The sequence below is a fragment of the Oncorhynchus nerka genome, linkage group LG7 (genome assembly GCF_034236695.1).
Source record: "Oncorhynchus nerka isolate Pitt River linkage group LG7, Oner_Uvic_2.0, whole genome shotgun sequence".
Lineage (NCBI taxonomy): Eukaryota > Metazoa > Chordata > Actinopteri > Salmoniformes > Salmonidae > Oncorhynchus > Oncorhynchus nerka.
The window spans coordinates 49,901,252-50,189,609 of record NC_088402.1 but is presented as its reverse complement, the minus strand read 5'-3'; the positions used below and the strand labels follow the sequence as shown (position 1 = coordinate 50,189,609).

General features: G+C 42.8%; 1 protein-coding gene across 1 annotated transcript; it reads left to right on the top strand.

The window, feature by feature from the left end:
* The first annotated feature begins 89,255 nt into the window (after positions 1–89,255).
* On the top strand, positions 89,256–222,766 carry LOC115131823 (metabotropic glutamate receptor 7-like). Its single transcript, XM_029663834.2, has 10 exons — positions 89,256–90,753; positions 175,175–175,391; positions 180,726–180,861; positions 182,775–182,929; positions 184,303–184,440; positions 186,342–186,542; positions 202,883–203,022; positions 208,319–209,254; positions 218,466–218,718; positions 221,619–222,766. The coding sequence occupies exons 1-10, from the start codon at positions 90,244–90,246 to the stop codon at positions 221,666–221,668; spliced, it is 2,736 nt and encodes a 911-aa protein (XP_029519694.1). The 5' UTR covers positions 89,256–90,243; the 3' UTR covers positions 221,669–222,766.
* The last annotated feature ends 65,592 nt before the right edge of the window (positions 222,767–288,358 follow it).

The following is a 288,358-nucleotide window of genomic DNA, read 5'->3' as shown; positions in this document are numbered from 1 at the left end:
AGCTTGAAAGGGCTGGTAACTGTGACAGCATGGAATTCAAAGGAGGCGATAGACAGATGGGTAAGGGGAGAAAGAGAGAATGACCACTTGGGAGAGATGAGGATCCCGGTGCCACCACCCCGCTGACCAGAAGCTCTCGGGGTGTGCGAGAACACGTGGGCGGACGAAGAGAGAGCAGTAGGAGTAGCAGTGTTATCTGTGGTGATCCATGTTTCCGTCAGTGCCAAGAAGTCGAGGGACTGGAGGGAGGCATAGGCTGAGATGAACTCTGCCTTGTTGGCCGCAGATCGGCAGTTCCAGAGGCTACCGGAGACCTGGAACTCCACGTGGGTCGTGCGCGCTGGGACCACCAGATTAGGTGGCCGCGGCCACGCGGTGTGGAGCGTTTGTATGGTCTGTGCAGAGAGGAGAGAACAGGGATAGACAGACACATAGTTGACAGGCTACAGAAGAGGCTACGCTAATGCAAAGGAGATTGGAATGACAAGTGGACTACACGTCTCGAATGTTCAGAAAGTTAAGCTTACGTAGCAAGAATCTTATTGACTAAAATGATTAAAATGATACAGTACTGCTGAAGTAGGCTAGCTGGCAGTGGCTGCGTTGTTGACTTTGTAGGCTAGCTGGCAGTGGCTGCGTTGTTGACACTACAATAATCAAGTCGTTCCGTTGAGTGTAATAGTTTCTACAGTGCTGCTATTCGGGGGCTAGCTGGCTAGCAGTGTTGATTACGTTACGTTGCGTTAAAAGAACGACAATAGCTGGCTAGCTAACCTAGAAAATCGCTCTAGACTACACAATTATCTTTGATACAAAGACGGCTATGTAGCTAGCTATGTAGCTAGCTACGATCAAACAAATCAAACCGTTGTACTGTAATGAAATGAAATGAAAATGTGATACTACCTGTGGAGCGAAGCGGAATGCGACCGGGTTGTTGAGTGCGGAAGTTCTATTCGGTAGACGTTGGCTAGCTGTTGGCTAGCTAGCAGTGTCTCCTACGTTAAGGACGACAAATAGCTGGCTAGCTAACCTCGGTAAATTAAGATAATCACTCTAAAACTACACACTCTAAACTACACAATTATCTTGGATACGAAGACAGCAAAGACAACTATGTAGCTAGCTAACACTACACTAATCAAGTCGTTCAGTTGAGTGTAATAGTTTCTACAGTGCTGCTATTCGGTAGACGGTGGACGTTTGCTAGCTGGCTAGCTGCTGGGCAGATAGCAGTGTAGACTACGTTAGGACGACGAAATACGATAATTACGCAATTATCTTTGATACAATGACGGCTATGTAGCTAGCTAAGAAGAAATTGCTAAGATTAGACAAATCAAACCGTTGTACTATAATGAAATGTAATGAAATGTAATGAAAAGTTATACTACCTGCGGACCGAAGTGCGGATGCGACCGCTCGCTCCAACCCGGAAGTGAGACACCTTCCCTTCTCTCACTTCCTTGGCTGCTCTTTCAAGTACCTCAAGGGGGATAGACCCCAGGTTGTTTTACGTGTGTATACACGGGCATGATGATATCTGCTTTCTACCACATATGTAACACATTTCACATTTCATTTCATTTTACATTGCGCCAGGGTTCCGTTATCTTCTCAGTTTCGCCGCCCTTAACATACAGCTACTAGTCATTCAATGGAATGCAGGCTGTAGGTTCTATCACCAATCCCAAGAGGCCCAACTCAGTGTCGCAGACACAGATGAGAGAGTACTCATCAAACCTTATGTGATGCATAAACAGTATGAAAACATAATCTTGTAATTTGTCTACCATAACCTGAAAAGTGGTCTCCTGATGTGGATTAAGCATGTTGTGGATTTTGAGAGTGAAGCCCTGGAAAAAATTTGGGAAATACGAAACCTGAAAAAACAAAACTGAGAAAACGTTGTTTTATTGTGAGTTTTGGTGTTATTATGGCTAATAAATGTGTTGCTGGTAGAAATTCTCAGTTACCTGCCACAGTGGCTTGTAAACCAAAATGTTAAATGTTGTGCCCTGTTCATAAATCATGTTCTGAAAGAGCTGCAAAACCTGGACCCATACAAATCAGCTAGGCTTGACAATCTGGACCCTCTATTTCTGAAACTATCCGCAGCCATTGTTCGCAACCCCTATTACCAGCCTGTTCAACCTCTCTTTCGTATCGTCTGAGATCCCTAAGGATTGGAAAGCTGCCACGGTCATCCCCCTCTTCAAAGGGGGAGACACCCTGGACCCAAACTGTTACAGACCTATATCCATCCTGCCCTGCCTATCTAAGGTCTTTGAAAGCCAAGTCAACAAACAGATCACTGACCATCTCGAATCCCACCGTACCTTCTCCGCTGTGCAATCTGGTTTCCGAGCCGGTCACGGGTGCACCTCAGCCACGCTCAAGGTTCTAAACGATATCATAACCGCCATCGATAAAAGACAGTACTGTGCAGCCGTCTTCATCGACCTGGCCAAAGCTTTCGACTCTGTCAATCATCATATTCTTATCGGCAAAGTCAGTAGCCTCGGTTTTTCTAATGACTGCCTTGCCTGGTTCACCAACTACTTTGCAGACAGAATTCAGTGTGTTAATCGGGGGGCATGTTGTCCGGTCCTCTGGCAGTCTCTATGGGGGTGCCACAGGGTTCAATTCTCGGGCAGACTCTTTTCTCTGTATATATCAATGATGTTGCTCTTGCTGCGGGCGATTCCCTGATCCACCTCTACGCAGACGACACCATTCTGTATACTTCTGGCCCTTCCTTGGACACTGTGCTATCTAACCTCCAAACGAGCTTCAATGCCATACAACACTCCTTTCGTGGCCTCCAACTGTCCTTAAACGCTAGTAAAACGAAAATGCATGTACCTAGGTGTCTGTCTAGACTGTAAACTCTCCTTCCAGACTCATATCAAACATCTCCAATCTAAAATCAAATCTAGAGTCGGCTTTCTATTTCGCAACAAAGCCTCCACTCACGCCTACTGATCCTTGACTTCGGCGATGTCATCTACAAAATAGCTTCCAATACTCTACTCAGCAAACTGGATGCAGTTTATCACAGTGCCATCCGTTTAGTTACTAAAGCACCTCATACCACCCACCACTGCGACCTGTCTGCTTACGTCGGCTGGCCCTAGCTACATATTCGTCGTCAGACCCACTGGCTCCAGGTCATCCACAAGTCCATGCTAGGTAAAGCTCCGCCTTATCTCAGTTCACTGGTCACGATGGCAACACCCACCCGTAGCACCCGCTCCAGCAGGTGTATCTCACTGATCATCCCTAAAGCAACACCTAATTTGGCCGCCTTTCCTTCCAGTTCTCTGCTGCCTGTGACTTGAACGAATTGCAAAAATCGTTGAAGTTGGAGACTTTTATCTCCCTCACCAACTTTAACCTCTTGCTCCTACCTGACACGCAGGCGTCCCATCTAGACATCTGGAAATGCAAATGCGCTACGCTAAATGCTAATAGTACTAGTTAAAACTCAAACGTTCATTAAAATACACACGCAGGGTAGTGAATTAAAGCTACACTCGTTGTAAATCCAGGCAACAAGTCATATTTTTAAAATGCTTTTCGGCGAAAGCATGAGAAGCTATTATCTGATAGCATGTAACACCCCAAAAGACCCGCAGGGGACGTAAACAAAATAATTAGCATAGTCGGCGCTACACAAAACACACAAATAAAATATAAAACATTCATTACCTTTGACCATCTTCTTTGTTGGCACTCCTAGATGTCCCATAAACATCACTATTGGGTCTTTTTTTCGATTAAATCGGTCCATATATAGCCTAGATATCGATCTATGAAGACTGTGTGATCAAGGAAAAAAATAGCGTTTTATAACGTAACGTCATTTTTTTTAAATTAAAAAAGTCGACGATAAACTTTCACAAAACACTTCGAAATACTTTTGTAATGCAACTTTAGGTATTAGTAAACGTTAATAAGCGATCAAATTGATCACGAGGCGATGTATATTCTATAGCTGTACGTCTGGAAATAATGTCCGGGTAAATCTCAACCAAAATATCCGGTCGGAGACCGGAAGAAAGGCTCTGCCTTGTCAGTTTGACCAAGAAAAAAATACTAGGCAAATGACAAGACTGTTGACATCGTGTGGAAGCTGTAGGTAATTGCAACCTCGGCCCCATTAAATGTGGTCACCTTTATCAATGGGTTGAAGTGGCGCATGGATATATTTTTCCATTTTCAGTGATCAGATTTTCCTGCACTTTTCGATGAAACGCACGTTCTGTTATAGTCACAGCCGTGATTTAACCAGTTTTAGAAACGTCTGACTGTTTTCTATCCACACATACTAATCATATGCATATACTATATTCCTGGCATGAGTATCAGGGCGCTGAAATGTTGCGTGATTTTTAACAGAATGTTTGAAAAAGTAGGGGGTAGGAGTAACAGGTTAAAAATCTGCTATCTGAGCAGCTAACCGATCGCTGCAGCTGTACATAGTCCATCGGTAAATAGCCCACCCAATTTACCTACCTCATTCCCATACTGTTTTATTTATTTACTTTTCTGCTCTTTTGCACACCAGTATCTCTACCTGCACATGACCATCTGATCATTTATCACTCCAGTGTTAATCTGCTAAATTGTAATTATTCGCCTACCTCCTCATGCCTTTTGCACACAATGTATATAGACTCTTTCTTTTTTTCTACTGTGTTATTGACTTGTTTAATGTTTACTCCATGTGTAACTCTGTGTTGTTATCTGTTCACACTGCTATGCTTTATCTTGGCCAGGTCGCAGTTGTAAATGAGAACTTGTTCTCGACTAGTCTACCTGGTTAAATAAAGGTGAAATATATATTTTTTAAATTAAATGACACACATGGATCTCATAGAGGATCACCCCTACTCGGGACCTATCCTTAGCTTCATTGGGATAGGGGGCAGTATTTTCACGTCCGGATGAAAAGTGTGCCCAAAGTAAACTGTCTGTTTCTCAGGCCCAGAAGCTAGGATATGCATATAATAGACACCACTCTAAAGTTTCTAAAACTGTTAAAACTATATCTGTGAGTATAACATAACTTATTTGGTGTGCAAAACCCCGAGGACAACCACCACTGAGGTCACTGTGTCGTGGAAATTTCCTCTATTTACCAAATCATGGGAGCAAACCACACACACAAGTCAGAGTTAGTTATCAAAGTCCATCTTTAATTATATAAGCTCTATAGCATTTTCCTGTGATTCTCAGGTAATTCAGTGTCTCTCAGTGAATTCTCTGAGAGCCCCCTTACAATGCAACTGAGATCCTTTAATAGCAAAGAACACACATAGTCAGACAGCATAGACATAATAAATCGTTCAGCTTTGTCTCCTTACTCAAACCCCAGAACCATAAACCAATCCTCCATATCAACAGGCATATATCAAATTGTCATTTAGATACAACCAATTCTAAATACAACCAATCCTGGACAAGCTCACGGAGAGGATAGAATGATTCCAGACACTGCCACCCTCCTTTCCCCACTAGAGAAAGGTAGGGAGTAAAATATATGTTTACACGTGATGACACTTTGACCTCACCCCTCTCTGCGGCCCATGCAACTTAGTTTTGACATAGAACAGATAACTGCAACCTCGCCACAGTATTATACAAAAATACCATTCTGATGAGAAGTAACTTATACACATTTGATGAATATAAAACATCTTACATATGTTACCAACAAATTCTGAATCTTCCACGACAACTGTGTTTTCAATTGTGTTTCTATGGGAAACTATATTTATGAGGAACCTGGTTGCAGTTCCTATGGCTTTCACTAGATGTCAACAGTCTCACTCTTTGTGAGTGTTAAGCTAAGTGGACTCTTCTGTGTGGCGCACATGGATTGGAGCTCGCTCCACGTTGTTTTTATCCTCTATTGAACACAGTATATTCCGTCTTAAATTTGATTGATTATTTACATTTTAGGATATCAAGGTTGGATTAGGAAAGTTCTTTGAAATATTTGGACCAAGTTTACAGGTAAATTATTAGATACTTTTGTCAGGTTCTTGTGGAGAGAACCAAGGCGCAGCGGAGAATGAGTTCCACATATTTATTTATAAAGTGAAACTTAGCAAAACCAAAACAATAAACAATAAACTAACAACGAAACGTGACTACGTGGTGCACATGCACAAACACAAAATAATATCCCACAAACACAGGTGGGAAAAATAACTACTTAAATATGATCCCCAATTAGAGACAACGATTACCAGCTGCCTCTAATTGGGAATCATACAAAACACCAACATAGAAAAGGAAACTAGAACACAACATAGACATAGACATACTAGATCACCCCCTATTCACACCCTGACCTACTACACAGAAACAATGGTTCTCTATGGTCAGGGCGTGACAACTTTGTGGTCATGTTGGGCGAGTTGGAACCGGTGTATTTCGGAATGAAACGCGCCAAAGAAATTGACATTTTGGGGATATAAAGAAGGAATTTATCATACAAAAGGACCATTTGTGATGTTTCTGTGACATTTTTGGAGTGGCAACAGAAGAAGATCTTCAGAGGTAAGGCATGAATTATATCGTTATTTCTGACTTTTGTCTCGCACCTGCCTGGTTGAAATATGTTTTTCATGTGTTGGTATGCGGGGCGCTGTCCTCAGATAATCGCATGGTTTGCTTTTGTCGTAAATCCTTTTTGAAATCTGACACGGCGGCTGGATTTACAACAAGTGAAGTTTTATTTTGATGTATTGCACTTGTGATTTTATGAAAGTGAAATATTTATAGTAATTTACTTTGAATTTGGCGCCCTGCAATTTCACCGGATGCTGTCGAGGTGGGACACCATGGTCCCACTGATCCAAAATAAGTTAACCTCTCTGGTCAAAAGCCAGGGAAAATGCAGAGCGCCAAATTCAAATTAATTTAAATTACTATAAAAATCTAACTCTAAGCTACACTTGTTGTGAATCCAGCCAACATGTCAGATTTAAAAAAAGCTTTTCGGCGAAAGCAAACGATGCTATTATCTGAGGATAGCACCCTAGTAAACAAAGTGAGAAAGCATATTTCAACCCTGCAGGCGCTACACAAAACGCAGAAATAAAAATATAATTCATGCCTTACATTTGACGAGCTTCTTTTGTAGGCACGCCAATATGTCCCATAAACATCACAAATGGTCCTTTTGTTCGATTAATTCGTTGATATATATCCAAAATGTCAATTTATTTGGCGCGTTTGATCCAGAAAAAACACTGGTTCCAACTTGCTCAACGTGACTACAAAATATCTAAAAAGTTACCTGTAAACTTTGCAAAAACATTTCAAACTACTTTTGTAATACATCTTTAGATATTTTTTAACATAAATTATCGATAAAATTGAAGACGGGATGATCTGTGTTCAATACAAGAAGAAAACAAACTGAAGCATGGTTTCTGGTCACGCACCTCTATCTAACAGTACACTTCAAGTGACCCACGTTCAAGATGGCCATACTTCTTCATTACACAAAGGAAAAACCTCAACCAATTTCTAAAGACTGTTGACATCCAGTAGAAGCAATAGGAACTGCAAGAAGGTCCCTTAAATATCTGGATTCCCAATGAAACCCCATTGAAAAGAGAGTGACCTAAAACAAAAAATCAGAATGGTTTGTCCTCAGGGTTTTGCCTGCTAAATAAGTTCTGTTATACTCACAGACATGATTCAAACAGTTTTAGAAACTTCAGAGTGTTTTCTATCCAAATCTATGCATATCTTATATTCTGGGGATGAGTAGCAGGCAGTTGAATTTGGGCATGCATTTCATCCGGACGTGAAAATACTGCCCCCTGCCACCAAGAAGTTAATGGAACCTACCCTACACCATATATTTACGACCGGTCGTTACACAATGGGCCTATTGAAAACCTTTCTATGTCCGTATCCTATAATTGTTCAGCCTACGATTTTCATCTCCCCAAGATGTCAAAATGAGTGGAAATAGGTATAGGAACTGTGCCTACCTTGTCTGTTGCCAGCTCCTGCTCTACTGATCTGGACTCTCTGGTTTCACTTTAAATCGTGGTGAACACTGCTCGCAGCGCCAACTGTTAGATTCTAAATCAACCTTATACATTTTCACAGACGATTAGTTAAATTAAGCTTAAATCAAGTTTATTCATCCACTGGGATGTATCATATATATATGTATATATATCTATATATATATATGTATATAGCTGAATCAGACAAAATACATATTCACACAAGCACTGATATTTGAACCCTTTCTCCTATACTGAATCTCCTCCTACACATTTGAACAGCCAATGCATCTCTGTTGCTAGACAGAACCTTAGTGATATCTGTTCTTCCACACTTCATTTGACCTGACTTCGGCCCCCAATTGCTCACTCCTCCGCAACTCATGGCTGTCATGTTCACTTGTACCAGACTGTGTCTCTTGTCCTCCCATGGGATCGCTGATGGCTAACAACAACATATCCTGACATAATGTAAACGTTATACATTACCCTCTCTCCCTCAGTGACCTGAATAAGTATGTTTAATATTTTCAGTACCCAACAGTGCACACACATTATTTCTTGAGGCAAGTCGAAGTTCATTAGCCTACGTCTACACCCCTTCATCGGTGATTGGTCAACAGTACTACTCCTAGTAGGAGTGGGAATGGGAACAAGTGATAACTAGTTTTCATGCACATTTTGTAACTTGCGAAATATTACACCAAACATCTTAGCAAGATATAAAGTTACGTGACTAAGACCTCCGCAAAAAAATCTACATTTGTAACAGATTTCTTGATTTATCTGACTACTTTGAGGAAGTGTTTCTGGCTATGTTGTTGCAACGGTGGCTCAAGAAGGACAAACCACAGTAATATTGGAGTATGGAGTATGCAAGAACAGGAGTATGCAAGAACAGACAGTCGCTTCTGCTAGCAGTTATGCTAGGAGCGAAAGCGAACTTATGTATGAGGACTCCTTAAGACAAAAGTTTATGTATAATTGGCATATTCTTAAATTAACTGCTGTCCCCATGAAGTGCCTTCAGAAAGTATTCACCCACCTTCCCTTTTTCCACATTTTGCTGTGTTAGAGCCTCAATTTAAAATAGATTAAATTGAGATTTTCTGTCACTGATTGTCCTAATGTCAAAGTTGAATTATGTTTTTATACATTTTTAAAAAGAAAAAGAAATGTATTGAGTCAAGAAATAATAAACCCCTTTGTTATGGCAAGCCTTAATAATACGTTGGGATGGCAGGTAGCCTAGTTGTTAGAGTGTTGGGACACTAACCAAAAGGTTGCTAGATCATGTCCCTGAGCTGTAAAAATCTGTCATTCTGCCCCTGAACAAGGCAGTTTTATCCCACTGTTCCTAGGCTGTCATTGTAAATAGGATTTTTTTCTTAACTGACTTGCCTAGTTAAAGTGTAAAAGTGTGTTTAACAAGTTACATGGACTTACTCGGTAAACAATAATAGAGTTTAACATGAGTTTTGAACGACTACATCTTTGTATCCCACACAAACAATTATCTATAAGGTCCTTCAATTGAGCAGTGAATTTCAAACACGAAGATCAGGGAGGTTTACCAATGCCTTACAAAGAACGGCACCTATTGGTAGGTGGGTAAAAAAAAAGCAGGTTTGAATATCCCTTTGAGCATTGTGAAGTTATTAATTACACTTTGGATGGTATATCAATATACATAGTCACTACAAAGATACATGCGTCCTTCCTAACTCAGTTGCCAGACAGGGAGGTATGCGCTCAGGGATTTCACCATGCAAATGGTGACATTAAAACAGTTTGAGTTTAATGGCTGTTATAGGAGAAAACTGAGGATGGATCAAGAACATTGTATTTACTCCAAAATACTAACTTGTACAGAATAAAAGTATTTCAAAACGTACATTCTGTTCGCAATTTAGCACTAAAGAAAAACTGCTAGACATTTAGCAAAGAAATGAACGTGTCTTGAGTACAAAGCGTAATGATTAGGGCAAATCGAACACAACACATCATTGAGTACTACAGTACTTTGATAAAAAATAAAAGGAATAGCGCTAAGCACAAGCAAAATTCTACAGGAAAACATGTTTCAGTCTGCTTTCCAACAGACACTGGGAGACAAATTCACCTTTCAGCATGACAATAACCTTAAACACAAGGCCAAATATACACTTAAATCAGCTTGAAAATCTTTGTCAAGACTTGAAAATGTCTTGCTACTAACCAACTTGACAGAGCTTGACAGAACTTGAAGAGTTTTAAAAGAAAAATGTGCAGATATTAAAGCCTAACCCATAAAGCCTAACCCATAAAGACTCATAGCTGCAATTGCTGCCAAAGGTGATTCTAACATTGTATTGACTCAGGGGTACTGATGTGAATGAGATATTTCTGTATTTAATTTTCAATACATTTGCAAACATTTCTAAAAACATTTAGTTTGTTATTACTTTGTTATTATGGGGTATTGTGTGTAGATGGGTGAGAAAAAATGCATGTAATACATTTTTAATTCAGGCTGTAACACAACTAAATGTGGAATCGATCAAGGGGTACGAATACTTTCTGAAGGCAGTGCATACTGTATGTGGGCCTTAATCACATAAATGGGTGAGTCATAGTCCTCTGTTTGAGAGCTACTTCTTTCAAGTGATGTCTGTTGTGTGTAAGACATGCTTCACAGTCAGGTCAAATTAATCTCTTCAGTATTTAACAGTTGAGTTTGATTGTATTTGAACTGTAACTGAAGTGTCATGATAATGCTTCTTGTGTCATGACTCATGCCATGTTGGGTGTAATGTTATTTTAGGCTGTAGTCTATCCCTCCATTCTTTAAAGATTTCTGTTTCTTATGACTTACTGCATATTGCATTATATAAAACATTTAGCTGGCATAAAAGGGAAAATCGGTCCTGATGTAGAAAATATTAGGTAATAGGTGTCCCAATACAGATCCAGTGACCTATGAACTTTTGAGAAAGTTATTGGATTTTTGCAAACCAAGTCCTGTCTATCTGACTGCTTTGCAAATCCTGCATACATTTGATTATCCTGAGTTTACATGCAAACTAGTGCTGTCAAATCAGTCAGGTTCAGAGTGAACCTCAAAGCTTAAACCCTGACCCGATGCTTCCAGCTCCCAGCAGTAAGGGATTTTCTCCATGCCATCTGCTGCCTGCACAGGGAAAGCCACAGCGCACTACACAGGGAATTGTGTGCTCTTATCATGCCCTTCACATCCACTGTAAGCTACTATCTCTGTGGATGCACAGATGTAAAACATTCCGGGAAAGCAGACTAAATAACAGAGAGGTTAACGAAGGCAACACAGTCATATAAGTATTTTTTTTATTTCAGGGGGTAGATCAGCTTTAATATTGCAGATAGATTGTGGCTTCCATCAATGTAACTGTCTAAACTCTGCATCATTTCCAATCCCCCATTTATATTTTTTGTAAACACACTGTGATAACGTGCGTCTAGGTGAGAGGTGTAGGAGGTGTAGGAGTCAGGCGCAGGAGAGCAGGGATATCAGCAGGGAGAAGCGTGTTTTAATCAGACAGTCCACCAACACAAAAATGGCACAGTCGAAAATACAAACTAAGCTCTTGATACTGAGAACTCGTGCAAACGCATGGAGGAACAAACACAGGACACAGTTCCGACACTCAACAAAATGTAAATACAATCGAGCACAATACACAAAAGTCTAATCCAGCACACACTAAGGCAGGCAATAGGTTACCCTTATACACACAGAAATGAACACAAATGAAACCAGGTGTGAAAAAGAATCACAGACAAAACAAACAGAAAAGGAAAAAGGGATCGGTGGTGGCTAGTAAACCAGCGACGCCGACCACCGAGCGCTGCCTGAACAGGGAGAGGAGTTACCTTCGGTAGAAGTTGTGACTGTGACCTCCACCCCTGACGCGCGGCTCGCGCTGAACTCCGACGCCGGCCTCGAAGACGTCCCGGACGAGACGCAGGGTGATCCGGATGGATGCGATGAAACTCCCTTAGCATAGGTGGATCCAGTACGTCCTCCACCGGCACCCAGCATCTCTCCTCCGGACCGTACCCCTCACAATCCACGAGGAACTGAAGGCCCCCCACCCGACGCCTCATCTTGAAGCAGACCGGCCACCACCGGCCTGAGGAGAGACACATGAAACGAGGGGTTAATACGGTAACAAGGGGGGAGCTGTAACCTACACACCTCGTTTATTCTCCTCAGGACTTTAAACGGCCCCACAAACCGCGGACCCAGTTTCCGGCAGGGCAGGCGGAGGGGCACGTTTCGGGTTGAGAGCCAGACCCGGTCCCCCAGTGCGAACACCGGGGCCTCGCTGCGGTGGCGGTCAGCACTTGTCTTCTGCCGCCCTTCGGCCCATTTAAGGTACCCGTGGGCGGCCTCCCAGGTCTCCATTGAGCGTCTCACCCAATCGTCCACCACAGGAGCCTCGGACTGGCTCTGATGCCATGGTACCAGAACAGGCTGATAGCCCAACACACATTAGAAGGGCGACAGGTTCGTAGAGGAATGGCGGAGTGAGTTCTGGGCCATCTCTGCCCAGGGGATATACTTCGCCCACTCCCTTGGCCGGTCCTGGCAATATGACTTCAGAAACCGACCCACAACCGGGTTCACTCTCTCCACCTTCCCATTACTCTCGGGGTGAAAACCCGAGGTAAGGCTGACCGAGACCCCCAAATGTTCCATGAACGCCTTCCACACCCTGGACGTGAACCGGGGACCCCGATCCGAAACAATGTCCTCAGGCACCCCGTAGTGCCGGAAGACGTGAGTAAACAGGGCCTCCGCAGTCTGTAGGGCCGCAGGGAGACCGGGAAAAGGGAGGAGACGACAGGACTTAGAAAACCGATCCACAACGACCAGGATCGTGGTGTTGCCCTGTGACGGTGGCAGATTGTTCAGGAAGTCAACCGACAGGTGTGACCAAGGCCGCTGTGGAACGGGAAGAGGTTGTAACTTCCCTCTGGACAGGTGCCTAGGAGCCTTGCACTGAGGGCACACCGAGCAGGAGGCCACATAAACCCTCACGTCCTTGGCTAAAGTGGGCCACCAGTACTTCCCACTAAGACATCGCACCATCCTACCGATCCCCAGGTGACCAGAGGAGGGGGACGTGTGAGGCCACCAAATCAGCCTGTCTCTAACCTCCAGCGGAACTTACACCCGTCCAGCTGGACACTGCGGTAGAGTAGGCTCAACACGCAATGCTCGCTAGATGTCTGCGTCCACCTCCCACCTCACCGGTGCCACCAGACAAGAAGCCGGGAGGATGGGCGCAGTCAGTCCAGATGAAAAAAGGGTGTTGAGCCCCCTCAAGCCAATGTTTCCACACCTTCAGGGCCCTGACAACAGCCAGCAGCTCCCGATCCCCCATGTCATAGTTTTGGTGGCGTACCCGAGCCCTGTGAGAGCACGGATCCAATCCCAGCCTCAGACGTGTCCACCTCCACTATGAATGCCAAAGAGGGGTTTGGATGCGCCAGCACGGGAGCCGAGGTGAAAAGAGCCTTCAGGTGACCAAAAGCCCTGTCCGCCTCAGCCGACCACCCCAGACGCACCGCCCTCCCCCCCCCCTTCAGCAGTGACGTAATGGGAGCAGCCACCTGCCCAAAACCCCAGATAATAGTAATTGGCAAAAACCCTAAGAACTGCTGCACCTCCTTTACCGTGGTTGGAGTCGGCCAATTACGCACGGATGCAATATGGTCACACTCCATCACCAACCCCGATGTGGAAATGCGATACCCAAGGAAGGAGACGGCCTGTTGGAAGAACAAGCATTTATCAGCCTTGAAGTACAGGTCATGTTCCAACAGTCGCCCAAGTACCTTGTGCATCAGAGACACTTGCGCGGAATAGACCAGAATATCATCGATATAAACCACCACATCCTGCCCGTGCAGGGCCCTGAGAATCTCGTCTACAAAAGATTGGAAGACTGCTGGAGCATTCTTCAACCCCTACGGCATGACGAGGTACTCATAATGGCCGGATGTGGTACTAAACGCTGTCTTCCATTCATCTCCCTTCCGGATACGCACCAAGTTATATGCACTCCTGAGATCCAGTTTTGTGAAAAAGCTTGCTCTGTGAAATGACTCAATCGCCGTGGCAATGAGAGGTAGCGGGTAACTATACCCCATCGTGATGGAATTTAGACCTCTATTGTCAATGCACGGATGCAGGCATCCCTCCTTTTTCTTCACAAAAAAGAAACTCGTGGAGGCAGGTGAGATAGAGATCTGAATGTACACCTGCCCCAGAGATTCGGATATGTATGTCTCCATAGCCACCGTCTCCTCCTGTGACAGGGGATACACATGACTCCTGGAAAGTGCAGCACCTACCAGGAGATTTATCGCACAATCCCCTCTTCGATGAGGTGGTAATTGGGTCGCCCTCTTTTTACAGAAGGCGATAGCCAAATCGGCATATTCTGATTGAATACGCACGGTGGAGACTTGGTCTGGACTTTCCACCATAGTAGCACCGATGGAAACTCCTTCACACCTGCCTGAGCACACCTCTGACCACCCCTTTAGAGCCCTCTGTTGCCATGAAATCCTAGAGTTGTGATGGGCCAACCAGGGGATCCCCAGCACCACCGGAAATTCAGGAGAATCAATGAGGAAGAGACTAATTCTCTCCTCATGACCCTCCTGCGTAACCATGCCCAGGGGAGCCGTGGCCTCCCTGACTAGCCCTGACCCTAATGGTCGGCTATCTAAGGCGTGCACTGGGAAGGGTTTGTCAAGCTGAACAAGGGGATCCCTAACCTATGCGCTAAACGCAGTCAATAAAATTCCCCACCTCGCCTGAATCTACTAGCGCCTTATGCCGGAAAAGAGGGGCAAATTCAGGAAAAACAATCAAAATACATGTGCGTAACTGTGAAAACAACAAACTGTAAATACAATCGATGTAACGGCTGTTGTCGGGAGAAGAAGGAGTAGACCAAAGGGCGGCGTGGTACATGTTCATATTGCCTTTAATAAACTAAACACTAAATACAAAAGAACAAGAGAATAAATGAAAACTGAAATAGTTCTGTATGGTGAAATACAAATGCAGAAAACAACTACCCACAACCCATAGTGGGAAAACAGGCTGCCTAAGTATGGTTCTCAATCAGAGACAACGACAGACAGCTGTCCCTGATTGAGAACCATACCCGGCCAAAAACAAAGAATTACAAAAACATAGAAAAAATAACATAGAACGCCCACCCTAGTCATACCCTGGCCTAACCAAAATAGAGAATAAAAAGCCTCTCTATGGCCAGGGTGTGACAATCGAGCACAATACACAATAAACAAACAGAAAAGTCAAAAGGGATCGGTGGTGGTTAGTAAACCCGAACAGGGAGAGGAGTTACCTTCGGTAGAAGTCATGACACATGCAGTGCCTTAGGAAACTATGCAGATCCCTTAATTTTTTCCACATTTTGTTACAATACAGCCTTATTCTAAAATTGATTAAATAAATAAAAATCCTAGGTGTAATGAGGAATTAGCCAGCTAGTTAGCGGTGGTGCGCGCTAAATAGCGTTTCAATCGGTGACATCACTTGCTCTGAGACCTTGAAGTAGTGGTTCCCCTTGCTCTCCAAGGGCCGCGGCTTTTGTGGAGCGATGGGTAACGATGCTTTGTGGGTGACTGTTGTTGATGTGTGCAGAGGGTCCCTGGTTCACGCCCGGGTATGGGCGAGGGGACGGTCTAAAGTTAAACTGTTACATAGGCAAAGAAAGAGAGAATTAGAGAGAGCATACTTAAATTCACACAGGACACCTGATAAGACACGTGAAATACTCCAGGTAACAGACTGACCCTAGCCCCCTGACACATAAACTACTGCCACATAAATACTGGAGCCTGAGACAGGAGAGGTCAGGAGACACTGTGGCCCCATCCGATGATACCCCCGGACAGGGCCAAACAGGCAGAATAAAACCCCACCCACTTTGCCAAAGCACAGCCCCCACATCACTAGAGGTATATCTTCAACCACCAACTTAACATCCTGAGACAAGGCTGAGTATAGCCCACAAAGATCTCCACCATGGCACCACCCAAGGGGAGGGGGGGTGAGCGCCATCCCAGACAGGAAGACCACGTCAGCGACTCAACCCACTCAAGTGACGCACCCCTCCTAGGGATGGCATGGAAAAGCAGCCATGCCATGACATCATTTTCTGGAATTTTCCAAGCTGTTTAAAGGTAGTCAACTTCATGTATGTACATGCTTTGTAAGTAGGAAAACCTACAAAATCGGCAGTGTATCAAATACTTGTTCTCCCACAAAAGTATTTATGTTTATCTCAATACTTTGTTATATACCCTTTGTTGGCAATGACAGAGGTCAAACATTTTCTGTCTTCACAAGGTTCACAAAGTCTTCACAAGGTTTTCACACACTGTTGCTGGTATTTTGGCCCATTCCTCCATGCAGATCTCCTCTAGAGCAGTGATGTTTTGGGGCTGTTGCTGGGCAACACGGACTTTCAACTCCCTCCAAAGATTTTCTATGGGGTTGAGATCTGGAGACTGGCTAGGCCACTCCAGGACCTTGAAATGCTTCTTCCGAAGCCACTCCTTCGTTACCCGGGTGGTGTGTTTGGGATCATTGTCATGCTGAAAGACCCAGCCACGTTTCATCTTCAATGCCCTTGCTGATGGAAGGAGGTTTTCACTCAAAATCTCACGATACATGGCCCCATTCATTCTTTCCTTTACACGGATCAGTCGTCCTGGTCCCTTTGCAGAAAAACAGCCCCAAAGCATGATGTTTCCACCCCCATGCTTCACAGTAGGTATGGTGTTCTTTGGATGCAACTCAGCATTATTTGTCCTCCAAACACAACGAGTTGAGTTTTTACCAAAAAGTTATATTTTGGTTTCATCTGACCATAGGACATTCTCCCAATCTTCTTCTGGATCATCCAAATGCTCTCTAGCAAACTTCAGACGGGCCTGGACATGTACTGGCTTAAGCAGGGGGACACGTCTGGCACTGCAGGATTTGAGTCTCTGGCGGCGTAGTGTGTTACTGATGGTAGGCTTTGTTACTTTGGTCGCAGCTCTCTGCAGGTCATTCACTAGGTCCCCCCATGTGGTTCTGGGATTTTTGCTCACCGTTCTTGTGATCATTTTGACCCCACGGGGTGAGATCTTGTGTGGAGCCCCAGATCGAGGGAGATTATCAGTGGTCTTGTATGTCTTCCATTTCCCAATAATTGCTCCCACAGTTGATTTCTTCAAACCAAGCTGCTTACCTATTGCAGATTCAGTCTTCCCAGCCTGGTGCAGGTCTACGATTTTGTTTCTGGTGTCCTTTGACAGCTCTTTGGTCTTGGCCATAGTGGAGTTTGGAGTGTGACTGTTTGAGGTTGTGGACAGGTGTCTTTTATACTGATACCAAGTTCAAACAGGTGCCATTAATACAGGTAACGATTAATACAGGACAGAGGAGCCTCTTAAAGAAGAAGTTACAGGTCTGTGAGAGCCAGAAATCTTGCTTGTTTATAGGTGAACAAATACTTATTTTCCACCATAATTTGCAAATAAATTCATAAAAAATCCTACAATGTGATTTTCTGATTTTTTCCCCCTAATTTTGTCTGTCATAGTTGAAGTGTACCTATGATGAAAATTACAGGCCTCTCATCTTTTTAAGTGGGAGAACTTGCACAATTGGTGGCTGACTAAATACTTTTTTGCCCCACTGTAGCTGATTTGGCTGACTTGCTTAAACAAATGTTGTTTCTGCTGACAATTGAGATGTTCAAACTATGGCATAAGGGGACAACAAGTGTATAGGAGGCAATCTGTAATTTCGATTAAGACATTAATAAGCGAGCTAGAACGGACGTAGTCACCATAGCTATTTGTTCAGCACTTTTGAAATGTACAACAACAGAATTCAGAACAAGGGCCGTTCTTACAGTATTCTTCCTATTCACCAAGTCAGACATATAAAGGGGGCATATGAGCAGACAATGAATGCTCTTAAAATATTCAATGATTACATTTCTTAATAAAAACAGGTTATAGGCTACACGTGCATCACCAAGTCAGACAGTAAGCGAAATGAAGAGGTGAAAATAGACCAAATTATTAGGCTGAGGCACATGGGCTACTAACAGCTTACTACACAACATACACATAGTATTACTTTCTTAGCTACAGTATACATATCTCCCTGGCATATTAAATCATTTATGCAGCACCATACAATACATTTTTGGACTCACCTTGTTGTGCTGTGCTCATTTAAACAGGAATGTGGCGCGACAGTTCATCGTGGGCATCAAAGTCTGGCATTCTCTGGATTTATAGTGCTTTCAACAGGGAATTCAAAAAATAAAGTTGAATCATGATGACATCAGTGATCTTCAGGTCGTAGCTCTAGAAAGAGGCTTGAGTTCCGAATGTACAATTCCGAGTATTTTTCCAGTCGTAGCTCGTTTTTCCCAAGTTCCCAGTTGTCGTGAACTCAGATTTTGCAGTTCTGAATGAACAGATGTTTTGAGCGTGGCACAAATCATGCTTCATTGACAGCATGGCCAATGTTGAATGTTTATCATTTTAAACTAGGAAAAGAGACCCTTAAACTTGGGACCACACAGCCACTCCCCTGGGACCACTACTACAGGCTACTGATTGCTTTGCAATGCTTGCAGTTAGCCACTGATTCCTTCCAAACCACTCATTGATGAATTTGTGATTTCCAACTTGTTGTGTAATGTTTATGTCCATTGGCCGATGAGCATCGATATGTTTTATCTATAATTTCTCTTCATATGACAAGGATTAAAAATAATTTGCCAGTAGATTGTTGACTTGATTCATGATGATGATTGCTAGCTAAGATTTTGAAAGTATGATGTTGACCGTCCAATCAAAGCTACTGTAGATATGTGGTTTGACGTCATTTTATCTATGGCCAATGACCTTGAGCCTTCTTGGATGGGCAATTCTAATGTAACTCTATGGCAGCACCCAAGGGGCTTGCATTTTCTAGATCTACCCTTAGACTTGGTAGTGTACCCACCACCACCGAAAGCACTGAGGCAGGCTGAAACACATGCATTTTGGAGCTGCCTTACTCAAGAAAACAAAAAAAGACGATGTTGGTATGCGGCTTTATTAACTCAATTATATATATATATATATTTTTTTTTTACATTGTTTGCAAACTGATATGTGACACATTAATTTCCAAATAACATGCAAAACATGTTTTTGCTAAAAATGTGGGGCTCAAAACAGGTGGGGCTCTGCCTCGTTTCTCTTTGCTTATTTGAGCTGTGTTATACAAATCAAAATATATTTTATATTTGAGATTCTTCAAATAGCCATCCTTTGCCTTGATGACAGCTTTGCACACATCACTGAAAATGTCAGTGATATGAGACTTTTACCTCAAGTTACCCCACCTGGTGGTCAGAGTAAAGGGGAATGCGTGGATGAAAATGTTCAAGCCTGCCATCTTGTGGTTAGTAAATAACACACCAAAACGTCTAGTCGAATAAATTACATTTTCTCTCAAACAAATATAGTAGATACATTGCTGTAGTAAGTGAATGAAATGTTTGAGAATCCAGAGTACAATCTTACACAAAATAATGCACATATGTTTCCTTTTGAAATATCTCTTTGGGATCATATACCAGTCAGCACACACTCCCTGTCCAACATGTACATGTTCTCTATTCTACATGTCTTATTTAATGTAGGTCTGGGTCTGTGATTGCATGTCAGTAAACAACTATTTGTGTGTAGAACAAAAGGCTATACGGGCATCTAAAAGGACCCATGAACATCAACATGTGAAGTTAGGAGCATGTCAAATAAAAGCTAAGGACTGGACCAAGGTAAGCGTACATTTTCTCTTTATTAAAAATTTACGCCGGCAAAACAAAGAACAAAACCAAACCGTGAAGCTTTGTGCTATGTGCCCTGAACAAAGTCAAAGTTACCTCCCACAAAACAGATGGGGGAAAAGGGTGCCTAAGTATGGTTCTCAATCAGAGACAACGATAGACAGCTGCCTCTGATTGAGAACCACACCCAGCCAAACACATAGAAATAGAAAATCATAGAACATAGAACATAGACTGCCCACCCAAATCACACTCTGACCAAACCACAATAGAAACATAAAACGCTCTCTACGGTCAGGGTGTGACACAGGGACCCATGATGTAATTCTGTTACCGGATGTAAATCCAGTTCACCTACTGTAGTTCAATAAACCAAATACATGTTTTCAAACTGAAGGTGTCATGTCATAGCTGACACCCCATTCTTTCTACAGACATCTTTAAATGTTCATTCGGAGCACATATTTAACAATTTTTGGAAAACTGAGGGATATTTTAATGTAATTCTGTTACTAAACTTTGCAGCTGCACAGTTCTTCCAGTGTTTTTGTGCAATTGTCAGTGTAAATTGTTCAAAGTAGTCCTTGTGCATAGAGTTGTATGGTTTACTAAAATGTGAAATCAAAGGTTTTTGTTTGGCATACATTTTAAATAAAAAAATATGAGTCAAAGCATAATTCTGTTACCGCATGGAATTACCCATAGGCTACCTGTTGTTTTTAATGCTTCCCATGTAACATAGACCCTCGCTGTTCATAACTGATTTGTAACAGATTTCAATTAGAACTCACAGGGGTTAATACAACAGCTTGCTGCTTCCACTTCTTATCAGGGTGAGTCATTATACACCATGGCTGTAGGGACTGGACTTTGGTAAAGGCTGCACTCATCTCTGTGTTCACATTACTGAGGGATATGAGTTGTGAAATGAGATCACTGACTACTCTGCTATCAGTGATTGTGCTATAAAACATTATGGTCCAGAACAGAGTAAATTACAAGATGTGACGGTGGGGGTCTGGTCACTCATCTCCTACTGCTCTTCTATCTCCTCTCCTTTCCCTTTCTCACATTCCATTCCATCCTCTCCTCTCTTCCATCTCATCCTCTTCTCTCTCCCTTATCTCCCCTCCCATCCTCTCATCCTCTTCTTCTATCTCCCATCCTCTCCTATCAAATCATCTCATCACATCTCCTTTTCTCTCTCTCCTTTCTTCCTTCTCATCCTCCTCTTTCATCTCCTGTCCAGTAGTTATCAAGAAAGAAATGCAGGGATTGAGCGGACTATACACAGTACTTCATCTTTATCATTATGGGAGATTGATGTATCAGAGAAAAGGCATAACATCTTGATCGATTGGGGGCAACCGTGATATATAATCGAGGTCATGAAATTAATAATTATTGTATATATATATCTATATGCTGTTTTTTAAATGTTTTTTTAGTTTATCTTTATTTAACTAGGCAAGTCAGTTAAGAACAAATTCTTATTTTCAATGACGGCATAGGAAAAGTGGGTTAACTGCCTGTTCAGGGGCAGGAATAGATATAGTGATTGGGAGGGAGAGAGAGGATTATAGGGTGTGTGTTTATACCAAAGTATAACAGAGAATGAGAGAGGTAGAGGAAGTGTTCCCACAACTGTGTGGGTTTGCAGCAGAGTATTAGAGAGACAGAGAAAGAGTTTATGTTGAGTAGTTCCATTAAAGCAGTCTGCCACAGAACTGGGCCGGCAGACCCCCCTAAGCCATCTCTGCCACCTGTGCTGTGCAGTGAGCCTCTATGTCTCTGTGCAGAGACAGACACTGGGGGATATCAGTGGTGATGAATGGTTAGCAGTTCCCTCAAGGATCTCCGGGGCCATCCTCAGAAAATGAAACCTTCGCTGAACAGGTAACTCAATTTAACTCCTGGCCACCTCTGCTAAGCTACAAGTACAAATACTTTCCCAGCTGATTGGAAGGGTGGGACAGAGTATAGCCAGAGCAGCCAGAGCTAGAGAGGGCAACAGGAGAAGCCCATGCCATCTAATTTGCCTGGACATTGTCAGGGGTCGGCTTTTCTCCACTATAAATGGAGGAGTGGAAACTGAGGTGCAGAAAGGTTTTTTCTTTCCTTTTCAATCAATGAAATGGACTGGCTGAAATCAGGGTGGTATCGAGCGCTGAAGATCGCAGAATGGAAGGTTGGTCGCCTGGAACCACTCCCAACTTTACCCACTGTTTCAAAGGAAACTTACTATAACTGTACTGGAGAGGATACATTGCGTCCTTGCCTTCGCTGAAGGATTCTGAATGAAAGCACAGGAAAGTGAAAAGTAAAATACTAGCCTACACTGCAGAAATGCCACTTTAAACTTGTAAAAAAAACTTTACCGTTATACTAGCCTACATGATAACTACTTGGTTTTGACAAAACTGAAAATGAGTCAGTTCCCTTGCATGGGAGCCCTATATCACGGAGGGTTATGAAATAATTTCAGGATAGTGACAATTAGATAGATTAGCTTCAATGAGAAGAGAGGCATCATTAACAGTGACTCAGTCCCTGGCTCTTAGGTCTATTCCATAATTGTTCTCAGGCTAAATTATATAACGATAACGTCGACCTTTCCACAGTCCTGCTTAGTAGTCAGTGTTGGTGCATCTGTGGAGCTCAATAATGCAATCTCCTATCCATTATTAATTACAATAAAACTGAGCTCAGAGAATTACAAATTACAAAGTTGGTGCACAACAATTGAGAGAAATACACTTTTTGTGCATATGGAAAGTTTTATTTCAGCTCATGAAAAATGGGACCAACACTTTACAAGTTGTGTTTTTATTTTTGTTCAGCATACACTGACAAAGAAACAGGTATCCAAAAAGTCAATGACAAAACAGAGAAATTATGTGACATTGCATGTATGAAGAACCCACCTGGCTCTTTCAGTAAAGGGCAATCAATTCTAACTCCCTTCCTGTTGCCTAAGTGCATCTTCCAAGATATACCACTTTCTCTGAATAAAATAACAAACCTCCCCTTTTAAAAAGCTTTGAAAGAGCTATGCCTCTACATTTCTTCTTCCACGTTTAGAGGGCATATTTACTTCCCAAATCTAAACAGTGCGTCTCCAATTGATCAACCCGGGCTCAGACCTTAAGTCTAATTAAAAAATAAAAGCAGTGGAAACAAAAGTGATGTTGAGCCCCAGGTTCCAAAACAGAGACGGGCAGTAGTAGTTCACACTTTATTTTCTGTGTAACATTGAGAAAGGGAGAAAGAAGAAAAATAAAGGAGGCAGAGAGAATGACCGAGCAAGCAAAATAAAGCAGTGCATGAGACTGATTGTAGCCTGCAGAGGACAGCTATTACGCTCACCAAATTGCAATATCAGATTTTCAATAAGATTGCAGCCATCAATTTATAAATATGGACAAAGCCCTCCCTCCCATCCGTGTACCAGGTGTAACATGTTTCTGCAATCCAATCTGACTACAAGGCCACGAGGAGTTTCTCCTTATTGCTCAGATCCCAGAACAAATCATAAAGCCCAGCAAATTTCAGGGGCCGGTCGGCTTGGGGAGTGGCCCCCGGCTTCCAGGCTTAGATTTGCTTAGTGATTACACATTGATTACCAGCCGCCATGCCACACACTGTTGTGAGTGTGTTTGTGTGTGTGTGTGTTGCCGCAGAACAAGTGCACTTGGGGGATTTACGCTGTACTTCATTATCAAAATTGAAATTAGCGTGCTGATAAAGTCTTTCCAAAATGAAACCCCCCTTTTAAATAGATTTGTTTCCCCCTGCAAGGCCTAACCCTAGTCACAGGACCAGGCTAATGAGAGATAAGAAAATGGAGACAAGACATAGGGGATGGAGGGAAGATGGAAGTAGTGAAAGAGGGAAGTGGGAAGTGTCTTCTCCTTCTTCACTGCAGATTATGGGGAAAATAACAAATGCCACCATGCTAGAACTTGCCCAAATAATGTATTACTAAACACTTTTAAGAAAGCCAATTATCAACAGTGAGAGGTGTGGGAGTATGGAGTGAAATAAGAGAGAAGTGGAGGAGGGCTGCAGAAAAGGAGTGGGAGCTCATCTGTCAGTGTTAGCCCTCACCCCTCTGTTTTGATTATTTCTTTATCTCTCTCCGGCTGACTGGCAGTTAGTAACAGAGATTTGCCGAATTGGTTCCTGGACCATAGTTTTTGGGATGACTCCTGGGTTACCGTTCGCTCCTGGGGTCACTGGATATGCTGGGCTTTACAAATCACTGAAACACAAAGAGAGCCACTATTTGATGAAATAAAGTGTGAAATAAGCACAGCTAAGAAATCCTATCCTGTGACATGGACAGGCTGCAGAATAGTGAGCAAGTGAGAGTCAGGTACAATCTTGGTGCAGACAATAACATGTGTGACAGTCTCTGTGAAGTCAGGGAAAGGTGAGGACATTTGACTGTGAAATTAAACTGCTGTGTGTGTGTGTGTGTGTGTGTGTGTGTGTGTGTCCACATTGAAAAATACTATATTATAAACTGGGTGGGTCAAGCCCTGAATGCTGGTTGGCTGACAGCCGTGGTATATCAGACCGTATACTACAGGTATGACAAAACATTTATTTTTACTGCTCTAATTACATTGGTAACCAGTTTATAATAGCAATATGGCACCTCATGGGTTTGTGATATACTGTCAATAGACTACGGATAAGGGCTGTGTCCAGGCACTCCACATTGCGTTGCGCTTAATGACAGCCCTTAGCCATGTTATATTGGTCATATACCACACCTCCTCAGGCCTTATTGCTTAAGTATACAACTATGGTATAAAGACTATAGTATTCACTGTGTATTTTTGCTTACTTTACTGTAGTATTTACTGTAGTATACTGTAGTGTTTACAATTAACTATAGCATAAATACTGTAGTAAAAGAGAACAGTATATACGATAGTAATGTAGTGTTTTTGCGGACTGTACTATACTGTAGTATTTACTGTAATGCTTTTGCAGATATTACTCTAGTGTTTACTGTAGTGTTTTATTATCTTTCACATAGAAGGGAAGGCTTTCTCCTTCACGAAACCTACTGGAGAAATACTAAAATAGCACATTTTCCATAACCTGTACACTAGGACTGGGGTCTGAATGGTTAGTTCAGAGCTTCTGCTCTTTTCTATTACCTGTAGGGAACACAACATATGGTCTATACTTGGCATGTAGGTTTCTCACTTATGGTTGGCACAAATTGCGATATGAGGTAGGGGAATGGGCAGGGTATATGCTAATTAAATACATTTACATTTACATTTAAGTCATTTAGCAGACGCTCTTATCCAGAGCGACTTACAAATTGGTGCTTTCACCTTATGACATCCAGTGGAACAGCCACTTTACAATAGTGCATCTAGGTCTTTTAAGGGGGGAGGGGGAGAAGGATTACTTTATCCTATCCTAGGTATTCCTTAAAGAGGTGGGGTTTCAGGTGTCTCGGAAGGTGGTGATTGACTCCGCTGTCCTGGCGTCGTGAGGGAGTTTGTTCCACCATTGGGGGGCCAGAGCAGCGAACAGTTTTGACTGGGCTGCGCGGGAACTGTACTTCCTCAGTGGTAGGGAGGCGAGCAGGCCAGAGGTGGATGAACGCAGTGCCCTTGTTTGGGTGTAGGGCCTGATCAGAGCCTGGAGGTAGTGAGGTGCCGTTCCCCTCACAGCTCCGTAGGCAAGCACCATGGTCTTGTAGCGGATGCGAGCTTCAACTGGAAGCCAGTGGAGAGAGCGGAGGAGCGGGGTGACGTGAGAGAACTTGGGAAGGTTGAACACCAGACGGGCTGCGGCGTTCTGGATGAGTTGTAGGGGTTTAATGGCACAGGCAGGGAGCCCAGCCAACAGCGAGTTGCAGTAATCCAGACGGGAGATGACAAGTGCCTGGATTAGGACCTGCGCCGCTTCCTGTGTGAGGCAGGGTCGTACTCTGCGGATGTTGTAGAGCATGAACCTACAGGAACGGGCCACCGCCTAAATACTGTAGTATTTACTATAGCTGTCACGCCCTGGCCATAGAGAGGCTTTTATTCTCTATTTTGGTTAGGCCAGAGTGTGACTAGGGTGGATATTCTATGTTGTTTTTCCCATGTTTTTGTATTTCTTTGTTTTTGGCCCGGTATGGTTCTCAATCAGGGACAGCTGTCTATCGTTGTCTCTGATTGGGAACCACACTTAGGTAGCTCTTGCCCACATGGGTTTTGTGGGTAGTTGTTTTCTGTATTGCTAGTTTCCTTACAAAACTGTTTGTTTTCCTCTATAATTTTTTGTTCTAGTGTTCTGAGTTTAATAAAATATCATGAACACATCTCACGCTGCGCTTTGGTCCAGTCATTCACAGGAAGAGGATCGTCACAATAGCTAAAAAATGTATTTGTTTTGCGGAATGTAGTTTTTTGCGAACATTACGGTAATATTTATTACAGTTCTTTTTGAGGATACTACTCTAGTAATTATTATAGGATTCTGCAGTATACTACAGCATTCTAAAGTAAGTACTACACTTGATCGAGGCATATTACAGTGAGCATTATAGTATTCTACAGTATACAAAAGTTTACTATAGAATTCTATAGTAAGTACAGTATGTTTGAGTGTGTGTTGAAGGGGGACATGTCTTTGATCATATGGAATCACTGACATGTATATTACTCTCTTTCACACACACACACACACACACACACACACACACACACACACACACACACACACACACACACACACACACACACACACACACACACACACCATTGCCCTTTACCTCACCATCCCTATTTACCTTGTTGCATCTATTTGAGTGGCATTTTTCTCTGCCTTAATTATGTGGCTGAGCCTGTCACATGTAAACAGCAGCTTTGAACTATTCCCTGTGTTAATGTTCCTGGTACCATTAATGATGGAGGAAACAGACAAGGCCGGGGAAAAATATTAGCCTTGTCAGGCCTGATTTGTCTCCACGTGTTCTCCTCTCTTCGATCCCAGAGCCACCATTACCCAAGCCATCGCCCCAGCCCATCAGCTACCAAGTCCCACCAGCCCCCGGGGCAGGGACAATGAATCATCAATCTGATTTACACCGCTTCTGACCAATGTAGTTATATCTCAGCCCAATAAATCAAGTTTCTCTCCCTTTAACTATTGGTTGTGGTGTGATCATATTAAGTATCTGCTGTTTTCCTGCCTGTATCCCAGACCTTCACATGACTTAACAACACATTCCATCACAACACTCTTCAGTGTCATGTTTTAAAAGAATACACAGGGAGGATTGATGTACTGCAACAGTTGTGCTGCCGCTGCTGAGCTCTGTATACTGGGCTGAAGGTAAGTTTAGATAAGTAAGCAATAATGGCGTATTTGTGTTATATAAGATTAGTGCACTTGTCACAGTGCACTAGCAGCATATCTCTAAGTATAATTCTCTGTGACGGTCACGAAGAAGAAGTCTGTCAGTAAACTCACCCGACCATTCACTTCTCCCACTTAGGAAATCAGATACCATTTAAAAGTGAATCTGCCATGCTTTGACAACAGCCTCCACTCCACATCTCTCTCACATCTCTCTTCTTTCGCCCATCCTTCTCTCTTTGCACTCGTTTTCATGGTGTTAGGGGACACGGTGTTCTTTAGTGGAACTGACACAGGAGAATGTAGCATGAATGTTGGTTCTCCCTGCCCATAGAGCAGGTCTGATAATAGCTCTAGATACCCCATAAACAGAGTAAGCTTCTTCTAAGCTTGAACCAAGGGAGATAGCCAGGCAAACATCACCTATGACTTACTGTTCAGTAGGAAGAAGTTAGAAATGTAGCCTCCTAAGTTTTGTATGGGTTACTGCTGTTCAAATGTACCAGCACCGGTGGTGATGTTGGTGTAACTGCATAAACATTTCATGGAAAATCCTGCCCTCTCTCTGATTTATGCCGTTTACCTTTTCATGCCCCCCCTCCCTACAGTCCTGGCAGTCATCTTATCAGCAGTGCCCACCTAGGAAGCCTCCCCTCAAGCAGCTCTCGAAACCAGCAAATGTCACATTTGTCTGCCAATGTAAATTCCCCATCTTCCAGAGAGAGGAGCCACAGAGAGGGCATTACGGGATCTTTGGAAAGCAGCTTCGCTTCCTCTCCCCTGACTTCTAATATGACACAAATCCCTCTGACACAGGAATGTTTTCCTCATAATCTGATGAAGTGAAATACCAGGGGAACCCTGGCATGCATAGCCTCAATACCTGGCTTAGTGTTTGAAGACTCTGGGCCCTGCTCAAGGCAAAGGTGGGTGGCCAAGCCTACTGTACTCCAGTCCTGTAGGGGTTTTGAACATGATCCCTTAAACAGCCTTGATTGTTATTCACCTGGAACTGGCTGTCGACTGAGCCCACTGACTCCCATGCAGCCCAAAATGCCACTATAGTCAGTCGTTCTTTTTTTCTTTGTGTTCTTTTGTTTTTGCTGTTGATTTTTAACCTTATTGGATTTTAATCCCCACACATACAATCCCACTGAAGTCCCTCACCACCATAAACAAACAGACAGACCAGGAAGGAAAAAATGCTAGATTCAGGTACAGAATCAGTCTGTCTGTTCTCTCCCCATTATAGCAGACTACTTTCTCTTTCCAAATACCTGGGTGGAACGACAGAACACGACAGCCCTGTTCTTTGTGGCAAGATGAACATAGAGGAATTACACATCAGTTAAATAGAGCATGGTTAAGACAGGACTGCATCTCCTCTCCACAGCCTGATCCCCGAGGTAGGGAATCACCTTGTGTGTGTTGGAGCAGGAGGATTAGTCTGCTTACCCTGCCTGCGTATGGAAATGATGTTGATCAAGTTGTATACACAGCTACCTACCCGGTTCCAGTGTAGCTATATTTCTCTTGAGGGAGACATAAGGACAACGGTGAACCACACCCTTGGGAGACACCGCTAATAGCCAGTGATCAACCACCATCATCAGGATCATAATTTCTGGCTTTAATAGAAAGGGGAGAAGGGCTATAGTGCAGATATCCCATTGGACAACTGTTGTTTGTGTTCGGCGATTTACTCCCTGATTAGCATAATAAGGAACATGCATGTCTTCAGCTATGACACACTGCCTGTTTCTTTCAACCAACGAGTACTGTCTAATCATGTTCTCATGCTGTGATTTTGTATGTCTCAATCCCTTAGCATATTGCAGGAGATTATCTTTCTAAAATTAACTAGCCCCTTGAGACTGCAGAGATAGCAGCTGATTTTCCACTTGGCGAGTTTTCAACAAACCAAGTGGCTTAATGCAAATGGGAAGCGTTCACACATTAGCTGTTTCTAAGGGCTGCGTGAGATTATAGGAGAGTATCATGCTGTTCATGCTGCCGCTTGATGGCATTCATGTAAAGCGAACATATTTTTTTATTGTATTTTTGTACTTATTTTTTATTTCATCTTTATTTAACCAGGTAGGCTAGTTGATAACAAGTTCTCATTTACAACTGTGACCTGGCCAAGATAAAGCAAAGTGACATAAACATCAACACAGAGTTACACATGGAATAAACAAACATAGTCAATAATACAATAGAAAAAAAGTCTATATACAGTGTGTGCAAATGAGGTAGGATAAGGGAGGTAAGGCAATAAATAGGCCATAGTGGCGAAATAATTACAATATAGCAATTAAACACTCGAGTGATAGATGTGCAGAAGATGAGTGTGCAAGTAGAGATACTAGGGTACAAAGGCGCAAAATAAATAACAGTATGGGGCTGAGGTAGTTGCATGGGCTATTTACAGATGGGTTATGTACAGGTGCAGCGATCTGTGAGCTGCTCTGACAGCTGATGCTTAAAGCTAGTGAGGGAGATATGAGTCTCCAGCTTCAGTGACTTTTGCAGTTTGTTCCAGTCATTGGCAGCAGAGAACTGTAAGGAAAGGTGGCCGAATTGGCTTTGGGGGTGACCAGGGGATGACCAGTGAAATATACCTGCTGGAGCGTGTGCTAAGGGTGGGTGCTGCTATGGTGACCAGTGAGCTGAGATAAGGCGGAGCTTTACCTAGCAAACTTATAGATGACCTGGAGCCAGTGGGTTTGGCGATGAACATGAAGCGAAAGCCAGCCAACGAGAGCATACAGGTTGCAGTGGTGGTAGTATATGGGGATTTGCTGACAAAACGGATGGCACTGTGATAGACTGCATCCAATTTGCTGAGTAGAGTGTTGGAGGATATTTTGTAAATGACATCGCCAAAGTCAATGATCGATAGGATAGTCAGTTTTACGAGGGTATCTTTGGCTGCATGAGTGAAGGATGCTTTGTTGCAAAACAGGAAGCCAATTCTGGATTTAATTTTGGATTGGAGATGCTAATGTGAGTCTGGAAGGAGAGTTTACAGTCTAACAAGACACCCAGGTATTTGTAGTTGTCCACATATTCTAAGTCAGAAACGTCCAGAGTAGTGATGCTGGACGGGCGGGCAGGTGTGGGCAGCGATCGGTTGAAGAGCATGCATTTAGTTTTACTTGCATTTAAGAGTAGTTGGAGGATACGGAAGGAGAGTTGTATGGCATTGAAGCTCGTCTGGGCGTTGGTTAACACAGTGTCCAAAGAAGGGCCAGAAGTATACAGAATGGTGTCGTCTGCGTAGAGGTGTATCAGAGAATCACCAGCAGCAGGAGCAACATCATTGATGTATACAGAGAAAAGAGTTGGCCCGAGGATTGAACCCTGTGGCACCCCATAGACACTGCAAGAGGTCTGGACAACAGGCCCTCCGATTTGACACACTGAACTCTGTCTGAGAAGTAGTTGGTGAACCAGCAGTCACTTGAGAAACCAAGGCTGTTGAGTCTGCCGATAAGAATGTGGTGATTGACAGAGTCGAAAGTCTTAGCCAGGTGGATGAATACAGTTGCACGGTATTGTCTCTTATCGATGGCGGTTATGATATCGTTTAGGACCTTGAGTGTGGCTGAGGTGCACCCATGGCCAGCTTGGAAACCAGATTGCATAGTGAAGGTTCGGTGGGATTCGAAATGGTCGGTGATCTGTTTGTTAACTTCGAAGACCTTAGAAAGGCAGGGTAGGATAGATATCGGTCTGTAGAAGTTTGGGTCTAGAGTGTCTCCCCCTTTAAAGAGGGGGATGAACGTGGCAGATTTCCAATAAATGTGAGAGCCGGGGAAATCTTGAGGAGAAAATCCTGTTTTTGTAGATGCTCTTTGGTAGTATATGTGCTGGTTCACTCCAACTGTTCTAAACTCCAAATGCGTCTGCCATTTAGTAGGGTTAGTCAAACCTGCTCTGGGGTTCTTGTCAAAATCAAAATGAATGCTACTTTCTTTAAAGGCAGGTAGCCTAGTGGTTAGAGCGTTGGACAAGTAACCGAAAAGGTTGCAAGATCAAATCCCCGAGCTGACAAGGTACAAATCTGTCGTACTGCCCCTGATCAAGGCAGTTAACCCACTGTTCCTAGGCCATCACTGAAAATAAGAATTTGTTCTTAACTGACTTGCTTAGTTAAATAAGGGTAAAATAAATATAACAAAAGAGGCATAATCAATTGCACCACTGACATTTTTTTGGGGGGTGGGCAATAACAATACTTTTCTGAAACACGGGTTTGATTGAATACCAGCTGAATTCCTTGCATGTTACAGACAAAGACAATATGGGATATATTGTTTGAAATGGTAGAAAATGACCTATAACTGGTCTCACTGCAGGTATTCCCTCTCTGACCTGCACTGTGCTACTATCATCCATACTAAACGATGTCCTGCAGTAGGCTAGACACAGTCCCCTATGATTCCGGTGATGATAATGTGGAGTGGTCATTTATAAGAGAAGGGCAAAGGTACGAATGGAAGGAGACTGGTAAAACAGGCCCATACACTGAAGAGAGTACTTGGAGAGTTTTACAGAGATTTTGCAGATTTGTGTTGTTGCACAATTCTAGTAAAAGGTCTTATAAAACAGGCTTTGTTTTACACATCAATGTACTCCACTTTCCCAACACTAGTACATTATTCAGTATTATTGTGTAGGGGGTCATCTTTATTTGCAGTAAATCTATTACCTGCAATCAGATCATGATTTAACAGCACTGTATACCAGCATAGAGTATCAGGATACTTTATAATAAGTGTATAATATATACACTTCAATGGACTGCAACTATTATCTGTAATCTGATAATAATCAGTGTGCTGTATAGCTAACCCCCTTTGTCTTCTCTGTAATGCAGAGACTCAGATAAGTGATTCATGTTGGAACTGACAGCAGATATTTCACTGCCCGCCTGTTTGTGCCTCAGCTTTTTTCTGTCAATCTAGCAGCCTATAAAGCACTGGAGAGTTAGCACTAATAAGACAGCTTTCACTGTTCATCTCACACTCTCCCCGCCCCTCCTCTGTCGGATAGGGAATAGATCTTAACAGGTCCTGGAGAAAACCGGGATCACCAGCTGAAAATAACACTGCTTGCGTAAATAAACAAAAACCAATGGAATGGATTGCCACTGTGGATGCCGGTACTGCGTATGCATAATTGGCTCCGGGCTCCAATGTTTTCATCTGTGAAATTCAAATAGTCACGACTTCCTACAAGTTTTTGCATCATGTATAGAGGAGAAATACAGTATACGTTGGCTAGCATGGCCTTCCCTCTTAGCAGCTATCACACTTTCACTATGAATATGGGATTTATGTCACGTGCTGTAAAATCACAGGTTTTGTAAAGGGAATATGGTATTTCTATTGAAAATATTCTAACTGTTATAGGAATACAAAACCTGCAGTGGGTCTTGATGTGCAAAGAGGATAAATTATGAAATAACATTACACATTGCACATGCCGAGAGATGGAATTGCTGCTGACTTCATGTTACCTGAGCTATATAAAATGCTTTGAAAAATAGTTGCAAAACATTCTACATCAACAAAATGAATGGTGAAAAATCTGTGACCCTGAACGAAGCTTTACTATTTGCCTTTTGTCTCAAAACAGTGTGTAATTATGGAAACATATCCCTGCAGTAATGTCATGATTGCTGTCTTAATGGGCCAATATTTCCTTTTAGTGCTCTTTTAAATTACTTTTATCACCTTCTGAACTTCAGCTGCAATAGAAAACACAACACATACTTCTAAAAGCATTCCGAAAACGACTTGGTTAGATTGGCCTGATCTCTCTGTTGTTTGTGTCCTGCTATATTTTAAAGTATCTATCAATCATGTCTACAGGGCTGTCTGCCAGCTATTTCCACCCTGAGTGGAATAGTGTCTAATGTAGCCATTCATACTGCTCCTCCCCTCTGATGGAGGTCTGCAGTCTGAGGATGGCCTCTATGTTTAATCCTTTCCTGGACTTTAGTCTTCAGCGTGAATGTAAACGGGCTCAACTGGCCACACTATTCATTTTATTGTTTCTTCTCATTTCCTGCTTGTTGCATTAGTTTGTCCTCTGAGATTTATTTTGGCACATTTGAAGAGGTTTGGGTTAATAATTGATGGTGCGATTTATGGACTGTAGTGCCTGAGGTTCATCGGCTAAAAAGGAAAGCATTATTTTCACCCACTGTGTTTTTCCATATAGAGACACTGCCTTGATTTATAGCTTCACTTTGATGGCCTTCAAACTATCATTAAAGATTCTTCAAGAGGAAAGTGAAGAACAGAAATGTAATACTCTCAATACCATTTCTGAAACAATTCCCATCTTTAAAGATATTATCTATGCTGAATGTATTAAAAATGGAAAGTGATGCAAGATATTGATCAATAGGCCATTATATGGGCAGTACGCCTACACTGTGTGTAAGGACCAATGAGCACCAAGTCCATAATAGCATATTCAAATTGGGTGTCGATTTAAAGCTAAGAGTTTATATTTTGGGGAAATTAAGGCATAGATTTGAAAAATAATTGCTGCCTAAAAAATGACACATAGGAAAGGATAATCAAGGATGATATTTCTTTATCACCTTTATGTCTCCTAGACAAACTGAGAAAAAGTGAGGCAGAGTATTTTCTCAAATATCTAAAATGTTGCTCCTGAGAAATAACCATGTATTGCTCTCACATTGATCAATGTATGAGTTCTCTAAATTATCCTAAATGTGTCTCATTTCAACTACCTTCATTCATTCATAAAAGAAAATAATAACAAGAGCTCAGTGAAATTTATATCTGATTCAAAATAATTAGAATCCATCTCAAACGTGCTTCACTTGTCACAGACAAGTATCACCATACATAATCTAGGATCTATCTCAGTATGATCGAAATATGAGCTCTCTAAATTGCCTTAGAGCAAGTAGCCTGGTGAGTAGGAGCATTGGGCCAGTATCTGAAAGGTTGCTAGATCAAATCCAGAATGTTGTTCTCTCCCCGAGCAAGGCAGTTAACCCCCAACAACGACTGCTCCCTGGGCGCAGATTATGTCCATTAATGAAGCCACCAGCCACCACCACCAGTGAAACCCAAACAAAAGAGCGAGGAGTTCCTAGAAAAAATAATACTAGCACACAATGATTATCACTCGAGACGAGATCCGCAATCATCTGCGCAATCCACAAGGGCACGAAAGCCCAAAACACACAGCACAGGTACTCACACGCATCAACGGACATAGTAACAATAATCGACAGCACCATGGTGAACAAAAGGCACATATATACACATGCAATTGTGTGAATAGGGGCCAGGTGTGCGCAATGAAAGTTCCAGAGGGATCCGTGACAGTACCCCTCCTCTGACACACTGTATAAGCAGCGCAACGACACCAGCCTCGAGGACGAAAACAGGAAGGCAGTGCGGGTCGATCAAGACCCGAAGCTGCCAAAGTTGTGTCGTCGTCGGACGGAGCCAGTTGCCGCTGCCAAAGTTGCGGCGGCGTCAGACGGACCAATGGCGTCGGACGGACTGGTTGTGGCAGCGTCGGACGGGCCAGTTGCAGGTGCCGAAGTTGCGGCGGTGCCGGACGCACCAGTCTCAGCGTCGTCGGACTGGCCATTCCTGCTGTCTCCCTTAATGGTTGATTATGTTGGCATGAAGGATTGGGAGACAGGCCCAAGAATGCGTAATATATATTTTTTATTATACTCCAACTTACGGCGTGATGTGTAAGGGCACGGGGACGAAGACCAAACAAATATCTAACAAAAACACAGGGTTGAAACCCTAACAAAAGAGCGAGGAGTACCTCGAATAAATTACACTAGCTCACAATGATTATCCCACGGGACGAGACCCGTAATCATCATCTGCACAATCCACAAGGGCACGAAGGCCCAAAACACACATCACAGGTATTCGCACGCACAAACGGACATTGTAACAATAATCGACAGCACCGTAGTAAACAAAGGGCACATACAGTGGGGAGAAAAATGACAGACCTCTACATGCTTTGTAAGTAGGGAAACCTGCAAAATCGGCAGTATATCAAACACTTGTTCTCCCCACTGTATATACAAATGCAGTCAGTGGGAATAGGGGCCAGGTGTGAGCAAGGAAAGTTCCAGAGGGATCCGTGACGCAATTCGTCCCAGGAGGTCAGAAAAATACCTATGTAGGCATAAGTAATGGCTTTGATTTCTGGTCAAACAAATGGAAAAGAGATCTTAGAAAACATATACCAGAAAAAGTCTTAAAATGGTATTAGAAGTATATCAAAACACAATAATGTTGAAGTAAAGACCCCTGACAAGTAATATCAACACTTCTATTTAGTTTTGGAGAAATTATTTGCCTTCGGTAAGTTTAAGAAACATTGCCTTGATCCTTAATAATAAGGATAATTCCACTACCAAAAGCCAATATATTTTAAAGATATTTTCAAATGTCTCTACCTCATCAGAAGGGAGGGTAATGAAAGTTCACAGAAGTAACAAGGTAGACCTACCAATTAGTTAGTGTTTTTCCTGATATCAATTTTTGTTTATTACTAATCAAGTGACTAAAACCCCTTAATGATCTTACCAGACATCAGTAACGGAATTACTGCAATTGAATTGGCTCCATTGGGAAATCATAGTCTTCACAAACCACAGTTGTGTTACCTGCTACTGCCCTCTGTTCCACTGGCATACTGTTGTTTTCTTTCTCTTTCTGTCGTCTGGTGGTCAAAGCGAGAGTATGAAAAGAATCTGGACAACCTCTCATTCTCTCTCCAATGAATTGTAATTCTCCTGGCTCTGACATCTACCGATGAGCCTCCTCTCTTTCAATTTACTGCAACCAGCATTCACACTCACTGAGCACTGTCCGACACTGAACGTCCACAGATGTCGTTTTTCGGGCCGGTCCGGACTGGCCTTGATTTGTCCCAAACATAGATTTCCATGATTGGTGACGGGACATTCATATCCAAAATTATACATTTCTGTGTAGAACAGATCAGGGACCCATGATCTATTTCCGTTACTGTAATTATGTTACCACGTGTAAATCCTCTTCACTTACTGTTGTTCAATAACCAAAAGAGATTATTTCAAACTCAAGATGTCCTGTCATAGCTGATACCCCATTCTTTCTGCAGACATCTTTGAATCTTGACACAGAGCATATATTTAACAGGTTTTTGGAAAACGTGGTCACATAAAAAACTGTGGAGGGTTGTTTTTTTTTTACCCAACTTTGCATCCGAACAGTTATTCCAGTAAATGAGTTTTGATATTTTCTGTGTAAATTGTTCAAGGTAGTCCTTGTTCTTAGAGCTGTATGGTTTATTAAACTTTGAAATGTTTTTTGTTGTTTGGCATACATTTAAAGTGAAAACACTGAGTCTCATCGTAATCCCGTTACAGTGGAATTCCCCCTCCCCTACCATTAGCATCTTGAAGAGAGAGAAGGTCTGTGGTTTGTCTAACATTTTGAACATCTGAACATTTTTCATTTATGGTTTTATGTTCATAGAATCACTCATTGTCTGTTTGATCAAGACTCCTTGAATCAACCCCTTGATTTGATTATCTTAGATGCAAGCGGCAGGGTTCTTATTATAATCAAGTGCACTTAAGATTGTCTCGTTGATTAAGGGCTCTACTCAATCTGTAAAGCTGAAGCATTACACGATAGAAATGTAAAGGTAATTTCTGAATATATAGCCATTTCTTTAATACGGCTTCCAGCTGAGCCTTTTGGTGCCTACTTTTGTAAATACTACTTGAACGTTTTTGTAGCTTAAAATCCTGTATTGTTCATTGGTTTTCTTGACTTTTGGTATTCCTCAACATCTGTCAAAAATAAACTCAAGCCTCTAAATATTCTCTCGGTCTCAAGGAATTATAACTGAATGAAAGCCATTCTAAGCACTTGGCATTTCTGCCATTTCTAAAACATTTTTTTTTCTGCCACTTCCCAGTGAAACTAATACGAGATAATAGAATCCATTCCAAATAGAATATAAAGAGGGAATCAGCAGTAAGAAAGGCACTTGCCTGCAATCTTCTGAAAGGAACCTGCATGTCTCCTTGGTTATACATTTTATTTTAATTTCCTGTTTATTTCACCCTCTGAAGCTATGGAAACTGGGAGCGGATTTAAATTTCCTTCAGTCCTCGTCTCTTTCTCCCATTGCCTTTGATTCATAGATTTTATTTTCAGCTTGAAAGCAAAAAAAAGGGTGAGATTCTAAAATGAGAAAAAACTGCCATAAGACACGGAGGAGCTTAAAGCGAGGTGAAAGGTGGAGAAGATAGGCAGGATATGAAACTCCCATTCGGGTCCACTGATAAAATATGAAGGATTGTCTGAAAGCATGTAACAAAATGTGATATTTAGCTAATGAACTGGGCTTTATTCAAACCCAGAGCAACCCTACAAGTCCCTGTCTGTACTGTGCCCTGTGTATAGAAAGCAGTTTAATTCTCTTACACACAGTCAGACAGGCATAAAATTCTACAGTCTACAATCATTTGCCTTGCTCAGATTTCTCTGGCAACTTTGTAAACAAAAATGACTGCATTTTCCAGCGTGTCCCTGCATCTCTATGCATCTTTCTGTGTTTCCTTGCCTGTGTTGTGGTATGAGTCAATGAGACATGATAATATAAGGCTGTGTGAGTATTCATGAGAAATCACCAGGGAATCACAAACCCTGACCTTACCATGACCTCTCTCATCTCTCTGATATCACCTCTAAAGGGAAATGTGCATATTTTAATCCGCAGGGAGTTGGATAATGAACACTCCGCCTCATATTTCTCTCATGAGGGACGATCATCTGGAATGGCTCAGATACCCATTGTGTGTGCAGGGAGTGGAACTGGAATGTTGCTGGGGAATATTATGCCTGTGCACTCATGGGACATACTGAGCAAAGGGAGGGGGGAGACAAGGGGATAAGGGGAGATGGGGAACACTGAAGCGTTGCGCTTATTGAACAGACAGACCCTCGGAATAACTCAGCCTCAGACCAGACCTGTCCCCTGCTGGCCTGAACAGCTCCGCTCTGTTGAAGCGTGAAACAACTTGGGTCTCTGTAATGGTGTGATGCATCAATGCAGATTCTTATTGGTCACTCACAGGGGTGCATGTTTTTGTTCTCGCTCGAACACACCCAATTCATTATAAATAACCAATCCTCAACCCCTTGATTATTTCCAACCTTGATTAGTTACATCAGGTGGGATGGAAGAAAAACGTGAAACCTTGTGGATCTACCTGCCAGGTGTAGGAGCAGAAAATCCTGCACTAAGGTATCAGCTGTGATGTATAGTATATACAGTTGAAGTCGGAAATGTACATACACTTAGGTTGGAATCATTAAAACTAGTTTTTCAACCACTCCACAAATATCTTGTTAACAAACTATAGTTTTGGCAAGTTGGTTAGGACATCTGCTTTGTGCATGGCATGACACAAGTAACATTTCCAACAATTGTTTACAGACAGATTAATTCACTTATAACTCACTGTACCACAATTACAGTGGGTCAGAAGTTTACATACACTAAGTTGACTATGCCTTTAAACAGCTTGGAAAATTCCAGAAAATTATGTCATAGCTTTAGAAGCTTCTGATGGGCTAATTGACATAATTTGAGTCAATTGGAGGTGTACTTGTGGATGTATTTCAAGGCCTACCTTCAAACTCAGTGCCTCTTTGTGTTTTGTCCAAATAAATCACCCCTGCCAGTGGTCCCAGTTGAGCATTATTTATTATCTGTTGTTAAATAGGAAACAGCACATTAGTTGTGCAGGGCTTAATGATGTTGATGACTGTCAATGGTAAAATCTGTAGCATGAAAACAACTGTGTTAGCAGTGAGCTTATTACATCGGTGCTTGCTAGCTAACACACTTATATACAGCAATCATGTACCAAAGCACATCCCAGAAAGCCCCTCAATCCCTAACAGGTACCATATACCCACACATGTATAAATCAGCAATGTACAGCAAAGTTGTACACTGTAAAATAGAAAAATAGAAAATAGTATTCAGAACGTGACCTACCCTTTGCATCACATTTTCATACGGAGACCTGATGTTCGCAATCTCCCCCTTTCTGCAAGCTGGGCCAATAACAACACACCTTATTGTCATCAGAATTGAACCAACCAATAAGAATGCTAGAACATTAAATACACCTTTCTTTAGAGGCAAGTGGAAACATAACCAACCCGGTTACATTTGCTTGACATCATGGGAAAATTGTAGACCTTGTAGACCTTCACAAGTCTGGCTCATGCTTGGGAGCAATTTCCAAATGCCTGAAGGTACCACGTTCATCTGTACAAACAATAGTACGCAAGTATAAACACCATGGGACCACGCAGCCATCATACCGCTCAGGAAGGAGACGCGTTCTGTCTCCTAGAGATAAACGTACTTTGGTGCGAAAAGTGCAAATCAATCCCAGAACAACAGCAAAGGACCTTGTGAAAATGCTGGAGGAAACAGGTACAAAAGTATCTATATCCACAGTAAAATGAGTCCTGTGTCGACATAACCTGAAAGGCCACTCAGCAAGGAAGAAGCCACTGCTCCAAAACTGCCATAAAAAAGCCTACAGTTTGCAACTGCACATGGGGACAAAGATCGTAGTCAGGAAGTTAAAGCTTGGTGGCAAATGGGTCTTCCAAATGGACAATGATGCCAATCATACTTCCAAAGTTGTGGAAAAATGGCTTAAGGACAACAAAGTCAAGGTATTGGAGTGGCCATCACAAATCCCAGACCTCATTCCTATAGAAATGTTGTGGGCAGAACTGAAAAATCTTGTGCGAGCAATGAGGCCTGCAAACCTGACTCAGTTACACCAGCTCTGTCAGGTGGAATGGGCCACAATTCCTCCAACTTATTGTGGGAAGCTTGTGGAAGGCTACCCGAAACGTTTGACCCAAGTTAAACAATTTAAAGGCAATGCTACCAAATACTAATTGAGTGTATGTAAACTTATGACCCACTGGGAATGTGATGAAAAAAATAAAAGCTGAAATAAATCATTCTCTCTACTGTTATTCTGACATTTCATATTTTTTAAATAAAGTGGTGACCCTAACTGACCTAAAACAGGGAATTTTTTCTTGGATTAAATGTCAGGAATTGTGGAAAAACTGGTTTTTAATGTATTTGGCTAAGGTGTATGTAAACTTACGACCTCAACTGTAAGGCAGTTGCCATAATTGCAGATTTTAATGGACGGTACTCATCCATACATTATTCCTATATATTTTTTGTAGTTTAATATTTATTTTACTAGGCAAGCCACTTAAGAACATATTCTTGTTTACAATGACAGCCTATGCACATTTTCCTTTAGATGTGGGACTTCCAATCATGGCCAGATGTGATGCAGCCTGGATTTGAACCGGGGATTGTAGTGTCACCTCTTGCGCTAAAATGCAGTGCCTTAGATTGCTGCGCCACTCGGGAGCACAAATATGGTGATTTATTGTCCAACCTTATGCAATATCTCAGTGAGATAATTTGTAGCAGAGTTCATTTCCTTCTAATGAGTATGACCGATTAGTTCATGTGCATGATTAATGGTTCATCAGCAGGATGCCAACCCAAGCAAAGTGATGCCTGTGGGGGTCTGTGGGGAAAGACTACACCAGAGGCTCTTAGCTGGAATAAGTAGGTCTGCCCTCAACCATGGTCTTTACTTCCACCCTCTGTATGTTAATGAGCTGTTTGAGAAAGATATGCTATTTAACACACACAAAACTACCTACATTTAAAAAAACAATACTGCCTGGTTTAGAAATTATTAACAGCCAATTTGACAGAGGTTGAATTATTTTTAAAGAATAGTGGGTAAATGTTGCACAATCCAGGTGTGGAAAGCACTTAGACATAGCCAGAAAGACTCAAAGCTGTAATCACTGTCAAAGGTGTTTCTACAAAGTATTGATTCAGGGGTGTGAAAACTTATGTAAATGAGGTATTTCTGTATTTCAATTTCAATTCATTTGAATTCAGGCTGTAACACAACAACATGTGAAATAAGTCAAGGGGTATTAATCATTTCTGAAGGCACTGTATCTTTGGATTCAGTGATTTTCAAGGCGGTAACATCAATTACATAAAACGTAGGCACACATTATACTAAAAATTGATATTTTAATAGCGTTATTTTTGTTTTTATTGATCAATACAATATATTAAATAATTTTGTTCACTGTCTAGCATTCAAAATAATAGATAGATCTCTACATCCCCCCAACCTCAACACATTACCAGTGGGACAAACCCATTTGCCAACACCCAGTAGTTTCTACAACACTTACAAATATATATATTTTGCAGTATAAAGGACTTACATATGTTTTCTTATGAAATAACATTTACGGAAAATGTAAAATGTATTATTTGTCATCTTTTTGTAATTTAAAAATGTTTTACATGGTGCCAAAATCATGGGACAGCATTTGCCACCGCAATTCAATAATTAATCATTGCATTAGAATAATTTATATGTATATGATGTTGAATGCAGATATATTCACAGGCTGAAAATGTGACTATTCTGCACACTCACTCTTTCTCATACAAATGTGTGTTAAGCAATGTAAAATGTTGAGTAATGCAGATTCACAAGTCAATGTGAAAATGTGCATATTCTGCACAGTCATTTATACTCCCAGACACATTCTAGCTTGTAGCAAAACATGAGTTGTGTAAGAGAGGATTTCACATAAAAATAAGAGGATATAGAACAGACAATTTTATTGGAAACCTGCCTTTGTTAAATGCATAGAGCTGCTTCAAACCTATCCATTGTGGAATGACAATAAAAATGATCTCAGAGAAGAAAAGACAAGGAAAATATTTTCAATTGCAGACACTAAAGTGAATGATGAATGTCCTTGTCTGTACCGTTTTTATTATCTTTAGATACATAGCTCACTCTCACTAATACACTAATAATACTTATGCTTATACTTATTCAAAACAACATTACAATAGCACCATTAGAGTTAAGGCGTCCACATACAGACTGTAGGTTTTATTTTCTCCTAGCAGAACTCGGCTAAGCGAAGGGAGCATCTGTGCTGGTATACTCTCTAAAGACCTTTGTTTGAAAAATGAGAAAATAGTACCATTTTTTTTGTTTGACCTTCTTGAGCCACTTTAGCATCAACATAGACTACTTAATTGCGTCCCCCGACACGCAGGCGTCCCATCTAGACATCTGGAAATGCAAATGCGCTACGCTAAATGCTAATAGCACTCGTTAAAACTCAAACGTTCATTAAAACACACATGCAGGGTACTGAATTAAAGCTACACTCGTTGTGAATCCAGCCAACAAGTCAGATTTTTAAAATGCTTTTCGGCGAAAGCATGAGAAGCTATTATCTGATAGCATGCAACACCCCAAAAGATCCGCAGGGGACGTAAACAAAATAATTAGCATAGTCGGCGCTACACAAAACGCACAAATAAAATATAAAACATTCATTACCTTTGACAATCTTCTTTGTTGGCACTCCTAGATGTCCCATAAACATCACTATTGGGTCTTTTTTTCGATTAAATCGGTCCATATATAGCCTAGATATCGATCTATGAAGACTGTGTGATCAAGGAAAAAAACAGCGTTTTATAACGCAACGTCATTTTTTTAATTTAAAAAAGTTGACGAGAAACTTTCACAAAACACTTCGAAATACTTTTGTAATGCAACTTTAGGTATTAGTAAATGTTAATAATCGATCAAATTGATCACGAGGCGATGTATATTCTATAGCTGTACGTCTGTACGACTCATTGCGAGCTCACAGAACAGGGCTCCGGGCAGCCGAGCGGAAATGGAGGAAAACTCGCCTCCCTGCGGACCTGGCATCCTTTCACTCCCTCCTCTCTACATTTTCCTCTTCTGTCTCTGCTGCTAAAGCCACTTTCTACCACTCTAAAGTCCAAGCATCTGCCTCTAACCCTAGGAAGCTCTTTGCCACCTTCTCCTCCCTCCTGAATCCTCCTCCCCCTCCCCCCCCCTCCTCCCTCTCTGCAGATGACTTCGTCAACCATTTTGAAAAGAAGGTCGACGACATCCGATCCTCGTTTGCTAAGTCAAACGACACCGCTGGTTCTGCTCACACTGCCCTACCCTGTGCTCTGACCTCTTTCTCCCCTCTCTCTCCAGATGAAATCTCGCGTCTTGTGACGGCCGGCCGCCCAACAACCTGCCCGCTTGACCCTATTCCCTCCTCTCTTCTCCAGACCATTTCCGGAGACCTTCTCCCTTACCTCACCTCGCTCATCAACTCATCCCTGACCGCTGGCTACGTCCCTTCTGTCTTCAAGAGAGCGAGAGTTGCACCCTTCTGAAAAAACCTACACTCGATCCCTCCGATGTCAACAACTACAGACCAGTATCCCTTCTTTCTTTTCTCTCCAAAACTCTTGAACGTGCCGTCCTTGGCCAGCTCTCCCGCTATCTCTCTCAGAATGACCTTCTTGATCCAAATCAGTCAGGTTTCAAGACTAGTCATTCAACTGAGACTGCTCTTCTCTGTATCACGGAGGCCCTCCGCACTGCTAAAGCTAACTCTCTCTCCTCTGCTCTCATCCTTCTAGACCTATCGGCTGCCTTCGATACTGTGAACCATCAGATCCTCCTCTCCACCCTCTCCGAGTTGGGCATCTCCGGCGCGGCCCACGCTTGGATTGCGTCCTACCTGACAGGTCGCTCTTACCAGGTGGCGTGGCGAGAATCTGTCTCCTCACCACGCGCTCTCACCACTGGCGTCCCCAGGGCTCTGTTCTAGGCCCTCTCCTATTCTCGCTATACACCAAGTCACTTGGCTCTGTCATAACCTCACATGGTCTCTCCTATCATTGCTATGCAGACGACACACAATTAATTTCTCCTTTCCCCCTTCTGATGACCAGGTGGCGAATCGCATCTCTGCATGTCTGGCAGACATATCAGTGTGGATGACGGATCACCACCTCAAGCTGAACTCGGCAAGACGGAGCTGCTCTTCCTCCCGGGGAAGGACTGCCCGTTCCATGATCTCGCCATCACGGTTGACAACTCCATTGTGTCCTCCTCCCAGAGCGCTAAGAACCTTGGCGTGATCCTGGACAACACCCTGTCGTTCTCAACTAACATCAAGGCGGAGGCCCGTTCTTGTAGGTTCATGCTCTACAACATCCGCAGAGTACGACCCTGCCTCACACAGGAAGCGGCGCAGGTCCTAATCCAGGCACTTGTCATCTCCCGTCTGGATTACTGCAACTCGCTGTTGGCTGGGCTCCCTGCCTGTGCCATTAAACCCCTACAACTCATCCAGAACGCCGCAGCCCGTCTGGTGTTCAACCTTCCCAAGTTCTCTCACGTCACCCCGCTCCTCCGCTCTCTCCATTGGCTTCCAGTTGAAGCTCGCATCCGCTACAAGACCATGGTGCTTGCCTACGGAGCTGTGAGGGGAACGGCACCTCAGTACCTCCAGGCTCTGATCAGGCCCTACACCCAAACAAGGGCACTGCGTTCATCCACCTCTGGCCTGCTCGCCTCCCTACCACTGAGGAAGTACAGTTCCCGCGCAGCCCAGTCAAAACTGTTCGCTGCTCTGGCCCCCAATGGTGGAACAAACTCCCTCACGACGCCAGGACAGCGGAGTCAATCACCACCTTCCGGAGACACCTGAAACCCCACCTCTTTCAGGAATACCTAGGATAGGATAAAGTAATCCTTCTCACCCCCCTTAAAAGATTTAGATGCACTATTGTAAAGTGGCTGTTCCACTGATGTCTTAAGGTGAACGCACCAATTTGTAAGTCGCTCTGGATAAGAGCGTCTGCTAAATGACTTAAATGTAAATGTAATGTAAATGTCTTGAAATAATGTCCGGGTAAATCTCAACCAAAATATCCAGTCGGAGACCGGAAGAAATGGGCTGTCTCTTGTCCGTTTGACCAAGAAACAAATCCTAGGCAAATGACAAGACTGTTGACATCATGTGGAAGCTGTAGTTATTGCAACCTCGGCCCCATGTAATGTGGTTTCTATTCAACAAAACATTCAAGTGGCGCATTGATATATTTTCCCATTTTCAGTGATCAGATTTTCTTGCGCTTTTCAGCCGTGATTTAACCAGTTTTAGAAACGTCTGAGTGTTTTCTATCCACACATACTAATCATAAGCATATACTATATTCCTGGCATGAGTAGCAGGGCGCTGAAATGTTGCGCGATTTTTAACAGAATGTTCGAAAAAGTAGGGGGTAGGATCAACAGGTTAAGGAAGATTTTTGGCTATTTCTAAACATTTCTACATTAATGTGGATGCTATCATGATTACGGATAATCCTGAATGAATTGTGAATCATGATGAGTGAGAAATTTACAGACCCAACTCAATATAAGGAAAGTGTTCCCAATGTTTGGTATACTCAGTGTATAAGTCAATTTATCCCAATACTTTTGGTCCCTAAAATGGTGGTACTATCTACAAAAAGTGCTGTAATTCCTAAATGGTTCTCTCAATATAGATAAAAATACCCTCAAATTAAAGCTGACAGTCTGCACTTACACATCACAGTCAATGTATCATTTCATATCCAAAGTGCTGGAGTACAGAGTCAAAACAACGACAAGAAATGTCCCAATAGTTGGGGCTCACTGTATATGCGCAAACTCTTTAGACTGTGAAGCATGCGTCAGTCTTAACACTGTCATATTATTAGACAGAATAACTGAATAAGTGGAGCTTAAAATATGTTCTCCTTTATATAGGTGACAACAGTTGTGCCACAACCTCTACTAACCCACATAAACACAAACACACAAACACACACACACACACACACACACACACACACACACACACACACACACACACACACACACACACACTTGTCATTATACGAAATAAAGGGATTATTATGAATTATTCAATATTATCCTCAATTATAATATTCTATAAACACGTCCTTATAAAATAACTCACTCAGGACCACAGCTACTTAGAAGGTCAAGTAATTAACCAGGGGCGTTCGCTATCGCAATAAAATGTGTGGCTACGTCCCTCTCACTAAAAAACATGGCAGACACAGCTTACCATTGAGCCCGCTGTGCTGGGTCACGTAGGTTAGTCATAGTAACAAAGGCCCAGTCACTCACTAATAGAACCCCCGGAAGATTACAGAATTGAATCGGCTAAAAGGTCAGAACCTCCAGGTTGTTCTACTGTCAATCATTATACGTTGCCGTTTGTTAACACAACAATACACTCTCCCTTTCCCTATTCAGGACAGACTGGAAATGCCATGGCAATAATGAAAGGAAACAGCTGAGATTTTGTTTCTAGGTATTTTCACTGGCATGCTGTACTGTGCATATAATGTACCAATCACCAGCCATTTTTACATTGGTTTCTATAGCTTCATACACCTCAGTCCATCTAAACACATAGGCTATTAGCTATACAATTAGCTGCTACACAACTCAGCACCGGATTAAAATCTATAATTTAATACTTACTGTGGGATCTGTAGGCAGAAAACGTATTTCATTAACAAATGGTAAACATTTAAGTTTGCTTACAGAACCATCGTTTTTTTTTTGCAGTTTTACAGCATATTTTGTGCAGTACTACAGATTTTGCCATAGGGTGGGGAGAGATTTTTGCCGTTTCAAAGCTACAGTAATTTCCTGCGATTCTATACATTTTTGCCATGACTTATGCCAGGTTATTATGATCTCTGAGTGAGAGGGACTAACAAAATCAATGAGGCCCCCTGTATGTCAGGTGCACTTTTCCTGCGTGTCCGGTCGGTAATTTGCCATGATTACAACATGTTTAGTTTTGAACCAAATCTTGTGGGGAATTAATTTATTGTAGCCAGTACATGGAGAGTGATATAGCTTAAAGTCATTTCCTAACTAAGCAAACCAATTTGAAGAAGACAATGCTCTTATAATTGGCTGATCGCTTCCAACCCATAGGAATCCCCACCTAGTTGACTTCTTTAAAATGGTGGAAGCCCTCAATGACAATGTCCATGAAAAAAACAGGTTATTCCCAAGTAATGATCTCTATACATTTCTATCGTTGAATCCAACATTTCAATGTCACGTTGTGAGGCTATAGCTGGGCACACACCAGCAGGCTACAGAGACATCATTGGAGAGGAGCAGGTATGACAGATGGATTACTAGGATCATTGAGAGTGTAGAACATCTCGATTATCATTCCTGCGGAGCATCTGCTATGCTCCAGGTATAAACAATGTGAAAATCTAGGAGTCTGGTCTTCACAGCCAAACCTTACTCTGACAGAAATGCAATAGCTAAAAAATAGGTTTCAAACACAGTTGTGAGGATAATGATTTTCATTTTTATAGCACTTTCCTCAAACTCAAAGTTATTTACATTGTGTGGGGGTGACTCATAGCCTGGAAGCAGATCTGTCATAACTACTGTCATACAGGAGGGGCGGCAGGGTAGCCTAGTGGTTAGAGCGTTGGACTTATAACCAAAAGGTTGCAAGATTGAATCCCTGATCTGAGAAGGTACAAATCTGTCGTTCTGCCCCTGAACAAGGCAGTTAACCCACTGTTCCTAGGCAGTCATTGAAAATAAGAATTTGTTCTTAACTGACTTGCTTAGTTAAATAAGGGTAAAATAATTATAACAAATGAGGCATAATCAATTGCACCACTGACATTTTTTTGGGGGGTGGGCAATAACAATACTTTTCTGAAACACGGGTTTGATTGAATACCAGCTGAATTCCTTGCATGTTACAGGCAAAGACAATATGGGATATATTGTTTGAAATGGTAGAACATGACCTATAACTGGTATTCCAGTATTCCCTCTCGGACCTGCACTGTGCTACTATCATCCATACTAAACGATGTCCTGCAGTAGGCTAGACACAGTCCCCTATGGTTCCTGTGATGATAATGTGGAGTGGTCATTTATAAAACTGCCACTGCCTGGGTGGGGGCACCCCACCGGTTAGGTACAAGGTCGTCAAGATTCTCATTAGCAGCTTTAAGAATTTCCTCCCTTTAGGGGATTTGTATTTGCAGGACCAACCCTGTCAAGCAGGCTCAGAATCTTGAGGGGGCAGTGCTGCTCTAGGTCTCTGACCACATTTTCACTGCATACAGACTGCTTACAGCAGGCCAATAAAAGAGTTAGGGACTTCTTCTTAGTATCTGGGTCATTCAGGTGGGTGTCTAAGGTATAGGGTTATGGACCATTCCATCAATATAGGATCATAAATAAATACATTAGATATATAATTTATTTTAAAACACTGTTCCACCATGATAGGACAATAAATAAATAAAATAAAGACGTATAATTCATTATAAAAAGTATATCCATCATCTGAACAATAATGAAAGCTCTGTCACACCCCCGCTCACAGCAATACATTGGTTCTGGGATTTGCAACCATTTCCTTTCTCACTCAACGCCACACTTTCCCAAGCATAAAAAACCCACACACACCACACCATCCACACATACTGTGCCTTCTGTTGATTGAGTTTTTATCTTCACCATGTTGAATTAGTGCTTTTGTGTTCCAATTAGTTATATTTGAAGATATATAGAAAATCTATATTTTTTATTGTATTATTACAATCCATAACCAGGCTACAATTGTGTTTCATTATTTTCCTCGTCTATAAGAACTTTAACATTTTTAAAATAGCCATGGAGTAGTCTTTGTGTCTCTGAACAACTGGTTATCAATATATAGTTTATCGACAACAAGAGCTACTCATTTCCCTTTGAATCTATTTTCCTTAAATTGGATACAGAACTTTACGACGTTCTGCAATTTCCTTTGGGAACTGGTCATTCATGACAATTTTGGTCTTTTAATCATTATTTTATCTTTAGATGAAAATTTGGCAACGATTGGGCGTTCATACCTCTGCCCTCTCTGTCCGAAGAGGTGTACATGTTCGAGTTGGATTTTGTTGATAGCTTCGCGTGGAATCTGAAGTTCTGTAAGGAGGAACTCTTTTACCACGGATTCAGGAACTTCTCCTTCTTTCTATTGGATACCTGTAAGTACCTGTAAGTATCAGATTCTCTCTCATGGATCTAGTCTGTATGTCAAGTAAGGCTTCTCTCAGAACGATGTTCTCCTTTTTAAGTTCATTCACTTCGGTTTCAGTTTTATTGACTGCCACTTTTAGCTTGTTTGTTTCCTTTCCCAACGTCGCAGCTTTTTCCATCACACATCAAGGCTTGCCGTCAACTCTTTTATATTCTTACTTAGTTCGTCATTTATTGATTTTCACAGATCGGTTTCGACCTTTACCATTCCCGGTGGTGAAAATATTAAATCATCTGTGTCTGTAGAAGAGTCATGTTTTCGTTTTAAAATCGGTTCTCCTGTCTTACTCTTGTCATGTTTGGGTGTTGCTTGTTTTCGTAATATTTGTCGCTAAATTTCTCTAGTCTTAAGATTTGTTTTGTATTATTATCCAGATTGAATGTTATCACCCATGAAATTGTGTAGTGCTAATATTTAGTCTAAATTGCCGATATTGAATATTACGTTTTTATCATGAGGTGCTCTACATAACTACGTTCAGTCCGCCATTACCTATCTCAGTCCCGCCCCTACCTGTCTCAGTCCCGCCCCTACCGGTCTCAGTCCCGCCCCTACCGGTCTCAGTCCCGCCCCTACCGGTCTCAGTCCCGCACCTGCCGGTCTCAGTCCCGCCCTCCTCCTGAAGGTCTACCTTCAAACTCAGTGCCGGCTTGACATTATGGGAAAATCAAAAGAAATCAGCCAAGACCTCAGAAAAAAATTGTAGGACTCCACAAGCCTGGCTCATCCTTGGTAGTAATTTCCAAACACCTGAAGATACCACGTTCATCTTAACAAACAGTATAAACACCATGGGGCCATGCAGCCATCAACCCCTCAGGAAGGAGACGTGTTCTGTCTCCTAGAGATGAAAGTACTTTGGTGCGAAAAGTGCAACTCAATCCCAGAAAAACAGCAAAGGACCTGTGAAGATGCTGGAGGAAACAGGTACAAACGTATCTACATCCACAGTAAAGCGAGTCCTATATCGACATAACCTGAAAGGCCGCTCAGCACGGAAGAAGACACTGCTCAAAAACAACCATAAAAAAGCCAGACTACGGTTTGCAACTGCAAAACATTGTACTTTTTGGAGACATGTCCTCTGGTCTGATGAAACAAAAATAGAACTGTTTGGCCACCCCCGTGCAGCATCATGTTGTGGGGGTGCTTTGCTGCAGGAGGGACTGGTGCACTTCACAAAATAGATGACATCATGAGGTAGGAAAATTATATGGATATATTGAAGCAACATCTCAAGACATCAGTCAGGAAGTTAAAACTTGGTCGCAAATAGGTCTTCCAAATGGACAATAACCCCAAGCATACTAATAACCCCAAGCATACTTCCAAAGTTGTGTCAAAAAGGCTTAAGGACAACAAAGTCAAGATATTGGAGTGGCCATCACAAAGGCCTGACCTCAATCCTATTTAAAATTTGTGGCTAGAACTGAAAAAGCGTGTGCGAGCAAGGAGGCCTACAAACCTAACTCAGTTACACCATCTCTGTTAGGAGGAATGGGCCAAAATGCACCCAACTTATTGTGGGAAGCTTGTGGAAGGCTAAATGAAACGTTTGACCCAAGTTAAACAATTTAAAGGCAATGCTACCAAATACTAATTGAGTGAATGTAAACTTCTGACCCACTGGGAATGTGATGAAAGAAATAAAAGCTGAAAGAAATTATTTTTTTTATTTTTATTTCACCTTTATTTAACCAGGTAGGCTAGTTGAGAACAAGTTCTCATTTGCAACTGCGACCTGCGATTCTCTCTACTATTATTCTGACATTTCACATTCTTAAAATAAAGTGGTGATCCTAACTGATGTAAGACAAGGAATTTTTAATAGGATTAAACGTCAGGAATTGTGAAAACTGAGTTTAAATGTATTTGGGTAATGTGTATGTAAACTTTCGACTACAACTGTACATCTCTATCTGTATTTCAATTTAAAGCTCTTTAATAATAATTCCTGTTGACCTGACCAAGTGACCTCTCACCTATGATCATGCTGTGCCCTCTGTGTCAGCCAGTTAAGATGCGCGAGGGGTCCACCAACACAGCTGATATAAGCTCGAGGATATAGGGAGAAGGGGGAGAGGGATGAAGTGAAGGAGAGAGACTGTTATTGTGTGTTTGTGTGGTCTCACCTGGTGTCCACACTAAGTGACGGCAGAGTACTTTGTGCTGAAAAACAGACACACAAGGACAAACAATAGAAGATAATTTCATTATTAGACATAAATACCACTTTAAGCTTGATGACATGATCATTTAAATCAGCTGTGTAGTGCTAAGGCAAGAACAAAAATGTGCACAGGTGTTTGGAGCATTCCGATATATCACAGCTGATGAGGTTTCAGGTTTTCCTCTGTACTTAAAGTGTGATTATTCCAACCCTCTGTGAAATGCTTCAGGTCTGCCGCAGACGAGGTAGGAACACATACCCCACACAGAAGAGGTGGATATCCTTCTTCCTCCAAACTGTGCATGGGAGACAGGTTCCATGTACAACAAGACAGGCAGCGAGGAAGAGAGAAAAACAACACAGAACAGTTTAATTACCTCTGGTTATGGACACTTACTCAGGAATAAAGCGTCCACGGCTTGTTTCTCGGACAGTGAATATCTGGCAATATCTACATTGTTGACCCCTTGATCAGCTCGCACTCTGAAAGTAAAGAAAATAGCTTATTTTTTGTAGATATGAAAACAATAACTGAGATTTGACCGTTCAATCTAAAGCAGCAGATGCCATTTTCAGAATACGTCATTACAGCACAGAAGGCTTAAAACCAGACGGGTATTGTGGTTGCTCATTAGGAATTGGGAAATATGCAATACATATACAAAATAATATACTTACCTTCCTTGAAAATCCATCTATACCGTCAAAGATGATAATGTTGTATCTTGAAAAAAAGCATTGGAATTAAAAGTGAAATGTTTAACCTATTAAGCTGCTTCATTATTTATGTATTACCAGTTGATGAAGAACAACTTCAAATGTATACGTCATTGAAAATTTGTCCACAAATAAGTAAGAATTAAAAAGTTTCAATATCTTCTTAGATTTGATGGAGACATTATACATCTTAGTACCTTATCAATTTATGATTTGTGTCAATGTGGACGAGAGAAGGGTGCAGGAACAGAGTATTTTTGCCCAGCAAAGCAATGAGGCTGGATCATTCTGGCAATGATACCTGCACCATCTATACGCTGCAAAGACTCCCTAACTCGTCGCCATTGTACACAATGGCCCATTGCTAGGAGACTTCCTTTGATCATTCTAAAGCCCGCATGGGGCATCCTTGCATTAATGGCGCTGACTTTCTGGTCTAACTCTTCATCTGACATATCAGAATAACATTCCCTGACAGACATATTGTGTTCTTTCATCCTGCTGTAAAAAAGCTAACCGTTACACTGTCATGAAATAAACTGAGCAAAAAAAGAAACGTCCTCTCACAGCCAACTGCGTTTATTTTCAGCAAACTTATGTGTAAATAATTATATGAACATAACAAGATTCAACAAATTAAACAAACTGAACAAGTTCCACAGACATGTGACTAACAGAAATGGAATAATGTGTACCTGAACAAAGGGGGGTTCAAAATCTAAAGTAACAGTCAGTGTCTAGTGTGGCCACCAGCTGCATTAAGCCCTGCAGTGGAACTTCTCCTCATGGACTGCACCAGATTTGCCAGTTCTTGCTCTGGGATGTTACCCCACTCTTCCACCAATGCACCTGCAAGTTCCAGGACATTTCTGGGGGGAATGACCCTAGCCCTCACCCTCCGATCCAACAGGTCCCAGAAGTGCTCAATGGGATTGAGATCCGGGCTCTTTGCTGGCCATGGCAGAACACTGACATTCCTGTCTTGCAGGAAATCACACACACAGAACAAGCAGTATGGCTGGTGGCATTGTCATGCTGGAGGGTGATGTCAGGATGAGCCTGCAGGAAAGGTACCACATGAGGGAGGAGGATGTCTTCCCTGTAACGCACAGCGTTGAGATTGCCTGCAATGACAACAAGCTCAGTCCGATGATGCTGTGACACACTGTCCCAAACCATGACCGATCTTCCACCTCCAAATCGATCCTGCTCCAGATTACAGATTAACGCTCATTCCTTTGACGATAAACGTGAATCCGACCATTACCCCTGGTGAGACAAAACTGCGACTCGTCAGGGAAGATCACTTTTTGCCAGACCTATCTGGTCCAGCGACGGTGGGTTTGTGCCAATAGGCGACATTGTTGCCGGTGATGTCTTGTGAGGACCTGCCTTACAACAGGCCTACAAGCCCTCAGTCCAGCCTCTCTCAGCCTATTGCGGACAGTCTGAGCACTGATGGATGGATTATGCGTTCCTGGTGTAACTCGGGCAGTTGTTGTTGCCATCCTGTACTTGTCCCGCAGGTGTGATGTTCAGATGTACCGATCATGTGCAGGTGTTGTTACAAGTGGTCTGCCACTGCGAGGATGATCAGCTGTCCTTCCTGTCTCCCTGTAGCGCGGTCTTAGGCGTTTCACAGTACGAACATTGCAATGTATTGCCCTGGCCACATCTGCGGTCCTCATGCATCCTTGCAATACGTCTAAGGCACGTTCACGCAGATGAGCAGGAACCCTGGGCATATTTATTTTGGTGTTTTTCAGAGTCAGTAGAAAGGCCTCTTTCGTGTCCTAAGTTTTCATAACTGACCTTAATTGCCTACCGTCTGTAAGCTGTTAGTGTCTTAATGGCCGTTCCACAGGTGCATGTTCATGAATGTTTATGGTTCTTGGGAAACAGTGTTTAAACTCTTTGCAATGAAGATCTGTGAAGTTATGTTTTATTTTTAATTTTTAAAAAGGAACATTTCTTTTTTGCTGAGTTAATGATTATACTGTATATCAACTCTGAAACAAATAGGACATGCCTGCTTGTGAGTTTCCATGAAAGAAAATGTGATTATTTCAGCTGAAAATGGTGGGAAAAGGTGTTCGTAGCTAAATGCTTTTGTTTATCTTGAGAATAATAATTTATCATTCTACGGCATGTATGTATGTATGTATGTACATTTTACATTTACATTTAAGTCATTTAGCAGACGCTCTTATCCAGAGCGACTTACAAATTGGTGCGTTCACCTTAAGACATCCAGTGGAACAGCCACTTTACAATAGTGCATCTAAATCTTTTAGGGGGTGGGGGTGAGAAGGATTACTTTATCCTATCCTAGGTATTCCTGAAAGAGGTGGGGTTTCAGGTGTCTCCGGAAGGTGGTGATTGACTCCGCTGTCCTGGCGTCGTGAGGGAGTTTGTTCCACCATTGGGGGGCCAGAGCAGCGAACAGTTTTGACTGGGCTGCGCGGGAACTGTACTTCCTCAGTGGTAGGGAGGCGAGCAGGCCAGAGGTGGATGAACGCAGTGCCCTTGTTTGGGTGTAGGGCCTGATCAGAGCCTGGAGGTACTGAGGTGCCGTTCCCCTCACAGCTCCGTAGGCAAGCACCATGGTCTTGTAGCGGATGCGAGCTTCAACTGGAAGCCAGTGGAGAGAGCGGAGGAGCGGGGTGACGTGAGAGAACTTGGGAAGGTTGAACACCAGACGGGCTGCGGCGTTCTGGATGAGTTGTAGGGGTTTAATGGCACAGGCAGGGAGCCCAGCCAACAGCGAGTTGCAGTAATCCAGACGGGAGATGACAAGTGCCTGGATTAGGACCTGCGCTGCTTCCTGTGTGAGGCAGGGTCGTACTCTGCGGATGTTGTAGAGCATGAACCTACAAGAACGGGCCACCGCCTTGATGTTAGTTGAGAACAACAGGGTGTTGTCCAGGATCACGCCAAGGTTCTTAGCGCTCTGGGAGGAGGACACAATGGAGTTGTCAACCGTGATGGCGAGATCATGGAATGGGCAGTCCTTCCCCGGGAGGAAGAGCAGCTCCGTCTTGCCGAGGTTCAGCTTGAGGTGGTGATCCGTCATCCACACTGATATGTCTGCCAGACATGCAGAGATGCGATTCGCCACCTGGTCATCAGAAGGGGGAAAGGAGAAGATTAATTGTGTGTCGTCTGCATAGCAATGATAGGAGAGACCATGTGAGGTTATGACAGAGCCAAGTGACTTGGTGTATAGCGAGAATAGGAGAGGGCCTAGAACAGAGCCCTGGGGGACGCCAGTGGTGAGAGCGCGTGGTGAGGAGACAGATTCTCGCTATTCAGATTCAGATATGTATGTATGTATGTATGAGATGGAGATGAAAAGGTCTTGTTTAGGTGTTGCTGTGCATTTTGTTGCCAACCTTACTTTGCTACCTGACAACTTTACGGTTTTTACTTTTTAAACTTTTTAATTACAGTTTATATTTTTGTTTTTTCCCTCACTCAACATTTTTTCATTCAACTTTTTCACTCCGCTTTATCTGGACATGGTTCGTCAGGACCTCCAACAGCCAAAGCTAAGTAATAACATTAACATGATGCCTTCTAATTGCAGTCGCTGTACTTATAATATACAGGAGAACGATCCCAGCTTCAGATGCAATCGTTAGGCAAGGGTGAAGGAAAGGATGAAACAGCGTCTGTGCCACCAGTAAGTACAGATAGTAACGTTAGTATAAATTCACTCGCACGGTCTCCGCAGCAGGACAACTTTCTCATGGTTTCTGGAGGGAAAGGCTGTAGGAATGCTCAACCGGTGTCGCTCATTCAGCCAACAGAAACTTTCAACCGGTTTTCCCCATTAAGCAGCTAGTCGGAGTCTGAGGCCGAGCCTTCTCTTGTCTCTACTCCTCCCGTTACGGGGTCTTAGACGCCGAAGCTTCCCACCATTAGCTCTGACAAATTGAAAACCCTGGTCATTGGCGACTCCATTACCGCAGTATTAGACTTAAAACGAATCATCCAGTGATCATACACTGTTTACCAGGGGACAGGGCTACCAACGTTAAGGCTAATCTGAAGATGGTGCTGGCTAAAGCTAAAACTGGAGAGTGTAGAGAGTATAGAGATATTGTTATCCACGTCGGCACCAACAATGTTAGGAGGAAATAGTCCGAGGTCACCAAGCGCAACATTGCTTCAGCGTGTAAATCAGCTAGAAAGATGTGTCGGCATTGAGTAATTGTCTCTGGCCCCCTCCCAGTTAGGGGAGTGATGAGCTCTACAGCAGAGTCTCACAACTCAATCGCTGGTTGAAAACTGTTTTCGGCCCCTCCCAAAAGATAGAATTTGTAGATAATTGGCCCTCTTTCTGGGACTCACCCACAAACAGGACCAAGACTGGCCTGCTGAGGAGTGACGGACTCCATCCTAGCTGGAGGGGTGCTCTCATCTTATCTACCAACATGGACAGGGCTCTAACTCCTCTAGCTCCACAATGAAATAGGGTGCAGGCCAGGCAGCAGGCTGTTAGCCAGCCTGCCAGCTTAGTGGAGTCTGCCACTAGCACAGCCAGTGTAGTCAGCTCTGCTATCCCCATTGAGACCGTGTCTGTGCCTCGACCTGGGTTGGGCAAAACTAAACATGGCAGTGTTCGCCTTAGCAATCTCACTAGGAGAAAGACCTCCTCCATTCCTGTCATTATTGAAAGAGATCATGATACCTCACATCTCAAAATAGGGCTACTTAATGTTAGATCCCTTACTTCAAAGGCAATTATAGTCAATGAACTAATCACTGATCATAATCTTGATGTGATTGGCCTGACTGAAACATGGATTAAGCCTGATGAATTTACTGTGTTAAATGAGGCCTCACCTCCTGGCTACACTAGTGACCATATCCCCCATGCATCCCGCAAAGGCGGAGGTGTTGCTAACATTTCAGATAGCAAATTTCAATTTACAAAAAAAAAACGTTTTCGTCTTTTGAGCTTCTAGTCATGAAATCTATGCAGCCTACTCAATCACTTTTTATAGGTACTGTTTACAGGCCTCCTGGGCCACATACAGCGTTCCTCATTGAGTTCCCTGAATTCCTATCGGACCTTGTAGTCACAGTCATACTCTGGACCTAGTTTTGCCCCATGGAATAGATTTTGTGGATCTTAATGTTTTTCCTCATAATCCTGGACTATCGGACCACCATTTTTTTTACGTTTGCAATTGCAACAAATAATCTGCTCAGACCCCAACCAAGGAAAATCAAAAGTCGTGCTATAAATTCACAGACAACACAAAGATTCCTTGATGTCCTTCCAGACTCCCTCTGTCTACCCAAGGACGCCAAAGGACAAAAATCAGTTAACCACCTAACTGAGGAACTAGATGCAGTTGCACCCCTAAAAACTAAAAACGTTTCTCATAAGAAACTAGCTCCCTGGTATACAGAAAATCCCGAGCTCTGAAGCAAGCTTCCAGAAAATTGGAACGGAAATGGCGCCACACCAAACTGTAAGTCTTCCGACTAGCTTGGCAAGACAGTACCGTGCAGTATCGAAGAGCCCTTACTGCTGCTCGATCATCCTATTTTTCCAACTTAATTTCGGAAAATAAGAACAATCCGAAATTCCTTTTTGATACTGTCGCAAAGCTAACTAAAAAGCAACATTTCCCAAGAGAGGATGGCTTTCACTTCAGCAGTAATAAATCCATGAACTTCTTTGAGGAAAAGATCATGATTATTAGAAAGCAAATTACGGACTCCTCTTTAAATCTGCGTATTCCTTCAAAGCTCAGTTGTCCCGAGTCTGCACCACTCTGCCAGGACCTAGGATCAAGAGAGACACTCAAGTGTTTTAGTACTATATATCTTGACACAATGATGAAAATAATCATGGCCTCTAAACCTTCAAGCTGCATACTGGACCCTATTCCAACTAAACTACTGAAAGAGCTGCTTCCTGTGCTTGGCCCTCGTATGTTGAACATAATAAACGGCTCTCTATCCACCGGATGTGTACCAAACTCACTAAAAGTGGCAGTAATAAAGCCTCTCTTGAAAAAGCCAAACCTTGACCCAGAAAATATAAAAAACTTTCGGCCTATATCGAATCTTCCATTCCTCTCAATTTTTTGCCTTCCTGAAGACAAACAATTTATACGAAATGCTTCAGTTTGGTTTTAGACCCCATCAAAGCACTGAGACTGCACTTGTGAAGGTGGTAAACGACCTTTTAACCTCTTCAACCTATGGGGGCGCTATGTCATTATTGGATAAAAAAACGTGCCCGTTTTAAGCGCAATATTTTGTCACGAAAAGATGCTCGACTATGCATATAATTGCCAGCTTTGGAAAGAAAACACTCTGACATTTTCAAAACTGCAAAGATATTATCTGTGAGTTCCCCAGAACTGATTTTACAGGCGAAACCAAGATAAAACTTCAAACAGGAAATGAGCAGGATTTTTGATGCTCTGTTTTACTCTGGTCTCCTTATATGGCTGTGAATATGCTGTGAACAAGCTTATGCGCTCTGCCGTTCGTCCAAGATGTCTGTAGCATTGTGACGTATTTGTAGGCATATCATTGGAAGATTGGCCATAAGAGACTACATTTGCCAGGGGGCCGTCCGGTGTCCTTTGTCTAATTTGGTGCGTAATTCCTAGTGGCAATTATTTTACCATGCGATACAGAAGGAGACTCATACTTCCATGAACGATACATCATTGAAGAGATATGTGAAAAACACCTTGAGAATTGGTTCTAAACAACGTTTGCCATGTTTCAGTCGATATTATGGAGTTAATTTGGAAAAAAGTTTGGCATTTGGATAACTGAATTTTCGTTTTTTTTTTGGTAGCTAAACGTGAAGCACCAAACGGACCGATTTCTCCTGCACAAATCATCTTTCAGGAAAAACTGAAAATGTGCTATCTAACTGAGTCTCCTCAGTCAAAACTGTTCGCTGCTCTGGCCCCCCAATGGTGGAACAAACTCCCTCACGACGCCAGGACAGCGGAGTCAATCACCACCTTCCGGAGACACCTGAAACCCCACCTCTTTAAGGAATACCTAGGATAGGATAAAGTAATCCTTCTCACCCCCCCCCCCCCCCCCTTAAAAGACCTAGATGCACTATTGTAAAGTGGCTGTTCCACTGGATGTCATAAGGTGAAAGCACCAATTTGTAAGTCGCTCTGGATAAGAGCGTCTGCTAAATGACTTAAATGTAAATGTAAATGTTATTGAATGTTTTTGCTGGTTTTTGTGAAAATGTTGTCTGCTAATGCTAACGCTAAATGCTAAATGCTAGTTTGCTATGGTAGAGAAGCATATTTTTGAAAATCTGAGATGACAGTGTTGTTAACAAAAGGCTAAGCATGAGAGCTAGCATATTGATTTAATTTCATTTTCAATTTTCATGAATAGTTAACGTTGCGTTATGGTAATGGGCTTGAGGCTGTAGTCATGATACCGGATCTGGGTTGGCTCGACGCAAGAAGTTAATGGCATCAGACCGAGGCTCTGCATCTGTCCTTGTACTCCTAGACCTTAGTGCTGCTTTTGATACCATCGATCACCACATTCTTTTGGAGAGATTGGAAATGCCAAATTGGTCTACACGGACAAGTTCTGGCCTGGTTTAGATCTTATCTGTCGGAAAGATATCAGTTTGTCTCTGTGTCCTTTGACAAATCAACTGTAAATTTCGGTGTTCCTCAAGGTTCCGTTTTAGGACCACTATTGTTTTCACTATATATTTTACCTCTTGGGGATGTCGTTCGAAAACATAATGTTAACTTTCACTGCTATGCGGATGACACACAGCTGTACATTTCAATGAAACATGGTGAAGCCCCAAAATTGCCCTCGCTAGATGCATGTGTTTCAGACATAAGGAAGTGGATGGCTGCAAACATTGTACTTTTAAACTCAGACAAAAGAGCAACGCTTGTTCTAGGTTAGACTACTACAATGCTCTACTTTCCGGCTACCCGGATAAAGCACTAAATAAACCTCAGTTACTGCTAAATACGGCTGCTAGAATCCTGACTAGAACCAAAAAAATATCAAATTACTCCAGTGCTAGCCTACCTACACTGGCATCCTGTCAAGGCAAGGGCTGATATCAAGGTTTTACTGCTAACCTACAAAGCATTACATGGGCTTGCTCCTACCTATCTCTCTGATTTGGTCATGCCGTACATACCTACACGTACGCTATGGTCAGAAGACGCAGGCCTCCTAATTGTCCCTAGAATTTCTAAGCAAACAGCTGGAGGCAGGGCTTTCTCCTATAGAGCTAAATTTTTATGGAATTGTCTGCCTACCCATGTGAGAGACACAAACTCGGTCTCAACCTTTAAGTCTTTACTGAAGACTCATCTCTTCAGTGGGTCATATGATTGAGTGTAGTCTGGCCCAGGAGTGTGAAGGTGAACGGAAAGACTCTGGAGCAACGAACCACCCTTGCTGTCTCTGCCTGGCCGGTTCCCCTCTTTCCTCTGGGATTCTCTGCCTCTAACCCTATTACAGGGGCTGAGTCACTGGCTTACTAGGGCTCTTTCATACCATCCCTAGGAGGGGTGCGTCACTTGAGTGGGTTGAGTCACTGATGTGATCTTCCTGTCTGGGTTGGCGCCCCCCCTTGGCTTGTGCCGTGGCGGAGATCTTTGTGGGCTATACTCAGCCTTGTCTCAGGATGGTAAGTTGGTGGTTGAAGATATCCCTCTAGTGGTGTGGGGGCTGTGCTTTGGCAAATTGGGTTGGGTCATATCCTTCCTGTTTGGCCCTGTCTGGGGATGTCATCGGATGGGGCCACAGTGTCTCCTGACCCCTCCTGTCTCAGCCTCCAGTATTTATGCTGCAGTAGTTTATGTGTCGGGGGCTAGGGTCAGTTTGTTATATCTGGAGTACTTCTCCTGTCCTATCTGGTGTCCTGTGTGAATTTAAGTATGCTCTCTCTAATTGTCTCTTTCTCTCTTTCTTTCTTTCTTTCTTTCTTTCTTTCTTTCTTTCTTTCTTTCTTTCTTTCTTTCTTTCTTTCTTTCTTTCTCTCTCTCGGAGGACCTGAGCCCTAGGACTATGCCACAGGACTAGTCACCTGACATGATGACTCCTTGCTCTCCCCAGTCCACCTGGCCGTGCTGCTGCTCCAGTTTCGACTGTTCTGCCTGTGATTATTATTATTTGACCATACTGGTCATTTATGAACATTTGAACATCTTGACCATGTTCTGTTATAATCTCCACCCGGCACAGCCCTAAGAGGACTGGCCACCCCACATAGCCTGGTTCCTCTCTAGGTTTCTTCCTAGGTTTTGGCCTTTCTATGGAGTTTTTCCTAGCCACTGTGCTTCTACACCTGCATTGCTTGCTGTTTGGGGTTTTAGGCTAGGTTTCTGTACAGCACTTTGAGATATCAGCTATATAAATAATAAATACATTTGATTTGATTTGATGTATGTAATATAGTAGAATGTTATGAACAGACACTGAATCGTAGGAGCTAATTACTAGCTATGTAAAAGTTGGACGGAAGAACGCTCAGTGCTGCTTACCTATGACGCCATCATCACACAGTCCTTCTTCATAGGTGTCCACTATGAATTCCGTTGTGTCGGAAAGAAATGTTTAACAGTATTGGTTGTAGTCAAACTGACACTCAAAATGGCCAAAATGGAGGGTGGTTGATAGCATAAGCCCTTCAAAATATTTTGGGGAATAAATAAAAGGTTTTGTGCTACAAAATACTAACTACAAAATATTTCATTGCAAAACATTTTTTTATTACTTTGAAGCCTCCTTTTTGCTTTCAGAACAATTATTTTTCTTGAAAATAAGAAAATGTTTTGCTCTCGAAACAAAAGACAACCATTTGTTCCATGTTGGGGAGGGGGGCTAATAACTGAACAATAGACTATTCAACCTTTACTGAAGAATAGTATATTAGCCGAGGTAGGTGTGAAAACCCCCGTCCTATCACAGACCAGATTTTCCTCAACGACCAAAAAGTAGTTAGAGCACAGATTATGCTTTTGGGTCCCAATGCACTAGTGTGTCTCTGACAATTAATGGGCAATATAAACCAAATGATAAATGGATATTTGTGCACGACTTCAAATGAATCAAGCAGGGAGAAGGTTTCGAACCCTCAACCTTCTTTCCCTAAGTCCAGCGCGCTATCGACTGTGTACCAAAAGCATGCTCAAACCATAGAGTCGATAGAGCGAGTTTTCGTGGTAGCTTGCAACTCAACGTAATAAAGTAATTGCTTTTCAAATAAGTTACCTTACACGTTATCTTGGCTGACATTTGTTAACTACACTGTCCTTACGAACCACATAGCATATCATTACAGCAGTATGTACCAGTATGTTAGCTATCTACCTAACGTTAGTAGTTATACGTCAAACTTGACAGTATATTAACTATAGGATATCTAACTACCCAGCGTTTATTGATTTGATTATTCCCGTCATTCTTAGCTTAGCTAAATGGTATTGTTGTTGAGCGTTCTCAATGGACATTCGGGTGCTTTCGCTCTGGCTATCTACTCCGATTTCAGAGCACTCTCATCTCAGTGTACCAGAGCACAGAATAATGAATTTACGAGCGCTCAACACCCGTTGAATATGGCCGGTGTCAGTAAATGTCGGCAAAAAAATGTAATTAAATTGTTTCCAGCAGCACAGTTACAGTCACCAACACTCTGGTTAACACAAAAACTGCCTAAACCGCTCTGCTAGGGCGAGTAAATGGTCAGAGTGGTCTCATTTGTGCCTGGAAGTAGCTAGCAAGCTATCCAACATTAGCTTGGGTCCTAGACTGACGTTGTAAGGCCAGATCGCTCAAATCAACCCTAATCCTTGGCCCGAACGTCTACTGTGCGCCCCGAGAGCGAAACGGTCTGAATTTAGCCAGAGGGTTTTCGGTTTTCATGGAACAGAAACACCATAATATTAATCAAATTAATTAAGCAAGTACCAGTCAAAAGTTTTGACACAGCTACTCATTCCAGGATTTTTCTAGATTTTACATTGTAGAATAACAGTGAAGACATCGCAATTATGAAATAAGAATTCATTCTTAACTTCTTTGGGATAGGGGGCGGTATTTTGACATCCGGTTGAAAAGTGTGCCCAAACTAACCTGCCTGCTACTCAGGCCCAGAAGTTTGGATATGCATATAATTGGTAGATTTGGATAGGAAACACTCTAAAGATTCTAAACCTGTTAATTCTTGCGGCGAGCCATCCCGGATCCGGGATCGTGAATACAGCCTCAAGCTCATTACCATAACACAACGTTAACTATTCATGAAAATCGCAAATGAAATTAAATCAATATGCTAACTCTCAAGCTTAGCCTTATGTTAACAACACTGTCATCTCAGATTTAAAAAAATATGCTTCTCAACCATAGCAAAACTAGCATTTAGCATTTAGCGTTAGCATTTAGCGTTAGCATCAGCAGGCAACATTTTCACAAAAACCAGAAAAACATTCAAATAAATAATTTACCTTTGAAGAACTTCGGATGTTTTCAATGAGGAGACTCTCAGTTAGATAGCAAATGTTCAGTTTTTCCTGAAAGATGATTTGTGCAGGAGAAATCGGTCCATTTTCTGCGTCATGTTTGGCTACCAAAAAAACCCGAAAATTCAGTTATAAAAACGCTGAACTTTTTCCAAAATAACTCCATAATATCGACTGAAACATGGCAAACGTTGTTTAGAATCAATCCTCAAGGTGTTTTTCTACATATCTCTTCAAAGATATATAGTTCGTGGAAGTGTGCTTTCACCTCTGTATCCCATGTGAAAATGCATGCAGCTGAGAATTACGCACCAATTTAGACAAAGGACACCAGGCGGGACCCCTGGCAAATGTAGTCCCTTATGGCCAATCCTCCAATGATATTCCTACAAATACGTCACAATGCTGCAGACATCTTGGACGAACGGCAGAGAGCATAAGCTCGTTCATGGCACATTCACAGCCATATAAGGAGACGATAGAAAAACAGAGCCTCAAACATTCTGCTCATTTCCTGTTTGAGGTTTCATCTTGGTTTCGCCTCTAGCATGAGTTCTGTGGCACTCACAGATAATATCTTTGCAGTTTTGAAAACGTCAGTGTTTTCTTTCCAAAGCTGCCAATTATATGCATAGTCGAGCATCTTTTTGTGACAAAATATTGCGCTTAAAACGGGAACGTTTTTTATCCAATAATGAAATAGCGCCCCCTAGGCTTCAACTGGTTAAAATTGTGTCTGTGAGTATAACAGAACTGAAATGGCAGGCGAAACCCCAAGGACAAACCATCCCAAAAAATTGTGTTTTTCATCCTACCACTGATTTCAATAGCAGCACTTTAACAATAGGGCGAAATTGTGCCCGATTGCAGTTCCTAGGGATTCCACTAGATATCAGTCTTTAGAAAGTGTTTCAGGCTGGTTTTTGGAAAAATTAGGAAGAAGAAGAAGTAGTTTTTCTAAGGGCTCCCATTTAGTGTTTCCATGTGCATGGCCGAGGTAGCGCGTTATTTTTGTTTATCTCCGGTAAAGACAATAACAATTCTCCGTCTTAAATTGCATTGCTTATTTGTTTATTAGGGCACCTAAGGTTTGATTATAAACGTTGATTGACTTGTTTGGATAAGTTTATTGGTACTGCTTGGGAATAATTTTGTATGCATTTTGACCGATGGAAACCGAGTGGATTATTGACTGAAGCACACCAGCTAAACTGAGTTTTTATGGATATAAAGAAATTTAGCGAACAAAATGACCATTTGTAATGTAACTGAGACCTTCTGGAGTGTCAATGTAGCCAATGTGAAATGGCTAGCTAGTTAGCGGTCGCGCGCGCTAGTGGCGTTTCAATCGGTGACTTCACTTGCTCTGAGACCTTGAAGTAGTGGTTCCCCTTGCTCTGCTTGGCTTTTGTGGAGCGATTGGTAACGATGCTTCGAGGGTGACTGTTGACTTGTGCAGAGCGTCCCTTTGTTCGCGCCCAGGTCGGGGCGAGGGGACGGACGTAAAGTCTATACTGTTACATTGATGCTGTTGACCCGGATCACTGGTTGCTGCGGAAAGAGGAGGAGTTCAAAAGGGGGGTGAGTGTAGCCGATGTGAAATGGCTAGCTCGTTAGCGGTGGTGCGCGCTATTGGTGTTTCAATTGGTGACGTCACTTGCTCTGAGACCTTGAAGTAGTGGTTCCCCTTGCTCTGCAAGGGCCGCGGCTTTTGTGGAGCGATGGGTAACGATGCTTCGAGGGTGAGATCTTCAAAAGGTTAGGCATATATTACATGGCTATTTCTGACTTTCGTGTCTCAACTCCCTGGTTGAAAATGATTTGTTATGCATTTGTGTGCTGGACGCTGTCCTCAGATAATCGCATGGTTTGCTTTTGCCGTAAAGCCTTTTTGAAATCTGACACCTTGGCTGGATTAACAACAAGTTAAGCTTTATTTTGATGTATTGCACTTGTGATTTCATGTATTGCACTTCGTGATTTAATATTTATATTAATATTTATAGTAATTTAATTTGAATTTGGCGCTCTGCCATTTCACCGGATGTTGGCCAGGTAGGATGCGGTCCCACCTATCCCAAAGAAGTTTTAACTGATTACAAATGTGTTATTTACAAGGACAGCCTATTCCTTCCTCCCAGTCGGGGAATTGGACCCCGGTCTCCCAAGTGCCTGCAATATGGAAGACTATCAAATGCTTCTCAGGAGAGACCTGAAAATAGTTGTGCACCGACACTCCCCATCCAACCTGACAGACCTTGAGATGCTCTGCAGAGAAAAAAAGGGATAACTCCACCAAATACCGGTGTGCCAAGCTTGTGGCGTCATACCCAAGAAGATGCAAGGTTGTAATCGCTACCACAGGTGCTTCAAAGTACTAAGTAAAGGGTCTGAATACTTATGCCAATGTCATTACAAATTTATACAAATAAAAAACTTTCAACATCTCTAAAAACCTGTTTTTGCTTTGTCAGTATGGGGTATTGTGTATAGACTGTCAAACAGTCAAATCAATTTTAGAATGAAGCTGTAACATAACAATATGTGGAAAATGTCAAGGGCCTGAATACTTTCCAAGTGCAATGCATATTAAAAATTGTTATATCACACTTTCTGTACATTGTTCATGAAGAATAAGCATCTATCTTAAATAATACCATAGATTCAGTTTGACAGCAACAAAATGAGGGATTGACAGCAAAGGGAAGCATGATAGAAGGTGCAAACCTGTAACTGATAGTAGGCTACCAAGACCCACGATTAACCACTGCACCATGGAGATTTAATGATTGATGTTCAGTCTTTCCACAATAAAAGCTGCTTTTCATTCCTTACCAGCAGATGTCCCTAATGTGCATTGTGTTAAAAGTAATTAACAATTTTTCAGCACAATTTGGTGAAAGCCGCAAATGCTTCAGAAAGCCTCAGTGTCCATCACTAGCAAAACCTGGGATCCACCACGCCTCCGGACTGCATTCACTTCCTGTGGGCGGACACCTAGAAAACAAATTGTTTTAAATACACAGAATCCAAATCACATGACTCAATTATCTGGCTTGCATGCAACTAGGTCACACCTGTGACACTCACCCACTTAAGGAGTACATCCTCATACTTGATAGTGCATAAACACACACCATAATAGATTTCACAGTTAGAAAAAGTAAATGTGTCACAACCAGCATATACTCAAATATACAAACAGGTGCCCTTGCAAATACAGTGCTCCAATACCTTTTTATAGCGCTCCCACATGGTGTCCTGGAGTGGCCAGGGCCATTTTGGCTTTTGCCATCCCCTGCCTCTTCACCTGGTTCAGGTTTGTGGTAGCCCCAGACTGCCACTGCCCGGTATACTGACTGTCAGGTAAAGATGGGTGTGACATCCAGCACCTGCCCATCCAGGTCACCTCAGCCCCTTCGCTCACCCACTTTGAGTGGACTACTCTGTCCAGGTGTTGGCAGCCCCCACATCAGTGTTGACCTGTCCACCTGGCTGACGCATCGCTCAACCTCACCAGGCTATACCTTCAGCCACGTCCTTAGAGCTGCTCAGCCTTCACCCATAGGGCACCTTAACACACCCCAGGCCAGTTAGGTCAGTCTCATGACTGCAGGGGATGGCTTCCTCTTCTGCCCCGGCTACCACCAGAACCACCCACAGGAGACACTGCAGAACAAAGAAACAAGACAGTCAAAGGAAAACTGGTCCCTGCTCCACAACTGCCCACTCAATGGCCCAGATCTTGGCTGAGAGGGGCTGTACTAAACACCGTTCAGTGTTTAGTAGTGCCAACTACACAACCCTAGGTTTAGAGGGAGCTCTGAATAACACTATCATTGCATACACATTTTCTTCCAGTTGGAGGTTGAGTGGAAGAACATGAATTGAGGATTAGAGGCATGTCACAATTCACAGTTTTGTAAGTTCAGTTTCTATACCCACTTTAGCACAAATACAAACAACAGGTTTCAGTGCAGGGACATTATCTTTAACTTAAACATTTTTAATCAAGGCAGTACATCACTCCTTCTCACTTGCACCTTCCAGTGGGCAGCCACAATTCAAACAAGACTTATAAACAGAGCCAATCACATTGCTCCACGAATCAATGAATTAGGAACACTCAGTTAGGGCTAAAGCATACACAATAGTTAAAGGCATTTGTCACACCTGTTACAAGTGTGTGTGTGTGCTTTTCTGTCGGTGCTTGTCTGTCTATGTGGTTGTGTGATCAAATATACATTATACATACCCTCTTCCCCTGGCAGATACATTACCTCATCACTTGGCACCTTGTACTTCACCCCCTTGTTCCTGGTGAAATTGAAATGAATCATGAGTGTATGTGGGTCTGTGTGTGTCGGTGAGAGAGAGAGAGAGAGAGAGAGAGGGAAGGAGAGAGGATCCAAACTGAAGTGTAATCCCAGTCTAAATCACAGCGCGTCCCCATGGGAAAGGGCTCCTCTTCCTGGGGTTAGTCAGTGAATTAAATCACAGTGTGGGACCCATTTTTCAAAAGTAACCTTTCCGTTGACAGTGTAAGTGTGAGTCAGGCTCCTTCCACATGGTCTGAGCAGTGGAATTAGTGTTGTGCGTAGATGGCAGGCTCCCAGGGTGTCATTTGTACAGGCTGTTGCTGCTTTTCTCACAGTCCTGCCTGTCGCAGTGTGTTCACAGTGGAAGAGACCATCTGCCTTTCTTCTCTCTTCCCTCTAGCCTCCTCCCTCTATTCCTTCCTCTCCTCTCCCCAGCAATGTGTCCTTAGCAGCTCTTACACTCTGGTCTCTGGGATAAATGGTGATTTTTCATGTCAAAATTAGACATTCATTCATGTTTCTCAAATGTCATTTCGAAGTTGTTGCAAACTTTACATTTTGAAGTGTTTAAGGTGAAGTTTAGGTATTAACTCCGAAATCTTAAGGTTAAGCATGAAGTCTGAATGGTTAAGTTTTGGGATAGGCTTGACACAAAAATATAAAAAACAACTTTCTAACGCTGGATTCAAACTTGCAACCCCTTGGAATCAGAGGCAGATGCTTACACCCATTTGGCATCCCTTGCCCTCAGAATCAGAGGCAGATGTTTACGTCCAGCTGCCATCCCAGTCCACAACGCCCTAGCAAGGCTTTACACCCTCTGCTATAATGTGGATAAAGAGTTACTTGTCTAACAGAACACAGAGTGTTCTTTAATGGAAGCCTCTCAAAGATAATCCAGGTAGAATCAGGAATTCCAAAGGGTAGCTATTTAGGCCCCTTGCTTTTTTCAATCTTTACTAATGACATGCCACTGACTTTGAGTAAAGCCAGAGTGCCTATGTATGCGGATGACTCAACACTATACACATCAGCTACTACTGCGACTGAATTGACTGCAACACTTAACAAAGAGCTGCAGTTAGTTTCAGAGTGGGTGGCAAGGAATAAGTTAGCGCTAAATATTACCAAAACTAAAGCATTGTATATGGGACAGATCATTCACTAAACCCTGAATCTAAACATAATATTGTAATAAATCATGTGGAAATTGAGCAAGTTGAGTTGACTAAACTGCTTGGAGTACCCCTGGATTGTAGACTGTCATAGTCAAAACATATTGATACAACAGTAACTAAGATGGGGAAAAGTACGTCCATAATAAAGTGCTGCTTTGCCTTCTTAACACTATCAATAAGGCAGGTCCTTACAGGCCCTAGTTTTGTCACACCTTGACGGCTGTTCAGTCATGTGGTCAGGTGCCACAAAGAAGGACATAGGAAAATTGCAATTGGCTCAGAACATGGCAGCACAGCTGGCCCTTGGATGTACACAGAGCTAATATGAATAATATGCATGTCAATCTCAACTGGCTCAAAGTGGAGGAAAGATTGACTTCTTGTATATATGAGAGGTATTGACATTTTGAATGGATATTGATGGATATTGTCACGGCTGTCAAAGGAAGTAGACCAAAGCGTAGCGTGGTGAACGTACATTTTCCTCTTTATTTTGGAATGATGCCAACAAAACAAGAAACAAAATGAACAACCATGAAGCTTACAGGGCTTTAATGCCACATTAAAAGTGAACTACCCTCAAAGACAGGTGGGAAAGGGCTGCTTAAGTACATAGAATGCTCACCCCACATCACACCCTGACCTAACCAAATAGAGAAATAAAACGGCTCTCTAAGGTCAGGGCGTGACAGTACCGCCCTCCTCCCCCCAAAGGTGCGGACTCCGGCCGCAAAACCTGAACCTATAGGGGAGGGCCCGGGTGGGCATCTATCCGCGGTGGCATCTCTGGTGCGGGGACCCTCATTGTGGGCCCCGGACTGGGGACCCTTGCTGCGGGCCCCAGACTGGGCATCGTCCCTGGAGGCTCCGGAGAGGGCACCCTCGTCGCTGGAGGCTCCGGACAGGGCACCCTCGTCGCTGGAGGCTCCGGACAGGGCACCCTCGTCGCTGGAGGCTCCGGACTGGAGGACGTCACTGGAGTCTTCGTGCCATGGATCATCATTGGAGGCTTCATGCCATGGATCATCGCTGGAGGCTTCGTGCCATGGATCATCACTGGAGGCTTCGTGCCATGGATCCTCACTGGAGGCTTCGTGCCATGGATCATCACTGGAGGCCTCGTGCCATGGATCATCACTGGAGGCTTCTTGCCATGGATCATCACTGGAGGCTTCTTGCCATGGATCATCACTGGAGGCTTCGTGCCATCATCACTGGAGTGGAGAGACACACAGGAGGCCTGGCTCTGGGAGCAGGCACAGGACTCACCAGGCTGGGGAGACATACAGGAGGCTTTATCCTTGGCAGAGGCACCGGAAACACTGGGCCGTGGAGGCGCACTGGAGGTCTCGAGCTTAGGGCCTGCACAACCCGTCCTGGCTGGGTGCTTATCTTCGCCCTGCAAATGCGGGGCGCTGGCACAGGACGCACTGGGCTGTGCAGACGTACCGGAGACACAGTGCACCGAGCCGGCGCAGGATATCCTGCGTCGAAGAGACGCACTGGAGACCAAGTGCGCTGAGCCGGCACCATCCGTCCTGGCTGGATGCTCACCCCAGCCAGGCAGATGCAGGGAGCTGGGTTGTGAACGTGCACTGGAGACATCGTGCGCTCCACCGCATAACACGGTGCCTGACCAGTAAGACGCTCGCCACGGTAAGCACGGGGAGTTGGCTCAGTTCTCCAACCTGACTCAGCTAAACAATGTTTTGGGGAGGGGCTGCCTCTCTGGCTTCCTTGCTAGCCATGTTCCCTCATAACGCTGGGCCCCTTTACCAGCTGCCTTCGTCTTCCTCTCTGCCTCTACCAGGCGGGCGATCCTTTCCGGCCAGGATCTCCCACGTCCAGGATCCCTTGCTGTCCAGGATGTCATCCCATGTACAGTCCTCCTTCTTAACATGCTGCTTAGTCCTTTGGTGGTGGGTAGTTCTGTCACGGCCGTCGAAGGAAGTAGACCAAAGGGCAGTGTGGTGAGCGTACATTTTCCCCTTCATTTTGGAATGACGCCAACAAAACAAGAAACAAAATGAACAATCGTTTAGCTTTAGGGCTTTAGTGCCATAAACAAAGTCAACTACCCACAAAAACAGGTAGGAAAAAGGGCTGCCTAAGTATGGTTCCCAATCAGAGATAACGATAGACAGCTGTCCCTGATTGAGAACCATACCCGGCCAAAACAAAGAAATACAAAACATAGAAAATAGAACATAGAATGCCCACCCCACATCACACCCTTACCTAACCAAATAGAGAAATAAAACGTCTCTCTAAGGTCAGGGTGTGACAGTTATACATTTTAAAATAAATTATACATCTATTTTATTTATTTGTTGTCCTATCATGATGAAATGCTCCCCAACCCTATACCCTAGACACCCACCTGAGCGACCCATACACTAAAGAGAAGTCCTTATCTGTTTTATGGGCCTGCTGTAATATGCTTGGATCATCATTATTTGGTCCGTAAAGGTTAATGAGCCATATCTGTTTATTGTTCAATAACATATTTAAAATCATCCATTTAACTTGCAGATCTGTTTGGACAATTTGCACATTCGGATCAAAATTACTGTTAATTAATATACACACCCCTTTTGAGTTTCTTTGTTTCTTTGGAGGGTCCCCCACTCCTTTTTCCACACAACTTCATCTGAAACTGTTGAATGAGTTTCCTGAAAACAATAGATATTATATTCCTTCTCTTTGAGCCAGGAAAAATATTGATATTCTTTTCTTATTATCAGCTAAGCCATTACAATTATAGCTGGCTTTTACTTATTTCATAATTTACTATAATGAGATACAAGTTTCAAATCTATGTTTGGAATGTACCATTAAAAAGTACCATAGTGATTGAGTGTCAGTATAGCTGTTCCATGATATTTTCATTGCTACTAAGTAACCCTCCAATTGTTCTCCATTATTCCATCTGCTAAAGCCCCTCCCCATCCCTAGTTGGGTTGTCATCCCAGTAACCAGCAGACCACCCCCATCCCCCCAGATCCCTAGGCCCCCGAAAGGCCAGGACTCATCCTCCGAAAAGAGCACACAGTGCCATACTCGGAACAGAAGTAGATCCATCGCTAAAAGTATTTCCAATGTTCTCAACCCATATTGCTTTATATATAGCTATTAAAAATATATATACAGGACCAGTCAAAAGTTTGGAAACACCTACTCATTCAAGGGTTTTTCTTTATTTTTGTTGTATATTAGAATATTAGTGAATACATCACAACTATGAAATAACACATATGGAATCATGTGGTAACAAAAAAAGTGTTCAATCAAAATATATATTTTATATTTGAGATTGTTCAAAGTAGCCACCCTTTTCCTTGATGACAGCTTTGTACACTTTTGGCATTCTTTCAACCTGTCACAACCTGATCTGTTTCACCTGTCTTTGTGCTTGTCTCCAACCACCTCCAGGTGTTGCCCATCTTCCCCATTATCCCCTGTGTATTTATACCCGTGTTCTCTGTTTATCTGCCAGTTCATTTTGTTCATAGAACCTACCAGCGTTTTTGTTTCCTTACTCCTGTTTTCTAGTTTCCCGGTTCTGACCGTTCTGCCTTCCTGTCGTCCTGTACCTTTGCCCCAATACTCTGGATTACCGACCTCTACCTGACCCTGAGCCCGCCTGCTGTTCTGGTGCCTTACACCCTCTCTGGATTATTGACCCCTGACCCTGAGCCCACCTGCTGTTCTGGTGCCTTACACCCTCTCTGGATTATTGACCCCTGACCCTGAGCCCGCCTGCTGTTCTTGTGCCTTACACCCTCTCTGGATTATTGACCCCTGACCCTGAGCCCGCCTGCTGTTCTGGTGCCTTACACCCTCTCTGGATTATTGACCCCTGACCCTGAGCCCGCCTGCTGTTCTGGTGCCTTACACCCTCTCTGGATTATTGACACCTGACCCTGAGCCCGCCTGCTGTTCTGGTGCCTTACACCCTCTCTGGATTATTGACACCTGACCCTGAGCCCGCCTGCTGTTCTGGTGCCTTACACCCTCTCTGGATTATTGACCCCTGCCTGCCTTGACTTGTCGTTTGCCTGCCCGTTTAATTAAAGAATACACTTGAGTATTTTCTACACTGTCTGCACCTGGGTCATACCTTAAAACGTGATACAACCAGCTTCATGAGGTAGTCACCTGGAATGCATGTCAATTAACGGGTGTGCCTTGTTAAAAGTTCATTTGTGAAATTTCTTTCCATCTTAATGCATTTAAGCTAATCAGATGTGTTGTGACAAGGTAGGGGTGGTATACAGAAGATAACCATATTTGGTAAAAGACCAAGTACATATTATGGTAAGAACAGCTCAAAAAAGCAAAAAGAAATGACAGTTCATCATTACTTGAAGGTCAGCCAATCCAGAAAATTTCAAGAACTTTGAATGTTTATTCAAGTGCAGGCGCAAAAACCATCAAGCGCAATGATGAAGCTAGATCTTAAATCAAATAAAATTTTATTTGTCACATACACATGGTTAGCAGATGTTAATGCGAGTGTAGCGAAATGCTTGTGTTTCTAGTTCCGACAATGCAGTAATAACCAGCAAGTAATCTAACTAACAATTCCAAAACTACTGTCTTATACACACAAGTGTAAGGGGATAAAGAATATGTACATAAAGATATATGAATGAGTGATGGTACAGAGCGGCATAGGCAAGATACAGTAGATGGTATCGAGTACAGTATATACATATGAGATGAGTATGTAAACAAAGTGGCATAGTTAAAGTGGCTAGTGATACATGTATTACATAAAGATGCAGTAGATGATATAGAGTACAGTATATACGTATACATATGCGATGAATAATGTAGGGTATGTAAACATTATATTACATAGCATTGTTTAAAGTGGCTAGTGATATATTGTACATAATTTCCCATCAATTCCCATTATTAAAGTGGCTGAAGTTGAGTCAGTGTGTTGGCAGCAGCCACTCAATGTTAGTGGTGGCTGTTTAACAGTCTGATGGCCTTGAGATAGAAGCTGTTTTTCAGTCTCTCGGCCCCAGCTTTGATGCACCTGTACTGACCTCGCCTTCTGGATGATAGCGGGGTGAACAGGCAGTGGCTCGGGTGGTTGTTGTCCTTGATGATCTTTATGGCCTTCCTGTAACATTGGGTGGTGTAGGTGTCCTGGAGGGCAGGTAGTTTGCCCCCGGTGATGTGTTGTGCAGACCTCACTACCCTCTGGAGAGCCTTACGGTTGTGGGTGGAGCAGTTGCCGTACCAGGCGGTGATACAGCCCGCCAGGATGCTCTCGATTGTGCATCTGTAGAAGTTTGTGAGTGCTTTTGGTGACAAGCCGAATTTCTTCAGCCTCCTGAGGTTGAAGAGGCGCTGCTGCGCCTTCTTCACGATGCTGTCTGTGTGGGTGGACCAATTCAGTTTGTCTGTGATGTGTATGCCGAGGAACTTAAAACTTGCTACCCTCTCCACTACTGTTCCATCGATGTGGATATGGAGGTGTTCCCTCTGCTGTTTCCTGAAGTCCACAATCATCTCCTTAGTTTTGTTGACGTTGAGTGTGAGGTTATTTTCCTGACACCACACTCCGAGGGCCCTCACCTCCTCCCTGTAGGCCGTCTCGTCGTTGTTGGTAATCATGCCTACCACTGTTGTGTCGTCCGCAAACTTGATGATTGAGTTGGAGGCGTGCGTGGCCACGCAGTTGTGGGTGAACAGGGAGTACAGGAGAGGGCTCAGAACGCACCCTTGTGGGGCCCCAGTGTTGAGGATCAGCGGGGTGGAGATGTTATTGCCTACCCTCACCACCTGGGGGTGGCCCGTCAGGAAGTCCAGTACCCAGTTGCACAGGGCGGGGTCGAGACCCAGGGTCTCGAGCTTGATGACGAGCTTGGAGGGTACTATGGTGTTAAATGCCGAGCTGTAGTCGATGAACAGCATTCTCACATAGATATTCCTCTTGTCCAGATGGGTTAGGGCAGTGTGCAGTGTGGTTGAGATTGCATCGTCTGTGGACCTATTTGGGTGGTAAGCAAATTGGAGTGGGTCTAGGGTGTCAGGTAGGGTGGAGGTGATATGGTCCTTGACTAGTCTCTCAAAGCACTTCATGATGACGGAAGTGAGTTCTACGGGGCGGTAGTCGTTTAGCTCAGTTACCTTAGCTTTCTTGGGAACAGGAACAATGGTGGCCCTCTTGAAGCATGTGGGAACAGCAGACTGGGATAGGTGATTGATTGAATATGTCCGGAAACACACCAGCCAGCTGGTCTGCGCATGCTCTGAGGGCGCGGCTGGGGATGCCGTCTGGGCCTGCAGCCTTGCGAGGGTTAACACCTTTAAATGTTTTACTCACCACGGCTGCAGTGAAGGAGAGGCCACCACAGGAAAGGAAGACCCAGAGTTACCTCTGCTGCAGAGGACAAGTTCAGAGTTAACTGCACCTCAGATTGCAGCCCAAATAAATTCTTCATAGAGTTCAGGTACAACAGAGATCTCAACAATAACTGTTCAGAGGAGACTGCATGAATCAGGCCTTCATGGTCAAATTTCTGCAAAGAAACCACTACTAAAGGTAACCAATAATAAGAAAAGACTTGCTTGGGCCAAGAAACATGAGCAATGGACATTAGACTGGTGTAGATCAGTCCTTTGGAGTCCAAATGTGAGATTTTTGGTTCCAACACTTGTCTCTTTGTGAGACGCAGAGTAGGTAAATGGATAATCTGTTATTTAAATAAAAACAATCTCTATTTCAAGATAATTCATTAGAAATGTGTCCGTTCATGCCTGTAATGTCAATAGGCCATGTTTCAATTACAGCGACATTAAGCCATCTAACCTCTTAATTGACCAGAATTGATTTGTGGTCAACATGGACACACAATGTTACTCTGAATCTAACCATTACATTCAACAACCCTGAGAACTGTAATGCATTCATAGCTGAAAGGTTAAATGATTTTCAGTAGGTACAGTTGAGGTCGGAAGTTTACATACACCTTACCCAAATACAATTGAACTCAGTTTTCACAATTCCTGACATTTCATCAGGCTTCTTCCTTGCTGAGCGGCCTTTCAGGTTATGACAATATAGGACTCATTTTACTGTGAATATAGATACTTTTGTACCTGTTTCCTCCAGCATCATCACAGGGTCCTTTGATGTTGTTCTGAGATTGATTTGCACTTTTCGCACCAAATTACATTCATCTCTAAGAGACAGAATGCGTTTCCTTCCTGACCGGTATGATGGCTCCGTGGTCCCATGGTGTTTATATTTACGTACTATTGTTTGTACAAATGAACGTGGTACAAGGATGAAGGATGAACAAGACTTGTGGAGGTCTACAATTATTTTTCTGAGGTCTTGGCTGATTTCTTTTGATTTTCCCATGATGTCAAGCAAAGAGGCACTGAGTTTGAAGGTAGGCCTTGAAATACATCCACAGGTACACCTCCAATTGACTCAAATTATGTCAATTAGTCTATCAGAAGCTTCTAAAGCTATTGACATCATTTTCTGGAATTTTCCAAGCTGTTTAAAGGTACAGTAAAGTTAGTGTATGTAAACTTCTGACCAACTGGAATTGTGATACAGTGAATTATAAGTGAAACAATCTGTCTGTAAACAATTGTTGGAAAAATTAATTCTGTCATGCTCAAAGTAGATATCCTAACCGACTTGCCAAAACTATAGATTGTTAATAAGAAATTTGTGGAGTGGTTGAAAAACGAGTTTTAATGACTCCAACCTAAGTGTATGTAAACTTCCGAATAAGCTGTAGGTGTTCCTTTTGTCCAGGTGGGAAAAGCAGTGTAGAGTGCAATAGAGATTGCATCATCTGTGGATCTTTTGGGCCGATATACAATTTGGAGTGGGTCTAGGGTTTCTGGGATAATGGTGTTGATGTGAGCCATGACCAGTCCTTAAAAGCACTTCATGGCTACAGACGTGAGTGCTACGAGTTGGTTTTCATTTAGAAAGGTTCCCTTAATGTTCTTGGGCACAGAATAAATGTGGTCTGCTTGAAACATTTTGGTATTACAGCCTCATACAGGGATTGGTTGAAAATGTCAGTGAAGACACTTGCCAGTTGGTCAGCGCATGCTCGGAATCCTGGTAATCAATCTGGCCCTGCGGCCTTGTGACTGTTGACCTGTTTAAAGGTCTTACTCACATCAGCTGTGGAGAGCGTGATCACACAGTCTCCAGATTAGCTGATGCTCTCATGGATGTTTCAGTGATACTTGCCTCGAAGCGAGCATAGAAGTAATTTAGCTCATCTGGTAAGCTTGTGTCACTGGGCAGGTCTCGGCTGTAGTCTGTAATAGTTTGCAAGCCCTGCCAAATCCGACGCGTGTCAGAGCCAGTGTAGTACGATTCAATCTTAGTCCTGTATTGATGCTTTGCCGGATTTCTTATAAGCTTCCGGGTTAGAGTCCCGCCCTTTGAAAGCGGCAGCTCTACCCTTTAGCTCAGTTTGCATGTTGCCTGTAATCCATAGCTTCTGGTTGGGGTATGTACGTACAGTCACTGTGGGGATGACGTGATCGATGCACTTATTGATGAAGCCAGTGACAGATGTGGTTTACTCCTCAATGCCATGGGAGGAATCCCGGAACATGTTCCAGTCTGTTCTAGCAAAACAGTCCTGTAGCTTAGCATTTGCTTCATCTGACCACTTTTTTATTCAACAAGTCACTGGTGCTTCCTGCTTTAATTTTTGCTTGTAGGCAGGAGTCAGGGGGATAAATTATGGTCAGATTTGCAAAATGGAGGGCGAGGGAAATCTTTGTACGAGTCTATGTTTGTGAAGTTAAGGTGGTCTAGAGTTATTTTCCCCCCGCAGGTTGTACATTTAAAACCTCTTAGGGATCCCTTAATGCTCAAATCCCGTTACCGGGATAGATTTGACAGCATCCAGCAAATTGCAGAGCGCAAAATTCAAAAACACTAACTTCATAATATTAAACATTCATGACGATACAAGTGTCTTACATCATTGAAAAGATAAACTTCTTGTTAATCCAGCCGCTTTATCAGATTTCAAAAAGGCTTTACGGCGAAAGCATACAATACGATTATCTGAGGACAGCGCCCCGCATACAAAAGCATGAAAACCATTTTCCAACCAAACATATGCATAACGAAAGTCAGAAATAGCAATAAAATAAATGGCTTACCTTTGATGTCTCAGTGACAAATTAAATGGTTGTTTTGTTTGATAAGTTCCTTCTTTATATCCCCAAAATGTCAATTTATTTGGCGCCTTTGATTCAGAAATACACTGGTTCCAACTCGCCCAACATGACTACAAAGTATCTAATAAGTTACCTGTAAACTTGGTCCAAACATTTCAAATAATATTTCTAATCCAACCTCAGGTACACTAAAATGTTCACGCTGTACAACAATCACGCCCTGGTCTTAGTATTCTGTGTTTTCTTTATTATTTTGGTTAGTTCAGGGTGTGACATGGGGATTTATGTGGTTTGTTTTGTCTGGGGTTGTTTGTAGTTATGGGATTGTGGTTAGAGTAATACTCTAGGTAAGTCTATGGTTGCCTAGAGTGGTTCTCAATCAGAGGCAGGTGTTTATCGTTGTCTCTGATTGGGAACCATATTTAGGCAGCCATATTCTTTAGGTCTCTTGTGGGTGATTGTTCCTGTCTTTGTGTTTGTGGCACCAGATAGGACTGTTTCGGTTTTTTCACGTTTCTTGTTTTGTAGATTGTTGTATTTTCATCTTTATTAAAGATGTACAAAAATAACCACGCTGCATTTTGGTCCGCCTCTCTTTCACCAGAAGAAAACCGTTACAGCACCAAAAGACTAGAGTCCACCTGAGTGACACTTACAAAGAATACGATTACTTATTCATATAAAAAAAACATCAAACAACTTCTAAAAACTGTTGACCTCTAGTGGAAGCCATAGGAACTGCATAAATAAATCAGGTTTCCCATAGAAAAGCATTGGAAAATACAATGACCTCAAAAAAACATTTCGCTGGATGATTTGTCCTCGGGGTTTCGCCTGCCAAATCAGTTCTGTTTTACTCACAGACATTAATTTAACAGTTTTAGAAACGATTGAGTGTTTTCTATCCAAATCTACCAATTATATGCATATCCTAGCTTCTGGGCCTGAGTAACAGGTAGTTTATTTTGGGCAAGCTTTTCATCCGGATGTCAAAATACTGCCCCCTAGCCTTTTAACCTGCTTCATTATGTATGTGTTACCAGTTGATGAGAAACAACGCGAATTTCATAAATCACTGAAAATCTATCCACGAATAAGTAAGAATAGAAAAGTTGAAATAATTTTGTAGATTTGATGGAGACATTATATATCTTAGTACCTTATTAATTTATGATTTGTATCATTGTGGATGGGAGACGGAGCAGGAACAGAATATTTTTGCCGAGCAAAGCAACGAAGCTGGGTCATTCTGGCAACGATACCTGCCCCATCTACACGTTGCAATGACTCCCTTAAACTCTTTGCTGCAAAGACACCCTAACTCTTCGTACACTATGGCCCATTGTTAGGAGACTTCCTTTGACCATTCTAAAGACTGCATGGGGCATCCTTGCCTTAACGCACTCTGAAAGTAAAGAAAATAGCTTATATATATTTTTATATTAAGACAATAACTGAGATATGACCGTTCAATCTAAAGCAGCAGATGTCATTTTCAGGATACGTCAATACAGCACATAAAGCATAACACCAGACTGGTATTGTAGTTGTTCATTAGGTGATGGGAAATATGTAATATGTATACAAAATAATATACTTACCTGTAGTATCTTGAAAAAAGCATTGGAATTAAAAGTGAAATGTTTAGCCTATTAATCTGCTTCATTATTTATGCATTACCAGGTGATGAAGAACAACTCCGATTTCATATGTCATTGAACATTTGTCTTGGAATAAGTAAGAATAAAAAAGTTAAAATAACTACTTAGATTTGATGGAGACATGATACATCTTAGTACCTTATCAATTTATGATTTTTATCAATGTGGACGAGAGACAGGGGTGCAGGAACGTTTTTGCAGAGCAATGCAACGAAGCTGGATCATTCTAGCAATGATAATTGCACCATCTACACGCTGCAAAGACTCTTCGCCATTGTACTTGATGGCCCATTGCTCTGAGACTTCCTTTGACCATTCTCAAGCCGGCATGATGGCATCCTCGCCTTAATGGCCCTGACTTTCTGGTCAAACTCTTCATCTGACATATCAGAATAGCATTCCCTGACAGACATATTGTGTTCTTTCATTCTTCTGTAAAGAAAGCTAACCGTTACACTGTCACGATTATATATCGATTATGAAACAAATAGGACATGGCCTGCTTATGAGTTGCCATGACAGAAAGTTAGATTCATTCAACTGAAAATGGTGAGCACAGGCGTTCGTAGCTAAATGCTTTTGGTTAGCTTGAGAATAATAATTGCATGATTTATCATTCTATACTATGTATGTATGTATGTATGTATGTATGTAATATAGTACAATGTTATGAACCGACACTGAATCGTAGGCGCTAACTACTAGCTATGTAAAAGTTGGACGAAAGAATGCCCAGTGCTGCTTACCTGAGATATCATCATCACAGTCCTTCTTCATAGATGTCCGCTATGACTTCCTTTGTGTCGGAAAGAAAGGCTGAACTGTATTGGTTGTAGCCAAACTGACACAAAGAATAGCCAAAATGGAGGGTGGTTTATAGCTAAATTAAATTGGAGATTTGATTTCAAATACATGTTTATTCTCTAAATATTTTAGTGGAATAAAATGCATAAAGTTTTGCGCTCTATTAAAAAGTATTTGATTGCAAAATTTGTTTTAACTTTGAAGCCTCGTTTTTGCTTTCAGAACAATTATTTTTGATTAAAAACCTAAAAGTTTGCTCTCGACAAAAATACATCCATTTGTTGCAAGTTGGGGAGGGGGGCTAATAACTGAACAATAGACTATTCAACCTTTACTGAAAAATAGTCTAATAGCTGAGCTCGTTGTGAAAAAAACCCTGTCTTATCACAGACCAGATTTCCCCTAACTACAAATGGGGAGTTAGAGCACTGATTATGCTTTTGGGTCACAATACGCTAGTGTGTCTCTAACTGACAATGAATGGGCAATATAAACCAAATAATAAACGGATAACGTGCATGACTTCAAATGAAACAAGCAGGCAGCAGGTTTCGAACCCTCAACCTTCTTCCCTGAAGTCCTGCGTGCTATCGACTGTGTACCAAAAGCATGCGCAAGCCGCAGAGTTGATAGAGCGCGTTCTCGCGGTAGCTTGCTACTCATTGGAATAAAGTAATGACTTTTCAAATAAGTTACCTTACACATTATGTTGGCTGACAATTTGTTAGCTACGCTGTCCTTACGAATCACATAGCGTATCATTAAAGCAGTATGTACCAGTATGTTAGCCGTCTCCCTAACGTTAGTAGTTATACATCAAACTTGACAGTATATTAACTATAGGCTAACTACCCAACATTTATTGACTTGATTATTTCCGTCATTCTTAGCTTAGCTAAATGGTATAGTCGTTGATCGTTCTCAAATTGACATTTTGGTGCTTTCGTAAATTCACTCTGGCTATCTACTCCGATTTCAGAGTACTCTAGTCTGAGTACAAGAGCAAAGAATAATGAATTTACGAGCGCTCAACACCCATTTAATACGGCCGGTGTCAGTAAATGTTGGCAAAAAAGCGGAATTAAATTGTTTCCAGCAGCACAGTTACAGTCACCAACACTCTGGTTAACACAAAAACAGCATAACCAGCTCTGCTAGGGCGAGTAAAAGGGTCAGAGTGGTCTCATTTGTGTCTGGAAGTAGCTAGCAAACTAGCTAATGTTTGCTTGGATGTTTGACTGCCGTTGTAAGGCCAGACGCTCAAATCAACCCAACAACGTGAGAGCGAAACGGTCTGAATTTACAAACTGACAATCTGACAACACTCTGAATTTATGAGGGTCACCTTGTACAGTACTATATTTTCCATTCCATCCTAACAGAAACCCAGAGGGTTTTTCGTTTTTCATGGAATAGAAACACCATAATATTAATCAAATTAATTAATCAAGTACCAGTCAAACGTTTGGACACACCTACTCGTTCCAGGATTTTTCTTTATTTTTACTATTTTCTACAATGTAGAATAATAGTGAATATATCACAAATATGAAATAACACATTTGGAATCAGTTAAGAACAAATTATTATTTACAAGGACAGCCTACTCATTCCTCTTCGTTGGGGACTTGAACCCTGGTCTCCCGTGTGCCCTCCCTGTCTGGTAATGCCAATATGGAAGACTATCAAATGCTTCTCAAAGCTGCCCTCTGGTGGTTAAACTAGCAATAACTTGCAGTAACAGAAAAAATGGCTGACAATTAAATGACGTGTGCCAGCTCCACGCACTAGGCCCCTAGTGCGCCTTCCCAGTCCGGTACGTCCTGTGTCTCCTCCTCGCACTTGCCCTGAAGTGTGTGTCACTTGTCCTGTACCACCTGTGCCGGCTCCAAGCACTAGGCCTCCAAGTGCGCCTCCCCAGTCCGGGACGTCCTGTGCCTGCTCCTCGCACTCGCCCTGAACTGCGTGTCACCAATCCGGTGCCACCTGTGCCGGCTCCACACACTAGGCTTCCAGTGCGCCTTCCCAGTCCGGAGCGTCCTGTGTCTGCTCCTTGCGCTCGCCCTGAGGTGTGTGTCACCAGTCCGGTGCCACCTGTGCCGGCTCCACGCAACAGGCTTCCGGCGACTGTCCCAGTCCAGAGCTTCTGGCGACAGTCCCCAGTACAGAGCTTCCGGCGACGGTCCCCAGTCCAGAGCTTCTGGCGAAGGTCCCCAGTCCAGAGCTTCCGGAGACAGTTCACAGTCCAGAGCTTCCGGAGACAGTTCACAGTCCGGAAACTCCTGCGACGGTCCACAGTCCGGAACCTCCTGCGACGGTCCACAGTCCGGAACCTCCTATGACAGTCCACAGTCCGGAACCTCCTACGACAGTCCACAGTCCGGAACCTCCTGTGATGTTCCACTGTCCGGAACTTCCTTCGACGGTCCACAGTCAGGAACCTCCTGCCACGGTCCACAGTCTGGAACCTCCTGCCACGGTCAACGGTCCGGAACCTCATGCGAGGGTCAACGGTCCGGAACCTCCTGCGACAGTCCACAGTCAGGAACCTCCTGCGACAGTCCACAATCCAGAACCTCCTATGACAGTCCACAGTCCGGAACATCTTACGACAGTCCACAGTCCGGAACCGCCTGCGATGTTCCACTGTCCGGAACTTCCTTCGATGGTCCACAGTCCGAAACCTCCTGCGAGGGTCCACGGTCCGGAACCTCCCGCGTCGGGCAACGTTCCAGAACCTCCAGTGAGGGTCAACGGTCAGGAGCTTCCAGGCAGGCGTCCAGTCCAGCTCTAGGGCAGGAGCCTTCCTCTGCGACGGTGCCCATTCCAAGCACGGCGTCCAGTCCTGCTCCATGGCCAGAGCCTTCCTCTGCGCCGGTGCCCAGTCCAGGCAAGATGTCCAGTCCCTCTAAATGGCAGGAGCCTTCCTCTGCGCCGATGTCCAGTCCAGGCATGGCGTTCAGTCCTGCTCCATGGCCGGAGCCTTCTTCTGCGCCGGGGCCCAGTCCAGGCACGGTGTCCAGTCCAGCTCCTAGGCCGGAGCCTTCTTCTGCGCCGAAGACCAGGTCAGGTCAGGTCCACCGATGCTGGCGGATCTGCGAGCGGAGTGGGTACTTCGCCTCGCACTGGAGCCGCCACCAATGCTAGATGCCCACCCAGACCCTCCCCTATAGAGTCATGTTTTGCGGCCAGAGTCCGCACCTTTGGGAGGGGGGGGGGGGGGGGGGGACTGTCACGCCCTGACTATAGAGAGTCTTTTTATTCTCTATTTTGGTTAGGTCGGGGTGTGACTAGGTTGTTTTATTTCTATGTTGGCCTGGTATGGTTCCCAATCAGAGGCAGCTGTTTGTCGTTGTCTCTGATTGGGGATCATATTTAAGAAGCCATTTCCCCACTGTGAGTTGTGGGATCTTGTTTATGTGTAGTTGCCTCTGAGCACTCCATAGCTTCACATATCATTTGCCTTTTATTGCTTTGTGCTTTTCACGTCAATAAATATGTGAAACCCATATCACGCTGCGCTTTGGTCCGAATGTTCTTACGGCGATCGTAACAGGTATGCAGATGCTATTATTACTATCTGACAGATAACTAGATGCTAGAGCTGACCTGGCTGTGGTAGCTATTCACTAGCGTAGTTTATTCATTCACCTCAGTCTAGAGGGGATGAAACATTAGCTAATGTTACATGTCATTTACGTTACTAGCTCAGCACTGCAAATTAACACTAGTTTAGTTTTTTCTTTGAAATTCAACAGCAATTACCTTGCCAGCTACACCAGTCAACTGAAGACTGTCCCGTTTCTGTTCCTTTTATGACTTGATGAAAGACGTCTACACTGAACTATGCTCAACTATCCCTTGCTGGTCTAGCCAGCCTTCCAGAAGCTTTGATTTCACACAGCCTGTCAGCCCGTTCAGTGGTGTCCACATGGTCTTAACTCCAGTCACTCCAAACAGCCTACCCGACCCCTCGGAGACACCCCTGGTAGAATGTGTGTACAGTACCAGTCAAACGTTTGGACACACCTACTCATTCGAGAGTTTTCTTTATTTTTACTATTTACTACATTGTAGAATAATAGTGAAGAATCAAAACTATTAAATAACACATTTGGAATAATTTAGTCATCTAAATAGTGTTAAACAAATCAAAATATATTTTATTTTTGAGATTCTTCAAAGTAGTCACACTTTACCTTGATGACAGCTTTGCACACTCCTGATTTTTTTTCACCTTTATTTAACTAGACAAGACAGTTAAGAAAAATTCTTATTGTACCCCAGCCAAACCCTAACCCAGACAATGCTGGGCCAATTGTGCGCCGCCCTATGGGACTCCCAATCATGGCCAGTTGTGATACAGCCTGGAATTGAACCAGGGTCGGTAGTGACGGCCCTAGCACTGAGATCCAGTTCCTTAGTCCACTGCGCCACTCAGGAGCCCAAACACTTGGCAATCTCTCAACCATCACGAGGAAGTCTGGAATGCATTTCAATAAACAGATGTGTCTTGTTAAAAGTTCATTTGTGGAATTTCTTCCCTTAATGCATTTCAGCCAATCAGTTGTGTTGTGACAAGGCTAGGGGTGGTAAACAGAAGATGGCCCTATTTGGTAAATGACCAAGTCCATATTATGGCAATAACAGCTCAAATAAGCAAAGAGAAACGACAGTCCATCATTACTTTTAGACATGATGGTCAGTCAATCCGGAAAATGTCAAGAATTTGAAAGTTTCTTCAAGTGCATTCGCAAAAACCATCCAGCGCTATGATGAAACTGGCTCTCATGAGGATCGCTACGGGAGAGGAAGACCCAAAGTTACCTCTGCTGCAGAGGATAGGTTCATTAGAGATAACTGCACCTCAGATTGCAGCCAAATAAATGCATTCTGCAGCAATTCGCCATCCCATCTTGTTTGTGCTTAGTGGAATTATAATTAATTTTTCAACAGGAAAATGAACCAAAACACACCTGCAGGCTGCATAAGGGTTATTTGACCAAGAATCCCGGAGTCGCCTCTTCACTGTTGACTTTGAGACTTGTGTTTTGTGGGTGCTATTTAATGGAGCTGCCAGTTGAAGACTTGTGAGGCATCTGTTACTCAAACTAGACACTCTAATGTACTTGTCCTCTTGCTCAGTTGTGCACCGGGGCTTCCCACTCCTTTTTCTATTCTTGTTAGAGCCAGTTTGTGCTGTTCTGTGAAGGGAGTAGTACACAGGGTTGTTTGAGATCTTCAGTTTCTGGGAAATTTCTTACAAGGTAAACTTGGATTAGCTAACACAACGTGCCATTGGAACACAGGAGTGATGGTTGCTGATAATTGGCCTCTGTATGCCTATGTAGGTATTCCATTTTTAAAAATCAGCCATTTCCACCTACAATAGTCATTTCCAACATTAACAATGTCTACAATGTACTTCCTGATCAATTTGATGTTATTTTAATGGCCAAAAAATGTGATTGTGAATGTGATTGTGAATATGATTGTGAATGTGAAACAAGGACATTTCTAAGTGACCCCAAACTTTTTAACGGTAAGTGTACATGTAGGTAGAGTTATTAAAGTGACTATTCAGTCTGGGTTGCCATTTGATGAGATGTTCAGAAGTCTTATGGGGTAGTGATACGTGATTGTATACAAATGTAAGCAAGGTTTGAAATGATATGTTTGTGGATTCTTGCGGCCAAATTGCAGTCTACAAATAATTTGTAATTACACTGAACAGAAATATAAATGCAACATGCAACAATTAAAATGTAATTGTGTTCATTGTCCGTAGCTTATGCCTGCCCATACCACAACCCCATCGACACTATGGGGCACTCTGTTCACAACGTCGACATCAGCAAACTGTTCACCCACACAACGCTGTACATGCTGTCTGCCATCTGCCTAGTACAGATGAAATCGGGATTCATCCGTGAAGAACACAATTCTCCAGCGTGCCAGTGGCCATTGAAGGTGAGCATTTGCCCACTGAAGTCTGTTACGACACCGAACTGCAGTCAGGTCAAGACCTTGGTGAGAACGACAAGCTAGCAGATTCTCTTACCTGAGACAGTTTGTGACAGTTGCTGCAGAAATTCTTGGGTTGTGCAAAAACCATAGTTTCATCAGCTGTCCGGATGGCTGGTCTCAGAAGATTCTGCAGGTGAAAAAGGCGGATGTGGAGGTCCTGGGCTGGTGTGGTTACAAGTGACATGCTGTTCTGAGGCCGGTTGGACGTATTTCCAAAATCTCTAAAACAACGTTGGATGCGACTTATGGTAGAGAAATAACCTTAAATTCTCTGGCAAAAGCTGTGGTGGACATTCCCGCAGTCAGCATACAAATTGCACGCTCCCTCCAAACTTGAGAAATATCTTGCATTGTGTTGTGTGACACATTTTTGTGTGACCTTTTATTGTCCCCAGCACAAAGTGCACCTGTGTAGTGATCATGCTGTTTAATCACCTTCTTGATATGCCACACCTGTCAGGTGGATGGATTGTCTTGGCAAAGGAGAAATGCTCACTAACAGGGATGTAAACAAATTTGTGCAAAAACTTGAGAGAAATAAGCTTTTTGTGTGTATAGAACATTTCTGGGATTTTTTATTTTAGCTCATAAAACATGGGACCAACACTTTACATGTTGTGTTTTATATTTTTGTTCAGTGTATGTTACAGCCCGCCGACCATCTGCTCAAGAAAGAATCGGCCCGTGGCTGAATCAAGTTGATTATAACTGGAGTATGGGGTCGTGTGCGCGAGCAGTTTGCTGATGTCAACATTGTGAGCAGATTTCCCCATGGTGGCGGTGGAGTTATGCTATGAGCAGGCACAAGCTACCGACAACAAATATACCGTGACGAGATCTTGAGGCCCATTGTCATGCCATTCATCCGCCATCACCCCATGTTTCAGCATGATAGTGCACACCCATGTCGCAATTACTGGAAGCTAAAAATGTCCCAGTTCTCCCATGGCCAGCATACTCACCAGACATGTCACCCATTGAGCATGTTTGGGATACTCTGGATCGACGCGTATACAGCATGTTCCAGTTCCCACCACTATCCAGCAACTTCGCACAGCCATTGAAGAGGAGTAGGACAATATTCCACAGGCCACAATCAACAGCCTGATTAACTCTATGTGAAGGAGATGTGTTGCACCAGATACTGACTGGTTTTCTGGTTGACACCCCTACCTTTTTTTAAGGTATCTGTGTCCAACAGAATTCCCAGTAATCCATAGATTAGGGCCTAAGTGTCACGCCCTGATCTTAGTTATCTATGTTTTCTGCATTATTTTGGTCAGGTCAGTTTGTGACAAGGGTGGGTATGTGTGTTTCTCTTGTCTAGGGTTTTTTCTATATCTATGGGGTTTTTGTATGTCTAGCTGTTTGTAGGTCTATGGTGGCTTGAATTGGTTCCCAATCAGAGACAGCTGTTTATCGTTGTCTCTGATTGGGGATCCTATTTAGGTTGCCATTTTGGTTTTGTGGGTTATTGTCTGTGTAGTTGCCTGTCAGCACTCGTGTTATATAGCGTCACGCTCGTTTTGTTAGTCTGTTTAGCGGTTTTCCTTCATTATTTAAAGAATGTATGCTTATCACGCTGCGTCTTGGTCTCATCAATTTGAAGAACGTGACACTAAGGAATAATTAATTTGTTTCAGTTGATGGATTTTCTTATATGAACTGTAACTCAGTGAAGTTATTTACATTTTTGCATGTTGCTTTTATATTTTTATTTTATATATATATTGTGTAATACTACCCCCCCCAAGAAGAACTAAAATACATATATATTTTTACCAATTCACTTCAGAGAAATTGGGCCTGTATACCTGAGTATCATTTTATGAAAGTGATATACAATCCACAGCTAAGGATCATTGTAAAATATTCCTATCTCTCTTGGAGTTGAAGAAGTAGGCAGTATTCTCAACACATGTGGACTGTAATTGTACTCGTGAAACGTCTACATAATCAGCACTGTCAAATTATATATTTTTTTTATATCCCAGATGAGCTGACTATCATGGTGGCCATTTCAGATATTTGTTTCCACAAATGTATAATTAGGTGGGTGAGTGAGTGCGAGAGAGAGATTTGGGATTTCAACGGACCCCCAGACGACTGCGTGAGGCAAAAGGCTCAGTGCGCGCCGACGTCGATAATGTGAAGGCAGGAATGGATTAAATTTGTGGTCTACAATGTTTTGCCTTGACTGAGTAATGTAGCCTAAAGACTACGCACTGACAGAGGATTTAAACACTTGCCCAAACCTCCTAAAGATTACTTTCTACAGGTAGAATATTTGGAACCCATCTTGAGAAGTAGGTTAATTCACCTCGGGGTTTTTCAAGCAGATTTGAATGACGCCTCTCAATGATAGCGGGTGAAAACTAATCGCGCGTGGTGAGTTATTCTGAGTCATTAATTTGTTTTAGGAATATACGATTTTTTGCGGAGTAGAAGACTATAAAGAAAGAAGGATAGCGTGTTTGCGTTTTTGTTCAATTCTATATGTCGATTCAACGATCGTAGTTTTATTCGTGGAGATTTTTAGTGATGTTATAGACTCCCGGTCGACCGAGACGCAGCAGGCAGATCATAGCGGACACGCCAGATCCGTCACTGCGCTCATGTGAAGTTGGCCTCGGCAAAAATAATGTCACCCAGTTCTGCTGGACCTAAGATCAAATAGCATTTTTTTTAAAGGCTGTTCGATCTTGTCGATCTATTAGTTCTGTGAAATACATTTTACCGTATGCCTTTTCCTCAGATTGTTATGATCAGACCCATTTTACTTTTGATGTGATAGGTGTTGCTTTCAGTGCTTTGGTTAGCCTACAGTCAAATAGTTTTGTGACAGTGGAACCCTTGAGTAAAGTCTATATTATTGATGTTTTCTCAAACAAATGATGTCAATTGCCTCGTTAACCTCGTCAAAGGGTGTTTTTCGATTCAACAAGCTACGCCAAGCACTCCCGGCAGTCAAGTGATGGGCGCAGTTTGTCTTAGTTGGAACCAAAGGCGTCTCGCTTTTTTTCATCTAGCTTGTTGAATCTCCTCCTTGGTAACAGGAATTGGCTCGTATTAACTCACTTTACTGCCATTTAGGTAGTAATATAGGCGGATTGCAGCCTCTCCTTTCGCTAGAACTAACTCAACCGTCGGAGCATCATGGCTCGTTACGCTCTCGGAACAAAGCAACACCCTCGCTTTCTATGGAGAGTGTTTTGGTTGACGAGAACGTTGGTGGATTTTGCGCTGTCGCAAGAGGTTTACGCACCCCATTCTATCCGGATTGAGGGACATTTGACCCTCGGTGGCCTCTTCCCTGTTCACACCAGAGGGGCCGAAAGCACGCCTTGTGGAGATATCAAAAAGGATAACGGCATCCATCGGCTGGAGGCCATGCTGTATGCTCTGGATCAAATTAACCTCGACGATCAACTTTTACCCAACATCACCCTAGGCGCCCGGGTGCTAGACACGTGTTCGAGGGATACATATGCGCTTGAACAATCATTAACTTTTGTTCAGGCATTGATACAGAAGGACACTTCAGATGTGAGGTGCACGAATGGAGAACCGCCCGTGTTCGTCAAGCCCGAGAAAGTGGTTGGAGTCGTTGGAGCCTCGGCAAGTTCCGTATCGATTATGGTCGCCAACATTTTGCGCCTCTTTCAGGTGAGTTCACCTCTGGGCCTATCTGGATTAAATGTAGTTTAAGTTTAGCTAAATGTGTTTGAAACAACATGTGCACACTAGTCCTATTATGTTATTTGTCTAGCCTACTTTGTCAAATAAATCTATAGCCTACTTGTTGTATTACGTTATATTTTGATCCCCTATTTTCTCTAAAAGAAAAGAACGAGAGTCCTAGCCTCTACAAATCCAACCAAATCCTTGGTCTACATACTTCTCAAGTGCTCTCTTATTTACATTGAGGAGAATGAGAAAAGGCTGAGAGAGTTAGAGTGGTGGGGCTGTTGGGCTTCCCTGGTGGTGCTGAAATAAAAGCCCCCCGCTTCCCAGCTGCCTCCCTATCCCCCAGTCTGCCTTTCCATTTCTCCATGGTGGGTTGAATGCGATGTGAAGGGACTTCGACACACTCACACCCATGCACTAGAAAAAAAACTATTGTAACCGAATGAAGGCTACACAGGTATCACCAGCGGTTGTTAAGTTATTTTAGGCATTTTTGACAATTGTTGTGGTTCTGACATTGTTGCACAGGATAACTATTTGATGTTTCAATTTATTCAATTTCTTGAGTGAAAATGAGGTCTCCCCAAAGCTGTCTTTTTTTAAAGTAGCCTAACGATTATTTTGTGCCCCGTTTTATGTTGACTTGGCTAATTCCAGAATCTGTCATGTTTTAGTTTATAATGAGACACAGTGACCTCAGAATGTTTAAGTACTCCCTGTTGTCTTCACACAGGCCTACATACCTGTCCTTTAGCCTTGTTGAGAGTCAGAAGAGCACAGACATACAGTCTGCCCACTGTTAGTACTGAAGTGGAATGAGGCACCTAGCAGAGCTCCAATACAGCAAATTAATTATTAAAAACACACATTTAGAGCAAAATATGCAATTACTTGAAATAGTGTCCATTAATGTGCCACTGTACAAGCCAACATCTAAGCAAGTTCTCTTGTCTGAAGATATAAGATGTGCTGTTCAGAAGGCCAAGAACATGAGAGTTAGTGTTTGCGGTAGTGTCTTGTGGTAACAGATTGTGACTTACAGTCAACGCCATAATTGTGTTTTCCCAGATCAATTAAACCAAGCACAGCACAGGACTAAGTAGCTGTTTAAAAGAGGCTGAAGCCATCAAGGTACTTGACATCCTTTTAGGTGCTTTATGGAAGCCACAGACACACACTATTACCCTCTCTCTCTTAATACCAATCTTTACCAGACCAATCCAGTCATGCTGGTCTCAAGGGCTTTGTGGCTCTGTTGGGTGGATATGCTGGTTGATGGGGTTAAATTCCCTCTACCATTATCTCTGCAAGGTTGGAATCAGGATTCTTTGTTAGAGTGAAGGCACCTGAAGGACAATAATTGTTTGTCTTTCCCAAATGCAAGTGATTATGTCTAAAAGATGTTCCTTGAGTATAGCATTAGAACTCATCCACATCATAGAAAAGTTATGGGGGTGTCAGGGGACTTGGAGATCATATAAGATTCCTTGGGGGACGAGGAAGGATACTAAGCCTCTAATCCTGTCGTCTCCAGGTGCTCCAGTGTCTGTCTGTGTGTCAGGCTGCAGCAGTAGCGTAGGTGGGGTGTTTGCAGTGGCACCGGAACGTCGGCGTAGTAATCAGGCTCGGGGAATCAGTGGGTTGACAGGCGCTGTCACAAAGCTCCTTCCTGCATTTGCTCAGGCAGTCACTCTGCATTTATGTTAATTTCCACCACTGTACTGCTCTGGCTGCTGTCGTATAGCTGTCACTGGCCATGTTGATCCACACAGTCAAACTCTACACAAATCCCGGGGAGGATACAGTAGATTTGATTAAAAGTCTCGATCTTCAACAGATGTCAATATTGAGACAATATGGTCTCCTTTAAGTTTTTTGCTCTTTCTCTCCTTCTCATGTTCTAGTCATGATGATCATATTGATAGTAAACATTGATCAAGAGGAATTGGCTATGAATCCCAGGTGTAATCAATATAATCTGGAAATGACAGCTCCCTGCCCATTTTACTCATCATTCTCACTGCAACTGATTCATTTGTGATCGCAATTAGAAGTTTCACAGATTGTTTTCAACTCCAATCCATCAAGTTGCGAATACATTTTCTCGAAAGCAGAATGGAACACTTGTTCAAGCCTGACTGAAAAAGCAAGTGCAATTTCTGCTTTTAGAATTGGGAGAAAAAGCTCCCTACTTCATAAATTACATCTTGTTCTATCAGACAAGCTGTGCCTTTCTGTACATTGTCAGTGATAAAGAATATGAAGTAGTCTGTGCTGTAGTTGTGCAATGTAAACTAAGTAAACAATACATACCAACAAAGTCAAATACTCTTCATATAAAAATACAGTTATTTATTTAGATGAAGGTTAAAATATTTGGATGTATCAGTCAACCATAATCTCTTCAAATCCAGTCAGTGCACAATCCCATAAATTGTGGAATGTGGTGGAATATTCTCTTTGTCTGCAGTGAAACTGTATGGACAGAGTCCCAGAGGGGTTGATCATCTTTGTGGATCAGTGTTGTGATCCTTCAGTGAGGATTTCAGTGAAAGTCACCATATAACCCAGCCATTGTGTTAATTCCCCCCCGCCCCCTGTGATAAATGGAACATCAGGGAAGTTAAATACAGATTGTAGGTTTTACTGCCAGACACTAAATATCGCTGTTGTCTATTTAAGGTGTGAGTGGCCGCTGAACTGTTAATGCTGGGAAATTGACGAGGGATAGATTTTTTTCTGAGGACCCAGGAGAGTTGATCAATACTGTTGCCATGGTGAGGCCGATTTGCTCTGAAGATGTTTTTATTTTCCTGTTCTTTCACAGAGCCCCGGAAATGAGAAACAACAATTCCACCAAAATACAAAAAAGAAAAATAATTGCATAAAACTTTTGAATTATGACGCGATGTTCAAACAAAGGACTTGTTATTCTCAACCTTTGAGAGATGATCTTAATTGTTTTTCATCGCTCTCTGTTTTCAAGACATTCTCCCACGCTATGAGAAAAGCCTCTGCCTCAGCCCAAAATCCATAGTGTCAGTGTCCATTTGCAACTCTTGGTCCGTGGAATGCAGGTGAACTAGTTTTTTTTTCATCCAGCTGACGTTTTATATCAGAGGAGGGCTGCCTGCTATTTTCTTCCTCTTTCCCAAAGAGCGAGGTGTTACTTGTTTTGAATGCAGGTGAAATCTTTCTTGTCCTTCTGTCAGGGGACTGGGCCCCTGCGGACTAGCTGTCTAGGTGAAGCATTGATGTCCTCTCATAGCCTGACAGGCAAGGTACTGTTTTTATCTCTCGCCCTTTCCCAAAGAATAATCAATACAATCGAGGCGAGGTAGATTGAAGCCTGACAGACTGATCTATTCAGCTGACAGCCGGAAGCTCTGACAGACATGTAGGCGAGATGGGTTGCGTAACTGGCACACAAAGCTGTCACCAAATTTCTTAGGTTAAATGTGTCTGCTTGTTCAAACACAGCATGCCATTTGCACATTCAGGTTTGTGACAGCACAGGTCAATTAGTCCCATCTAGGGCACCTTTATTTATGCCTCCAGCGAGTACATGTCAACTGTCAAGCATATGGTCAGACAAACAACCCCATATATATACATATACATCACACACACACACACACACACACACAGTTAAAGTAGGAAGTTTACATACACTTAGGTTGGAGTCATTAAAACTCATTTTTCAACCACTCCACAATTTTTTTGTTAACAAAACTATAGTTTTGGCAAGTCGGCTAGGACATCTACTTTGTGCATGACACAAGTCATTTTTCCAACAGTTATTTACAGACAGATTATTTCACTTACAATTCACTGTATCCCAATTCCAGTGGGTCAGAAGTTTACATACACTAAGTTGACTGTGCCTTTAAACAGCTTGGAAAATTCCAGAAAAGGATGTTATGCATTTAGAAGCTTCTGATAGGCTAATTGAGTCAATTGGAGGTGTACCTGTGGATGTATTTCAAGGCCTACCTTAAAACGCAGTGCCTAACATCATGGGGAAATCAAAAGAAATCAGCCAAGACCTCAGAAAAAAATCAGAGACCTCCACAAGTCTGGTTCATCCTTGGGAGCAAATGCCTGAAGCTACCACGTTCATCTGTACAAACAATAGTATGCAATTATAAACACAATGGGACCACACACCCGCCATACCACTCAGGAAGGAGACACGTTCTGTCTCCTAGAGGTGAACTTACTTTGGTGCGAAAAGTGCAAATCAATCCCAGAACAACAGCAAAGGACCTTGTGAAGATGCTGGAGGAAACGGGTACAAAAGTATCTATATCCACAGTAAAACGAGTCCTATATCGACATAACCTGAAAGGCCACACAGCCAGGAACAAGCCACAGTTCTAAAACCGCTATAAAACAGCCAGACTACGGTTTGCAACTGCACATGGGGACAAAGATCATACTTTTTGGAGAAATGTCCTCTCGTCTGATGAAACAAAAATAGAACGATTTGGCTATAATGACCATCGTTATGTTAAGAGGAAAATGGGGGAGTCTCAGTTACACCAGTTCTGTCAGGAGGAATGGGCCAAAATTCACCCAACTTATTGTGGGAAACTTGTGGAAGGCTACCAGAAATGTTTGACCCAAGTTAAACAATTTAAAGGCAATGCTACCAAATACTAATTGAGTGTATGTAAACCTCTGACCCACTGGGAATGTGATGAAAGAAATAAAAGCTGAAATAAAGCATTCTCTCTATTATGACATTTTACTTTCTTAAAATGAAGTGGTGATCCTAAGACAGGGCATTTGTACTTGGATTAAATGTCAGGAATTGTGAAAAAATAAGTTTAAATGTATTTGGGTAAGCTGTATGTACACTTCCGACTTCAACCGTTTATATAAACGGCTCCAAAAAATAATGAGAACACTAAAATAACGCATCCTAGATCTGAATGAATGAAATATTCTTATGAAATACTTTTTTCTTTACATAGTTGAATGTAATGACAACAAAATCACACATTATCAATGGAAATCAAATGTATCAACCCATGAAGGTCTGGATTTGGTGTCACACTCAAAATTAAAGTGGAAAACCACACTACAGGCTGGTCCAACTTTGATGTAATGTCCTTAAAACATGTCTAAATGAGGCTCAATTGTGTGTGTGGCCTCCGCATGCCTGTATGACCTCTCTACAACGCCTGGGCATGCTCCTGATGAGGTGGCAGATGGTCTCCTGAGGGATCTCCTCCCAGACCTGGACTAAAGCATCCGCCAACTCCTGGACAGTCTGTGGTGCAACGTGGCGTTGGTGGATGGAGCAAGACATGATGTCCCAGATGTGCTCAATTGGATTCAGGTCTGGGGAACGGGCGGGCCAGTCCATAGCATCAATGCCTTCCTCTTGCAGGAACTGCTGACACACTCCAGCCACATGAGGTCTAGCATTGTCTTGCATTAGGAGGAACCCAGGGCCAACCGCACCAGCATATGGTCTCACAAGGGGTCTGAGGATCTCATCTCAGTACCTAATGGCAGTCAGGCTACCTCTGGTGAGCACATGGAGGGCTGTGCGGCCCCCCAAAGAAATGCCACCCCACACCATGACTGACCCACCTCCAAACCGGTCATGCTGGAGGATGTTGCAGGCAGCAGAACGTTCTCCACGGCGTCTCCAGACTCTGTCACGTCTGTCACGTGCTCAGTGTGAACCTACTTTCATCTGTGAAGAGCACAGGGCGCCAGTGGCGAATTTGCCAATCTTGGTGTTCTCTGGCAAATGCCAAATGTCCTGCACGGTGTTGGGCTGTAAGCACAACCCCCACCTGTGGATGTCGGGCCCTCACACCACCCTCAATGGATTCTGTTTCTGACCGTTTGAGCAGATGCATGCACATATGTGGCCTGCTGGAGGTCATTTTGCAGGGCTCTGGCAGTGCTTCTCCTGCTCCTCCTTGCACAAAGGCGGAGGTAGCGGTCCTGCTGCTGGGTTGTTGCCCTCCTACGGCCTCCTCCACGTCTCCTGATGTACTGGCCTGTCTCCTGGTAGCGCCTCCATGGTCTGGACACTACGCTGACAGACACAGCAAACCTTTTTGCCACAGCTCGCATTGATGTGCCATCCTGGATGAGCTGCACTACCTGAGCCACTTGTGTGGGTTGTAGACTCCGTCTCATGCTACCACTAGAGTGAAAGCACCGCCAGCATTCAAAAGTGACCAAAACATCAGCCAGGAAGCATAGGAACTGAGAAGTGGTCTGTGTCTTGCTAATTGCCTATAATTTCCACCTGTTGTCTTTTCCATTTGTACAACAGCATGTGACATTTATTGTCAATCAGTGTTGCTTCCTAAGTGGACAGTTTGATTTCACAGAAGTGTGATTGACTTGGAGTTACATTGACTTGGAGTTAAGTGTTCCCTTCATTTTTTTGAGCAGTGTATATACAGTTGAAGTCGGAAGTTTACCTCCACCTTAGCCAAATCCATTTAATCTCAGTTTTTCACAATTCCTGACATTTAATCCTAGTGTAAATTCACCATTTTAGGTCCATTAGGATCACCACTTTATTTTAAGAATGTGAAATGTCAGAATAATGGTAGAGAGAATGATTTATTTCAGCTTTATTTCTTTCATTTCACTCTGAGTGTGATACAAAGATCTCTGAGTGAGTTTCTTTCTCCCAGATACAGGAAACCGCTGATTAGTATGATAATTTATTCAGACTCCCAGGAGCAGTTATTATGCTGTAAATGGAGCCCTATTAGTGTACAAAAAGGTGAAGAGTGATTGGCATGATTAAGAAAACAGGCTTGGCCCCTCACTGGCCTTTTAGAGCCCCAGCTTTGTAAACAAATCCTGTTTTATACTCATGCTCAGCCCATCGGACATTTATGCACCAGAGGAGGCTGCTGGGAGGAGATATAGGAGGACGGGCTCATTTTAATGGCCGGAATGTGATACATGGAATGGTACCAAACACATATAAACAAAGTGTTTCACTCTGTTCCATTGATTCGATTCAGTCATTACAATGAGCCCATCCTCCTATAGATGCAGTCCTATTTTCTTGCATTACAAATTAATTTAAATTGATTTTTATTTGGATTTCATGTAATGGAAATACACAAATGACTCCATATTGGTGAAGTGAAATTAACAAAATTCTAAAAAATAAAAATGGAAAAGTGGTTTGTGCGTATGTATTCACCGCCTTTGCTATGATGCCCCTAAATAAGATCTGGTGCAACCAATTACCTTAAGTCACATAATTAGTTTGATTGCACAAAGGTGGACTTTATTTAAGTGTCACATGATCTGTCACATGATCTCAGTATATGTACACCTGTTCTGAAAGGCCCCAGAGTCTGCAAGGAGGGCATTAATCAGAGGCACCAAAGAGACCAAAGATAACCCTGAAGGAGCTGCAAAGCTCCACAGTGGAGATCTATCCATAGGACCACTTTAAGCCGTACACTCCACAGAGCTGGGCTTTACGGAAGAGTGTCCAGAAAAAAAGCCATTGCTTAAAGAAAATAGTAAGCAAACACTTTTGGTGTTCGCCAAAAGGCATGTGGGAGACTCCCAAACATATGGAAGAAGGTACTCTGGTCAGATGAGACTAAAATGTTGCTTTTTGGCCATCAAGGAAAACGCTATGTCTGGCGCAAACCTAACACCTCTCATCACCTCGAACACCATCCCCACAGTGAAGCATGCTGGTGGCAGCATCATGCTGCGGGGTTCTTTTCCATCGGGAGGGACTAAGAAACTGGTCAGAATTGAAGGAATGATGGATGGCGCTAAATACAGGGAAATTCTTGATGGAAACCTGTTTGTCTTCCCAGAGACTGGGATGAAGGTTCACTTTCCAGCAGGACAATGACCCTAAGCATACTGCTTAAAGCGACACTCTAGTGGTTTAAGGGGAAACATTTAATTTCTTGGAATGGCCTAGTCAAAGCCCAGACCTCAATCCAGTTGAGAATCTGTGGTATAACTTAAAGATTTCTGTACACCTGTCACGCCCTGACCATGGAGATCCTTTATTCTCTATTTTGGTTAGGTCGGGGTGTGACTAGGGTGGGCATTCTAGGTTCTTTATTTCTAGGTTGGCTTGGTATGGTTCCCAATCAGATCCAGCTGTCTATCATTGTCTCTGATTGGGGATCATATTTAGGTAGCCTTTTCCCACCTGTTGTTTGTGGGATCTTGTTTATGTATTGTTGCTTGTGAGTCCTACTAGGCTGTGCGTTAGTTTCTTTCTTCTGTATTGTTTCGGTGAGTTTCATAATTTAAACATGTGGAACTCTACGCACGCTGCGCCTTGGTCCGTTTATTCTACAGATGATCGTGACAGCACCAGCAGAACCCATCCAACTTGAAGGAGTTGGAGCAGTTTTACCTTGAAGAATGGGCAAAAATCCCAGTGACTCGATGTGCCAGGCTTATAGAGAAATACTCCAAGAGACTTGCAGCTGTAATTGCTGCAAAAGGTGGCTCTGCAAAGTATTGACTTTGGGGGGGATCAATAGTTATGCACGCTCAAGTTTTCTGGTTATTTAGTCTTATTTCTTGTTTCAGAATTAAAATGATTTTGCATCTTCAAAGTGATAGACATGTTGGTTAAATCAAATGATACAACCCCCCCCCCTCCAGGTTGTAAAGGCAACAAAATAGGAAAAGTGCCAAGAGTGGTGAATACTTTTGCATACCACTGTACAATGTAGGTGACTAATGTAATTTAAAAAAACATTCCTCATTCAAACCAGCTGTCATACTGGCTTACATGGGGGTTCCTGAGGTCAGAGATGTCATGTCAGGGAGAGATTGGGAATCTTTGTTTGCCCATTAGTTGGTCCTGGATATGGATGGGGGATGGGGATGGGGGAAATTGACTCTTATTCAACTTACATCAGAATGTATGTAGAGTCATGTATGTTACATGTATAGTTCCACCCAAATACCGGTACACATCATGTACGTCCACACATAAAGATCTCCAGCTGATCCTATAAACATTTTCATTGCATCCCTCAGGCATGGCTTAACTACATTTTCCCCATGTTTCTCTGTATAACACGACATCCAAGACTTCAACAACCTCAAATACCTCGTTCCTCACCCAGCCCGTAGGAACCAATCCAAGGTAATAAGGAGAGAATGAAATGGTCTTTTCCAGGCTGCAGAGAGTGGAGGGCAGGCCAGTGTTGAATCTTCCATCCAGCCAGCCAGGAATTACCACCCAGCCTCTCTCAATTCTGGAGAAAACAGGGGACCTACTTAACAGCTTAAATCCCCTCACATTGGGGGGAAAAAAGTGCTTTGACCCCAAAACGTATTGTCAGGTTGACTGTAAAATGTGACTCTGAGGATGGAGTTCAAGTTCTGTACAGTTGATCTGGCCAGTACAATGAGTTCTAGTAGGGAACCCCATTACATCCAATCCTTTTATGGGGATGAGTGGAGAGAGGGATGGGGTGGACTCTGTTGTGTTGGGAAGATGAGGGATGGGGTGGACGCTGTTGTTTTGGGAGGAGGAGTGCTGCGTCTTGGGAGCACATTTGTTCCTTGAGTAAGGATGCCCCTGTTACTTGTCATTTGTCACTACAAATACTTAGGTGTCTGGTTAGACTGTAAACTCTCCTTCCAGACCCATATCAAACATCTCCAATCCAAAGTTAAATCTAGAATTGGCTTCCTATTTCGCAACAAAGCATCCTTCACTCATGCTGCCAAACATACCCTTGTAAAACTGACCATCATACCAATCCTCGACTTTGGCGATGTCATTTACAAAATAGCCACCAATACCCTACTCAACAAATTGGATGCAGTCTATCACAGTGCAATCCGTTTTGTCACCAAAGCCCCATATACTACCCACCATTGCGACCTGTACGCTCTCGTTGGCTGGCCCTCGCTTCATACTCGTCGCCAAACCCACTGGCTCCATGTCATCTACAAGACCCTGCTAGGTAAAGTCCCACCTTATCTCAGCTCACTGGTCACCATAACATCTCCCACCTGTAGCACACGCTCCAGCAGGTATATCTCTCTAGTCACCCCCAAAACCAATTCTTTCTTTGGCCGCCTCTCCTTCCAGTTCTCTGCTGCCAATGACTGGAACAAACTACATAAATCTCTGAAACTGGAAACACTTATCTCCGTCACTAGCTTTAAGCACCAACTGTCAGAGCAGCTCACAGATTACTGCACCTGTACATAGCCCACCTATAATTTAGCCCAAACAACTACCTCTTTCCCAACTGTATTTAATTTATTTATTTATTTTGCTCCTTTGCACCCCATTATTTTTATTTCTACTTTGCACATTCTTCCATTGCAAAACTACCATTCCAGTGTTTTACTTGCTATTTTGTATTTACTTTGCCACCATGGCCTTTTTTGCCTTTACCTCCCTTCTCACCTCATTTGCTCACATTGTATATAGACTTGTTTATACTGTATTATTGACTGTATTTTTGTTTTACTCCATGTGTAACTCTGTGTCGTTGTATCTGTCGAACTGCTTTGCTTTATCTTGGCCAGGTCGCAATTGTAAATGAGAACTTGTTCTCAACTTGCCTACCTGGTTAAATAAAGGTGAAATAAATAAAATAAAAATTAATTAATTAATTTGGGTGCCGGCCTTCACTAAAAATATTAATATAGGGTTCATTTTTAGTTTTTAGGTAGATGATCTTCGATCGATGCAGAATGTAAGGGTTGAAACAGTTAACCTGACCTAAAATATGACTACTGGGTTCTCAGTGAACAAAATAGTGTATGAATAGTATATCATATTTGGCCTTGGGTATCCAGATTTACTAGAAAGTTTTTTTTTTTTTTTTTTTACAGAAAGGTCCTAATCCAAATACTACAGTTATAGAGCATGTCGTAGCCAAAACATAGAATAAATACATATATATATTTTTCCTTCTTCTGCTGTAGTTGAAATACCAAACACATGTACATGACCTTAAAGCTAATCTCTTATTCAATACATACAATATGAGGCAAATCACTTTCAAATCACCTCTACAATGCTGATAGCTGATTACTGATGCCTCTTCCCTTCCTCCCCTCTTCCTACTCTTCCTTCATACATGGTGCTTCAGAAGTCCTATTCCACGAAGCCTAATCCTGTGGAACTGCTTTTCAGGGAAAATTCTCTCTCAACGCATGAAAGATGTTGCAATTTAAGAAATGCAGAGGAGCCCAAAAAAACTCCTCCCAACCCCAATCTCCACCGACACTCACCCCTTCGCCTCAACTAACCTCCTCCCACCCCCTATCTTACACACACACACACACACACACACACACACACACACACACATAGAGTCACAGAGTCACATTCCACAAGATACTTTTTGTAGTCTGATGGCAGCCTAACTAAGTGGAAAGTGCACTGCTCACAAGGCCTGCCTGGTGTCCCCAGAGGTTGGGGGCACTGCACTGGGCCGGCCTTGTTATGTTGAGACTGCTGGGAGTCTCTGTGAGGAGACTAATGCGGACAGGCATGCACACTGAAGACTGACAGGAGATGTGAAGATAGCTAACGTACCACGACCTGAGCTCTGCATCACTGAAAGAAAAGCCTAGCAGAATGCTAAAAGTGTCTTGCGGACAAAGTGTGTGTGTGTGCGCATGTACTGCACACGTGTGTGTGTGTGTGTTAGGGAGATGGCAGGGACCCGTGGTGTGTACCCTCTCACATTATACATGATAAGCCTTCATTAGGATTAATTGGTTGTCCTTCAGTTATCTTATAACAGAAAGCCCTACGGCCATCTAAAAATGGATAGTCATAAATCGGCACTGCATCAAACAACAGAATGACGGTGTATATTTAAGGAGAGGAAATTATTATAATAGGACAAACTAAGACCACAGGTGCTTAAAGAACTGTTGATTTCATACCTTGATTTCATAATTGTCCGTAGAGCTCCGAGACAGGATTGCGTCGAGGCACAGATCTGGGGAAGGGTACCAAAACATTTCTGCAGCATTTAAGGTCCCCAAGAACACAGTGGCCTACATTATTCTTAAATGGAAGAAGATAGGAACCACCAAGACACTTCCTAGAGCTGGCCTCCCTCCCAAACTGAGCAATCGAGGGACAAGGGCCTTGGTCAGGGAGGTGACCAAGAACCCAATGGTCACTCTGACAGAGCTCTAGAGTTCCTCTGTGGAGATGGGAGAACCTTCCAGCAGGACAACTATCTCTGCAGCAATATACCAATCAGGCCTTCATGGTAGAGTGGCAAGACAGAATCCACTCCTCAGTAAAAGGCACATGACAGCCCGTTTGGAGTTTGCCAAGAGGCACCTAAAGGACAATCAGACCATGAGAAACAAGATTCTCTAGTCTGATGAAACCACAATTGAACACTTTTGCCTGGCACCATCCCTACAGTGAAGCATGATGGTGGCAGCATCATGCTGTGGGGATGTTTTTCAGCAGCAGGGACAGGGAGACTAGTCAAGATTGAGGAAAAGATGAACAGAGCAAAGTACAGAGAGATCCTTTATGAAAACCGGCACCAGAGTGCTCAGGACCTCAGACTGGGGCGAAGGTTCACCTTCCATCAGGACACTGACCCTAAGCACACAGCCAAGACAACACAGGAGTGGCTTCGGGACAAGTCCCAGAATGTCCTTGAATGGCCCAGCCAGGGCCTGGACTTGAACCTAATCGAACATCTCTGGAGAGACTTGAAAATAGCTGACAGAGCTTGATCCGCGGAGAATCTCCCCAAATACAGGTGTGCCAAGCTTGTAACGTCATATCCAAAAAGACTTGAGGCTGTAATCACTGCCAAAGGTGCTTCAACAAAGTACTGAGTTAAGGGTCTGTAATATTTCCATTTTAAATGTGTAATACTTTTACAAAAAAAATTAAAAACCTGTTTTTGCTTTGTCATTATGGGTTATTGTGTGTAGATTGATGAGGAAATGTTTTAATTTAATCAATTTTAGAACAAGGCTGTAACTTAACAAAATGTGGAAAAAGTCAACCTGTCTGAATACTTTCCGAGTGCACTGTATATTTAGTTTTGGAGAAATTATTTGCCTTCTGAAAGTGTGAAAAACTTGACTTGTGCCATTACCAAAAACCGACATCTTTTAAACATTTTCTAATTTCTCTCCCTCTTGAGGAGGGAAATAATGATAGTTCACAGAAGTAAAAAGTAAAGTTAGACTTGCCAATAAATTTGAGTGTTTTTACTGATATCAAGTTTGTTTATTATTTATTAAGGGATTAAAACTCATAATTCTGTTACCAAATCAGTAATTGAATGACATAATAGTCACAAATCACAGTTGGGTCACCTGCTACTGTCTTCCCTTCCACTGGCATACTGATATTTTATTTCTCTTTCTGTTGTCTCGTGGTCAAAGCAAGACTGTAAAAACAGTCTGGACAACCGTTTCCTCTCTCCCTCTTGCTATTTCTGCCGCTCTCTCTTCTCTCTCTCCAGTTCAAGTCACCTCTCCCTGCTCTTACTCAAACCTAACACACATTCTCACCCACTGAACACAGACCGACACCGGACGTACATGGATGTTGAAAATAAGTTAATATTTGGTCAGTCCGCCCTGGCCGAACCAAATTTGAACCGATCATAGACGTCTATATTTCACAAGTTTGGACAGCACTGTACAGTACAGTAGAGTTAAGTACTGTACAGTAAAGCACGCTAGAGTACAGTATAATGTATTGTACTGTACTCTACTGTAGTGTACTGAATATATATACTTCACAGTACAGCCCACTTGGAGTACGGTATTCTACTCTACCATGCTGTGCTATACTGTACTTTACTATTCTCTACTGTGCTGTCCAAACTTGTGAAACATAGATGTCTATGATTGTTTCAAATTTGGTCTGGTCTGGACTAACCTCACATAGCAGGCATAAAAAGACGTCAGTTTTTCAGAATAAATGTCATTTAGGTTAAAAAAAATACTGTACCCCTGAAAACCGAAAACATCTGCTTTTTACCAACCCTGCAGAGAGTGGATCCAGACCAATCAAATGTGGTCTTGTTAAGGGGCAGAGACTACAATAATAGTAACAATGGTGCCGGAGAAGAAGGCTGACGGTTTACGTGTCCCCTTCCGATTGTTTTTTTATGTTAGTTTATTTGCGTTGTTTGTAACTTATTTTTAAACTTATTTTCTACATAATGTTGCAACCACTGAAAATAACTTCTGGACATCAGGACTGTGATTACTCACCACGGATTGGCAGAATCCTTTTTTTCCTATAACGAGTCTGATGAGCACAACGCAAATTATATACTGCTTTCTCGGAAATGGGCCCAGATCCCCGTGATTTGCGTGAAGAGGAGGCCGAGAAAAAGGGGCCAGATGGCGGCTGCCTTCTGAGAATTCGTGGGCGATCAAATAAACTCTTACTTCCTTCCATTCTGCTAACAAAAGTGCAATCATTGGAGAATAAAATTGATGACCTACGCGGAAGATTAAACTACCAACGGGACATTCAAAACTGCAATATCTTATGCTTCACGGAGTCATGGCCGAACGACGACACTGTCAACATACAGGTGGCTGGTTATACGCTGTACCAGCAGGGTAGAACAGCAGCGTCTGGTAAGACAAGGGGCGGCGGACTATGTATTTTTGTAAATAACAGCTGGTGTACGATATCTAATGAAGTCTTGAGCTATTGCTCGCCTGAGGTAGAATATCTCATGATAAACTGTAGACCACACTATCTACCTAGAGAGTTTAGATCTGTATTTTTCGTAGCTGTTTACATACCACCACAGACTGAGGCTGGGACTAAGACAGCATTGAATGAGCTGTATTCCGCCATCAGCAAACAAGAACTATCACCCAGAGGCAGCGTTCCTATTAGCTGGGGACTTTAATGCAGGGAAACTTAAATCCGTTTTAGCTAATTTCTATCAGCATGTTAAATGTTCAACCAGACAGGAAAAAAACTCTGGACCACATTTACTTCACACACATACACATACAGGGATGCATACAAAGCTCTCCCTCGCCCTCCATTTTGGTAAATAAACTTCTAATTTTTAAAATGAATCTCTCCAGAAATAAGTCTCTCACTGTTGCCACCTGCTACCGACCCCCCCCCCCCCCCCCCCCTCAGCTCCCAGCTGTGCCCTGGACACCATTTGTGAATTGATCGCTCCCCATCTAGCTTCAGAGTTTGTTCTGTTCGGTGACCTAAACTGGGATATGCTTAACACCCCGGCAGTCCTACAATCTAAGCTAGATTCCCTCAATCTCACACAAATCATCAAGGAACCCACCAGGTACAACCCTAAATCCGTAAAAACATGGGCACCCTAATTGACATTATCCTGACCAACTTGCCCTCCAAATACACCTCTGCTGTCTTCAATCAGGATCTCAGCGATCACTGCCTCATTGCCTGTATCCGCTACGGGTCCGCGGTCAAACGACCACCCCTCATCGCTGTCAAACGCTCCCTAAAAACACTTCTGCAAGCAGGCCGTTCTAATCGACCTGGCCCTGGCCCTTGACCTCATCCCGTCAGTTGAGAATGCCTGGTAATTCTTTAAAAGTAACTTCCTCACGGTCTTAGACAAGCATGCTCCGTTCAAAAATGCAGAACTAAGAACAGATATAGCCCTTGGTTCACTCCAGACCAGACTGCCCTCGGCGGACTGCAATAGCATCGAATAGTCCCCGCTGCATCCTGCAGCTCTAACTCCAAAAGGTTCTGGGACTCACCCAAAGTCCATGGAGAACAAGAGCACCTCCTCACAGCTGCCCTCTGCACTGAGGCTAGGTAACACGATAAATCCGTGATAATCGAAAACTTCAAGCATTTCTCAACGGCTGGCCATGCCTTTCTCCTGGCCCCCCCCCCCCCCCTCCCCCCGACCGCAGCTACTTGCCCACGCCTCCCCAGCTTCTCCTTTACCCAAATCCAGATAGCAGATGTTCTGAAAGAGCTGCAAAACCTGGACCCACACAAATCAGCTGGGCTTGACAATCTGGACCCTAAATTTCTGAAACTGTCCGCCGCCATTGTCGCAATCCCTATTACCAGCCTTTTCAACCTCTCCTTCATATCATCTGAGATCCCCAAGGATTGGAAAGCTGCCGCGGTGATCCCCCTCTTCAAAGGGGGAGACACCCTGGACCCAAACTGTTACAGACCTATATCCATCCTGCCCTGCCTATCTAAGGACTTCGAAAGCCAAGTCAACAAACAGATCACTGACCATCTCGAATCCCACCGTACCTTCTCCGCTGTGCAATCCGGTTTCCGAGCCGGTCACGGGTGCACCTCAGCCATGCTCAAGGTACTAAACGATATCATAACCGCCATCGATAAAAGACAGTACTGTGCAGCCCTCTTCATCGACCTGGCCAAGGCTTTCGACTCTGTCAATCACCATATTCTTATCGGCAGACTCAGTAGCCTCGGTTTTTCTAATGACTGCCTTTCCTGGTTCACCAACTACTTTGCAGACAGAGTTCAGTATGTCAAATCGGGGAGCATGTTGTCCGGTCCTCTGGCAGTCTCTATGGGGGTACCACAGGGTTCAATTCTTGGGCCGACTCTTTTCTCTGTATATATCAATGATGTTGCTCTTGCTGCGGGCGATTCCCTGATCCAGCTCTACGCAGACTACACCATTCTGTATACTTCTGGCACTTCCTTGGACACTGCTATCTAATCTCCAAATGAGCTTCAATGCCATTCAACACTCCTTCCGTGGCCTCCAACTGCTCTTAAACGCTAGTAAAACTAAATGCATGCTTTTCAACCGTTCGCTGCCTGCACCCGCACGCTCGACTAGCATCACCACCCTGGATGGTTCCGACCTAGAATATATGGACATCTATAAGTACCTAGGTGTCTGGCTAGACTGCAAACTCTCCTTCCAGACTCGTATCAAACATCTCCAATCCAAAATCAAATCTAGAGTCGGCTGTCTATTTCGCAACACACGCCCTAGTAAAACTGACTATCCTACCGATCCTCGACTTTGGCGATATCATCTACAAAATAGCTTCCAATACTCATCAAACTGGATGCAGTTTATCACAGTGCCATCTGTTTTGTTACTAAAGCACCTTATACCACCCACCACTGCCACCTGTATGCTCTAGTCGGCCGGCCCTCGCTACATGTTCGTCGCCAGACCCACTGGCTCCAGGTCATCTACAAGTCAATGCTAGGTAAAGCTCCTCCTTATCTCAGTTCACTGGTCACAATGGCAACACCCAACCGTAGCACGCGCTCCAGCAGGTGTATCTCACTGATCATCCCTAAAGCCAAAACCTCATTTGGCCGCCTTTCCTTCCAGTTCTATGCTGCCAGCGACTGGAACGAATTGCAAAAATCTCTGAAGTTGTTGACTTTTATCTCCCTCACCAACTTTAAACATCTGCTATCTGAGCAGCTAACCAATCGCTGCAGCTGTACATAGTCCATCGGTATATAGCCCACCCAATTTACTTACCTCATCCCCATACTGTTTTATTTTATTTACTTTTCTGCTCTTTTGCACACCAGTATCTCTACCTGCACATGTTCATCTGATCATGTATCACTCCAGTGTTGATCTGCTAAATTGTAATTATTCACTCCTATTGCCTATATAGGTGAAATAAAATTAAATAAAATCTGATCATAATTCTATCCAAGCAAAAGCAGGAAGCACCAGTGACTAAACCAATAAGAAATTGGTCAGATGAAGCAGATGCTAAGCTACAGGACTGTTTTGCTAGCACAGACTGGAATATGTTCCAGGATTCCTCCGATGGCATTGAGAAGTACACCACATCTGTCATTGGCTTCATCAATAAGTGCAAACATGACATCGCCCCACAGTGACCGTACGTACATACCCCAACCAGAAGCCAGTTATTACAGGCAACATCCACACTGAGCTAAAGGCTAGAGCTGCCACTTTCAAGGAGCAGGACTCTAACCGAAAGCTTATAAGAAATCCCGCTATGCCCTTCGACGAACCATCAAACAGGCAAAGTATCAATACAGGACTAAGATCGAATCGTACTACACAGGCTCTGACGCTCGTCGGATGTGACAGGGCTTGCAAACCATTACAGACTACAAAGTAAAGCACAGTCGAGAGCTGCCCAGTGACACAAGCCTACCACATGAGCTAAACTACTTCTATGCTCGCTTTGAGACAAATAACACTGAAACGTGTATGAGAGCACCAGCTGTTCCGGAAGACTGTGTGATCATGCTCTCCGCAGCTGATGTGAGTAAGGCCTTTTAACAGGTCAACATTCACAAGGCCGCAGGGCCAGACGGATTACCAGGACGTGTACTGCAAGCATGTGCTGACCAAGTGGCAAGTGTCTTCGCTGACGTTTTCAACTTCTCCCTGTCCAAGTCTGTAATAGTGCCTGTGCCCAAGAACACTAAGGTAACCTGATTACCGACTCGTAGCACTCACGTCTGTAGCCATGAAGTGCTTTTAAAGGCTGGTCATGGCTCACATCAACACCATTATCGCAGAAAGCTGAGACCCACTCCAATTTGCATACCGCCCCAACAGATTCATAGATGATGCAATCTCTATTGCTCTCCACACTGCCCTTTCCCACCTGGACAAAAGGAACACCTATGTGAGAATGCTATCCATTGACTACAGCTAAGTGTTCAACACCATACTGCCCTCAAAGCTCATCACTAAGCTAAGGACCCTGGGACTAAACATCTGCCACACGGATCCTCAACACAGGGGCCCCTCAGGGATGCGTGCTCAGTCCCCTCCTGTACTCCCTGTTCACTCATGACTGCACAGCCAGGCACGACTCCAACACCATCATTAAGTTTGCAGATGACACAAGTGGTGGACCTGATCAATGACAAGACAACATATAAGGAGGAGGTCAGAGACCTGGCCATGTGGTGCCAGGACGACAGCCTCTCCCTCAACGTGATCAAGACAAAGGAGATGATTGTTGGCTACAGGGAAAAGAGGACCGAGCACTTCCCCATTCTCATTGACGGGACTAGAGTGGAGCAGGTTGAGAGCTTCAAGTACCTTGGTGTCCACATCACCAACAAACTATCATGGTCCAAGCACACCAAGACAGTCGTGAAGATGGCACAACCAAACGTATTCCCCCTCAGGAAACTGAAAAGATTAAGATCCTCAAAAGGTTCTAAAGCTGCACCATCGACAGCATCCTGACTGGTTGCATCACTGCCTGGTATGGCAACTGCTCAGCCTCTGCCCTCAAGGCACCACAGAGGGTAGTGCGAACGGCCCAGTACTTCACTGGGACAAAGCTTTCTGCCATCCAGGACCTCTACCAGGCGGTGTCAGAGGAAGGTCCTACAAATTGTCAAAGGTTCCAGCCACCCTCGTCATAGACTGTTCACTCTGCTACCGCACGGCAAGCGGTACCGGGACGCCAAGTTTAGGTCCAAGAGGCTTCTAAACAGCTTCTACCCCCTAGCCATAAGACTCCCGGATATCTAATCAAATGTCTACCCAGAATTTTACACCACTGCTGCTCTCTGTTGTTATCATCTATGCATAGTCACTATAATAACTCTACCTACATGTACATATTACCTCAACTAACCGGTGCCCCCGCACATTGACTCTGTACCGGTAACCCCTGTATATAGTCTCGCTATTGTTATTTTACTGCTGCTCTTTAATTACTTGTTATTTTTATTTCTTATTCTTATTTTTTTTAACTGCATTGTTGGTTAGGGGCTCTTAGGTAAGCATTTCACCTGTTGTGTTCGGCGCATGTGACTAATACAAGGATATTGCATATTTCTACCTTTGTTTACCTTTTTATTTTTTGACCGCACCCATTTTTGATTTGAGCAAAGCTTTAGACATATTTGCCCATGGTAGAAGTGATCAGAAAGTTACTTTTTGGACCTGAATGACACAATATTTAGGAAATAGAGGTGCTCAAAGTTGGCCCATTTTGCATAACCCACTTTACCATGAGACATGAATGTATTCATCACTGGAATAAGATAAACGGTTGAGCTTGACGTCATTTTAAAGCTTACAAACAGGTTGTCAAACTTTTTGATAATTTCTTGAAAAAAAGTATTTTTTTAAATACCTTTTAAATACCTAACATTAATGATCTAAAAACTCTAACTCTATTTTACATCACCTGAGGTGTTTTGCGTTATTAAAAAAAAAACTTAACTAGGCAAGTCAGTTTGAAGCTAGGGGGCACAATTTTTATGTTTGGAAAAATAACGTTCCCAAAGTAAATGGCCTATTTCTCAGGACCAGATGCTAGAATATGCATATAATTGACAGATTAGGATAGAAAACACTCTAAAGTTTCCAAAACTGTCAAAATATTGTCTGTGAGTATAACAAAACTGATTTTGCAGGCGAAACCCTGAGGAAAATCCAATCAGGAAGTGCCTCTTATTTTGAAACCCTTCTGTTCCTATGCATGCCTATCCTCCATTTAAAGGGATATCAACCAGATTCCTTTTTCTCTGGCTTCCCTAAGATGTCAACAGTCTTTAGAAATAGTTTCAGGCTTTTATTTTGAAAAATGAGCGTGAAAGATCACATTGCGTAAGTGGATAGGTGGGGGCTCTCAGAGTGAGTTTTTGCGCCACAGAGTAAAGTCGCCATTGTTCCTCCCGCTGTTATTGAAAAACCTACACACTCTGTTGATATATTATCGAATATATATTTAAAAAACTACCTGAGGAATGATTATAAAAAACGTTTGACATGTTTCTGTGGACAATATGAAGACTATTTGGAATTTCCGTCTGCGTTGTCGTGACCGCTCTTTCCTGTGGATTTCTGAACATAATGCGACAAACAAACGGAGGTATTTTGGGTATAAAAATAATGGAACAAAAGGAACATTTGTTTTGTAACTGGGAGTCTCGTGAGTGAAAACATCCGAAGATCATCAAAGGTAAACGGTTAATTTGATTACTTTTCTGATTTTCGTGACCAAGCTTCCTGATGCTAAGTGTACATAATGCTATTCTAGGCTATCGATAAACTTACCCAAGCGCTTGGATTGCTTTCGCTATAAAGCATAATTTCAAAATCTGAGACGACAGATGGATTAATTAACAAAAGACTAAGCTGTGTTTTGCAATATTGCACTTGTGATTTCATGAATATGAACATTTTTTAGTAATATTATTTGACTGTTGCGCTATGCTATTCAGCGGTTGCTGACATAAATGATCCCGGAACAGATATGGGTAGCGTCAAGAAGTTAAGAACAAATTGTTATTTACAATGGCAGCCTACTGGGGAACAGTGGTTTGAAAACCTCTTTGGGGTAGGTGGGACACTACCGTCCCCACTGGCCATTGAAATTGAATAGTGCGAATTTCAAAATACAACATTTGTAATATTAAACATTCATGAAAATACAAGTGTTTTACATCTTTTAAAAGCTTAACTTCTTGTTAATCCAGCTACTTTGTGAGATTTCAAAAAGTCTTTACGGCAAAAGCACACCATGCGATTATCAGAGGACAGCGCCCCGTATACATTTCCAACCAAGCAGAGGCGTCATGAAAGTCAGAAATAGTGATAAAATAAATCACTTACCTTTGAAGATCGTCCTCTGTTTGCAATCCAAAGGGTCCCAGCTACATCACAAATGGTCCTTTTGTTTGATAAAGTTATTTTTTATATCCCAAAAAAGTCAGTTTAATTGGCGAGCTTGACTCAGTAATCCACCTGTTTCTCGTTCAAAATGCATTCAAATGAATCCCAAACGTTACCAATAAACTTTGTCCAAACAAGTCAAACAACATTTCTAATCAATCCTCAGGTACCCTAATATGTAAATAAACTATACAATTTAAGATGGAAAATAGTATGTTCATTACCGGAGATAAATAACGAAGTGCACGTTCTCATCCATATATAATATTGTAAAAAAAAATTTTTTGCATACAATATAGCACAGTATTTGTATTATATTTTAGTGTCTTTTTTGCTCATCTTTATCAAGGGATCCAATCATTCAGTGTAGGGAGTGTACATACAGTAGATAACATGACTACAGTCAAAATGAGAGCCACCTTGAATATCTACAAATTCTAGCAAATTTTTCTAAAAACAAGCCTGAAACCCTTTCTAAAGACTGTTGACATCTAGTGGAAGCCCCAGGAACTGCAATTTGGAAGGTATTCCTTTTATATTCCCATAGACAGCAATTATAATCAGTGGTGAGCTCAAAAAATTATAATTCCCAGATGGATTCTCCTCGGGTTTTCGCCTGCCATATCAGTTCTGTTATACTCACAGACATTATTTTAACAGCTGTAGGAACTTTAGTGTGTTCTATTCAATACTACCAGTTATATGCACATCCTAGCTTCTGGGCCTGAGTAACAGGCAGTTTACTTTGGGCACCTCATTCATCCAAACTTCTGAATACTGCCCCCTACCCCGAAGAAGTTAACTGCCTTGTTCAGAGGGCAGAATGACAGATTTTTACCTTGTCAGCTCAGGGATTTGATCCAGCAACATTTTGGTTACTGGCCCAATGCTCTAACCGTTAGGTTACCTGCCATGTCAGGCCCGCCATTGGTTGAGACACAGCATACTCTTGAATACAGGGTTGGTGTCATTTCAATGATAGAAATATAATTCATAGAATGGACATATCCTTTCAGAGCACTAGCTGGTACACCATTGAAATGTACATTTAATGGATATTTTTACTTCCAATTACTACCACAAAGATGTCAAATGTCAACTTAAATAGGAATGGCTATTCTACTATCTATATTTCTAATGATTTCAATAGGTTTCCTATGGCAGATTGACAGTATAGTTTAAAACAAATTATATTCCCAACCAAGTCAACAGTCTCTGTTGTGTGGACCTCCAATTATCTTTGTGCTACCATTTGAAAGTTGACATTTAGATTTTATTCCCATTTTAGTACATTTACCAGCCAAACAAATCAAGAGGATGCTGTCTCAACCGATGGCAGGTACAAAACAAACATCTCAGATTATGTGAAATAGGGTCTAATCTACAACATATGCGAAAACTATTGTCGTGACATGACTTTTCATTATTGTGAAGACTGTTATATGAAATCAATTCTCTGTGTAATTATTATTATGTGATTAAACTAATCATGTAACTTCGAAATACGTTTGTAATGCAACTTTAGGTATTAGTAAACGTTAATAAGCGATAAAATTCATCAGGAGGCGATGTAAAGATCATTAGCTGTCCGTCTGGAAAAATGTCCGGCTAGAAACTCAACGAAAATATCCGGTCCTAGACCGGATTAGATACGGTGTCCTGTATGTGTTTGACCAAGAAAAAACTCGAAGGGAAATGACAAGACTCTAGACACCCTGTGGAAGCTGTAGGTACTGCAATCTCAGTCAATTAATTGTGGTTCACGTTTATCAATGGGTTCAAGTAGCGCATGGATATATTTTCCCCATTTTCAGTGATCAGTTTTTCCTGTGCTTTTCGATGTAAATGCCGTTCTGGTAAAGCCACAGCAGTGATTTAACCAGTTTTTTAAACGTCTGAGTGTTTTCTATCCACACAGACTAAGCAAATGCATATACTATATTCCTGGCATGAGTAGCAGGGCGCTGAAATGTTGCGTGATTTTTAACAGAATGTTCAAAAAAGTAGAGGGTCGACTGAAGAGGTTAATGTATTATTACCTCATCAGTCATTCTGAACGTCGTAATTTCTTGTGTGCACAAACCCGACTTTATTGATGAATGCACAAATTGGCTCAATTATTTATTTACTAACTAATTAAATAATTACAGAATACACAAATACACACTAACATTAAGCAGTAAATTGTCTCTAGAAGACTAACAAAACAGGACAGTTTGGTTATAACACGGTGGCAATTTCAGAGAGAGCAGGGGGAGGAAGGGAGACAATGTCACGTGGGACTAGGTGTGTGTGCAGGAATCAGACGCAGAGAGAGAGTAAAGCACTTTATTCCGTTACTATTGCACGCCAAACTAATAAGCCCAATACAATACAGGGCGCAGGACACTATACCAGACAACCCAAAACCACAGGGTGTCCAGTATAGAAAATAAAATACACTACGACCTAATATGTACACACGTAACAAAAGATAATCCCTTCACAAAACAAGAGCGGGTCAAACTACTACATATAAGGAAGCTAATTAAACCAAAATACACACAGTTTAAACTAATATGACAAATCCAACAGACAAACGAAAAAGGGATCGTAGCGGCTAGTAGAACGGTGACGACGACCGCTGAGCACCGCCCGAACAGGCAGGGGAGCCAACTTCGGCGGAAGTCGTGACAGACAAAGGAGTTACTCTATCAGACATTGGGAAGCTACGCTCACAGAAATACAAAATCTTAAGCACTCTAATAACAACTAAATCAGAAGAATAGAATGCAATTTATGTATATACGATTGAGCTGTCCTTGATCGTCCAAATCCTTTGGTCACAGAGATGTTGGGTGTACGACTCTGGTTCGGCCACCAGAGATCACCATGTCCTTAGGTAGAGCTCCTGGTCGTGGTGGTGGTAAGGATGTATACTTCAACGTACCCTGCACACTAGTTCTCAGAGTTGATCTCGTTAGAATCCTTCAGAGATTGTTGGTGTTCTCGTTCTAGGCTACGTACGTTTCCAGCTGCAGACTGATAACGCAACGTCTAGGATTTGCGTCTTCTGTAGTGATCGATAGTTTCAGAGTTTATAACCATTTAACAACATCCAGCTCACACCTTAGTCTGCTTGGTCTATAGAGTGGTAGATTTCTCAACCATTTCAACATATCGCTACAGCTCCATGCTTTCTGGTATAATATGTTCATTTTTCAGCGGACCCTTTTAAACACTTGGGGAAAAATGGCGTTCCATTACATTTTGCATAATCTCTGTGCTCACGTGGGCGTAGTTACTGACTTAGTGAACATTACATAAAAACATATTTTGTCATTTAGAAGACTAAAAACACATTTCTATCTTTTCAAAAATATTCTGATAGTTAATCATTCATGTTTTACAACATTCAGATGCAAACCTCATTGAGAAGTGTAGACAAACAGAGATACAGTTATGTGGTTGTACTGTCTTTCATGATGTCACAACATCAAAATGAATTCAACATGAGGGTTCTTTTAGTCTCCACTGAACATTTTCACATTCTCAAAAATATAAATATGGTTTAATTCTCCAATTTTGGGGAGGTAGGAGTTTTGGCGGGAGAAGGTCCTTTGTTCTACTAAGGTCTCTCCCTCCATACTGCTTGGCAAAGGGAAGGTATTTACAACCATCATAAAGCTGGTCAACAGCTCCGGGGGAGGGGGGGGTCTTCAGTCCTTTGCCTAGCCAGCACCCCCGATCTGCATCTCAGGAATGGCAAAGTTATGACACTATGAACCCTGTTCGTAAGCTTTTAAATGTATATTTTCCAGTGATGAAGACGTGGATGTCTCATTGTAGGGTGGGGTATGCAAAATGGGTCAAATGTTTAGGCATTTAGGTCAAAAAAGTTACTTTCTGACCATGTCTATGATGGGCAACTATGTATAGAAAAAAAAATCAAAATGAAATGGAACAACCCGTTTAGAAAATAACCATATTCATTCCCTTGTAAATGGAGGTGCTTAAACATCAAGTGACCTCTGGATATTAGCCATTGATGAGAATTTAGGGGGTTTTAACACCCAAGCTGTAACGGCTCTCGTTGGTATTAGGAAGAGTGGACAGCGTGGAAAGTGTTCATGATTCTTTTATTTCAAAAACACCCAAACAAAATAACATACGCGAAAACGAAAGTGCACAGTTCTGTCAGGCAGAAACACTAAACAGAAAACAAGATCCCACAAAACACAAAAGGAAAATGACAACTTACCTGTATTTATGATCCCCAATCAGAGACAATGATAGACAGCTGCCTCTGATTGGGAACCACACTCAGCAAAAAACAAAGAAATAGAAAACATAGACTTTCCCACCCGAGTCACACCCTGACCTCACCAAACATAGAGAATAATAAGGATATCTAAGGTCAGGGCATGACACAAGCTGGCTGTGTCCTCAGTCAATAGTCTCTGTTATTTATCAATGTATAATGCCTCCAGTGGGGGTCGAAGGCAAATCAAATGACAATCTGTCCGTTTCTAAGAAACTGAAATCAACAAACAACCATTCCATCCTAAATCAAACATTCTAGTGGATCTGCTGTTCCCTCTGCAATATAACCATTTTAAAATCTTCTTGACCATCATAATCATTGTCATTATTACCAATCTTGTCATGTTCTCTTCTACTCTGTCTCTGTGTTTTGGTTGTGCTATCTCCCCACAGCCCGTGCTCTGCTCTCTCTCGCCCTCGTTCTGCAGGCAGTAGGCAGTAAACACAAGTGGTGTTCTCTGGTTAAGCTCTACGGGGGTAATAGTCTGATATGGTGTCTGCTGCCATGGCTTCACCTCTGACTCCAGCTCTGGAATACATGTCAGTCTACAGCCCTCTGACAGCCATGGCAGGCCCTATACTGATAGTAGATGTAACGGTTTTCGTCCTCGTCTGAGGAGGAGTAGAAAGGATCGGACCAATACGCAGCGTGGTCATATTTTTTATCAAAACTGAACACTACACAAACTGAAAACGAAACAGTTCTGTGTGGAAGACACAGAAAACAATCACCCACAACCAAAATGGGGAAAACAGGCTACCTAAGTATGATTCTCAATCAGAGACAACGATCGACAGCTGCCTCTGATTGAGGACCATACCAGGCCAAACACAGAAATACAACATAGACTACCCACCCCAACTCACACCCTGACCGAACTAAGACAAAGACATAATAAACGAACTAAGGTCAGAACGTGACAGTAGAACTCTGGCAACAGGGAAGTGTGGTGTCGTGTCTTTGCTCTGCCGGATTAAGTGATATAACATGCTATTCTATAAAATCATTTCTACTCTAATTAATATTACCTGATCAAACTAATCATGTAAATGTAATTAACTAGAAACTCGGGGCACCACGAAATAATGTTTATAGAGCTGTTATCTTCCGAATAAACTCTTAAAGACTTGGTAATCTTTTACATCAATAGCAGTCAATTATTAATCGTCACCTTATTCAGTCTCATCTGAACATCGTAAACTCTTGGTTATCTTCACGAACGCTGTCTAACAAGTTGAATCAGCAATACAACATTTGGTTTAATTATTTATTTACTAAATACCTAAACAATCACACAGAATTACATATACACAGGATGTGTCATACATTGATTACTATTTATATCATAAAAGATAACGTCCCTAGCGGACGGAACAGATATGACGGCTGGTTACACAAAGGGGGGTTGGGTGAAATGAAAGCGCGTGAAGACTGAGAAACAAAAGGTTTGGATCTCTATCGGGCCCAATGCAGCTATGCTATTGTAAATACAGAATCTTATGCATTCTAAATAACTGCCCATTTGGAAAAGGTATACGCAAGAAATATTTACTCTGAGCTGCGCTTCAATAGGTTGGTCATAGATGGAAGGCCGGGTTAACCAGCAGGGATCTCTTGTCCTCTGAAGAATGTCTTGTGGTAAAATGGATACGTTGTAGTACCGTCATCGTGTGGAAGATCAGCTACTTTGTCCGTCCTTTCCTAGCCCACGTTTACAGCTGCTGCTAACTCAACGGCTAGGAGATATCACTTCTTTAGTGGATAAGAGTTCAAAGTTCATACCAAGTTGCCATACTTTGAGCTCACGCTGAGGTTGGCTTAGTTCTATAGTTGATATTAGCCCTTTTAACATCTGGACAGCCGTCCTCACAAATGTTACATTATCGTAAAGGGCTTATGTAGTAGGGGAGAGAAGGGCATGTTTCACAACCAATGTCCGTTCACTTGGGCGGGGCCACTGAGTGAACAGAGATTACCTTATGGAAACAATTCTCTCATTTAGAAGCTAGAATCTGATAACTAGAATGTATGCATTTTCCAAGATACAGTTTATGTCATCCTATCATCAGTAATAATGTGTCAGATGACAACTGATCTGATCATATTCTTTAAGTACCAATGCATATGTTCAACTGGTTGGATTACTGAAATATGGTTATGGTCCCCACCCTTTTGATGTTACCATACTCTCTCTATGTTAACAAAGGGCTTTCCAAGAGTCACTCTGTAGACTAGAGAGAGAGGAAAGTGAGAAAGGTATTTATGGGGGTCATAAACCTCACCAACAGGCCAACGTCATGACAGTGGTTTGGCAAAAACAAGAGGCAAACAATTTGAGGGATGTGTGCATTAGTCTATGGTAGCTGTACACAACTCTGGTTGTCAAGAGTTGCAGTCTGGCTGATTTGCATCCTTGCCTTTTAACTAGGTAATGTTTTTTTTATTGGTAAACCAGGTGTATGCATAGCCAGTCAGTGTGCTTCTTTTGACCAAACTGGAATCATGAAAGGTAGAGTATATCTGATGAGGCATAGTCCACTACTACAAATCTTTAGGGAAAACCTAAACCCCCCCAATCCTATACATATTCTCAAAAGACAATTACTGGACACTGCATGTGGAAGTATCAGGTCTGTGACGGGTGTTAGGGAAGACCCATCAGTCCCTACCACCAGACAGGAGCAAGGGGGCCAGAGCAGGCCACGGCTAAAGACAGGATCATTCTAATCCCTGCCAGAACGGGAGAGAGACAGAGCCGCCCTCACAGGGACCACAGAACAGATTTTTGCAAGCTTTTTATTGGAGTAATAGCTGGCTAGTAAAATGTATTAAAAACTAGCCACCCGAGTTGTGCAGCGCTCTAAGGCACTGCATCGCAGTGCTAGAGGCATCACCACAGGCCCGGGTTTGATCCCAGGCTGTGTCGCAGCCGGGCGCGACCGGGAGAACCATGAGGCGGCACACAATTTTGCCCAGCGTCGTCCGGGTTAGGGGATGGATGGTTTGGCCGGCCGGAATGTCCTTGTCCCGTTGCTCTCTAGCGACTTATTGTGGCGGGCCGGGTGCATGCACGCTGACTTCGGTCGCCAGCTGTACAGTGTTTCCTTCGACACATTAACCTCTTCAGTCGACCCTCTACTTTTTTGAACCGAGCATTCAACTCCCACAGCATCCCCATGTTGTCTAGAGTCTTGTGAATTGAATACTCTTTGATTCTTGGTTGAACCGAAAGAGGGGCACGACTTACCTCCGGTCTCCGCCCAGATCATTCCGGAAGAGCTCTCTCCTGAAATTTTTTCCAAGACGACAGCTAATGATATTTACATCGCCTACGGATGATTTTTATCGCTTATTAACGTTTACTAATACCTAAAGTAGCATTACAAACGTATTTCGAAGTGTTTTGTGAAAGTTTATCGTCTACTTTTTGAATTTAAAAAAATGACGTTACGTTGTGAAATCGCTGTTTTTTTCGTTTATCACACAGTCTACATATAACGATATCTTGGCTTTATATGGCCCGATTTAATCGAAATAAAGACCCAATAGTGTTTATGGGACATCTAGGAGTGCCAACAAAGAAGATGGTGAAAGGTAATGACTGTTTTCTATTTTATTGTGCGGTTTGTGTAACGCCGAAATGCTAATTATTTTGTTTACGTCCCCTGCTGTGCTTTTCTGTTGTAGTGTATTGGTGCATGCTATCAGATAATAGCTTCTCATGCTGTCGGCGAAAAGCATTTTAAAAATCGGACTTGTTGCCTGGATTCACAACGAGTGTAGCTTTAATTTGATACCCTGCATGTGTATTTTAATGAACTTTTGAGTTTTAACTAATACTATTAGCATTTAGCGTAGCGCATTTGCATTTCCAGAGCTCTAGTTGGGACGCAAGCGTCCCAAGTAGAGGCAACAGGTTAAGTGAGCAGTGTGTCAAGAAGCAGTGCGGCTTGGTGGGGTCGTGTTTCGGACCTTCGCCTCTCCCGAGTACGTACAGGAGTTTTAGCGATGGGACAAAACTGTAACTACCGATTAGGGAGAAAAAATTACAAAAATTGTACAATGCCTCTAGCCACTGATGTTGAATACTAAACATTAGTATTTCCAATCCAAAATGTAAACACTGCATCCAAACAAACAGTGTGCAGGGAAACATCTTATCTTGCATCTTTCCACATCTACAGCCCAACATATACAGTAGATCCGTCAGGTGTCGCACAAACGGTATTGGAGTAAAGAATGGTGAATAATTTCCAGGTAATGGTCCAGATCAGGCTGATAAGAGGAGATGGTGTAATCATCTCTCTGACTACGGGCCAGGTTGAAGGCGTAACTGCAGACACACCCTCCAGAGCTGATAAGTGCCTATTCAACTCTTTTGTTCTGATCGTTACATTCATCTGGAGTAGTGCGGGGTACCTATCCAGGCCCAGGGAGAGAGATAGAGAGAGGGAATACAGAGAGAATATACAGAAATATAGGGAATAGGACACAGAGACAGAGAGAGAATACTGAGAGAGGGGGATGAAGTACACAGAGATAGACGAGAGAGGGAATACAGAGGGGGGGACACAGAAAAGAGTGGGCATACTGTATCTGTTGTATTTTGTGATGCTGCTGCGATCACTATGTAATTACAGGCCCTTAGAGGAGAATGCTCTGTGAGCAGCAGACAGAGAGGCAGAGATAAGATCGCAGAGGCTCGCCCGCTTTGTCTGCACTATTAGGGGAGAAATGAGGCCGGTGATGGTGCTCTGTCTGCTCTGAGAAGAGAGAGAGATTGAGCAAGAGAGGTAGTCAGGTGAAGGTGATCTGTTTGGCATTCCCTTTCTTTATGAAAATATGCTTCTTAAATAGGAAAGAACTCGACTCTAAAGTCAAGAAATAACGTAAATGTTATGTTGGCAACTGCATGTTCAAATCAAATGTATTTGTCACATGCGCCGAATACAACAGGTAGACCTTACCGTGAAATTCTTACTCATAAGCCCTCAACCAACAAAGAAAATAAAGAGTTATATTTACTAAATAAACTAAAGTAAAAAACAATAACACAATAATATAACAATAACAAGTCTATAAACAGGGGGTCCTGGTACCGAGTCAATGTGCAGGGGTACAGGCTAGTGCAAATAGTCCGGGTAGCCATTTGATTAATTGTTCAGCAGTCGAATGGCTTAGGTGTAGAAGCTGTTAAGGAGCCTTTTGGACCTAGACTTGGTGCTCCGGTACTGCTTGCAGTGGGGTAGCAGAGAGAACATTCTATGACTTGGGTGGCTGGAGTCTTTGACCATTTCTTGGCCCTTCCTCTGACACCGCCTGGTATAGAGGTCCCAGTGATGTACTGGGCCGTACGCACTACCCTCTGTAGTGCTTTGCAGTCGGATGCCAAGCAGTTGCCATACTAGGCTGTGATGCAACTGGTCAGGATGCTCTTGATGGTGCAGCTGTAGAACATTTTGAGGATCTGGGGACCCATGCCAAATCTATTCTCATGAGGGGGAATAGGTGTTGTCGTGCCTTCTTCACAACTGTCTTGGTGTGTTTGGACCAAGATAGTTTGTTGGTGATGTGGACACCAATGAACTTTAAGCTCTCGACCCGCTCCACTACAGCCCCGTCGATATGAATGGGGGCGTGTTCTGCCCTCCTTTTCCTGTAGTCCACGAACAGCTCCTTTGTCTTGCTCACGTTGAGGGAAAGGTTGTTGTCCTGTCACAACACTGCAAGGTCTCTGACCTCCTCCCTATATGATGTCTCATCGTTGTCGGTGATCAGGCCTACGACCAGTGTGTCGTCAGAACTTAATTCTCACATAGTTGTTCCTTTTGTCCAGATGGGAAAGGGCAGTGTGGAGTGCAATTGACATTGAGTCATCTGTCGATCTGTTGGGGCAGTATGTGAATTGTAGTGGGTCTATGGTTTCCGGGAGGATGGTATTGTTAAGGCAAGTACAAGATAGAGAAACAGAGACAAACGAACATAGCGAAAGAACGCGACCATGGGCCAAGAAGCTAACTTCTCGAGTTTAGAGACACTACTAACAGAAATTCACACTGGCAATGAGAAACTGTCTAAGCAAACGAAGAAAATATTAGATGTTAAAAATAATTCAAACTAATATGACTGAACTGAGCAAAGGCATGGAGGAGGCTGAAACACGTTTAGCCTTGGAGAAAGCTCCATAATCCGTGGATGAACAAAAATAAATGTTTACGGGGCTTACTGAAAGATTAAATGAGATGGAGGACTTCAGACTTCAAATGTTTATTTAGTACATATCCCCAAAAGCTGTGGAACAACCCGGAATGGAAGAATTCCTGGAAAAGGTAATACTACTGGGCCAGGAGAACTTCACACGGGCTCCCACAATTGAACGAGGACATCAAACAGGCTAGTGATGCGTGGGTTGACTCATAACCCACAGTCCCCTCGGTTATATCCCCTTGGCTAGATATTGTGTGGCTGTAGGGGATGGTGGTTGGCGGGTGGGCGGGATGAGTAAAGAAAAAACGATACATTAAATAATCCATAAATGTATCATTGTTGTGCAATTTACAGTGGGGCAAAAAAGTATTTAGTCAGCCACCAATTGTGCAAGTTCTCCCACTTAAAAAGATGGGAGAGGCCTGTAATTTTCATCATAGGTACACTTTTTTAAATGAAATGTTAATGAATTTATTTGCAAATGATGGTGGAAAATAAGTATTTGGTCAATAACAAAAGTTTCTCAATACTTTGTTATATACCCTTTGTTGGCAATGACAGAGGTCAAACGTTTTCTGTAAGTCTTCACAAGGTTTTCACACACTGTTGCTGGTATTTTGACCCATTCCTACATGCAGATCTCCTCTAGAGCAGTGATGTTTTGGGGCTGTTGCTGGGCAACACAGACTTTCAACTCCCTCCAAAGATTTTCTATGTGGTTGAGATCTGGAGAATGGCTAGGCCACTCCAGGACCTTGAAATGCTTCTTACGAAGCCAGTCCTTCGTTGCCCGGGCAGTGTGTTTGGGATCATTGTCATGCTGAAAGACGCAGGCACGTTTCATCTTCAATGCCCTTGCTGATGGAAGGAGGTTTTCACTCAAAATCTCACAATACATGGCCCCATTCATTCTTTCCTTTACACGGATCAGTCGTCCTGGTCCCTTTGCAGAAAAACAGCCCCAAAGAATGATGTTTCCACCCCCATGCTTCACAGTAGGTATGGTGTTCTTTGGCTGCAACTCAGCATTCTTTGTCCTCCAAACACGGCGAGTTGAGTTTTTACCAAAAAGTTATATTTTGGTTTCATCTGACCATATGACATTCTCCCAATCTTCTTCTGGATCATCCAAATGCTCTCTAGCAAACTTCAGACAGGCCTGGACATGTGCTGCCTTAAGCAGGGGGACACGTCTGTTACTGCAGGATTTGAGTCCCTGGCGGCAGAGTGTGTTACTGATGATAGGCTTTGTTACTTTGGTCCCAGCTCTCTGCAGGTCATTCACTAGGTCCCCCCGTGTGGTTCTGGGATTTTTGCTCACCGTTCTTATGATCATTTTGATCCCACGGGCTGAGATCTTGCGTGGAGCCCCAGATCGAGGGAGATTATCAGTGGTCTTGTATGTCTTCCATTTCCTAATTGCTCCCACAGTTGTGATTTCTTCAAACCAAGCTGTTTACCTATTGCAGATTCAGTCTTCCCAGCCTGGTGCAGGTCTACAATTTTGTTTCTGGTGTCCTTTGACAGCTCTTTGGTCTTGGCCATAGTGGAGTTTGGAGTGCGACTGTTTGAGGTTGCGGACAGGTATCTTTATTACTGAAGTTCAAACAGGTGCCATTAATACAGGTAACGAGTGGAGGACAATCTTGCTTGTTTGTAGGTGACCAAATACTTATTTTCCACCATAATTTGCAAATAAATAAATTAAAAATCCTACAATGTGATTTTCTGGATTTTTTTTCTATTTTTGTCTGTCATAGTTGAAGTGTACCTATGATGAAAATCTTTTTAAGTGGGAGAACTTGCACAATTGGTGGCTGACTAAATACTTTTTTGCCCCACTGTATATCTAGAGGCTACATTGAGCTTTTCCTTTCATTTTTTTAGGCTATCTGGAATTACTGCGTAGGCCTAAGTTAAGCTTCAATGCCTAACTGTACAGTACATGCTCCAAACAGCCTACATGCCAATTGCCAAATGATTTTGGGAACGGGCAGAAAAAATTGAATGTAGATCCACGGAGGTAAAATGGTCAATGTCAGAGTTGAATTCAATTAGAGAAACGCTTTGAAACGGAGAGTAATGTTTGTGAAAGATTTGGTTAAGTGGTAAAGGATGTCAGCTATGTCATCATCCTCGGCGTGGCTATGTCATATTTGATGATTGTGAGGCGCTATACAAATTCAACAGTCACAAGACAGGGACATCAAATAGGCTTATGGCATGTCAAAGTAAATTTAGGTCTACATTGAGTGTGCAAAACATTAGGAACATCGGCTCTTTCAATGACATAGACTAACCAGGTGAATCCTGGTGAAAGCTATGATCCCTTAATGATGTCACTTGTTTTGTCCACTTCAATCAGTGTAGATGGGGATGAGACAACCCCTTTTTTTCAATTTTCGCCTAAAATGACATACCCAAATCGAACTGCCTGTAGCTTAGTACCTGAAGTAAGGATAATCATATTCTTGATACCATTTGAAAGGAAACACTTTGAAGTATGTGGAAATGTGAAATTAATGTAGGAAAATGTAATATAATAGCTCTGGTAAAAGGGAAAACAAACAAAAAAACATGGGTTTTCTTTTTTTCCCCATTTTTGTTCAGAAGACAGCAGTGGGATAAAACTGCAGAACCCAGTTCCTACATTTGAATATAAAAATGTATTTTATCAAACAAAACTATGCTACAATCTATCTCTGGGACCCTCAGGATGACAAATCAGAGCAAGATTACTGAATGTAAGTACATTATTTACCTTCAGAGGTGAATGTATCAAACCAGTTTTTTGTGATAAAAGTAGCATGGCATTTTTTCTCTAATAGCTACTGTAAATTGGACACTGCAGTTAGAGTAACAATAATGTAAGCTTTCTGCCCATATAAGACATGTCTACAGTGGTTCCTGTACCACAGCAAGGGGGAGTTAGAGCACTCATTATGCCATTGGGTCCCATTGTTTTTATATGACCAATCATATCGAGTGGTTCCAATGACGAATTTGAAGCGAGCCATCTGTCCCTGGTGACTTTCTTCAGCAAAGATGGCTGACAAAACATTATGCGGGAATCAAATGTAAGTAATTATAACGTCATAACACGTTGAGCAAAAAATATATGTTAGTGAATGTAGAGACAAACGATTGTGCATATTTTTTTGTCATAGTTAATTTACGAAAATCGCTATTCAGCAAGTTAGCTGACTAGCTAACATTAGCCAGCTAGCTAGCTAGTGTTATGACGTAAGTATGACATTGTAATTTGTGTTGTTTAATGTTTTAGGGACTCCTGAGAAAACCAGCAAACCAGGATGTCGTCTTGTGAAACAGTGGATTAAAAGAATCTAGCTAGCTAAAGCATTTACTGCAAATTGAATGTACAATTGTCTAAGCTTGCCTTGCTTATATTTGCCATGCAATGCAGCTGAAGTAACATAGCTAGCTAACTATTTATTTGCTTATTGTGTAGTGGAGGATATAAATAACTCTATGCCTATGGATGTGTAGCTAGCTACAGTATGTAGCTGATCTGTGTATGGACCCTAAAACTTTGGTAGGAATATTGTTGTATCGACTGGCCTTACAAATGGCATTAATGAAGCCTATGGATTGAGTAGAATATAATAACTTTGTGCCAAGGATGCAAGTCCTATATCCATGTACGGTACTGCAGTTATTACCACACATGAGATCCCCACATTGTAGCCTGTACATTGAATATATTCACTGATCATGTACTCTTCCTTGGCAAATAAAGGTGTGGTTCAGGTATGAATCTCTGCGATTCGTCATATCCAATACCAGGTGTATCAAACTTTATTCTTTGAATGATGCTGTGTCTGCATGTATGTATTACAATTTTCACTTCAACAGAGTTTACCACTCCGGGGACATCAAGGATTACACATTGTAACTATGCAATAGACTAAAAGCATGATTTAAGTAAAGGCTGATTTGTAATTCATGTTTACAGAAAAAAACAGTACACTACACTTCCTATGCATATCTAACTCCCTTCATCTGCCTTAATCTGAGGACACAGGATAGGTGTAGTATTTCAATTAGATACTTAATTTCAACCAGTGGAGAATGTGAAAAGCTTTATTCAAAGTTCATTATCCAGGTGTTATAAATACATAATACATGCATTATAAATAAAAAGGCACCTAAAGACTCTCCGACCATGAGAAACAAGATTCTCTGGTCTGATGAAACCAAGATTGAACTCTTTGGCCTGAATGCCAAGCGTCACATCTGGAGGAAACCTGGCACCGCCCCTATGATGAAGCATGGTGGTGGCAGCATCATGCTGTGGGGATGTTTTTCAGCGGCAGGGACTGGGAGACTAGTCAGGATTAAGGAAAAGATGAACAGAGCAAATTACAGAGAGATCCTTCATGAAAACATGCTCGAGAGCACTCAGGACCTCAGACTGGGGAAAGGTCCACCTTCAAACAGGACACTGACCCTCAGCACACAGACAAGGCAACGCAGGAGTGGCTTCGGGACAAGTCTCTGAATGTCCTTGAGTGGCCCAGTCAAGAGCCCGGAATTGAATCCGTCAAACTTCTCCGGAGAGACCTGAAAATAGCTGTACAGCAACGTTACTCATCCAACCTGACAGAGTTTGAGAGGAACTGCAGAGAAGAATGGGAGAAACTCCCAAAATACAGATGTGCCAAGCTTGTAGCATCATACCCAAGAAGACTCAAGGCTTTAGTCTTTGCCAAAGGTGCTTCAGCAAATCAATGTGTAAAGTCTGAATACTTATGTAAATGTGATATATATATATTTTTTTAAATATACATCAGCAAAAATGTGTAAATATCTGCTTTTGCTTTGTCATTATGGGGTATTGTGTTGGGGTATTGATGAGGGGGGGAAATGATTTAATCAATTTCAGAATAAGGTTGTAAATTAACAAAATGTGGAAAAAGACAAGGGATCTGTATACTTTCTGTATACAGTCAAAAGTTTGGACACACCTACTCATTCAAGGGTTGTTCTTTTCTTTTTACTATTTTCTATATTATAGAATAACAGTGAAGACATCAACACTATGAAATAACACATATGGATTCATTTAGAAACCAACAAAGTGTTTAACAGATTTAAAGTAGCCACCCTTTGCCTTGATGGCAGCTTTACACACTCTTGGCATTCTCTCAACCAGCTTCATGAGGTAGTCACCTGGAATGCCTTTCAATTAATAGGTGTGCCTTGTTAAAAGGGATTTTGTGGAATTTAATTCATTCTTAATGTGTTTGAGCATTTGTGTTGTGACAAGGTAGGGGTGGTATACAGAAGATAGCAGTAGTGGCAAAAACCATGAAGAGCTATCATGAAACTGGCTCTCTTGAGGACCGCCACAAGAAAGGAAGACACAGAGTTACGCCCTGACCTACTCCACCATAGAAAATGAAGGCTTTCTATGGTCAGGACATCACATTTTATGTATGTATTTTTATTTTTGTGTGCCTGTTTTGCTTGTTATTTTGGCATCAATACTTGTCACATATCAGTTTGCAAACAAAGTAAAAAAGTTGTAATTGAGTTAATAAAGCCACATACAAACATGGTGTCTTTTTTGCTTTCTTGAGTAAGGCAGCTCTAAAATGTAGATGTTTCAGCCATACTCAGTGCATTTTGTGGTGGTGGGGCAGCCAGCGGGAAAATGCAGAGCGTAGGGATTGGTAATGTTCTCTAGTTTCGCCATGATTGGCTCAGTGTTCTGTCACTCATGCGGACACTCCATCACTGCATAATTTATGGGGAGAGCTCCAAAATTCAAGCCACTTGCTGCCATAGATTTACATTTGAAGTGACCATCTCTGAAGGCCCATGGTTATTGGCCATAGATACAATTAATTTAAATCACGTTATAGCTACCGTAGCTTTTGTTGGACTGATCATGTCAACATCATACTTTCAAAATCTTAGCTAGCAAGCTAGACAAGCAGTCATCGTCATGAATTGCATTTTATTTTTATTTACCCTTTATTTAACTAGGCTATTCAGTTAAAGAACAAATTCGAATTTACAATCCTTTTCAATCCTTTTCAATTCTTGTCATATGAAGAGAAATTATAGATAAAACATATCGGCCATTGGACATAAACAATACACAAGTTGGAAATTCCAAGTTCAACAATAAGTAGTTTGGAAGGAATCAGTGGCTAACTGCAAGTGTTCCAAAGCAATTACTAGCCTGCTATTCAGTGGAGTGGGTGTGTGGTCCAAGTCTGGGTTTAAGGGTCTCTTTTCCAAGCTTTAAAGGATAAACATTCACACGCAACACCATGTGCCAGAAAAGGTTGAATACATAGGCCATGCTGTCAATCCAGCATGACTTCTGTCACGTTCAAAACAACTGGAAACTCAGAACTGGGAAATCTCAGACTTCAGTGAGTTCAAGACAACTGGGATTTCTGAAAGAAACATGCTCTGATTGGGAAAATATGTTTTGAGAGGTCATCCAACTCGAAATTCCAAGTCGGGAACTCTGGCCTCTTTCTAGAGATCCGACCTGAAGATCACTGACGTCATGATTCAACCCTGTTTTTTTCAGAGTTCCCAGTTGTCTTGAAAGCACCATATATCCAGAGAATGCCAGACTTGGATGACAAAGTTTGATGACAAAGTTTTCCCACGAGAAGGACTGCCACACTCCCTTCCTGTTCAAATGATCACAGAACAACAAGATGAGTTCAAATGTCTTGTATGCTGCTGCATAATAATGTAATATGCCAGGGAGATATGTACACTGCAGCTAATACAGTAATACTAAGTGTATGTTTTGTAGTAAGCTGTTAGTAGCCCATGTTCCTCACCCTAATAATTTGATCCCTTTCCCCCTATTAACTTACCTATTGTTCTGACTTGGTGGTTGCCAGGTATCCTATCCTGTAGAGAAAAGTAATAATCCAATATTGTAAGAGCTTTCATTGTCTGCTCATATGCCTCCTTTGTTTATCCTACGGTTCTGACTTGTTGTACAGGGAGAATACCGTAAGAACGGCCCATGTTATGAATTCTGTCACTGCACATTTAAAAAATGCTGATCAAATAGTTGCATTCACTACGTCCATCCTAGCTCACTCATTAATGTTTTAATCAAATTACAGATTGCCTCTTATCCGCTCGTCATTCCCTTATGGCGTAGTTTGTACATCTCAGTTGTCAGTAGAAAGCAAGTCAGCAATATCAGCTATGTTTTTTAAAGGGCAGTAAATGAATTAACTATTTTGCTGCCAGACAAGGCTCCGCTGATAGCCAGGTGTAGCGGTGGTAAGGATTCACTCCATTGTGCTGAAAAGAAAGCTCTACTGTTGAGAGATCTTTTATGTAGGCTCTAACTGTTTTGGGGCACCGTTTGTCACCATTATACTGTATTGTTTAGTGTTGTGTTGTGGCTTTGCTGGCATTCATCTAAAGAAAATGTGGGGAAATCTTCACTGCCCTACATCACAGCCACTGACAAAGCACACATCTGCAATTGTTACATCGTAGCGCAGCAGGAGAGAGTGGTTTCATGTTGGTAGCACATTCAGAGATCGATGTATAGCCACTAATCTAAAATAGAGTTGAAACAAGAACACTTTCTGTTTGTCATAGACGGACACGATTAATATGAAATGAAAGCAAATTCCTAACGAGTTCAGGAAGCCAAGCTAGAACTCTATGAGATGTTCACAGTGAAGGGGGCAGATGTTTTGATCAAGAGACCTTCACAAAATATGCACATTTTCTGTTTCACTAAACATACAAATATGTATCTTAAGGAAGGTGAAATCTTATAGTAATTCATTCATAATTTGATTATTCTATAGGTAGAATGCATATAAGTAAGTTATATCCTTATTCATAACATTTGTTGAATCGGAAATACATCACATAAAATATTCCATAGTTGTACTGTGTACTTGAGCTGGTGTCCTGACTACACCTACACCTCAATTTCTAACTATTTTAGCAGAAAGGTGAGATTTGAACCTTTCTTTGAGTATGCAGCATCACTAGTTTATTGTTTTTGGCCCTCATGATAAATAATTATTTCTGGGGATTATGTAGATTACATTTTCGATTACATTTATTTACATTTAACTGTTTTTTAAATAATGGTAGTATGGTAGTAGGCGCACTGGTTTGAGTGTGTCAAGAACTGCAACGCTGCTGGGATTTTCACACTCAACAGTTTCCTTTGTGTATCAAGAATGGTCCACCACCCAAAGGACATCCAGGCAACTTGACACAACTGTGGGAAGCACTGGAGTCAACATGGGCCAGCATCCCTGTGCAACGCTGTAACGTTCTGACCTTTAATTCCTTTGTTTTGTCATTATTTAGTATGGTCAGGGCGTGAGTTGGGGTGGGCAGTCTATGTTTGTTTTTCTATGATTTGGGTATTTCTATGTTTCGGCCTAGTATGGTTCTCAATCAGAGGCAGGTGTCATTAGTTGTCTCTGATTGAGAATCATACTTAGGTAGCCTGGGTTTCACTGTGTGTTTGTGGGTGATTGTTCCTGTCTCTGTGTTTGCACCAGATAGGACTGTTTTGGGTTTTCACGTTTCTTGTTTTTGTATTCAGTTGTTCATGTGTACATTTACGTATTAAAAGAACCATGGACACTTACCACGCCGCATATTGGTCCTCTGATCCTTTTCGCCTCTCCTCTTCGGAAGAGGAGGAGGAAATCCCTTACAAACGCTTTCAACACCTTGATTGTTATTTTATAAAATAATGACATACCACGTTAAATTATTACCCAATGAAATTAATTATATAACAATTAATTAAGTAGTAATCTGGGGCACCACAGGAAAAGTTATTTAATGAGTTACTATCTCCCGACTAAACTCTAAAGATAGAAATATCTCTTACATCAGTCAGAGTCAATACATTAATTCTTATTTACCTTATCAGTCTCATTCTGAGTGTCACAAAACTCTTGGATATCTGTACAAACCCTAGCATAAATGATGAATCAGCAATGTACAAATTGGCTTAATTATTTATTTACTAACTAACTAAATAATCACACAGAATTACCTAAACACAAGAACAGGATAGCTTACACATTGATTACTACACAATGCAGTGAAAAGTCCCTAGTGGACTAAACCTATATGACGGCTTGTTACACAAAATGGCAGATTCAATAGAAAGGGAAAGGGGGAGACAAAGGAATTCCACTAATGTACATACAGCTGATAACTATGCTCATGGAAATGTGACTACTTTGCATATGAATGGCCACTCATTCAAAAGAATTGCAATGTACATATCTATGTGTGTATGTCTTTGCTGTCTCTCTGTTGAAAACACTAGATCCATTTACGGGGAGTAATTCTACAGAAAATCTCTGGTTGTGTAAGCCTGGTTGTGTAGTCGTAGCTTCTTGGTTTCGGAGTGTCTGTGAGAACGGATATTCCATAGGTCTACCCTGTAATTGTTCAGCGGACTCTGTTCATTAGATTAGATGTATAGTGGTGAGAGTATGTTGTTCTTTTTCTTCTCATCTTCGGTCAAGTTTACTAGACTAAAGTATTTAAACACCTGCAGACTGAATGTTCCTGTGTAGAGAGTTTCAGAGTTTCTAACCATTCCATACCATACTTTTCAGCTCACGCTGTCGGTCACGCTGGTCTAATGTAGAGCTAGAACCATTTAACACGCCCGTAGCAACCCGGCAATGTACTGTTCTAGAGATTTAAATTCCTACCATTTGGTCTCATAGAGTCTAACCATTCGTGAAGTCCGGTTCAAAACTGTCTGCCTGCTTGGTCTTTAGTCATGTAATTTTCTTAACCATTTGTAACTTATTCAGCTGACGCTGCACGTAACTGATCTATAGAGAGTTCTTCGTCCTTTTCAACACTTGGGCAAAAAGGGCGTTCCATTACGTTTGGCATAATGTCTGTGCTCACGTGGGCGTGGTTACTGACTGGATAAACTTTACATGAAAAAACATTTTCTCATTTAGAAGGCCAAGATCACATTTCTTCTTCTCACAAATAGTATCATATTTATTCATATAAGTTCCACAAGATGTAAACCTGACAACTGAGAAATATACACATTCAGAGATACAGTTATGTTGTTTATACCATCCTTAATGAGATCCTAAAACAACAACTGATCTGACATAATTGTTATTTTAAGTACCCACGGACCATTCCAACTGTTTGGATTACAGAAATATTGTTTAATTATTCAACCTTTTTATGTTGTAGTTTTGGCGGGAGCAATCTCCTTGTAACAAAAGGTTTCTTTCCCCTCCATCCTCCCGTGCCCAAAGGCAGAGTTTCTACAAGGTATTTACGATGTCATAAAACAACCAACTTCACCCTTTCCCACTCTCTGGGAGAGAGAGTGCTGTAGAGCAGACTCACTGTAACCTGATCCTTTGTATCCTCACAGGAGAGTCATGACACATGTCTACTCCAAGCAGGCTGTCGTCTGCCTTTTGCTGAGGAGTGGCTTCTGTCTGGCCACTCTACCATAACGGCCTGATTGGTGGAGTGCTGCAGAGATAGTTGTCCTTCTGTAAGGTTCTTCCATCTCCACAGAGGATCTCTGGAGCTCTGTCAGAGTGACCATCTCGTTCTAGGTCACCTCCCTGACCAAGGCCCTTCTTCCACGATTGCTCAGATTAGCCGGGCGGCCCGCTGTAGGAAGAGTCTTGGTGATTCCAAACTTCTTCCATTTTAGAATGACCTTCGACAGATCTGTGCCTCACAATCCTGTCTCGGAGCTCTACGGACAATTCCTTTGACCTCATGGCTTGGTATTCGCTGTGATGTGCACTGTCAACTGTGCGACCTTTTATAGATGCGATTGGTATCCCTACACCAGGACAGTTGTTGCTAAATATGTCATAATGTGACTAGAATGAAGTTGCAAAAAACAGACAAATACAGATAGAGATCTAGTAGTCCCAGAGTTAATGATCCAAGGTCAGTTTTGCATTTCATCTCCTGATGATTATGAGGACTGACTGTTAGAATAAAAAACAAAGCTTAATCATGCTCTCTCTATCCATCTGTCTCTTGTCTGCAACTATGTTTTGATGTGAGAGAGGAAGCCAGTCCCGTCATCGACCCCTCACCCACTCTTAAGATAACCTTCGGGCCGACTGGGGGCCCAAGCTGGTTAGGAGACACCGCTAGAGACACTATGTAATTGTGATGAACTGAGAGAATATTAGGGTAGCACTGTGATTCATTAATCATATGCTGTCTTCCCTGCTCCTCTGTTTTACCTCTTTCCTTTTGTCTTTTACATCTCTCTCCCCACCTCCTCTTTCTTATTCTTTCTTAATAATGCATACCATATGTGCATTGAAGTAGAGATTGAACTTGTATTTATAATATAATATTATAAGAAAATATAAGAAAAAGAAGACCCATAAACAATTCAAAATACTAGAACAGAAAATCCACGATTTTAATATAACGCAATAAACATCCGATCTGCAGAGATGCCATGAAATCCAAGCAACAATATGTTTAGCAAGCTGAAAGTGCTTGCTTTTCAAATTAAGAACGGGAATAGCAGAATAGCATCCATAGCAGTCAAACCCCAGATGGTAGCATAACAATTGATCCTTCTGAAATTAACTCAGTCTTTAAAACTTTGTATCGCAAACTGTATTAGTCAGAAAACAAAAGTTGAAAGGTGTATATAGACAATTTCCTTATTAAGGCCATTAACCAGAGTTAACCAGAGAAAATGTATATGGATAGAAATATTAATATACATTACCCCAGGTGATCTGTTGGAGGCCATCAATAATCTACAAATCTCCTGGTAAGGATGGATTCCTAGTGGAATTTATAGACATTTTCATCCCAAATGACTTATGCTCACAGTAGCTCTAGAGAAAAATTAACTGCCTCAGTCACTATGTTTGGCTACAATCACCCTTCTTAAAAAGAAAGATAAGGATTCATTGTTGTGTGGATTCCTCCGCCCTGTATAACTTTTGAATGTGGATTACAAAATCATTGCTAAGGTATTGGCTTTTCACATTGAAACACTCATACATAGTTGATTCAATCAGATCAAACAGGGTTTATACGGAACAGGATGTCTTCACACAATCTCCAGTTTTATTTTCTCATTATAATCCATCATACCAAGAACTTGAATGCTCCAAAAGTGTCAGGATCAATATATGCAACAACAAAAAACATTCGATAGGGTGAAATGGGCATATTGGGTGGTTGTCTTAAAACCTCTTGGTGTTAGGGTGCAGTATTTTCATTTTTGGGAAAAAAACGTTCCCGTTTTAAATGGGATATTTTGTCAGGAAAAGATGCTAGAATATGCATATCATTGAAAGCTTTAGATAGAAAACACTCTAATGTTTCCAAAACTGTAAAGATATTGTCTGTGAGTATAACAGAACTGATGTTGCAGGCGAAAGCCTGAGAAAAATCCAATCCGGAAATGCCCCAGGTTTTGAAAGCGCTTCCAATGACTCCCTATTCAGCTGTGAATGTACCATCAACGAGCTTACGCTTTCTACGTATTCCCCAAGGTCTCTACAGCATTGTGGCGTAGTTTTACGCATTTCTGTTGAAGAATAGCCATAGGCGGCCACATTGCGTAAGTGGTCACATGGTGGCTCCGAGAGAGATTCTCGCGTAAAATACAGAGGTAGCCATTATTCTAATCGGTCCTAGTGAAAAACAAATTGTCCCAACGGATATATTATCGAATAGATATTAGAAAAACACCTTGAGGATGGATTCTAAACAACATTTGCCATGTTTCTGTCGATATTATGGAGCTAATTTGGAATATTTTTCGGGTTTGTGGTGACCGCAATTTCGGGCGATTTCTCAGCCAAACGTGAAGAACAAACGGAGCTATTTCACCTACAAAAATAATATTTTGGGAAAAAATGAACTTTGGCTGTCTATCTGGGAGTCTCGTGAGTGAAAACATCCAAAGTTCATCAAAGGTAAACGATTTAATTTAGATTGCTTTTCTGATTTTCGTGACAAGGTTGCCTGCTGCTAGCAAGGCATAATGCTATGCTAAGCTATGATAAACTTACACAAATGCTTGTCTAGCGTTGGCTGTAAAGCATATTTTGAAAATTTGAGATGATAGGGTGATTAACAAAAAGCTAAACTGTCTTCCAATATATTTCACTTATGATTTTCATGAATAGGAAGATTTTCTAGGAAGATTTATGTCCGTTGTGTTATGCTAATTAGTGTCAGATGATGACAACGGTCCTGTTCACAGGATGGGGTGTCACTACAGGTTAAAAACATTTGGTTTTGGTCCACTTTTTATTTATTTTATTTATTGAATTTATTGTACTTATTTTTTATATTGTACAACATTTCCTAAATCATCTATATGAACAAATGGACAGATCTTTGAATCATTTAAATGATCCAAAGAGAGAGGGATACCCTTTGTCTAGGTATTTATTTTCTCTAGACACAGAACCCCTAGCATCGGTAATTAGGACTCGTGTCTCAATCCAGGACGTAGAGATTGCTGGAGATCAAAATGTGATATCATTGTATGCAGAATACATTTGACTTTATCTGAACCAGAAGATTCTATTTTACTACTGTTGGATGCTGTATCATGATTCAAAGTGAATTGGAATAATCCCCATTTCTAACTATCAATTTTCAAGCTTAGAATGTACATTTAAGTGGAAATGGACAAAGACATGTGAAATACCCTGGTGTACTGATACCATGCAATCTGGAGGCATATAAAAGCAACGACTGACTCTCCTTTAATAGATAAGATTGACTCTGATTTTTAGAGATGGAGATGTACGCCTATTTCTGTGTTAGGTTGGGTCAAGATAATCAAAATGTAAATTTGACCAAGGTTGATGTATTTATTACAGGCCTTGCCAGTTTCAATTCCATCCAACTTTTTAAATAAAATAAATGGCCTGCTCTCCAACTTTATTGGAATAGAAAGACCTCGAGTAAAATGGACTGTTTTACACTTTCCCAATGAAGCTGGAGGTCTTGGACTTACCCCATATGAAGATGTATTACTGAGCTGCACAACTGTGTTCATTTAAACAATGGACAGCAGACTATCATTGTGCATGGAGCCAGAAATATAATACCGTATGATTTATAATATCTTTACTATACTGAACAAAATATAAACACAACATGGTAAGTGTTGATCTCATGTTTCATGAACTGAAATAAAAGATCCCAGAAGTTTTCTATATGCACAAAAAGCTTATTTATCTCAAAGGTTTTGCACACATTTGTTTACATCCCTGTTAGTGAGTATTACTCCTTTGCCAAGATAATTAATCCACCTGACAGGTGTGGCATATCAAGAAGCTGATTTAAACAGAATGATCATTACACAGGTTCACCTTGTGTTGGGGATAACAAAAGGCCACTCTAAAATGTGCAGTTTTGTCACACAACATAATGCCACAGATGTCACAATCCCACAAGTTTTGAGGGAGTGTGCAATTGGCATGCTGACTGCAGGAATGTCCAACAGACTTGTTGCCAGAAAATGTAATGTTAATTTCTCTACCACAAGCAGCCTACAATGTCGTTTTAGAGAATTTGTCAGTATGTCCAACCGACCTCACAACCGCAGACCACGTGTAACTACGCCAGCGCAGGACCGCCACATCTGACTTCTTCACCTGCGGGATCGTCTGAAGAGGGCGGGGGTGGTGCTGAGGAGGATTTCTGTCTGTAATAAAGCATTTTTGTCAGATAGAAACAAATTCTGATTGACTGGGCCTGGCTCCACAGTGGGTGGGACTGGCTCCCAAGTGGCTGTGCCACTGCCCAGTCATGTGAAATCCCTAAATTAGGGCCTAATGAATTTCTTTCAATTGACTGATTTCCTTCAATGTACTGTACATCTTTGAAATTGTTGCATTCATTGAATAAAAAAACTGACAATCCAATGATTCTCAATTCCATTCGTATTCGGGATGATGTACATAAATTCATGAGGTAGAAATAACCAATAATTGGAGTAACCCCACTTTACCTCCAGTGTTTAATGACAACACCTTTAATTAAGTCCTTTGTTCCAAAGTGGCATCATGCATTTTGAACATGTGTACTATGATGGATCTCTACTGTCATTCAATCAATTACAAGAAAGATAGATTTATTTAAATTGTTACAACAACAAAAATCGTATTCAATCACTTCAACAGAATCTGTATGAACCAAGGAATCTAGCATAGAGGAAATACTGAAAGAAACTGTTAAAGTTTCCAAGTTATATCAAGGGTTGATTGAAAATCTAGCTGATGGTTCAGAACCTTTAAGGAGAAAATGGGAAACAGATCTAAAGGAAGAAATTGATTGGAAGCATCAGTCACAGATACAGTATGTGAAAATGTTCATACCTGCTCATACAACCTAAGCCATAAACTACTGCAATTTAAGATCATTCATAGGACTTACTACACTCCTGGCAGAATATATGTAAAGCACACAGAAATGTCACATCTCTGTTGGAGATGCAGAAAGCACAAATGAACCCTATTACATATGCTGTGGTCCTGTGACAAACTGACACCATTTTGGCATGAAGCATGTTTTATCATTTAATTTTGTCTAGGACTTTATATCCATCCATCTCCACAATTATGTTTGTTGGGAAATGTAAATATTGGTGATCAATATGAGAGAACGTTTTGTAATCGAGATCTAATTGCTGCAAAAAAAAATCAGACGTGACAGAATTTGGAAATCATATTTTGACTACCTTAGAGAATGTTTTCTACAGTAGATGTTTTGTTTTTGTGATTTTGTGTTGTATGTAAAAATGTAATAAAGTGCAAGAAAATAAGAGAGAGGGTGCGGGAGGGGGGAAGAGAAAGAGGGAAAGAAGGAGAGAGTAGGAGTCGTTGGGATGCAGGACAGGTTGTTGCAGGCACAACACTGGAGACAGACAATAAATGTGTCAAGCCTATCCATGCTTCAGGTGTAGCTACAAAAAAAACAAGCACCTATCCCTGCTCCCTCGTAAATAACCTGTCAGAGACAGACAAAGACCAATGGGAAAAATGTCAGAGGCAGAGCGGGCATTACACCATGTCACCCTCCTCTGGCTCTGATGTAGGATCTCTCAAACACACACACATCCACGCAAGCGCACACACACATACACACACAAAAATGATGTAGTCAATTATGATGTAAGTGTTTTTTATTTATTTTCTCTCATTTGAAAACTGTTGTGTTCTTGAGTCAAAAGGGCGATAGCCTGTTGAGCTGTTAAATGTTTTATGCATATTTATGCATACTATATTTAATGTTGTTTTAGAGATAAAGTAAAGTTATCAAAACAAGGCTGTAAAGAACAGTGCAAAATATTAATGTAAGGTAAAGTGCACTTTTCAGCTGGTGGATGGAGGAAATCAATAAGGCTACGTGTAATGTGATAGAAGGTGGATAGAGAGAAATACATTTACTAACACTTAGTTATAAAGCTTTAGGCTATGGTTTATTCTCACTGTCAATTCAGGTTCTACAGCACCTGGCAAGACCATCAACTATAGTGCTACTACCAACACAATGTAGACTGTTTTAGCCTTCTCCTTATAGCATTTTTGGTTATTTTTTAAGTTAAATCTAGCCTTTATTTGAGTCATTTGTCAGACTGAATCACTTAAAGTACTATAAGGATTGTGTACACATTTAAGTTGATTGCTTAAAACAAGCATCAAATCAAATTGTAATTGTCACATGCTTTGTTAACAACAACTGTAGATTAACATGCTGACCAGACTGGATGTGTAGCTTGCGTGAATGTTGGAAAATACATTTACACACACGTTGTTCAATCATTGCACTCACACTGCTTGCGCTCGTCAGCGAGTGTCTGCATAGCCAGGTGCTAAAATAGAACTTTGTTCTATTTGTGACGCTCAATGTGCTGCAAGTCCTGCCTCTCCCACCTCCTCATTGGTTTTTAGGAGCAAATACCCACGTGGGTGATTGAAAGATGAACTGATGTCCACACTCCAGTCGGTTGTGGTAATGCACCTTAAAGTTGGTTGCCAACCGCCATATAAAGTCCGAAGAAGAAGAAGCCTGAAGGAAGGAGGAGAGATTACTAAAACTGAACTTGGTTTATCGTTTTATCTGTTGATTAATTGCCGGAGTAGAGGATCTTGTGCATTTCAGGTAAAATAACAATCCAACATTGTAGGACAAAGGACAAGGACAAATTAACTAGCAACAGCAAGCAAGCTAGCTAAATTTACATAACTGTTTAATGCTTTTTGACCTGTCCCCAAATGAATCTAGTTTGTTCAGAGTTTAATTTGATATTTCAAACTGTGTGTCCTGATCACGTAAAAAAATGGCGCATGCACACGATGGAGCACGCACACACACACTCGTGTGTGGTCTGGTCAGCATGTAACAGTGAAATGCTTACTTTACGAGCCTTTCCCAACAGGCTGACCCAAAACCATGTTGCTTCAGAAGAGGTAAACAGAGTGGTCAAATTTCGAAGGCGTGCACACCACCCACCACTTTTGAGTATATTACTCGCCAATGTCCAGTCTCTAGACAACAAGGTAGACGAAATTGGGGCAAGGGTTGCCTTCCAGAGAGACATCACAGATTGTAGCATTCTCTGTTTCACGGAAACATGGCCCTCTTGTGATATGTTGTTGGAGTTGGTACAGCCACCGGGTTTCTTCATGCGTCTCTCTGACATAAATAAACATCTCTCCGTGAAGAAGAAGGGTGGGTGTGTATGTTTCATGATTAACAACTTGTGGTGTAATCATAACAACATACAGGACCTCAAGTCCTTTTGTTCAAGTGACCTAGAATTCCTTGCAATCAAATGCAGACCATAGTATCTCCCAAGAGAATTCTCGTCAGGTTATTGTCACAGCTGTCTATTTCCCCCCTCAGGCAGATACCACAATGGCCCTCAAGGAACTTGACTGGACTCTATGTAAACTGGAAACCATATATCCTGAGTCTGCATTTATTGTAGCTGGGGATTTTAACAAAGAAAATTTGAGAACAAGGCTACATAAATTCTATCAGCATATTGATTGTAGCACTCGCGCGGGCAATACATTGGATCACTACTACTCTATACAAGGCCCTCCCGCGTCCTCCCTTCGGCAAATCTGACCACGACTCCATTTAGCTCCTACCGTCCTATAGGCAGAAAAGCAAACAGGATGTACCCGTGACAAGAACCATTCAACCCTGGTCTGACCAATCGTAATCCACGCTACAAGGTTGTTTTAATCACGCGGACTGGGAAATGTTCCAGGCAGCCTCAGAGAATAACATTGATTTATACACTGATTCGGTGAGTGAGTTTATAAGGAAGTGCATTGGAGATGGTGTAGACTCTGTGACTATTAAAACATACCCTAACCAGAAACCATGGATAGATGGCGGCAATCGCGCAAAACTGAAAGCGTGAACCGCCGCATTTAACCATGGAAAGATGACTGGGAATATGGCCGAATATAAACAGTGTAGTTATTCCCTCTGCAAGGCAATCAAACAAGCAACATGTCAGTATAGGAACAATTTGAAGTCTCAATTCAACGGCTCAGACACAAGACATATGTAATAGTGTCTACAGGAAATCACAAACTACAAAAAGAAAACCAGCCACGTCACACGGACACCGACGTCATGCTTCAGACAAACTAAACACCTTTTTTGCATGCTTTGAGGATAATATAGTGCCACTGACGTGGCTCGCTACCAAGGACTGTCGGCCCCCGCTCTCCTTCTCCATGGCCGACTTGAGTAAGACATTTAAACGTGTTAGCCCTCGCAAGGCTGCTGGCCCAGACGGCATCCTTAGCCGCATCCTTAGCGCAAACCAGCTGGCTGGTGTGTTTACGGACATATTTAATCGCTCTCTATCCCAGTCTACTGTCCCACATGCTTCAAGATGGCCACCATTGTTCCTGTACCCAAGAAGGCAAAAGATAACTGAACTAAATGACTACCGACCCGTAGCACTCACTTCTGTCATCATGGAGTGCTCTGGAAGATTAGTCAAGGATCATATCACCTCCACCTTACCTGCCTCCCTACACCCACTTCAGTTTGCATACCGCACCAACAGGTCTACAGACGATGCAATTGCCATCACACTGCACACTGCCCTATCCCATCTGGACAAGAGGAATATCTATGTAAGAATGCTGTTCATTGACTACAGCTCAGCATTCAACACCATAGTACCCTTCAAGCTCATCATTAAGCTTGAGGCCCTGGGTCTCAACCCCGCCCTGTGCAATTGGGTCCTGGACTTCCTGATGGGCTGCCCCCAGGTGGTGAAGGTAGGTAAAAACATCTTCACTTCACTATTCCTCAACACGCGGGCCCCACAATGGTGCGTGCTCAACCCCATCCTGTACTCCCATGTCACCCATGCACACCTCCAACTCAAATCATCAAGTTTGCAGATGACACAAGAGTAGTGGGCAACTAACAACGACAAGACAGCCTACAGGGAGGAGGTGAGGGCACTCGGAGTGTGGTGTCAGGAAAACAACCTCTCAATGTCAACATAACAAAGGAGATGATCAGGAAACAGCAGAGGGAGCTTGTTCTCTATCCACTTCAACGGGACAGTAATGGAGAAGGTGGAAAGTTTTAAGCCACGGTGTACACATCACGGACAAACTGAAATGGTCCACCCACTCAGACAGTGTGGTGAAGAAGGCTTGTCATCTAAAACCCTCACAAACTTTTACAGATGCACAATTGAGAGCATCCTGTCGGGCTGTATCACTGCCTGGTACGGCACCTGCACCGCCCTCAACAACAAGGCTCTCTAGAGGGTGGTGCGATCTGCACAATGCATCGGCGTGGGCTAACTACCTGGCCTACAGAACACCTACAGCACCCGATGTCACAGGAAGGCCAAAAAGATCATCAAGGACAACAGCCACCCGAGCCACTGCCTGTTCACCCGGCTACCATCCAGAAGGCAAGGTCAGTACAGGTGCATCAAAGCTGGCAACGAGAGACTGAAAAACAGCTTCTATCTCAAGGCCATCAGACTGTTAAACAGCCATCACTAACACATTGAGACTGCTGCTTACATACAGACTCAAATCATTGGCCACTTTAATAAATGGATCACTGGTCACTTTAAATAATGCCACTTTAATAATGTTTACATATCTTACATTACTCATCTCATATGTATATATTGTATTTTATACTATTGCATCCTGCCTACACCGCTTGGTCATCGCTCATCCATATTTGTGACTCACCACCTGGTTTCTTATGTAGCAAAATGTTGTTGTTTTTTTACATTGGATATAAGTAGAGAAAATGGTATATCATACACTGCATTTGAGAAACAATGGGAAAGTAATTCTGCTTTGAAAGCTGATCGACTTGTAAACTCACTTTTGAAAAATGGTCTTTGAATGTTTTGGTATCTAGTGAAGAGCTCCTCTTTGTCTACACCCATTCAACATCGTTCACACCCTCTTAAGCTTTAGCCCCACCCATCTCGTTTTGCTCTCGGAGCGTACACTTGATGCTCTGGCCGATGATTTTTTACCTCTGGATAACATGAAAACAGCCTAACCAGCTCTGCTGGCAATAATTTCATTACGCTTTTTTGCAGATGTTTACAATGTCTGTACATATAAGTGTATCGGCTGAAAGCTTAAATTCTTGTTAATATAACTGCACTGTCCAATTTACAGTAGCTATTACTGCGAAAAAAGGCCATGCTATTGTTTGAGGAGAGCTCCTAACAACAAAACACTTTTTTCACCACGATAGGTTTGATAAATTCACTACTGAAGGTGAAATGTGTACTTACGTTCTGAAATCTTGCTCTGATTTATCATCCAAAGGGTCCCAGAGATAACATGAAGTGTCGTTTTCATATCCTAAAAAGGTCCATATAGCATGCACGATCGATTTTGTATTTCCACTCGTTCAATTTGCAAAGAAAGGAATCTGTGAAAATCTCACCCTAAACGTTATTTCAACGAGTCAAATCACGTTCGTATGTATTCCTCAGGGATCCTAGAACTTAACAAGTCTTCACTATATCATTAGGGGTGTAATATATCCTATAAGACACCATATTTGGTCAGAGAGCAACACCTTCATGGCACGCCGATAATGCGGGCAGTCATCATTTGAACGACTGTATCTTCATCAAATAAGCACCAATCGGGGTCAAACAAAGCTACCTAGATAGCCAATGAGCTGGGCTTTACAGGAGTATCCATGTATATGTCATAAAATGTCGCTACTAACCTTGTACGACAGCATGCCTTTTTATTTTGGACAAAAATTATAAGAATATTCAGTGTTATGAGGTTATGAAAACTGGTTGTTTTGCAAATGTTTAACTAATAATATAACTACTAAAGCTAAATCAAAGTCTAGGTATAAATATTTGACAATATTCTTCCAGAAAAATTTCATTATAATGCAAATGCCAAATGTCTCACGATTTGCCCAAATGTACCTGGGGACTTCAGACTAAAAGTCTTGTAGTTCACCCATTCTTCATGTTATACGTATGCTGCCACACTTTCGGAATTACTACCAGAGCGATGTCTAGAACTTGGACCTTTCTCTTGCACTCATTATCTCAGCCAATCATGGCTAGTGGGAAGGTTGCACACTTTTTCTGTGGCTTAACCAACAAGGCTTAGCAAGGCTTAACCAACAAGGCTCGTACAGATGGCATACAAGTTTGTTATTAAGGCACATGAAAGTTCACATGTTCGAGAAGGCATTTCTGCCCAAAAACGCATTTTGATAAAAACATGTATTTACTTTCAAACGGCTCTTCTGTGAAGTCGTGACTTGTGACATGCGCCTAGTTTCCTGATCAGGTCACATATTTATATGTACATATTCTTATTCCATCCCTCTAGATTTGTGTGTATTAGGTACTTGTTGTGAAATTGTTAGATTACTTGTTGGATATCACTGCACTGTCGGAACTAGAAACAAGCATTTTGCTACGCTCACATTAATATCTGCTAACCATGTGTATGTGACCGATACAGTTTGATTTGATGTGTTGAGTCAAAAAGGGTCAATGCAGATAGTCCGGGTAGCTATTGGTTAACTATTTAACTAACTATTCATCGGTCTTATCGCTTGGGCTGTTCAGGATGCTGTTGTTTCCAGACTTGGTGCATCAGTACTGCTTGCCGTGTGGTAGCAGAGAAAACAGTCTATGACTTGGGTGACTGGAGCCTTTGGCAATTTTTAGGGCCTTCCTCTGACACCACTTGGTATAGAGGTCCCCAGTGATATCCTGGGCTGTACGCATTACCCTCTGTAGTGGTTTGCGGTTGGATGCCAAACAGTTACCATACCAAGCGGGAGAAGATGCGTCCTTCATGACTGTGTTGGTGTGTGTGGACCATGATAATTCTAGTGATTTGGACATAGAGGAACTTGAAGCTCTCGACCTGCTCCTCTACAGCCCCGTCAATGTGGATGGGGCCGTGCTCGGGCCTCCATTTCCTGAAGTCCACGATCAACTCCTTTGTCTTGCTGATGTTGAGGGAGAAGTTGTTGTCCTGGTACCACACTGACAGTTCACTGACCACCTCCCTATAGGCTGTCTCATCGTTGTCGGTGATCAGGCCAACCACCGTTGTGTCATTAGCAAACTTAATGATGGTGTTGGAGTCGTGAGCGGCAACACAGTCGTGGGTGAATAGAGAGTACAGGAGGGGACGAAGCACGCACTCCTGAGGGGCCCCCATGTTGAGAGTCAGTGTGGCGGATGTGTTGTTGCCTAGCCTCACCATCTGGGGGCGGCCCATCCGGAAGTCCAGGATCAGATTTTAAAAGCACTTCATGGCTACAAATATGAGTGCTACAGGGCAATAGTCATTTAGACAGGTTACCTTGGCGTTCTTGGACACAGGGATGAATGTCTGCTTGAAAGTTGCAGGTATTACGGACTGGGTCAGGGAGAGGTCACAATAAAATCAAGCATAATGTGTATAAACATATCCCTCCAGACACGCAATTATTATCAGCGCAAGCTTTACAATACATGAACAACACAATAGAATGTGATTTTCTCCCGCCCCTCAGGCAATTTTAATAAAGGACTCTGTGTCTATCTGAGAGCTCGAGCTGCAGTTAAGAAACAGATTCTTTGCTCCTAACAGTCTGAGCAGTAACATGGTGGAAATAGCAGGTTGTTTACCAGATGGGAAGATGGGGGTCGCTTAGGTTCCCTTTGGTGAGTGATCCATAATCTCCTCCCACACGCAGTGACTAGCTGCTATACACTTCTGTGTACTGCTCTCCTTTCCTCTTCTGGTCAAATATCTGATTTGTGAGTCATACCTGGCCTCTGTCCCCGTGGAGAGAGACATGCTGGGCATCTTAAAATACATTCTGGCAGGGCAAGCATGGCTGACCTGAGGCTCAGCAGCCAGCCCAGCACACATACACCACACCCAGGGGGACTGGAGGGGGAGACAGGGGAGGGGAGGGGTATGGGGGAGGGAGAGACTTGAGGGGTAAAAATACACTCTGGCAGGGCAAGCATGGCAAATCTGAGGCCCAGCACACACCAGGGGACTGGTATGGAGGGTATAGAGATGAGTATAGAGGAGAGACACGGAAGAAGGATGGGGAGAGCATGGGAAAGGAATAGTAGAGGCTGGAAACGTATGGGGTTTACTAGGAGAGGAGGATAGTGATTGGTGGAGACAGGAGGAGGGTAGAGTGTTTCGAAGAACTGATGGGGAGTCTCACTGGAGGAGATAATGGAGATAAATAAACAAACTAGCTCACTAGCTGAGCAACTAGCTGGGGGGATGGGGAGAGAGATTGATGCATGTGAGAATGGCTAAGGGTGAATGGTGGAGGCAAACTAGAGTAAGGGAGAGAACGGGATATGTTTGAGTGACAGACTGGAGAATGGGGGTGGGAGATAATGGAGAAAAGACTAACTAGCTTCCTAGTTGGCTGTATGTATTGGCTGGGAACTGGTTGCCAGGGGGAGCTGGGGGCAGGGAAACTAACTAATGTCAGAATGGCTGAGGGGAGAATGGGAGAGGGACGGGGGAGACCAGGGAAAGAGTGATTATTTGCCTTGGTAAGAGAATGGGGGAGGGAGAACAACAGAAAAAGAGAGACTGGTTTGTGAGAATGGGGAGTACAAAGGAAAAAGACCAGGGATTAATAGAGAAAGGGAGCCTGGTTCGATTGAGAGTGGCTGAAGGGAGAATGTGTGAGGGAAGGAGCAGGGAGAGACAAGACTGGCTGGCTTTGGTCTGAATGGCTAGGGGCAGAGTGGCTTTGCTCAGGAAAACTGGCGGCCCCAGGACCTCCCTGGGCAGGAAGTGTCTGCTAATCATCTGTGTGGGAGTGTCTGCATGCAGAGAGAGAGAGGGTGGAGGGGAAGGGATGGGAGGGAGGGATGGATGGAAGAGAGAGAAAGAGTAGAGTGACAGACAGACAGACAGACAGACAGACAGACAGACAGACAGACAGACAGACAGACAGACAGACAGACAGACAGACAGACAGACAGACAGACAGACAGACAGACAGACAGACAGACAGACAGACAGACAAGTGCAAGAGAGAGAGAACAAGGGATTCAACAGTCGGAACGAGAGCTCTGCTCCGCCCTCTTTTGTTTGGCAGTAGCAGGTCCTGGTGTGGAGAGATTACCCAAGCCCAGCCCGGGGTTCCGTGTACGGCCACAGTCATTACCTTTGCCCTGCTGATAAATGGCAATGTTACCAAAATACACATCTCCTGCTGCCTAATCCCTCTTTGCTAGTAGTCTTTTGTTTTCAGCTGTCCCTTTGATCTATCAGGAAGTACTTTAAAATAAATATTATAACAGCTACATATCTTTGTAAGTGCATATTATATTTTACACTGCAGACATAATGTTCTATACTGTACAGTTTTTTTTACTCTGTAGAGGTCCTATGTCATTTGCATTTTACATTGATTAACTTTGCAGTTCTTCAGCTGCCATGACTTCATAGCACTGTCAACATCAAAACAATATGTTCTAATTAAAAATACTAATTAATTGATTGTCTTGTTTTGCTAATTATATGATGAATGTGGTCCCAGATGCTTTCTTGTCCATATCCTATACCCAGTGCCCAGTGTGCCGCTGCAGTGTGGTGAAGTGTGTGCCCTGGCATTTGGCCACAAACAGCATGCCAGAGTTCGCTCTGTCAGAGAACCCTCTGTCAGTTCTGCTATCGCCACAGAGACTGTCACCCTAACAGCGCAGCCAGACTGACTGAAGATATCTAAACATGCAATAAATAGAAACTGTCATCTCTCTAGTTAAATGTATAGCGAGCAATAGTAATGGCGTATTTTGGTAGGCACTAACTCTGCCATGGTTCGTTGGACAAAGCCTATGGGGAAATAAATGCCGTAAATATGGTTTGTGGTAAACACAGGCTTAGGAGATCTTATACGTTTTGTTCCATGAAATAATCTTCATCAGCTAACGCAGACCCGGCGGAAAGATAAAGTAACTAAGGGGGCAATTGAAATCACTGAGGGGGCACATTTTTGGGGGGTTATTACATTGGTATTATATTGAATTCTGCATATATAACACTATATCACACTTAACATAGATGCCCCGTTCAACTGTAAGTGCTGTTATTATGAAGTGGAAACATCTAAGAGCAACAATGGCTCAGCCGCAAAGTGTTAGGCCACAGAGGGACCGCCGAGCGCTGAAGCGTGTAGAGCATAAAAATGTTCTGTCCTCGGTTGCACCACTCACTACCGAGTTACAAACTGCCTCTGGAAGCAATGTCAGCACAAAAACTGTTTGTTGGGAGCTTCATGAAATGGGCTTCCATGGCCGAACAGCCGCACGCACACAAGCCTAAGATCACTACGCACAATAACAAACAGCAGTGGAGCAGTGGAAATGCATTCTCTGGAGTAATGAATCACGCTTCACCATCTGTGAGTCCGAATGGACAAATCTATGTTTGGCAGATGCCATGAGAACGCTACCTGCCCCAATGCATAGTGCCAACTGTAAAGTTTGATGGAGGAGGAATAATGGTCTGGGACTGTTTTTCATGATGAGGGCTAGGCTCCAGTGAAGGGAAAACAGCATACAATGACATTCTAGATGATTCTGGGCTTCCAACTTTGTGGCAACAGTTTGGGGAGACCCTTTCCTGTTGCAGCATGACAATGCCCCCATGCACAAAGTGAGGTGCATACAGAAGTGGTTTGTCGAGATTGGTGTGGAAGAACTTGACTGGCCTGCACAGAGCCTTGACCTTAACCCCATCGAACACCTTTGGGATGAATTGGAATGCCGACTGCGAGCCAGACCTAATCGCCCAACCTCCCTAATGCTCTTGTCGCTGAATGGAAGCAAGTCCCTGTAGCAATGTTCCAACATCTAGTGGAAAGCCTTCCCAGAAGAGTGGAGGCTGTTACAGCAGCAAAGGGGGACCAACTCCATATTAATGCCCATGATTTTGGAATGAGATGTTTGACGAGCAGGTGTCCACATACTTTTGGTCATGTAGTGTATATTTATGCACACTAAAGAGCGCGTGTTCACATAACATAAAACATGACGGAGAAACTGAACATGCTCTCCAAACAAAGACAACAAAGAAATTGACAGTGAATTTGAAAATGTAAATAAATAAACCAAATGTTCTTTATCACAAGTGTTTGCTCACTGGCTCTCTAAACAATGTTTCCATTTGGAGAATGAGAATGGTATGAATGTATATTATATTTTTTGAATTATCAAAATGTACGCAATCAATTATTCTAAATAAATGGGGTAATATGTTGGGAGTAACAATAACTTCACAGGCATCGAGGCATTAATTTACTGTTCGATTGAACGAGTGACCGAAGCGATTTTGAGCATGGTATAATCGTCGGTGCAAGGAGTGCTGGATCCACTATCTCAGAAACGGCGTCCCTCCTGAGCTTTTCACGCATGACAGTGCCTAGGGTTTACTGAGAATGGTGTGACAAACAAAAAATATCCAGTCAGCTGCAGTCGCGTGGGCGAAAAAAGCTTGATGAGAGGGGTCGAATGAGAATCGCAAGAATCGTACAAGCAAACAGGCGGGCAACAAACAGACAACTAATGGCGCAGTGCAACAGTGGTGTGCAGAATAGCAACTCAGAACTCACAACTCGTTGATGCTTGTCATGGATGGTCTATTGCAGCAGACGACCACCACTCCTATCAGCTAAAAACAAGAAGAAGCGGCTCCAATGGGCACTCGATCACCAACAATGGACAATTGAGGTGGAAAAGCATCGCCTAGAACATGGCAGTGAGTTAAGTTTACTTGAGTGACCTGCACAGTCCCCAGACCTCAACCCAATAGAACATATTTTGGATGAGATGGAATGGGCTGTTAGCAGCATGACTGTCCTGCCGTCCTCTCTGCAGCAACGACATGATGCCTTTGCGTCAGCATGGACTAACATCCCTGTGGAACGTTTCCGACAAATTGTAGAATACATAATGTTTGTATCTAATAAACTAGCAAGTGAGTGTATATTTCACAGAGCATTGATAAACATTGAAGAAACAATTGAGACAATGAAACAAATAGTTTGCACTTATTGGCTGGGGCCAGTGCGCAATAGTGGAGAGAGATGTGCCTATAGCACGTCTTCGCCACCCACACCTCCCCTTATTCTGGTCTTTACATTTTAAATTACACATTTTTTAAAAAGTGTATATATTTCACCTTTATTTAACCAGGTAGGCTAGTTGAGAACAAGTTCTCATTTGCAACTGCGACCTGGCCAAGATAAAGCAAATCCGTTTGACACATACAACAACACAGAGTTACACATGGAATAAACAAACATACATTCAAGTTTACAGTAGAAAAATCTATATACAGCATGTGCAAATGAGGTAGGATAAAAGAGGTAAGGCAATAAATAGGCCATGGTGGCGAAGTAATTACAATATATCAATTAAACACTGGAATGGTAGAATGTGAAAAATATGAATGTGCAAGTAGAGATACTGGGGTGCAAAGGAGCAAGATAAAGAAATAACTACAAATGGGGATGAGGTAGATTGGATGGGCTATTTACAGATGAGCTATGTACAGGTGCAGTGATCTGTGAGCTGCTCTGACAGCTGGTGCTTAAAGCTAGTGAGGGAGGTAAGAGTCTCCAGCTTCAACTGGAAGAAGAGATGGCTGAAGGAAGAATTGGCTTTGGGGGTGACCAGTGAGATATACCTGCTGGAGCTGGTGCTACGGGTTGGTGCTGCTATGGTGACCAGTGAGCTGAGATAAGGCAGGGCTTTACCTAGCAGAGACTTGTAGATAACCTGGAGCCAGTGGGTTTGGCGACGGGTATGAAGCGAGGGCCAGCCAACGAGAGCGTACAGGTCGCAGTGGTGGGAACTATATGGGGCTTTGGTGACAAAACGGATGGCACTGTGATAGATTGCATACAATTTGTTGATTAGAGTGTTGGAGGCTATTTTGTAAATGGCATCGCTGAAGTCGAGGATCTGTAGGATGGTCAGTTTTACAAGGGTATGTTTGGCAGCATGAGTGAATGATGCTTTGTTGCGAAATAGGAAGCCGATTCTAGATTTAAATTTGGATTGGAGATGTTTAATATAAGTCTGGAAGGAGAGTTTACAGTCTAACCAGACACTTAGGTATTTGTAGTCCACGTATAAGTCAGAGTAGTGATGCTGGATAGGCGGGCAGGTGCGGGCAGCGATCGGTTGAAGAGCATGCATTTAGTTTTACTTGCATTTAAGAGCAGTTGGAGGCCACGGAAGGAACGTTGTATGGCATTGAAGCTCGTCTGGAGGTTAGTTAACACAGTGTCCAAAGAAGGGCCAGAGGTATACAGAATGGTGTCTTCTGCGTAGAGGTGGATCAAAGAATCACCAGCAGCAAGAGTGTCACGTTCTGACCTTAGTTCTTTGTTTTAGTATGGTCAGGGTATGGTCAGGGCGTGAGTTGGGTGCTTTGTTGGGTGCTTTGTCTATGTGAGTTTTTCTATGATTTGCTATTTCTGTGTTTGGCCTGGTATGGTTCTCAATCAGAGGCAGCTGATTGAGTTGTCCCTGATTGAGAACCATATTTAGGGAGCCTGTCTTCTATTGTGTTTCATGGGTGATTGTTTTCTGTTTTGTGTCTACACCTGACAGGACAGTTTCGTTTTGTTCATTCTCCTTTTTTATTTTGTTTAGTGTTCTCGTCATAAAAAATTATCAATATGGACACTTACCACGCTGCACATTGGTCCGATCTCTCCTACTCCTCCTCAGAGGAGGAAGAAGAAACTCGTTACAAAGAGCGACATCATTGATGTATACAGAGAAGAGAGTCGGCCCGAGAATTGAACCCTGTGGCACCCCCATAGAGACTGCCAGAGGTCTGGACAACATGCCCTCAGATTTTACACACTGAACTCTATCAGAGAAGTAGTTGGTGAACCAGGCGAGGCTATCATTTGAGAAACCAAGGCTGTTGAGTCTGCCAATAAGATTGTTGTGATTGACAGAGTTGAACGCCTTAGCCAGGTCGAAGAATACGGCTGCACAGTAATGTCTCTTATCGATGGCGGTTATGATATCGTTTAGGACCTTGTGCGTGGCTGAGGTGCATCCATGACCAGCTCTGAAATCAGATTGCATAGCAGAGAAGGTAATCTCTTTGTTAACTTGGCTTTCAAAGACCTTAGAAAGGCAGGGTAGAATAGATATAGGTATATAACAGTTTGGGTCTAGAGTGTCCCCCCTTTGAATAGGGGGATTACCGCGGCAGCTTTCCAATCTATGGGAATCTCAGACGATACGAAAGAGAGGTGGAACAGGCTAGTAATAGGGGTTGCAACAATTTCGGCAGATCATTTTAGAAAGAGAGGGTCCTGATTGTCTAGCCCGGCTGATTTGTAGGGGTCCAGATTTTGCAGCTCTTTCAGAACATCAGCTATCTGGATTTGGGTGAAGGAGAAGTGGGGGAGGTTTGGGCGAGTTGCTGTGGGGGTGGAGGGCTGTTGATCGGGGTAGGGGTAGCCAGGTGGAAAGGATAGCCAGCCGTAGAAAAATGCCTATAGAAATTCTCAATTATAGTGGGTTTATCGGTGGTGACAGTGTTTCCTAGTCTCAGTGCAGTGGGTAGCTGGGAGGAGGTGCTATTATTCTCCATGGACTTTACAGTTTCCCAGAACTTAACAGATATATATATATATCTATCAAGATGTAGCAGTTGTCACTTTTCCTTCAACTGAAATCCTTATGGTTCAGTATTTTCTAACCACCCCCCTTAATCGCACACACTACCCAAACTAATGGACATGTGACAGTAAGACAGAATGGGACATTCCAAATGAGCACTGGGTGCATGATACATATTGGCCAACATGGCATGTCCATTTGGTGAATGTAGATTGGCGGAGTAAATAAAGGAACATCATAGCATTTGCCCCAAGGCAGATTAACACTTTACCCAGGTCCTAAACAATGTCCACTAATCTTTTGGTGATGCTGGGGCACTAAGGGAGCATTCTCTCCCGCATAATGTACAGTGGAGACCAGGGTTGTCTCCATACCGCCCAGCAGTGAAACAACCTCCATGCCACACCCAGGAACATTTTGCGGCGCAGTCATTTTCTCTCCAAGCCTGGGGAAAAGATCAGAGCACACCCTCTTCTCACTCATCAATTCAGAGTCGGTCAGTGTCGGGATGAAAACCTCACACACACCATCATAGGGCAGACACTCCTGCAGAGCAAACCTGCTCAGGAACAGCAGAGGAGCAGGAAGGAGACAGTTCAACCTCCAACACGACATCTTCACCAGAGCCCAACCCCGCCCTTATAAATCAAATATTACACATAGGACAAGCAAGGACAAATACGGACAGAGCAACATAGGACAAGCAAGACGTAGCATACAGACAGAGCAGCATAGAAAAAGCAACAAGACAAAATTCACAAAAGTTGTTTCCACACCTCACAAGCTACAGACAACACTTAGCCTTAGCCTACTACAGACACTTAGCCTACCACAGAAATTAGAAGATTTTTTCACACATTTTATGGAAACCCGAAGGTGTCATACCTAACCGCCCCAGTGGCTTTCCATAGCCCCCCTACACACATTATGGCTAACCTTGTCCATTGTGCTGACAAAACGCAGCGGAGATATGTTACTCAATTATTTGATATTTTTTGATAAAACTGAGGGGGCACAAGTTTGAACTAAGGGGTTAAGTGTTTATGTAAGCAAAAAAAAAGCACATAAAGCACATACACGCTACATAATTTATAAAGGTCACGTTAATTAAGGATCGGCCCCTTTTTGTTTTTACATTTTTGCCTGAAATGACATACCCAAATCTAACTGCCTGTAGCTCAGGACCTGAAGCAAGGATATGCATATTCCTATTACCATTTGAAAGAAAGCACTTTGAAGTTTGTGGAAGTGTGAAATTAATGTAGGAGAATATAACACATTAGATCTGGTTAAAGATAATACAATCATCTTTGAAAGAGAAAGAGAAAGGCCAATAATCACTTAGGAGTAGGGTCGCACATTTTGGGGTATATTCAGAGGTGGAAAATTTCCATGGGAATTAACGGGAATATATGGGAATTTATGGAAATGTATGCAAATTAATAGTAATACCATTTAAATGTATATGTTTTTTGCATTGGATTACCATATATACCATCATATGGAGACAGAAACATAAACCTTTTACCTTATCATAAGTAGACATAATTGCAAATGATTAAATCCTTCCAATAATAAAAAACTATTTAGTTATGAATTTAACTTGAATTAAATGAGTTGACTCTTCACATGGGATAATTTCACTGAACAACAAAAGAAAGGGAATATTGAATGATCCCCAACGATTACATTTACATTTACATTTAAGTCATTTAGCAGACGCTCTTATCCAGAGCGACTTACAAATTGGTGCGTTCACCTTAAGACATCCAGTGGAACAGCCACTTTACAATAGTGCATCTAAATCTTTTAAGGGGGGTGAGAAGGATTACTTTATCCTATCCTAGGTATTCCTGAAAGAGGTGGGGTTTCAGGTGTCTCCGGAAGGTGGTGATTGACTCCGCTGTCCTGGCGTCGTGAGGGAGTTTGTTCCATCATTGGGGGGCCAGAGCAGCGAACAGTTTTGACTGGGCTGCGCGGGAACTGTACTTCCTCAGTGGTAGGGAGGCGAGCAGGCCAGAGGTGGATGAACGCAGTGCCCTTGTTTGGGTGTAGGGCCTGATCAGAGCCTGGAGGTACTGAGGTGCCGTTCCCCTCACAGCTCCGTAGGCAAGCACCATGGTCTTGTAGCGGATGCGAGCTTCAACTGGAAGCCAGTGAGTCCAACGATCCATCGAATCTCCCCAAAAAGTTTTAAACATACATCTGTAAAATGAGAGTCTATAAAGCTTTGGTTACCTTCATCTCAGGCTTCCATGTATTCTATCTGGACCTCCTCAATGTCCACCTCTTGAACATCAGACTCTGAGGCCTCATCTTCACAGTTACTTTCCAACCTTGTTGAGGATGGCTCCTTGTCAGGCTCAGAAAGCCTCAAATTTGCCCGGATGGCCACCAATGTTTCAACCCTTGTATTGGTCAGCCTGTTGCGTGCTTTGGTGTGTGTGTTCCCAAACAGGCACCAGTTGCGCTCTGATGTGGCTGATGTTGGTGGGATTTGGAGGATGATGGAGGCAACAGGGGAAAAAGCCTCAGATCCACAAAGTCCCTTCCACCAGGTGGCTGATGAAATATGTTGGCATGTCTGCCATATTGCATCTCCATCCCAAAGCCCTTGCTTGGAAGTGTACTTCACAAGACTGCCAATAACTTTGCCCTCATCCAGGCCAAGGTGGCGAGACACAGTAGTGATGACACCATAGGCCTTGTTGATCTCTTACCAGCATACTTGGGGTCCAACATGTATTCTGCAGCGTGTATGGGCTTCAGGCAGAAGTCTTCATGCTTTTTGATGTATTTCAGAACTGCAGTTTCCTCTGCTTGGAGCAACAGTGATATGGGCAGGGCATAATTTATTCTCTTACATCTGAAAGCAGAGTTTAAACATCAGACAGGATGGCATTGTCTCCCTCAATCCATGCAATGGGTAATGCTATAGGTTTCAGGAGTTTCAGGCTGTCAAGAGGATCCTCTTGATGGGGCTGTCCATATCAACAGACTGTGATATAGTCACTTCTTGGAGAGACTCCTTCCCCTCCAGGAGACTGTCAAACATGATGACAACACCACCCTAATGGGTGTTGCTGGGCAGCTTCAATGTGGTGCTCTTATTCTTCGCACTTTGCTTGGTGAGGTAGATTGATGCTATAACTTGATGACCCTTAACATACCTAACCATTTACTTGGCTCTCTTGCAGAGTGTATCCATTGTTTTCAGTGCCATGATGTCCTTGAGGAGCCGATTCAATGCATGAGCAGCGCAGCCAGTGGGTGTGATGTGAGGGTAGGACTCCTCCACTTTAGACCAAGCAGCCTTCATGTTTGCAGCATTGTCTGTCACCAGTGCAAATACCTTCTGTGGACCAAGGTCATTGATGACTGCCTTCAGCTCATCTGCAATGTAGACACCGGTGTGTCTGTTGTCCCTTGTGTCTGTGATCTTGTAGAATACTGGTTGAGGGGTGGAGATTATATGTAGTTAATTATTCCTTGCCCACCGATATTGGATTTGCTTGAACTTCACTTGAACTCTGTTGAACTCTGCATCCAGCAAATGAGTAGATAAAGCATGTCTGGTTGGAGGGGTGTATGCCGGGCGAAGAACATTCAGAAATAGCAAGCGAAAACCCACATGGTAGGGAAAACTAACTAGCAGAAATTATTACATTATACATTATTCAAACACACTTTCCTGTAGGCTACTATTTAGTAGTTAACAAAAATCATGTATGTCATATGAAATATATTCACCCCACCCAGTATTGTAATCAAAACTTACCAGAAAGCATGTAGTCCTTGGCTCAGACAGTGTAGTAGTGTGGTCTCACTAGCATCTCATAAGTGTGCAAGATCTTGAGAATCAGCTGTACATGTGATGGAAGAATGCACTGTGCATGCAGAGGGTTGCAATTCCATTGAATCGGGGATAGTTTAACCAAAATATGCCACAAGACCTAGAATTGCCTTATGTGTATTCCACATTAAAGGTTAACTGTTATAAGCCAGGTTTTTTAATGAATTTAAGCAAAATTCCCCAAATTCCCGGGCTTAACTTCCCATGGAAAATTTCCAGAAGGTTTCCGACCCTTTGCAACCCTATTTAGGAGTCTAAGCTCAAAGTTTTAGACTGATTCAATGAACCATTGCATTACTGTTCAAAATGTTGTATCAAGTCTTCCCAAATGTGCCAAATTGGTTTATTGTACATATCTATAGAGAACATACAAAAATGATGTTGTATTAAAAATACAAGTTTACACACTCCCAGAAATGTCATAATTGATGGACAATTAGATTCCCTACTGAAAAGACACTAAACTTCACACATCTAGATGGGGGAATGGCTGAACGAACCAGAGGTAACTCATTTCCGTTTTTTAGGACTACAAGCTGGCGAGCTCTATTTAGGGGAAACATTTCTGCTCCTGTCACAGGAAGTTTGGAGTTTTTCCTATGAGTAACTCTGTGAGAAATGCAGACTAAATCCCGCCTGGACACGGTCCAAGTTTCTGTGGCTAAGTCCTGAGTTATGGTGACAGATCTCAATGGTTTTAACACTAAGGGTGGCTCTCTATCTGAGATCATGATTCTCCATCTGAATGATGGGCTTTGGTTTACATACAGGATCTGGTTTGATTAAGAGTCCCCGAGAGTATGCACTGCCCACTCTGTTATCCATTGAATTGGTCTGTTGTGCATTGTATCTCTGGAAACAATAACATATTCACTTGTGTGATAGCAGAGATAGATGGTTGCCATTACTCAAAGAATCATACTGTAGCTATGTAGCATATGCTACCTATGTTTTGCAAATAACTTTTCATTGGGCCATGCATGGTTCATCCTTCATGAGAGAGAATGAGCAATATGCATGAGAGAGAATGAGCAATCGGCATGAGAGAATGAGCGCTAGGTATGAGAGAGAATGAGCAATAGCTATGAGAGAATGAGCAATATGCATGAGAGAGAATGAGCAATATGCATGAGAGAGAATGAGCAATAGGCATGAGCGATTGAGAAATAGGCATGAGAGAATGGGCAATAGGCATGAGAGAATGAGCAATATGCATGAGAGAGAATGACCAATATGCATGAGAGAGAATGAGCAATAGGCATGAGCGATTGAGCAATAGGCATGAGAGAATGGGCAAAAGGCATGAGAGAATGAGCAATATGCACATTGAAGACACACAAGTCAAGTGCAATAATTTATACATTTAAAAAAAATAGAAAATAAACATCCCTCCCCTCGCTCAAAATGTATGTTCTTAACTATACAGACATCCAAAATGAGTTGTACCCTTCATAAAGATGAGCAAAAAAAACTATGCAATAAATAATACAAATTCTGAGCTATATCTTATGCTTACAAAAATTGGAAAATTATAGAATTTTATATTAATACAATTGCTCAGAGAAAGAGATTTTGTTTAATGAAAGTAATGTTGTTTTTTCTCTCAAAAAGATAGGTGTCAAAAGATTCTTAAAAATAAAATGACATCTGCATGAGTGTTCTACTTTTTAAAATGAACCTCAGCTTAAGGAACTGTATTGTGGCCTTCCATGGCTTCCTATATAATCCCTTTGTCATCCATCACCATGGGAAAAGGCAAAGAACTCACAAACAAAGAGACAAATCTTCAAATCTTGTTTATTTTCATAAATCAGGCAATGAATACATTTTCTTTTTTTTTCTCCCCGGAATACCACTATCAGGGCAGCAATTAAGGAGTTGAAGAAAATTCCAACTGCCCAAGTTGTAGAAATACAGAACTTTGTTTAATCTTTATTTAACCTTTAATTTAACTAGCAAAGTCAGTTAAGAACAAATTCTTATTTACAATGACGGCCTAACCCGGATGACGCTGGGCCAATTGTGCGCCGCCCTATGGGTCACCAAGTCTCCAAATGAATAAATAAACACAACCACCATTCCAATAGGCTCTTTGGAAGGGTTGACAGAAAAAAAATCTTTATTGCGAGCAACCAGCAAATGTAAATGTGTTTGCAAAATGGCATTGGTACTTGGATTGGAACCGGTGCTATGATCAAATTTAATTAAAATAGAGCTCTTTTGCCACGCACCCACCAATGGTGGGTTTGGCGTCAAAAGAAGGATGCCTATGCAGAAAATAATGTAAAATATGGTGGTGGATCTTTGATGTACAGTGGCTTGCGAAAGTATTCACCCCCTGTGGTATTTTTCCAATTTTGTTGCCTTACAACCTGGAATTTAAAAAAAATAAAAATGGGGGGTGGGGGGGGTTGTATCATTTGATTTACACAACATGCCTACCACAGATTCTCAATTGGATTGAGGTCTGAGCTTTGACTAGGCCATTCCAAGACATTTAAATGTTTCCCCTTAAACCACTTGACTGTTGCTCTAGCAGTATGCTTAACCTCATAGTCCGCCCCATCCCGCATGCGGTATCGTTACTACAGCCTCAAGCTCATTACCATAACGCAACGTTAGCGATTTCTAAAAATCGCAAATGAAATGAAATAAATATGCCTGCTCTCAAGCTTATCCTTTTCTTAACAATCCTGTCGTCTCAGATTTTCTAAATATGCTTTAGAACCAGAGAAAATCAATAATTTGTGTAAGAGTGGTGATAGCTAGCTTAGCATTTAGCGTTAGCATTTAGCACGCAACATATTCACAAAAACCAGCCAAGGAATCAAATAAAATAATTTACCTTTGAAGAACTTCAGATGTTTCAATGAGGAGACTCTCAGTTACATAGCAGATGTCCAGTTTTTCCTGAAAGATTATTGTGTAGGACACATCGTTCCCTTTTGTTACTATGCATTTGGCTACCGAAACTAACCGAAAATTCAGTCACCTACACGTCAAACTTTTTCCGAATTAACTCCATAATATCGACTGAAACATGGAAAACGTTGTTTGAATCAATCCTGAAGGTGGTTTGTCATATATCTCTCCATTGAAAGCACCGTCCTTGAAGCCTGCTTTGTTGTCTGATTCGAATGGAAAAATACTGGGAGCTGACTTTTGCGCACCAAATGCCACGCAGACACCAAGCGGGACACTTGGCAATTGTAGTCTCTTATGGTCAATCTTCCAATGATATGCCTACAAATACGTCACAATGCTGCAGAGACCTTGGGGAAACAAGATAAAGTGTCCGTTGATTCCTGTCGCATTCACAGCCATATAAGGCGATCATGGAAAACGTAGCCTCAAAAATCCTGTTCATTTCCTGGTCGGTCATACATCTTGGTTTTGCCCGAAGCATTTGTTCTAAGGGACTCACAGTGAAAATCTTTGCAGTTCTGGAAACGTAAGAGTCTCTTCTTTCCAAAACTATCAATTCCAAGCATATTCGAGCATCTTTTCGTGACAAAATATTGCGCTTAAAACGGGCACGTCTTTTTATCCAAAAATGAAATACTGCCCCTAGAGTACTAACAGGTTAAGGTCGTTGTCCTGCTGGAAGGTGAACCTCCTATCATGACACAAGGTGAGACCCAGATGCAGACACAGGAGGCAGATGGTTGGAGTCTTACAATATTTATTAATCCAGTAGGGTAAGGCAAAAGAATGGTCATGGACAGACAAAAGGGTCAGAACCAGTTCCGAGTCCAAAAGGTACAGAAGGGCAGGCAGAATCAAGGTCAGGGCAGGCAGGATGATCAGGCAGGCGGGAAAGTATTCCAGAGTCAGTCAGGGGTGAAAACCAGGAAGACTATCAAAAAGAGAATAGCAAAAGGAGTATGGGGAAAAACACGCTGGTTGACTTTACTAACATGCAAGACAAACTGGCACAGAGAGACAGGAAACACAGCGATAAATACACTGGGGAAAATAAGCGACAACTAGAGGGGATGGAGACAATCACAGGAACAGGTGAAACACATCAGAGCGTGACACCTTCATCCCAGTCTCAAATCTCTGGAAGACTGAAACAGGTTTCCCTCAAGAATTTCCCTGAGTAAATGCTCAATTTTAGTCTCATCTTACCAGAGTACCTTCTTCCATATGTTTGGGGAGTCTCCCACATGCCTTTTGGCGAACACCAAACTTGTTTACTTATTTTTTTCTTTAAACAATGGCTTTTTTCTGGCACTCTTCCATAAAGCCCAGCTCTGTGGAGTGTACGGCTTAACGTGGTCCTATGGACAGATACTCCAATCTCCACTGTAGAGCTTTGCAGCTCCTTCAGGGTTATCTTTGGTCTCTTTGTTGCCTCTCTGATTAATGCCCTCCTTGGCTGGTTCTTGAGTTTAGGTGGGCGGCCCTCTCTTGGCAGGTTTGTTGTGGTGCCATATTTGGACTATTTTGTGTATGTCCATTACATGAAATCCAAATAAAAATCAATTTCAATTACAGGTTGTAATGCAACAAAATAGGAAAAACACCAAGGGGGATGAATACTTTTGCAAGGCACTCTAATAGGGATGTTTTGCTTCCACTGGTTCTGGAGCCTTTGTTATAGTAAACAACATCATGAACTTTACCATGTCCCAGGACATTTTAGCGAAAAAACTGGTTGCCTCTGCCAGGAGGCTGAAACTTGGCCGCAAGTGGACCTTCAAGCAAGATAATAACCTCAAGCCTACATCAAAATCCACAAAGAAATTGCTAATTGCCCCCCAAAAATCTACATTTTGCAATGGTCATCTCAGCCTCCAGACTTGAACCCCGTTGATGGTTTTAATTGGAGTGGGCAGTCCATAAGAGCAGACCGAAAGATTATGTATGAAGGACTGTTCTAAGATCCCTCTCACTGTGTTCTTCAATCTAGTAAAACATATTAGAAAAGGGCTGTGCTGTTTTCCTTGCAAGTGGCAATAGTTTTAACACCAAAATAATATATTTCTCTGAGCAAATTGCAGTAATGTAAAATACTATAATTCATCAATTTTAGGAGCATACGATATAGTTCAGAATTTGTATGATTTATTTTATACAGTTTTCTTTGCTCATCTTTATCTTTATCTGGCTTGTGTGAACCAGAACGGCTCTTTGGAGCATGTTTCTGTAGCTTTATCAAGGATGCCAATAATTCTGCATGTGACTCTATATTCAGTCAATACAAATGTTTTCCCAACGTAACCGCTAAAGTCTTTAGAAATGTCCACCTCGTTGCTTTGTTGCCAGCAGTATGTGAAATAACAGTGGAAAGGTCAAGCCGCACTAATTTACTTCACACCACATTCCTTCTGAAGTAAACGGGTCTAACCTTTACACAGTAACCCCACTTAGTCACCTTTCCTTATAAACACGCCGGTTGAAAAATCTCATTTAATGTCAGTAAGCCGATTGGACCTCTCTCTTCCTTTATTTCCATATCTTCTGTACCTGTCGCACCGTTCTCAGCTCTCCCTCTCTCTTTTGCTCTTTCTCTCGTTGCTTCGTTTTCACTCCCAGCTCTCTCCCACTTTATCTCTCTTTCAGCTCACTCTCTCTCAGCTCTCAGCTACCCCCTCTCTCCTCACCCTTCCTTTTCTCTTTTTAGATTCTTATTCAGAGAGGTAGGCAGCACTTTGTGTTGGTAAATCAATAAAAGTGTTCCCTATAACAGACTTCTGTGTTTTCCTTTCATTGATCCTGTCAGCCAAGATACATTTAAGAGCAAGCCAAGCGATTACCCTTAGCAATCCTAACTCTGATCCATAGTGCAAATGACATCAGCTCGGGGTAATTGTGATGCTGAAAAGGGACCATTGTTAATCTTCTTTTTTTCCTCACTTCTGGGCCTGAGTTCAAATTCTCATGTTCAATTCATTTAGATGTTAATTGTGCTTGGGTTATGGTCTAGACCAGGGGTAGGCAACCCTAGACCTAGAGTGTCGCAGGCACTTCATGTTTTTGTTCTAACCAACCTGGAAGACCAGGTGAGTTGAATGTAGGCAATCACTGAATTGATCAATTAGCTCAGTTGGCCCTGTGTGGTGTTGAGTTGGAACAAAATTCTGCAGTGCCTGCGTGACTCCAGGAACAGAGTTGCCCACCCCTGGTCTAACCTGCCTGCATGGGAGGCAATCTCTACACTACCTTATCTCTGGTGGGACTGAGAGAATGGAGAAATGTGATAATGTATTGTTATGTGCAACAGGGTCAACTGTACTGTAGAGACCCTACGAGTCATCTTATCACAGTCAGACATCAGCAAGGGCAGGAGGTGGATTGAGTATTTTAGAGTAGGTTGTTTATTTTCTATTGGCTGTGCAGGTAATTCATAGGAAATTGGAGACGGATGCAATATTGAGAATGCAAGGTCTATTTTTATTTATTTATTTTATTTCACCTTTATTTAACCAGGTAGGCAAGTTGAGAACAAGTTCTCATTTACAATTGCGACCTGGCCAAGATAAAGCAAAGCAGTTCGACAGATACAACGACACAGAGTTACACATGGAGTAAAACAAACATACAGTCAATAATACAGTATAAACAAGTCTATATACAATGTGAGCAAATGAGGTGAGAAGGGAGGTAAAGGCAAAAAAGGCCATGGTGGCAAAGTAAATACAATATAGCAAGTAAAACACTGTAATGGTAGTTTTGCAATGGAAGAATGTGCAAAGTAGAAATAAAAATAATGGGGTGCAAAGGAGCAAAATAAATAAATTAATTAAATACAGTTTGGAAAGAGGTAGTTGTTTGGGCTAAATTATAGGTGGGCTATGTACAGGTGCAGTAATCTGTGAGCTGCTCTGACAGTTGGTGCTTAAAGCTAGTGAGGGAGATAAGTGTTTCCAGTTTCAGAGATTTTTGTAGTTCGTTCCAGTCATTGGCAGCAGAGAACTGGAAGGAGAGGCGGCCAAAGAAAGAATTGGTTTTGGGGGTGACTAGAGAGATATACCTGCTGGAGCGTGTGCTACAGGTGGGAGATGCTATGGTGACCAGCGAGCTGAGATAAGTGGGGACTTTACCTAGCAGGGTCTTGTAGATGACATGGAGCCAGTGGGTTTGGCGACGAGTATGAAGCGAGGGCCAGCCAACGAGAGCGTACAGGTCGCAATGGTGGGTAGTATATGAGGCTTTGGTGACAAAACGGATTGCACTCAATTTGTTGAGTAGGGTATTGGAGGCTATTTTGTAAATGACATCGCCAAAGTCGAGGATTGGTAGGATGGTCAGTTTTACAAGGGTATGTTTGGCAGCATGAGTGAAGGATGCTTTCTTGCGAAAGTGATGTAGTGATGTTGGACAGGCGGGTAGGTGCAGGTAGCGATCGGTTGAAGAGCATGCATTTAGTTTTACTTGTATTTAAGAGCAATTGGAGGCCACGGAAGGAGAGTTGTATGGCATTGAAGCTTGCCTGGAGGGTTGTTAACACAGTGTCCAAAGAAGGGCCGGAAGTATACAGAATGGTGTCATCTGCGTAGAGGTGGATCAGAGACTCACCAGCAGCATGAGCGACCTCATTGATGTATACAGAGAAGAGAGTCGGTCCAAGAATTGAACCCTGTGGCACCCCCATAGAGACTGCCAGAGGTCCGGACAGCAGACCCTCCGATTTGACACACTGAACTCTATCAGAGAAGTAGTTGGTGAACCAGGCGAGGCAATCATTTGAGAAACCAAGGCTGTCGAGTCTGCCGATGAGGATGTGGTGATTGACAGAGTCGAAAGCCTTGGCCAGATCAATGAATACGGCTGCACAGTAATGTTTCTTATTGAAAAACACCTCTTATGGAAAGAGTGCTCAGAAATGTCTGATCAATGGGAGAGTTACAAAGCTTATTGTTAAAGAAAATCTGCTTTACTTAATGAAGCAGAATAGTGACAAGCATAATACAAGTGTACCTTTTGCTCCTATGATACACGGAGGAGGAAGTACTAATGCTCCAAATGATTGTAATTGAATCGCTCTATTTCACACAGTCTCTTTTTCAGCCATCTTGTCACTTAGATCTTGCTGAATTGATTGCTTTAATTTTACTTTTGCAACTCTTTTATACTCTTGCTTGTGCCTGTCATTTTTTTCGTTGTTATGACCTCAGAAATACTGTAATGACCTGTCAAACACATTTCAGTAATGGCCGAAATGGGCTCAATGGAATACATTGTCTTTCTGTTGCATTTGTAAAAAACGCTAAAGCTTCATCGGTGATTGAACGCATCATCTCAATACTAGCATCACACGAAAGAGAAGAAAGATAGCTTTAATTTGATGGGTGGTCGTTTTTTTGTGAAATTTAAAAAATGTATCATTTAATACAGTTGAAATGTTTAAAGATGCGCTGAAATGAAAGCAACTTCGGTAAATTAACACTCAGATTATTGTGATATTATGTCTGATCAACGCAGACAATGTAAAGTATATATACTGTAGATGTGTTGTGTGTAATCTAGAGCCAAGCATGTTGATTTTTGATCTTAGGGTGTCCTGCTATTGGCACACTTGTTGAATTATGCAACAGAACATGACAACAACAGTAATTAATGAAGCAGCCTAGACAGTGCAGGTGAGTGCTGGTACCTTGGGCCAAGACAGAGCATGTGTTCCACCCCTTTTTGTTTAATGTCTTTATATGTAAATCCAGCCAGTGTATTGATGCAAATGAGGGACACATTATTTTCTTCATTCAAAGAACACCTGATACCATTAGAAAATGTATATATGAGTGCATTCTAAGAACACATTTGAAATGTTACAGTAAATATAATACCTGAATTCCCACCAAAATACCTGAACTCCATTATTTATCCATGGCATTAAAATGTTTTTGTTTTTAAAAATGTTTTAATAATAATTCAGTCAATATTTGATGGATTTTACAAATTCAAAATGTCTGAAGTCTCTACAGCCATTGTCCAACTGTTGTTTAAAACAATTGTTTTATTACAAACAGGCATCTTGCTTAATTTGTATTAGTCCATTAGCTGGCGCAGAGAGAGGTGCAAAGGTGTGAAATCCTAATCACAGACCGTTTATACCCACTGCGTCTCATAGAAGTAGTAATGTGGGAAGCTCTTTGTCTCACTTTCATGAATTTACTGATTCAATGTTTAGCCCTTTTATTCAGAGGGAGGTCAAAGTGCTAATTAAAAAGCATGCTCTGGAAAAGTACATTATTGCGATGGAATGATTAACACATTCCTAGACCCAGAATAAGTGGTGTGGAATAATTATATCAACAGGCCAAGAGACATGGAGGAAATCAAGGTTGTGCTCCCGAAATAACACACAACCCTCTTTCTGATTCTTAAATCGTTCCCTGCAGCAAAAAGCTCAGGAGAGAAAACATGTTTTTTTTCAAGCCCTGTTCCTGAAAGATGGGATCTGACTCAACAATCTATCAGACCTATATAAGACCTTTGGGGAGCCAGAGTGCATCACATTATAACAACAACAACATTGATGAGATACAGATCCTATCAAACACTGAAAATAGATACTTTTAGAGAGAGAGAGAGAGAGAGAGAGAGAGAGAGAGAGACGTGTGTGAGCCCACGTGTGTTTTAAATGCAAATCTTTTTTGTTCGCTTTTCCCATTGCTTTGCCTTCTCATCCTTTTGACCCAGAACACTCAATTCTGGCGAGTGCTGAAGTGGTTCAGCTACTAACATCTGACAGTATTCCTTCCTATGAATTTGTGTAATTGACTTACAACTATAACTGATTTTGTACTTCCGTGTACGTTTGGCCATTCAACACTTAGTAAAGTTATCTTGAACATGACCTCCCGTTCCCCTATTTGTCTGCATCATGTAGTTGACCCCCTTTGAGTTGTGGATCCAACTATATCTCACACTCAGTGCTGTGTGAGGCAGGGCTGTGGAATCCCAATCAGTGGGCTGCTGTGTCCTCATTCTCCTGTTTTCCCAGTGTCCAGCTGCTTCTGGTCAGCCTAATGAGAATGGATGGCATTCATACAGTGGCTTAGGTTAGATGGTGTGATGGGGTAACACAACCACATCAATGTGTTGCTCTCAGCCCACCTGAGTGATGCAAGGTAGCTGCTCTGTACCTGAACACTCATTATTATCATGATTCCACTGTGGACCGGTGAGGAGGAGTGAGTAGAGATAAGGAGATAACAGTGTCCATTTCCCGAATACTCATACTGGCGTATACATACTTAACCTGTTGCGACGAGCCATCCCGGATCCGGGATCGTGAATACAGCCTCAAGCTCATTACCATAACGCAACGTTAACTATTCATGAAAATCGCAAATGAAATGAAATCAATATGCTAGCTCTCAAGCTTAGATTTTTGTTAACAACACTGTCATCTCAGATTTTCAAAATATGCTTCTCAACCATTGCAAAACAAGCATTTGTGTAACACTATTGATAGCTAGCGTAGCATTTAGCGTTAGCATTCAGCAGGCAACATTTTCACAAAAACCAGAAAAACATTCAAATAAAATCATTTACCTTTGAAGAACAGATGTTTTCAATGAGGAGACTCTCAGTTAGATAGCAAATGTTCAGTTTTTACAAAAAAGATTATTTGTTTAGGACAAATCGTTCCGTTTTCTGCGTCACGTTTAGCTACGAAAGAAACCTGTATCCAAGATTGTGTAAATCTATCCGCAAGCTCATTAGCATAACGCAACGTTAACTATTCATGAAAATCGCAAATGAAATGAAATAAATCTATTTGCTCTCAAGCTTAGCCTTTTTGTTAACAACACTGTCATCTCAAATTTTCAAAAATATGCTTCTCAACCATTGCAAAACAAGCATTTGTGTAACACTATTGATAGCCTAGCATAGTATTATGCCTGACATTCAGCAAGCAACATTTACACAAAAACCAGAAAAACAGTCAAATAAAATCATTTACCTTTGAAGAACTTTGAAGAACTTCAGATGTTTTCAATGAGGAGACTCTCAGTTAGATAGCAAATGTTCAGTTTTTACAAAAATACTATTTGTGTTGACAAATCGCTCCGTTTTCTTCATCACGTTTGGGGTAAGAACAAAAAAATATATATATATATTAAGTCATTAAAACGCAAACTTTTTTCCAAATTAACTCCATAATATCGACAGAAACATGGCAAACGATGTTTAGAATCAATCCTCAAGGTGTTTTTCACATATCTATCGATGATAAATCCTTCGTGGCAGGTGACTTTCTCTTCTGAAGAAATGGAACGCACATGGACCTAGAGATTACGCAATAATTTCGACACAGGACACCGGGCGGACACCTGGCAAATGTAGTCTCTTATGGCCAATCTTCCAATGATATGCCTACAAATACGTCACAATGCTGCAGACATCTTGGACGAACGGCAGAGAGCATAAGCTCGTTCACGGCACATTCACAGCCATAGAAGGAGACGATAGTAAAACAGAACTTCAAAAATTCAGCTCATTTCCTGTTTGATGTTTCATCTTGGTTTCGCCTGTAGCATCAGTTCTGGGACACTCACAGATAATATCTTTGCAGTTTTGAAAACGTCAGAGTGTTTTCTTTCCAAAGCTGCCAATATGCATAGTCGAGCATCTTTTCGTGACAAAATATTGCGCTTAAAACGTGCACGTTTTTTTAATCCAATAATGACATAGCGCCCCCATAGGTTGAAGAGGTTAACCTGTTGCGACGAGCAATCCCGTATCCGGGAGCGTAATTATAGCCTCAAACTCATTACCATAACGCAACGTTAACTATTCATGAAAATCGCAAATGAAATGAAATAAATATATCGGCTCACAAGCTTAGCCTTTTGTTAACAACACTGTCATCTCAGATTTTCAAAAAATGCTTTTCAACCATAGCTACACAAGCATTTGTGTAAGAATATTGATAGCTAGCATAGCATTAAGACTAGCATTCAGCAGGCAACATTTTCACAAAAACAAGAAAAGCATTCAAATAAAATAATTTATCTTTGAAGAACTTCGGATGTTTTCAATGAGGAGACTCTCAGTTAGATAGCAAATGTTCAGTTTTTCCAAAAAGATTATTTATGTAGAAGAAATCGCTCCCCGAAAAGTCAGTCATTAAAACGCGAACTTTTTTCCAAATTAACTCCATAATATCGACAGAAACATGGCAAACGTTGATTAGAATCAATCCTCAAGGTGTTTTTCACATATCAAATCAAATCAAATGTTATTTGTCACATACACATGGTTAGCAGATGTTAATGCGAGTGTAGATGTTAATGCGAGTGTAGCGAAATGCTTGTGCTTCTAGTTCCGACAATGCAGTAATAACCAACAAGTAATCTAACTAACAATTCCAAAACTACTGTCTTATACACAGTGTAAGGGGATAAAGAATATGTACATAAGGATATATGAATGAGTGATGGTACAGGGCAGCATAGGCAAGATACAGTAGATGGTATCGAGTACAGTATATACATATGAGATGAGTATGTAAACAAAGTGGCATAGTTAAAGTGGCTAGTGATACATGTATTACATAAGGATGCAGTCGATGATATAGAGTACAGTATATACGATTGCATATGAGATGAATAATGTAGGGTAAGTAACATTATATAAGGTAGCATTGTTTAAAGTGGCTAGTGATATATTTACATCATTTCCCATCAATTCCCATTATTAAAGTGGCTGGAGTTGAGTCAGTGTCAGTGTCAGTGTGTTGGCAGCAGCCACTCAATGTTAGTGGTGGCTGTTTAACAGTCTGATGGCCTTGAGATAGAAGCTGTTTTTCAGTCTCTCGGTCCCAGCTTTGATGCACCTGTACTGACCTCGCCTTCTGGATGATAGCAGGGTGAACAGGCAGTGGCTTGGGTGGTTGATGTCCTTGATGATCTTTATGGCATTCCTGTAACATCGGGTGGTGTAGGTGTCCTGGAGGGCAGGTAGTTTGCCCCCGGTGATGCGTTGTGCAGACCTCACTACACTCTGGAGAGCCTTACGGTTGAGGGCGGAGCAGTTGCCGTACCAGGCGGTGATACAGCCCGCCAGGATGCTCTCGATTGTGCATCTGTAGAAGTTTGTGAGTGCTTTTGGTGACAAGCCGAATTTCTTCAGCGTCCTGAGGTTGAAGAGGCGCTGCTGCGCCTTCTTCACGATGCTGTCTGTGTGAGTGGACCAATTCAGTTTGTCTATGATGTGTATGCCGAGGAACTTAAAACTTGCTACCCTCTCCACTACTGTTCCATCGATGTGGATAGGGGGGTGTTCCCTCTGCTGTTTCCTGAAGTCCACAATCATCTCCTTAGTTTTGTTGACGTTGAGTGTGAGGTTATTTTCCTGACACCACACTCCGAGGGCCCTCACCTCCTCCCTGTAGGCCGTCTCGTCGTTGTTGGTAATCAAGCCTACCACTGTTGTGTCGTCCGCAAACTTGATGATTGAGTTGGAGGCGTGCGTGGCCACGCAGTCGTGGGTGAACAGGGAGTACAGGAGAGGGCTCAGAACGCACCCTTGTGGGGCCCCAGTGTTGAGGATCAGCGGGGAGGAGATGTTGTTGCCTACCCTCACCACCTGGGGGCGGCCCGTCAGGAAGTCCAGTACCCAGCTGCATAGGGCGGGGTCGAGACCCAGGGAGCAGCCCGCCAGACCCACGGTCTCGAGCTTAATGACGAGCTTGGAGGGTACTATGGTGTTGAATGCCGAGCTGTAGTCGATGAACAGCATTCTCACGTAGGTATTCCTCTTGTCCAGATGGGTTAGGGCAGTGTGCAGTGTGGTTGAGATTGCATCGTCTGTGGACCTATTTGGGCGGTAAGCAAATTGGAGTGGGTCTAGGGTGTCAGGTAGGATGGAGGTGATATGGTCCTTGACTAGTCTCTCAAAGCACTTCATGATGACGGAAGTGAGTGCTACGGGGTGGTAGTCGTTTAGCTCAGTTACCTTAGCTTTCTTTGGGAACAGGAACAATGGTGGCCCTCTTGAAGCATGTGGGAACAGCAGACTGGTATAGGGATTGATTGATTATGTCCGTAAACACACCGGCCAGCTGGTCTGCGCATGCTCTGAGGGCGCGCCTGGGGATGCCGTCTGGGCCTGTAGCCTTGCGAGGGTTAACACGTTTAAATGTCTTACTCACCTCGGCTGCAGTGAAGGAGAGACCGCATGTTTTCGTTGCAGGCCGTGTCAGTGGCACTGTATTGTCCTCAAAGCGGGCAAAAAAGTTATTTAGTCTGCCTGGGAGCAAGACATCCTGGTCCGTGACTGGGCTGGATTTCTTCTTGTAGTCCGTGATTGACTGTAGACCCTGCCACTGAGCCGTTGAATTGAGATTCTACTTTGTTTCTGTACTGATGCTTAGCTTGTTTGATAGCCTTGCGGAGGGAATAGTTGCACTGTTTGTATTCGGTCATGTTACCAGACACCTTGCCCTGATTAAAAGCAGTGGTTCGCGCTTTCAGTTTCACGCGAATGCTGCCATCAATCCACGGTTTCTGGTTAGGGAATGTTTTAATCGTTGCTATGGGAACGACATCTTCAACGCACGTTCTAATGAACTCGCACACCGAATCAGCGTATTCGTCAATATTGTTATCTGACGCAATACGAAACATATCCCAGTCCACGTGATGGAAGCAGTCTTGGAGTGTGGAGTCAGCTTGGTCGGACCAGCGTTGGACAGACCTCAGCGTGGGAGCCTCTTGTTTTAGTTTCTGTCTGTAGGCAGGGATCAACAAAATGGAGTCGTGGTCAGCTTTTCCGAAAGGGGCGCGGGGCAGGGCCTTATATGCGTCGCGGAAGTAATAGTAACAATGATCCAAGGTTTTACCACCCCTGGTTGCGCAATCGATATGCTGATAACATTTAGGGAGTCTTGTTTTCAGATTAGCCTTGTTAAAATCCCCAGCTACAATGAATGCAGCCTCCGGATAAATGGTTTCCAGTTTGCAAAGAGTTAAATAAAGTTTGTTCAGAGCCATCGATGTGTCTGCTTGGGGGGGGATATTTACGGCTGTGATTATAATCGAAGAGAATTCTCTTGGTAGATAATGCGGTCTACATTTGATTGTGAGGAATTCTAAATCAGGTGAACAGAAGGATTTGAGTTCCTGTATGTTTCTTTCATCACACCATGTCTCGTTAGCCTCTTCTTACCAGAAAGATGTTTATTTCTGTCGGCGCGATGCGTGGAGAAACCCGTTGGCTCTCAAAATATCAACATTTCCTGTCTTTTTCTCCTCACTTTGAAAACATCTACAGTCCTATTGATCAGATTGGTTACTGATCTGATTGGTTACTAATAATATCATTTAAAATCCCTCAAATTGTGTCCCATATGTGTTTAGACACGGCGACCATTTACGGTGATGTAAAAAATACATCTTTCCTTGGCTTATCTACAGTAGAACAATACAAAATAGGCTATAAGTTCAAATAAAGATTCCAAAGCTGGATCATGAGCCAGAGCCCTTGATCCCTCAAAGAGCTAAACACACTCAAAAGTATACTCTGGTGTTTCAAGCATGGTCTCATTGTAAAACCAAGCTTTTCGAATTCACATCACAATACTCGCCTCGGATAGCGTCTCTCCAGTGAGCCATGTTTCCGTGAAGCAAAGAACGTTACAGTCTCTGATGTCCCTCTGGAATGCTACCCTTGCTCGGATTTCATCAACCTTGTTGTCAAGAGACTGGACATTGGCAAGAAGAATGCTAGGGAGTGGTGCACGGTGTGCCCGTCTCCGGAGTCTGACCAGAAGACCGCCTCGTTTCCCTCTTTTTCGGAGTCGTTTTTTTGGGTCGCTGCATGGAATCCATTCCGTTGTCCTGTTTGTAAGGCAGAACACAGGATCCGCGTCGCGAAAAACATATTCTTGGTCGTACTGATGGTGAGTTGACGCTGATCTTATCTTCAGTAGTTCTTCTCGACTGTATGTAATGAAACCTAAGATGACCTGGGATACTAAATGTAAGAAATAACACGTAAAAAAAAAAAAAACTGCATAGTTTCCAAGGAACGCGAAGCGAGGCGGTCATCTCTGTCGGCGCCGGAATAATACAAGAAACCAAACTGCCACGAGTGACTTATCATCGATGATAAGTCACTCGTGGCAGTTTGGTTTCTCCTCTGTTCAAAATGGAAACACGCACGCACCTGGAGATTACGCAATAGTTTCGACGGAGGACACCGAGCGGACACCTGGTAAATGTAGTCTCTTATGGTCAATTTTCCAATGATATGCCTACAAATACGTCACAATGCTGCAAACACCTTGGGGAAACGACAGAAAGTGTAGGCTCTCTCCTTGCGCATTCACAGCCATATAAGGAGACATTGGAACACAGCGCCTCAAAAATCTGGCTCACTTCCTGTATGAAATTTCATCTTGGTTTTGCCTGTAGCATTAGTTCTGTGGCACTCACAGACAATATCTTTGCAGTTTTGGAAACGTCAGAGTGTTTTCTTTCCAAAGCTGTCAATTATATGCATAGTCGAGCATCTTTTCGTGACAAAATATCTTGTTTAAAACGGGAACGTTTTTCATCCAAAAATGTACTCATCGTCGCATACTATTTAGCACGTACCGTTTAGTAAAAAAGTATGCAGCAAGCCACGGCCGCAACGCAGTAGCGGCTCCTGACTGCCTGAGTAAGTGGGGCGGGGCCGAGTGCTGGTGGGTTTTTCCAAAATCAACAGACATATACCACAATAACCAGCTTGATAATAGCTCATTTACAATTCAAGGAATTTCTCTAAACTCTGAGAAGGAATGGAGTTATAGGCCTATAGGCTAGTTATAGTCAGACTATCACATTCAACCAATACTGTAGCCAATTTACAACAGACTGAAGACAGAAACAGGTAATTTGGTTACATTTCAAAATATTTATTAGTGGAACCAAAGTGCTGTAACATGTATAATTTACATCAAATAGTCAGTGCACTCACCAAAACTTTTAAATGTTCAAATCAAAATTGCACAGAAACACGTGGACAGTCGAGTGGATCGCAAATTCAGAACCGCTGGATAGCTACTGTACATAATAAACTAAAGCACTGATCTTTGGTAACGAGACCAGAATGAATGACTGCTTAGGTTTGATCCATACATTAAATAATTAAATAGGTATCCTGTACTACAAAACTTTAACAATCCATATCCACATCCAAAGTCCCATGTGCTGACACATTCAGAAATAAAAGATTGTGTAGTATTTTGTTTCAAATCTCTGACGAAGGCCAAGAGAATAAAAACACTTTTCAATGAGAAAACAGAAATCCACTTTGAAAAAAAAAATACTTCTGTTTTCAAAGATGTACAGTAGCCTACGATGCAATACTCATGATCATTTTAAGGAGAACAATAACTATTCAGCCTACATTTGAACACCACCGCAGAAGCTAGTAGCCTAGTATTGAGGTTTGGCTACTTGACAAGAGCTAGGGCCTATCACTCGAAGCCCACCTCTTCCAATGCATTATGCAAATGTGTGCATCAAATTCTAATAGAAGAAGAGCCTAAATTAGTATAACATCCTGGCATTTAAACCATACTAGATTTTAGAAAATTCACATACTACATTTTCACATACTGAGAATTCGTCATGCGCGATTGTGTAGTTTTCTGTTATTCGTTGATTTCGGTAGTGCATCCCCATATTTAATTGATCAGCTGTTGTCAAAGCCGAAAAGAGTATGACATCCGGGCATATAAAGTATACTTGATTTTCTAAATGTTGCATACTATTAAACTGATTTTTTTCGCATACTTAAACGTGAGTATTTAGGACGCAAGTATGGGTATTCGGACACGGCTAGTGTCTGGGTTATGTCCTTTCTTTTCACATGATATTTCAATTATCTACACGTCACCTGTAAAGTCAACCGGAGGTTTGATGAGCCAAGCTGTCTGTGATAATTGTAGGGAACCGGGAACATCTCAAATGATGATAAATAGCTTAATAGTAATAATGATGATAATGAATTGCTTTTATACAGTGCTTTTTACTAGGTCTCAAAGTGGTTTTCACTGTCTGTCTGTTTGGAACCACCAATAATACGTGTATTTAGTCAGGCGTATTTAGTGAGTTAAAATATTCAGAACATTGCAGACAGAAATATAATGAATAGGGTTGAATAATGTATACTGTTGCTGCACCCTCTTCAAGAATAGAGGAGTAAACATCACTTCCTCTCTGTCCTCCAATCAGATCCCTCAGATCAGCTACGCCTCCACGGCCCCGGAGCTGAGTGATGACAGGCGCTATGACTTCTTCTCTCGGGTGGTTCCTCCAGACTCATTCCAGGTCCAAGCCATGGTGGACATCATCAGAGCCCTGGGCTGGACCTACGTGTCCACCGTGGCCTCTGAGGGCAGCTACGGAGAGAAGGGTGTGGAAACCTTCCAACAGATTTCCAAGGAGGCTGGTGAGTTATGGAAGTAGTAGTGGAAATGTTACTGTAAATGATAAGATACTATGGCACGATTTAATTTTGGATTTATTTCTCAAAGTGCTGTAGCCGTCAATTACAGTTAGAGCAGTGTTGTTCCTCTTTAAGCCTTTTTTACCCAGGGTCCCATACCGACAGGTGAGTGTTTTGAGATGGGCAGTACACTGAAAGGCTGGAGAGGAGAGGGGGGTGGGGGTGAGGGGGAGGCTGTTTTGTCCATCTAGGATCACTATGGACCTACAATTTGCTGTAAATGCCATGCTGACAATTATATTTTGTAATAAATTAAGAAGTATTAATTAGCTTGACAACAATTAACATAGTGACTTGAGCTCTGAGTGACATTCAGTTCTGTGATTGTCCTAGGGTAAAATATGTTCTAACAATATAAGAGTTTGTTCTGTGGGTGCTGGCAATATTCGTTGTGTGGGTTAACTCTCAATTCCATTTCCATCCAAGTGACAGGTGTTGCTTTAAGAAAGGATTACATATTTCATAATCTGGCCTAAGAAATTACACTCCATGATCCACGGTTCAGCATTCATACAACTCCTCCCCTGGCAATAGTGCTGTACCAAGGGAACCAAGGTTACTTCCTGATTCTCATCTTGATCTCTACAGATCCCAATCCATTTCCTGTAATTTGCACCTACTAGCTAGATCCCTGTCGACCAATCTCCGAACTTTGGTACCGAGGAGTGATGCTAGTGTATGCCAACCTCTGGAAGGGAGAGAGCTAACGATATCCCATGGGCGATGATCAGAAGTCCAGCGGACATGAATATTTAATCTGTGCACGTTCATGTGTAGTCTGATCACTCATTAAAACTTTAAGAGGCTGCTGTGGCACTGGAGAGAACAGCTGCAGGAGGAGCCTCTGTAGAACACTGAGATGGAATTGGGAAGAAAAGTCTGGATGATTTAGTGGGTTATTTTGGCTGGGTTTATATTTCAGCTTGTTACATCTTCCAATGCACACGGTGGGTCTGCAGCTACCAGATTGTTTTCTCTCCGTTGTATTTCCTTCACTGGTGTTTGTGTCTCAGCATAGAGTCGGCAAAATTATGTTATTGATGTTATTGTCTTGAATTTAAAAATATCACAGACAAGGGGGTTAGAAATGATAGAATATTGCTGTTATTGTTGACTCATACATTACAATTGAGCTGCAGTCAGGGAATGTTTTGTATTCCCATACAAATCAAATAGGAATCATTTACCTCAATGGAAGCCCTTGCACACTCTAGGCATTGTGATTTGAATACAATAATTGATTAAGTTATGACATAACTCTGTATATTTATAACATCAAAGAATGGGCTAGTTGCAGCATCACTTGCAGCAAGCAATACACTGTATCTGCACTGAAGCAGCAGGGGTGCCATAGAAACAACAACAACAACATTCAGACCTAAATACACAGTATATTGTTTGAGTTGATCTGTAGGGCCATGAGATATTTTGTGGGCTCCTTATTCTTTTGGTGAGAGTGAAATGTCAGATGCATTAGTAGCATTCTCGCTTCACCACTTCAAGCATCCACCGGACTAATGCAATATGGTCACCCATTACCCTGAGTAGAGACTAGATTGATGGTCAGCTCGTATTGATCTCTTCTGTTTTCCACTCTCCTCTTTCCCCCTTGTTTGGGTAGTCTTCCATCCTCTTAGTTCCATGCAAATGCACTCTCCTCGTAACCGATGTACAGTTTTTTCAATCTAACTTCCGTTTCCCCTGAAAAATGGACGCGGGGACTCATCTCAGATGTCTTTCTACAGCTGCTACGCTAAGTTATGCGAATGAGTTGTCTTTTCTTTAGAAGTGTAGCAAGGAAAGATTCATCTAGTTTTCCTCGGCTTGGGTCTGGAGCAATGGAGTTTGTTTTTCCTCTTTGATAAACAGACTCATGCAAGCGTGTTTGAGGAGTAGATACTCCCACAGACATCACTCTTAAATGAATTGCAGTATGCTGCCACAGACGTGTTTTCATGTCACTTATTTGAACTGCGAAAAACCTGTCAATTTACACTCTGAATATATTGCAGTGAGACGGGACTTCACTGGCTTGCCCTCAGTATTTGACCAACAGCTTGATGTGTTCTCGTAAGATGAGCCTTTTAAACTGGAACAGTGTGCTCCTGCAGCCATCCCATCTCTCTTCTAGGATGAACATGACAGTGGAATGGAATATGGTATAAGGAAGGAATGAAGGAAGGGGCTCACATGTACAGAGTAGGAATGGCATTCCATTCCTGCAGGGCTCCCACTTGAGCTGCATTGGGAGGAGCTTCATTGGGGGGAAAGTGGTAGTGGAGGAAGCCTGTAGTAGTTCTGCCTCTGCTCTGGAGGTGATAAATATAATTGGAGAATTATGGATCCCCCCTCGGGGGTGGGGTGGTTCTGCAGGAGGGGCGGTGGGGTCAGAGCAAAATGGGTAGGGAGGGTGTTGAGTCCTTTAGGAACCTCCCAGATTTCAGGGGAGTTTCCTGAAAAGCCACGGTCTAATCCCCCCCCCCCCCCCCCCCCATTTTGGGATATCGGGATGAATACTTGAAGCTGTTAATGCAGCACACAACCTGTGGCACGTAGCCCAGACCTAGCAGAAGCCTGATGAATTAAATCATTATTTTATCTGTGATATATTAACCAAACTGGGAAATGTGGAGCATCAAGTTGGAATGGGGGAAGGATGTTTAATGTAGAAACCAACCAGTAGGTCCATCATAATAGAAATTAAGTATTGTGCACATTGAAATGTCAAAGGATTCTAATTTCACAAAAAACAAATACTTAGAATCTCCTATATGTAAGATTTGAATTCGCCACATAAAGCAGTGTGAGGAGTAAAACACTCCACTCTATGAGTTATAATTTCCTTCTCCAAAAGAGACATTGCACTGCTCTTTATTCCAGGGTCTGCTGTGTGAATGGAGAGCTCTCTCTCTTTCATGTCCAGAGATAAGACACTCTGCCAGTGGCAGGTGAAGGCACTCAGACCCACAGCACAGAGTTCTGGCAGTAGACTTCTGGCTCTGATGGCTCTGCCTGGTTTTCCCATCTTGGCCGACTGACGAGGAATTCTGCAAGTCATTCAATAATTTAGCCTTGGCTGCACAGCACACAGCCAGTCTTCAGCCTTCGGGGCAGTCTAGTCCTCACAGCATGTTCAAGCCTGGTGCTCAGAAAGGAAATCCACTCAAAAAGCTGCTTATCTTCATCAGTGGCTGTCTGCCATGACCCATGTCTCTGTCCGCTTCCAGCTTCAAGTGTGGCCTCTGCTTCCCATACACGCTGTGACAGTGACAAGCATATTCTTATTGCCCCTAAAATCTAGATCTACATTTTATGGTGAATTAATCCTCATTACATGTAATACCCAGCGACAGACAGACAGGCACATAGACAGTTTCCCAAAAAGCCTTGTTTGTAGCAGTGGCATAAGCACCCCTAGAGCCCTGAAGAATCATGTTGAATATCAGTGCTGAAATGGAGCTGTAGTGGTGTCCCTATGAGACCCTTCGGCTGCTGCTACTGCTGCCTCTGTCTCTGCTGCTACAGCTCCACAGATGCACCACAATAGCATACTGCCCTTTTCATTTTAACAGGAGAGCCCAATCCCCAACCATTTAACAAGCTACAAAAGGAGCTCAGCATTTTTGTTCTGTCCACTTATGGGGATTACAGGAGCCATCCTAACTGTCTTTGTAGAGATATATTGTCTGGGAATCAGCAATATTTTCTAATTCTGTCTATGGCTGCTGCTGTGGGGATAGTAAGAGAGGGATGGAGGAGAGAAGGAGAGCTGGGAAGGAGTCCTTTAGATGGAGCTCTTTTTAGATGTAGCCCAGTAAACAGATGGAGGTGTGGTTTCTCTTCTGCAAGCTCAAAGCTGTTTATATCAAAGTAATGAGCCTGAGAAGATGACCAATTAGGATATTCCTCCCATTTCTCTGTCTACTCAGGGAAACCAACCCAATGTTGGAAAGGTTAGCTGATATTAGGAGTGCTTGAGTCAGAGAAATTTTAATTGGTTTGGATAGAGAAGCCTGGGTGTTAACTCGGGACCAAGCCAGACTGCCGCTCATCATCTAGTTCTAACTATGGTGTGTCTTCAGGTGCACAATAATGTCCATTTACTCTATATGAGTACAGTAACCGCTGGAAAAGGTTGGCCAATGCTCTCACATCTGCTCCAGCAGACGGAATGCAATTAAGGTATTTGTTTAATAAGATATGATTAGATTTTTATATTTACATAATGAGCTGTTGAATGTGTGCCGAGGACGACAAAACATCTGTCAAACTTATTGTTTGTTTTTCTTCTCACAAAATGGTGGCTGCAGTCTCTCCTCCAGCACCAGTGTTTTCCTCAGCACAACACAGAGCTATGGGACGACATTTAAAGATGACCTTTAACTCTTGACAGGAGTAAATTAGGTCATATTACAGGCCCTTCATTTAAGATTCAGACAACCATGGATTACGCTAAATGATTGCCCTTGTTAATATTCCCTCAAGGACAATTGCCAACTAAGTTTTGGCCATATCTCTGAGGTGACTGTCACGGTCGGCTCGCCAAATATCTAATACCTATTTAGTGACGCACGGAAGCAATCAGTACCTTTCATCCTGTACAAACTCATTAGCACTGACCTGTCTGAACATGATTCATTGTCAATATCAAAATCCTCCTTGTTTGTGTAGCCTGTCTCCAGATATGATTGGTTGACTGTCCATTGTGGTGTGTCTAGTAATGAAGTTAAAGGAAAAGTCAATGGGGAAGGGACAACTTTTTAATCTGTGGTCACAAAGTGTGAAAAGTGTATTTATGTGTTCCTTCTACCCTGTTGACACAGTTTCATATTGGTTTGGTCTTCTGTTGTCCTGTACTTATTCACCCACAGCCCTCTATTAAGAAATGGATCACACTATTTATTTGTGAGGGTTTTTCTTTCAGTTGTTCATTTTCATGATGTTATTCATCCCCAGTGATGTACTGTAAACCACTCAGCTCACCTCATTTATGACTCAAATGTAAATGGGATGTATAGTACATGTACATTTTTTCACTCAACTATCTTGGAAAGTCAGAGACCCTATTGCGAGGATGAATAAACAATGACAATATTTCCATTAGAAAGGATTAACACGATCTTGACTTGAGGGTTTCAAGTGTGTGCATGTCCGTGTGTACGTGTTCTCATATGTGTGTGTATGTTTGTGTGTTTGCCTCTGTGTGGGTCTCTGTGGGTAAACATCCCAGAAGTCTCATCAGCTCTCCTTCTTTCTCTCTCTCTCTCTGAATTAAAGGTGGGATCTGCATCGCACAGTCTTTAAAAATTCCCCACAACCCCAAGCTAGAGGATTATGACAAAGCCGTCCAACAACTGCTGGATATGCACCACTCCCGGGCAGTCATCATCTTTGCCAGTGAAGAAGACATACGGTCTGTAGTTCAGTACACAGCATCCGAATGCATCTATGTTGTTGAGGGGCTTTGATGACATGTCAAGTCGAGTTCTTTAATCTCATTGCAGAAACCTTGAAGACAGGTTGGAGGCGCAGACAGATCCTTTGTGTGTGTGCACACACTGGGTGTCTGTAACACAAAACATGCCTCCAATAACACAAACAGAAACGTGCCTAGGAGGAGAACTGAGAATATGGAATATCACAACAAAGCAGCAGATATTATTTCATTTACAATACCTTTGAGCATTGGCGGTTCTAGCTTGTATGTCACCCTGGGCGACCCCCCTTCTGCCCCTCCCCCCAAATAAGCACCATTCTGCACTATTTAGTTAGTTAGTTAGTTAGTTAGTTAGTTAGTTAGTTAGTTAGTTAACTGTATTTTTCATTCAGACATTTGGAACAACACAAATAAATAATCATAATCATAATAATCATAATAGTAATTTAAAAATATATACAAATATATACAAAAATAAGACTCAAGTAACAAAAAAATAACAAAGACAAATAGAAACAAATTGTAGTATATAAAAATAAATAAAAGAGTGAATCGAACTATTACACTATTACAATATTGATAACAAAAAACACACAAATAAAACTAAATTGCACAAATCCTATATCACACAAATACACCATTAAAATATCACATTTATGAAGAAGAGAACCTGATTATTACACTATTGCATTTCAAACAAGAAACACACAAACTAAATTGCACAACTAATTGCATTAGTACTGTACAAAGTTAGAAGTGTGCTATTTGATAGATTCCCTCGCTCCCCCTACTTCGGGCTTCCAGTGGGGAGACCTGAGGTCAACCTACCCCCGCCCCCCTCCCCATCTCGTACTTCTGAGTGGGAGACCTTCCCTGGCACTAGCCTGCCTAGCTCACCAACTAGAATCAAGGCGCCCACTCTGACAAGGTTAATTAACCCACAGGCCCACATGGTGACATGATATTATTGACATGATGTGCAAATCAGCGATAGAAAACCGATAGAGCAAATGTCACAACTTGGAATATATGTATATTTTTTAAATATATATATATATATATATATATATTTTTTTTTTTGTATGGGGTGCCCCATGCCGTCCCCAGCAAGATGCCGCCCTGGGTGGCTGCCCATGTCGCCAATGCCTAAATCCGCCACTGCCTCTGAGTCTTACAATGTCTCTTGAGAGGATATTCAACACTACAAGAAATAGACGGACGGGTGGATAGACAGACTAAGCAGAGAGAAAGAAAGAGGGAGAGACCTCGGTAATGTGTGGAAGACAAAGAGGGAGAGAGATTGAGAGCTTATTTTTTATGTAAATGGAATGTTTTTTTTTAAATCACTTGGTTTTGAGAAACTTACCCCACCAGCAATAAACATCCTCATTGCTTGTTCTGCAGTATGGGGGCCATGGATAAACATGAACAAAGGACCTAAATACGTCCTTTTAGAAACGGCAAAGCTCTCAATATAGTGATGCAGGTCTTTAGATGTTGTACACATGAGAGTGTATAATTCTGAACTTTATTTGCAATGTTGTATTCCATTTTGTTGGACTCAAGCGATGCTTTTCTATGTGCGAGCATGCTTTACCGTTTCTCCTGTGAACAATGGGAACTAGAAAGCATGCGCTGGCTTACACACCTATTGAAAGTGTGAAAGTATTGAACTTTTCCTTTAAAATGCTTTCACATCTTATATCTAGAAATGGATTTAAAACACAGAGAACATAAATACGGTTGAAATATACAATAAATATAAATGACACCCAACTTTTGTAATGTATATATATATATATATATCTTCGTAGGTTGCTGTGGACCCACTAATGGATTGCATGTGTCCCTTCTGCTTTCTCCTAATTCACACATGGCTGCCCTTGCAGGGGAGTTCTCAATGCCACCAGGAGAGCCAATCAGGTGGGCCATTTCCTGTGGATTGGATCGGACAGTTGGGGGTCGAAGAGCAGCCCAATACACCAGTTAGAGGACGTGGCTGTGGGAGCAGTCACTATACTGCCCAAACGCTCATCTATTAAAGGTACACACACACTATATGGACCATACACACTATAATGACCACAGGCTTATGTACAGTAGTAGGAGACAGTAGAGCGCACATTGTTGTACTGTGGTCTTGTGCGTAGCTCAAAACTCCACTGTTTTACCAGCATTTCTGCTCAGTGTCACTACAATAATAGCCATTTATCATTACAATCTGGGGACTAGGTGGCAAGTGAAGTGTGGTTTTTCAATAAGATGTTTTTAATTAGACAGGTCTAGACAGGACAAGACTTGGTCTGGGAAGAGCCAGAAGGCAAGAGGAGTATATTAAACCAGCATGCATCATTGATGTCCCTTTCAAAAGAAAATCAGCCGAGTCATTCAGTCATGATTAGTCATCTCTCTGATTTAGCTGATAAAACCGACTATGTGAGAAAGAAGACACCTGTGTAGACATTACTGTAGAACTATGGGTATGTCACAGCTGAAAATGATACATTGAGCCAGTCTTTGTGTTTGGTATCAATTAATATTACTGCTGATCTCTTGATTTCATTGTTTATTACAGTAATTCATTTTCACACGGTAGAATACGTTTTTAAAAAGAGTGCAACATAAAATACATTACACAGGTGAGGTCAGAAACCCTGAGTTTGCGTATATAGAACCCCCACAGTACAATTTATCTTGAATAAATACAAATGCCCAAAGCATAAAGCGTATTACACAAAAGTTAATGGATAAAATCTATGTACCTAAATCAAATCAAATTTGATTTGTCACATACACATGGTTAGCAGATGTTAATGCGAGTGTAGCGAAATGCTTGTGCTTCTAGTTCCGACAATGCAGTAATAACCAACGAGTAATCTAACCTAACAATTCCAAAACTACTACCGTATACACACAAGGATAAAGGGATAAAGAATATGTACATAAAGATATATGAATGAGTGAGTGATGGTACAGAACGGCATAGGCAAGATGCAGTAGATGGTATCGAGTACAGTATATACATATGAGATGAGTAATGTAGGGTATGTAAACAAAGTGGCATAGTTTAAAGTGGCTAGTGATACATGTACAGTAGATGATATACACGTTCCCAGGAAACTATATATGCAGACACCTACAAGGTGTCTAACAAAATACTGTGCATATAGACTTCATATACTAACCCTGTTATTATCTATTATGCATTCTGTCATATTCATGTGATTTCCAAGATTAAAGATCCATGTCGTACACAGGAACTGCAGTGGTCAAAATAGAATGAAAAGTGGTTTAGTTGTACTGTAGCTATGAGACTAATACAACTCCTAACAGCCAGTACAGCACAGCGCTCCAGTAACACTTCCCAAGTCTTGCTTCATTTCTTTCAGAATTCTCTTTTCTTTTTCGATTCTCCAGGGTTTGATGAGTACTTCACCTCGCTCACCCTGGAGAATAATCGCAGAAATGTGTGGTTCGCCGAATTCTGGGAGGAAAATTTTGACTGCAGGCTCCTCAGCTCCTCCAAACGAGAGGACACCAGCAGGAAATGCACAGGTAGGTAGCCAGACATTTGTTTGCTTGGGTATTTGTATTTTAATGTGTTTGTTTGTGGGAGGGGGCATTGCCATTGCCAATGTAATGCATTTGCACTTTAATGCATGTCATTCTCCTATACAAGGCTACAGGTATAGGACGAGACTTGAATTGTAGTACATATCTTAATGCAGACTTGAAGGTGTAGGCCCACTGGATAATGCAAATAGCTTAAATAGCTGGTCCTACTGAGAGAGTAAAGTTGTGCCCAGTTGGGTAAAGGCACCATGTCAGCAGTGTTCAGCTGTTTCATGTATGCTAAGTAGATGGTAGAGGAACATGCATGCCATTTGGAGAAGTACTGATCAGAGAAACTACACAGAAATGATGCAAGTAAATAAAGCTTTGTAGATACAGGTACTCACTATTGATGCACCCAAAGAGCTTTGTTACCGACAATGTTTTAATCTAGCTGCAAGCATTACTTGTAATGAGGTGTGTTGGGACTTGGGAGCATTGGTAGTGTGGAAGTGTTGCTCACTGTGATATCTATCCATCCTACAGGTATGCCAGCAAAGCTACAAAAGATACAATAACACTATGTCAGTGCTAGTGACAGGGATTTATATATTTGATATGGCTTGAAGTACTGAAGGGTACTGAAGCCTTTCATCATTTCTTTATGTGCCACATGCTACAGATCATTGCACTGTCCATAAACCACATACACATTTAATTTAGAATATCAGCAAAGCTTATAAGCATTGTACAAAGACACTAAATTGCCTCTTCTTTACATCCACGTACTTCAGCCATACTGAGGAAGATATTCTCTTTTAACTGTGAAGTCGGCGTATAGCTGCTTCCATTTCTGTCTTTTTCACATCTAACCAAGCCGATCTATATTTATGAATGTGAGTTACTGAAGGTATTTTTTTGCATTCAAAGTTGTTTCTATCAACGCTCTACTCACTGCTCTGGAAAACAACAAAGGTTATCTGTGGGCTGAAATGTATGTTGAAAAGAGAGAAACTGGAGAAAATGTCAACATTTATTGCATTTGAACTTTTTCAGCTTTTGCCAGTCTCCCACATTGTATTCATATTCGGCCTGGTGGCACAGCCAGTCTTTTTTCCTTCTACTCATGATCAAGTTTGCAACGTGAACTGGGAGTCTTTATTCTGTATTTACATGTGAAAATCACACAGTGATCTCTGGCAGCTTTTCCCCACAGTGCTGTATAGCACACCACAGTTCATCTGTTATTTTGTACTGTGGATTTACGAGCTGCTTTCCAGTTAATGCATCCTTGTTAATTACTGCTTGCGTCTTTCAAATGAATATATTCAGCGTCCATATGCCACACTTAATGACATAACCTGTTCACATTAGCACATAAAAAATGTGCAATATACATCAGGCAAAGGATCCCCACCCACAAAAAGCAAGAGATAAGAAATCCCCCACCAACCTGAAGAAATGCATTACACATTCAGTCACGGTATCACCAGTGAAATGAAAAGACCTAGTCCATAGTGAAAGGGCAGAGGAGCACTGAAGAGAGACTGTAATAGAGCATGGTGCTGCTGACAATGCTAGGAGATTCCTGTAGAATGCCTCTCGTCATGGCCTTGAACGCTCCTAAAATGGGACAAAAGATACACATCTCAACTACAGGTACAGTATAGGGCCTATAGTGGGCTGACTGCACTATGAAATATGCATATGTACATATGGTATCCAGTTCCACCTGCTCATCTCCTTCTTGGGTAGCATTTGGTTTTGCGGTACTGCAACAGAACTCTGCAGGAATGTGACCCATGCCGTGCTACGCACACAACAGGATGACTGATTCACAGTGTGTGGCTGTCCTTTTCTTGACCTCTCCTCTCTCTCCTCTCTCCTCTCTCCTCTCTCCTCAGGCCAGGAGAGGATCGGGATAGACTCCAAGTATGAGCAGGAGGGGAAGGTTCAGTTTGTAATAGATGCTGTGTATGCCATGGCTTATGCCCTCCACAATATACAGAGAGACCTGTGTCCAGAGCACTCTGGCATTTGCCCTGGGATGGAGGCAGCCGAGGGGAAGACCCTGCTCAAGTATATACGCAACGTCAGCTTCAACGGTCAGTCCATGTGTTATCCCTGGACCCTATTCATGTGTGTATCCTCATAAAAATATGGGCAAGGTGAAATAGCACGTTTCTCAAATAAGCACATACTGTATATATATATATTTTTAACGACTGATACATTGTAATTCATTATGTACAGATAAAAATAAGGAAAGGTGGGAGGTAAGATAGAAGCATGGATGTGCAGAGTCAGAGGCCCTGGACTCTCAAACACGTCATATGTATTGATGTAATTTACACTAATGGCAAAATATCATACTGCGTGAATGATTTATTCTAAATAGGTTAGATTTTTACATCTTTTCACATGCATAAATAAGTTGTTGACCAATATAAATTATTACCTAGGACACTGCCATTGGCAGGCCGCGCACTGACAGGTCTGTGGCTTTGTTGTGTGAATTGATTCATTCATTTCTCTGTTTCTGTTTTTTCTGTTTGCAATCCATCAGTGCAGCAATGTATCAATTTAACCAATGTGATCCCGTCACACCAGAGCTACACGTCGCTCTCGCCATTCTAACTTCCCTGCCAGTTCATTGCCAATGCTGTAGCCTCTTTTACAGGCATTCAGCAAGCAAGAGAATCGATCGATGCTTCTCTCCTCGAATAAGCCTAGGCCTATTAGTGTAAAAAATAATTGCTCAAAATAAGTTTCAAACTATGTTACTGTTCGTTGTCTATATATACACGCTCAGAAAAAAAGGGTTTCAAAAGGGTTCTTCAGCTGTCCCCATAGAAGAACCATTTTTGTTCCAGGTAAAACACTTTTTGGTTCTAGATACCTCTGTGGAAAGGGTTCTACATATAACCCAAAAGAGTTCTACCTGGAGCCAAAAAGGGTTCTAAGAAGGGTACTCCTATGGTGACAGCCGAAGAATCCTTTTAGGTAGCACCTTTTTTTAAGAGTGTAGGCTACTCGTTAAGTGCTAGAGAAAGGGAAGAAATAGGCCAGTGAAGTTGCCAGCGAAGATGAGTGAATTGGGCAAGAAGGGAACAGTGAAGAAGGCAGAGAGATGTGTAAGTTAGAAATGAATTAATATATTAATGCATCATTTGTATAGCCTATATATTAGGCTATATATTATAGGCCTGCTATAGTGCATCTAGGTGACCACGTGTTATAGGCAACCCTAAAAGACTGTCACGATCGTTTGTAGAATTAACGGAATTAACGGACCAAGTTAGAGCGTGCGTAGAGTTCCACATGTTTATTCAGAAGAAACTCACAAAAACAATAAACAGCAAATGAAACGTGCAGCAAATGGCGAGCTCACAGGCAACTAACCAAAAACAAGATCCCACAAAAAAAACTGTGGGGAAATGGCTGCCTAAATATGATCCCCAATCAGAGACAACGATAAACAGCTGCCTCTGATTGGGAACCATACCAGGCCAACATTGACATACAACAACCTAGATAACCGACCCTAGTCACACCCCGACCTAACCAACATAGAAAATAAAAGGTTCTCTATGGTCAGGGTGTAACAAAGACAGAGACAAAAAAATATCCGCCGGAGTTTACCCTTATCAATAAGTGGTTGCACAGATTTAGATAAAGCACTCAAATAACCACCCCTTGCTTCAAAAATGTATTAACGGCTGATCATTAGGCCGCTACGGACAGGTTGTGTGCATGTGTTTCTATTTTCTAATGGTTGTAAATTTCATCTTCATATAGCCTATATCACAGCTGTCTCGATCTCCCCCTTCAAACTCTGCGTGTCGATTTAGCATTATTCTATAATGTAGACTAGTTTTCGATATCCTACAGAAAGGATTTGAAGCTAAGGCAATGTTTTGAATACGTTTTTGTAAAAGAGAAATGTTATTTGCTTAGGGACTGTGCGTTATTTATAATGAGGGATACCTGGAGAAAATGTGACCTCTCTGAAATGAAAATGGATGGCCCTCCCTTCAGTAAAATATATTTTTACCTGATCCTCCCCTATATCCATTTGACATTTTAATTATTACTTTGGGTAACAGAGAACATGCCTTAGCCATGCAGTTTTAGAAACGGTTCTTTGTTTTGTAAGCATTACATGGCGAAGTAGCCAGGAGGCTGTGGATTTGCCGACCACCACAGAAAATATTTCCATTAATAAAGAACTGCATGAATTTATCATCTTATTTGCAGTCTTGAGAAAAAAAGCCTTTTATAAATCCATTTCCTGCAATTCTAAATAGTTTCACATCATAATAGCACAATACCACAACAGAGCATGACAAGGAATGAGCACATGCTGCAGCACCAGAGATGTTTTTATTTGTTAAAAAAGAACATAGACAACTTCATCACTGTTCCAAACTTAGACTATCATGTGTAAATATTGAGTGCAACAGAACCAGTTACACTTGGAGTATCTGATCACCAGTGAAAAATTCCTTTGTTTTTTAGTACACCTGCTGCATATCAACAATGACAAGCCACCGGGGTCTGACAATCTGGATGGAAAATTACTGAGGATAATTGCAGACCATATTGCCACTCCTATTTGCCACATCTTCAATTTAAGCCTACCAGAAAGTGTGTGCCCTCAGGCTTGGAGGGAAGCTAAAGTCATTTCACCCATGAATAGCAAAGCCCTCTTTACTGGCTCAAACAGCAGACCAATCAGCCTGTTACCAACCCTTAGTAAACTTCTGGAAAAATTGTGTTTGACCAGATACAATGCTATTTCACAGGAAACAAATTGACAACAGACTTTCAGCACGCTTATAGGGCAGGACACTCAACAAGCACAGCACTTACACAAATGACTGATGATTGGCTGAGAAAAATGCATGATAAAATGACTGAGGGGGCTGTATTGTTAGACTTCAGTGCAGCTTTTGACATTATTGATCATAATCTGCTGCTGGAAAAACGTCTGTGCTATGGCTTTTCACCCCCTGCTATAATGTGGATAAAGAGTTACTTGTCGAACAGAACAGAAGGTGTTCTTTATTGGAATCCTCTCAAACATAATCCATGTAGAATAAGGAATTCCCCAGGGTAGCTGTTAAGACCCCTTGCTTTTTTCAATCTTTACTAACGGCATGCCACTGGCTTTGAGTAAGGCCACTGGCTTTGAGTAATGTATGCTGATGACTCAAAACTATACACATCAGCCACTAAAGTGACTGAAATGACTGCAACACTTAACAAAGAGCTGCAGGTAGTTTCAGAAAGGGTAGCAAGGTCTAAGTTTGTCCCAAATATTTCCAAAACTAAAAGCATTGTATTTGGGATAAATCATTCACTAAACACTAAACCTCAACTACATCTCGTAATGAATAATGTGGAAATTGAGCAAGTTGAGGTGACTGAACTGCTTGGAATAAACCTGGATTGTAAACTGTCATGGTCAAAACATATTGATACAACAGTAGCTGGGGGAAGTCTGTCCATAATAAAGTGTTTTTCTGACTTCTTTACAACACTATCAACAAGGCAGGTCCTACAGGCTCTAGTTTTGTCGCATCTGGACTACTGTTCAGTCGTGTGGTCAGGTGCCACAAAGAGGGACTTGGGAAAATTACAGCACGGCTGGCAGCACGGCTGGCCCTTAAAAGTACACGGAGAGCTAACATTAATGGCATGCGTGTCAGTCTCTCATGGCTCATAGCGGAAGAGAGATTGACTTCCTCATTACTTGTAAGTGGTGTTGACAAGATGAAGGTACCGAGCTGTCTGTTGAAAATACTAGCACACAGCTCGGACACCCATGCATACCCCACAAGACATGCCACCAGAGGTCTCTTCACAGTCCCCAAGTCCAGAACAGACTGCGGGAGGCACACAGTACTACATAGAGCCATGACTACATGGAACTCTACTTCACATCAGGTAACTGATGCCAGCAGTAGAATCAGATTTAAAAAGCAGGTAAAAATACACCTTATGGAACAGCGGGGACTTTGAAGAAACACAAACATAGGCACAGACACATGCATACACACACACACATCATCATCATAACATACGCACTATACACACGCGTACACATGGATTTTGCATTTTAGATATGTGGATAGTTTTTTATATACACCCCAGCAGTGCAAAAATTTAGGAAGGAATTACATTTTCTTAGAAATATAACTTTGCCATGTGCTTCTCCGATATTTGCTCCTCTTATAGCCTAGGCCTATAGACTAGAGTCAGCTTGGTCTGACCAGCGTTGGACAGACCTCAGCGTGGGAGCCTCTTGTTTCAGTTTCTGCCTGTAGGCAGGGATCAACAAAATGGAGTCGTGGTCAGCTTTTCCGAAAGGGGGGCGGGGCAGGGCCTTATATGCGTCGCGGAAGTTAGAGTAACAGTGATCCAAGGTTTTACCACCCCTGGTTGCGCAATCGATATGCTGATAAAATTTAGGGAGTCTTGTTTTCAGATTAGCTTTGTTAAAATCCCCAGCTACAATGAATGCAGCCTCCGGATAAATGGTTTCCAGTTTGCAAAGAGTTAAATAAAGTTTGTTCAGAGCCATCGACGTGTCTGCTTGGGGGGGGATATATACGGCTGTGATTATAATCGAAGAGAATTCTCTTGGAAGATAATGCGGTCTACATTTGATTGTGAGGAATTCTAAATCAGGTGAACAGAAGGATTTGAGTTCCTGTATGTTTCCTTCATCACACCATGTCTCGTTAGTCATGAGGCATACGCCCCCGCCACTCTTCTTACCAGAAAGATGTTTGTTTCTGTCGGCGCGATGTGTGGAGAAACTCGTTGGCTGCACCGCATCGGATAGCGTCTTCCCAGTAAGCCATGTTTCCGTGATGCAGAGAACGTTGCAGTCTCTGATGTACCTCTGGAATGCTACCCTTGCTCGGATTTCATCAACCTTGTTGTCAAGAGACTGGACATTGGCAAGAAGAATGCTGGGGAGTGGTGCGCGATGTGCCCTTTTTCGGAGTCTGACCAGAAGACCGCTACGTTTCCCTCTTTTTCGGAGTCGTTTCCTTGGGTCGCTGCATGCGATCCATTCCGATGTCCTGTTTGTAAGGCAGAACACAGGATCCGCGTCGCGGAAAACATATTCTTGGTCGTACTGATGGTGAGTTGACGCTGATCTTATATTCAGTAGTTCTTCTCGACTGTATGTAATGAAACCTAAGATGACCTGGGGTACTAATGTAAGAAATAACACGTAAAAAAAACAAAAAACTGCATAGTTTTCTAGGAACGCGAAGCGAGGCGGCCATCTCTGTCGGCGCCGGAAGTCAAGTGATTTGATTTGATTTGATAGTATAGGCTATGGATCATTTGATTGAGACCAGACTTAATAGCAGAGAATCAGATCAGTGATGAGGGGCATCATCAGGCAAACATTGAGATATAATAAGCCAACTAATTATCAAACCCAAAGCAATATGACATTTAATCGATTGCAAATTACATGACCCTCCCCTTGTCACGGGTATACGTACTCGTAGCGGAGTCAGGTGCAGGAGAGCAGAGAGTTTTGAACAGGCGCACACTTTATTTAGGCAGGAGAAAGCAACAGACGGACGCCACTGTGTCAAAACCTCCAGCCAGTTAGCAAAAGTGCAAAAACGCGCAAACAGTCACAAACATTATGTTTACCAAATAAACATACCTCGTGAACAACACGGAATATAAGAACAACAGTCTGGCACGTCACAAATAACACAATATCACACAAAGACATGAGGGGGGACAGACGAATAAATACATACAGTGTGATTAGGGAATGTAAACCAGGTGTGCAGGGAACAAGACAAAACAAATGGATCAATGAAAAATGGAGCGGCAATGGCTAGAAAGCCGGTGACGGTGACCGCCGAACACCGCCCGAACAAGGAGAGGAGCCGACTTCGGCGGAAGTCGTGACAGCCCTGTAATAAAAACAAATATACACTACACCCTCATCCTAACTGAAATTGAAAAAGCATGACCCTCTCCCATTTTCCTCCAGGTAACAATTGTGTAAATTCCGTTCGCTCCCTTATGTGCCTAAGGGAGATGTGCTGCAGGTGGCTTTGATTGATGGGTCCTTTTAGGAGGGTGGGTGTGCTTGTATGAGTTCGCTAATTATCTATCTCCATTCAGAGAGTTTCCTAAAATAGGTCTAGCCTGTCTGGACTTCATCTCTTTAATCAGATAGAAAGAAAACTGGAGGCAGCAAGTGTCATGATAGTCAGCATATGTGCGAGAAATCGTGACAGGTGCTAGTTTTGCATGTCCTCTCTTATTAAATGGGGTGCAACTGAATGAAATGTAGCCAAGCTCCTTTAATGATTCATCCTATTGGATGAGCAGCCTATCCTAATATTTTCAGTAGCTTATAATTTTTCCTTCAGTATATGATCTTTCTCTCATTACTGCGTGCTCTCCATTCACTTTGAACAACATATTGCCACTGAGAATAACCACAGCAGTTATGTTATGCAATTTTTGGGGAAAAGTGGGACGAAACGCATCAGACCTGGTGTGTTCACGGTTTAGTGGTTTTATACAAACAACATGCATATATCTCAGCTAACATTACACAATGTAACTATATGTTTCTAGTTCACCAGTCGTTTAAAATTCAACTGAAAGTGGCGGAAATTCAATTTTACAATTGACCCTAAAGGCAGGGTTAAATGTAACACTGTAAAAATGTTAATTAAAAATACACTACCGGTCAAAAGTTTTAGAACACCTACTCATGCAAGGGCTTTTCTTTATTTTTACTATTTTCTACATTATAGAATATTAGTGAAGACATCATAACTATGAAATAACACATAAAGAATCATGTAGTAACCAAAAAAAACAAATATATATATATATATATTTTATATTTTGATTTCCAGCTTCACCTGGAATGCTTTTCCAGCAGTCTTGAAGGAGTTCCCATATATACTGAGCACTTGTTGGCTGCTTTTCCTTCACTCTGTGGTCCAACTCATCCCAAACCATCTTAATTTGGTTGGTCGGGAGATTATGGAGGCCAGGTCATCTGATGCAGCACTCCATCACTCTCCTTCTTGGTAAAATAGCCCCTACTAAGGCTGGAGGTGTTGAGTCATTGTCCTGTTGAAAAACAAATGATAGCCCCACTAAGCCCAAACCAGATGGGATGGCGTATCGCTGCAGAATTCTGTGGTAGCCATGCTGGTTTTAAGTGTGCCTTGAATTCTAAATAAATCACAGACAGTGTCACCAGCAAAGCACCCCATCACCATAACACCCCCTCCTCCATGCTTTACGATGGGAATCACACATGCAGAGATCATCCGTTCACCCACACTGCGTCTAGCAAAGACTTGCTGGTTGGAACCAAAAATCACCAATTTCCACTGTTCTAATGCCCATTGATCGTGTTTCTTGGCCCAAGGAAGTCTCTTCTTATTATTGGTGTCCTTTAGTAGTGGTTTCTTTGCAGAAATTCGACCATGAAGGCCTGATTCACGCGATCTCCTCTCAACACTTAGAGTTGAGATGTGTCTGTTACTTGAACTCTGTGAAGCATTTATTTGGGCTGCAATTTCTGAGGCTGGTAAATCTAACGAACTTATCCTCTGCAGCAGAGGTAAATCTGGGTTATCCATTCCTGTGATAGTCCTCATGAAAGCCAGTTTCATCATAGCACTTGATGGTTTTTTCAAACGCATTAAGAAGGAAATAAATTCCACAAATTAACTTTTAAGGTACACCTGTTAATTGAAATGCCTTCCAGGTGACTACCTCATGAAGCTGGTTGAGAGAATGCCAAGAGTGTGCAAAGCTGTCAAGGCAAAGGGTGGTAATTTGAAGAATCTTAAATATAAAATATATTTTGATTTGTTTAACACTTGTTTTTGTTACTACATGATTCCATGTGTTATTTCATAGTTTTGATGTCTTCACTATTATTCTACATACAAAATAAATACAACTTTTGACCAGTGGTGTATTTAGAATTTGAAACTGATATTTGAATGAAAATACACTAAATTGACAACAACAAAATATTTATTTGATATTTTACGCATGTCATATTGACTAAGAATGGAGTAGCCAAAATGTAAACATTTAATATAATATACTTTTAGCATTCAAAGTATAAATTTGCCTTTTTTTCATTTTTCTAACTATACCATTCAAAATACCCATTCTTACTGATAAACATGATATATGATTAGATATATGGGGAATGTTCCACAGGTCAATAATAAAAACAGAGAGGCAGCAAGAATATTTATAATTCTGCCTGAAACAATTTTTTGTTAATAAAACAAATGTATCAATGGATTTAAGCAAATATTCATAGGTATGAAGATACACTAACCAAGCATTAACACACTGAATAACATTTTGTTGTTGCTACTGATGCTGTGTTACTTTGTTCCCCCGTCTTCCTTATGAGTTACCTTGCTATTTGTCAATGGGTCTGCACAATTCATTCACTCTTACAAAAAAGGGTTCCAAAAAAGTGATTTGGCTGTCCCCAAGGAGAACTATTTTGGGTTCCATGTAGAACCCTCAGTGGAAAGGGTTCTACATGGAACCCAAAAGGGTCCTACCTGGAACCAAAAGGATTCTACCTAGCACCAAAAGGGTTCTTCAACTGGTTTCCTATGGGGACAGCCAACGAACCCTTTTCGGTTTATGATAGCACCTTTTTTTTCTGTGTACAAAAGTACAATATTTAGCCTGAAGTGCTTCTCACAGCATTCAGCATTCAGTATTCAGAAAAAAGCAGACAAGCTGTTTCTGTCATTTGTTGCTGAACATATACATTACCTGTAATACACTTGCAATAAGACTGTCACAGAGGAATGCTCAGCTCACGAAATGTGCCTTTACTCTGTTTACCCCCACTGATGCAGTAAAGTACTCCTGTATCTTTGACAGCCAAATTTCCAGTGGTGGAAAAAGTACCCAATATTCATACTCAAGTAAAAGTGAAAGTCACCCAGTAAAATACTTCTTGAGTAAAAGTATATACTTAAGTATCAAAAGTAAATGTAGTTGCTCAGATATACTTATGTATCAAAAGTAAAATTAGAAATTATTTCACATTCCTTGTATTATGCAAACCAGACGGCACATTTTTTTAGTTTTTTAAAGTTTGCGGATTGCCAGTGGCACACTCCAACACTCAGACATAGTTTAAAAACGAAGCATTTGTGTTTAGTGAATCTGCCAGATCAGAGGTAGTACGGATGACCAGGGATGTTCTCTTTATATGTGTGTGAATTGGACCATTTTCATGTCCTAGGCATTCGAAATCTAACGAGTACTTTTTGGTGACAGGGAAAATAAATGTTTTTATATTACATTACATTATTTTCTTTACTTTTGTATCATGGCACCGGAGATGATGGCTGACGTGTTCCTATCCAAATGTGTTTTTTGTTCTTTTTATTGCGTTGTTTGTCATTTATTTTTTAAACTTATTTTGTACATAATGTTACTGCTACCGTCAGAACAGCGATTACTCACCATAAACTGGCAGAAGATTTTTTTTCCATTAACCAGTCCGACGAGCCCGACGTGAAGGACATACTTTCCTGGGAACAGGCCCAAATCTCTGTCATTTGCATGAAGAGGAGACAGAGAAAAAGAGGGCGGAGGTTGGGATACCTTCTGAGAATTCATAGGCGATTGAATAAACTTCCACTGCCTTCCGTTCTACTAGCTAACGTGCAACCATTGGAAAATAAAATCGACGACCTACGAGGAAGATTAAACTACCAACGGGACATTAAAAACTGTAATATCTTATGCATCAAGGAGTTGTGGCAGAACGACGACATTATCTACATACAGCTGGCTGGTTATACACTGTATCAGCAGGACAAAACAGCGGCGTCTGGTAAGAAAATGGGTGGCGAATTATGTATATTTGAAAACAACAGCTGGTGCACAATATCTGGCATCACAATACCAGAGGGAAAAAAACTCTAAACCACCTTTACTCCACACACAGAGACGCGTACAAAGCTCTCCCTCGTCCCCCATTTGGCAAATCTGACCATACAGTGGCTTGCGAAAGTATTCACCCCCCGTGGCACTTACAACCTGGAATTAAAATATATATTTTTTTTGGAGGGGGGGGGGGGTTGTATCATTTGATTTACACAACATGCCTACCACTTTGAAGATGCAAAATATTATTTATTGTGAAACAACGAAGAATAAATACAAAAAACTGAAAACTTGAGCGTGCATAACTATTCACCCCCCCAAAGTCAATACTTTGTAGAGCCACCTTTTGCAGCGATTGCAGCTGCAAGTCTCTTGGGGTATGTCTCTATAAGCTTGGCACATCTAGCCACTGGGATTTTTGCCCATTTGTTAAAGGCAAAACTGCTCCAGCTCCTTCAAGTTGGATGGGTTCTGCTGGTGTACAGCAATCTTTACGATTCTCAATTGGATTGAGGTCTGGGATTTTACTAGGCCATTCCAAGACTATTAAATGTTTCCCTTTAAACCACCCGAGTGTTGCTTTAGCAGTATGCTTAGGGTCATTGTCCTGCTGGAAGGTGAACCTCCATACCAGTCTCAAATTTCTGGAAGACTGAAACAGGTTTCCCTCAAGAATTTCCCTGTAATTAGTGCCATCCATCATTCCTTAAATTCTGACCAGTTTCCCAGTCCCTGCCATCTTGGGGTGATGAGAGGTGTTGGGTTTGCGCCAAACATAGCGTTTTCCTTGATGGCCAAAAAGCAACATTTTAGTCTCATCTGACCAGAGTACGTTTTTCAATATGTTTGGGAGTCTCCCACATGCCTTTTGGCGAACGCCAAACATGTTTGCTTATTTTTTTATTGAAGCAATTCTTTTTTTCTGGCCACTCTTCCGTAAAGCCCAGCTCTGTAGAGTGTACGGCTTAACCTCTAGGGTCGAGCAATTCCGTATCCGGAAGCGTAATCATAGCCTCAAGCTCATTACCATAACGCAATGTTTCCTATTCATGAAAATCGCAAATGAAATGAAATAAATATATTGAAACACAAGCATAGCCTTTTGTTAACAACACTGTCATCTCAGATTTTCTAAATATGCTTTAACCAAAGCTACACAAGCATTTGTGTAAGAGTATTGATAGCCTAGCATAGCATTAAGCCTAGCATTCAGCAGGCAACATTTTCACAAAAACAAGAAAAGCATTCAAATAAAATAATTTACCTTTGAAGAACTTTGGATGTTTTCAATGATGAGACTCTCAGTTAGATAGCAAATGTTAATTTTTTCCCAAAAAGATTATTTGTGTAGGAGAAATAGCTCCGTTTTGTTCATCACGTTTGGCTAAGAAAAAAAAACGAATATGCAGTCACTTACAACGCCAAACTTTTTTCCAAATTAGCTCCATAATGTCGACAGAACCATGGCAAACGTTGTTTAGAATCAATCCTCAAGGTGTTTTTCACATATCTATTTGATAATCTATCAGTGGTGGCAGCTGGCTTCTCATCAGAAGAAAACTGAAAAATACTGCAGCTGGAGATTACGCAATAATTGCGACGGAGGACACCAAGCGACCGACCACCTGGTAGATGTCGTGACCACTTTTCTGTTTTGAATTTTTTTCACATCACCAATGTAGACTATTTTGAGTATATCCATTACATGAAATCCAAATAAAAATCCATTGAAATTACAGGTTGTAATGCAACAAAATAGGAAAAACACCAAGCGGGATGAATACTTTTGCAAGGCACTGTAATTCTATCCTCCTGATTCCTGATTACAAGAAAAAATTTAAGCAGGAAGCACCAGTGACTTGGTCAATAAAAAAGTGGTCAGATGAAGTAGATGCTAAGCTACAGGACTGTTTTGCTACCACAGACTGAAATATGTTCCGGGATTCTTCCGATGGCTTTGAGGAGTATACCACATCAGTCATTGGCTTCATCGATAAGTGCATTGATGATGTCGTCCCCACAGTAATCGTATGTACCCCAACCAGAATCCATGGATTCCAGGCAACATCTGCACTGAGCTAAAGGCTAGAGCTGCCACTTTCAAGGAGCGGGACTCTAATCCTGAAGCTTATAAGAAATCCCGCTATGCTCTCTGACGAACCATCAAACAGGCAAAGCATTAATACAGGACTAAGATCAAATCATACTACGGCTCCGACGCTCATTGGATGTGGCAGGGCTTGCAAACTATTACAGACTACAAAGTGAAGCACGGCCGAAAGATGCCCGGTGAAACGAGCCTACCAGATGAGCTAATCTAATTCTACGCTCGCTTTGAGGCAAATAACACTGAAACATGCACGAGAGCACCATCTGTTCTGGACGATTGTGTGATCACACTCTCCGCAGCCGATGTGTGTAAGATCTTTAACAGGTCGCAGGGCCAGACGGATTACCAGGATGTGTACTGCGAGCATGCGCAGACCAACTGGTTGGCATGTCTTCACTGACATTTTTAACCTCTCCCTGTCCGAGTTTGTAATACCAATATGTTTCAAGCAGACCACAATAGTCCCTGTGCCCAAGAACACTAAGGTAACCTGCCTAAATGACTACAGACCCGTAGCACTGTCGTCTGTAGCCATGAAGTGCTTTGAAAGGCTGGTCATGGCTTATATCAACACCATTATCCCAGAAAACCAAGACCCACCCCAATTTGCATTCCACCCTAAAAGATCCACAGATGATGCAATCTCTATTGTGCTCTACACTGCCCATTCCCACCTGGACAAAAGGAACACCTATGTGAGAATGATATTCATTGACAACAGCTCAGCGTTCAACACCATTGTGCCCTCAAAGCTCATCACTAAGCTTAGGAACCTGGGACTAAACACCTTCCTCTGCGACTGGATCCTGGAGTTCCTGATGGGCCGCCCCCAGGTGGTAAGGGTAGGTATCAACACATCCGCCATGCTGACCCTCAACACAGGGGCCCTTCAGGGGTGCGTGCTCGGTCCCCTCTTGTACTCCCTATTCACTCATGACTTCACAGCCAGGCACGACTCCAACACCATTAAGTTTGCCGACGACACAACAGTGGCCTGATCACCGACAAAGATTAGACAGCCTACAGGGGGGAGGTCAGAGACCTGGCCCTGTGGTGCCAGGACAACAACCTCTCCCTCAACGTGATCAAGACAAATGAGATTATTGTGGACTACAGGAAAAGGAGGACCGAGCACGCCCCCATTCTCATAGACGGGGCTTTACACCACTGGAAATCTCTGTGCTCTTTACTGTATCCTGGCTGGGCTGTGTGTGCACGTACGTGTGCACGCGGGCATGTTCACATGTGTATATGTTGGAGTATGTGAATGTACATGTTTGTGTTGCCATGTGTGCGTGCCTGTGTGAGTTGTCTTTGTTGTTCTCCCTGCTGTGCTGGAGACAGAGCTCAAGAGAGTGAAGGAAAGAGAGCCCCCAGTCCACCCACACTGCTCGACACAGTACAGCAGCAATGCACTTTTGTCATGTCTTAGTTCAGAGCCCCATACGAATGTATGAATCTTTCATCTCTCACAAAGCTGTCTGCACAGATCATTTTGTTCCCTTGGAAATAACAGGAAACGTAAAGTAGAATGGAATTTGTAATGGCTTCCTATCTGCAAGGAGAGCCACACTACTTAATAATTTGCTTACTGACCGTGTGTGTGTGGGGTGGGGGGATTCTTTGTACTGAAATGTGCGTGAAACAAGACAGTCTTGTAGTCCTGTCATACCAACTGCTTCCAGTGTACTATGTCAACATCTTGTCAACAAATAGATACAGTATGTCAACTCTATTCCCTGTCTGTTGGAAGCAGAAGTGACAGATTGTTGACGACTACCCCTGTGTGTGTTTTTTGTTGTTTCAATTTCAAGCGGATTCTGTCGTACTGCAACTACTGTATACTGTACAGTACCAGTCAAAAGTTTGAACACACCTACATTCAAGGATTTTTTGTAAAGACATCAAAACTACGAAATAACACACATGGAATCATGTAGTAATCCAAAAAATGTTAAGCATATCAAAATATATTTATATTTGTAACATCAGTTCTGTGGCACTCACAGACAATATCTCTGCAGTTCTGTGGCACTCACAGACAATATCTCTGCAGTTTTCTTTCCAAAGCTGTCAATTAAATGCATAGTCGAGCATCTTTTCGTGACAAAATATCTTGTTTAAAATGGGAACGTTTTTCATCCAAAAATTAAAATAGTGCCCCCTACATCCAAGAAGTTAAAGCAGAGACAGACTGCCGTTTATCTTTGCTTATTTGAGCTGTTCTTGCCATAATATGGACTTGGTCTTTTACCAAATAGGACTATCTTCTGTATACCACCAATACCTTGTCACAACACAACTGATTGGCTCAAATGCTTTGAGCAGGAAAGAAATTCCACAAATTAACTTTTAACAAGGCACACATGTTAATTGAAATGCATTCCAGATTACTACTTCATGAAACTGGTTGAGAGAATGCCAATGAGTAGGTGTTTCCAAACTTTTGACGGGTACTGTATGTTTAGTGTAACTATCGGTAGCGTAACACTTTACATGAGCCATAATTATGACATAATACTGACAAAATTGATGTCCTAAACATTTATGACAGCTGATGTTAGCTTATGACAACTGACAATACATTTCCTTGACACAAACCATTGCCTATCAGCGAAATATTCTGCACACATTCGGAGTGGAAGTTGTTTCGGTGAATTAGCTCAATTGAGCTCTTCTAATATACCTTACACTACTCAGTATCTTCAACAGCTTTGAAAATGGCCACATTAATATTCTGTATGACTAATGTGCAGGAAACGTAAGGAGAAAACGAAAGCAACTCATTGACTTTGATGGTCATACAAACTTTGATGGAGTGGCAGATTCGGTTCTCCCATGAGATTTCTGTATACTTTAGGTCTCTTCCTGTATGTATGGTGCATATAAATTAGGTTTTACTCCCTATAATCTCGTTTCTTGCTGCTAGAGGAGAGATTTTGGCTTTCCTCTTTTGTAGAATGTTCAATGACAAATGTCCTTGAAAAAAAACTGGTGTGTAGGCTACTGAAATTCCCTATTGACAAAACCTAAAAGGGAAGGTATTCAGAATTGGGGTACAGCCTCTACCTAACAAAGCCAAAGGCCTACACAAAACACAAAGGCAACATGTCCCCACAACCATTTTGGACAGGTGTTATTGGTCATTCCCCTTTTAGACTTTTTATAGTCAGGACTATTACTCCAGTCATTTCCCATGCCACATCTGATTCGAGTCCCGTCCCCGTCCGATTTTAGAAATGGTGTCTACTATGCCTTTGAGTTATTGTATGTACTGCCAAGGTTAACTCACTGTTGAACTGAAGGAGTAATAGTCCTTCTTACAATGGCAGGATGAGAGGCATCGACCTCACTGTGTGTTGTATAAATCAATTCAAATCAAATGTTATATGTCACATGCGCCGAATACAACAGCTGTGAAAGACCTTAACCAACAACAGTGTAAAAAAAATGTAAAAAAATCTAAAATAAAAGTAACAAATAATTAAAGACAAGCCCTTAACCAACAATGCAGTTTTAAGAAAAATATGTGTTAAGTAAAAAATAGATAAGTAAAAAAATCTAAAATAAAAGTAACAAATAATTAATACACTATACACTCACACACTCACAAACACATGCACACACACACACACACACACAAATCAGGCCACAGACTTCATTTCTCGAATACCGTGTTGCAGGTGTCCAGAACCTTCAGTAAATTAATTAGCCTGCGGTCCTCTGCTTGCTACAAACTGCGACCAAATGGGGACCGTATGATGCTTTGGCTGACCTATTTATCTTACTTTGCTTCATCTCCTGTCCAGCATGTGTGATTGAGATGGTTTTACTTTTGAACCTAGGAAATGTGCATCCGTCTCGAAGAACATTCCTAATGCACAGATGTGATAACCTAAAGCTGAACACTGCTTCATTGATGCTGCGCATAGACCTGGTGATGTATCACACAGCTCTGATGTGAAATGTAGGGCTGCGGTGTGGTTTTGGATAGCCTTAGTACACACTCTTTCACAGCAGAGCAATCATCTCAGTCAGTCGGGAGTTAGCTGACTTGCTCGCCTTCTAATGGGGACAGGATATGAGTCATGGTCATTATGAATAGGCCATTAGCACATGAGCACACCCTGTGGCCCTCGATGTCCACACAGCCGTTTATAGCTGGTAAACGACAGAACCAGGGACACTAGGTTAAATGTCAATGTTTCTCTCACAGGGGTTTATGTACTGTTGGCCAAACCAACCACAGGCCTATAATGGTTGAATCTTAAAATAAAAAGGGCATGTGTAATTCATTTATTTGCACGAATATGTACTCAATATAAAAACTAACACATTAATTTTCAATTTCTCCTTCCTTCTGTCTTCCTGCAGGTAGTGCAGGCACGTCGGTTATGTTTAATAAAAACGGTGACGCCCCGGGACGCTACGACCTGTTCCAGTTCCAGATGACCAACTCCAGTGTTCCTGAGTACAGGCCCATCGGACAGTGGGTGGAGACACTCCAACTCAGGGTAAGTTTAAGGCCTGTAATCTTGGCTGTGACCAAGGACACATGGTCCAAGAATCCTTAGCATACTTATAATGGCCTTATTTGATTATATTTATGATCAATAGAGATACATTTAATTAATTTTAGAAAAATGTGAGTGGATAATAGGCCGAATCTACCACACAACCAAAGCTGATTTTTGAAGGTTCTGGAGGCAGAATGCAAAACAGGAAAAAGTCGATGCACACTTCCAGTCAAATGCACATTTCTTTAAATAGTATCAAAGCTTTCAGTCAGTCGACTTTCATCAGAGCATGCTTTGATGAATGCTCTGATGAAGGTCGACTGGCTGAAAGCTCAGCTACTATTTAAAGCAATTTGCATCAGACTGAAAGTGTGCAGAGACTTTTTCCTTTTTATCAGAGAAATGTAAGTTCAAACGAAGCACTTGAGAAAATGGTGATTGATTGGACACTAATTAGTACACAACTTGTTTAGGAAGAGCAATGTCAAATCAAATTGAGGAATTAGCCTGTAGTAATGAGAATGTTGCTGTTGGTTTTTGGTAAGACAACGATAAGTTGTCCATGACGGAAAAAGACTGACACCTGTCTAATGAAATATGTTTGTCAAGAAATATTGAGGAGACAGATTGATTATGTCATCTCTGATGAAGAGCTGCATCAAAATGTGTCTAAAAGTGGCTTAAATCCTCCCTGACAACAACAAACCCAACAAACCACCCCTCCTCCCAAAAAATAAATTATCCGTATCAGTACAAGGTGACAAATCTTGCTTTGTGGTCTCCATAGCAACAGTGGTGTTGGTCTCATTACTGTTTCCAGCCGGAGAGTCAGTGTTTAATCAGGAACTGTTCCAGGGAGTAACATTGTCCACGTAACAAATCACAGCCCCTGCACAGATAACTGATAGCAGATCACAATCCACTGAGACAGCGTTGAAACAACACATTTGTCATGCAGGTACATGTGAGCTGCAGGACATGAGAGAGCAGCATGTACAGGAATGTTCACACACTGTAGTCGTTGTAGGTTTTGGCTTGCACTAAGGTATTTTTTGGTTGTGTAATATCTTAAAGCCTCAGGACAGACTTTAATGTGATTATTATCAGAGCAATTTACATAATCATTGTTTTTGGGAGCCAGAGACATGGGGAAAATTATACAAGTTGTGATGTGGGATGACAAAGAGTTCTTCAAGATGACTTCAAATCAAAAAGTATTTGTCACATGCGCCGAATACAACAGGTGTAGACCTTACAGTCAAATGATTACTTACAAGCCTTTAACCAACAATGCATTTTTTTTTGAAATACCCCCCAAAAAGTAAGAGATAAGAGTAACAAATAATTATAGAGCAGCGGTAAATAACAATATCGGGGCTATATACAGGGAGTACCAGTACAGAGTCAATGTAATTGAGGTAATATGTACATGTTAGTAGAGTTATTAAAGTGACTATGTATAGATAATAACATAGAGTAGCAGCATCGTAGAAGGGGGTGGGGGCAATGCAAATAGTCTGGGTAGCCATTTCATTAGTTCAGGAGTCTTATGGCTTGTGGGTAGAAGCTGTTTAGAAGCCTCTTGGACCTAGACTGGCACTCCGGTACTGCTTGCCGTGCGGTAGCAGAGAGAACAGTCTATGGCTAGGGTGGCTGGAGTCTTTGAGGTCCTTCCTCTGACACCGCCTGGTATAGAGGTCCTGGTCAGCAGGAAGCTTGGCCCCAGTGATGTACTGGGCCATTCGCACTACCCTCTGTAGTGCCTTGCGTTCGGAAGCCGAACAGTTGCCATACCAGGCAGTGATGCAGCCCGTTAGGATGCTCTCGATGGTGCAGCTGTAAAATATTTTGAGGATCTGAGGAACCATGCCAAATCTTTTCAGTCTCTTTTCAGTCTTCACAACTGTCTTGGTGTGCTTGGACCATATTAGTTTATTGGTGATGTGGACGCCAAGGAACTTGAAGCTCTCCACCTGCTCCACTACATCCCTGGTTGAAGACAATGGGGGTGTGCTCGGTCCTCCATTGAATCGCGGGAACATATTCCAGTCTGTGCTATCAAAATAGTCCTGTAGTTTAGCATCCGCTTCATCTGACCACATTTTTATTGACCGAGTCACTGGTGCTTCCTTCTTTAATTTTTGCTTGTCATCAGGAATTATGGTCAGATTTGCCAAATGAAGGGTGAGGGAGAGCTTTGTACGCGTCTCTGTGTGTGGAGTAAAGGTGGTCTAGAGTTTTTTCCACTCTGGTTGCACATTTGACGTGCTGATATAAAATAGGTCAAACTGATTTAAGCTTCCCTGCATTAAAGTCCCCGGCCGCTAGGAACACCGCCTCTGGATTATAGCGTTTTCCTGTTTTCTTTTGGCGGTATACAGCTCATTGAGTGCAGTTTTAGTACCAGCATCGGTCTGAGGTTGTATGTAGACAGCTACGAAAAATACAGATGAAAACTCTCGAGGTAGATAGTGTGGTCTACCGCGTATCATGAGATACTCTACCTCAGGCGAGAAAAACCTTGAGACTTCCTTAGATATCGTGCACAAGCTGTTGTTTACAAATATGCATAGGCTCTCGCCCCGTTACCAGAGGCTGCTGTTCTATCCTGCCGAAAGCGTGTATAACCCGCCAGCTGTATGTCATTAATGTCGTCGTTCAACCACGACTCGTTGAAACATAAGATATTACAGTTTTTAATGTCCCGTTGGTAAGATATACGTGCTTTCAGTTCATCCCATTTATTTTCCATGGATTGAACGTTAGCTAACAGTACTGATTGCAAAGGCAGGTTAGCCACTCGTCATCTGATCCTCACAAGGCACCCCGATCTCTTTCATCAAAATCTCAGTTTCTTTCTCCAGCGAATGACGGGGATGAGGGCCTGTTCGGGTGTTTGGAGTATATCCTTCCCGTCCGACTCATTAAAGAAAAATTCTTCATCCAGTTCGAGGTGAGTAATCGCTGGTCTGATGTCCAGAATCTCTTTTCGGTCATAAGAGACGGTAGCAGCAACATTATGTACAAATAAGTTACAAGCGATGCGAAAAAACTAACAAAATAGCACAGTTGGTTAACCTTTCTAGGGCAGGAGTTCCGCTAGCAGACCCCTCGACAACATTCCGCTGAAAAGGCAGCACGCGAAATTAAAAAATATTTTTTTGAAATATGTAACTTTCACACATTAACAAGTCCAATACAGCAAATGAAAGATACACTTCTTGTTAACCTTTTTGGGACAAGGGGCATCATTTTCACTTTTGGATGAATAGCGTGCCCAGAGTGAAATGCCTCCTACTCTGTCCCAGATGCTAATATATGCATATTATTATTAGTATTGAATAGAAAACACTCTGACGTTTCTAAAACTGTTTGAATGATGTCTGTGAGTATAACAGAACTCATATGGCAGGTGAAAACCTGAGAAAAAATCCACCCAGGAAGTGGGAAATCTGAGGTTGTAGTTTTTCAAAGCTTGGCCTACCGAATACACAGTGTCTATGGAGTCAAGTTGCACTTCCCAAGGCTTCCACTAGAGGTCAACCATCTTTAGAAACTTGTTTCAGGATTCTACTATAAAGGAGGGGCTCATGAGACCTGTTTGAGTCAGTGGTCTGGCAGAGTGCCTTGGTCTCATTATGCGCGGTCACGAGAGAGTTAGCGCTCGTTCCAGTGCTTTTCTTCAGACATAGGAATTCTCCGGTTGGAACGTTATTGATGATTTATGTTAAAAAGATCCTAAAGATTGATTCCATACATCGTTTGACTTGTTTCTACGACCTGTGACGGAACTTTTCGAGTTTTTGTCTGGACGAAGTGCTCGCGTCTCATGAAGATGGATTACTGGGCTGAACACGCTAACAACAAGTGGCTATTTGGACATAAATGATGGACTTTATGGAGCAAATCAGTCATTTATTGTCGAACTGGGATTCCTGGGAGTGCCTTCTGATGAAGATCATCAAAGGTAAGTGAATATTTATAGTGTTATTTCTAACTTCTGTTGTCTCCAACATGGCGGATATTTCTCTGGCTGGATTGGGCTCTGAGCGCCGTTCTCAGATTATACTTTTTCCGTAAAGTTTTTTTGAAATCGGACAGAGCGGTTGCATTAACCTCTAGCGACGAGCAATCCCGTATCCGTGAGCGTAATCATAACCTCAAGCGCATTACCATAACGCAACGTTTCCTATTCATGAAAATCGCAAAATAAATGAAATAAATATATTGAAACACAAGCTTAGCCTTTTGTTAACAACACTGTCATCTCAGATTTTCAAAATATGCGTTACAGCCAACGCTAGACAAGCATTTGTGTAAATTTAGCATGGCATAATGCTATGCTAGGCTGTGCTGGCAGCAGGCAACATTTTCACAAAAATAAGAAAAGCAACCAAATTAAATAATTTATCTTTGAAGAACATCAGATGCTTTCACTCAGGAGACTCCCAGTTAGATAGCAAATGTTCATTTTTTCCAAAAATAATATTTTTGTAGGCAAAAAACGTCACGTTTGTTCATCCTGCTTGGCTGAGAAATCGACAGAAAAATACTTCAACTATAATGCATTAGCATAACGCAACTTTTTCTATTCATGAAAATCGCAAATGAAATGAAATTAATATATTGAAACACAAGCTTAGCCTTTTGTTAACAACACTGTCATCTCAAATGTTCAAAATATGTGTTACAGCCAACGCTAGACAAGCATTTGTGTAAGTTTAGCATGGCATAATGCTATGCTAGGCTGTGCTGGCAGCAGGCAACATGACATTTTTAAGGTGGTAAATCTGATTCTCCTAAACTAATCCCATTTTTCATACCTCTCTGGCTTCTGCACTCTTTATTTCATTGTTTCTCTCTTTTAATTTTATTTAATAAAAATGCAAGTGCTGTCTCCATGGTGATATCAATTACTCTTGAATACGGAATAGGACACTTGAAAGTATATTGGCTTATTTTTGTTATTCTTAGCAGTCTTATGATTGGAAATACGAAAAAGAATTGATGAAAGAGATATTTTATTCTCCACTGCAACAACTCAGTGGAGGTTATATTTAGTGTAATTTAGAGTATTGTACTTGCTGCAGTAGTAGCGAGTTAGCCAGTAAGACATGGTGTGACACAAGACATGTACCTCATCCTGTATGCACACACCAAGTCCAGGCCCATTTGCCTGTCAGGTAGATGTAAACCGCTTCATCCCTATCGACTAGCCCTCTTATCTGAAGTGCTACCTCCACTGCTTATCTCCCTCTCACCCCGTGGCCTGTGTCCTCTCTCTTTCTCTCAGCTCGAGGAGATGCAGTGGCCAGTAGGGGAGCCGGGTGTCCCTATCTCTGTGTGCAGTCTGCCCTGTAAGACAGGTGAGAGGAAGAAGAGGGTAAAGGGCATGCCATGCTGCTGGCACTGTGAGCTGTGTGATGGCTACCAGTACCAATACGATGAGACCTTGTGCCGCCTGTGCTCCTACGACATGAGGCCTGACCCAAACCGGACGACCTGCCAACCTATCCCCATCGTCAAGCTGGAGTGGCACTCCCCCTGGGCAGTCATTCCCGTCTTCCTTGCCATGCTGGGCATCATCGCCACCATCTTCGTCATGGCAACGTTCGTACGCTACAACGACACACCTATTGTGCGGGCATCGGGCCGCGAGCTGAGCTATGTGCTGCTGACGGGCATATTCCTGTGCTACATCATCACCTTCCTGATGATCGCCACGCCCGATGTGGGCGTGTGCTCCTTCCGGAGAATCTTCTTGGGCCTGGGGATGAGCATCAGCTACGCCGCACTGCTCACCAAGACCAACCGCATCTACCGGATCTTTGAGCAGGGCAAGCAGACGGTGACCGCCCCACGTTTCATCAGCCCCACCTCCCAGATCGCTATCACCTCCTCCCTCATCTGCCTGCAGCTGCTGGGCGTGCTCATCTGGTTCGCCGTGGACCCACCCAACACAGTCATCGACTACGACGAGCAAAAGACCATGAACCCCAACCTGGCGCGTGGCGTGCTGAAGTGTGACATCACGGACCTGCAGATGATCTGTTCGCTGGGCTACAGCATCCTTCTGATGGTCACATGTACCATCTATGCCATCAAAACCCGGGACGTGCCAGAGGACTTCAACGAGGCCAAGCCCATCGGCTTCACCATGTACACCACATGTATTGTGTGGCTGGCCTTCATCCCCATCTTCTTTGGCACGGCCCAATCTGCAGAGAAGGTGAGTCATCCCTCTCCCTCCCTCCGCCTGCGCTGCTTCCGCTCCTTCCAGCCTGTGTTTTATCTCATACAAACACACACACTGACACTGACACACACATAGAGATGCAAAAACAGACACACACATAAGAAAATGCACACACACAGTGGCTGTGTGTGTTCAAGACTCATTTTCTTTTGATTTCAAATTCACATGGCTTAGATGTGCATAAAAAACCCACACAGGGACCGCAGGAGACGTAAATAGGCATTGTAAAGGGGAGGGGGGCATTCTAAGAAGATGAATGCTGTGAGATGCCTGAGAAGAGCATGGAAAAGAGAGGGGTAGTAATTATCTTAGCTCTCACGCCTGGGGCTCGACACTATTATGCCTCATCCTGTGGAGGAAGAGGAGGTGGAGGAAGAGGTGGAATAGGAGGAGGAGGAGGAGGAGAAGAAAAGGGGATAAGTCGTCTGACTCAAGACATTCCATTCCTTGACAAGGTGCACTTTAGAAATGCACTTGACATCAGCAGTTACTGGAGTTGATTGAGAATCCTGACCCCCTATGCTAGTCATTGCTTATCTGAATAGTATTGGTCAGAATACAGACGCATTTATCTGCTCTATTCATGAGTTTCGTGTGATGCTTGGCAGGCCTTGTGTACATGATGTAGCTGAGTGGATGTTTTCCACTGACAGAATATCGACGTCGACAGGAAAGTGTTACTCCTAACCTTTTAAAAGAGCCACACTGTTCAATATCCTTCCTGCTAGGCTACGGAAAGACAGAGATCACAATATTATTTTCCTCATCAATGTGCCTCTGATTTCATAGATAAATTACACTCTCAGAAGCGATTAGGAGTTCATTATGTTACGCCCAGTGACTAGAGAGCCTGTAACGTGTTTATCTATCTTCATGCAGTTAACTCTTACAAAACACTGGCTATCATCTTACATACTCCTAAGCCACAAAGAAAGTGCTAGCCTCTTGATGCAAGGTTATATGTAGGCCCACTCCTGTGGCCTTCAGCAGATAGGGAGGAGTGGTGTTTACAGGGACCCCTCCATTACCCCTTAAGTGTTTGTGTGTGTGTGTGTGTGTGTGTGTGTGTGTGTGTGTGTGTGTGTGTGTGTGTGTGTGTGTGTGTGTGTGTGTGTGTGTGTGTGTGTGTGTGTGTGTGTGTGTGTGTGTGTGTGTGTGTTTGTGTGTGTGTGTGTGTGTGTACATATCTGTGTGCGTTTGCTTTGCATACAGGGATTGTTTGCTGTATTTGACCAGGCTCCTTGTCTCAAAATTACCTTGCACTTGTTGCTTTCGACTGAAAAGGCCTCGTTTCATTTAGATTTATCTAAAACATTCAGGGACTCCGATTATCTAAAGATGTGTCGCAACATGGTGGCGATACGATACCAGGCAACTCCTAATATTGAGCCTAAGATTGTGATATCCAGTTGACCTTATGTTATTGTATCTTGCTTTGATCGCACAGCTAAAGTTCTATTGCGTATTGACTGAATTCTCTACAGCTCCGCGCCAACCCGACGCCTGCCCTTGTTTTTCCGCACCTGTGCCTACCCGACACCCAAGCCCATGTTGTGTGAAGCCATGTACACACGGCAAGAAAATATCACTCTACACCTGCATTCGCTCAGTCAGCCACTCATCAGTCAGCATACAGGCTAATGACTGAGAATCACCAGCTTCCAAATCCAACTTGTTTCATGTTCCGCTGCCTTCCACTCACTAGGAATGGGGAATAATCCAATAGTACATAACTTTTGGAGTAGAACTACAGTGCATTCGGAAAGTATTCAGGACCCTTGACTTTTTCCACAGTTCGTTAGGATACAACCTTATTCTAAAATAGATTAAATAGTTATTTTTCTTCATCAATCTGCACACAATACCCCATAATGACTAAGCATAAACAGGTTTTAAGAAATGTTTGCAAATTTATAAAAATTGAAAACAGAAATATGACATTTACATAAGTATTCAGACCGTTCACTCAGTAATTTGTTGAAGCACCTTTGGCAGCGATTACAGCCGAGAGTCTTCTTGGGTATGAAGCTACAAGCTTGGCACACCTGTATTTGGGGATTTTCTCCCATTCTTCTCTGTAGATCCTCTAAAACTCTGTCAGGTTGGATGGGGAGCGTCGCTGCACAGCTATTTTCAGGCCTCTCCAGAGATTTTGGATCGGGCTTTGGATGGGCTACTCAAGGACATTCAGAGACTTGTACAGAAGCCACTCCTGCATTGTTTTGGTTGTGTGCTTAGGGTCATTATTCTGTTGGAAGGTTAACCTTCGCCCCAGTCTAAGGTCCTGAGCACTCTGGAGCAGGTTTTCATCAAGGATCTCTCTGTACTTTACTCCACTCATCTTTCCCTCGATCCTGACTAGTCTCCCAGTCCCTGACACTGAAAAGCATCCCCACAGCGTGATGCTGCCACTACCATGCTTCACTGTAGGGATGGTGCCAGGTTTTCTCCAGGCGTGACGCTTGGCATTCAGGCCAAAGTGTTCAATCTTGGTTTCATCAGACCAGAGAATCTTGTTTCTCATCAGTCGGTGAGTCCTTTAAGTGGCTTTTGGCAAACCAAGCGGGCTGTCATGTGACTTTTACTGAGGAGGGGCTTCCGTCTGGCGCCTCTCCCATAAAGGCGTGATGCAGAGATTGTTGTCCTTCAGGCCTTTCTCTCCCGATTGCTCAGTTTGGCCGGGCGGCCAGCTCTAGGAAGAACCTTGGTGGTTCCAATCCTTTTCAATTTATGAATGAGGCAACTGTGTTCTTGTGGACCTACAATCCTGCATAAATGTTTGGTACCCTTCCCCATGTCTGTGCCTCGACACAATCCTGTCTCGGAGCTCTTTGGACAATTCCTTTGAACTCTAGCTTGGTTTTTGATCTAACATTCAATGTTAACTCTGGGATCTTATATAGACAGGTGTGTGCCTTTCAAAATCATGTCTAATCAATTGAATTTACCACAGGTGGACTCCAAACAGGTTGTAGAAACATCTCAAGGATGATCAATGGAAACAGGATGCACCTGAGCTTAATGTGGAGTCTCATATCAAAGGGTCTGAATACTTATGTAAATAAGGTATTTCCGTTTTAATATTTAATACATTTTCAAAAATGTATAAAAACCTGTATTCCCTTTGTCATTATAGGGTATTGTGTGTAGATTGATAAGTAAAACATGTAGAATAGGTCTGTAATGTAACAAAATGTGGAAAAAGTCAAGGGGTCTGAATACTTTCCGAATGCACTGTACATGTAAGGGATTGTGAATAATTCTGTAATAAACATGTGTACCTGTGTTTAATTAAAGCAAAGACGCAAATAACATTGGAAGATGTGGGTATTACTGTCATTGTCAGCTGTTTTTTAACAACAATGTAAAACATTCTGGAGTGATCAGGCTCCAGGTTTACCTATTTTATTTGAATGTTTCAAGAATGTCTAAGTAATCTCTGTGTATCATTCATTACATTTGACCAAGTGAAAACCACCTTTGTGAAGAACTCTGTGTTGACTCCTGACATCAAACATCACACAACCAAACTTCTCCCTGAAAGTATAGAAACTTCCACAAGAGTTAACCACACCCGGAAAGGGAAACTCGTGTTAAACCAAACTTTTAAACCTCAACACATGTCTTACAAACACTTAAAGTCTTGTAAGATGGCACTTGTGTTTATCTGAACTTCTTAAAGTCGAGCTGCCAAGTTAGATTTCCCGGGGTTAAATATGTCTGGTAAGAAGCATTTCCTCCTTTAACTTTTAAGGGGGCGGAAAAATAGCATATTCTGCAGTTGCATCTCCCAATCCGCTTGTATTTCAGCAAATAACTTTATTTGACAAGAGTTAGACTTGACATTTTCTTTGTCAAGGCGCTCTGCCTTCCTGAATTGATACTCTGGATGCCTACTGACTGTGTCTGCCTGGGATTCCACATCTGGAACCTCAAACAACATGCAATGCTCACCAAAGCTTTTACAATCAACAGAAGGAGAACTGCGGGAACCAGGGGCATTAAGTTAAGCCTCATCCTTATTTTAGTGGTTAGAGATTGAGAACGTCTTCTGAAAGGGGGGATATCTTTTTAACAAGAAAGCACCAGGCCAAGAGGGTAACCTTAAAGGATATAATAAACTGAGTACATCTACACCAGCCCAGCCCAGGCATGGACATTTGCAGCAGGTGAGTGACATCCAATTAGATAGTTTATGAGAAGCCCATTCATAAGCAGTTCGGGAGAAGCGGGTCCCCAGAGCAGCACGCAGACACACTTCTTCCTGAACTGGCTAAGCTGAGCCAGGCTGGGAAAGTAGGCCACCCAAAACAACAAGAGACTTGCAGGTAGATGAGAGGAGAATGCAAATCCCCTAGATCCATTATTGAAGGCTTTCTCCACCAGGGCAGGAGAGCGTCCTAATTGTCACTTTTCTGAATGGTGTCTTTATCGCTGTGTGCATTTATAATCCACATTTTATACTAGACAAAATTGCCTGTGCTGTAAGTACATCCCTAGTGGATATAATGATCTAAAAACCTTTCATCAGTTTTTTGTCTGGGTAGATAGAAGACGGGTTGGTGGTTTGGTTTCCTGTTATCTGGATGTTGGCATTTGACGATGCTCGTGATTGAGATGGTAAAACTCAGGCTCAATCATTTGATTCCTGAATCTTAATAATCACTTCTGCAGCTATAAATAGAGAGTTGCCAAGCAGTTGTGAAATTTAATTCATGTATTTATTTATGTTAAAGCAACAGGAATTCATTATAAATGCTCTGTGACAAGCTAAACATTCATGTGGTGGCTGAGAGGGAATGCGAATTTGGGTCAAGCTCCCACTGAAGCACTCTGAAAAACCCTGTCTGTGCAGCTAGGACAGCTAATGACCAAAATTGTGTTAACGTGTGTGCGTGACTGTGTGTGTGTGCGTGCGTGCATGTATGTGCGTGTGTGCTTGTTTGTGCATGTGCATGCATGGGTCTGTATGTGTATGACTCTTACACTTCTTGCGGGCTACTGTACAGTAGAAAAATCTAGTCTCTTACATAGTCAATAAATCTATTTTGGTATGGTCAGCATTGCAGTAGATAATCTCATTACAAGATTATTTTAGCAGTGTTTTAGTAGCTTTGACCAAACTATGTGGTGGTGATGGTGGTGGTCTTGCTATGGATGCCAAACATGGAAGCATAGCGAGGGGTGGAGATCCTCTGGTGATGAGATATTATAAAAACAATCACACGCGCTCTAAATTGACAGCAATCCAGAATTCCATTCTCTTCTGTTTACAATGGTGCGGAAAGGCACACTCTGAGAAGAGCTTGATATGAGCATCATGGTATTCATATGGTTATTAATGCATGGTGAGCCAGATCTCTCACTCTGATGTTTCTCCGCAGAGAGATGGAGAGAACGAGGGTGGAGAGAGGGAAAGGGTGAGAGAGAAAGGGGAAAGATCGAGAGGGAGAGAGTGTGCAAAGGAGAGAGGAGAGAGAGATAAACAGTGTGAACGAGGGAGAGAGAGAGCAAGAGGAGAGGCAATACTAGAAGCTATTGGCATGTCGATGATATTGGTATTTGAATGAGTTGCGGAGATCAGATGGCATGACTGGCATGTAAATGTCTCTCTGTAGATTGTGTGCAAGGCATTACTATGGCTGGTGCTATTTACTGTGGAAAACACTATGCAAATGGTGACATTTTCTCTTCTACCATGCAGACCTTTACAACTGTACAAGAGTGGCATTTCACTCTTTCAAGTGTCATAGCTCAGTTTTGAGTAGCTTTTGGTGGACTTCAAACACAGAGATGTGTGTGCCCTCTAATGTGTTTCAGCCTAATCTAAGACTCTTGAAGGACCTCGTGTGGGTCTCTGAACTACATGGCTGATTGAAGGATGATTGCCTTTTAAGAATAGGGTTACATAATTCAGAACAAACCCAAGATATAGCCCAGAGTGTTTAAAAATGTAAGTATAAATGGTGTTACGTAATAACATTTTTAAAAAAGGGATAAAAGCACCTAGTGGTCTTTCTACAATTCTGATGAATATGAGCAATGTGATGATTTTGCGAAATAATCCTAAACCGCCCACTACAGTACATGTCTTTGGTCTTTGACTGTTGCTTGAAAACAGCAAGCCTAATGTGTGTTTATGTAGCTTAATCTTCTTAAAGGGGCAGTGCAGTCAAAAGCATGTTTTTTCTGTGTTTTATATATCAAGAAACGTCCCTTTTTCAGGACCCTGTCGTTCAAAGATAATTCGTAAAAATCCAAATAACATCACAGATCTTCATTGTAAAGGCTTTAAACACTGTTTCCCATGTTTGTTCAATGAACCATAAACAATTAATGAACATGCACCTGTGGAACAGTCGTTAAGACACTAACAGCTTACAGACGGTAGGCAATTAAGGTCACAGTTATGAAAACTTAGGACACTGAAGAGGCTTTTCTACTGACTCTGAAAAACACCAAAAGAAAGATGTCCATGGTCCCTGCTCATCTGTGTGAACGTGCCTTAGGCATGCTGCAAGGAGGCATGAGGACTGCAGATGTGGCCAGGGCAATAAATTGCAATGTCCATACTGTGAGATGCCTAAGACAGCGCTATAGGGAGACAGGATGGACAGCCGATCATCCTCGCAGTGGCAGAAATTGTGTAACATCACCTGCACAGGATCGGTACATCCGAACATCACACCTGCGTGACAGGTACAGGATGGCAACAACAATTGCCCGAGTTACACCAGGGACACACAATCCCTCCATCAGTGCTCAGACTGTCCACAATAGGCTGAGAGAGGCTGGACTGAGGGCTTGTAGGCAGGTCCTCACCAGACATCACCGGCAGCAACGTCGCCTATGGGCACAAACCCACCATCGCTGGACCAGACAGGCCTGGCAAAAAGTGCTCTTCACTGACGAGTTGCGGGTTTTTTCTCACTAGGGGTGATGGTCGGATTCACGTTTATCGTCGAAGGAATGAGCGTTACACCTAGGCCTGTACTCTGGAGCGGGATCGATTTGGAGGTGGAGCATCCGTCATGGTCTGGGGCGGTGTGTCACAGCATCATCGGACTGAGCTTGTTGTCATTGCAGGAAATCTCAACGCTCTGCGTTTACAGGGAAGACATCCTCCTCCCTCATGTGGTACCCTTCCTGCAGGCTCATCCTGACATGACATTCCAGCATGACAAATCCACCAGCCATACTGCTCGTTATGTGCGTGATTTCCTGCAAGACAGGAATGTCAGTGTTCTGCCATGGCCAGCAAAGAGCCTTGATCTCAATCCCATTGAGCAGGTCTGGGACCGGTTCGATCAAAGCGTGAGGGCTAGGGCCATTCCCCCCCAGAAATGTCCAGGAACTTTCAGGTGCCTTGGTGGAAGAGTGGGGTAACATCTCACAGCAAGAACTGACAGATGTGGTGCAGTCTATGAGGAGGAGATGCACTGCAGTACTTAATGCAGCTGGTGGCCACACCAGATACTGACTGTTAGTTTTGATTTTGACCCCCCTTTGTTCAGGGACACATTATTCCATTTATGTTAGTCACATGTCTGTGGAACTTGTTCAGTTTATGTCTCAGTTGTTTAATCTCTTTAATATGTTTACACATGTTAAGTTAGCTGAAAATAAACGCAGTTGACATTGAGAGGACGTTTCTTTTTTGCTAAGCTTATTTCCACACTGAGGTTGGAATAATACTGTGAAATTGTGAAAATTATGAAAAGACCACCTGAAATATCAGGTTGTTTTCCATGGGTGGGGTTTTGGACTGCCTGGCGACATAACCAGGCAGTATAAGTTAATAGACCAATAACAAATAGTGTTTGCCTCCTCCTTGCCAATAACAGCTAGTTTTCAGGTTGCATATCTTTCCCAGTAGGTGCCTCCAATTATGCCCCTCATTCAGACCACTCCCAGACAGTCCAAAATTATTGTATGAGAAATAGCTTTTTGCTAAGAAGCTATTTTTGTTTCTTTGTGACAATTTTTATTGAAAACAATCACACTAAATCACATTACTTAATTGTTACCTAGAAGGTATTGGATATTGAGATAAAAATAGCTGCATTGGAACTTTAAATGTACAGTTAAATACATCAGTCAGACCTAGGCCAGTCCAATGACTAATCTGAAGGTGCTAGATGGAGTTAAATTAGTTCTTCTGTTCAATGGTCTCCAAAGAGTAAGGTGAAGGAAGGAAGTCGTATAAGAGCATATAGCACCCACCATTTTGAGCGAAAAAGCTCAATATACATCAGCTATCGCAGTGTATTTGTATTTGTGTTTATTATGGATCCCCATTAGCTGCTGCCAAAGCAGTAGCTACTCTTCCTGGGGTCCAGCAAAATTAAGGCAGTTTATAACATTTTAAAAACATTACAATACATTCACAGATTTCACAACACACTCCACCACTACCACATTCCTACTGTACTACTAATCCATTTGTATGTATAGTGCGTATGTTATCGTGTGTGTGTGTGTGTGTGCTGCAGTGGAGAGGCAATGAGTGAATCATGCCAATTAAGACACAGCCAACTGCTCAGTTACTGCTGCTACATACACTATGGATAGTAAGTGCCTCATAAATACTACAGGAGTACGAATGGTCGGAGAACAAGTGGTATCTTTTCCCCTACAGCATCAGAACGCAAACATAGAACCACCAATGGAGAAATTAACAATAAGTAAATGTGTGGTGCTTTTTGCTTTACTCTAGTTAAGGCCAATTTTTCAGCAGTGGATATCCAGTTATTTTACCTTTAATTAACTAGGCATGTCAGTTAAGAACAAATTCTTATTTTCAATGACGGCCGAGGAACAGTGGGTTAACTGCCTGTTCGGGGCAGAAAGACAGATTTGTAGCTTGTCAGCTCGGGGGTTTGAACTTGCAACCTTCCAGTTACTAGTCCAACGCTCTAACCACTTGGCTATCCTGCCGCCCCATCCATCAAGACAACCTACAGGCATCTCTGTCGTATGACTATGATAGGTTTCGCTCTTGCCTCTCTCCCTCATCCATACATCAAGACCAACCTATAGATAGGGCTGGGTGAGTGCTTGATAAGGTTTATGGGGAGTTTTACTGCGTGAGAATATATTCTAACTAGTGTGGCTCCTTTCTCTCTCTCTCTCTCTCTCTCTCTCTCTCTCTCTCTCCCCACTTTCCCCCTCCCCTCCTCCACAGCTGTACATCCAGACGACTACCCTCACCATCTCTATGAACCTCAGTGCCTCTGTAGCTCTCGGGATGCTCTACATGCCCAAGGTATACGTCATCATCTTCCACCCAGAGCTTAACGTGCAGAAGAGGAAGAGGAGCTTCAAGGCTGTGGTCACTGCCGCCACCATGTCCTCCCGTCTCTCTGTGAAGCCCAGCGAGAGGCCCAACGGAGAGGCCAAATCTGAGCTGTGTGAAAACCCACCCACCGACCCCATGAGTGAGTCATGCAAATGGCAATGAACTTATTCTTTAACAAAAACATTTGGCTGCATAGTATCTCCAGTAGTTTAAGTAGCAGCACAATTGAATGATTTATATTCCTAGTTGCTGTTTACATGTAACTCCATGGTTTGTGACATCCCATGACACATACCGAGAGGAGTGAGATCCATGCTCACCATGAGTCAGTCACATAGCAGAGCCCACTGTGCCGAGAATTAGATAATATGCAATCAGACAGAGATAAATTCATCCAAAAGTTCAGGAAGTGCACACGGGAGCATGCTATTCCATTTGTATTTCACTGCTTAACCAATATGAGGGCCTTTCCTGTAGACTGACATTAATAGGCCCTTTGCTTTAGTGTAGCTGGTAGCTAAGAGCACAGGAGGTCTGTGTTAAAGACTAGTAATGAGGAACGATTATCTATAACACCCGTTGTGTGTCGTTGACACCACTGTTTGTGTGGTGAAGTGAGCTTGATGATGTGAATTATGATAATATCATAATGTTGAACTGCAAAGACTAACATGACTGGTGGGGATTAAGATATTGATATTACACCTGTGATGGGAAGGATTAATGAATCTCTAATTTACACTGAGTATAAAATAATATTGATTTGCACTTCTGTTTGCCCTCAGAACAGCCTACATTCGTCAAATTGGCTGGATGTCCTTTGGGTGGTGGACCAATCTTCATACACACTTCATACACACTGTTGAGCGAGAAAAACCCAGCAGCGTTGCAGTTATTGACACACTCAAACCAGTGCTCCTGGCACCTACTACCATACCTCGTTCAAAGGCATTTAAAACATTCACTCGCTGAATGGCACACATACACAATCCATGTCTCAATTGTCTCAAGGCTTAAAAATACTTATTTAACTGGTCTACACAGATTTAAGTGTGACATCAATCATGGAAAGACCAGGTGTTCCTGGTAACCAGGTGTACACTCAGTGTATATTGCCCCTATATGTGCTACATGCTTGTCTTATTTTTCTAGACTAAATCAAGAAATTATTGACAGGCCATGGTAATAACACAGTTCCCGTTGGCCCTATATCTCTACCAATCACATGGCACACACCAATGCTTATTCCCTCCTGATTCCGGGAATCCTTCAATCCTTCCAGGAATTTTGCAACCTTACACACCACACATGTTATCCACAGGTGTGCCCCTCTCTCAATTACAGCTCTGATATGACAGCTTTCCATGGAAATTCCTCCAAATGCCCTGTGATGTTCATTGTCATCTGTGTAATGAGCTGGAGTGTGTGTGTATGTGTGTAATTGTGTGAGTGTGAGTGAGAGAGAGAGAGAGAGAGAGAGCCTGCGTCAGGAGAGTAACATCGTCTCCTTGCCAGTGACACATGTGGCTCATGGAGCGAACACACTGTGTAGGGGGCCGACAGCTGTCGTTGCAGTGCATCCCAAGCAGGGTGTTGAAACTCTCCGAGAGGCACTCCCAAATGTTCACTGTGTCGTCTGCTCTGTGCATCTCTCACCTTCTTTCTCCCCTACACACACTTCTTATCGCCTCCCCTCATCTCTCTCCTCCCATCTCCCTCTTATTTTAGCAGCAGTGGAAATTACATTTATTAATGGTATGCGCATGACCGCCCCAAAACTTGAACTGCAGTTCCCTGGCCCCTGGAGACTGCCCGTCAGCCCCTGTAACCGTCACAGCGCCAAATAGTGCCTTTCAGGAGGGATCATCTCTGACTGATCTGACTCATAATGATTTAGAGTTATTAAGTAAGAGCATTAGTAGCTTTGATGATTCTACAGTATATCACTATCGATATGAGTCTTAATATCTCTATTATCCCTTGCAGAGAAGTGAGTATTTGGCCTGTAATTTTGAGATATTGGAGATGTATCTTCACTGTGCCCGTAGTGATTATTGGCAGTGCGGATGAATTTAAGATTTTTACGTCAATTTTGGTATGATGACCAATCAATACCATGAAAAGGGAATTATCACCCTACCGAGACCGAGAAGAGAGAGGCTGAGAGACATGGAGAAATAGTCAGGAGTTTCCAGTGAGCTGAATACACTGCACTATATTTTGGAAGGTCAAAGAGATATGTAGATATCTACATACAGTATATCACACACATGCATTGTATGCATGCGTGCCATACACTCACACACACACACACACACACGCAATTTTTTATACCAACCGCACACACACATACAGCTAAGCCTGCTTATGGGCTAACTGCAAAAATATATTGTATATTTACACATGTTTTATTCATCATAGTCAATGACCAGGACTACAAAATAATACTGTCAGGAGGTGGTAAGACTCTAATTGCACATCCCATGGGAGTTCACCATGGCAACATTTACAGCATTAAGAAGAGGAGTTTACAAAGCTACAGTATGTCTCTGCTTTAAGAAGCGCAATGTGCATCGAACTTCTCTGCTAGGCATGAGCGATAACACTGCATGGGTGGAGTCAAGCACAGTACACAACAGTACCTACCTTGATTCTCGGCAACAGTCTGGCCCGTTTCCATGGCAATATAGAGACTGGGATCACATCACGTTTATAGCGTTTGTTAGGTGACCACTTGCGTGGTGTTTGTGTCTGTGTTTTTTATTTGCTGGTTAGTATCTGAAAATAGAAACCAGAGTTTGACTCAGTCGTGTTGCTGAAGTGATACAATGCACTAAAACAGGCAGCTATTGTGCAATGATTGTGAACGCTGTATGTTCACTTGCATGAATGTATGATAGAGTTGGAGGGTATTTATATATTATGCATATGAATATCTTATTTTATGTATGTCTGTGTATGTTTGTGCATTGCTTATTGTACTGTAATTTGTTGTGCTGTTGGATGCCATTATAATCTTTGACCTACCTCGCTTCTCAGGTCAAGCTACGAAGAAAACATATGTGAGTTACAACAACCTCAGGATCTGATGGGTTCCCGGGGAATTCTCCATGTCCTTACTCTGTGATGATGACCAAGACTAGGGATCACAGGAAGAGAATACTGGGACAGGGACACTACCTACCTATGCACTCCAGGACTGTGGTTGGTGTCAACCTTCATCATTTTGTCTTCTGAAGAGGAAGATGGCAGGGGGAAAGGGAAAACGGAGGGATGGAGATATTTGACATCAGGAGTGAATGAATGATGAAGATACAAACACAGCTGTAAGATGGTAACTGGGCCCTGGTCCGTTCTGTTCTAGAACCAGACCCTGCAACCTCTCTGTAGGGTTTTCCATTAACAGTGAGTGAACAACCTCTGTGATACAGGTGTCACTGAAAAAAATATGTCTGAACAGTTTATTTCAACAGTTTTCAAATTATTTTTTGTAATATCCATTAAAGTCATATTCTCTTGCAGTGCTCATGGTTTGTTTTTAAGTGAGGTTTCTTCTTAGTTCCTTGTGCCTGATCTTTCATTTTTTCTGACATAAAATTATGTTGAATTTTGATTGAATAACTTTAATTAGCAAGCTCCGTCACATGCATTTTGTTTTATGAAATCAACTCAAATCAGCTATTTTAACACAAATAACTATGTCAGAGTGACGGGCAATGTATCTATATTTTTTTGTAAATATCTGAGAGTATTTTCGTTTTTGGATGACAACAAAAAAAATATATCCAGTCTATGTTTGATTGGCTTTGGATGGTAAGGAAAAAGCAGCACAAAGTGTTCACATTGCATGTGCCAATGTTTGTCTTTTCTATTTGATGTAAAACAAAAAAAGATCAATTCATTCTTAAAATGACTATGATGTTAACCATCATTCTGCAGTTTATTAATTTCTTTTAAAGAAATTACCTGATTCACAAGAGAGTATGGCTTTAATCTGTTATTAAAATGGACCCCTCTGCATCTGCAAGCATGTTTGATTTATATAGTTTTGTACAGAGTACATTGTGTTTAATTATCAATGGTGTGGGGCAAAAAACATCAATATTGAAACATTCATGCAAGTATGCTGTGATGTTGTCTGTCCAATTATCAACATGTAATAAAATAATTTTGTTATCTTTTATACAATCAAACAATGATTATTCAATCATTATTTGTGTGTGTGCACGTGTGAGTACGTGTGTGGTTGTGTTCGTCAATATTTGCTTGGTTCTGTTTAGATGTGGACCCATACTGATTGGGACCATCCTCGTTGGGCAGAACGTGTTGCACCTGTCACCTCGATTGTCAGACGTTAGATTTACGCGTGCTGGTACAGGTGATATTTAAGCGCTCTTATTTAGCTGTCATTGTAAGAATATTTCAAAGATAAATACACAACGCAGAGGACTAAAGGTCAAGAGAGGACTAAAGGTTAAGAGAGTACTAACGGTCAACAGGGAATTATCAATGGAAATAGTTGTTTTCAGTTCAACATCTGTTTAGAACCTGTGTAGGAATGTCAGTCCTGGACTCATAGCTACGTGTGCCATGTTTTCATTGGTCTGAATCGTCTATACTTAGATCCTGAGGCAGGATACTTCTATTTGGCCATTTGCCCAATTTTACTGCAAGGACCTTTAATTGGTCAACCACAGGCTATGGTAGGGGGTTATAAATTACACCCTGTTGCTTTGTTCTGTGGAGAAAACTGAGGACAGGGAAGAATGAATGTCTACTTTTCAGTATAACATCTAACATCTATTTGTCCTTTTTGAATTAACTTTTTATGGCTGCAGGGGCAGTATTGAGTAGCTTGGATGGAAAGGTGCCCATTGTAAACGGCCCGCTCCTCAGTCTCAGTTGATAATATATGTATATTTTTATTAGTATTGGATAGGAAACACTCTGTTTGAAATATGTCTGTGAGTATAACATAACTCATATTGCAGGCAAAAACCTGAGAAATTCCGTTTCCTGTTTGTATTTTTTCTGGGGGTGGCAGATTTTCAACCAAGCTCTCATTGAAATTACAGCGAGATATGGATGAGTAGATGTCAGCAGTCAATAGAACTTTGTCTGATGACTCTAATGTGAAGGGGGGTTGAATGAGACAGGAAATAGTCACCAGTGCCACGAGTTGACCATTCTTTCACCATGCGCGTTCACAGGGGAAGGACCTGCGTTCCACCGGTCATCTGAAGTAATTCTAATTCTCCGGTTGGAACGTTATTCAAGATATATGTAAACAACATTCTAAAGACTGATTCAGTACATCGTTTGACATGTTTCTACTGACTGTTAAGGAACTTTTGGACATTTCGTCACGTTATAGTGGACGCGCTTTGTGACTTTGGAATTGTTTACCAAGCGCGCTAACCAAAGTAGCTAATTGGACATAAATAACGGACATTTTAGAACAAATCAAGCATTTATTGTGGACCTGGGATTCCTAGGACTGCATTCTGATGAAGTTCATCAAAGGTAAGGAAACATTTATAATGTATTTTCTGGTTTCTGTTGACTCCAACATGGTGGCTAAGTTGGCTACTGTTCTGAGCTCCGTCTAAGATTATTGCATGGGTAGTTTTGAAATCTGACACAGCGGTTGCATTAAGGGGAGGTATATCTATAATTCCATGTGTATAACTTGTATTATCATCTACATTTATGATGAGTATTTCTGTTGAAACGGTGTGGCAATGCAAAATCACTTGATGTTTTTGGAACTAGTGAATCTAATACGCCAATGTAAACTCAGATTTTTATATAAATATGAACTTTATCAAACAAACATGCATGTATTGTGTAACATGAAGTCCTATGAATGGCATCTGATGAAGATAATTCAAGGTTAGTGATTCATTTTATCTCTATTTCTGCCTTTTGTGAATGCTATATTTCGCTGGAAAATGGCTGTGCTTATTGTGGTTTGGTGGAGACCTAACATAATCGTTTGTAGTGCTTTCGCTGAAAAGCCTATTTGAAATCGGACACTTTGGTGGGATTAACAACAAGATTAACTTTAAAATAATATAAGACACATGCATGTTTTAGGAATTGTAATTATGAGATTTCTGTGGGTTGAATTTGGCGCCCTGTATTTTCACTGGTAGTTGTCATATCGATCCTGTTACCGGGATTGCAGCCATAACAAGTTAAATTGTAGGATGGCTGGGGTGTTAAGCATGTTCCAGTTTAGGTCGCCTAGCAGCACGAGCTCTGAAGTTAGATGGGGGGCAATCAGTTCACATATGGTATCCATAGCACAGCTGGGGGCAGAGGGTTGTCTATAGCAGGTGGAAATGATGAGAGACTTCTTTTTAGAGAGGTGGATTTTTAAAAGTAGAAGTTCAAATTGTTTGGGTACAGACCTGGATAGTAGAACAGATCTCTGCAGGCTATCTTTGCAGTAGATTGCAACACCACCCCCTTTGGCAGTTCCTTCTTGTCTGAAAATGTTGTAGTTAGGGATGACAATTTCAGAATTTTTGGTGCTCTTCCTAAACCAGGATTCAGACACAGCTAGAACATTCGCGTTGTCAGGGTGTGCTAAAGCAGTGAATAAAACAAACTTGGGGAGGAGATTTCTAATGTTAACATGCATGAAACCAAGGCTATTACGGTTACAGAAGTCATCAAAAGAGAGTGCCTGGGGAATAGGAGTGGAGCTAGGCACTGCAGGGCCTGGATTCACCTCTACATCACCAGAGGAAAAGAGGAGGAGTAGGATAAGGGTACGGCTAAAAGCAATGAGAATTGGTTGTCTAGAACGTCTGGAACAGAGAGTAAAAGGAGGTTTCTGGGGGCGATAAAATAGCTTCAAGGTATAATGTACAGACAAAGGTATGGTAGGATGTGAATACATTGGAGGTAAACCTAGGTATTGAGTGATGATGAGAGAGATATTGTCTCTAGAAACATCATTGAAACCAGGAGATGTCATCGCATGTGTGGGTGGTGGAACTAATAGGTTGGATAAGGTATAGTGAGCAGGACTAGAGTCTTTACAGTGAAATAAGCCAATTACCACTAACCAGAACAGCAATGGACAAGGCATATTGACATTAAGGAGAGGCATGCTTAGTCGAGTGATCAAAAGGGTCCAGTGAGTAGTGGGGTTTTGTTGGGGTCACGGCGATTCAGACAGCTAGCCGGGCCATCGGTAGCAAGCTAGCATAGGATGGAGGTCTGTTTTTAGCCACCTCATGCGTTTCCGTCGGTAGGATTAGTGGGGTTCCGTGTGGTAGAGGGGATCAATCCAATTCGCAAAAATAAAAATTGATATACAGTGGGGCAAAAAAGTATTTAGTCAGCCACCAATTGTGCAAATTCTCCCACTTAAAAAGATGAGAGAGGCCTGTAATTTTCATCATAGGTACACTTCAACTATGACATACAAAATGAGAAAAAAAATCCAGAAAATCACATTGTAGGATTTTTAAATTAATTTATTTGCAAATTATGGTGGAAAATAAGTATTTGGTCATCTACAAACAAGCAAGATTTCTGGCTCTCACAGACCTGTAACTTCTTTAAGAGGCTCCTGTTATGCAGATGAGTGAGGACCCAACAGCGATTCAACAGAAACAGTCTTTTAATGTCCAAACAGGGAAAACATAAATCCTCAATCGTTACAGGAGATGTCCAAACAGGGAAAACATAAATCCTCTATCTTTGCAGGAGAGTCCTCCTTCTAGTAGTAGAGGAGAATTGCAGGTCTAGCGGCAACAGACTGCAGGTCCCTCAGGGTAGGCGCGGGCCGTAGAGGACAAAGACACCTGCTCACACGTAGCATCTAATAAAGAGGCAGATTACGACAGGACGGGACAAGGGCAAAGCAAACAAGAATCCGACAAGGACAGAAGCAGAAACAGAGAGAGAAATAGAGACTTAATCAGAGGGCAAAAGAGGAGACAGGTGTGAGAGAGTAAACGAGGTCGTTAGGAGAATGGGGAACAGCTGGGAGCAGGAACGGAATGAAAGAGAGAGAGAAAGATAGTAACCTAATACGACCAGCAGGGGGAAACGAAGAGAAGAGAAAGCACAGGGACAAGATATAACATGACAGTACCCCCCCACTCACCGAGCGCCTCCTGGCGCACTCGAGGAGGAAACCTGGCGGCAACGGAGGAAATCACCGATCAGCGAACGGTCCAGCACGTCCCGAGATGGAACCCAACTCCTTTCCTCAGGACCGTACCGGAAAACGATGAAGAGGGAATCATTGTGCTATTATTATTTTTTAAATGAGACACGGGTAGAGAACTGTAAGAGTTAGAGCTATCAGGACCAAACAGGCCAGGAGAGTGACAACTTGGGGCAGACTTATGCGGTGGCTGGGGACAGACTGAGACACAGCAAGGCCAGGGGTAGGGCAGGAGGAGAGTTACCAGACTTAGTCTGCGCGCAGTCCGAACAAGCAGCCACTCGACGCGTGTCACGCTCCTGAGTGGGCCACCAAAACGCTGGCGAATAGAAGCAAGCAAACGCCGGGGTGGCCGGCTAACTTGGCAGAGTGAGCCCACTGAAGAACGGCCCAGTAGGAACGGGAGCGAAAAGAAGGTTCCTAGGACAAGCGCGCGGAGACGGAGTGTGAGTGAGTGCTTGCTTTACCTGCCTCTCAATTCCCCAGACAGTCAACCCGACAACACGCCCCTCAGGGAGAATCCCCTCGGGGTCGGTGGAGGCTACTGAAGAACTGAAGAGACGGGATAAAGCATCAGGCTTGGTGTTCTTAGAGCCCGGACGATAAGGAACTCAAACGAGCGAAAAACAGCGCCCAACGAGCCTGACGCGCATTAAGTCGTTTGGCAGAACGGATGTACTCAAGGTTCTTATGGTCAGTCCAAACGACAAAGAACGGGGTCGCCCCCTCCAACCACTGTCGCCATTGAAGAGCGGATGGCGAGCAGTTGTGGGTTTAACATCATATACGTTCCGACGGCGACAGGCGATGAGAAAATGCAAGGGTGGACCTATCGTCAGAATGGGAGCGCTGGGACAGAATGGCTCCCACGCCCACCTCTGATCAATCTCGACAATGAACTGTCTAGAGGCGTCAGGTGTAACAAGGATAGGAGCGGATGTAAAATCTGAGGAGATCAATACTACAATCATACGACCGGTGAGGAGGAAGGGAGGTGGCCCTGGACCGACTGAAGACCGTGCGCAGATCATGATATTCCTCCGGCACCCCTGTCAAATCACCAGGCTCCTCCTGAGAAGAGGGGGCAGAAGAAACAGGAGGGATAGCAGACATTAAACATTTCACATGACAAGAGATGTTCCAGGAGAGGATAGAATTACTAGACCAATTAATAGAAGGATTATGACACACTAGCCAGGGATGGCCCAAAACAACAGGCGTAAAGGTGAACGAAAAATCAAAAAAGAAATGGTTTCGCTATGATTACCAGAGACAGTGAGGGTTAAAGGTAGCGTTTCACGCTGAATCCTGGGAGAGGACTACCATCCAAGGCGAACATGGCGTGGGCTCCCTAACTGTCTGAGAGGAATGTCATGTTCCCGAGCCCAGGCTTCGTCCATAAAACAGCCCTCCGCCCCAGAGTCTATCAAGGCACTGCAGGAAGCTGCCGAACCGGTCCAGCGTAGATGGACCGACAAGGTAGTACAGGATCTTGAAGGAGAGACCTGAGTAGTAGCGCTCACCAGTAGCCCTCCGCTTACTGATGAGCTCTGGCCTTTTACTGGACATGAAATGACAAAATGACCAGCGGAACCGCAATAGAGACAGAGGCGGTTGGTAATTCTCCGTTCCCTCTCCTTAGTCGAGATGCGAATACCCCCCAGCTGCATGGGCTCAGCACCTGAGCCAGTGGAGGAAGATGGTAGTGATGCGGAGAGGGGGGAAACGGATAACGCGAGCTCTCTTCCACGAGCTCGGTGACGAAGATCTAACTTCTTATCACGAATAGTTCAATCAAAGAATCCACGCTGGAAGGAACCTCCGGGAGAGAATCTCACTTACCTCCGCGTGGAGACCCTCCAGAAAACGAGCGAGCAACGCCGGCTCGTTCCAGTCACTGGAGGCAAGAGTGCGAAACTCTATAGAGTAGTCCGTTATGGATCGATTCCTTGACATAGGGAAGACAAGGCCCTGGAAGCTTCTTTCCCAAAACTGAACGATCAAAAACCCGTATCATCTCCTCCTTAAAGTTCTGATACTGGTTAGTACACTCAGCCCTTGCCTCCCAGATTGCCGTGCCCCACTCACGAGCCCGTCCAGTAAGGAGAGATATGACGTAGGCGATACGAGCTGTACCCCTGGAGTACGTGTTGGGCTGGAGAGAGAACACAATATCACACTGGGTGAGGAACGAGCGGCATTCAGTGGGCTCCCCAGAGTAACACGGTGGGTTATTAATTCTGGGCTCCGGAGACTCGGAAGCCCTGGAAGTAGCCGGTGGATCGAGGCGGAGATTGTGAATATGTTTCGAGAGGTCGGAGACTTGGGCGGCCAGGGTCTCAACGGCATGTCGAGCAGCAGACATTCCTGCTCGTGTCTGCCTAGCATCGCTCCCTGGATCTCGACGGCTGAGTAGAGAGGATCCGAAGTCGCTGGGTCCATTCTTGGTCGGATTCTTCTGTTATGCAGATGAGTGAGGACCCAACAGCGATTCAACAGAAACAGTCTTTTAATGTCCAAACAGGGAAAACATAAATCCTCAATCGTTACAGGAGATGTCCAAACAGGGAAAACATAAATCCTCTATCTTTGCAGGAGAGTCCTCCTTCTAGTATAGAGGAGAATTGCAGGTCTAGCGGCAACAGACTGCAGGTCCCTCAGGGTAGGCGCGGGCCGTAGAGGACAAAGACACCTGCTCACACGTAGCATCTAATAAAGAGGCAGATTACGACAGGACGGGACAAGGGCAAAGCAAACAAGAATCCGACAAGGACAGAAGCAGAAACAGAGAGAGAAATAGAGACTTAATCAGAGGGCAAAAGAGGAGACAGGTGTGAGAGAGTGTCGTTAGGAGAATGGGGAACAGCTCGAAAAGAGAGAGAGAAAGATAGTAACCTAATACGACCAGCAGGGGGAAACGAAGAGAAGAGAAAGCACAGGGACAAGATATAACATGACAGCTCCTCTGTCCTCCACTCGTTACCTGTATTAATGGCACCTGTTTGAACTTCTTATCAGTATAAAAGACACATGTCCACAACCTCAAACAGTCACACTCCAAACTCCACTATGGCCAAAACCAAAGAGCTGTCAAAGGACACCAGACACAAAATTGTAGACCTGCACCAGGCTGGGAAGACTGAATCTGCAATAGGTAAGCAGCTTGGTTTGAAGAAATCAACTGTGGGAACAATTATTAGGAAATGGAATACCTACAAGACCACTGATAATCTCCCTCGATCTGGGGCTCCACGCAAGATCTCACCCCGTGGGGTCAAAATGATCACAAGAACGGTGAGCAAAAATCCCAGAACCACACGGGGGGACCTAGTGAATGACCTGCAGAGAGCTGGGACCAAAGTAATAAAGCCTACCTGCAGTGCCAGACGTGTCCCCCTGCTTCAGCCAGTACATGTCCAGGCCCGTCTGAAGTTTGCTAGAGAGCATTTCGATGATCCAGAAGATTGTGAGAATGTCATATGGTCAGATGAAACCAAAATATAACTTTTTGGTTAAAACTCAACTTGTCGTGTTTGGAGGACAAAGAATGCTGAGTTGCATCCAAAGAACACCATACCTACTGTGAAGCATGGGGGTGGAAACATCATGCTTTGGGGCTGTTTTTCTGCAAAGGGACCAGGACGACTGATCCGTGTAAAGGAAAGAATGAATGGGGCCATGTATCGTGAGATTTTGAGTGAAAACCTCCTTCCATCAGCAAGGGCATTGAAGATGAAACGTGGCTGGGTCTTTCAGCATGACAATGATCCCAAACACACTGCCCAGGCAGTGTCTGTCATAGTTGAAGTGTACCTATGATGAAAATTATAGGCCTCTCTCATCTTTTTAAGTGGGAGAACTTTCCCAATTGGTGGCTGACTAAATACTTTTTTGCCCCACTGTAATTATAGAGGCCCAAGAAAAAAGAAAGAGAATGTCTGATAGGTCTATTCACATAGCAGCCGATAAGACAGCTAGCGATTAGCGGACCGCAGATGGGCATTCAGGTAACGTCGCGACGGAGGAGCCAGCTGGATAACTCCCTCGGGCAGATAACGTCGGTAGTCCAGTTGTGAAGGCCCGGTGGGGCTCCGCGTTGGCAGTAAAACGGGTTCGGATAGGTGATTGTTGCCCAGGAGTGACTGATGGAACTCTTCATCTGGCTAGTTCCGGAATAATTGATGTTTGCTCCGGAATTGACGTAAACCGATAGTCACATGGATAGCTGCGAGATCCAGGTATAAATGTCCAGAGCTTGTGGTTGAAATCCGGGGACATGGAGAGAAAAATAGGTTCCGGTATGTTCCGGTCCGAGCTGCACCGTACAAAACTGGCGATAGATTTTCGAGCTAATGGATAGCTGATGACCACAAACTGTGGTTAGCTGAATACTAACAATTAGCCAGTAAAGAAGCTAACTAGCTTCTGGCTAGCTTCTGGCTAGCTTCTGGTTAGCTTCTGGTTAGCTTCTGGCTAGCTTTTGGTTAGCTTCTATGGAGGATTACAGATTTGAGGTAAATAATCATTTCTTTCCTTTTATATAAATTGGTGAGGCGGGTGCAGGAGAGTGTTTTGAAGATGAGTTTATGGAAAATAAGAAAATATATATAAAAAGGAATGCGAAGAAAGTTATAAATATATATAAATATGGGACACGACAAGACGAGGACAAAAGACGTCTGACTGCTATGCCATCTTGGTGACAAAATGACAAAGCAAAGACAGGTTTTTAGAAATTCAAGCAAATGTGTGATATATATATATATATATATTTCAAAAAAACATTTACATAAGTATTCAGAGCCTTTACCCAGTACTTTGTTGAAGCATCTTTGGTAACGATTACACCCTCAAGTCTTCTTGGGTATGACGCTGCAAATATGGCACACCTGTATTTGGGGAGTTTCTCCCATTCTTCTCTGCAGATCTTCTCAAGCTGTGTCAGGTTAGATGTGTAGCGTCGCTGCATAGCTATTATCAGGTCTCTCCAGAGATGTTTGATCGGGTTCAAGTCTGGGCTCTGGCTGCGCAACTCAAGGAGATTCAGAGACTTGTCCCAAAGCCACTACTGTGATGTCTTTTGCTCTGTGCCTAGGGTCGTTGTCCTGTTGAAAGGTGAACCGTCGCCCCAGTCCGAGGTCCTGAGCACTGTGGAGCAGTTTTTCATCAAGAAACTCTCTGTACTTGCTCCATTCTTCTTTCCCTTGATCCTGACTAGTCTCCCAGACCCTGCCACTGAGAAACATCCCCACAACATGATGATGCCACCACCATGCTTGACCGTAAGGATGGTGCTAGGTTTCCTCCAGTCGTGATGCTCGACTCTATCGTACATGGTCTCCACTCTACACCCTTATTGGGTCGTTGGCCAGCCTGTCATTCGGATTCCATCCCCAAACTAACGGTCAGTTGGAGTGAGCCAACCAAGACCTGGAGACCACCTTAATAAAGAAACTGTACACGAATAAACTAACAAAACAACAAACGTGCGAAAACCTAAAACAGTCCTATCTGGTGCAAAACACAGAGACAGGAACAATCACCCACAAACACACAGTTAAACCCAGTCTACCTAAGTATTTTTTTATTTTATTTTATTTCACCTTTATTTAACCAGGTAGGCAAGTTGAGAACAAGTTCTCATTTACAATTGCGACCTGGCCAAGATAAAGCAAAGCAGTTCGACACATACAACGACACAGAGTTACACATGGAGTAAAACAAACATACAGTCAATAATACAGTAAAAAACAAGTCTATATACAATGTGAGCAAATTAGGTGAGAAGGGAGGTAAAGGCAAAAAAGGCCATGGTGGCAAAGTAAATACAATATAGCAAGTAAAACACTGGAATAGTAGTTTTGCAATGGAAGAATGTGCAAAGTAGAAATAAAAAATAATGGGGTGCAAAGGAGCAAAATAAATAAATTAATTAAATACAGTTGGGAAAGAGGTAGTTGTTTGGGCTAAATTATAGGTGGGCTATGTACAGGTGCAGTAATCTGTAAGATGCTCTGACAGTTGGTGCTTAAAGCTAGTGAGGGAGATAAGTGTTTCCAATTTAAGAGATATTTGTAGTTCGTTCCAGTCATTGGCAGCAGAGAACTGGAAGGAGAGGCGGCCAAAGAAAGAATTGGTTTTGGGGGTGACTAGAGAGATATACCTGCTGGAGCGTGTGCTACAGGTGGGAGATGCTATGGTGACCAGCGAGCTGAGATAAGGGGGGACTTTACCTAGCAGGGTCTTGTAGATGACATGGAGCCAGTGGGTTTGGCGACGAGTATGAAGCGAGGGCCAGCCAACGAGAGCGTACAGGTCGCAATGGTGGGTAGTATATGGGGCTTTGGTGGCAAAACGGATTGCACTGTGATACACTGCATCCAATTTGTTGAGTAGGGTATTGGAGGCTATTTTGTAAATGACATCGCCAAAGTCGAGGATTGGTAGGATGGTCAATTTTACAAGGGTATGTTTGGCAGCATGAGTGAAGGATGCTTTGTTGCGAAATAGGAAGCCAATTCTAGATTTAACTTTGGATTGGAGATGTTTGATATGGGTCTGGAAGGAGAGTTTACAGTCTAACCAGACACCTAAGTATTTGTAGTTGTCCACGTATTCTAAGTCAGAGCCGTCCAGAGTAGTGATGTTGGACAGGCGGGTAGGTGCAGGTAGCGATCGGTTGAAGAGCATGCATTTAGTTTTACTTGTATTTAAGAGCAATTGGAGGCCACGGAAGGAGAGTTGTGTGGCATTGAAGCTTGCCTGGAGGTTTGTTAACACAGTGTCCAAAGAAGGGCCGGAAGTATACAGAATGGTGTCGTCTGCGTAGAGGTGGATCAGAGACTCACCAGCAGCAAGAGCGACCTCATTGATGTATACAGAGAAGAGAGTCGGTCCAAGAATTGAACCCTGTGGCACCCCCATAGAGACTGCCAGAGGTCCGGACAGCAGACCCTCCGATTTGACACACTGAACTCTATCAGAGAAGTAGTTGGTGAACCAGGCGAGGCAATCATTTGAGAAACCAAGGCTGTCGAGTCTGCCGATGAGGATGTGGTGGTTGACAGAGTCGAAAGCCTTGGCCAGATCAATGAATACGGCTGCACAGTAATGTTTCTTATCGATGGCGGTTATAAGATATCGTTTAGGACCTTGAGCGTGGCTGAGGTGCACCCATGACCAGCTCTGAAACCAGATTGCATAGCAGAGAAGGTATGGTGAGATTCGAAATGGTCGGTAATCTGTTTGTTGACTTGGCTTTCGAAGACCTTAGAAAGATAGGATAGATATAGGTCTGTAGCAGTTTGGGTCAAGAGTGTCCCCCCCTTTGAAGAGGGGGATGACCGCAGCAGTATGATTCTCAATCAGAGACAACTAATGACACCTGCCTCTGATTGAGAACCATACTAGGCCGAAACATAGAAATACCCAAAACCTAGAAAAACAAACATAGACTGCACACCCAACTCACGCCCTGACCATACTAAATAAATACAAAACAAAGGTAATAAAGGTCAGAACGTGACAGCAGAGAGGAGAAGGGGGGCCAGGAAATGAGCAAGATAGGAGTGACACTGACACTGACTGTGAAATAAGAAAGGAGAGAAAAAGCGTTACTGTTTAAATAGATATATATATTTAAGACCATACAAAGCAGCATAGATAACTTTGAAAGTAGATAAGACACTTGACAGAGAATTGATACAGGATAGATATAAATGGACGCCCAAGGGAGAATTGGACGTGTGGAGAATGAAAGGGGCGCTCCTACATGATAATGTCAGAACATAAGGATAATTTACTCCGGCCGCAAAACCTTGACCTATAGGGAAGGGTCTGGGTGGGCGTCTGTCCGTGGTGGCGGCTCTGGCGCGGGACGCGGACCCCACTTCACCATTGTCTTAGTCCGCCTCATTGTCCGCCTCCGTGGCTCTCTAACCATGGCAACCCCTCTCAATGACCCCACTGGACAGAGGGGCAGCTCGGGACAGAGGTGCAGCTGCTCGGGACAGAGGTGCAGCTGCTCGGGGCTGAGGGGCAGCTGCTCGGGGCTGAGGGGCTCTGGCGCCTCTGGGCTGAGGGGGTCTTGCGCCTCTGGGCTGAGGGGCTCTGGCGCCTCTGGGCTGAGGGGCTCTGGCGCCTCTGGGCTGAGGGGGTCTTGCGCCTCTGGGTTGAGGGGCTCTGGCGCCGAACTGGCGGGAGACTCCGGCTGCGCTGGAGAGGAGGAAGGCTCTAGCAGCGCCGGAGAGGCGGGAGACTCCGGCAGCGCTGGAGAGGAGGAAGGCCCGGGCAGCGCTGGACAGGCGGGACGCACTGTAGGCCTGATGCGTGGTGCTGGCACTGGTGGTACTGGGCCGAGGACACGCACAGGAAGCCTGGTGCGGGGAGCTGCCACCGGAGGGCTGGTGTGTGGAGGTGGCACTGGATGGACCGGACCGTGAAGGCGTACTGGAGATCTTGAGAGCAGGGCTGGCACCAACCGCCCTGGCTGGATCTTCACCCTAGCCCGGCAGATGTGGGAAGCTGGGATGTAGCGCACCGGGCTAAGCACGCGTACTGGGGACACCGTGCGAACCACCGCATAACACGGTGCCTGACCAGCACCACGCCCGCCACGGTTAGAACTGCTAGGAGCACTGTAGTGCTGAGATGGCACAGGACGTGCAAGGCTAGGGAGATGCACAGGAGGCCTGGTGCGTGAGGCTGGCACAGTCTTCACCAGACCCCTAGCACGCACCTCAGGATGAGTATGGAGAGCTGACCCAGGTGCCAAAAAATCCCTGACACGCTCCGTCGGGCGAATGTCGTGCCTCATGCACCAAACCAGCAACTCCCTCATATCTCTCTCCTCCAATGTCCCCATTAACTCCTTCACAGTCTCTGCTTCGCTCACCTCCAACACCAGCTCTGGTTCTGAGCTCCTCCTTGGCTCCTCACGATAAACGGGGGGAGTTGGCTCAGGTCTGACTCCTGACTCTGCCACACTCCCCCTGTGCCACCCCCCAATAAATTTTTGGGGCTGACTCTCGGGCTTCTGTCCGCCCCGCCGTGCTTGCTTCGCCAACCTCATTCTCCTGTAACCTTCCGCGCACTGCTCCATCGAATCCCAGGCGGGCTCCGGCACTCTCCCTGGGTCGACCGCCCACCTGTCTATTTCCTCCCAAGTAGTATAGTCCATATTCTTGCCGTCCAAACCGTCCTCCCATGTCCATTCCTCTTTTCGCTGCTGTTGCCCGTTACCATGCCGCTTGGTCCTGTTGTGGTGGGTGATTCTGTAACGGTTTTCTCTAGGTGAAGTAGAGGCGGACCAAAATGCAGCGTGGTTGTTATTCATTGTACTTTAATAAAGAAACTGTACACGAATAAACTAACAAAACAACAAACGTGCGAAAACCTAAAACAGTCCTATCTGGTGCAAAACACAGAGACAGGAACAATCACCCACAAACACACAGTGAAACCCAGGCTACCTAAGTATGATTCTCAATCAGAGACAACTAATGACACCTGCCTCTGATTGAGAACCATACTAGGCCGAAACATAGAAATACCCAAAACCTAGAAAAACAAACATAGACACGCCCTGACCATACTAAATAAATACAAAACAAAGGAAATAAAGGTCAGAACGTGACAGCAGAGAGGAGAAGGGGGGCCAGGAAATGAGCAAGATAGGAGTGACACTGACATACTAGCATTGACTGAAATAAGAAAGGAGAGAAAAGGGTTACTGTTTAAATAGATAAATATATATATATATATATATATATATATATATATATATATATATATATATTTAAGACCATACAAAGCAGCATAGATAACTTTTAAAGTAGATAAGACACTTGACAGAGAATTGATACAGGATAGATATAAATGGACGCCCAAGGGAGAATTGGACGTGTGGAGAATGAAAGGGGCGCTCCTACATGATAATGTCAGAACATAAGGATAATTTACTAATCTTACCTAAGTCATTGTTTAGAGTAGGCAAGGTTGTTACCTGGGCAGAGCCAGGTATCAAAGAGGGGATGGGTAAGTTGTGGTCTAGGATAGGACACTTTGTGGTCTATTGGATAATAAACAAAAAAAAAGAAAAATTCTAGCTAACAAGTAGGCATAGAAGTTGAAGATATAATCAGATAAAACAAATGAGAAATGTTTGTTAACCAAACCTGTATGTCCAAGATTTTATGCACGACAGGTGAATTACAGGAGAAGAGGATTCACTCAATCCAGTCCCTGAGGAGAATAGACTGGAAGCAGCCCCATTGGGAGGGGCCATACCAAGTACTCCTGGTGACAGCCTTCGCAGTGAGGATAGCTGAAAGAGCTACCTGGGTGCATGTCACACATTGTAATAGGGTAAGACACACTGAAACTGTCGAACAATCACAGGGGTAGGAGCAGAACCGTAACCAACAAGGTTTGGGGGTTATAACACTCTACTGAAGATTCCCTTGTACCCAACCTTTCCCCGCTGTGAGCGTTGATAGAAGTGAAAGTGTGACTTGGCCTCTGGCTGATGATATGTTCTCTGGGAGAGGGTGGGGCTTCACAGGTGTGCTGGCTGTCCTGAGCTGTCTGATCGTGGGAGCCATATTCCTGATACACCATGAACCCCGAGAAGGCAAAAGAGGGCAACTTGACTCATGTGCTAGACGAGGGGAATTTGATATTACCATAGCATCTCAAAAGGTCACTGGGACTGAATAGTAAGGAAGGGAGAGTGAGATTGGGAAGGATGTCTCAGTGGAGTTCTATGTAGACCAAATGGGGCCTCTGACTCCTTGGCAGTCTAGGACTATGAGCCATTATGGAAGATATCTGTGCAAGTCCCTGTGTAGTTCATGAAAACAGGTTATAGCTCACACCGAGAGAGAGGGCTACATAAATCCACATACCCAGTATGGAAGAAGATGGAGTGCAGTGAAAGTAAGGGTTTCAGTTGATAACCTAGTGCCATTCCGGTTAGAAGAAGATAGAACAAATGATAGCTCTATAGTCAAGCAGAATAAAGCAGAGCCCCTGACAAAGCAGATACTGACTATGGAGTTGTCAAGAGCCATGTGCCGATGTGGATAGTTCAGATGAAAGATCTTAACCTCTCTAGGATAGGGGACGCTTGCGTCCCACTTGGCCAAAAGCCAGGGAAAATTCAGTGCTGCAAATTCAAATAAAATGATATAAAAATCAAACAATAAATCACACATGTAAGATACTAAATTAAAGCTACACTCATTGTGAATCCAGCCAACATGTCAGATTTTAAATAGGCATTTTTTTACCCCTTTTTTGTGGTATCTAATTGTTAGTAACTACTATCCTGTCTCATCGCTACAACTCCCATACAGGCTTGGTAGAGACGAAGGTTGAAAGTCATGCGTCTTCCGATACACAACCCAACCGCACTGCTTCTTAACACAGCACGCATCCAACCTGGAAGCCAGCCACACCAATGTGTCAGAGGAAACACCGTGCACCTGGCAAACTCGGTTAGCATGCACTGCACCTAGTCCACCACAGGAGTTGCTGGTGCACAATGAGACAAGGATATCCCTACCGGCCAAGCCCTCCTTAACCCAGACAACTCTAGGCCAATTGTGCATCGCCCCACAGACCTCCAGGTCGCAGCCGGTTACAACAGAGCCTGGTAGCAAACCCAGAGTCTCTGGTGGCACAGCTGGCACTGCAGTACAGCAACCTTAACTACTGCACCACCCGGGAGGCTTAAAAAGGCTTTTCGGCGAAAGCATAAGAAGCTATTATCTGATGATAGCACAACAGTAAACAAAGAGAGTAGCATATTTCAACCCTGCAGGTGCTACACAAAACACAGAAATAAAATGTAAAACATGCCTTACCTTTGACAAGCTTCTTTTGTTGGCACTCCAATATGTCCCATTAACATCAAAGTTGGTCCTTTTGTTCGATTAATTCCCTCCATATATATCCAAAATGGCCATTTATTTGGCGCGTTTGATCCAGAAAAAAAACAGCTTCCAATTTACACAACGTCATTACAAAATATCTCAAAAGTTGCCTGTAAACTTTGCCAAAACATTTCAAACTACTTTTGTAATACAACTTTAGGTATTTTTAAACGTTAATAATCGATCAAATTGAAGACGGGTCTATCTGTGTTCAATACAGGAAGACAACAAACCATCGCTACTTTTCAAGTCTTGCGCAACACTCAACAGTGTTACCCAGTTCCTAGATGTCCGTACTTCTTCATTGCACAAAGGAATAATCTCAACCAAATTCCAAAGACTGGTGACATCCAGTGGAGGCGGTAGGAACTGAAAACAAGTGCCTAAGAAATATTGTTTCCCAATGAGAAATCGCTGAACAGACAAAGACCTAAAAAAAGAATTCTGAATGGTTAGTCCTCGGGGTTTTACCTGCTACATAAGTTCTGTTATACTCACAGACATGATTCAAACAGTTTTAGAAACTTCAGAGTGTTTGCTATCCAAATCTACTAATAATATGCATATCTTATATCCTTGGCATGAGTAGCAGGAAGTTGAAATTGGGCACGCTATTTATCCAAAAATGAAAATGCTGCCCCCTGTACCTTAAGATGTTAAGGAAATTATTAAGGTGGAAACTGGTTTTGGCGATTCTAACCTATGGTTAGAATGGATTCAGTATAAAGCCAGATCAGTAGCGAAAGAGGAATGTTAGGCCTGAGCCACAGCAAAACCTCAGTTGATAACCATTCCCTTTCCATTTGATGGAATTTATTCACCCAGGGGAATGGCCTGTATGGTAAAGCTGTTCTAGAAGGCAGGGAAACCAGACAATGACAGTTGCATTGATCTGCATTATCTTTATCCCTATGTGTCCATTACATTCTGATATCCCCTTTCACAGTTACAGGAGGACATTATTATTGTATGGCTCGCTACACCACACATGGATGGGACGTAGGGGAAGTGAGAACATGCAATAGGGCAGAGAATGTTACAACCGACAAGACAATGAGGGACTCAACTGGCAGATGAAAAGGCCTGGAGTGGATGTCTGGTGATTTGTGGAGGTGTGAGACTGTGACCTAACCTGCCTACCAATTGGACCGGTAGTTGTGCACTAGTGCAGCTAGGCATGCTCTTTACCCTTACCCAGCGCCAGGTAGAAGAGAGAGAAGGAGTGCTCATTCAGGATCTTTTGATAATAGAGTTTACATTGATAGCATTGGTGTTCCACGGGGGGTGCCAGACGAGTTCAAAGCAAGAAATCAGATCCTAGCAGGATAAGAGTCAAGTATTTTCTGGTGATCCACTCTCAATAAGAATGTGGACTGGATCAATTATGTTTATTATAATCCACAGCGTTTCATCAATGATACCAGAGATGCAATAAAAGGATTGGCGGGGCAGACTGAAGCGACCAGCCTGATGGCTTGGCAGAATAGAATAGCCTTGGATATGTTACTGGCTGAAAAGTGTGAGGGGGTGTATGAGGTTCGGAGCAGAATATTGTAATTTCATCCCCAATGACACAGCTCCAGACGGATCAGTGACCAAGGCCTGGCAGAGAGCTCTGGGGTAGATAATGCTCTAATAAATTGGTTTGATAGTGTGTCTGGGATATGAATAAACGCCATGATCACTGTGTTTTGGGCAACCTTCACCTGTGTGACTGTTTTAGTTTTGTGTGGATGTTGTGAGGTTCTCATTTCTAGGACTCTGGAGAAATCGATGGCACAACAGATGGTGAGGTACGAACTAATTCCAAGCTCTGACCAGTGGAATGATGAATACATGGCTCCAGACCTAGTAGATGAATCCTGATCCTTCACATACGAGTAGCCTATGTTAGATGAGACTATTTTTGATGTTTAGGGAATTTAGATGGTTTCTTGTTTTAATGTTTAGACTGTTTCTTTGATGAAGATTGTAATGAAAATCCTGATAAGAAGAGTTATGATTCTGACGGCCTAGAACAGTCATTGATGAGGAATTGAATGTAAATATGTGTATTGTTTTGGTATATTTTTGAATAACATTAATGTTTCCATATAGTGTTTGATATGTCAGTATGAATTATTTAGTCATTAAGGGTGGATTGTTAGGCATTTTATGAATAATGACTAAACAATGTGTACATTTAACTAGAACTAGAACTAATTCAACTCTACCCTGTTTTACAATATCTGATTGTTAGTTCCTAAGAAAGAGGTTATGTAGCATGGACAAGGGGTAATTGGAAATGATAACCATTGTGGATGAAGGAATGTATGTGTGTGTGTCTAAAGTAAGCAAAGAGGTTCATTAACCTATGTTTGAACCGACTCAGCTATAACTCTGTGGCGATAAAATAAGACAGCGAGAGCCCCTCCAGGTTTTCCGTATCTGGACCTGTCTGCTAAGTGGTAAGAAACTATGGTGAGACTTCAGGAGTTAATCCAGATATAGTGTGTCAGGTATGTGCGCTAGTGAGTTGGAATGAACTTTTGAACCTCTTTTGTCCTGGTCGGGAGGAGGAGAGGCATTTTAAAACCTATGACGTCTTATGTGATATATAGACTGTTGTACATGGTTCTATGACCAGCGCTCTCGAGAATAAATGCTGTTGGCTATAGACTGGTCTCTGTCTATTTTATGCAAATAAGGATCTTATAAATCCTTAGAACCAGACAGAGTGATTTTAATTGAATTGGTTAATGAACACATATATGAATTGTTAACCTCTTTGAACCACCCCTCCCAGATCCAGAATAATTGTAATCAGCAACGCTGAATAGCATAGCGCAACAGTCAAATACTATTACTAGAAAATATTCATATTCATGAAATCACAAGTGCAATATAGGAAAACACAGCTTAGCATTTTGTTAATCACCCTGTCGTCTCAGATTTTGAAATTATGCTTTACAGCGAAAGCAATCCAAGCGTTTGTGTAAATTAATCGATAGCCTAGCATAGCATTATGTACACTTAGCATCAGGAAGCTTGGTCACGAAAATCAGAAAAGCAATCAAATGAACCGTTTTCCTTTGATGCTCTTCTGATGTTTTCACTCACGAGGCTCCCAGTTACACAGCAAATGTTCCCTTTGTTCAATAAAGATTATTTTCATACCCAAAATACCGACGTTTGTTTGTCGCGTTATGTTCAGAAATCCACAGGAAAGAGTGGTCACGACTACGCAGACGGAAATTCCAACTCATAATGTCCACAGAAACATGTCAAACGTTTTTTTTTATAATCATTCCTCAGGTAGTTTTTCAATATATATTCGATAATATATCAACCGAGTGTGTAGCTTTTTCCATAACAGCGGGAGGAACAATGGCCGTTTTACTCAATTGCGCACCAACTCACTCTGAGAGCCCCCACCTGTCCACTTACGCAATGGGATCCTTCACGCTCATTTAAAAAAATAAAAGCCTGAAACTATGTCTAAAGACTGTTGACACGGGGAAGCCACAGAAAAAGGAATCTGGTTGATATCCCTTTAAATGGGCAATAACTCACAGACAAAATATTGACCGTTTTGGAAACTTTGGAGTGTTTTCTATCCTAATCTGTCAATTATATGCATATTCTAGCATCTGGTCCTGAGAAATAGGCCGTTTACTTTGGGAACATTATTTTTCCAAACATAAAAATAGTGCCCCCTAGCTTCAAGAGGTTAAATTCCTTTGACACTCGGGGTCTCTGATATGGACATGACACTCGGGGTCTCTGATGCTCTCTCGGGATATGCTGTCGGAGTCGGTACTGCCACCTGGATTCTTTGTACGTTGTGCCGACAGAAATAAACATCTCTCCGGGAAGAATTAAGGGCAGGTGTGTATGTTTCATGATTAACGACTCATGGCATAATTTTAACAACATACAGGAAGTCAAGACCTTTTGTTCACCTGACCTAGAATTCCTCACAATTAAATGGCGATCTCATTATCTCCCAAAATAATTATCCTCGGTCATTGTCACAGCCGTGTATATTCCACCCTCAAGCCGATACCACGATGGCCCTCAAGGAACTTCACTGGACTTTATGCAAACTGGAAACCATATATCCTGAGGCTGCATTTATTGTAGCTGGGGATTTTATCAAAGCAAATTTGAGAACAAGGCCACCTAAATTCTATCATCATATTGACTGTAGCACTCACGCTGGCAATACATTGGATCACTGCTACTCTAACTTCCGTGATGCATACAAGGCCCTCCCCCACTCTCCTTTCAGGAAATCTAGGCAGAAATATAGGCAGAAACTCAACAGGATGTACCCGTATTGAGAACTATTCAACACTGGTCTGGCCAATCGGAATCCACGCTTCAAGATGGTTTTGATCACGCGGATTGAGACATGTTCCGGGTAGCCTCAAAGTATACACTGATTCGGTGAGTGAGTTTATAAGGAAGTGCCTAGGAGATGTTGTACCCACTGTGACTATTAAAACCTACCCTAACCATAAACTGTGGATAAAATGGTGGGATTCGCGCAAAACTGAAAGTGCGAGCAATTGCATTTAACCATGGAAAGGTGACTGGGATTATGGCCGAATACAAACAGTGTAGTTATTCCCTCCGCAAGGCAATCAAACAAGCGAAATGTCAGTATAAAGACAAAGTGGAGTCGCAATTCAACGGCTTAGACACTAAACATATGTGGCAGGGTCTACAGACAATCACAGACTACAAAAGAAAAACCAGCCACATCACGGACACTGCTGTCTTGCTTCCAGAAAATCTAAACACCTTCTTTACCAGCTTTGAGGATAATACAGTGCCACCATTGCGGCCCGTTACCAAGGACTGTGGAATCTCCTTCTCCGTGGCCGATGTGAGTAAGACATTTAAACGTGTTAACCCTTGCAAGGCTTCCGGTCCAGAAGGCATCCCTAGCCACGTCCTCAGAGTATGCGAAGAACAGCTGGCTGGTGTGTTTACGGACACATTTAATCTCTCCCTATCTCAGTCTGCTGTCCCCACATGCTTCAAGATTGCCACCATTGTTCCTGTACTCAAGAAGGCAAATGTAACTGAACTAAATGACTATCGCCCCGTAGCCCTCACTTTTGTCATCATGAAGTGCTTTGAGAGACTAGTAAAGGATCATATCACCTCCACCTTACCTGTCACCCACTCCAATTTGCACCCACTCCAATTTGCTTACCGCCCCAATAGGTCAAAAGAAGATACAATCGCCATAACACTGCACACTGACCTATCCCACTTGGACAAGAGGAATACATATGTAAGAATTCTGTTAATTGACTATAGCTCAGCATTCAGCACCATAGTACCCTCCAAGCTCATCATTAAGCTTGAGGCCCTGGGTCTCAACCCTACCCTGTGCAGTTGGCTCCTGGATTTCCTGGTGGGCCACCCCCAAATCGTGAAAGTAGGTAACAACATCTCCGCTTCGCTGATCCTCAACACTGGGGCCCACAAGGGTGTGTGCTCAGCTCCCTCCTGTACTCCCTGTTCACCCATGACTGCGTGGCCATGCACGGGTCCATCATCAAGTTTGCAGACGACACGACAGTAGTAGGCTTGTTTACTAACAATGAAGAGACAGCCTATAGGGAGGAGGTGAGGGAATTCGGAGTGTGGTGTCAGCAAAGAAAACTCTCGCTCAGTGTCAGCAAAACAAAGGAGATGATAATGGACTTCAGGAAACAGCAGAGGGAGCACCCCCCTATCCACATCGAAGGGACAGCAGTGGAGAAGGTGGAAAGTTTTAAATTCCTTGGTACACATCACGGACAAACTGAAATGGTCCACCCACACAGACAGTGTGGTGAAAAAGGCACAACATCTCCTCTTCAACCTCAAAAGACTGAATAAATTTGTCTCGTCATTCATCTAAAACCCTCACAAACCTTTCCAGATGCACAATTGAGAGCCTCCTGTCGGGCTGTATCAACGTCTGGTATGGCAACTGCACCACCCTCAACCGCAAGGCTCCCCAGAGGGTGGTGCGGTCTGCACAATGCATCACCGTGGGCAAACTACCTGCCCTCCAGGACAACAACAACCCAAGCCACTGCCTGTTCACGCTGCTACCATCCAAAAGGTGAGGTCAGTACAGGTGCATCAACGCTGGGACCGAGAGTCTGAAAAGCAGATTCTATCTCAAGGCCATCAGACTATTAAACAGCCATCACTGATGGCAGCTGCCTCCATACAGACTTGAAATCATTGGCCACTTTAATAATGCCACTGTAATAATGTTTACATATCTTGCATTACTCATCTCATATGTACTCCGTATACCGTAGTTTATGCCATCTACTGCATCTTGCGTATGCCGCTCTGTCACTGCTCATCCATATATTTATTTATATGTACACTACTGTTCAAAAGTTTGAGATCACTTAGAAATGTCCTTGTTTTTGTACATTTTGCACTTTTTTTGTATCACGTATCATTCTATTCTGGTTAGCGCCAGTTTGCGCTTTTCTGTGAAGGGAGTAGTACAGAGAGATTTTCAGTTTCTTGGCAATTTCTCGCATGGAATACCCTTCATTTCTCAGAACAAGAATAGAAAGTTCTTTGTTTCTGGACATTTTAAGCCTGTAATCAAACTCACAAATGCTGACGCTCCATATTGCTTCTATAATCAGTACAGCAGTTTTCAGCTGTGCTAACAGAACTGCAAAAGGGTTTTCTAATGATCAGTTAGCCTTTTAAAATGATAAACTTGGATTAGCTAACACAACGTGCCATTGGATAACAGGAGTGATGGTTGCTGATAATGGTCCTCTGTACGCCCATGTAGATATTCCATGAAGAAATCAGCCGTTTCCAGCTACAATAGTCATTTACAACATTAACAATGTCTACACTGTATTTCTGATCAATTTGATGTTATTTTAATGGACAAAAAATGAGTTTTTTTTTTCAAAAACAAGGACATTTCTAAGCGACCCCAAACTTTTGAACGGTAGTGTATACATTCTTATTCCATTCCTTACTTAGATTTGTGTGTATTAGGAAGTTGTTGTAGTTAGATTACATGTTAGATCGGTCGGAACTAGAAGCACTAGCATTTCACTACACTCGCAATAACTTCTGCTAATTATGTGTATGTGACCAATAAAATTTGATTTGATTTAGTCTCTGTGGCTGAATCTATGTTTGAAATTCACTGCTCGACTGAGGGATCTTACAGATAATTGAATGTGTGGGCTATAGAGATGAGATAGTCATTCCAAAACCATGATAAACACTATTATTGAGTCCGTGCAACTTATTATATGACTTGTTAAGCATATTTTTACATTTACATTTACATTTAAGTCATTTAGCAGACGCTCTTATCCAGAGCGACTTGAACTTATTTAGGTTTGCCATAACAAAGGGGTTGAATACTTTTTGACTCAAAATATTTCAGCTTTCCATTTTTAATTTATTAAAACATAATTCCACTTTGTCATAATGGGTTATTGTGTATCGGCCAGTGACACAAAATCTCAATTTATTTTATTTAAAAGTCAAGTTGTAGCACAACAAATGATGTAGAAAGTCAAGAGATGTGAATTGTAAATACATTCTTGAATGAATTATTTGTGGCATTGCTTCATTTGCAAGTGATTGTGTTCTTGCTGTTCCAGATTCTCTCAACTATTCAGAATGGGCCCCTTTCTGATTTATGAAATTACACCTTTCTTATGCACACCTTTCTTACACACTTCACAGTAGTTGGCATTCAGGCTTACAGTACCTTATGAAGGTGCGGAACGGGCTTCACAGGCGTGGTTCTCTTGCGCGGGCTGAATAAATGTTTTAATTCAATAGGGTTTTCAGTACATTCATCTTAAGCCATCCCTTTCAATTACGTTATAACTTTTAGTTCGAATTTTGTCAGAGAAAGGGTTCAGAATACTGTACCTACCTCATCCCCATATTGTTTTTATTTACTTTGCTGCTCTTTTGCACACCAGTATCACTACTTACACACCATCATCTGCTCATCTATCACTCCAGTGTTAATCTGCTAAATTGTAATTACTTTGCTACTATGACCTATTTATTGCCATACCTCCTCATGCCATTTGCACACACTGTATATAGACTTTATTTTTATTCTATTGTGTTGACTGTACGCTTGTTTATTCCATGTATCTCTGTATTGTTGTTTCTGTCACACTGCTTTGCTTTATCTTGGCCAGGTCGCAGTTGTAAATGAGAACTGGTTCTCAACTAGCTTACCTCGTTAAATAAAGGTTAAATAAAACATTTAATAATTAAATAAATATATATAATTAACATTTCATTATTTATTTATTTTTCCATTTGTTTCTGTGATCAAAAAATAAAATTAACATTTAAATGAAATTCTTTAAGAGTCCTGTGTAGTATTTTAGTATTTTGATACTTTGTGCAAGCCAATTGGTAAGTACTAAAAACCTTGCAGATAGGCCATCCCGATTGGCGCAGCAGTCTAAGACACTGCATTAAACTGCAAGCTGCAATGCTGGTTCAAGTCCCGTGCTGGCTGCAACCGTGAAACCCGTAAGGTGACCCACAATTGGCCCAGCGTTCTCTGAGTTATGGGAAAGTTTAGCCGGCTGTAGGTGTATGGTGTTTCCTTTGACACATAACATTTTTTGTGGAAAGATATAAATTGTATGTATAAAATGTATAATAGTAATATTTAAAATGACCAAATCGGGTAATTTTGTATACATTTATTTAACTTCTAGCAGTCAGCAGTCAGACGTATTTGTCCTTCGTCTTGTCGTGTCCCATGTATATATATTTTTATATATTTTTCTTCGCATATCTTTTTATATTTTTCTAAACCCTTACTTCAAAATACTCTCCAGCAACCGGCCTCACCCAATGTGGTGTGGACCTGCTTTTTCTCTAACGTATATTTCTTTGCCTCTATTACTGGAATCTCTTTAACATAAACTAGCCAGCTAACTAGCCAGCTAACGGTCATCAGCTAACCTCTAGCTCGGAAAGCACTCGCCAGTTTGTATAACGCGATTCAACCAGAGCATGCCGGACCTATTTTTCTCTCCATATCCCCGGATGCCTATCGCAAACTCTGAACCGTCTCCCTTTCCAACCTTCGCAGGTAACGTCCCCTGAATGTTAGCTGTCTAGAGCACAACGGACTGTTTGCAGTGTCTACCTCCACTCCCATCCCCCAGGCTCTCTCATTTGTTGTAAGCTTGATACCCTCAATCTCATACAACTTATCAATGAACCTACCAGATATAACCCCAAATCCGTAAACATGGGCACCCTCATAGATATCATCTAACTAACTCACCCTCCAAATACACCTCTGCTGTATTCAACCAAGATCTCAGCGATCACCTCCTCATTGCCTGCATCAGTAATGGGTCTGCGAGCAAACGACCACCCCTCATCACTGTCAAACGCTCCCTAAAACACTGCTTGCCTTTGTAATCGACCTGGCCGGGGTATCCGGGAATGACATTGACCTCATCCCGACAGTAGAGGATGCCTGGTTATTCTTTAAAAGTGCCTTCCTCATCATCTTAGATAGGCATGCCCCATTCAAAAAATGTATAACCAGGAATAGATATAGCCCTTGGTTCACTCCAGACCTGTCTGCCCTTGACCAGCACAAAAACATCCTGTGGCGTTCTGCATTAGCATCGAATAGCCCCCATGATATGCAACTTTTCAGGGAAGTTAGGAACCAATATACACAGGCAGTTAGGAAAGCTAAGGCTAGCATTTTTAAACAGAAATTTGCATCCTGCAGTACAAACTCAAAAAAGTTCTGGGACACTGTAAAGTCCATGGAGAATAAGAGAACCTCATCCCAGCTACCCACTGCTCTGAGGCTAGGAAACACTGTTACAACTGACAAATCCACTATAATCGAGAATTTCAATAAGCATTTCTCTACGGCTGGCCATGCTTTCCACCTGGCTACCCCTACCCCGGGCAACTGCCCGACACCCTCCACAGCAACCCGCCCAAGCCCCCACCATTTCTCCTTCACCCATATCCAGATAGCAAAATCTGGACCCTTACAAATCAGCCGGGCTAAAATTATCTGCTGAAATTGTTGCAACCCCTATTACTAGCCTGTTCAACCTCTCTTTGGTATCGTCTGAGATTCCCAAAGATTGGAAAGCTGCCGCGGTCATCCCCCTCTTCAAAGGGGGTTACACTCTAGACCCAAACTGCTACAGACCTATATCTATCCTACCCTGCATCTCTAAGGTCTTCGAAAGCCAAGATAACAAACAGATTACTGACCATTTTGAATCACATCGTACCTTTTCCGCTATGCAATCTGGTTTCCGAGCTGGTCATGGGTGCACCTCAGCCACGCTCAAGGTCCTTAACGATATCATAACCGCCATCGATAAAAGACAGTACTGTGCAGCCGTCTTCATCGACCTCGCCAAGGCTTTCGACTCTGTCAATCACCATATTCTTATCGGCAGACTCAATAGCCTCGGTTTCTCGGATGACTGCCTTGCCTGGTTCACCAATTACTTTGCAGACAGAGTTCAGTGTGTCAAATCGGAGGACATGCTGTCCGGTCCTCTGCCCGTCTCTATGGGGGTGCCACAGGGTTCAATTCTCGGGCCGACTCTTTTCTCTGTATATATCAATGATGTTGCTCTTGCTGCGGGCGATTCCCTGATCCACCTCTACGCAGACGACACCATTCTATATACTTTCGGCCCGTCATTGGACACTGTGCTATCTAACTTCCAAACGAGCTTCAATGCCATACAGCACTCCTTTCGTGGCCTCCAACTGCTCTTAAACGCGAGTAAAACCAAATGCATGCTTTTCAACCGATCGCTGCCTGCACCCGCATGCCCGACTAGCATCACCACCCTGGATGGTTCCGACCTTGAATATGTGGACATCTATAAGTACCTAGGTGTCTGGCTAGACTGCAAACTCTCCTTCCAGACTCACATCAAACATCTCCAATCGAAAATCAAATCAAGAGTCGGCTTTCTATTCCGCAACAAAGCCTCCTTCACTCACGCCGCCAAGCTTACCCTAGTAAAACTGACTATCCTACCGATCCTTGACTTCGGCGATGTCATCTACAAAATGGCTTCCAACACTCTACTCAGCAAACTGGATGCAGTCTATCACAGTGCCATCCGTTTTGTCACCAAAGCACCTTTAATACCACCCACCACTGCGACTTGTATGCTCTAGTCGGCTGGCCCTCGCTACATATTCGTCGCCAGACCCACTGGCTCCAGGTCATCTACAAGTCCATGCTAGGTAAAGCTCCGCCTTATCTCAGTTCACTGGTCACGATGGCAACACCCATCCGTAGCACGCGCTCCAGCAGGTGTATCTCACTGATCATCCCTAAAGCCAACACCTCATTTGGCCGCCTTTCGTTCCAGTACTCTGCTGCCTGTGACTGGAACAAACTGCAAAAATCGCTGAAGTTGGAGACTTTTATCTCCCTCACCAACTTCAAACATCAGCTATCCGAGCAGCTAACCGATCGCTGCAGCTGTACATAGTCTATTGGTAAATAGCCCACCCATTTTCACCTACCTCATTCCCATACTGTTTTTATACTGTTTTATTTATTTATTTATTTACTTTTCTGCTCTTTTGCACACCAATATCTCTACCTGTACATGACCATCTGATCATTTATCACCCCAGTGTTAATCTGCAAAATTGTATTATTCGCCTACCTCCTCATGCCTTTTGCACACATTGTATATAGACTGCCCATTTTTTTTCTACTGTGTTATTGACTTGTTAATTGTTTACTCCATGTGTAACTCTGTGTTGTCTGTTCACACTTCTATGCTTTATCTTGGCCAGGTCGCAGTTGCAAATGAGAACTTGTTCTCAACTAGCCTACCTGGTTAAATAAAGGTGAAATAAAAAAATTAAAAAAAGAAGGAGAGGTGTCACAAAAGTCAGGAATAGCGTTATAAATGTTCACTTACCTTGATCGGAATGCACTTCCAGGAATCCCAGTTCCACAATAAATGTTTGTTTTGTTCGATAAAGTCCATAATTTATGTCCAAATACCTCCTTTTTGTTTGCGTGGTTAGCCCAATAATCCAAATGCTCAATGCGCGATCGCTTAGTTCCGACAAAAAAGTTTAAAAAGTTATGTTACAGTTCGTAGAAACATGTCAAATGATGTATAGAATCAATCTTTAAGATGTTTTATCATACATCTTCAATCATGTTTCAACCGGACAATTCCTTTGTCTTTAGAAATGAAAAGGAACGCAGCTACCTCTCACGGCCACGCACATGATTTAGCTCATGGCATTCTGCCAGACACCTGACTCAAACAGCGCTCATTAGCTCCCCCCTCACAGTAGAAGCCTGAAACAAGGTTCTAAAGACTGTTGACATCTAGTGGAAGCCTTAGGAAGTGCAATATTACCCCATAGACACTGTATATTGGATAGGCAAAGACTTGAAAATCTACAAACCTCAGATTTCCCACTTCCTGGTTGGATTTTTTCTCAGGTTTTTGCCTGCCATATGAGTTTTGTTATACTCAGACATCATTCCAACAGTTTTAGAAACATCAGAGTGTTTTCTATCCAAATATACTAATTACATGCATATTCTAGCTTTTGGGCCTGAGTACCAGGCAGTTTACTCTGGGCACCTTATTATTCCAGCTACTCAGTACTGCCTCCCAGTCCCAAAGAAGTTACATTTGCATTGGGCCGCTTCTGGGGGGTTTCTGGTAAATCGGCTGAATTCCGGTAGATGAAAACTGCCCAATGCACTTGGGCCGATTCTGGGCAGTCATTCATTTTGATTCCGGGCCGAGTCCGACACCCAATTCAGGGCCGATTCAATCAGTTCCGTCCCCCCGGAAGAGGGACGCTTCTGGGCCGATTTCTTATTGCTAGCTGTTTCCCTGCAAGTCAAAAAGCTGTATAATAAAAATTCTGAATAATGGCACAGCATTTCAGAAACTTTACTATGGGAAAGTTGATATGTTTATATGCTTTACTTTGCTGCTATGTGACTGGTTTCACATTTGTCTTCACTGATCATAAGGTAAAATATACCTAAAACAAGTGTCATTTATATTTACAATTCAAAACAGATTACTAATTTACCTAGCTCGTATCAACAGTTCTTAGTTCTTGTATGGAGAATGGTCTTATTTATAACGGGAAAAAAATAAGTAGGTTTGCTTGACCGTATTCATGGTTTCCTAGCGCATAAAGTTGGTGGAATAATTAGGGAATTAAGTCAAGGTCAGAATACAGCGTATCTGTCGAACATCTCCGCCACAATTACATTTTTTCAATATCCACCCAAAACAAGTAGCAGGTGAATAGCACGCTATTGTCATTCTTAAATTCAAGGTCACAATACGCATAGAGAGAAAAGTGCATGAAAAGGGAATTACATTTCATTTTTGTGCTCTTAACTTGGGTCGGAATTGGGCCCAATGAGAATATAATAAAATTGACTGTTGATTATATTGTTGATATGTACGTTTAATGATAAGTACTGATAGAGGTAATTCAAAGATTTCTCTATAGCCAAGACTTAATGGTGCCCCTCTTAAAATAAATAAATTTGGATAGGATAACCAAATTAATCAAATCAATTCATTATTACAGTAGTTCATTAGTAAATTATTTTGAATATTAAGTAGCCAAACGTCGAATCAATTTTAAATGCACCTTAAATACAGTTTGATTTGATTTAGTCCTAATCTTTTAACTTGGATTTTTGGTTAAAATGTAGACATGAATCCCCAAAAATTCAGTTACTTAAATTTGACATACACCAAAGCTTGAAACCCTACACCTATTATGTGTTGTCTATTTTTATTTGAACCCTGGGTTGAATTGAAACAATATCTGCTGATGACTTCGCAAATTATACAGTATATAGGCCTAAATACAGTAGTATCATGTATGATTTATAGGGCCAGTTTCCCAGAAACAGATTTAGCCTAGTCCTGGAATACAAAGCAAACTATGGATAATCTCTGTTGAAAATAGTTTTTAGTCCAGGACTAGGCTTGTAAATTATTTTGTGCGTAATGTTTCTGCCACCATCTCTTACGACCAAAAAGAGCTTCTGTACATCAGGACAGCGATAACTCACCTCGTCCTGGACAAAGATTTTTTCTTTAATTAGTCGGACACGAAGGATTTACTTCAGACACCCGACAAAGCACAAATCCCCATCATTCGCATGAAGAGCTGGAGATATCGGGGATGTAGGTCGAGGTGCCTTGTAAGGATCGGACAGAGAGTGAGTAATCCACCTTCACCATCATTCCTATTAGCCAACGTGCAATCATTGGATAGTAAAAAGGATGAAGACTAATCTACCAACGGGATATTAAAAAAATGTAATATCTTGTGTTTCACCAAGTCGTGACTGAACAACGACATGAGTAACATACAACTGGCGGGGTTTTCAGTCCATCGGCAAGATAGAACAGTCGTCTCCGGTAACACAAGGGGTGGCGGTCTGTGTGTATTTGTAAATAACATCTGGTGCACAAAATCTAACATTAAGGAAGTCTCAAGGGTTTGCTTGCCTGAGGTAGAGTATCTTATGATAAGCTGTACACCACATTATTTTGTTTTCATCTATATTTTTCATAGCTGTCTATTTACCACCACAAACCGAGGCTGGCACAAGACTGCATCAAATAGCTGTATCAGGCCATAAGCAAATAAGAAACTGCTGATCCAGAGGCAGTGCTCCTAGTGACCAGGGACTTTAATGCAGGTAAACTTAAATCTGTTTTACCTCATTTCTACCAGACACTCTTTACTCCACACACAGAGATGCGTACAAAGCTCTCCCTCACCCTCCATTTGGCAAATCTGACCATAACTGTTCCCTCCTGATTCCAGCTTACAAGCAAAAACCAGGAAGTACCAGTGACTCGCTCAATAAGGAAGTGGTCAGATGACGCAGATGCTAAACTACAAGACTGCTTTGATAGCACAGACTGGAATATGTTCCCAGATTCTTCCGATGGCATTGAGAAGTACACCACATCAGTCACTGGATTCATCAATAAGCGCATTGATGACGTCGTCCCCACAATGACCGTACGTACATACCCCAACCAGAAGCCATGGATTACAGTCAACATCCACACTGAACTAAAGGGTAGAGCTCCTGCTTTCAAGGATCTGGACTCTAACCTGCTATGCCCTCCGACGAACCATCAAACAGGCAAATAGTACTGCACTGGCTCCGACACTCATCAGATGTGGCAGGGCTTGCAAACTATTATGGACAACGAAGGGAAGCACAGCCACGAGCTGCTCAGCGACAGCAGCCTTCGAGACAAGCTAAATAACTTCTATGCTCACTTTGAGGCAAGCAACACTGAAGCATGCATGAGAGCATCAGCTGTTTAGGACGAATGTATAGCATGCTCTCAGTAGCCAACGTGAGTAAGACCTTTAAACATGTCAACATTCACAAGGCCGCAGGGCCAAATGGATTACCAGGATGTGTACTCCAAGCATGCACTGTCCAACTGGCAAGTGTCTTCACTGACATTTTCAACCTGTTCCTGACTGAGTCTGTAATACCAATATGTTTCAAGCAGACCACCACAGTCCCTGTGACCAAGAACACCAAGTTAACCTGCCTGAATGACTACAGACTGTAGCCATTAAGTGCTTTGAAAGGCTGGTCATGGCTCACATCAACACCATTATCCCAGAAACCCGAGACTCACTCCAATCTGCATACCGCCCCAAAAGATCCACAGATGCTGCAATCTCTATTGCACTCCACACTTCCCTTTCCCACCTGGACAAAAGGAACACCTACGTGAGAATGCTAATCATTGACTACAGCTCAGTGTTCATCACCATAGTACCCTCAGAGCTCATCACTAAGCTAAAGACCCTGGGACTAAACACCTCTCTCTGCAACTGGATCCTGGACTTCCTGATGAGCTGCCTCCAGGTTGTAAGGGTAGGTAACACACTAATCCTCAACACGGGGCCCCCTCAGGGGTGCGTGTTCTGTCCCCTCTTGTACTCCCTGTTCACCCGCGTGGCCAAGCACGACTCCAACACCATCATTAAGTTTACAGATGACACAACAGTGGCCTGATCCCCGACAGCGATGAGACAGCCTATGGGGAGGAGGTCAGAGACCTGGCAGTGTGATGCCGGGATAACAACCTCTCCCTCAACGTGATCAAGACAAAGGACATGATTGTGGACTACAGGAAAAGGAGGACGATCGACGGAACTGTAGTGGAGCAGGTTGAGAACTTGTCCACATCACCAACAAACTATTATGTTCCAAACACATCAAGACAGTTGTGAAGAGGGCACGACAACACCTATTCCCCCTCAGGAGACTGAAACAATTTGGCATGGGTCCTCAGATCCACAAAAAGTGTCAGAGGAAAGCACTAAAAATTGGCAAAGACTCCAGCCACCCTTGGCATAGTCTGTTCTTTCTGCTACTGTACGGCAAGGACCTAGACTTAACAGCTACCCCCGAGCCATAAGACTCCTGAACAGCTAATCAAATGGCTACCTGGACTATTTGCATTGTCGCCCCAACCCCAGATTTATGCTGCTGCTACTCTCTGTTTATTATCCATGCATAGTCACTTTACCTCTACCTACATGTATATATTACCTCAATTATCTCGACAAACCTATGTCCCTTGCACATTGCCTCTTTACCGGTACCCCCCGTATGTAGCTTCTTTATTTTTATTTTTTACCTGAGTTTATTTTAGTAAATACTTTCTTAACACTTATTTTCCTTAAAACTGCATTGTTGGTTAAGGGCTTGTAGTAAGTAAGCATTTCACTGTAATGGTCTACACCTGTTGTATTTGGCGCTTCTGGAAAGAGGAGACAGAGAGCTGTGAGACAGGTTTAATCCTTGATACATGAAAAGTGAGATGTATACGGAGGGTGCGGGGCAACAGAAGACCAACAGCAGATGAGCTAAGAATCTTGTAAATGGGGAAAGGCAAGACAAAATGGGGGGAAAGTTTGCGGGACTCTACACAGCGGGACAGATCCCAAGTAGACAGTCATACCCTCTTCCCAAGACGATAGCGGGGAGCCGAGGTCCGGTGGCGGTCCGCCTGTTGGTCTGGAGAAGAGCCGACCGAGCACCAAAGAGTCATCTCCAGGTTCTGATTGGCATGGAGGACAGACTAGCTGACAAACCAATGAGTGTGTAGAACGCTTCCAGAACAGGGACAAAAACTGAGGACCACTGTTGGAAACCATGTCCACCGGAAGTCCATGGATCTGGAAGATGTGCTGCACCATGAGCTGGGCCGTCTCCTTGGCTGATGGTAGCTTTGGGAGGGGAATGTAATGGGTGGCTTTGGAAAACCGGTCCACCACCATGAGAATAGTGGTGTTGACATCAGATGGAGGGAGACCAGTGACCAAGTCCACACACACACACACACACACACACACATATATGTGACCAGGGACGGTGAGGGACAGCAAGAGGTTGAAGGAGGCCAGCTGGAGCTTGCTGAGGATTCTTGTTTGTGAGCACAGACACTGCAGGCAGCGTAGACGTCTGGAAACATGGTGGGCCACCAAAAGAATTGTCGCACAAAGGCAGGGTCCGACAAGAGCCAGGGTGGCTCCTTGGGAGGAGATAGCGTTGCGGAGCTGGTCCGAGTCTGCTGTATCAGACATGGCCAGTTCATACTATCAGACCTAAGGATAAGACCCAGATGCAGACAGTTCGAAGTAACAAAAGTTTATTCCTAAAACATTGGGCAGGCAAATGACAAGTCAAGGGCAGGCAGGGGTCAGTAATCCAGAGCAGAGTCCAAAAGGTACAGAACGGCAGGCAGGGTCAGTGCAGGCAGAGGTCAGTAATCCAGGGCAGTGTCACAAGGTACAGAACGGCAGGCAGGCTCATGGTCAAGGGCAGGCAGAGGTCAGTAATCCAGAGCAGAGTCACAAGGTACAGAACGGCAGGCAGGCAGGCTCAGGGTCAGGGCAGGCAGAGGTCAGTAATCCAGGGCAGTGTCACAAGGTATAGAACAGCAAGCAGGCTCAGGGTCAGGGCAGGCAGAGGTCAGTAATCCAGGGCAGTGTCACACGGTATAGAACAGCAAGCAGGCTCAGGGTCAGGGCAGGCAGAGGTCAGTAATCCAGGGCAGTGTCACAAGGTACAGAACGGCAGGCAGACTCAGGGTCAGGGCAGGCAGAATGGTCAAAACCGGGAAAACTAGAAAACAGGGACTAGAGAGAAAAACAGGAGTACAGGAAAAACTCTGGTAGGCTTGACGAGACAAGGCGAACTGGCAACAGACAAACAGAAAACACAGATGAATGCACAGGGGATAATGGAGAAAATGGACGACACTTGGAGGGGGGTGGAGAAAAGCACAAGACAGGTAAAACAAAGCTGAGCTTGGTTAAAACCCTGTATGGTAGACCAAATGGATAGCTGTAAATGGATCAACTCTCCAGTAGGAGGTGCTGCCCAGACTATTGTGTATTTTTTCTGATAGTGGATATAACATTGAAGATCTGACGTTGTTTTAAATTAAACATTGTATTAACTAAGTTTGTCTGTGTTGAAATTGGTTACCATGATGACATAATTCTGTGGCTGAAATTTCATCAACCTTTTTTTTGTTGATGACTTTTTGCAAATCCAACGTATTTTCAACATAGATTCCACATCACAATGCAAGGTTTATTCAACCAGTTTGTGCCCAGTGGAGACCACTGTTTAGCTCTCCTTCTTTAAATTTGTGAAAACAAAAATACTTTTATTTTGGTATGGGTTTTTATTTCTTGGCCAAATTTAGTGGACACTTATGGCTTGCTACTTTTAGTGGGCACCCCCAATAGTGTATTTGAGAACACCTTAGAAACCCCTACCTGTTTCATTTAGGTTGTTATTAGTCACTCTTTGTTAGTTCCTGTTCCTGTTTGTGTGTGTGTGTGTGTGTGTGTGTGTGTGTGTGTGTGTGTGTGTGTGTGTGTGTGTGTGTGTGTGTGTGTGTGTGTGTGTGTGTGTGTGTGTGTGTGTGTGTGTGTGTGTGTGTGTGTGTGTGTGTGTGTGTGTGTGTGTGTGTGTGTGTGTGTGTGTGTGCACTTGCACTCGCATGCATGAGTTTTTGTTCGTGTTTGCGTGTGTCTAATAAAAATACAGAGAACTTTAAATCAGTGTTTAGTTTTCGGCTTCCTGTAAACTGATGAAAATGTAATCTGATTGTCTTGTGTTTCACCCCGTGAATGCCACATTATCAGGCTCACTGAGATATGCTGTCATGCAGAGGAGATGGGTTCCTGGGAGAGAGTAAGAGAAAGGATTCCCACTAGCCGGCCTGTGTTCCACTACCCCTCTGTGTTGCTTTTTCTCTCTTTCTATGCCTCACTCTATCTCTGCCTCTATTCATCATCATCTCTCTTTCTCTTCCAACATCTCTCTTCTCTTTCCAGCCTCACCACCACCCTTTCTCCAAACATCAATGTTGAATGTATGTTGAAAATGACATAAGCCAGAACAATTTGTCCATGTACAAAAATAAAGCCTACATAAGCTAAACACTGTTCACGTCTTGCTTGTGCCTCAAAATGTACATTATTATTTATTGATTACAGTGCATCATAGCTACATGCCCTGAGAAACACATGTATGAAGGAAACCTGTTTAATTACCATGTAAGACCCCTGGAGTCGATTACATAGACACATGACATGACAAATGATTGGGCATGATGCTGCTGCTGCTGCTGAATCTTCTGCATGTGTGTGAGAGAGTGGGAGAATCCCAGCACAGAGTTTCTGTTGTTTCTTGTCAGCTGCGTCTGGCAACTCCCAGGTTCCTTTGGGACCAGATGGTCTTTACTTCTCAAACGCATAGTCTGTTATTCCTCTCGTGTGCAGCCAAAACAAATCCCACTTATGCCCAATTAAGACAAGCCTCTTATACACCAAATGTGTTGAGGCAATCAGTAGGGGACAGACCCAACTGAGGAAGAAAACAAAAAAAAACAAATCAAGCAAACTCAGAGAGCAAATAAAAAATAAATAAAAATGTCACCTTTATTTAACCAGGTAGGCCAGTTGAAAATAAGTTCTTATTTACAACTGCGACCTGGCCAAGATAAAGCAAAGCAGTGCGACAAAAACTACAACACAGAGTTATAAATAAACAAAATAATGAAGGAAAAAAAACCATGCACTTCAAACAATACTGTATCTAAATCACAAGTGGGCAGACAGACTTGAAGAGATGGCAGTACTTGGACATTCAAGACAAGTCAGCAATCGTTAAAAACAACGTGGCATTCTGGCAATTCCTGCCACTTCAGAACAATTGAAATCAGGTTGCTTTTTTGTTCCAAACTCTAAACTCTAAAGAAACATAGAGAAGTATCTGCTGTATCTGCTTAAGAGCTCGTTTTATAGAGAGTCGCGTGGGAGATTCAAGTGGGCTGAGATTAAATAAAATGATAGCACTTTACATTTAAAAGTTGCCACTATTAGTATGCAACTAACACAGTAATAACTGTGTTAACAGCAACGTAGTTGGGTACAATATATTTCTAATTATCATGTACCTACCCAGGAGCAAAGAACTTAATGTAAAGTGAAACCCTGTAGGTTATAACCTTTATAATTACTATACACTTACAATGTAACAACCTTTGCAGACATTAGCTTAACGAGGAGAGATTAGGAGAGAGGAAAACAAATTGTACTTACCATGTAACAATCTTTAACCCCCAACTCTGTAATTACAATGTTACAAGGGCTGGATATGTATTCACAATGCACTTATCCAGGAGCAAGCAACTTACTGTAAAGTGAAGTGACATTTTAATTACGTTGTAGTTACAATGTAACAACCTTTGCAGACAATAGAGTAACCAGGAGAAATAAGGAGACAGGAGATTCATATTTAAACTTTTCAAATTCGATTCCCAATTTCAGACTCAAAGTAAAAACTATTTTAGCTAGTAAAAACACAGGGTGGTAAGCTAGCTTGCTGGCATTTCTCCATCTTTTGTCATTCACTAAAGTAGCTAGTCAACAAATTTTCCAACTCGGTTAATAAACGGTACAACATAAACTTGAAAATCACAACACATTTGAGATAGAAATAGCAAAGACAATACATTATGAAGATCTTTTCATGGATAGCTTTTAATAGTTTGTAGTTCAAACTCTGGCAGCTCAGGACAGGCGGGAGACTCTGGCAGCTCAGGACAGGCGGGAGACTCTGGCAGCTCAGGACAGGCGGGAGACTCTGGCAGCTCAGGACAGGCGGGAGACTCTGGCAGCTCAGGACAGGCGGGAGACTCTGGCAACTCAGGACAGGCGGGAGACTCTGGCAGCCTGGACAGGCGGGAGCACCTGTAGGGAGGAGACGGAGAGACAGCCTGGTGCGGGGGACTGCCACCGGAGGGCTGGTGCGTGGAGGAGGCACCGAATAGACCGGACCGTGGAGGCTCACTGGAGGTCTCGAGCACCGAGCCTGCACAACCCTACCTGGTTGGATAGCCAGGGCTGTGCTGGCGAACCGGGGACACCATGCGTAGGGCTGGTGCCATGTACCCCGGCCCGGGGAGACGCACTGGAGACCAGATGCGCTGAGCCGGCTTCATGGCACCTGGCTCGATGCCCACTCTAGCCCGGCCGATACGAGGCACTGCGTTGTAACGCACCGGGCTACGCCTGCACACCGGGGACATCGTGCGCCTCAGGGCATAACACGGTGCCTGCCCGGTCCGCCTCTCTCCACAGTAAGCACGAGCAGTTGGCGCAGGTCTCCTACCTGACTTAGCCATACCCCGTGTGCCCCTCCCAATACATTTTTGGGGCCTCTTTGCCTCTCGTCCCAGCCGTGCTGTCGTGCTGCTTCCTCATATCGCCGCCTCTCAGCTTACGCTGCCTCCAGCTCTGCCTTGGGGCGGCGATATCCCCCAGCCTGTGCCCAGGGTCCCTTGCTGTCCAGAATCGCCTCCCATGTCCAGCAGTCTTGAGATTTTTGCCGCTCGTTACCACATTGCTTGGTCCTCTTTTGGTGGGTGGTTCTGTAACGGTCTTCTTCCTCCTCTGACGAGGAGTAGTAGGAAGGATCGGAGGACCAATTAATAGAACACAGAAAAATTCCGTGTGGAACACACAGACGTAGAAAATACAACCACCCACAAAACACAATAGAAAACAGGCTACCTAAATATGGCTCCCAATCAGAGACAATGACTGACACCTGCCTCTGATTGAGAGCCATACTATGCCAAACACATAGAAAAACAACATAGAATGCCCACCCCAACTCACTCCCTGACCAACTCAAATAAACACATAAAAAAGGAACTAAGGTCAGAACGTGACAGTGCCACATTAGGTTGTAGCCCAAATGGTTCAGATGCTACAAACAGAAGTTGGCACATCGACGGTACCGTCTTGAGATGAGTCCCGTGACACTTCACGTCAAACCGTTCAGACTCTGGAGATGTTTTTGTGAGAAGACCGACTTTCGGGATGGCTGACAAACACCGCTCTAGTTCTCCCGCCTTTCACCGCAGATGCAGAAGTGGATTTTTTATTATGTTACTTAGATTGATGCACCAGTGTGTCAATCGGCTCTACGTTTAAAAAAAAAAAGTGGTTAGAAGTCCATAAAGAGCCCAATTTACGGTGAAGTTTTTAAATGATTTTTTATTATATTTTTTTTATTTTTTTATTTTTTACATAATATATTTTCAAAGTATGCATTAACCCAGTAATGGTTAATTGAAGATGTTTAAGTTGCCTATCAATCAACCAGAGGTGTAGCCTCTACAGAAACCCTTAACCATTTACCAAATGGAAGCAAACAGAGTAAAACACACTTTTGATAGACTTAAACAGTTAAGCACTTGATCGATGTATATATCATAGAAGAGTGTAATTGTTTTTAGGCCAGCTCTTTTTAGTCAAGACATTCGTGTTTTTAACGTGAAATGTTTTTCTTGTACTGTATTTGTGTTTATAGTTTTGTTTGATGTTGTGTTAGTGTATGTACGTTGTTTTATCTGAAACAATGTTCCCCCTGCTGCTATTGGACCAGGTGTCTCTTGGAAAAGAGATGTTATCTCAATGAGAAAAACCTGTATAAATAAAGGTAAAAAACAAAAATCAGCTACAGAAATTGAAACAATAGGCCTATAACAAATGCACCAAATGGAATACATTTGTCACATGCAAATAGCACTTTTCGGTAGAGCTCAAAGCATGCCATTCCGAGACCAGCAATTATTTTTCAACTCGAAGCAATGAGCCCAATTATTCCCAATCAGTCCTCCATGACAACAACATCATAATCATAAATCAAAAACAACAGAATAGGTGAATTAGTTCATTTCTGAGTTATTCTCAGGTAAAACAATCAGGCTAATCTATATTTCCAAGTCCTATTTTTGAAGATCAATGGGTATTAAATTAATTGGAATGACTGAAAATCTGACAGACTCTTTTGTTTGTTTTATGTGAAGATATAACCTAATCATATTCTTATCTGTAGTAGAAAGCAATGGGTTTGAAGGAGCCTACATTACCAACCCTTAAAGTAAAACACAACATCCATTTATGGCCAGCTATGCAAACTCTAACATTGACCTATCCTGCAATAGATGTTCAATTAGTTATATACATGTTGTCTTCCTTCTAATGCCTCCTAAGCAGGTTTGTTTGTTGAGATGAGTCTTGTCCTTGAGGCAAAACTGAGTGATTTCCCCTAGATGGGCAGGCTGCAATCTCCAAATTTGCTATTTAGAAAAAATGTATGAAAACAAAAATTATCTTTTTGGTCTTAATTTAAGGTCAAGGTTAGGCATTATTAGTGTTACAAATGTGGTTATGGTTAGGTTTATTTAAGGTTAGGGTTAGGCATTATGTTAACAGTGTGGTTAAAGGTGCTACACATTGACTTATCAACCCCCATGTCCCGCTCAGGTAATCCCAACCATAAATGATCAGCATTATCATATTGCAGGCCCGCAACAGGAAACCATCATTTACTATTGTTTTAACCCATGTCCTCGCTCAAGGTACAGTTCTTGACAATCTTGAATCAAGACCAATTCAAGTTAGCCCTGTGGTATTTTCAAATATGGGGTTACCAACTGAGCATGGTAGCTTGTATTAGAGACTCAGAATGATCTGAAATCCCGCTGCTGCGGAATTCGACTGATTCATGTGAATGACAGAAATTTGATCTCAAAATGGACTTCATTATAACTCTGGCCTCTCAAACCAATGTGGATTTTCTGGTAACATTTGAAACGTTGTTACATTATTCTGTGCCGGATACTGATGTGTCTCTGACTGGTTATAATGTTTTCGATCTGACAGAGTTGGCAGAATTCTAGTGGGAATGTATCGCCCTCCCTCTGCCTCAACATGTGCTCTTAGCCGATTGTCTGACTTGCCATCTAACTATGTTAAATCTGAATTATTAATTTTTGGGTAATCTTAATTTCGATTAATTTCCAGTTTCTGATAGGCTGAAATATATTTGCATTGAGCCAAATCTAACTCAGCTGATAACTGAACCAACCCGCCCCAACTTTGAACACCCTGAAAAATCGAACATTTTAGATATTATTTTGATAAACGCCCCTCATAAGTACTGTATGCAGCCAATGGAATGTTTGATAATGAGTTCAGTGAGCATTGTCCCATTGCCTGCGTAAGAGATGCAAAGCTACCTAAATCTCACTGTTGCATTATTACAAAGATAAATTCTAGGAATATTAATAAATGTACAATTCTTGTCTGATTTGGGATTGTGTGGATGGGAGGTTGTGTCAGATATCTTTGACTTGGATCCGGCCCTAAAAAATATTTACTTATTTGCTCTACTCTACTGCAGATAAGCATGCACCATTCAGTAAATGAAGGGTAAAGCGTAGAGCTGGTTCACACATTAACTATTAGAGAAACTTCAGGAAAGAAATTAAGCTTTGGCTACATCTAACTGATTCTACGTCTGACTGACAGTCCTTCAGATGCTTGAGAAATATATGTCTATCCCTCCTTAGAAAAGCTAAATTGACATACAACGCTTTTTGAACTGCGTATCTGAGGATGGTAGGAATCCAGCTGCCTTCTGGAAGGTAGTCAAATCACTGAAACAAAACTTATTGTCCTCATTACCCCAGCATGTAATGATAGCCTCTGCTCCCATAACAGATAATGTGGAAATATGTGGTGCTTTTAATAACCACTTTTCCTCAGTTGACCACGTATTTGATAGAATAGCTTCTGAGAACTCTGATCCCAGCAGAGGGAGTCCTTTACCCAACTCGGTCCAGGTTGCAGAGAATGATATATTCTCAGATATACATCCCTTTTTTCATTTCAATCATTTGATGTCTAGGATGTACTAAGTGGCTTATTGAAAAATAAAACAAATATTTAACCTTTATTTGTTGTGATACAGCCTTGATTCAAACCAGTGTGCAGTGCAGTGCCTTAGACTGCTGCGCCACTCGGGAGCCTCTTATTCAAGATCAATGTAAAATAAATCCACTGGGGCTGACTCACTTGATCCTTTTTGCTGCAGCTTTCTGCCCAAACTATTGCAGAATCAATAACCTATCAATTGTATTGTTTCTGGGGTTATTCCTAAAATCTTGAAAATGGCATAAATCCTCCCCCTACACAAATGTTGAGATCCTTCTGACTCGGATAACTGCCATCCAATTTCAAAGCTATCTTGTCGAGCCAAAGATTTTGCCTCTGGCCAATTCTCAGCTTAGAACTCTTTTACTTCTCATTCTATTCTTAATGAGCACCAATCTGGGTATAGACCTGGACAAAGCACTGTTTCAGCGGCTACACTTGTCTTAGATGATGTGCTAAATTGTTTAGACCATAGACATCATCAGCTGTCGAAGGCGTTTGATACTGTTGACTATTACTATATAAAAAATAAAAATAAAAATATTTTTTAATTGAATATCCGAAACATACAATATACTTGCAGTGAAGTCGCTCATCAACTACACCATACCAGTCATCCAACAGACTCCCCTTCAGAGCTACACACAGAAGCCTCCAGGATGAATGCCCTGCTCAAGGGCACATTGACAGTGAAAACGTGAACCCAAACCCTCCAAGACCCTCCAAGATCCCCCCACAGTTCCCCAATAGCTGTCCCTCAACAGTTCGAGACACCTCCCACAGTCCCCCCAAGAAGAAAAATAAAAATTAAAAATACAATTCATTCCATTCCCCACCCCCAAGAACCCCCAGTGCACCAACAACCAAGAGAATGAATTAAAGAGGAGAAAGAGAAAGACAGAAGAAAACAGCACACAACAATGCAAAAAAAACTGCAAAAAAAGAAAGGACATCAAGGACAACTAAAATCATAACAGCAATGCCAACTGTATATGTTTGTGTGCATGTCTGGCACTATTACATGTATGTGTGTGTTCTTGTATCCATTTATTTGAATGAGAGTGTGTGTACAGTTGGGAGAACAAGTATTTGATACACTGCCGATATTGCAGGTTTTCCTACTTACAAAGCATGTAGAGATCTGTAATTTTTATCAAAGGTACACTTCAACTGTGAGAGACGGAATCTAAAACAGATCACCACTTTATTTTAAGAATGTGAAATGGCAGAAGAATAGTACAGAGAATTATTTATTTCAGCTTTTATTTATTTCATCACATTCCCAGTGGGTCAGAAGTTTATATACATTCAATTAGTATTTGGTAATATTGCCTTTAAATTGTTTAACTTGGGTCAAACATTTTGGGTAGCCAGCCACAAGCTTCCCACAATAAGTTGGGTGAATTTTGGCCCATTCCTCCTGACAGAGCTGGTGTAACGGAGTCAGGTTTGTATGCCTCCTTGCTCGCACACGCTTTTTAGTTCTGCCTACAAATTTTCTATAGGATAGAGGTCAGGGCTTTTTGATGGCCACTCCAATACCTTGACATTGTTGTCCTTAAGCCATTTTGCAACAACTTTGGAAGTGTACTTGGGGTCACGGTTCATTTGGAAGACCCATTTGCGACCAAGCTTGAACTTCCTGACTGATGTCTTGAGATGTTGCTTCAATATATCCACATAATTGTCCTCCCACATGAAGCCATCTATTTTGTGAAGTGAACCAGTCCCTTCTGCTGCAAAGCATCCCACGACATGATGCTGCCACCCCCGTGCTTCACGGTTGGGATGGTGTTCTTCAGTTTGCAAGCCTCCCCTTTTTCCTCGTAGCATAACGATGGTCATTATTACCAAACAGTTCTATTTTTGTTTCATCAGACCAGAGGACATTTCTCCACAAAGTACAATCTTTGTCACCATGTGTAGTTGCAAACCATAGTCTGCCTTTTTTATGGCGGTTTTTGAGCAGTGGCTCTTTTTCCTGAGCGGCCTTTCAGGTTATGTCGATATAGGACTCGTTTTACTGTGGATATAGATCCTTTGTACCTGTTTCCTCCAGCATCTTCACAAGGTCCTTTGCTGTTGTTCTGGGATTGATTTGCAATTTTCAAACCATAGTCCGTTCATCTCTAGGAGACAGAACGCGTCTCTTTCCTGAACGGTATGACGGCTGCGTAGTCCCATGGTGTTTAAACTTGCGTACTATTGTTTGTACAGATGGACATGGTACCTTCAGGCGTTTGGAAATTGCTCCCAAAAATGAACCAGACTTGTGGTGTACAACTTTTTTCTTGGCTGATTTCTTTGGATTTTCCCATAATGTCATGCAAAGAGGCACTGAGTTTGAAGGAAGGCCTTGAAATACATCCACAGGTACACCTCCAATTGACTCAAATTATGTCAATTAGGCTTCTAAAGGCATAACATAATTTTCTGAAATTGTCCAAGCTGTTTAAAGGCACAGTCAACCTAGTGTGTGTAAACTCATTTTTTAAACGTTTTTTATATTTTTATTTTACCCCCTTGTCCTTGTATCCAATTGTTCATAGTTATTATCTTGTCTCATCGCTACAACTCCCATACCGGCTCGGGAGAGACGAAGGTCGAAAGCCATGCGTCCTCCGAAACACAACCCAACCAAGCCGCACTGCTTCTTAACACAGCGCACATCCAACCCGGAAGCCAGCCGCACCAATGTGTCGGAGGAAACACCGTGCACCTGGTGACCTGGTTAGCGTGCACCATGCCCAGCCTGCGATGAGACAAGGATATCCCAACCGGCCAAACCCTCCCTAACCCGGACGATGCTGGGCCAATTGTGTGTAGCCCCAATGGACCTCCCGGTCACGGCCGGCTGCGGCAGAGCCTGGGCTCGAACCCAGAGTCTCTGGTGGCCCTAGACCACTGGGCCTCCCGGGAGGCCCGTGTATGTAAACTTCTGACCCACTTGAATTGGGATACAGTGAATTATATGCGAAATAATCTCTAGGTAAACAATTGTTGGAAAAATTACTTGTGTCAGGCACAAAGTAGATGTCCTAACCGACTTGCCAAAACTATAGTTTGTTCACAAGAAATTTGTAGAGTGGTTGAAAAATGAGTTTTAACTTCTTGCGTCGAGCCATGCCGGATCCGGTAGCGTAATCATAGCCTCAAGCTCAATACCATAACGCAACGTTAACTATTCATGAAAATCGCAAATGAAATGAAATTAATATGCTAGCTCTCAAGCTTGGCCTTTTGTTAACAACACTGTCATCTCAGATTTTCAAAAATATGCTTCTCTACCATAGCAAACTAGCATTTAGCATTTAGCGTTAGCATTTAGCATTAGCATTTAGCGTTAGCATTAGCAGGCCACATTTTCACAAAAACCAGCAAAAACATTCAATAAATACTTTACCTTTGAAGAACTTCGGATGTTTTCAATGAGGAGACTCTCAGTTAGATAGCAAATGTTCAGTTTTTCCTGAAAGATTTTTTGTGCAGGAGAAATCGGTCCGTTTGGCTACCAAAAAACCCGAAAATTCAGTTATCCAAACGCCGAACTTTTTTCCAAATTAACTCCATAATATCGACTGAAACATGGCAAACGTTGTTTAGAACCAATCTTCAAGGTGTTTTTCACATATCTCTTCAATGATGTATTGTTCCTGGAAGTATGAGTCTCCTTCTGTAACGCAAGGTACAATGGTTGCCACTGGGAATTACGCACCGATTTAGACAAAGGACACTGGACGGCCCCCTGGCAAATGTAGTCTCTTATGGCCAATCTTCCAATGATATGCCTACAAATACGCCACAATGCTGCAGACATCTTGGATGAACGGCAGAGCGCATAAGCTCGTTCACAGCATATTCACAGCCATATAAGGAGACGTTAGTAAACGCAGCGTCAAAAATCCTGTTCATTTCCTGTTTGAAGTTTCATCTTGGTTTCGCCTGTAGCATTAGTTCTGGGGCACTCACAGATAATATCTTTGCAGTTTTGGAAACGTCAGAGTTTTGTCTTTCCAAGGCTGTCAATTCCATGCATAGTCGAGCATCTTTTCGTGACAAAATATTGCGCTTAAAACGGGCACGTCTTTTTATCCAATAATGACATATCGCCCCCATAGGTTGAAGAGGTTAATGGCTCCCAACCTAAGTGTATGTAAACTTCCGACTTTTGAATAAGTGAAGCTTTTAGAGAGAGGTTTAGTGCTTTTATATTTTATAATCTCAACCCACCCAATTCATATTCATTATATACATAGGCACGCATTATTTTGTCTGGTTCAGCATCCCAGATAATGTGAAATATATTTTGCTCATATGATTTGAAAAACGAATCATCAGGAGTAGGCAGCACCATAAGTAAGTGAGTAAAAGTAAGATATCACCTAAGAGTTAATCAGGGCAATTTTTCCATAAATAGACAGGTTTTTACCTGCAGGATCCTGTCTATTTTCAGAGGTTTTCTTTAGAATTCCTTGTGGAGAGCTTATTTATATCTTTTGTGACATGAATACCAAGTATGTCTACTTCACCCATCAGCCAAGTTTATAGGTAAACTGCAGGGCAATGTAAAAGTTGCATTTTCTAAAGACCCAATATGTAATATTGTACACTTATCATAATTAGGTTTTAGTCCAGAGAGTACAGAAAAGTTATCTAGATCTTCAATAAGACATTGCAGGGCTTAATATAAAACTTGAGCCATCGGCATACATGGACACCTTTGTTTTTAAGCCTTGGATTTCTAATCCTCTAATTTTGTTAGTGGATCTGATTTTAATAGCTGGCATTTCGATGGCCATAAGGAATAGATATGGTGACAGCGGACACCCTTGTTTAACTCCTCTTGGCAATTCAAAACTCTCCAAGAAGTAGCCGTTAATGACTATTTTACACCTGGGGTTGCTATACATTATTTTGACCCATTTTATAAGAGAATCACCGAAATTGAAAAAATCCAGGCATTTATAAATAAAATCCAGTCTTACTTTATCAAATGCCTTTGCAAAATCCGCAATAAATACCAGGCTTATTGGATGCCTCAGGAATCCCAGAAAATGTTTCATTTTCACGCATGCTATGAATTTGTATGTCTAGTAGAGACTCCTTCATCACCCTGTTTTCCCTGAATAGACAATCAATGTTGGAAACATGGATTTTTACCTTTTTTTTACCTGTGAGTGCCTTGTTCTGTCCTTGGAGCGTGAGAGTTTCATTCTGGCTAACGTCAAACTCCTCTTCAGCCTTGCTATCTCCTCACAGAACTTTTCCAGTGTTGCATGGATTCCAGCCAGAACACTAGCCTCTACTTCAACGTTAATTAAATCGTCTGTGTCTGTAGATTAATCTGTTTTTCTTATTTTTGTCAGGTTAAAGTTATTTGTGAGGTAGTCAGATCTTTCCATGATGGAGTGTGTTGTTCCTCCATAGCCTAAAGCTGTTGGTACTCGTCAATTTCCCTCGGGATCTCCTTAGTATCCAGATTGGTTCTTTACTGCAACCAGTTGTTTTAAGAAAAGATAACAATGAGTCTTTCCCACGACGACGACAGGTGTCTGTAGTACAGCCAGCTAGCACTCGCGGAATCCATGCAAAAATGTTGACCGTTACTTACTTGTTCAAAGGTTGTCTGAAATAGGCCTAGATCAGGAATCTTGCAATTGGTTCAATAACTATCTATTGGACAGTACACAATGTGTGCTTACTGTTGGTATCAAATGTAGTTTCCTCAATATTACGAAAGGTGTTCCGCAGGGGTCGATTTTGGGCCCAGTTCTCTTCACTATTTCTATAAATAATACTGGTTTATCTGTTAAAACCTGGAACATTCATCTCTACACAGATGATACAGTTATTTACTCTTGTGCCCCCCTCAGTACAGCAGGCCATTCATGACCTAGAACATGCTTGGACTCAATTTGAAAATCACTTACTGATCTTAAACTTGTTCCAAATGCTAATAAAAACAAGTTGATGTTGTTCTCTAGGTCTTGACCCTAAGGGCCTGCGTATTTTCATATTATGGAGTTGCCAACATTTTTAAAACACACATTGAAAAACTGACAAAAAAGCTGAGAATAATGATCGGTTTCTTTTATATGAATAAATCCTGCCTCACTTTGGAAAGTAGAAGAAAGATTATTCAAGCACCGCTTCTCCCAGTACTTGATTATAGTGATATAATTTACATGCATGTGGCAGCCTCTGGTAAAACAACTTTTAGACTCGGTCTATCATTCAACACTGCTTTTTAACACTGGGACAATTTTCATACGCATCACTCCATTTTGTATAGATCTGATGGCTGGGAGTGTCTGCCTACCAGAAGAGCCGAGCATTGGCTACTTTTTGTATATAAAGCAATTCTTCAGAGACTGTATTAATTGGAGATCTAGCAATTTTCAGACCCTCTCTCTGGACGGGCTGGTTCTGGAGGTCCCACGGGTCTCCACTGAACTGATGTGTTTTATTTATATGCCCCCAGCTCATGGAGCCTTCAGGCCACCTTGAAGCTGGACTCGCTGGTCTCCATTGGACAGTTTAGATCCATTTTGAAGAAGATAATATGTGATAGTTGTGTTTGTTTTGATTATTCTTGTTGTATTTAATGTATTGTGTTGATGTTGTTATTTTTAAGTTCACGGGACTCCCTTGAGAATGACACCCTGGTCTCAGTGGTGACCCCCTGTCTAAATAAAAGTTTTAACAAATAAATAATAATAAATAAATACGCAGGATAAAAAATAAAAAATTGCATTGTAATTTCATAAAGTTTCACAGTATTACTTACCTGCCAGTGTTGTGATTGGCTGTGCTATTCACAATTAATTTCTCTCACTTGTTTTGACTTTGTGGCTGTGTTATTATAGAGGAAATCTGGTCAATGGCCCAAAGTAGAAATCACAGTAATTTCCGTGTTGCTACAATTCTACAATGTTCGCTCAATTTCAGTTTATGTGAGAAAACAAGCACTGAATAATGTAGAGAATACCATTTAAATCGCTTTGAAATATATTTTCAACAACAAAAAATATTGTTTTTACAGCTGATTGAGGCTAGTCTACTAAAACCAAAAGGAAAAGGTTCAAGAGCGAGTCTTGCTGTTGCAATTCACCAAGCTTCCACATAGGGGAGACATTCTGAGAAATATAAGTGTAGCACCTTTAAGGTTAAGTTTAGGATTAGGTTTAAAATCTGATTTTATAACTTTGTGGCTGTGCCAGCTACTAACCTGTGCCTCTTAATAAGGGCAAAGTAATCTAATTACGTTACTGATTTTGAGTAAAGTTACATTAATGATAAAAAAAAATTGACAGGTGACTAGTAATAAAGAAAAGTATCTTAACTACAATGTTTCTATACAAGAACAAGCAACTTAATGAAAGTTAAACACATCATGAATTACTCAGTGAATTACAGTTACAACGATGGCAAACACCCAGTACAGTACTTTTAGCTGTGATCAATTGCAATCCATGTCAATCTAGAAAGAATGTTGTTACAGCACTTTTAAGTGTAGTTACTATGTCATTTCAATATTATTAAACATTTGGCAGGTATATCACGATTTCAGTTATTATAATGTTGTTATAAAGAAAAGTATTGTAATTACAATAATTATACACAGGAACAAGCAACTTAATGTAAAGTGAAACACATTGTAAATGACTCAAGTAACTACTATGCAGATACTATGTGGCAATGATGGCAGACAACAATACTGTGCTTTTAGTTATGATTAATGGGAATCCATCTCAGTCTAGGAAAAACATTGTTACAGCACCTTAAAGTGTAATTACTATTTATTTTCAATACTATAAAATATTTGGCAGGGTATATCAAAAGTTTAGTTATTACAATGTCATTATAAATTCAAATATTATAAATAAAATTATTCTACGCAGGAACAAGCAACTTAATGTAAACTTAACTGTGGAACGTGTACAGACCGCTCTCTCCACTGCACATCTGGAGCAAGCGTCAACCACTCACAATATTTTATTATTTTTGTTTAGAATTTACAGCCAGAACAGGCAAAATCACGTTTATAGGGGTGGTTATGGAGCAGTTCCATGCGCCTCATTTCAGAAAACAGACAAACACAGCGGGAACACACTTTATCTTACTCTTACTTTCTCTCACATGATCTCTACCTAGTGTGTGTGTGTGTGTGTGTGTGTGTGTGTGTGTGTGTGTGTGTGTGTGTGTGTGTGTGTGTGTGTGTGTGGGGTGGGGGGGTGTAAATGAGTGTGCATAGTCAGTGTTTATTTGAACTTATAAGTGAAAGGGAGCAGTTCATAATGACTCTTCTCTTTTATAGCATCGCTCACCTCTGCTGTCGCATTTTTGGTGATCCGTCTTGCATATTGGTTGAGCGTCTCTTCTATGTTTTGGCTGTCAACATATAAAACATAAAGCAATTTATTAATGTACTTGCTGAAATCTGAACACAATAGCATTTATTCTAAACATACATATATATATTTCCTTCTGCCATAACACAAATAAAGTTTATGCCCGAAACCATAAGGCGGAGACCTGCACAATGAGGAAACCCTGCAATCGCTGTAAAGGAAATCCATCTCACCGTGTAGCATGATTAATTCCCCAAGCACAGAAAGCGCAGAGTTTGCTTATGGTAGGAGCTGCAAAGGAGCTGTACCTCGACCAGCAGAACCGGTCTCCAAGGGTCATGTTGAAGGTGGTCAAGGTCACACTGCAAAGTGAAGGTAGAAGCATTGATACATTCGCCGTTCTAGATGATGGGTCAGAAAGAACACTCATTCTCACGGCGGCCACCCGTCAGCTTAACCTGGTGGGGACCCCCGAGAGCCTTAATCTCAGAACGGTGCGAAATGAAAGGCTCTGCTGTGACCTTTAGCATTTCACCTTCAGGAAACCGGAAAGTGGCCTATAAGATCACCAATGCCTTCACGGCAGATGGCTTGAATCTCGCAGAGCACTCCTGCCCGGTAAGTGTTCTACAGAAACAATATCCTCATCTACGAGGATTGCCTCTTCCTAACCTGGCCAGAGTAGCGCCACTTATCCTGATTGGGTCAGACCACCCACATCTCGTCAACCCGACTGAGCCTATACGAGCTGGACCGGAAGGAGGGCCCATTGCTGTCCATACATCCTTGGGTTGGGCTGTGCAAGGTCCAGCCCGTCTACTTCTCTCCACCCAAGCTGTACAGTCACAGGAAGTCCTCTTCACCAGAAGCAATCCAGATCCATCCCCCTGTGCAGCCACTGACCTCCTTCGGAATGTTGAGATGCTCTGGAAGATGGACACCTTCTCCAACCGGAAGCTACAGGAGGTCACTAGCTCGAAACATGACTCCTATGCATTAGACCTCCTGGAGAAGAGCACCACCACCACTGAAATGGATGGCGTTCACAGGTATGCGACCCCACTGCTACGGGCGCCCAACCATCCTCCTCTGGCAACCATGACACGGGCTGTACTCCCACTACCGTGTGGAACTGAGCGACGCCTGGTGAAGAATCCTGAGCTTGCAGAAGTTCATAACCGAGAGATTCATAACCTTGTGAAGGCAGGCTATGTCACTAAAGTGACAGCTCATGAAGAGGGAAACGCACTCCAAGAATCCTGGTATCTCCCTCACCATGTTATCCAGCAACACGGTGGGAAGTACAGACTTGTCTTCAACTGTTCATTCCAAGCTGCTGGTCAAAGCCTGAATGACTGTCTACTCCCCGGACCAACCTTAGGTCCTTCCTTGCTCGGTGTCCTTCTCCGGTTCCGGCAGCACTCTGCAGCCATCAGTGGAGACATTAAAGCCATGTTCCATCAGATTCGTCTGCTGCCTTCTGACACCACACTGCTGCGGTTCATATGGCGAGATATGGAACGAGATGCAGAGCCCACAATCTATGAATGGCAGGTTCTCCCATTTGGCACCACCTGCAGTCCTTGCTGTGCCATATATGCTCTGTAGAGACACGCACGGGAGCATCCAGACAGTGACCCAGGAGTATTGGATTCAGTGGAAAATGCCTTCTATGTGGATAACTGCTTACAGAGCGTCCCATCCACGGCTGAAGCGAAAGCACTCCTTGATAAAGTACGGAATCTCCTGTCCAAAGGGGGATTTAAGGTCCGGCAGTGGGCTAGTAACAGAGCGGAGGTTATCCAGCACCTCCCGCCACAAGCTAGGTCCAGTAGCAGTGAACTATGGCTAACGCAGTCTGGTGCTAACCCAGATGAGCCCACTCTAGGACTGAGGTGGAGCTGCATACCGGACACCCTGGGGTATAAGCACCGCTCATCCCTGACTACCGAATCCCCCACTCTGCGCACCATCTATCAGACCCTGACCAGTCAATACGATCCCCTTGGGTATATCCTGCCATACACAACCCGGGCCAAGTCTTAGTCCAGGACCTGTGTCAGACCAAGAGGGAATGGGATGAACCCGATCCACCCGGCTGACCTAGTGGAACGATGGATCTGTTGGGAAACAGAGTTATCGGAGCTCTCTGAAGTCCAAATGCCAAGATGTTATGTACCACCCTGTGCTGACCAACTGGATCATGCCTGGAACTGCATGTGTTCTGTGACGCTTCAGAGCGAGCTTATGGGGCTGTTTCCTATCTAAGAGTGGAGGATAAGGCAGGCCACACCCATGTCTCCTTTGTCATGGCCAGGTCCAGGGTCGCACCCAAGAAGCAGTTGTCAAGGTCTAGGCTGAAACTCAGTGCCGCCCTTTCCGGAGCCCAGTTGGCCTCTACCTTGTGAGCCGAGCTAACCTTGCCAATCCAAAGGGTCATCTACTGGAGTGATACAACCACTGTATTGACCTGGCTCAAGTCGGAGTCCTGCAGGTATAAGGTGTTCGTCGGAACTCGCATTGCGGAAATCAAAGACCTAAAAGAAGTCCAGGACTGGAGGTATGTTGATAGCATAAACAATCCTGCTGATGACGTTACTCGCGGTAAATTAAGGAACTGCCTCAACCTCATCGCTGGAGCTTGGGACCACCATTCTTGTCCCAACCAGAGAACGAGTGGCCGACAGCCCCCGGGCGTGCAGCCCCTCCACAACCAACTGAAGCTCATGAGTTAAGGAAGTCCTCCCAATGCTACAGCATCTCTACGGAACCAACAACAGGTCTCCCTGACCTAGCACAATCCCAAACACTGCCGGATCTGATCACCGCCACAAACCAGACCTCAGATGGGGTGGCTTCTATACCCACCTCCCTCGCGGCAGAGACACTACTCCTCCAGCAAGCACAAGCAGTTAGCTTCCCTGAGGAGTTAAAAGCTCTGAAAGCCGTTAGGGAAGTTGCTAAGGAGAGCCGTCTTCTCTCTCTCGCCCCAGAAAATGATCAAATCCTTGGAGTGATCAGAGTCGGAGGGAGGCTGCGCCAAGCAGAAGTTTTGGACCCCGATGCTATCCACCCAATTATCCTTGACTCCAGACACCCTCTTACCAGGCTCCTCATTAAGAGTTATGATGAGAGGCTTCTCCACCCAGGGCCAGAGAGGGTCTATAGGGAGATGGTTTATCTCCCTCATTTTCGAGCTGCATCCTTCTTCTTTCCCCTCGGACTGCTCGAGGATCGCGTACATCATAAAGCTGATGGCCCAGAGGGCACTCGCCTGGGCTACGGCGGTGTGGGAGCAACGGACCGCCATTACATTTACATTTAAGTCATTTAGCAGACGCTCTTATCCAGAGCGACTTACAAATTGGTGCGTTCACCTTAAGACATCCAGTGGAACAGCCACTTTACAATAGTGCATCTAAATCTTTTAAGGGGGGTGAGAAGGATTACTTTATCCTATCCTAGGTATTCCTGAAAGAGGTGGGGTTTCAGGTATCTCCGGAAGGTGGTGATTGACTCCGCTGTCCTGGCGTCGTGAGGGAGTTTGTTCCACCATTGGGGGGCCAGAGCAGCGAACCGTTTTGACTGGGCTGCGCGGGAACTGTACTTCCTCAGTGGTAGGGAGGCGAGCAGGCCAGAGGTGGATGAACGCAGTGCCCTTGTTTGGGTGTAGGGCCTGATCAGAGCCTGGAGGTACTGAGGTGCCGTTCCCCTCACAGCTCCGTAGGCAAGCACCATGGTCTTGTAGCGGATGCGAGCTTCAACTGGAAGCCAGTGGAGAGAGCGGAGGAGCGGGGTGACGTGAGAGAACTTGGGAAGGTTGAACACCAGACGGGCTGCGGCGTTCTGGATGACTTGTAGGGGTTTAATGGCACAGGCAGGGAGCCCAGCCAACAGCGAGTTGCAGTAATCCAGACGGGAGATGACAAGTGCCTGGATTAGGACCTGCGCTGCTTCCTGTGTGAGGCAGGGTCGTACTCTGCGGATGTTGTAGAGCATGAACCTACAAGAACGGGCCACCGCCTTGATGTTAGTTGAGAACGACAGGGTGTTGTCCAGGATCACGCCAAGGTTCTTAGCGCTCTGGGAGGAGGACACAATGGAATTGTCAACCATCTGCCTCAGTCTAGAGGTGTTTGTGGCGGACGTTTGGAAGGTGTTTAATTCTCCGTTGTCCGGGAGAGAGGCTGCTCGTAAGCTGCTCCAGCTACGTCAAGACTACCGTAGTGTGGCAGACTATGCGATGGATTTTCGCACGTTGGTGGCTGAGAGTGCCTGGAACCCGGAAGCATTGTTCGACACGTTCTTTCACGGATTATCATTGGTGGTCAAAGATGAGTTTGAAGCCCGGGAGCTACCCATGGACCTTGACTCCCTCATAGCCTTGACCATCCAGATTGATGGGCGTCATTGAGAACGTAAGAGGGAGAGGGAATCTGTGCCCTGTTGCCCTCATTCGCCGATTCCCAACTTTCCTCCGAAGAATCCCGGAGACCCCCGAAGTCTACATATCCGAGTGAACCTGACGTCACCCGAGTTCTCTCGGGAATCACCGAGGGCTGCCGACTCGCCTGCTTTGGAGTCCAGGCACCTGGGAAGGGCTAGATTGACTCCGGCTGAGCGGTTACACCAACTCCACACGCAGAGCTGTCTATATTGTGGAGCTACGGGATATTTCATAGCTAACTGCCAATTAAAAAACCAGGCTCATCAAGAAGGGGTGAGTACTCTGGTGGGCCTTATGGAGAAGTTTTCCTCTCTAATTACTCACACCCCTCTCCATTCCCATGGATGTTAGACCACTGGACGGGTGCTCTATAGGCCGGGTCGCTCACAATATCACTCCCATCAACCTACAAGTGTTAGGGAACCTCAGCGAGTCAATCCAATTTATGCTGATTAAGTCTCCTCAAGTTTCCGTGGCATTGGGATTCTCTTGGTTCCAGCGACACAATCGCATTGGACTGCTGGTCCCACTAGCGTTCCCCTTATAATCATCGGGCCTTTCTGACGTGACCTTGGGACTTTCCAAGGGTGGGCAAATATTGTTGAATTTCTTCTCTATAGTAGTATTGAGAGAACTTTAAATTGAAAACTTTTTTCATTAGTGTATCATGAATATACATGCAAAATGGTTGTGCTAGCTTGCCATTAAACATTTTAAAAAGTATCTGCGGTTCTTTGATATCAATTAATGCATTATCTAAATGTGTTTAGTGTCATGGCACATACCTCTGCAGCTCTTTCCTTTTTTGTCCCTTCTTTTTTCATTTTCACTGTCAGTGGGTGACGAGCTGTCTGAGCTTGAAAAATCTGAGCTGCTGTCATACTCACACGTCTTGTCAATGTTGTGCCCTGAAACATAAAGTGAAAGTTAGTCATACGTTACAGAACAAACCTTTTCCAGTTACACATGAAGATAAAGATAGCTGAACCTGACTGTGCGGTTCATGCAGCACCCCGATGACCCACCACAACCTGTTAAACAAGTCATTTTCTCCCAAATGATTTGTGTTCAGATAATTACACAGTTGAGCTATCATAGCATTGAATTGAATCCCTCCATTTCCCACTCACTGGCACTCACACACACTATGTTTTGGTATTGATACGATTTAATTGATTCATATACTTCACAATCCGATTCCTCAACGATTCTGTTAATTGTTCCAAATTATATATATATATATATATATATACACACAAGTGGGGCAGAAAAGTATCTAGTCAGCCACCAATTGTGCAAGTTCTCCCACTTAAAAGATGAGAGAGGCCTGTAATTTTCATCATAGGTACAGTTCAACTATGACAGACAAAATTAGAAGAAAAAAAATCCAGAAAATCACATTGTAGGATTTTTTTATTAATTTATTTGCAAATTATGGTGGAAAATAAGCATTTGGTCAATAACAAAAGTTTAAAGTTTAAAGAAAAATAAGTATTTGCAAATAAATTCATAAAAAATCCTACAATGTGATTTTCTGGATTTTTTTCTAATTTTGTCTGTCATAGTTGAAGTGATGAAAATTACAGGCCTCTCGTCTTTTTAAGTGGGAGAACTTGCACAATTGGTGGCTGACTAAATACTTTTTTGCCCCACTGAATATACGTGTATATATATATATTAAAACTCTTTAAGGCTCTGGAAAAATAAATGTCTCTAGCTTAAACAATGAGCATGTGACGATTTAAAAGCATATCTCTCAGATAATTCAATTCATTAGTAGTTGGGGTATTTAGAGTCGTTGGGGAAGTTAGGGTATTTAGGATAGTGAAAGAAAGAAAACAAGTGGTATCAAAGTGGGAGTTAAACAGCCCTAAAAGTACTCTTTTTTTAATTTGACATTACAATAAATAGACTCAGCAGACTTAACAATGGCCAGTTTGAAATGTTGAGGAAATTGAATAGGAGTCTATGGGAGAATAGGAGTCTATGGGGTATAAAAAGGTCTGTAACATAAAATGTAAAAGTAGTATTAAGAAGAAAAGTCATAGCTGGAAATAGAATGTAACCCTGGACAGAATACAGTTCAAGTGGTGATAATAGTTTTAAATGTTTTTACAGTAGATAGGAAGAACAGAAAGTGGGCAGAAGAGGAATAATAACTTTCAGCAAGCACACTAATAAGTACTGTATGCAGAATAACATAAGTGTTATGTTATTATAATACCTCCCTGAGATTACCTAATTTCCTTTCTGCATGAATTCTGCCAAGCCAATCAGGCTACACTGGCAGCACATTTCTGCCGAAATTGGATCATGAATGCATTTGTGAACCTGGGCCCGCCCCTTTTCTGATGTGAAATGACACATTTATGAATAGCAGTGTTCAAGTCGCATACACAGAGTCATATTTGCCTAATTTGGCGTGAACAAACCCAAGACACTTAGGAAGACTTCTTAAAACCTGTCTGAGGAAACAAGGTCAGAGGAACTTGTAGCTATCATCATTATCATCATCTTACTTACTATCACTCGTATTGGATGTGAAAGTTCTCTGTCCCTTAGTTTAAAACAAAACTTTAAAGATGCCATTAAACAATGCAAATAAACTTACCAACAGAAGAGGCAGGACTTGGTCTAAGGGATAGAGTCTGACCCCCTTTACTGTACTCAGAGAAATAAAGAGAACATTCAGGCTAATGTCAGCCAATAGATGATTGGTTACAGTCATTATCGGTGACTGGCTGTGAAATAAGCCACCTTCTCTTCTTTAATGACAAATTGGGTTGGCTTGACAGCAATTATCTTGGCAAAAACCTACAGATATGGAAACAGACTACAGACATTATCTTACCATTCAACTGGAAAACAGTTTTGCGGAGGAAGTGCCGCTCTTCTTCCAAAGCCTCCATCTTGATCTTCATCTTTTCAGTTGTATGGTCAGAGGGACTTGATTCAGACACAAAAAAATTCAAACAAAGAGCATTCATCATAATGTTATAAGATATTATACAGAACAACTTTTTAAAGATTTTATTAAACAATGCAAACACAATGACCAACAGATGAGGCAGGACTTGTTTGTCCTAGAGAGGGAGTCTGACCCCCATGTCCAAAATCCAAAATTAAATATAGAATCGGCTTCATATTTCGCAAAACAAAAACTCCTTCACTTATGCTGCTAAATATACCTGACTATAAAACTGACTATCCAATAAAACTGACTATCCTGTAGTCTATCACAGTGCCATATGTTTTGTCACCAAAGCCCCATATACTACTCACCAGTGCGACTTGTATGCTCTCATTGGCTGGCCCTCACTTTATATTGGTCGCCAAACCCACTGACTCCAGGTCATCTATAAGTCTTTGCTAGCTAAAGCCCCGTCTTATCTCAGCTCACTGGTCACCATAGCAACACCCACCCGTAGCACACACTCCAGCAGGTATATTTCACTGGTCATCCCCAAAGCCAACTTCTCCTTTGGCCACCTTTCCTTCCAGTTCTCTGCTGCCAATGACTGGAACAAATAGCAGAAAATCACTGAAGGAGACATATCTCCCTCACTAACTTTAAGCATCAGCTGTCAGAGCAGCTTACCGATGATTGCACCTGTAAACAGCCCATCTGTAAATAGCCCATCTGTAAATAGCCCATCCAACTACCTCATCCCCATATTGTTATATATTTTTTGCTCCTTTGCACCCCAGTATCTCCACTTGCACATCATCTTCTGCACATCTATCACTCCGCTGTTAATGCTAATGTCACACCCTGATCTATTTTACCTGTCCTGGTTATTGCCTCCACCCCCTTCAGGTGTCTCTTGTTTTCCCCAGTGTATTTATCCCTGTGTTTCCTATCTCTCTGTGCCAGTTCGTCTTGTATGTTCAAGTCAAGCAGTGTTTTTCCCATTCTCCTGCATTTTTCATTCTCCTTTTTCTAGTCATCCCAGTTTTGACCCTTGCCTGTTTCTGGACTTTGTACCCGCCTGCCTGACCATTCTGCCTGCCTTGACCATGAGCCTGTCTGCCACTCTGTACCTCCTGGACTCTGATCTGGTTTTGACCTTTTTGCCTGTCCACGACCATTCTCTTGCCTACCCCTTTGGATTAATAAACATTTTAAGACTCCAACCATCTGCCTCCTGTGTCTGCATCTGGGTCTCGCCTTGTGCCTTGATAGCTAAATTGTAAATATTTCACCACTATGACCTATTTATTGCCTTACTTCCCTAATCTTACTACCTTTGCACACACTGTATATTGCTGTTTCTATTGTGTTATTGACTGTATGTTTGTTTATACCATGTGAAACTCCGTGTTTGTGTCTCACTACCTTGCTTTATCTTGTAAATGAGAACTTGTTCTCAACTGGCCTACCTGGTTAAGTAAAAAAATGAAATAAAAATGTCCTAAAGGGAGAAACAAAGAGAACATTCAGGCTAATGTCAGCCAACAGATGATTGGTTACAGCAGGGATTGGCCTGCCCTTTTTAGAATGTATAGCCTGGTTGATGCACAGATCTGTGATACACACAAACAGGTCGGATAACCATTCTTTCCTCCGCAATATTGAAAACACAAACAATCAAGATGGATTTAGGGCCTACCTACTGTAATAACACGTTTAAAACATGGTTGAGCCGTTGGTCTGTATGGGTCGATCTGTGTTTACTGATCCGTAGTCAGTAATGTCCAACCTCAACAGCACTACTTGTGTGCTGAATAGGTATTTTCCATGAATGACCCTGCATGCTTATTACCTGTGTTGTAGGTTAAGTATGAATGCATCTGACACGGGTTAAACTCACTTCAAATATACACGTTAAAACCTTGTTTCTTGATGTGAAATGGGTATAACTATTTGCACGGGGCAAGGCTCCCACCACCCTATCTAATCAATTCATTATTGCCGCACTTCTGAACTGAGCAAATTTGTTAAAACATTTAAAATAGAAATACCTTATTTACATTTGTATTCAGACCCTTTGCTATGAGTTTCAAAACATTTCTGCAGCTTTGAAGGTCCCCAAGAACACAGTGGCCTCCATCTTTCTTCCGCCCAGCCAAACTGAGCATTCAGGGGAGCAGGACCTCGGTCAGGGAGAGGTGATCAAGAAACCGATGGTCACACTGACAGTGCTCTAGAGTTCCTCGCTGGAGATGGGAGAACCTTCCAGAAGGGCAACCATCTCTGCAGCACTCCACCAATCAGGCCTTTATGGTAGAGTGGGACACTCTTGGAGCTCAGATGCAAAAATGTAATACCAACGTTTCGACAGCCAAGCTGTCTTCATCAGGGTATAATCACAAACACTGCGGGATGACTCGTTTATATAGTGTCAAAAGACATAGGTGTCTGTAATCATGGCCAGGAGTGGCCTAATATCATTGGTTAATAATCAAATATTAAAATGTCATACAAAGAACAGCATACAAACAAATGGATAGCATACGATCGTAGATTAATTTGACTATACATGTTTACACACAATTACAATGGCAAAGTCACAATAATCACAAGAATGGCTTCAGATCAAAGTCTACGTTCAGACCGAAGGGCGCAAGGGTCTTTAAATTAAAGATCCAGGCAGCCTCTCGTTTTAACAATAAATTATCAAGGTCACCCCCTCTCCTAGGGAGGGTGACATGTTCGATGCCAATATAACGCAGAGATGAAATCGAGTGGCCTGCCTCCAAGAAGTGGGCCGCAACTGGATAAGTAAAGTTTTTACACCTAATGGTGCTATGATGCTCTGAGATACGTACTTTTAATTCGCGCTTTGTTTTACCTACATAATTTTTACCACAAGGACAAGTTATAAGACAAATAACTGCCTTAGTGGAGCACGTAATAACACCTTTTATTGGGATCGATTTCCCTGTTTGTGGGTGTTTGAAGGATCTACATTTATAAGTGCCATTGCATTGAGCACAGCCATTACATTTGTAATTTCCATCCAGTAGGGGCGCAAATAGACGTTGTTCAGCAATATCTTGGGGTGGTAAATCAGAGTTTACCAATTGGTCTCTGAGATTTCTGCCCCGCGAGAATACGACCAAGGGAAGGTCCGAAAACACATTACCGAGACTATCATCGGATTTTATGATGTGCCAATGTTTGTGAACAATTCCCTTAATTTGTTCAGAGCACTTTGAATAGCGGGTAGTTAGAACGCAAGAATGCGTTTTCAAGTTTCTACTCCGCTAGCCAGCACCTCGTCTTAATAGGTGTGCGTTTCTTTTTCTTCTAGATCTTTATGGTAGAGTGGCCAGATGGAAGCAACTCCTCAGTAAAAGCACATGACAGCCCACTTGAGTTTGCCAAAAGGCACCTAAAGACTCTCAGACCATGAGAAACAAGATTCTCTCCTCTGATATTCAATCAATCCCTATCCCAGTCTACTGTTACCACTTGCTTCAAGAGGGCCACCATTGTTCCTGTTCCCAAGAAAGATAAGGTAACTGAGCTAAACGACTGTCGCCCCGTAGCACTGACTTCCGTCATCATGAAAAGCTTTGAGAGACTAGTCAAGGATCCTATCACCTCCACCCTACCTGACACCCTAGACCCACTCCAATTTGCTTACCACCCCAATAGATCCACAGACGACGCAATCGCAATCGCAATCACACTGCACACTGCCCTAACCCATCTGGACAAGAGGAAAATATATATGTATGTATGTATGTATATATGTAAGAATGCTGTTCACCGATTACAGCTCAGCATTTAACACCATAGCACCCTCCAAACCCTGGGTCTAAATCCCGCCCTATGCAACTGGGTCCTGGACTTTCTGACGCACCACCCCCAAGTGGTGAGGGTAGGAAACATCTCCATCCCGCTGATCCTCAAAACTGGGGCCCCACAAGGGTGCGTTCTCAACCCTCTCCTGTACTCCCTGTTCACCCATGACAGTGTGGCCATGCACGCCTCCAACTCAATCATCAAGTTTGTAGATGACACTATGTAACGGCTTTCTAATGGTGAAGGAGAGTCGGACCAAACTGCAGCGTGTCTATTGCGATTCATCTTTAATAAAAAAACGTAACACACAACAAAACACTAACACTACAAAACGAAAACCGAAAACAGCCTATACAAGTCTCTACTAACCTCTAACCAGGACATCAAGACACACAGGACAATCACCCACAATACAACCAAAGAATATGGCTGCCTAAATATGGTTCCCAATCAGAGACAACGGTAAACACCTGCCTCTGATTGAGAACCACTTCAGACAGCCATAGACTCTCCTAGAACACCCCACTAAGCTACAATCCCACTATACACACATACCAAAATCCCAAGACAAAACACACCACAATACAAAAACTCTATGCCACACCCTGGCCTGAACCAATACATGAAGAAAACACAAAATACTTAGACCAGGGCGTGACAGAACCCCCCTAAGGTGCGGACTCCCGAACGCACCTCAAAACAAATAGGGAGGGTCCGGGTGGGCGTCTGTCCATGGTGGCGGTTCCGGCGCGGGACGTGGACCCCACTCAATTAATGTCTTAGTCCCTTCTCCTCGCGTCCCTGGATAGTCCACCCTCGCCGCCGACCATGGCCTAGTAGTCCTCACCCAGAAACCCACTGGATTGAGGAGCAGATCGGGACTGAGGGGCAGCTCGGGACTGAGGCAGCTCGGGACTGAGGGGAAGCTCAGGAGTGAGAGGAAGCTCAGGAGTCAGGAGTGAGAGAAAGCTCGGGAGTGAGAGAAAGCTCGGGAGTGTGAGAAAGCTCGGGAGTGAGAGAGCTCGGGAGTCGGGAGTCGGGAGAGAGGAAGCTCGGGAGAGAGAGGAAGCTCAGGAGTGAGAGGAAGCTCAGGCAGGTTGATGGATCTACCAGATCCTGGCTGGCTGGTGGTTCCGACAGATCCTGGCTGACTGGCAGATCCTGGCTGACTGGCGGATCCTGGCTGACTAGCGGTTCTGGCAGATCCTGGCTGACTGGCGGATCCTGGCTGACTGGCGGATCCTGGCTGACTGGCGGATCCTGGCTGACTAGCGGATCTGGCAGATCCTGGCTGACTGGCGGATCTGGCAGATCCTGGCTGACTGGCGGATCCTGGCTGACTAGCGGATCTGGCAGATCCTGGCTGACTGGCAGATCCTGGCTGACTGACGTATCCTGGCTGACAAGCGGATCTGGCAGATCCTGGCTGACTGGCGGTTCTGGCAGATCCTGGCCGACTGGCGGATCCTGGCTGACTAGCGGATCTGGCAGATCCTGGCTGACTGGCGGATCCTGGCTGACTAGCGGATCTGGCAGATCCTGGCTGACTGACGTATCCTGGCTGACAAGCGGATCTGGCAGATCCTGGCTGACTGGCGGTTCTGGCAGATCCTGGCCGACTGGTGGATCCTGGCTGACTAGCGGATCTGGCAGATCCTGGCTGACTGGCGGATCCTGGCTGACTAGCGGATCTGGCAGATCCTGGCTGACTGGCGGATCCTGGCTGACTAGCGGATCTGGCAGATCCTGGCTGACTGGCACTTCTGGCGGATCCTGGCTGACTGGCGGATCCTGGCACACTGGCGGATCCTGGCTGAATGGCGGATCTAACTGATCCTGGCAGACTGGCGGCACTGGTGGCGCTGGGCAGACTGGCGGCGCTGGGCAGACTGGTAGCTCAGGCGGCGCTGGGCAGACTGGCGGCACTGGCGGCGCTGGGCAGACGGGTGGCTCAGACGGCGCTGGGCAGACTGGCGGCGCTGGGCAGACTGGCGACGCTGGGCAGACTGGCGACGCTGGGCAGACTGGGAGCACTGGCGACGCTGGGCAGACTGGCGGCGCTGGGCAGACTGGCGGCGCTGGGCAGACTGGCGGCGCTGGGCAGACTGGGAGCACTGGCGGCGCTGGGCAGACTGGGAGCACTGGCGGCGCTGGGCAGACTGGCGATGCTGGGCAGACTGGCGGTGCTGGGCAGACTGGTAGCTCAGGCGGCGCTGGGCAGACTGGCGGCACTGGCGGCGCTGGGCAGACTGGCGGCGCTGGGCAGACTGGTAGCTCAGGCGGCGATGGGCAGACTGACAGCTCTGGATGCTTCATGCAGGCTGACAGCTCTGGCTGCGCTGAACAGAGGAGTACTGGTGCCTCTGGAATGAGGGGCTCTGGCGCCTCTGGCATGAGGGGCGTAGCTCTGACAGCGCCGGACAGGCGGGAAGCTCGGCAGCGGCGCCGGCAGCGGCGCCGGACAGGCGGGACGCTCTCTGGCAGCGGCGCCGGACAGGCGGGAGGCCGGCCGCGCAGCGGCGCCGGACGGCGCCCGGCAGGCGGGAGGCTCCGGCAGCGGCGCCGGACAGGCGGGAGGCTCCGGCAGCGGCGCCGGACGGCAGCAGGCGCCGGACAGGCGGGACGCTCCGGCAGCGCTGGACAGGCGGGACACACTGTAGGCCTGATGCGTGGTGCTGGCACTGGTGGTAATGAACAGAGGACACGCACAGGAAGCCTGGTGCGGGGAGCTGCTACCGGAGGGCTGGGGTGTGGAGGTGGTACTGGATAGACCGGACCGTGCAGGCGCACTGGAGCTCTTGAGCACCGAGCCTGCCCAACCTTACCTGGCTCGATGCCCACTCTAGCCCGGCCGATACGAGGAGCTGGAATATACCGCACCGGGCTATGCATCCGCACTGGGGACACCGTGCGCACCACTGCATAACAAGGTGCCTGCCCGGTCTCTCTAGCCCCCCGGTAACCACAGGAAGTTAGCGTAGGTCTCCTACCTAGCGTAGCCATACTCCCTGTGAGCCCCCCCCCAAGAAATTTTTGGGGCTGACTCTCAGGCTTCCATCCACTCTGCCGTGCTAGCTCCTCATAATGCCGCCACTCTGCTTTTGCTGCCTCCAGCTCGGCTTTGGGGCGACAATAATCTCCAGGCTGATCCCAGGGTCCTTTACCGTCCAGTACCTCCTCCCATGTCCATTTCTCCAGGTAGTGCAATCTCTCCCACTGTAGCTGCTGCTGCTCCTGCTGCTGCCTCTGTTGCTTCTCCTGTGGCTCCTGCCTGTTGACACGCTGCTTGGTCCTGTGGTGGGTGATTCTGTAACGGCTTTCTAATGGTGAAGGAGAGTCGGACCAAACTGCAGCGTGTCTATTGCGATTCATCTTTAATAAAAAAACGTAACACACAACAAAACACTAACACTACAAAACGAAAACCGAAAACAGCCTATACAAGTGTCTACTAACCTCTAACCAGGACATCAAGACACACAGGACAATCACCCACAATACAACCAAAGAATATGGCTGCCTAAATATGGTTCCCAATCAGAGACAACGGTAAACACCTGCCTCTGATTGAGAACCACTTCAGACAGCCATAGACTCTCCTAGAACACCCCACTAAGCTACAATCCCACTATACACACATACCAAAATCCCAAGACAAAACACACCACAATACAAAAACTCTATGCCACACCCTGGCCTGACCCAATACATGAAGAAAACACAAAATACTTAGACCAGGGCGTGACACACTACAGTGGTAGGCTTGATTACCAACAACGACGAGACAGCCTACAGGGAGGTGGTGAGGGCCCTGGTGGTGAGTGTGGTGTCAGGAAAACAACCTCACACTCAAGATTAAAAAAACAAAGGAGATAATCGTGGAATTCAGGAAACAGCAGAGGGAGCACCCCCCTATCCACATTGACAAGACAGTAGAGGAGAAGGTGGAAAGTTAAGTTCCTCGGCGTACACATCACAGGCAAACTGAAATGGTCCACCCACACAGACAGTGAAGAAGGTGCAACAGCGCCTCTTCAACCTCAGGAGGCTGAAGAAATTTGACTTGTCACCGAAAACACTCACAATTTTTTAAAGATGCACAATCGAGAGCATCCTGTCGAGCTGTATCACCGCCTGGTACGGCAACTGCACCGCCCTCAACTTCAAGGCTCTCCAAAGGGTTGTGCGGTCTGCACAACGCATCACCGGGGGCAAACTACCTGCCCTCCATGACACTTACAGCACCCGATGTCACAGGAAGGCCAAAAAGATCATCAAGGACAACAACCATCCGAGCCACTGCCTGTTCACCCCGCTATCATCAAGAAGGCGAGGTCAGTACAGGTGCATCAAAGCTGGGACCGAGAGATTGAGAAACAGCTTCTAACCCAAGGCCATCAGACTGCTAAACAGCTATCACTAACTCAGAGAGGCTGCTGCCCACATTGATACCCGATCACTGGACACTTTAATAAATGGATCACTAGTCACTTTAAACAATGCCACTCTAAATAATTCCACTTTAATAATGTCTACATATCTTACATTACTCATATATATATCTACTGTATTGAGACCGAATCACTGGAAACCTTAATAAATGGATCACTAGTCACTGGTGCAAAACACAGAGACAGGAACAATCACCCACAAACACACAGTGAAACCCAGGCTACCTAAATATGGTTCCCAA

What these genes read in the sequence shown, in the direction of transcription:
- LOC115131823 (XM_029663834.2), top strand. Translation starts at nt 90,244, where the DNA reads ATGGCTCGTTACGCTCTCGGAACAAAGCAACACCCTCGCTTTCTATGG. An exon ending in ACATTTTGCGCCTCTTTCAG is followed by an intron (nt 90,754 to 175,174) that starts GTGAGTTCACCT and finishes TCCTCCAATCAG; the next exon opens with ATCCCTCAGATCAGCTACGC. An exon ending in CAAACGCTCATCTATTAAAG is followed by an intron (nt 182,930 to 184,302) that starts GTACACACACAC and finishes TCGATTCTCCAG; the next exon opens with GGTTTGATGAGTACTTCACC.